The sequence below is a fragment of the Microtus oregoni genome, unplaced genomic scaffold (assembly GCF_018167655.1).
Source record: "Microtus oregoni isolate MIOR12 unplaced genomic scaffold, Mior012 000022F_ref0000154, whole genome shotgun sequence".
Taxonomy (NCBI): Eukaryota; Metazoa; Chordata; class Mammalia; order Rodentia; family Cricetidae; genus Microtus; species Microtus oregoni.
Window position 1 is genome coordinate 1,013,783 of NW_024543081.1, and position 288,358 is coordinate 1,302,140.

Here is a 288,358-nt window from a genome sequence, read left to right on the forward strand (position 1 = left end):
GTTGTAAGTGTATACTAGCTATAAACAAAGGATATTGAGCCCATAGTTCATGATCCTAGTAAAGTAATAAGGTGAACCCTAAGAAAAGCATATATAGATCCATCTGGAAAGTGGAAACAGACAAGATTGCCTAACAAAATTGGGAACATGAAGGTGGGGGAGAAGAGAGGACAGAAGGGGAAGAGGAGGGGAGAAGGAGTGGAGTGAGGAGAATTTGAGGGAATGGAATAGTCGGGAAGGAGGAAGGAAAGAGATGAGAGCAAGAAAGAGATATCTTGATTGAAGAAGCCATTATAGGGTTAGAAAGAAACCTGCCTCTAGAGAAATTCCCAGGAATCCACAAGGATGACCCCAGCTAAGACCCCAAGCAATAGAGGATTGGGTGCCCAAACTGGCCTTGTCTTGTAGTCAGATTGATAAATATCTTAAATATCACCATAAAACCTTCATCCAGCAAATGATGGAGGCAAAGGCAGAGACCCACATCGGAGCACTGGACTGAGCGCCCAAAGTCCAGTTGAAGAGTGGGAGAAATGAGAATATGAGCAAAGAGGTCAAGATTATGATGGGTTCACCCACTGAAACAGTCTACCTGAGTTAATGGGAGCTCACAAATTCCAGCTGGACTAGGAAGGACCAAACTAGTTCCTCTGGTTGTGTTTGACAGTTGCATGTCTGGGGCAGACTGAGGGGCCACTGGCAGTGGCATCAGGATTTAGCCCTGCTGTATGTACTGGCTTTTTGAGAACCTATTCTCTTTGGATGGATACCTTGCTCAGCCTAGATATAGTAGGGAGGACCTTGGACTTTCTTCAAACAATGTGCCTTACCCTCCCTGAGAATTGGATGGTGGTGAGGTGGGAGGGTGTGTGGAGGGAATGGAAGGAGGGGAGGGAGTGGGAACTTGAATTGGTATGTATAATGAAAATAAAGATAGTTTTCTTTTTTTAGAAAAATTTTAAAAGAGAAAAAAAAAGAAAATTATCTCATGGAATAAACTAATGTAAATGCACGATAATTTTTATGTGGATTCCAGATGTGTTAATAGTAAATATTGGGAAGTGGAATAGGGAATAACATTTTAAATAAATTTTATATATTTTTTAACAAAAAATTAAAAACTTCATAGATATTAAAACATTTCTCTTCTTCCATTGTAAGTAAACAATTATTATTTCTTTACCAGACAAGAGGTATTTGAATATTCATTGCCCTTTCATGCAAAAAGTTAATAACTGACTGGATTTCATGGCTGTTATGGGAGCAACTGTGTTGCTCATTTTCCCAAGAAGGCTACGGGAGGGTCTCAAGCAATGGGTTCATGTGTTCACTTGTTTCGTGAGGTGATAAAATGATGATATTATGCCTGGAATTGGTTAATATGGCTGGCTAAATATTCTTGGCTTTCATTCATAGTTCATATGTAAGGTGAGGATGAAATGGCCATGGGCAATTAGAGTCAACAAATGGAAATAAAAGAATGGAATTATTTTAATTTATTAACTACATTTGTCTGTATCATAATTGCATCTACATAGTTGTAGGCCATTTCTAGATGTCCTAGTACATGGATGCATTTCAGCACTTCCCTTCATCCTAATTCACCTGAAGACTTCTCCAACAGAGAAGAATGGGCACTCATGTTGGGCTCTGAATTTGGCCAACAATTTCTGGCATTGAGCCCTGTGAATAATGGAGGAGGAAGAAGACTTAAAACAAAGAAATAATCCAAGGTAAAGCTTTTCAACTTTTTTTTTTTTTTTGCTTATGTTAGGAGATTGGGAGTGTCTTTTCCTAGTTCAAAGCGACCCTACAAATCTAAGTGACATAACAGTATGAGAAGACCAAATATCTTAAGTCATATTTTGTTTTTAATCTATCATTGGTTGGTCTATCTACTATCTATCTATCTATCTATCTATCTATCTATCTATCTATCTATCATCTATCTATCTGGTGTAAAAGATCCTTCTGTCTATGTGATGCTTTTATTGGTTAATGACTAAAGAAACTGGCTTGGCCTAGTAAGGCAAAACTTAGGTAGGTAGAGAAGACAGAACTGAATTCTGGGAGGAAGAAAGCAGAGTAGGAGAGAGACACCTTGGATCTGCTAGAGACTGATGATGGGAATTTTACCTGGTTAAGCCACATGGCGATACACAGATTAATAGAAATGGGTTAAATTAATATGTAAGAATTATCCAATAGGAAACTAGAGCTAATGGGCCAAGCAGTGATTTAATTAACACAGTTCCTGTGTGGCTATTTCAGGGCTGAGCTTTTTGAGGCGGCCGGGATGAACAAGCCCTCATTCTTTATCTATCTATTTCTCTATCTCTCTATCTCTTTCTCTGTCTATCATCTATTGGTCTATCTATCTGCATACACATCTACCTATTTGCGTGTGAGTGTGTTGTGTGCACATGCGTATGTGTACATGTGTTCAAGTGTTTGTGCCACCCTAGCACATGGTGAGGACAGGAGACAACTTGTTGGTGTTAGTTCTTTCCTTTCACCATGTAGGTTCAGGGACTGACCTCAGGTTGTCAGGTTCAGAGGTAACTACCTTTACACACCAAGCCATCTCTTTATGCCAAGATCAAGTAGTTCACACTGCCAGTATTAAACAAATGAATGCGGATAAACTATACATAGCCACACAATAGGACTTATTTCAAGGAATAATCAAAGAGCAGGCAGTCAAACCTGGGAAGAACAGTTTTAAACATGCAGATTTGGAATGATAATATATAGGAATGTTGCGACCTGACATTTGTATGCCTTTTAAAATGTATGCATTGTAGTTTCTTATCCGCTTCTAATCATTTTGTTCTGTTCTTGAATAAATTTTAAATTTTGTTTTTTAGGAACCCCGAACAAACTCCTGGTTCCAATCAAATCTGACTAAAACTTTAAGTGTCACGGCTTTCCCTTCCTCTTGGTCCCATTACTATCTATCTATCTATCTATCTATCTATCTATCTATCTATCTATCTATCTATCTATCTATCATCTATCTTAGTTCTGTGGTTTGAACCCAGATGCTCCCAATGCTCACCAAGCGTACTTGCACTGAACTGCAATCCCACCCCCGTTCTCATGTTACTTACACTAATTGACTTAGTCCTGTTAGCCTGATTCTCTGTGTACTATAAATTTATTCATCTACATACAAAGTTTATGCATAGTTATGATTATCATTTAAACTTCATGCTGCAGAGATACCTCAACTAATAAAGATCACTGCAATTCTGTGATTTCAACACCTGTGATTTTGGCGGCTACTGCCTTCATCTCTACCTCCATGGAGGCAGCATGGTTACAAGTCCCACCTGCAGAGGATGAAGGTACCTGCTTTTGGGGCTTCCCAGCTATGATCTTTCAGAATCTTTGCTTTATGCTGGCCTGTCTCCTCCCTAAGCACACCTATCAGTTGCTATTTACTCTTAATAGGAGTGGAGAGAATGGGAGAGGCAGGGAGAATGTTTTATAGCTTGAGCTGGAATGACAAGCAGAAAGGCTGCTCCACTAAGCTGCCATTGAAATACATAAAGTTCAGAGGTGGTACAACTAGAAAGCCTGGCTTGAGGTTATGTGGGGTTATTTATGGTTTAAATACTCATGTGTCTTGCTGCATAAATATAAATGAATTTGGTTGCAATGTGCTTTGGCAGACATTGCTGAGAATTCTTCTGAAGTTCACACTTTAGGCTTGAGGGTATCTCTCGAAGAAGCTGAACTTGAGTTGGGCATCTTTGACCACTCGGCCATCCTGACACGATGCTATCTCTAAAGGAGAGGAGAATGTTTGGATGGGTTATTCTTGCTTCCCTTCCCCAAGAGGCATAGATATGGCACTTAAAGCAGGGCTCAGGAAGAAGGACAGCGGTGATCTAAAGTGTTCCCTACATCCTTGATGCTCTGAAAAAGAGAAAAGCATGAGATGGACTACTTGGAGCCCTTGGATGAATTTCTCCAGTCCATGGCTCCACTTTGTCAATTAGATAGCTCTTACTAAAATGTTTTAGTGACTCCTTAAAAGTAGCATCCTAAGGCTGAGTCTTTCACCTTTCCTTCTAGGACAGCTTTCTTGTGTTCAGACAATTCAGCGTAGCGACACCATTCACTGACTCCCCAGCCAAGCTCTGCAACATCCTTGGCAGCTCTCTATCTGTTCTCTCCTCTCTCCATCCTTTTTAAAAACCCACTTCTAACTACAGGAAAACTGGTATACCTTCACCATTCATTGCTGGTTGAGCCTAAATGCTTTTCGTTCCTCCAAATGCCCAGATTGCACATAGACAGTTGTATACAGCACAGACTTGATTCTATTCGTGGCTGCAGCTCTCTGGGTGCCCCTTGATGACCCAGTTCCTGCCTAACTCCTCATGCTTCCTTTGACTGAAGTCATCCTGTATTTGCAAAAACTAGCCAGTGTGTTTGCTAGACGATTGCAGAGGCTTACAGTAGCTCAACAGCAAGCCTGCCCACTCCACAGGGAAGTGTCTTGATGGCAAAGCTCAGCATCATACACACGGATGGAGAATTCCTTCTTTTTCCCATCTTTTCTACAAATATGGACCCAAAGACTAATCTCTTCTAGAGCAAAACCCCATGATGAATGAGAGTTCAGCAGACAAGTGGTCTTCTGGAGAGGCAGAAAGGTGTCACTATCAAAGCCTAGTTCCTAACACAGTGGTTCTCAATCTTCCTAATGCTGTGACCCTTTAATATGGCTCCTCATATTGTGGTGACCCCCAACCATAACATTATCTTCTTGCTACATCATAACTGTAATTTTGCTCCTGTGATGAATTGTAATGTAAACGTCTATGTTTTCCAATGGTCTTAGGCAACCCCCATGAAAGGGTCAATAGCCCCCAATGGGGTCATGGCCCATAGGTTGAGAATCACTGTCCTAATAGAAGGCTCATTATGTGGTAATTGGTAAGTGATAGAAGGGGTGGGTTGTAGAATTATTTTTATAAGAATTGTTTTTTATTTTTCTACTTTCAAATGTCTGTATTTGCTCCATAACAAACTATATGGCTATATCCAAAGGAAATTTTTACTCCTGGCAAATTTCTAGAATATTAGAAGTCAACTGGGCGAGAAAATAGAGTTTGAGGTGGCGTTTGTAACTTGTTTAAAATTAGAGCCCTACCAGGAACTTGTCAAGTAGGTTGAAGGGTCTAAAGCCAGGAAGGCTTTGCAAAGCTAGTGCAAGCCTGCCAGGACTTCACTGGGCTCTTCCTACGTGGTTTCTGTACTCAGCTTTAGACAGATTTAATTCCATATGCTTTTACTTCATCTGCCCAAGACAAGATGCTTATTGATGATCCATGGAGAGCATCCACCGCAGTGAGCATTCCAGGATCTCAAACACGTTTTCTCCCCCTGACAGTTTGGAGCTGTTTGTTTCTTTGTGCATTCCACAGAGTCCATTTCAATACCTATTGATTTTCTGATTAGTGTTCTGTTTCAAAATGAGGTCTGAATGAGTTGACCGGACACCAATAGACATCCATGCTGTTCCCACTAACCCTACTGCAGTGGAAACGTCTGTCTGCAAGGGACTGATTTCCTAACATGCTGGGCTGGCTATCCTCTCTGATACTGCACTAGGATTTCAAGAGAGATTCCAAGGGTCCCATTTAAACTGTTCTCATCACCGTGAGAAAAGTGAAGTAAATGTATCATGTTTTATTAAATTCCTTACTCAAACATGCTTGACAATTAAACGTTAACTATGCTTCTCTAAAAAACACCAGGCTTGGACCTTATGTATAAGAGTGCTTATTGTTCATACAAGAGGACAGGAATTTGATCCCAGCACCTATATAGAAGGCTAGATTATCATGTAGTCACCTGTAATCTCAGTGCTGCAGTATGTGGAGACAGGAGGATTACTGCAGTTTATTGTCCCCTAGCCCAGTTCCTGGTTAGGAGAGACCCTGTTTCAAAGGAGTAAGACTGAAAGTGAAGAAGCAGGATGCACAACATTCTCCTTTGGCCTTGCGTGTGCATATTCAGCATACACTCATGATACACACATGCACACACACACACACACAATACTGGGTACTGGGAACTGGGATGTGCATATACAACATACACTCCTTGATACATATGTGCACACACATGTTCACACACCCATTGGGCATACAATACTAGGTTCTGGGATGTGTATATATACAACATACACTCCTTGACACACATATGTGTGCGCGTGCATAGACACATACACACAATGCTAAGTTCTGGGATGTATATATAAAGCATACACTTCTTAACACACATGTGCACACACATACATAAAATACTAGATTCTGGGATGTACATATATAGCATAAACTCCTTGACACACATGTGTATACACATACACAAAATACTAGGTTTTGAAAATGTCTAAGATTATGCAACTGATCATTAAAACAATGTCATATTTATTTCCGCTCTTGAATGTGCCAGATTACACAAGGGACAGACCAACAATGAATCTAAAGCAGAATAGAGTTATACACTAGATACCTCTAGAGAAACTGCCAAAGGTTAACCGACAGATTCTAACCCAAATATCACTGTATAATTTCCAACCACAGACAATGTTAAATTCAGAGCAGAGGCTGGCTTATGAAATAGCACCAAACTAAGACAGCCAACATGTTTGATGATGTGCAAAAAAAGGCATCGTTTTCTGTACTTCTGTTGGAAGCAGAGCTGGAGTACTGTGAAATGACACTTATGTTCATCATCAGTGTGGGAGTGGCAGATAGTGGACCGCAGAGGGATGTGTAGACTAGAACTGCAGGAGTTCAAGTACATCCATTGCTTAGACTCAGTACCAACCGTGGCCAACAACGACAATTGTATTATATGGTTTGCTCACCTAAAAATAAAATATCACCTGGTATCTACTTGCTCCCTCCCCATTGTTTTGAATTTACTAGCTTTTTATATGTCTTGTTTCATTCTCAGCCTCTGAGGAAAGATAACTTTGTTGCTGCTGTAGAAGCAGTAGAAAGCTTAAGTATCTTGCCTAGGATTGCCACAAGGTAGACTCAGGGAATCGGTGCTGACATTTGTTAGGGACACCGGTATCAACTAGAGAATGAACCAGTGGTCTGCCCCAATGCACTTTGCATTAGGACAATAAAGTTCTCTAAGAATTCTGACTATTACAGACATCACCTCTACACTTAAAATATTCAACTCCTTTATCTAAAACTCATATAGATGGTCATCTAAAGGATGGTAGCCCTCCCTGACACTGGGATGTGGTAGTGAAATGGACTGTACCTCATGATACACAACATGTTTTTGGTCCTTTTCGCAGGGTGTTGAGGTGTGACATAGCAAGAGTGGAAGACAGATACCAGGATAGAGAAGCACTGCATGGTTCATAGATTTTAGGAGACAATAGCAGCACGAGCAGATGTGATAAACATTCCCATTTTGATGAAATATCTTGTTTTTTACAGCTTGCCCGTATTGATAAAACTTTTAGAACCAGAAAAATTAAATTTAAAAACGTTAAAGAATCACACTTAAGAATAGAAATATGGGGCTAGTAAAAAGAAACTGAATTGAAAGCACAAATTAAACCAAGAACCAATTAAGAGATATAAATCAAAACTAACAAACCAGGAAACGAACTCACTATTTGGATGTCAAAGCAGATGAACAGTCTGCTTTTTGGAGATCAGTAACATGGAAGTTTACATGAACCAATTGAGTCTGAATCCAACAACTCAGCAGGAAACCCAGCCACAGCTTCTCTGTAAAGTGAGAAGCCCTAGCCCCAGTCAGAGCCTAATGTGGGTGGAGTCTGCAACACCTCACATTGGCTTCTGTGAGGTCATAGGAGGAAATGAACCAATCACAGCTATTCATGCCCATAAAAAATAAAAACCCCAGAAATTCTTCATCTCTGTCTCCAAGGACTGCACTGGTTTTCTCACTGCCATGACCAATTCCCTAGGAAGAAGCAACATGCGGTCCCTAGGTTATGCTTAGGCCCAGGCTTTCAGAGGACAGGGAACCATATCTGAGGGCTTGGGAAGGTGGGTCTTACATGGCTTTGGCATGTCCTGTTGCCTGTAATGGGTTCCACCACCATGGGGTTTTACAACTTACTGAACAGCAGCCCTTGCCAGAGACCAAGACTTCAGAGATGTGAGACGATGTAAAACCTCTCACTTTCAAACCTTAAAGAGGACGTTTGGACTTGAATGTAGTAACAGCAGTAACAGGAGTGGACTCAGTCAGCCTGGGCTAGCCTGGGGTAGAGGCATGGCTATGAACCAGATGAGAGTGAATATACAAGTGTCTTCAAGTCCTTTTTTAACTCAGAGCCTCCAGTTCTCTGATGACTCTTATTACTACAGACCTCTGCATCTCTACACTCACGATACTCAATTCCTTCTCCTTAAACACATATTTATGGGCACCAAAAGGACGATAGCGTGTCTGTGACACTGTGAGGCAATGAGGAAATTGTTGTCCCTCAAGACTCTCCAGAGCGTGCTTTGCTTAATGAGTGGCAAGGTGGACAGGAGACAACAACATGATGGGGGACTTTATAACCCCAGGGAGAGGCCGAGAGAAGTCACAGAGTAGGTGGGTACGCACCAAGCACACGACGAAATCAAATTCCTTATCTTTCACAGCTAATAGATATTAACACAGATTAAGGTAAAGACCTGAAGCAACTGTAGAAAATGTCAAAGGGAAATGGATAGAGAATAATAGAAAATGGTTGATAATGAAAACAAACTGAATCACACACAGAGAGTAAATCTAAAACAAACAGTAAGTCAAAACTTAGGCAGAAACCCAGCCATACTCACAATGTTCAGTTCAGTAGTGATCACAGATGTTCCGTCCCAAAGATGGACAATAAGAAATAAAGCTCTCAGGACTCAAATCTTGAGTCAAGCACTCTGCAGCCAACCAACACTTCTCCTGCAGCCTAAGGACAAGAGCCAGGCCCAGCTGGGGCCTTCTAGGGGTGGGCTGCTCTCATTCCTCACAGTGGCTCCTTGTGAGGTCACGGAACCATGGACCAATCACAGCTAGCCAGAAGCCATTATAGTTTTTGAGTTCCTTGCTCATGGTTCCTCCCAAATAGATGCCAAGATTCAATTTAAGAGAGGCAGAGGTTATTTTGGCTCAGGCTTTCAGAGGATCAGGCACAGCATGGTGATGGGCTCAGCTGGTAGCCCTCAGCAGGGCATGAGGCAGCTGCTTTCACAGCATGGATATCTCCTCCTGCTCAAGCCTATTTAAATATCCTTGCTATTGAGGCTACTCCTGAAATTCTCTGCAGTGTCAAAACCACAAATCCCGGTTTGGCCTGAGTCAAGATTCTTAAACTGCTGAGGGTGATATAGTGAAGTTAGGTCTCTGTCACCTCAGTGGCTGACATTTCTGGGCACTTCTGCCATGATCCATCTTGCAGTGTTGGTGTTGAGTGGACTGATCTACTGTGTGGAGTGCGGCTTACAAGTTACCTTGCAGGCTCCTCTGCTTCTGTTCCTCTGGCTATGAAGAACTTAGAGTTGGGTATACACTATTAACACCAAAGACAAAAAAATTGTTGTAGCCTGGCTTAAAGCCAGAAATGCTGTTCAGACTCTTGGCAGCCAGGTCGAAGTGAAAGCAGAGAGTACAGGTAGTTAGACAATGTTTATTAAGTCTCTGAGCCTGAAGGACATCTCCAGATGAACTGAAAGACCCTAAATAGGAAGTTTGTGATGCGGCCACAATTTTGTAAACAGGCGAAAAGCTCTGATATCGTACATTTTACCTAGAAAGAGAAAGATGAGGGCTGGACAAATTTTAAAAGTAGCATGGAGGAAAGAACAGCTAAAGAAACAGTAAGTGTTGGGATAAAAGTGAAAATGGGGGAACCTTTTGAATTTTTGAATCGGGGGGGGGGGGGGGGGAAGGTCCTGGCAGAGCTGCAGTAGTTGCTATAGGCCTGTCAATGAAGAAGCTTGCTTACTTTGTTAGGTCAAAGAGCAGCAGTTTTGGCTCTGGGCTGAAGCAGTTTGGAAGTTAACTCTTTCATTTCCAATGAATCGTTTTCATGAAAGCTCTGGTTTACAGAGTGATCAGAGTTGTAAGTGGAAGTGAGAACATAGTCAATCCCATTAATTTTTATTTATGTTCTCAGGAGGTCATAGCAAAGAAAGTTGCTTGGAGCAGGCAGTTAGCCCCTTAAAGCTGGGGAAGAGTGTGGCAAACTTGACTGACCCTGGTTTATGTTCTCAGGCAGTCTTATTGTGTGGTCAGTTCCTGACAAGGGCTACCTCTGTCCCCAGGTAATCTTGAAGATTATCTTTTGGGTCCCTGTTTGGGCACCAAAATTTTGGGGACCTCTGAATGCCAACTTCAGGCTCCCCTCAGGGTCCAGAAGAATCACAGCAAGCACAGGACTTAAATCTGAGGGCAAAATGAACTCTCTGCTACCTACTTTTCTTCATCAGTTTCTTTATTCTTCTCCTGCTGTTTTTCACTATATACTGTCTATATACACACACAAAACAAAGGCAGTTCTCTGAGTTTGGATGTCCTAGCAGAGAGAGCTTCCCTGGGAGAACACACATCAGTCGGCTACCGCAAGATCTCATCAAGAAGGTTGCTGCAGAACCCAAGGTGCCGGAGCCTCACAGGTGGTGAGTAAATAAAAATTTCCTACCCCTCCTAAACGCTCTCCTCCATGAATTCTTCACTATGTGACCTGTTTCCAACAGCATCTATTATTATTTATCCAATTATATAAAACTTCCTATAGAAGGAAAAGAGAAGGAGGAAATTCAGCCCTGGACAAAAAGTTCAGTCTGTAATTTCAGCAAAATGTCTCATTTTCGCCAGTTGGTTTCTGATTGATGTTTACAAGCCCCTGATTTTGGTGTGTTACTTTTCTGATGTTATTTGTTCTTTTTTTTTTTTCCGTGGGGCACCTTATCCAATTGGTCACTAATATTCCAATGACTCCCTCTTGAATTTCTATCTGACGGCTTCAACGTGGTTACCCCTAGGTGGTTTCTGTTATATGTCTTGAGTGCCTGATTTAATAATGTTTTCCTAGGTATTGCTTCTATCCATCTCCTAGTTGCTATGTATTCTCTTACTGTTGCTTGCTATGTGCTCAATAAACTCATTCAAAACTGAAAGTATGGCTCTCATAGACCATCCTCTGAACTGTACAAAACAAATGGTGATACCTTATTGCTAAAGACACCACACTTTGGCCCAGGATACAGAACCTCCCAGGGGCCATGACCAACAGGTTAAGATCCCTGGTTGAGTAAAGACACTTGATGTTGATTGAACTTTTTGTCCGGGGCTGAATTTCCTCCTTCTCTTTTCCTTCTATAGGAAGTTTTATATAGTTGGATAAATAACAGTGGATGCTATTGGAAATAGCATTTCTAGCTGTTTGTAAGGGCTTGGTGTTTTAAGTCTTGGGCTCTTTTGCTGTTCTTTTTTCTTTGGGTGGGGTCATCTCCAGACACGGACCTTTGAGGACACTTTGAGAGAAACATGGTTGAGTCTGAAGTGGTGAGGGGGGGAAACTTAGCTTCTAGAATGATCTTTTCAGTAAAAAACTTCATATGACAATTTAACAGAATAACATACATCATGCCATCTAGCTCAGGGTGGCCAAGGACAACACCATAGCCTGTGTTAGGAGCTTTTGGTGACACCTGACACAACATGTAGGGAGACACCCAACATCTTCTGCATAAATGCCATTTGATCTCCTATGGCTGCTGGGAGCAGCACTGATACTTTTATATATCGTCATAATGTAATTTTCACTCATTTACTTCTGCAGGCACTTTCCCCCATCAGTTTATTTTGTAAGGCTACTCAGATGGTCATAAATCATTTCCATTTTTACTAATCTCGGGTCTTTGTTTCTGGTTCAATTCTGGGCACAGGAGTCTTGTTTCGCAGTTATTTTCCTTCTGGGGTTAAAATACATCACATTATGTCCTCTGACCTGGAGGGTGTTTGTAGTAGAATCATTTCTTAATGGAGTTATCCTTCAATGTGTCTTAGAACCACGCTCACAGATTTCACAATACTGTCTTTGTCCTGTGCTTTGATTTTATATCCCATGATGAGAATTTTTTCTGGTTGTGTATATTTGGGGCTCAGTGAGCCTCAGCATGGTGATGTTTGTGCAGTTCCTAGCATTACAGAGTCCCTCTGCTGTTACTACATTGACTTTTTTTTTCTCAATGCACTAGCCTTTGGATAGTGTTGCTGTTCAATCACTGAATGGTGGTGTCCCAAAGATACTGAATGCTTTCTTCATTCTTTCTTTCTTTCCCTGATATTTTTCTACTTGAATAAGAAAATTTAAAAGACCCCTCTTCCCTCTCAGTTATTTCTTATTCTGTTTGATCTAATATCTCTTTAGGCTTTCAACTGAGTTTTTCATTTGAATTATTGAACTTTCCGTTTTTATATGGATCTATTTCAAAACATGCATTTCTCTGCTGGATCTGCATGTTATTATCAACATCAGGGAATGGTTTATCTTCAGTCACTTAGATCTTAGCCATCAATGGCTTTTGAGAAACCATTCTTTGAATTCTCTATCAGGCCTCTCGCCCATTTAAAATGCATGGCTGTCTGTTACTTAAGAGTTATGACCTTTTGGTGATATCATATTACCCAATTAATAATATTTCCTGGGTTCCTATGCTGAAACTTGTATATGTAGTGGATCAGCTGTCACTAAAATTGTATGTTTTCTTAAGTAAGTAGATTTATCCACGTGTCTGATGGCATTGATGCATTAGGCAATGTTGCCATCATGTCCAGTTGGGCATGAAGTACAGTCTCCTGTTGTTCTTTCCCTGTTATTGGTGAGTTTGTATACAGTCTATTTTGTCTCTGCTGGCCATCCAAGATAGGGAGCATGGCAATAATTTAGGCCGGTGTGATGCAGAGAGCACTGCTTGTGAAATTCATACTGTGTGTTTATACCTACAATGGTAGAGCCTTTACTTAGATGATGGGAGGATCTTAGGCACTGCTGCCTTTTTATTCTTTGGGCTTTCTGGCATTGCTCACTGAACTAGTACTATGGGTGCTGAAACTCTATGTCTTCTTCCCAGACAATGGTCTGGGTCCAGTGCTTCATAAGGAAAAGTTTCTATTCCTTTGTCACACTCTTACTCAGTCTTTCTAACAGCTGATGGTCAGACAAGATGTAGGCTGGACATCTCCTAGAGCAGTGTGACTTGGTGCTCCTGTCTGCTACTACTGAGTGGGTGGAACAAAGGAAGTCCAACAACAAAAGAAGTTGTATGCTACTGGTGGGCAATAGCTAGGGTGGACATAATAAGAAACCATCAGAGACTTAAAGTTCTTGTCAAATAGATCTTTCACTTCCTTGGTCAGAGTTACCCCAAGATATTTTATGCTATTTGTGGCTATCGTGAAAGGTGATGCTTCTCTGATTTCCCTCTCTGCTTCCTTATCCTTAGTGTATAGGAAGGCAACTGATTTTTTGGAGTTGATCTTGTATCCTGCCACATTACTAAAGGTGTTTATCAGCTGTAGGAGTTCTTTGGTAGAGTTTTTGGGGTCGCTTATGTATACTATCATATCATCTGCAAATAACGAAAGCTTAACTTCTTCTTTTCCAATACGAATCCCCTTGATCCCCTTATGTTGTCTTATTGCTATTGCTAGAACTTCAAGCACTATATTGAAGAGGTATGGAGAGAGTGGACATCCTTGTCATGTTCCTGATTTTAGTGGGATGGCTTTGATTTTTTCTCCGTTTAATTTAATGTTAGCTGTTGGCTTGCTGTAAATAGCTTTTATTATATTTAGGTATGACCCTTGTATCCCTAATCTCTCCAAGACCTTTATCATAAAGGGGTGTTGAATTTTGTCAAATGCTTTTTCAGCATCTAATGAAATGATCAGGAGCAGAAGGAGAGGGAGCACGAGCAAGGAACTCAGGACTGCGAGGGGTACACCCACACACTGAGACAATGGGGATGTTCTATCGGGAATTCACCAAGGCCAGCTGGCCTGGGTCTGAAAAAGCATGGGATAAAACCGGACTTGCTGAACATAGTGGACAATGAGGACTACTGAGATCTCAAGAACAATGGCAATGGGTTTTTGATCCCACTGCATGTACTGGCTTTGTGGGGGCCTAGGCAGTTTGGATGCTCACCTTACTAGACATGGATGGAGGTGGGCGGTCTTGGACTTCCCACAGGTCAGGGAACCCTGATTGCTCTTCAAGCTGATGAGGGAGGGGGATTTGATCCGGGGAGGGGGAGGGAAATGGGAGGCGGTGGCAGGGAGGAGGCAGAAATCCTTAATAAATAAATAAATTTAAAAAATAAATAAATAAAAAAAATAAGAAACCATCAGAACCAGAAACTTTCTCTAGGGGCCTCCTTTTTAACTCTGATTCTTTCTAATCTGGTGCCTTCCAGAGAGTAAACTGAAAGGTTTGATAGTCAGAGATGGGCAAACTTCCTCTTGGGCTTCCCTTAGCTGGGCAGGGTGTTGGTTAGGCTTTTTTTTATTCTTTCTAGCTTAGTGTCTATCAGCGTGAGAAGGTAACAAGACAGGGCCACCACTAGCGAAGTTTCTCTTCATACTGTCTTAGGCTGTGTGCTTGCAGGATGGTTACAGCTGGGGCTCCTGTACTGCTCACGGGTATCCCAGCATGCGACCATGTGTGGTAGCAGTGAACCGGAGTGGCAACATCTCAGGATGGACCACACGTTCTTCCTGCTGCTGCCATGCGTCTGCATGTGTGCCTAGCGAGCAGGCAAGCTTCATAGCCTGTGTCTTGAGGACATCACCTTCCTTCCCTTACTCTCCATGCTGAAACACTGGTTCTCTGTAGCACAAAGCTTCCTTTAGATTTGATTTGGAGTTGGACTTCAATGCCAAGCTTGGTTCAAGAGGCACCCACAACTGTACTAGTGCATTGGAATGTCTGTGGGGTCCACAAGATCGGGATATGCAGGTTTCCCACCCCTGGAGAAGTGTGACTTAAGATAAGCTGTCCCTTCTTGACATGGCTTTGGCCCACTAAGAACTTGCTAGGAGGTGATAAGAAGTCTTCTGGAAAGAAAAGACTTCTCTGAAAATTCCAGCTTGTTTCAAATATCATGATGCAGACCCCAGAGGACTGCACAGCTTTTCAGTCACTAGGGTTGCTAGCACCTACGCTGACAGTATTTCTGGAATCTGCTCCACTCAACTCTTACCCCTACAGATGGAAGATACCACTTCTTCAGTCTGTGGAGCTGGGTGACAAGTGACAGAGCATTTCACTTTCTCTTTGTACACTGCTGTCTCCAGTCTCTGTGTTTTCCCAGGTTCTAGTTTCTCTCCCACATACTTCTGGTTCTCTCCTACAGTCATTCCACTCACGTGCAGCTCTACCCCCGTTGCTTTGGTTCTCCTGTGTGCAGCAGAGGTAAGCTCTAGGTACTACTACAATATCTAAGTGGCAAGGTCATGAATTTCTAGGAAACATACTTCTTTTTTTCCCTAGAAGTAAATTAGTCAATGAGTCTGATGCCATGTTTAACTTTATTGAGAAATAATAGGAGCTATTCAGGTATTGTTATATATGCAATTAATCACTTGATAATTATCCACAGAAATAATGTGCGATTTTAATTAATAGAAAACAAAAATATATAACATTTAATTACATATTCATTGAAATTTAAAGGCTGTTAGTTTAAGGGACCATCAGAAAAACCATTTACCAAAGGCATAGGTTTCTCATTTGAATTGGAAGTTTCATGGAGATTCGTGAGAGAACTGGTGGAAAGATATAAAAATCTCTAAATGATAGTCTCAAAAACTCAGATTTTAAAGTTATTCATGTACACGAGGGAAAAGAGTGTTTAGGAGAGCAGATGCTGGATAGGATGGAGAGGGAGCCTCTGGAGACAAGCTTCCGGCCTGAGTATCCCAGCACAGGCCAGTGATAGTCCAGTCTCTGGGTGTCTGAAGACCGCTGGAAACAGTCTGCATTTTCAAAGAGAAATCATAGTGTTTTGTAAATGAACAGGGAAAGCAGCAACTCAAGAGTACGAGCCGCAGGTGGCAGGCACAAGAGAACAAGGGAATAGCACGGCCACCACAGAGAATATGAGGCAGAGTGCCGATGCTCGAGAGGCAAAAAGAAGCTGGAAACTGGTTGAGTTGAGTCAGATAGAAGATGTAGACATGCCAGTAGTACATGGACCAAGTCAAGATGTAGCTACAGAAAGGTGATGTTCAACACACAGTAGGTGTTGGTGAAAGGATGGTGGGGAAGACCAGCAGAGCAATTGCAGCTTCCTTCCTGGAAGATGATGGCAAACTAGCCTTTGCACTTACTCTCTTTTCTATCCACATAGGTGCTTGTCGTATGGACCCTAATACTAATTCTTTCCTATCAACATAAAAAGCAAGAATAAAAACACAACTTCAAGATAAGCCAGAGTGAAACATTTTCCTCTTTATATCCAGGTATTACTTTTGAACTAAAATAAAAATTTCCACATATAACCAAGAATATATTTAGTGAGCAACAGATTTATCGGTAAACATGCTTATCATAAAGCTTGATTATACAGGTAGAGTATGACACTTCAAATTTTCCACAAATTTTAAGGGAGGCATTTCAACTTGTAGATCTATATAAACACAGATGTGAAAATGTATCACAGTTTTAAAAATCTGGTAAACATACTTGACCTTACTAAAAGGAAAATGAAACTAGTAATTTTCAAAACATTAAATTCTAGGAAATGCACATATTTTGTCTGGAAAATGTATGTGTTGGTTTATGTATGTAGGAGAATAGAAGGAACAGCTGGTGTTGGAATTGGGTAACTCAGGACTCAGGCATTCTTAGAGAAAACCTTAAGACAAACAGAACTCTAGAACTGGGACCTGTTTGATAGCATGCTTGCCTAGCATGAGCAAGGTCTTGGATTCAGTCCTCAGCACTACGAAAGAAAGAAAGTTCCTTGGGGTGTGTGTGGAATAGTTGTTGCAATTCCATTAACAAAGGCTAAAATAAAGAAGCAAGGAAATCTTCAGTTTCCTTACTTTGATATTATCACCTTATCAAATTTGATATATTATCACTTTATCAAATTAAAAATTTGAGTTCAGATTTTCAATTATAGGGAAATAAATGAGTTTATTTATTTTTTGGCTTTTCAAAAAGCTGCAATCATGGAAAGGTAGAAGAAGGAGAAAGTAGTGAACAAACCAATATGTAGGGTTGTCGTAGTTAGCATCACCTGTCAATCTGACACAATCTCAATTGAGTAATTTCTTTTATCTGGTTGGATTTTTGTGGGCATGTCTTTGAGGGACTGTCTTGACTAATAATTGAGGTAGAAAAGCCAAGCCCACTGTGGGCACATGGTCCAGAGTTGTATAAGGAAGCGAGCTGAGCAAGTGAACCAGAGAGCAAGACAGCAAGCGAGTTCCTGCACTGACTTCCTTCAAATGATGGGCCATGACTTGGAAGTATAAGATGAAATAAACCCTTCCATGCCCTAAGTTTCTTTTGGTCAGAGTGTTTATTCACAGTAGCAGAACGAAAGCATCAGAACAAAAGATGGCAATACAATTCCATAAAATATTTAAAGGAAAATAGTATTCATTATTGTTGAAATGAAATTTAACAAGAGTTGCAAAATGGGGATTGAAGACTGTTCCTTCATGAACCTAAAAATCTACAAAAGGAGACAGTAAGACTTATGTATGTGATTTATTTATGAATAAATTCCCAAGGAAAAAAACAGTGTGCTTAACAGTGTGTGCTGAAGAGACAGGTGAGCTGGGCAAGCTATAGGGAGGCTTGAGTATAGTGCTGATGCCAGAGACTGGTTCAAGAACTAATAGGGAGCCACTCCAGCTTTTCATGCAGGACGCTACCTCAGAAAAATTTAGATGCAGTATCCTCATTATGGCAAACAAACGGTTGGGTGAAATGAAATTTTGTATCTAGAGTTAATGTTGTCATCTAGTCTCTAAGTGCTATGACTGGCATGGAATATGCTTAAATAATAAAAAGCTAGATTAAAAAAATGCTTCTCCAGTTTACAATGTACCCTTTAATAAAGACATAGAAGGCATTAAATTTGAACATGTGGAAGATTCCTGCAAAGATGACGCCCCAAAGCTTGTTTTTAGATGACCTATTAAATGAACATGCTTTGTTATACACTGGATTGTGCCCGACTAAAACTGTATGATTTTACAGTCTCCAAAGCTGTGAGAGGTGGGGTTCCATTGTTGAAACCTCTCGGGGAATGTGAGTTTTATAGGGAAATAGATGTGTCTTGGGAGGTCCTTTACTAATATTCTCTTCCCATTTTTCCCGAAATATTTTTTTGGGCTCTCTCACATGTGAAAGGCAGAGAGGGCCATGAAGGTGAATTGAGCATTGCTGGATTGCTGCATTTATTGTCTAATTTGTTCTAGGTAGGAATTCGCAACACAATGATACATAAGTCATGTTTCAAAACAACTTTATTGAAAAAAAGGTGATAGAAAAAAGTGTACAATTTGTAATTCACAATTAAGTCTTCTAATAGCATATGTACAGCTACACATGTTAACCACAGTGGACAAGGAAAATAACAGTCCTTGATAACTTTTCTTAAGGATAATCAATAATTTATTTTTTATCATCACAAATTACCACAATTATCTAGCTACATGACCAGTGTCACTACATATCACAGGAAGATTGTCCACCCACACTTCACCGAGACAAAGACAACCGCCATTAATGTGCTAAATGTACACAAGGCCGTTAAAAGGGGTGTTATTCCATGAATAAGACAAGATGTGGCATGTAGTTCATGAGCAGATTTGATTTAGTATTCACTATGCCAGGAAGTAAGCATAGACGTGTTTTGGCATTGAACTATTAAAATAGAAAATAAGGAAATTAGAGAAATAAATCCAGATTTTAACTTACAATAGATACATTAAAATAGGAAATTAATTAGAGCCTTAGTTTTTGTTGGAGTTTTTTCCTTTCCTTTGTTTTTTCATTGTTTTATCTTTTTTTCTATAAATGAGCGCTATGAATATATCACAAGTTAAGGAAAGATAGTAGCCAAAGAAGGTACCAGCATATGAAAAGCAAATTAAAAAGTACCAGATATTTTTGCTTACAAAAAATTTAAACCGTAAAGTCACAAAATATATATAAAAACGCCACATTGAACGAGGCAATCATACTCTACCGAAACTGGTAGCATGCTCCGGTAAGCCACTTGTCCCATTTGCCAGGTCATACGGTGGTCACCGACAGAAAGGCATTATGGACTCTTGTGCCATCTGGAGATTTGGCTCCATGGGTCATCAGTTCTTGGATTGTCATCCAGTTATCCAAAATTTTCTTGTTTCTCTTTTTCATCATCTTTTTGTGGCTCAGTTCAATGATGCTCAACTCCTTCTTGCCCTCGCCGCTGCTCTGCGGGCTCTCTTTGAGACACTCCAGCCGGCTCCGCATCATGAACTCCCTGCGCCGGCGTTGCTCCTTGGCCCTGACTAGGTGTTGCTTTCTCTCCTCCTTGCTCCAGTAGCGCCCCATTTTCATCTCACTCATGGTGTCGTCGTCTGTGGTCATGCCACTCCTCTCCTCCTTGATCTTTAAGGCACGTTCCTTCAGAATTCGGTCTCGCACTGGTCTCTTTGTTATGTACCGGGTCCCGTCACTCCTAATTTTTACCTTCCACTCCATCTTGGGCTCTGAGCCCTTTTGCGATTCCTTGCACATGCTCACCAAGCTGAGCTGACTCTGGGCGTACTCCACGGCAGATTTCTGTTGAATTAACTGCATGTAGCTTTGATAATGCCGGGCATGCGCAGGGATGTTGGCATATCTGTAGGCGGAGCTGTGGTAAGGAGAGAGATAGGGAGTGTGCTCATTGACTGTGTTGTCTTGATCCGGAAGCTGGTGAGTTTCTAGACTCTTCTCCAGGCTTTCAATGCTGCAGCCTTCGTCGGTGGTTTTGACATGGGTAGACGTGTATTCCTTGGTGCTGGGTCTGGAAGCGGACTGATGGGCTGTCACTGTGCTTCTCAGATTTTTCGTATTGGCGAGGCTGGTCATTCTTGGAAGGGAACTGTCGGGAGACCGGTCGATGGTTAGTGGAGTGCTTCTGCTGCTCTCGGCTGTGTTGTACGCACTTGAGCTGTCCTTGTCTGACTTTTCGGGATGTTCCATGATGTCATCCAGTGTTCCCCTCGTCGTATCCAGGCTGGTGTTGTAGTTTCGGAATCCTCCATCATGCAGTGCCCAGATGGCTCCATACTGGTCCGTCACTTTCTGGAGCCTGTGAGCCTGCATGATGTTCTGGCACTCCAGCTCAATGTTTCTTAGCTCTTCGTTAAGCAGCTGCAGCTCATGCTCCACCCCGTCCTGCGCCCCTCGGTTGCATTCAATTGTGCTACTGGAGTAGTACAGGTCATAGTCTCCGTGGTTTCGAATCTTAAGCTCCAGCAGCTGCTGGAATCCTTCACACACCTCGTGGTTGCTGGCACAGTCTGAGTCCAAGCACTCTTCACCAGCAAAGCTCTCATTGCATTGAAGCTCAAGGCTTCCTAGGGTGTCTTGGCTTTGCCCCAGCTCTCTCTTGCTCTTCAAAGACGTTCTATGGGGGTCCTCGACTGCATTCTCCTGCTCCGAGCTCTCATCATTCCTCAAGCTCTCATCGGTGCGTCCCACTCCACTGTCCTTCTCCTGGTTGTTGGAAGAAGATGTCGCTGTGTCTGTTGTGCCTTCTTCTTCTTCCTGCTTCTTTGGCTGAAAATGAAGTTATGAGATCATAAGAAATCATTCTGTAAAAACACAGGCTATTCTACACCTGCTTGAGAAAAAATGCTTCAGGGCTAAGGTGCAGTTCCTAGAAGCAGCTCTAACTGTAGCATGCTTACTAATTAGCTCATGACAGGCTTCTGCGCAGCGACATAGAGGGAATAAGCAGTTCTTTCATTATGCCTCTAGCACTCACTGGGTGTAAACAAGACAGCGTACCTGGAAATGAAGAATCTTTACCTTCAGGCTTTCCTCTCTGGGAAACTGAGGTAAAAATATACATGAAGTGACCCTGAACTTCTCAGGTGAAAAGTACAGAAGCATACCTAACAGTATCTACATCTTTAGGATTTCAGTGATCCTGTGTTTGGGAGCCACAATCACCTAACTGTTGCTGCTTCTTGACTTTCCATAAATGAATTAGAATAAAGTAGTAAGGACCAATTATCTAACACTGACTTATTGATTTATTTAGTGATTTACTTAAAGCTCTGCTTGTACTGCCCATTTGCCAAGCACGACTTTACTTGCTCCCTGGTACAGGATGACCTGGAGAAATAGCCAAAACAATGGACCATTACGCCCAACAACCTATTGACTCCCCTATTATGCTTCTGTAAAATCTCTTTTGGTTCCCCACCCTGCCTTGTGGTTTTAGGGTATAAAATGAAAATACGAACTGGACCCAGGATCAAAGCCTTGCAGGGACTGTCCTAGCTTTGGTCCAAAAGTGAGTGTTATGTCCTTCCATCACAGCTATTGGTGTCAGAGGGCTTATTTCCAGATTCCCACAACATAAATTCAGAGGAAAACTGACTGAAGATAGTAAGGCCCATATCACAAACTATTAGAGCTATGCTAACACGCTGTGCTGGAACTCCCAAGCTATCTCTCTGTCTGTAGAGGAGAAAACTCCACTCCAGACAAATCTTGGTTGTTAGTAGCAGCATGGGCTGGAAGGCAAACTCTCCTCCCACTCCACATCACTTAAGGCCAATGTGCCCTGTTCTGGATACACGGCCATAATACACCTCCAAATTAATGCTTCTCCGAAGCAAGCACAATGTACTAGGACTCAATCACATAAAAAGCACTCTTAGCCAGTAATTCTCTGCAAAGATGAATTGGTGTAGGCCTGGGCTTACCGGGACATATAAATTTCTTAAATACTAAAATTCCTTAGCAGTGGCCCCTATGGCATGGATCCAGCTTTACAGACATAAGCAGAAGGGGTCAGGCTGACTAGTGACTGATACAATAACCTCAAACTCCTGTGAAGGGTATGGCTACCCCCAAAAGGGAACCTGTGACCTGTAAAGATGCATGCTCTGGGGCCCTTCAGGAGGGTGCAGCTCTTGCTGGTCGGCCATCTGAACTGACAACAGTCTTCCATGTCGAGATTCCAACCTTCCACATCCATTTCACTTTTTCCAGAAAGAAACCTCTGGAAACAGGGTGTCTCTGCATGAGTAGGCCAATGAGAGGCTACCGCTTTGACCTGCCTTCCTGGTTTAGGTGTATAAGCTAAGTCTTTGGTCAAGGGACAGACTTCTGGAGATGAAGTTTAGTAGTCCTGGGCTGTTCCTGCCTTTGGAGTCTGGGTGTAGAAGTGGAATAATAAGGTTCTATGTGGCAGACACTGCACAGCTGTTTGGTCTGACCCAGTCGAGAGGTATACTCTTGTTTAATTGCTTTGTATTTCCCCATACCTATTAGTTTCTTTTTCTCTGTTTTGTGAAGCCAGGTTGGTGACAGTTGGTTTGATAGAGGCTGAGGGATTTGGGGGCTACCTCAATACTCCTCTGAGAACTTTCTATATATGAAGCACTCTGGTTCTGAAGAATAAACACTGTCTCCAGCCTTCCCTGGATACGCTGGGCAACAAAGGCCCCAAGATAGGTGCTAGCATAACTTACTATATTGTCACGTGGAAACATGCCCCACTCCTGGGTTAGAAGGAACTCAGCTCATCAGAAGGTGTACTTGAGGGTGGCCCTTTTCCTGAGCTACCTACACACTTGGAGTCAGTGTGTTCTGAGACACTAGGAGGGGGTGTCTGGCAGATGGGTGACTCTGGTAAGCAGCAGCACAGTGGCTTGAAACATTTCCTGAGCAGTGCCTTTCCTTAAGCAACCAGATAAGCCTCTCACAAAAGGAGTTCTGGAGACCACTGAGCAGAATTGAGTTCAATCCCGCCAAGGGAAACTGTCCCTAGACTTCCTCAGACTAGGGTTGGTGTAAAGTGACTGCTTTCCTCAGACCTTCCTCTGCCTCCTGTCATCACCAAGCTTACGGCAGTGCCTTGTGGCCTTTCTCTGGTAAATTCACTTGGCTTCCGTGTGCTTCCCCCGTGTGTATGACTAGTGTGGCTCCTTTAAAGTTTCTTGTGGCTATTTCCTAGCGAGTTCTGAAACTGTAGCACTGAGCTGGCGTCTAAAGAGCTTTAGCTCTCTAAGTTCTTGATCTGCCCATTTTACGCCTGTTGATTCTTCCAAGCTACTTGTAAGATTGCTATTTCAGTCAGGCCTAGCTCAAAGGTAAATAGCTAGGAACAAATCCATAGACTCATTGGAAACCAAGACTAGGAAAAGAAACCAAACAAGACAATACACCACCACCACCACTACAACAACACCATCATCACCACCACCATCACCGACACCAACAACAATTCACCACCACCACCACTACAACAACACCATCATCACCACCACCAGCACCACCACCAACAACAATTCACCACCACCACCACTACAACAACAACATTACCACCACCAGCACCACCAACAACAGCAAACAACAACCCCAAAAAGCTCCATCAGGAGCTATGGAGATGGCTTCACTTCAAAAATCAATCCAAATACTATATAAGACTTGCACTAAAAGCCTTAACGTTAGATGACCTTAGCCTTTCCATTTGTTGACGAATATGATTCAGTTTTAACTTTCTTTTTATTACCTGATAAATTTGTATTACAGTCTCCTGGTTAGCTGAAAGATACACAAACTTTGTGTATATGTGTTTCTATACAGTCCTTTGTATATTTGTTCTGTGGTATGTGTTTATATGAAAAAATGGAGAAATTCTTTTCAAATTGTCTCAAAATAAAAACTATTAATTTAAATAGTCCCTGTTAGTTCAAATCATTAATATACGATTGGATTTATTGAACAGGTAAGATTATATTTATTGTTGTTAGATATAAAACATGATAATCTAAATAAGTTTAAATACTTGAAGCATATTTATAATATAATATTTATAATGTGCTTAGGCTTCTTAAATTTTATAAAAATAAAGGACTATTCTGGAGGGTTATAGATGTATTTTCATCCATTTTTTGGTGTATGGCAGTTAAAGCTTGCTTTCTCCCTGAGTTGTGCTAAAGTTACTAAGATTTAAAAGTATATTTAACATGTATAATTGTATATGCAAAGAACACAAAAATGAAATGAAGATACCTTTTTACAAGAAAAACAGAAAGCAATGTTTATGGATAAGAAAAAAAATTGTGTGATATTGGAGGGAAAGAAAGGAAGGAGGGAGGGAGAGCAGAAGTGGGGGAGGAAGAAAATTGGAAAGCTAAACTAGTCAGAGAGGCTCCGAGCAGTCCCAGAGAGTCCATAGAGGGCAAATCTTCTACAAGAAGAGATATTGTGGAAGCTTTGATTATTACCTGGTTAGCCATTGTTAGGAGAAGATTGTTTATATGAGTCTCTGAAAATTGAGCACTAACACACTGATATGAAGCTGGACTCTCAATTCTCTGTTGGAAACAGATTCTTAGGTTCTGTACTTCATCTTAGTTTATGAGAATCGGGCAGCCTTATTCTACTACCAATCATGACTCTTATTTTAAAATGCTTCATGCAGTAAAAGTAACTTTGTTTTTTGGTCAACAGTTAATTCTTATCAAAATTCTACTTCAGTCACCTACACTTCTGCTTCTCCTCAAAAGTATTTGAGCTCAAATCCACTGAAACCTTCCATCTTCCCTACCCAACTGCTCCTCTGTTCCCTTCCCCGCCACTCCTTCTCACCTTCATGAGATTTATTCTTTTTAAATTTTTATTGGTGTGTGTGTGTGTGTATGTGTGTGTGTGTGTAAATGCAACCCGCTGGCTCCATTTGTGTTGCTCATGTGTGCATATGTTTAGGGTTAATTGCTTAGGATTCGATTATCAGGGGGACTTGTAACTGGAAAGAATGATTCTCCCTTATTCCAAAACCTTTGTAGCTCTTTATTTAGGGGTAAGGCTTTATGAATGTTCCTTAGTCTGCCTGGGCATGTTATCTGGTGTTGCCATTATGTAAGTCTTACTTAGATGTTCATATTAGTGAGCTTTCATAGGTACAGCTTCTCCTTGGCAAATATAAAGATTTCTGTCTCACAGAAGACATTCTAGCCCCCAGGCTCTTAAACTCTTTCCGTTTCTTCTTTCTACAAGGCTCCCTGAGCCTTAGGTGTAGGAGTCCTTTTAAATACAACTTTTAGGGAAGCCTAAATTCATGAATAAGTTAGGTTTTCTTTGATAAAAATTGGTATGGCTACAGAAAATTATGTTTCATTGTCTAGATCTAGAATATAACATGGGGTTTTAGCTCAGTGGTAGTGGTACCTGCCTTTAATTCTAGAACTCAGAAGCAGGCGGATCTCTGTGAGTTCAAGGCCAGTCTGGTCTACAAAAGCTAGTTCAAGGACAGGCTCCAAAGCTACAGAGAAACCCTGTCTCCAAAAAACCAGACCAAACCAAACCAAACCAAACCAAACAAAGCAAAGATCATGGGGTTTTACTTATTTGTTTCATATTTTCTTCTTAAAGTTTTATATCTGTGCACGTCAAGACTCTGTAGGCCTTCCTCTCATTGCACAGTGATATCTGCTCAGTGCCTTGACACAGTGCCTATAACAGCAGAAGAGAGGAGCAAACAGGACTTAGCAGGTGCCAGGCATTCTTGGCTTGAGAACATTTCTTCTGAATGTCTTTGTTGCCATGAGAACAAAACCAGAAAGAGCTGTACCTACACACACACATACACACACACACACACACACACACACACACACACACCACTCTCTGCTCTTCTAGTGACACCTCAGGAAAAAAATAACAAGAAACCTGGCACTAGAAAAATTCCCAGGAATCCACAAGGATGACCCCAGCAAAAACCCTAAGCAATATTGGAGAGGATGCCTAAACTGGCCTTGCCCTGTAGTCAGATTGATGAATATCTTAAATGTCACCATAGAACCTTCGTCTAGCAACTGATGGAAACAGAGGCAGAGACCTGCAGCAGAGCACTGGGCTGAGCTCCCAAAGTCTAGTCGAAGAGAGGGAGGAGTAAGAAAATGAGCAAAGAGGTCAAGACCATTGTGGGGACACCCACTGAAATAGCTTATCTAAGCTAGTGGGAACTCACCAACTCTGGCCAGACAGGGAAGAAACCAGCATAGGACTAAACTAGTCCCTCTGAATGTGGGTGCCAGTTGCATGGCTGGGGCAGACTGCGGGGCCTCTGGCAGTAGCACCAGGGTTTATCTCTAATGTTTATACTGGCTTTTTGGAACCCATTCTCTCTAAATGGATATCTTGCTCAGTCTAGATATAATAGTGAGGGCCTTGGTTCTTCATCCTCCCTCAAAGCAATGTGCCTTACTCTCTCTCTCTGAGGAGTGGATGGGTTGGAGGAATGTGAGGAGGGAAGGGAATAGGAACTGGGATTGGTATGTAAAATAAAAAAAAGATAGTTTGTTTTCTTTTTTAAAAAAATAAAAGAAAAAAAATAAACACCAACTATAGCATCACCCAACACTACAGGGTTCTAGAGACTGGAAAGCAATCTGCTATTCTAGATACTGTTGTGAATGATTTACTGGGTTAAGTTGCTTCTCAGGAAAGATAAGAACTTCAGCATCCATGTATCAGTCAACTCTCATTGACTAAAAGGAAGGGCAAAAATGGGCTCCAGAGAGAAATCACACACACAAAAAAAAAGTCCCAAATGAAAAAGCCTGTAGGCCTGTGATGGAATCTCCCAGCTTTTTGTACTCAGATAGTAGTTGTGCTAGACTTCGTATTGGCTTCACAAATAAGACTGTAGTCTGTGATACAGTGAACACTAGTGCGTGCATGCATATGAACAGATCTCAACAAATGGAATGAGAAGCAGCCAAGATTGCAATATAGCCAAATAATATAGCCAAAAAAGGTGATTCTATTCCTCAACCAGCCTTGGCTTTCCGTCTTACTTTTAGATATCTTCATTTGGCTTCTTGCTCTGCTCGGTTCCTTCCTGTGCTCTTTCCTATCGTTTATGGTGATTCTGTTTCTAGTAGTGGGCACCCGACTGCTTTTAAAGTTCCTAACTTGTTTGGATTGCCTAGACACAATGGTCAACATCTAGTATGATTCTTTCTCTACAAACAAAGTTTATTCCTCAACCCCAAATCTAACCACTCAACAAGACCCTCATTAGGCAGCAATAGCAGTTCTCACTGAACTTTCTAGATCAAAGAATGCATAAAGACAAAGGACAAAAATTACCTCTGACCTGGATAATATATGGGTATAATTTTCTTAATAAAATTTTCTTAATAACTAATAAAGTTCTGAGAATATCTTCTAGAAAAATAACTAAAGTCCTTCATTAGTGATTGACTATTATGAATTGGAACCAACTTTTTTGAGAATGGGCATGAACAGAAGGATCCAGTTTATCAGTACAACCATGTCATGTACTTAAGATCCCTTGTATAGAAAGTGACTGCCCACATTGAGCTACACAGCCTATGTTGAGGCATGACATTTAGCCAGTCAGTGAGTGTCCCGGCTAGTTTTATGTCAACTTGGCACAAGCTAGAGTCGTCTGAAAGAAGAGAACCTCAATTGAGAAAATGCCACCACAAGATCTAGCTGCAAGGTATCTTCTTAATTAGTGACTGATGGGGGAAGGCCCAGCTCATTGTGGGTGGTGCCATCCCTGGACTGATGGTCATGGGTTCTATTTTTAATAAAGCAGGCTGAGGAAGCCATAGGAGTAAGCCAGTAAGCAGCATCATTCCATGGCCTCTGCCTCAGCTCCTGCCCCAAGGTTCCTGCTCTGAGTTCCTGTCCTGACTTCTTTTTATGATGAACAGTGATATAGAAGTGTAAACTATGTAAACCTTGCTCTTCCCAAGTTCTTTTGGTCATGGTATTTCATAGCAGCAATAGTAACCCTAACTAGGACATGTTCTCCCTTCCCAGCCCCTAGAAATCCCTTCAAATTAACCCATCACAGAGTAAGTTTGAGCCCTGCTTCAGCTCCTGGCCTCCTTCCTAGTTGCCAATACAATACAGCTTTTTTTTTATTCTGTAAAAGTCTGAAGTCATAATGTTGGCTACTGCACCAATTGAACAGTGATCCCTTCCCCAATAACAAGTGAAAACGGATAGTTTCCACAGGAAAATTTGAGCAACACAGATGAGCAGGCATTCATATAATATAAAAACATGTTTTGACATATATGGACATATCTAATCTGCATATAGGTTGCATATATGCATATATATAATTTTACTACCTGATAATTTTTACTTTTATAAAGAACAGCTTATCAATGGCCCAAAGAGATGGATATGCTAAAAGCCTTTCTTTCCTCACTGCATGTCATCCGTGATCCACCTTATTCACTCCACATCGTTTTCCTTACTGTGCATTTACTCACTATAGTAAATATCTATCTCCTAACTCCAGCCTACATGACTAAACCCAATTAAACCTGTGGTAAGAAAGAATGGATGGAATAATAAAAGTACTCTAAAGTAATAGATAATTGTTATTTCCTTCTTCAAAAGTAATGTCATATAAATAATAAGAAAATACAGCTCTCTCTCTCTCTCTCTCTCTCTCTCTTTCTCTCTCTCGTATTAATTATAGGATTCTCAAGCTTTCCCTACAATAAGTTCATGTATTAGTTATGACTACATGGATTGATTTTAAATGCCTTTCTGATAAAAAAATAAATTACAGTTAGCAAAGGAAAGTCATTCACAGCCCCACGTCTGGCTCTGTCTGACAAGGGCTACATGCTGTGCCTCGCTCACCTTAACCCTGATTGATGGTCATATTACTTCTGGGAGTTTGAGTATATATGCAACAGTCCTTACAATGAAAGCACGCTCGTATCTTGTAAGGACTTGAGACAGTGCAGAATGGCTAGTCTTTTTCTTACTTCATGTACAATTGGAAGGATACAAACCATGCCATGCGAATCACTGTACAATGACTTCATGGCCACTGTGCAACCCAAGACTGCGTAGAAAGTTAACCTTGGTGGTATAAGGCATTCACTAAACTGCCTCCAAATTTAAGTTGCTAAGTTGACTTTGCATTCACTGGTCTGTGAAAAACTGTGAAAATGAAAATCTCCCTTCCGATCCCAGAGTTTCTTGCTCTAACATAATGTTCCTAACATAATGCCTGGCTGTCATTTATCCCTCTGGAATTAGGACTTTGACAGACAGTGTTTCTGACAGGACATTGCTCATGCAATAGTCCCTCTTATGAGGGCAAAAGGTGTTTTAAAGGTGTTTGTACTTCTCATCAGTTTTCAGGCTTCTGGTGAAGAAAACTGGCCACACAATGGGTCTCTAACCTCAGGGACGTTTTGTGTTCCTTCACAAGCCCTCACAGTTGTATTCCATCTGATGTGAGCAGGCAGCACTTGGCACTGCATGCTCCTGAACAGGATCTCTCCCTTACTCTTTATTCCAACAACCTCTTGTCAATTCTGTACTGGTTACATTTTTTATCTAAGAAAGAAAAGGCCTGGAGCAAGGATTTTCTTGGTTGTAAGCAGCAGCTGCCAACAAAAGATATCTTTATTTGTGGCTGGTGCTGACTGAAGTCATATATAGAAACTCCCACTCTACCTATACTGCAAAACAACTACCACCCAGTGGCATTACTTCTGAGCACGGGCTAGGAGAGGGGCCAGCAAGAATCCCAAGATACATCACTTCTGGCTGTGTCGACGGTGGAGTTACGACATTCTGTTTGGGATGGTAGCAGGAAAACATATTTCATTATTCAGGTTGGTGAGCTGTTAGAATGGCTATGCTTCACATAGTTTAACCTGTCAGGATTTTTTTTTAAAAAAAAACATCTTTTAAGATGAGTTAATAATTAATGTTGGGACTAGGATGATAATTAAACCAAGTAGTAAATTGACAGGAATGTTAGCAAGAGATATGTCAGGCAGATGAAAGACATGCATTAGAATAAAAAATAGGTCATTTTTTTTGTAGTGCAAAAATAACAAAAATAAGACTCGTAGACTTACTCTGCCATAGCCACGCCATGATCTTCCCTCATTGTGTATTAATTAAGGTCAGGAACTCTATTCTTTCAAACATTCTAAGTAGCAGAATGGTACTTGGAACATTAAGAGTTCAAATTTCTGTTGAATGAATATGTGACCGTAAGATAAGATAATGTCGGTCACCTCAAATAATGCTGTGGGGCATGCATACAGCCGGTACGGGGCTAAAGATCACCTTTATGGTTGTTTAGGTGCACACAGGTCTGGTTAACCCATGAAGTATACAAATCCTTATATCACATCTTCTTCTCTTTACATTTATAGAAACATTTTATATTATAAAGTCCAAATTTCCATTTTTGAAGTTACTCCACATTTGATAGCTGCTTGTTCCTAGTAATTATAGCCAAATACAACACACATATTTACTATTAAGTTTCTGCAAATTACACTGAAAACTCCCTATTTCAACATCTTAATGCTACTGTATTATATTAACAATATTGCTCAGGCTTTCCAAACTGGGAATAATCTTAATAGAAAAGGTCCGTATTCCTTCTGCTTCATTTGAGAAGATCATTTGCCCAAAAAGATTACAGAGTTGTTTGATCAACCCCTTTGACTGTGTTTCCTTACCCATTAGAGAAAACTAGCGACATTTCCAATGATGCTGTTCAGATGGGTGGCCCTACCTGCTGTAGCTCACTGGCTGTGCACTGGGCCCCTTCATTATGTTCTTCCTCCAGCATCTCTGAGTTTAACTCCTCTAAGAATTCATTCCTTTCATCTTCCAGCCAGCCTTCATCCAGCTGCAAAGGAAAACATTAGTACATTACATTACGTTAGGGAGACCCATGCTAAAATAGGGTAAGCCTCAATGCGGGCTTGCCGACCAGCTCTCTTTATCGGTGATTCTCTTCAGAGCCGCAGCCCCCCTATAGTCACCTCTCAGAAAGAAGAAAAGGTGAGACAAAAAGAAAGGAAGAAAAGGATTCTCAGACCTTTTATCCTCTACTGAAACAGCTTTAGATTTTTCTCTCATAACTGAGTAAATCCCACAGCACCGAGCATTACCTTCTTTCAGAACCCATGAAAAGCGCACTGTATAATCCACAGCTGGCGTGCTCATTATCTCCCACAGCCCTGGCTGAAAAGAACTGCAGTGGTTCTGATCCGGCTATGAGACAATTGGGCTTTTACCATGAACAGCATCCCCCAGTGCGACTGTATACAATGCGCCCCCAACAAGCAGATTTTACCCTTATCCTGCTTTTTGAAAAAAATTTTTAGTTGGATGACTCAAGATAGCAAGGTGAAGCTCATCATAAAAGACTTGATAGACAACAGATTTTATCTATAAAAAAAGAAAAGAAAAAAACACCCCAAAGACTAAAAACCAATCACCCAAACTTTAATTATTTTCTCTCTCTCTCTCTCTCTCTCTCTCTCTCTCTCTCTCGCACTGTGTGTGTGTGTGTGTGTGTGTGTGTGTGTGTGTGAGTGTGAGTGTGTGCATGCATGCCTGTATGTGTCCAAATTCCATGGGGTCCACCAGAAACTCAGAGGACATCCTGTGGGAGTATGTCCTTTCTTGGCACCAGATGACTCCAGGGAATCAAACTCAGGTTATCAGGCTTGGTGGTAAGTGACTTTATCCACTGAGCCATCTCACTGGCACCTAAATTCTTTAGGAAAATAAAAGTAACCTTAGCCATGCCTGCTTATTCACAGGGTCCTGAGAATTACTCAAGGCCTCAAGCGTGTTAGGCACAAACTGTACCATGGGGGACAATCCAGCTCCCATCACGTCTCTTAGTCCTAGGGATTCTGGCCAATGTGGTCTTTAAAGGAAGTGGAGTGGTACACAGTTCCGTTTGTGGGTGAGGCACTTTCAGTGAACCCTCACTGAAACAAATCTTGTTGGTTTCTTCACACAAAGTGAAGTAGGAAGCTGGAGATTGCCGTCACACTTTGATGGCTGTAGACAGCCAATGCGGATAATTGGCCTCCGTTTCTGGAGCTGGAGTACACACATCAACTGTTTATGCTCATTAAATGACCCGTACTGCCATCAGAACTCTGTTCACTCTGGGCTACAAACAGCACAGGTGTCTACTAACAAAGGGGCAAGAGTCGGAGGTGTTTTCAATAAGAAACCTTTAACGACAAATGAATGTTCAAAAACTTAAAAAGAAGAAAAGCCAACTTGAAAATAGGACATTAAGTGGTACCAACAGCGTTCACACACTCACATGACGTTTATTAACAGAGGACAGTTCATGGCGTCATCATAGTTAACATTCATTTTGACAAAACGCCTGGGAGAGGGAAAAGTCACGGAGGACTTGCCTCCATCAGGTTGGCCATGGGCATGTTTGTGGGTACATTTCTTTAGTTGTTAACGGAGGTAGGAAGGCCCATCCCGCTGTGGGTGGTAGCATCCCTGGGTAGGTGGGCCTATGTTATAACTGGTCTATGCCAGTGCGTAGCATCCTCTGTGGTCTTTGCTACAGCTCCTGCCTCCAAGAACCCGCAAGGAGCTCTTGCCCTGACATCCCTCAGTGGTGGGGTAAAACAAACAACCAAAAAAGCAAACAGTTCTTTCCTCCCCAAATTGCTTTTGGTTCTGGTGTTTATCACAGCAAAAGACAGCAAACTATAATGCACGGATTCCATGGTGGCCATTAAAGCCCACACAGAATTATATTACCTCAGATCTAACTGTATGCTAAAGTTCCTTGCAAGGACCAGGAACGAAGGAATAGCTTCACAGGACAAGGTGTGGTGTCTGCACAAAGTAGGTTAGGTCAGACACAGCACCTAGTAGAGAAAGGACGGAGTACACCGTCTCCAAACCGGTGGTTCCAAGTTTCTCTGAGAGCTCTTGCTGCCCCCATTTCCCGAGGGGAACGGGATAGAAAGCAATATCTTTAATGGTCTGAGGAAGAAAATGGGCAGGAAATGAAAGAAAGGTGACAGGAAAGGAAGGAAATGAGTTATTTAAAAACATTGCACAGATGCACACTACTGCCCCCAGCAAGCACATAGATCATTCCCAAGGATCTGGAGAGCATTCGAAACATTTTTAAACATGCTATGGAAAGCACACAAATAGTGTGCTTCCTGATTTTCCCTGCTCAAACTACACACTCACGCAATGCAACAAGATATGCTGAATTTGACAGACAAAGACAGCAGGTGGAGAAATGGGATTCGTCTGCTTTTTTCTTTTTTATCTCTACCATGTACCTTGTTAATTCTATTTTAAAGGTATGGTGTTATGATGAATTTTCTTGGATGATTTCACTGGAAATCCAATTTTCAAAGCAATTACATCTTTTCTAGTGACATGTAGAGCTTTTTTTCAGAACCAAGGGTGAAGGCAAGCCTGGTTTGAGCAGGGGGTGTGGTGGTCTGTGGCACTGGAGACGTCTGTTAGCAAGGGGGAAAGAGTCTGATGTGATGATTCGCCCTCCAACACTGACTATTGCAGAGGGAAAGCTCAGGAGCACTAGCCTGATAGCCACCCTCTGCCAGCCAGGTATGCCTGGCAAAGAGTGGCAGGTTTAGTCTTAAGCCATTAATATCTATTATTTCTATTACCCATTATGATCACTCTGGGAAACGCTTCAGTTCTAAATTCATGAGCTTCCCAGCAGCTACAAGGGAGAACAGGAAATTGCCTTATAACAAACCCTTTCCACAACCGGGATGGCCGCTTGATTCTTTCCAACTTACCAAGAACTTAACTGTTCCCCTTTATTCTTTTCTTTCTTTTTTTCTTTAAGGGAATGGGATCAGTGAGATAATTGGCTCAAGAATCTTCCAGATAATTGTGACAATTTCAAACGTATTTTAAAATTCCCTCCTAGCACGAAGGCACTCCAGCCTGGTGTACGGGCTCATTCCTCTCCACCACGACCTCAGATGTGCGGCTCTACTCCGCTCCAGGCTACGGCAGACTTTATGAGAACCATTTAGAATGGTCAAGGGCATAAAGGAAATATATGCGGAAGGAGGGGTCTTTTTATATCCACTCTATTCAAGTCGGGACCCAGCCTGACACTGAAATACACGTTCTCCGTGTAATTTATAGAGAGAATGTAGTTACTGAGTCTGAAAAATATCAGATCAATAGCCCGGGAGACAAACGATGACATAACTAACTTCCCTCCCACAGCTGACAGGTGGGTAGGACAGTGACAGCGTGCTGTCCACTCTGCGTTCAAGAGGACAGGAACAGGAAGTGGAAACAGGCGTGAGACAAGTGCCTTTCCCTGACCATTTACCTCTCCTTGTTGCTGATGGCACCTTTCTCTTTCAAGACAGACAAGAATTCCTTTTGAAGTGTCATTTTTGGGTGGCAGGAAAATGTTTTTGTCACGTTAATTATGGAAAAGAACTTGTGTCCTCCATGGAACTACACCAGAGAGAGTACGTTTCATAGTTATTTTAGGAAGACTTAATATGATAGCTACATTTGCTAATATTTTTCTCATTAGAAATCCTTCATGATGCCTTAATATGCCGATTATATATTTTAGGTGGAAGCCTAAAGGAAGGGTCTATACAGAATTTAAAATGAAATAATCTGAAGTCAACTATTTCTCATTTGTTAATGCATTTAAGAAACTATCAAGCAGACAAAGAGGATTCCATTTTGTGTGTTTTAAATTTTTCTCTAAAATCAATGCTTAGCTATTTTTCCTGGAGTCTTCAGTAGGCTTTTCTGGGGGTGAAGTTAGACAGTAAGAATCAGCCTTTGCAGTGTTCTGTATCTGTGTTTATACAGACAGCCATGGAAGAGATTCCATGCCGCCTAGCAGGAACACATAGACATTCATTCATGAACCCAGTGAATATAACGTCCAGGCTCAAGACCCTGCCCTCTGTTCGAACCTGCATATCGGGCCTGGCGACCAGGAGAACAAGTCTCTTACACTCCTCGCTTGACAGCAGAGCCACGGCCTCTTCCCGGTTCTGGATGTCTTCCCCATTTATCTAGAGAACAAATGCAAGTGGCACATTAGTTTCTATTTCCACAATGCTGCACACAATAAATGGCAAATATCAGCTCATTTATGGTGAATGTATGGACAATGAAACTCCCACAATGGGCTCATCTTCGCCCCTCCGTGGAAAGTGCCTTCACTCAATTACACGCGCGCTGTAAGAGCCGTATCGATCCCTGAAGGATGGTGGACATCACAGGAAGCAGTTATGTTCATAAATGTCCAACCTGCGCCCTGGCAACATACATCTAGCAACACAATTAACCAGCCCCTGACAGGTGACGTTCATCTTTCTCCGCTCAGAGTAATGGAAGTGTCACTCTGAGATAATAGTGCTGGAGGAAGCGGCTGGCAGTTCCACAACTGAAATCCTTCATCCTGCACGCTCCCCGGAGCCAATTAGAGAGCCGCGAAGGACCCCTGAGCAGGCTGCGCTCCCAGACTGCTGCTGACCTGGTCTCAGTTAATCACTTCGTGTTTGGGTGGGAGCCTGACTCAGTTGTCCAAACATCACTCCAGTTATATCCCAGATGAGTCTCATCCAAAAAGAGAAGAGCTCTTTAGGACCCTGCTCCCTACACTTGACTCCTTCCAAGGGTTTACCCATTTCCTCTTTAAAAAAAAAAAAAAAATCACATGCAATATTTTAAGTATACTTGGAAATTTTAAAGATTGAATCAAGTAAAATTGACTTTTACCAAAAGAGGGAAAGAAACCAACCTTTTGTGAGCTTTATATTGTGCAGAAAAAAAAAATCCTACAGCATTCAGGCATGCCCACATTCTTAAAACAGAGTAAGCATCCTTGAACTACAATTTTGTGTTCAGATGTATTTATTTTTAATTTGGCAAATTTTCCTTTGGATGCTTAAAATCATTTTGTTTTATTGATTTCTCAAATTCATAGAGGCAATGTTTTCAACCTCTAGCATATTATCAAAAAATGTGGAAGTTTCAAACATAGAGGGAAGTCCCTAAATGAAGACTAAATAGGAAAGAGATGTGGCCATGCTAGCCAGGTTCTCCCTCCAGCAACTTCATATTTTCACTCAGAGTTTCTACTTGCGGGTCTCTGGGATTCTGTTTGCTCGACAAGGACAGACAGGGTTATCAGAAAACAGGGAAATCAGTCTTAGAATCTCACTTTGGACCACTGAATCATCCTTATCCCTAAACCCTTATTAGAGATGCTTAGGAAAGCAGAGCACAGGAGAAGAAAAGCACCCAGCTCACATTTCATGCTCTGATCAAAACAGTTGCCTCCTCCGTTTCTTGCTTGTCTGTACATAGAAGCCCCAACACTCGTGGGGTTCATGTGTATTCCTTTTTATTCCTAGTTCTCAAACAAGCCTTGTCCAGCTAGGACTGTGGTTTTAACAGACCATGGCCTTTACCTCTTTGGGTCTAAGGGCTTCCGGTTATTCCATGGCACTTCTTACTTTAACTGCAGCACAACTGTCTCGTTCTAGGCATATTTGATTCTAAATGTCCTGTCATTTCCGATACGGCTAAGCTCCATGTTTTTGTCTGGGATTTAACACTCACTACTTTCCCCTCTGGCTTTCACTCAAACTTATGCATATTTTCCCTTTCATCACCCAGATTCACCTGCTACCACTCTGCTCCTCATCTCCACTACCCTAATGTTGCTATCGTGTTTGCCAACGTAGACTAGATGCTCATAGTGGCTTTTTCAGAGGGTCGTGGTAAAACTATTTGCCTGGCATAATTTCAGAGTATGCCCCTATAGATGCACAAGCTGTATTACCCTATCTATCTATCTATCTATCTATCTATCATCTATCTATCTATAATCTATCTATCTATCTATATGTGTGTGTATAGTATATATATTTAATCCACTGTGAAGGCAAATTATATCCTGCTAAGTAAAGACAACAGAGTAAAATCTACAAAGACTTATTTATGTAGGAGTTGGTCTGTTTCTGTCTAGACAGGTATTTATTTTTGATTTAGTCTTAACGTTTACGAGGACACCAACACAGCGGCATGTTTACTTCTCAATCCCTCTGTAGTTGACAGTCAGCCTTTTTCCTTGTAATCTCATAGTGGCCTTGCATCTTGGCTTCTAGGATTGCCGGTAAACACAAAACATTTGCTGTAGAAGTCACTCACCTTCGGGATCACACGGGATGAAATGAAGCCACCGCAGAAATTTGCTATTAAAATATTATTCGCTATTTTCTTTTTCAAAATAAGGGTCACTTTATCCAACTGGTTGGTAGATTTCTGTATTCTCGGGATTTTAGTTTGATGTTCAAACTGATATAAAGCAAGAAATGTGGCTGTGTGTTTCAGCAAGGAGCCCTCTCAGAAATGAGAGATCTGAGGAGGGGAATCTGATAGAGCTCTCACCCTTCAGCTGCCTTTGTTCCTGGAATAATGGCTTGTGGTTGCAAAGCTGCTAGTGGGGAAGCAGCTTGCTCTTTCCCAGGAAGACACAGCACATCAGAGAGAGGAGAATGATCTCCAGTCCTGTCCCCCTCGGCTTCCTGAAGGACATTTGGCTTAAGAAAGAAGGGATGAAAGCCTCAGGGAAAACAATATGATAATGTCGTTCAAAATGAGGTTAATTTTTGTATAGAATAGATTTAGACCTCATATCTTCTGCGTATAAACATGCAAATATTCATTCCAAAATGGGTATTGTTGGGGCAGGAGAAAGTAGGTATGTCTTTGTGCTGGATGAGAGAAATGAACCAAGCTCTCATTTTAGGTCTGATCTCCAGCAAAAGGAGTGTGTCGGGGAGCAATGCCCAAAGATCTGTAAGTGGCATAATATGGTTTTCCTGCTTGCATATACCAGTATGTAGGCTTCGGTAGTGTTGTACCGGAGAAAGATGAACATCTGAAATGTTGGCATCCAACTACTTTTGATATTTCTAAGGAAAACCTAAGCATCTTGGGCAAAAGAAGGGGACTAAAATGCATGTGTATTTAATAACTAAGAGAGGGAAGGGGAGGGGTATATGCTGATACAAAGGGGCTAGAAAAGACTCGGGGAAAACCATTGTCCAAAGAGAGGAAATCAACACATAGGAAGTCACTCTGCATGCCAGGTCAGATATAGTGCTGAGAATGCAGACAGCTCACTCAAAGGCTGTCATCCCATCATTCCTTTTGGCAGAGCCTTCACAGAAGGGTGACTTTATTGTAGGCACATAGTTGGCTCTTTGACCAGCATGACAGCAGGTTGCTTACAGGGACTCTTCTATGCTTATGCCTTCAAGGAGACAGTGGGGCATGGTACTGTCTCCTTTCAGAAACCAGTTGTTTGTATGGCATTTAACCATTGCAACCTGACTCAGAAATGCCTTCTTCGGCTTTATAATTTTTTTTTCAGGTAAATTTCAGGAACAAGATGGATCTAAGTTATTGTCAATGGCATGGCAGATAGAACCACCCAGCACTTTGGGAAAAAATATATTAGAACCGGAAACATTCCGGAGAGGCTGATTCATGTTCATGTTTTGTCCTTCTGCATGGTCCCTTTCTGATGTCTACCAATTGTGAGTCTGTGTGTGTGTGTGTGTGAGAGAGAGAGAGAGAGAGAGCGAGAGAGAGAGCGAGAGAGAGAGCGAGAGAGAGAGAGAGAGAGAGAGAGAGAGAAGAGAGAGGAATGGGCATCATCAGAAAGTCATCTAAGATGTCTATGGTATGCTAGATGAAGAAAATATTAGCTCCACAATGAGGGCAGACTCATAAATACACTCCCCTTAGGCCGTCATAAATAGACAATTAAAGCCACAGCTTCTGTAAAGAGGTTAATTTAAATAAACGCCAACCCAGAAACCTTATGGATAAGAAGTAATTCCTCTGTTTTCTCCATTGCCCTCTCTCTGGGAAAGGAGTCATTAATTGTTCATTATAAGGTTTCCCATAATCTCTTCACCAGACAGATGGGAGCTATTTGTCTGTGGGTACAATTTTGTCACAGTTTTATTTAATATAATTTCACCATCACCCTTAAGACACTTTGCTTCCTATGTGTGTGAGACAAAATTGAATTCTAGGCTTTTTAATGTGATGTGTGTGTGTTCATTTAGTTTGCAGTATTTGTCACAGAATGTAAAGTAATCTGGCAGAAAACAGCACTTTATCAACCCTGCCATTGTTTCTTCAATGAACTAATTCCATTAAGGAATTCTTTATTATTCCGTAGGCGTTTTCCTTCAAAAATAAATCTGCATACAAAATAGCTAAGAACTTAGAAGCTTCAAAATATGCGGTCTCATGGAAACACATGCACTCCCACCCCTTTCTATCCAGTTAGCCACAGAACTAAAGGATGTAATCTTATTAAATGTAATTTTCAAAACGGTGTTTGCCAATGAGAGAAGAGCCGGCTGGAAAGTTGAAAGGGAGCCAGGTGATGGTATAAGACGAGGTGTGTGTGGGAAGAGGAGGAGGCAAGAGCTGGAAGAGGAGGAGGCAGGAGCTGGCGGGGACAGCAGGGAAGATGACAGTGGATAGATTCGATACCTCAACATGTGGCTGAATAGGATGGCCACTTTGTGGGCACGAATCCTTCCAAGCTTTTCGAATACTCAACATCTTACTGTGTGTTAGCGCCTAATGACCTGAGAGCCACACTGTTTGGGTGAGCTGGAGATATTAATAAGGCAACAACACAGTTAATAGTTCAATTCATTTGAAAAATAGAATATTCCAACCTTCCATTATCTATAGTAAACACTAACTTCTTGTGTAGGCTACCCTAGTATAGCTTCTCTGCAGATTTTATTCATCTGTCCTGAATGCCTGTTTCATTCATTGACATGTGTGTGTGTGTGTGTGTGTGTGTGTGTATGTTGACCATGTGTCTCAAAACAAGGCCATGTCTAGATTGCCAGACAGACATTTTATTCCCCTGATGTATCCAACAATGGACACAGGTCCATTTGCTTAACTACAGGCCACCACTTATAAGCCTTCCTGCATTGCATACTCTTGGAGTTTTCTGGAAACTGCTTGGACCCTAACTTATCACAGACTCATCCCTTTTATTCTTTCCTAATTAGAACCCTAGAGGGTTGTTGGTGGATAGGATCTGTGGTATCAAGCTAAGGAAAAGAAGGAGTGGGAGCCTGATGGGGGTTAGCAAGTTTGCCCTGGGGGCTGGCAGGGTGAGACACCAAGCAGCTTAGGGACCCCTCCATAATGCCACGCTCTTCTGCCATCATGGGTGTGAGCTTCTGTCTTCCCGTTTAGACAGGGCAGGGTGCCCCTAGTGCATCTTGTCTATTTCTGAAGCTCAGAGTTGAAGTAAAGAGTTGAGTCTAAAGCAGCATCTTCTGGGCATCCACTCCTAGCTGGAGAGATGGGAACTCTGGATATGGTACCATCTCTAGAAGCTCTGAGGACTTTTAAGTGGGTACTCCTTCAAGCAACCATGCTCGTACCTCTCACTCTGTTTTACACCTGCAACTAAGAACTCAACTCATCACTTTCATTTGGGGATTGACCTGAAATTTAGTCTTGTGTGGATTCTTCCAGTCATTCTTTAAGGCGAAGACTCCGAAGAGATACCATGAGCAGAGGCAGGTTTAGAACAGGCCTTGGGCTTTCTGTGAACCGTTATCAGGCAATGGGACTCTTTCCAGCCCTGGACCTGTCTATGATCAGCTCACTGTTTCATATTTCTCAATCAACTAGAATGTTTTCATATTTCTCTGTGGAGAGGAAATCACAGCTCTTCCATCTGGCCTTGGTAGCTCCCCCATAAGCCATGAGTGAAAGCTGCTTTGGACTTGTAGAGATTTGTATAGTAAGGGAACACATGGATCCATGTTCAAGTAGTTTATTTTGGAAAAGACTGCCATTGCTGCAGCTAGGAGTAACAGCTACTGCTGATGACCAGCCATTTATCATCATTGTGCTAAGCACATTGCACCCAACTTATGTAACCTTTGCAACAACAGCAGGTTATATACCTTACAATAAGAAAATGGGCTTACATGGAGGAAGGCAGATAGCATGCCAAAACCAATAGTGGAACCAGAAGGCAAAACACAGCCATCTCATTCCATGGATCTCAATAATTATTACCTAATAACTATTGAGAAAAGTAAACCACCTTTACTTTGAAATGATAGCATTTTGTTTTATAAATGATAATATGCAAAAGCCACGACAAGCTCTTTTCCTCCTAACATTTTATAAGAACCAAGATAAAATAAAAGCTGTTAGACTGCCTATGGGAAACTTGAGAAAATAATCCCATCACATACTTGTAAAATACGATCCCCTTCTCGAATCCGGCCATCCTTGGCAGCAATGCTATTTGGGTCAACCTGTAATAGAAAAAGCATATATCTTCAGGGCCATATGCTATCCTTCTAAGAGTTGAAAATGCAGTTTTAAAACATAGTACCTTAAGATAGTATAGTTTTAGACAATATTGGCTCGATTCTCTATTGATTTATGATAGGGTTATCTCATTTTTTCTCTGTCAGAATCACTAATTCTAGAGCTGTAAATGAACATCTTTAGAGTTAGCAACAATAAAATGGACCAGGCAGACCTTCATTTGCAGGTCATTTTTCCATCCCCTCTCCCTCCATCTGGGCCCTCCCTTTTCACATCCTTTCTGTCATTTCTGAAGCCCAGTTGTCAGATAGTCTTTAGCTGACAGGATTGCTGTGACGTCATTAACACCAGGACTTTTCTGGACCTAGGAAATTTACATGATACTAAGGCAACTTGTAAATAATCCTGGGGATGTATTTGAAAAGCTGATAGTATCTCAAGTCCATACTTAGTAAATGGATTTTGGAGCCACAAGTATGTTATTGTAAAAGAGATATTTAATCTATATTGTTCAAGAAGTGAAAAAAAACCCCTATCTATACATTCTGTTACTTGGCGCCACTTTACATATAGTGTTAATTATATCAACTTTGCATTATTACAACGAACAGCTATTTACAGCTCTACTAAGAATGTTCCAGTATTTTAAGAGGCCACACCAGAGTGAAGGCTTTTGGTTCATTGGGGGTTTTACCTATTTAGCATTATAGTTTTATCTATCCAGTCCCTGTGATAATTTCAAGTCATTTCTAGACTTGGCTTATTCCATCAGTGATTCTTGCCTGAGTATTTCAAGTAGTGCCTGAGGTTGATCTGCTCAGTTCCGACATTGCATGTTATTAGGGTCCTGGCTGAGAACTGAGAAAGAGCTGATGAGTCAGGCACTGAAATTCTTTGCGCATACTCAAGAGGGATGAGGACAGCTCTTCACAACGGCACGTGCTTAGTTTCTGCGGCTTTTTTTTTATCACCTTTGAAAAGAGAGATTTCGAACCTGATCTATTTAAACGCTAAACGGAGGCTTAACCAGAATGAAGAGGATTCTATTATCAATGAAGTGTCCCCTTTTTAAGGCCATCCATTACATGAAACTTTGTCCTTAACACTGTAATCAAATCACCTACAAAACTGCCTGCTTCTGTACACACATTACAGACAAGGTTTGAGCGGGCGTGTCTTGCCTCCCCCATTCCTGGGTGAAGAGGGGTCACCGGAGTCATTCATTTTAAAGACGTCTCCAAATGAAGTACACTCTGCAGAATTATCCAGGTGGGAAGGAGGCAGTAAAATCTTTGGTAAAGAGAGAAAGAAAAATCCCATTCCGTCTTTTCAAAGTTGTGCTGCTCTCCAGGTATTTCCGTGGCAGATCTCTTACAGAGTTGCACAACCAAAGCAATTCTGCAGAAAACTGTTGACTGATTTTGTTGGGTGCTGTTTAACACTGTATCCATCATGGCTCCGGCTGCAGGGAGCATTAGCTTCTAGGCTGTCTAACCCTTACAGACATTTCTGTAGGAACTAAGTTATGGAATATACACATCTTCATGGGTGGCGGCAAGCATAGGGTTAAATCATGAGTAGTTTTAATTGAAAAAATACATACCATTTTACATTTTCTAAAATGATCTACTTTTCCAGATATCTATTGCAGTAAATTCTGCTTGGCAGTCTTTCAAGCTCACACTAAAATGGTGACTCAAAAGTAGTTCTTTGCCTCTTGAAAATGATCATGTGGTTGGATAAAAGAAATGGACAGATGTACTTCCTGGGTATTTAAATCTGTCCACACCATCAGCAGAGTAAAGGAGGTGATTATTATGACTGTTAGTTTAAAATAATTAGGCAATACTGCTGTTAGCAGAGTATAAAGGATGCAATGGGATGGAAGGACAAATGTTTGGGGACCAGAGTTCAACTCAGCCTGCTGCTCTCTTGTGGGACCTTCCGGGAATTTATTCCAATTTAGACAGTGTTACTACTTTCTCACTTTTCCTTGCTGGGATTCTGCAGGGAAAGCCTCCATGCTAAACAAGCTGATGATAATTGCATTACTTGGGCAGCATAATTTGCTTCCCTAATTGAAAGTGGCAAGAATTGGAAGGCGGCCAGTTCTTCACATCCAGGCCTTGCAAAGAGGCTTTTCTCCTCCTGAGCCCTTTCAAGTCATCTCTCCCTGCTCCCTCCCGTCAGGATCCTGCAGGTCCTCTCCACAGCATCTCTCACCTCGCTGACATAAATGCCCATGTCTTCTTCGTCATCGGTTCGGTAGCAGACTGTCAGGCCCAGCTTCTCTTGACTGCTAACACGACACAGCTCAACCTCCTGAGAGAATGCATGCGTATTGAGACATTAATCTCAGCGTGCAAACTAAAAGATGCAGTTCCGGTCACTGTGAGACATTTTAAGCATTATTGCTAAACATCTGAAATGAAACTTTCATAACAAAAACCACTGAAATTTACATTTATCAAGTATTTCTGTGTAGTCCAATCAGCATTTCAGGCTTTCATTTTGTAGTTGGAAGTATGCAGAATCACATGAATTCACACATAAAACTGCATAGATTATTAAGCTGGAATCATAAACTACTTGAGGATATCAAAGAAGGTAGAAAAAGCTTCACAAATATTGTTACTGCATTTTCCTCTGTAATGTAATAAAATGACATTAAGTTTGAACAAAACGAAATGACTATACTGAATCTTTCTGTCCGTTCTTTCTCTGAACTTTGTAAAGTGTGCTAAGAAGCGAAGGTTTGTGTAGGTCAAGTTAAAGTTTTCTATTACTCTACAGCAACCCTTACTCTTGGAAAGAGAAGGGTTCATCGGCTGAAGGAAGAGATATCAACCGCCATATGGGGCAGGGGGATGATTCAGAATGCAACAGTGAATGAGCAAGAATATCCATTCACTTGAAATGCACTGCTAAGGGGCTGGGAATGTCCGACTCAGGTAATGTGTACTGAATCCACTTCCTGATTTATGTTCAGAAAAATAATAATTTCAGTTTCGTATAATGAAATGGGCTTGGGCCACTTTCTGACACAAACCAGGATAAATCACACAATTCCAGGTGTTAAAAGACAAATTGCAGCTGCAATCCTGGGGAACTTGTTTCTATTGTGGAGAACATAAGGCCTATTCCTAAAGAATCAGAGGAGGGAGAAGGGTGTAATTTGGAAGAGAAGCCTGGAGCAAGGCTCTTGAATTCAGCCCTGTAGAGTGATGTGATTCCCAGTTCTATGAATGCTCCCCCCTCTTCATTGCCCAAAAAAGCAGGTGTTCATCATGGACTCAGTCACTACCAGGAAGGGTGCTGTCATTCCTTCCTAGTCTTTCCCTGTCTGTGTATTATTTTGTAAAAACAACCCATAATTAAGAAGTCTTTCATTTTTTGATGGGAAATGTATGTATTTGTGTGTGTATAAAATGATTATGAAGGCTAATAATATAATGATATGACCATATATGTCTTTCCCAAATTAGATGTAGAAATCCTAACCCTCAATGCCGTTTTGCAATTAGGAGGTAGGACCTTTGGAAGGTAATGAGTAGTAAGGACATGAATGCAATTAGTGCTCCAATCAAAGGGGCAGAGCGCACAGTTGCCCTGAATCATGCAGACCTCGGGGAGAAGGTACCCTGGGGGAGGAGGAGGGCCCTAAGAGCCACCACACTGCTTCTGAATGGATCCTGAACCTTCCAGCTCCAGCACTGAGAAAGGTGTTTGAGCTTCATGAGTCTTCTGATTTTCAGTGTTTGCTACGGCAGACAGAAAGGACTAAGACAGCAAGCCCTAGCTTAGCTGCCCAAGAACTGAAAGAGCAGTCCTAAATACAGAAGAGTTCACTGGACTACAAGCAATAGGGTGCTTTCTACATCATTTAGTAAAATTTGGAGAAGTCCCCTCCCTTCAGTTTAGTCTATCAGAGGCGCCCTTGTCACTGAGTAACAACCGTTTGTTTAAGCGGTGTGCTGTAAACTATGGGTAAATCATTAACGAGACCACATACTAGCATAAACTGCAATGACCAAAAACTTCCTAGACAACAGCAAATAAAACAAAATTTAGTCCTATACCCTGAGACAAGTGCTGCAAATTAGAGCCAAATGAAACTTTAGGGAGCATAAGTGTGCTGAGGTGCTGGAGTTACTATAGTTGCTTCTGAAAGCCAGCTGAATGAGAATACCAGCAAACATGCCAAAATGGGTGCAGCAAAGCCCACCAAGCTTCAACCACACAAAGAACTAAAGGAAACTGCAGGCAGGAGAGATGGTCCTTCCCAGGAAAGAGCACACCAGTTGGGTGTTCATTGTCAAACGGTCAGCCCTGCAAAATATACATACAGCTGGGAATGGTGGTGCACATCTCTAATCCCAGCACTCGGAAGCAGAGGCAGGTAGAACTCTTTGAGTTTGAGACCAGTTTACATAGGGAATTCCAGGATAGCCAGAGCTATATGGTGAGACACTGTCTCAAAACAAAAACCAAACCAAACCAAATCAGAAAACAAAAGAGAAAAACAAGTAACATTATATGGAACATTAAATACAACAGGTTATAGGTTGGGATATATTTGTATATACAAATACATATATGCATATAATAACAATTAATGAAAAAGAAGCCTTGAAGAACAAGGAGAGATATGAGGGGGCCTTTGAAAGGAGGAAAGAGAAAGGAGAAACATTGTAATTAAATTACAATTTCAAAAATAACAACAAACCTACCAAATTGTCTGGGGAGTAGAGAAAGGTGGGAAATTCCTTACCCTCTGAAAACAGGAAACATGTTTTTGTCACCTGGAGGGGAAATGCATACACCAAGCAAAGGTTTCCCCCAAGTTGACAGTGGTTCATAGTGCCATAGGCTGAGCTCCTAACCAAACCCATATTTCTCAGCAGGAGTCACAGCCACAGAGCTGTCTCTTCCAACAATAGTATAGTGAGCAAAGAAGCCTGCTGTTCTTAAGAGGTCTCCAAGGAAACCTGAGCACACTGCAGAGAGATGCCTTTGGAGCCCTTCAATCAGAGCCATCAGAGGTCTTTATGGTCTTCTAAAGGGAGGAAGGCTGATGTCTCATGCTGGGGAAGGCCTGTGCCTCTGGGTGCACTTCTCAGTGTTTGCTCAGAATTCTCAGAGCTCCCGGTTCACTTTGGGGTCTGTCTACAAGAGGCGGATATGAGTGCTGTGTGAGAGGATGGAATGAATCCATTAACCACAGAACCACTGGATCACCCACATGGCATCCATTCCCTAAAACGGCAAAGTAGCTGCCTAAGAATTTAAAGGTAAGACATTAAGATCTTGAGGTAAAAATACTATTACTATTAAACCTATGTGGGCCAGGTGGTGATGGCTCACACCTTTAATCCCAGCACTTGGGAGGCAGAGGAGAGCAGATCTTTGTGAGTCTGAGGTCAGCCTGGTCTACAGAGTGGGTTCCAGGACAGCAGGGGCTACAGAGAAACCCTGTCTCATAAAAACAAAAAACAAAACAAAAAACTTTGTAAAGAAAAAACACTATGTAAAGTGAGCATTAACACTGTCTGTTTGTCTAGGTTTCCAGTAGGCTACTTTCTGAGAAGGCCTACCCTCTCCCATATCTAGCCAGCTGCATTTGTCTTTCTGCACAGGTGTTTTAGGCTTCCTGTTTAATCACACGACCAGCAAAATCTGGTATTTGAGGTGAGCTTCTCTTACAAGTGTACTTGAGAAATAATACTGATAAATAAATCCTCTTTAAGAGGCTCGTTATTATAATTCATGTAAAATATGGTGTAATGGTACAATTTTATGAAAATGATTTCTTGACATCTAAAACATTTAACTTTGGGCAGAGCGTAAATCCAAGTCCACAATAAACCATAAGATCATTTAAGAATATGTATTTGAGGGGGGATAGAAGGAGAGAGTACTGGGCAAGATGACTGGAATTGGGGGGCTTGGGGATGATGAGGAAACCTAGTGCAGTGGAAAGTCCCTGGAATCTATGAGAGTGGCGTTAGTGAAGTCTCCTAGTAATGGGGAACACAGAGCCCAAAGTGGCCATTTTTTTGTAACTAGGCAAGTCTCCCAGCAGTGAGACTGGGGCATCAACCCAGTCACAAAACCTTCAACCTACAAGATGTCTTGCTTTGCGAGATGTGCTAGGATAAAGATGGCTGATGTGGGAATTCCTTCTGTACATGTGTTGCTTTTATTGGTTAATGAGTAAAGAAGCTGCTTTGGCCTGTGATAGAGCAGAATAGAGCTAGGTGGGAAAGCAAAACTGAATGCTGGGAGAAAGTAGGTGGAGTCAGTGAGATACCAGGTAGCCACTGGAGCAGACAGATGCCAGAACTTTGCCTGGTAAGCCACAGCCACATGGTGATACACAGATTATTAGAAATGGGTTAATTTAAGATATGAGTTAGCCAGAAATATGCTTAAGATATTGGTCAAGCATTATTGCAAATAATATAGTTTCTGTGTAATTATTTCAAGTCTGGGTGGTGAGGAATGAACGAGCAGCCTCAGTCAACAATTGGCACCCAATGTGGCCAACTAAATCCACTTAAAACCCGAGAGTTAGACCAATGACTGGTCTAACTTGAGGCTCACACCAGGAGAGGGAGCCCACACCTGACACCACGTGGATGACTAGAAACCAGAGGCTGGGCAGTCCCAGAAACCCAGGATAGTAGAACCAAATACTACTGAAAAAAAAAAAAGTCATAGATCAGTACCTAGTCCAACTGTGTTCAGAAAGGCATCCTCCAGCAACTGATGGGAGCAGAGGCAAACACTTACTGCCAAACACTAAGTGAAGCCAGAGAACCCCACAGAAGGGGTAGGGGAGGAAGGATTTAGGAACCAGAGGGGTCAAGGACACCACGAGAACACAACTCACAGAATCAACTAAGAAAGATGATAGGGGCAAACAGAAACTGAAGCAACAATCACAGAGGCTGCATGGATCTGAGTTAGAAACTCTGCATATAAACATTATGTTTATATAGTGTTCTTGTGGGGCTCCTAATAGTGGGAGTGTATGGTATTTCTGATGCTTTTGCCTGTGTTTGGTTTTGGGACCCTTTTCCTCCTACTGAGTCACCTTGTCTAGTCTTGGTATGAGAGTTTGTGCCTGGCCTTATTGTAATTTGTTGTGACATGTTTGGTTGATACCCCTGAGATACACCTCCTCTCTGTCTGAAACAGAGGAGTAGGTGTAGGGCAAACTGCAATCAGGATGAAAAGGATGTGAAAAATAAAAATTTAAAAATATTATTAAAATATATATTTAACTTGCTTTTCTACTGTGTACTCAGCCTTTTTAAAGTTAGTCTTCATTTGAAAAAATCATGGATCAATCAACCTTACTATGCCTAGGATTGCCTATACAATCAACTTTTCCAACCTAAGCTAATTCATGGCTTTAATCTTCTATTCCCCGATGAAGACTAACATATGTGTATATGTCTGTGTATTGTGGTAATTGTTTGCTGGAAGCATGCTGCAGTTGAATTCAACCTGAAAACCAGTATCTGCCATAAATGCAGTTATCAACATGGATATAGCCTGATATGTCTGTATGCAGTGCCGTTTACAATTCTGAGTCAGGAAATTACCTCTTCTTTTGGAAAATTCCTAGAGATTCTGTAACGAGTCCCTCATTCCCTTCCCATACCATGTTCGCTGTGCTGTTAAGTTCAGAGGAAAAATCCACTGTTAAAGACAGAACTAGGGACAGCAGGATATCAAAAAGACATTCATACCAGACAAGTCATGGATAGACCAATAATCTGATTTACAGACAGATGAAAGACACAGGGAGCAAGGTAGAAAATTCAGACTTGGGTTCAGTCTTGGTCAAATTAATCTAAGAGAAAAGGCTATGTTTTCATTCCTTAACACATAATCATGATTTGGTGTCTCTGGGGTATCTTAAAGGCATTCACTGACAAACTGTGAGGATAGAAGGTTATCTCAGTGGTTAAGAACCTTGCCTTCTCTTCCAGAGTGCTCCTGTTTGATTCCCAGCACCCCCTTAGTAGCTTACAACGGTCTGTAGTTGAAGATCTAGGAGATAAGATACTTTCTTCTGAACTCTGACAGCAGTCATACCTGCAGGCAAATTTTCATTCATTTAAAAATAATAAAATAATTTTTTAAAGGTCATGTAAAGTGTGATCCAACAGGGGTTAGTTCACATCAGTGCAGGCAGAAAGCATAGAGCTTTCTCTGTGTGTGCACACATGTTTATGTGTGTGCTTGGGTGCTCGGAAGTCAAGGATAAATGCCATTCTCTTCCTCAATCAGTTTCTACCATTGAAAACATTTTTCTTTATCTTTATGTATTTAATGTGTGCATGTGTATAGGTTAGAGTACGACTTGTGGAAGCCAGTTTTGTCCTTCTACCTTTAGTTTCACGGGGTGGGCTTAGGTAGTCGGGCTTGCAGCCTTTAGCAGCTGAGTCACCTTTCCGGTCCCACCTTTTTAGAGCCAGGGCTGGGAGTTCGTTGATTGGCTAGACTGGCTGGGACTCAAGCCCCTGGAATGCTCCTGTCTTCGTGTCCTCAGCACTGGGTTTTCAGGCCCGTGTCACTGTGTAAGGGTTTCTCATTTACACGAGGACAGGAGCTCCAAAACCAGGTCTTCAAGTTTGCATGGCAAGTCCCTCTTCTACGGAGCTGGCTCCTCAGCCACACATAGCTTTAACTCATGGACTGAACTCCAGGGGTAGAACTTCAGGCAATGGGAGAGACCCCAGTATAATGGATATCACAACTTACAAGCCAGAGTACCCAGCACCAGTGTAGCCCTGCACCCCTTCCTGCTGTGGCTGCACAGTTCACAGTGGTCCATGGAAACACACACTTCAGAGGGAAGGTTCTATGACAAAGGCACTTCGAAGCAGCTGCCAGCAACACATTTCTCTGAGGTCAGGGGAGCTGTGCAGACGGTGTGAGGTGATTGTCTTGCAGAGACCCCATTCAGCACTCCTATGCAGGGTCCAATAGCTTCCGAAGGAATGCTTCCGGTAATGCATCAGGCTTCCCTGCATCTTCACACCCATCTCTCTCTGTCACCAGGAATCCACTTGAAAAACATAAAAGTGAAAAGCTGCTGGATCCCCCACAGAGATAATTCATGGGTGTCTGCGAACTTCAGGCCTCCTGCACTGATGGCCATAGCCGTGTTAACATCGCATTGTGTCCCAAATTGGTGCTCCAACAGCCGTGTTTACTTCACTATGAGCAACCTTCAAAATGCCATGCTCTGGGAATGGATAAGTTTCTTTAAAAAAAAAAAAAAAAGCAAACTATGGCATTCATTCCTGTGGGGACTGGATTGTTGTGGATGGAGGTTGGAAAAGATCTCAGAAGAGCTTGCTGTGAAATAGCCTAGCCTTTGAACAAGAGGGAGCGTTTTTAACAATGGGATATCGTCTCACCTAGCCAGAGTCACTCCATCTTCATCACCAAATAAGGCGAGAGACTGCAAGTGAAAGAGGAAGATTGCACAGCGTGGGAAATGCAAACTAACGCAGGCTTTTGGAAATCAGTATGGAGGGTTCTCAATCCCCGTATGACCCAGCTCTCTCGCCATGCAGTAAACATCCACAGGAAGAGGAATCAGTGCCACAGAGGCACCAGCGTCCCATGCTGATTGCAGCACTAGTCATAATCACCATAGCACGGGAACAATCATGACCCAGAAACCAAAGAATGGATAAAGGAAATGCTGTTTTTATAAATCCCGGACTATGGTTCGGCTGTCAAAACATTCTGTCATTTGCAGCATGGATGGAGGCCACAATGGCAGGTGAAATGGCCCTCACCAGAACAAATGCTGAGTGTTCTTATTTATATGGGAATAAAAAATAGATCCCATAGAAGTAAGAGAGAAGAGTGTTTCCCAGAGCCCGTGGGCATGGGGAGAGGGAGAGAGTGGATAATTCACAGACAGAAGGGTACAGCAGTGTGCTTAGAGGAATATCTCCCACGGTGTGGCTGAATTCTTGTGGTTGTCAGTAACTGGTTGAATATTCCAAAATAGCTAGTAGAAAGGATTTTGAATGTTCTCAAGATAACAAAATGGCAAATGTCTGAAGTAGTGGATTTTGAATTAAATTGCCTCAATCATCACATATTAGATACACATTTTAAATATCATATTTGACTCCAGAAATATGCACAATTATGTGCCCAGGACTCTATAAAGATGATACCACCTAAGACTCTAAGTCATTGTGGAGAAGATGCCTGAATTGGCCTTTCCTTGTAGTCAGATTGTTGACTAACTTAAATGTCACCATAGAACCCACATCCAGCAACTCGTGGGAGCAGATGCAGAGATTCACAGCAGAGCACTGGGCTGAGCTTCCAAAGTACAGTCGAAGAGAAGGAGGAGTGAGAATAAAAGCAAAGAGTCAAGACCATGATGAGACACCCACTGAAACAGCTTACCTGAGCTAAGGGGAGCTCACTGACTCTAGCCTGAGAGTGGGGGAACCAGCATGGGACCAAATTAGGTTCTCTGAATGTGGGTAACAGTTGTATGACTGGGGCAGACTTTGGGGTCACTGGCAGTGAGACCAGGATTTATCTGTACTGCTTGTACTGGCTTTTTGGAGCCCATTCTCTTTGGAGGGATACCTTGCTCAGCCTGGATATAGTGGGGAGGGCCTTGGTCCTGCCCCCAAAGCAATGTGCTAGACTTTGGTGGCTTTTCATAGGAGGCCTTGCCCTCTCTGAGGTGTGGATGGGGGGGTTGAGGTGGGGGGATAGATGGAAGGGGAAGAAGAAGGGGAGGAAGGGAGAGCTGGGATTGGTATATAAAATGTAAAATGATAACTTTTTAAAAATTAATTAATTAAAAAAGAATATATTTATTTTGGAAAGCATCAGAATTTTTACAGAAATCAGTTGTATTAGAACACTTTGAAAAAATTATTTTTTGTGATGGAGTCTAGGAAGAAATAAAAAAAAAGAACAACAATAAATCCCATGTTCTGCAGGTAGGACTCTGTGCATAGTGGCCCCAGGACAGGGTCACCATTACACAAGCCAGAAGAGTATCCAGGACCAGACAGGACATTCATCTCCAAGGAGATGGGGAACAGAAGGGAGGATTTTTCCCATCACTGTCCTCACTTAATTTTGTAATATTGCAGCTAATTAAAGAAATGCCTTGAAAATTATTGAAGAAAAAATTCAGATGAAAACTGTGGAAAGTTGAACCCCTGCAGAGAAGGAACGCCCAAACTTTTCCACTTCAATCCACTAGCTTCCAGGCAGTGGAAGCCCATATCACATCTGCAGGAATATAAACAATAAAACCCCTGGAATGCCCAAGTCCCAGTGATGGCATTGCATTCAGAACAAATTATGCAACAACAACAAAATCTCATTTCTCAGCACATTGGTGTAGGGAGTAAGGTGGATGGCAAGGTCTCTTTGACAGTATCCTCGATTCTAGTCCATTATCAGATCATAACTCAATTATTACTTGAGTCGATTTTATGAATTCCTTGAGATATAGATCCAGGTGGTCGGCTCCCCACAGTGGGCTGTGAATCCTCTTAAGTCAAAACTGCTCGTTTTGATTAGGGTTTTAAGCTAAAGAGAACATATTAATTCCCCCTGTGTGAAAACTGAGGTGGAGGCAAGTTCACGACGCTGTTAATCAGGAGGCATCATCGTGAATTTCAGAGGAGGAATACAGGTAGAAATGGAAAACCAAGACATGCTGGTGATGTCCCATCAACTTGTCACTAATTCTGCTCAACTGTACCAGGTGACCGCATGCAACTTGGGTCCACTCGGTTGATCCCCATAGCTTGGCTATTACCATGAGTGCTGCTGTAAACACGAGAGGCAGGTATCTCTGTAACATACGAATATTTAGCCATGATGGAGTAGCTAGGTCGTATGATAGTCTGTGATGACCTTGTGCTGTCTCCTGTGAACACAAAAGTATGCAAGAAAATGAGGGAAAATCTGCCTGTGACAGATGATGTTTGCTGGGTCTTTTGAGGAAATCGCTGCTATTCATAGGTAACTATTTAAAAATCTAGGAATGCAAGGGTTTCACAGTTGGGTCTTGAGTATTGAGTGGAGATTGAAATGGTTATTGATTAGCTTTCTAATGGCATTGCGAACCATCACAATCATTTGTGATGGTTAATTCTCGGAAGTTTTCCATCAGAAGTACTTAAAATGCCAACACAATGTACAAGAAATACAATTTGCAAATATGTTTCTGAAAGTTGCTTTATTAGCACATATTAATTGTATGCAACAAAAGGCTTCATAACACGTATATTTATAAGTATGTATATAGACTTACGTACATGTATATATGGTAATTTTGCTCTCCATTTACTTTGATACACACATAAGGTTCTTATTATATTTACTCCTCCATTGTCCACCCTGGTCTGCTAACCCTTTTTACCCCCTTTTGGCTCTCAGGTCTTTTTGTTGCTGTTCACCTCCCCACATGAAAGATAATATATGGTATTTATTCTCACAAGTCTGGAGTTTTCTAGCTCCATCCTTTTTCCTGAAGACATGATCTCATTCTTCTCTCTGGAGCGTGTGCATCAATGGTTTTTAGTCGTCTGGATGGCACCTGGGCTCATTCCTTGTCTTGGCTACCGTGGAGAATACTGCAGCAGATGGCTCTGCACTATGCTGACTTAGGAGCCTTTGGGTATATACCTGGCAGAAGTGTAACTAGATTATATGTCGTTCTATTTTTAGCTTTTGGAAGAACTGCCATATGTATTTCCATAGTGACTGTAATATTTACATTCGCATCAATCGTGTATAAAGTTTCTGCTTTCCCTATATCCTTGCCAAGATTTAAAAAATTTTTCTTGATGACAGCATTCTGCCTGATATAAGAGGGAATCTTAGCATAGTTAACATTTATCTTCGGCTGAGGATGGTGAACAATTTTTTTTTCTTGTATTTGTTGTGCAGTTGAGAATTGTCTGTTCAGTTCATCTGTTCATTTATTGATTGGATTATTTATTCTTCGAGTGTTTAGTGCTTTTTTTTTTGATATGGTTTGTCTGTGTAGCTTTGGAGCCTGTCCTGGCACTAGCTCTTGTAGACCAGGTTGGCCTCAAACTCACTGTCTCTGCCTTAGGAGTGCTGGGTTTAAAGTCGTGTGCCACATCTGCCTGTCTCTGCTTCTGGAGTGCTGGAGGCACATGCCATCACCTCCCAGTCTGTGTTTAGGTTTGTTAAACAATCTCTTTATTAGCATATGTACATTGTACATGGTTCTGGGCTTGAAATGGACATTTTCACACTAGCATAAAATACAATTTGACCATCTCTTGGTCTAGGCAACCAGTCTTGTGCTTTAATTGTAAAATGCTTTAAGCACTCCACTTTCTGAGGAGCTCAAATGCTCTCAAATTCACCCCTTTAGCTCCTCTGTTTTTGTACTCAATATTGAGTCTATGACCTTTCTACTTTTCTCTGTGAATACTTCGCTCATGACGTCACCTGATGTCACCTCTGTGCTTACATTGCTTTGAACCCACACGTAGACAAAAATGATTTTTTATTAAAATCCATACTTCCTTTGTTCCCTGCACTGCATATCAAGTAGAACAAGGTCAATTGCTGTTAAGTCTATCCTCCTTTAATCCTATCTGAGAAACTGGGAGGTCCTGGATGAGAACATACACCTCAGCGGCCATGGAGGCTCTGTGGAAATCCACTAGACAAATCTCAGTTGGGGCGGCCTGAAAACTATGGCACCTTCTACACCAGGCTGCTTTTCGACTTCCCATTCTCAAACTTGTCCTTTGAGAATTTTTCACAAAGGGATTTGATTATATATACCCCCTCCCTCAACTCCTCCCTATGCTGTTATACACACAAACACACACACACACACACACACACACACACACACACACATACACACACACACATTTAATTTAACTCTTATTGGGTAGGGCAGAAGAGAACTCCCAAAGAAGAAGTGCTGGTCGCCTTGAAATTGGGGGTGCTAGAAGAACCCAGCAAAATGTCTTGGAATCAAGAAGGACTGAATTTTCAAAAAGAGAAATATTCACCCAGCAAAGGCACCAAGCAGGAACAATACACCATATCAAAGAAACTTTAGTAGTGACTGCACTGCAAACAGAATTTAAAACTGGGCTGGATGAGGGGGTCCTGGTGAAAATAAAACTGAAAACTTGGGCCTTGGCCAGATCATGATTATTGTAAAAGACAACCAACTGCGATATGTTAAGTAATCTGAATTCTTTTCTGTGCTGGTTCATAGTTGACCACTCTGACAAATGGCCAGAGTGAGCTAATCAGCTTTGAAAATTTAAGCCCATAATTATTTGATATATTTTCTTTTGGGCCTTTGGCTAATACGACATGATGGTTGGAGGACTGGCAAAGCCTATTTACCTCATGGCAGTCCTAAAGAAAGGAGTGACAGAAAAGATCTGGGGTTCCAATAACTCCTCAAAGACATGTCTCCAACCACATGACTTCCCTCTACTGGGTCTGACTCTGTAAACAGCATCTTTATTTACGTCACATGGGTCGTTTCTCCTGCCCCACACCTTTCCCAAACGTTCTATTCCCTATTGGCTTTAGAAAGTTTGTACAAATCAAATATTATGCCAAAGTGTTTTGTAAACAATGCCTGCCTTAATTTGAAACCTAGCAATACATAGCCATTGTTTGCGGCCTGTCCAATATTCCTTCACTGTCTTTCTGGAAATGAGATGCTTATTTGTTTTTGTTTTTTTTTTTTTTTTTTTTTTTAAGAATTACAGTTACTTTCACAGTCTATGTATATGTTTAGGGCCATTTTTTAGCTTGAGGAATGGACACACGACCCAGATATTGGTCCATTGAATTTCTCTAGCCCTAATAACCTGTTCAAGAGCAGTACTGGGTCTCATTCAAGGTCATAAAAGCAGGACCGTGACTTTCACTAATACAGGCTAAAACATTTGTCTTTTTGCACTTGAACTTGCAAGAATGTAGATCCGGGGCAGCTCAAGCTTAATCTTGCCACAACTGATGGAGGTGGGTCATTTGTCCATCTGTTGCTTTCATTGGTTAATTAATAAAGAAACTGCTTGGCCTTTGATAGGACAGAAAGTTAGGTAGGCGGAGTAGACAGAACAAAATGCTGGGAGAAAGAAGCAGATTCAGGCAGTCGCCATGATTCTCCCACTCCAGACAGACACAGGTTAAGATCTTTCCTGGTAAGCCAGCTCGTGGTGCTACACAGAATATTAGAAATGGGTTAGATCAATATGTAAGATCTAGCCAATAAAAGGTTAAAACTAATGGGCCAAGCATTGTTTAAAAGAATACAGTTTCCGTGTTGTTATTTCTGGGCATAAGCTAGCCAGGCGGCCGGGAACTGTGTAGCAGGAACGTAGCCCACAGATCCCTTCAACTACTACACACAACGTGTAGCATCTGGGGAGAGGCTCTGAAAAAGAGCAGATAAAAGTTAACAGTCAGGTGAAGTGCAGGGACAGGGCCACACCCCTACTTGAGGTTATCACCGCACCCCTACTTGGGGTGAGGACAGAGGAAGGCTCCTTTCCCTTACGTGCTTATTTTGGTCTTCTCTTTCTTGAGTTAGTTTTGATTGATTCTGTGACCTGCTGTAAACTTTGTTTTATAGACAGGAGAATGCAGAGCCCACATGGATATTTATTTGTGGTCACTCATGGGCAGTAACTGATCAGAAGCAGAAATGGAACGTAGGTCTTCTCTTGGTTTCTCTGAATTCCAAAGCTTAATCCTGTTTAATCAATAAATTTCTAGTCTAACGATCACTCACAAGATCTTTGTATAGATGGAGAGCTAAAGACAAGGATTCAGTGAACTCAGTGAGGCATTTGGTAAAGTCAGATGAGATGAGCCATGAGAGGGAAGGTTGCAGCGAGAGCCAAGGTGTGCTGGGTGAGTAGCCCAGCACGGCAGCCGCAAAAATGTGCTTGGGGAAGGACTTATAATCAAAGTCCTTGTCAGAGGAGGAAGAAGGTGCTCAAGACACAAATGTATCGATCTTCATCTCACATAAATTCCAAATCATCAATTAGGACTATTGAGAGAAAGCAAGCACTTGTTCATCTCATATTTAACTTGGAAAAAATTCCTCCTATTTTAACTTTACTATTGTTTAAGTTTTTAGGAAATTAACATAATTATATATTTTTGGAATTATTTGAAACTTAGACATGATTTATCTTTAATTCCAACTTTTGTAGTGGAAGTAACTTTCTCGTATTGAGCTGGTAATTTACTGGCAGAGCTCAGAGTCAAACACGCGGGCTTCCTCGATGCCATCCAACCGAACTGTTCTGTATTAACTGCTTTCTGTTTGCTCACTTATTAAATTACCACATAGGAGCTTGGACTGAGGGTGCCGCCAAAGGTGTGTTAACTGCAGCAGAATGCTTGAAGGGTGTGAACAATACTGAAGGATGCTGGCCGCACAGGTTTGTGATGCGCAGATTCGGGACCACCACTGAGAGTTTAGTGTTTGCTGTTGTGCCAGCCTGGTAGGACAATGACCAGGGGAAAGGCTTGAACTGAAAACACCTCTGTGTTCTTTCGGCCCTTGGTGTCTATAGCAAATGTTAGATGAAGACAGAGCTCACTAAACTCTTGTACCCAAGCCCTGCCTGTCAGGAGAGGCTCGATCCCTGCTGTCACCTCACTGGACACTGCTGCTCAGAGACCCTGCAGTCTTCACTGGGCCTCCGTCTCCACGTCTGTAAGGTGTGTCTTTTGAATTACTGAAAATGTGTTTTTCCGAAAGAAAGTGCTAGCAACACGTCTTTGATACTGGCTGTATGCTTTCTGTGGAGTCACTGGTCGGAAAGGACAGGGCCCAGCTGTCTCGGATTTGATTGTGGATCTTGGTTACATTTGTGCTGGCCATGTTTTCAGTAAAGAGATGAGCTAACACAATGAGACCTGTAGTTGAGCAATGCTGCTTTAGAGTAACCATCAATCCTAAGAAAACATTGAGAATCTGTAGGCATTCACTTGAGAAAGGGAACATATTCTGCCCAAATAGACAGACAGAGAATCTATAGCTCATCCATTGTCAGGGTGAGCGCTGTGCAGAAGCCAGAGGGAAACCTAAGCCTTTACAGAATGGCCACAGGAGCTGGAGGATTAGAGAACTGTGGGACTGTAGAGACAGGACAAAATGGCCAGAGTTATAATGGCTATCCCCATGGGAAAACAATGCCATGGGTTGTCAATCTTTAGATGTACAGGAAACCATGCTAAGTACATGGGACAGAATAAAATAGAAGGTGGGTCAGGTAGAGAAGGAGAAGTTGAGAGTTTTAGTGCTGCCTTTAAAATAAACCAGGGAGTAGATTTGGTTGGAGTAAGATCTGAAAGTTTGACCCAGATAGTGTAGGGGTGGGGACTTCTTATTAACTTGGGCTAAAAGGTAATGAAAGGAAAACAAACACAAAAAGAGGAGCATGCTAATTAACAAAATCTATTTCTTGAACTTGAATGGAGATGCTGATCTAAAATGACCAGTTCACATAGCATGCCTCATGTTGGAGCTGCATACCAATAAGTAATTAAGAATTTCAAGGCTAAAATTCTACCAACTCATTTTTCATTGGTATTTCATATTAAGTATAAAATGTCACAGCAATATTAAAAGGAGTTTTATTTTACAAGCATATAGAATATACTTATGTTCTAGAATTCATGCTATTATATTTTTCATTTCCCATTTTTTCCACTAATTTCTTAGATGTTGGTTAAGAATATGCTCAGGTAATGATTTAGAATTTCTTCAGGACTTCCAGTGAAAATTGGAAATGGGTAGAGGTACACACCTTTAATCCCAGCATTTAGGAGGCAGAGGTAGACAGATCTCTGTGAGTTTGAGGCCAGCCTGGTTTAGAGTGTGTTCCAGGACAGCCAGGGCTACACAGAGAAACCCTGTCTCAAAAGACAAAAACAAAAAGAAGAAAAAACCAAAACCAAACAAAAAAGAAAATCTAAAAATAATATTTAGTTATAAAATATAATGGTCAGTAGGAAGCATAACCCATAAAACTAATTATAAACAGAACCTTGCTATTCTTTATTTTATATTAGCACCACAGTTCACAGTAACAACAATTTTCCAATAAATATATATTGATAAATCATCGGAAGATAGGAAGATCCCATATTTGTTTGGTATTTCATATTTATTGCTCCTACAATTTCTCACTGAGTAGCATCCCATGGAAATCTTAATTTGATAGAATATTCTAGAAGTTCTCTTTCTGTTCTTTTCTTTTGGAGCCAGCAATTCCACTTAATTTTTTTTTTAATTTATTTATTTATTAAGGATTTCTGCCTCGTCCCCACAACCGCTTCCCATTTCCCTCCCCCTCCCCCAATCAAGTCCCCCCCCCTCATCTGCTCGAAGAGCAATCAGGGTTCCCTGACCTGTGGGAAGCCCAAGGACTGCCCACCTCTATCCAGGTCTCGTAAGGTGAGCATTCAAACTGCCTAGGCTCCCACAAAGCCAGTACGTGCAGTAGGATCAAAAACCCACTGCAATTGTTCTTGAATTCTCAGTATTCCTCATTGTCCGCTATGTTCAGCTAGTCCGGATTTATCCACTTAATTTTTAAAGTTACTCTAGCATATATATAAAGTGCAGCACATCTTTATGATACTGGCAAAAAAATTCTAATTAGATGCACTAAAAACAAACAGCGGACCTCCAGATCTGATGCATGAGTGAGCAGGGTCTACATTTCTCTATTTCAGATATTATACATTAAATTCCAGACTAGAAGACGCCCCAGGTCTGTGTTGACACAACAGAAATTTGTCAACGCTTAACCCAGAGCTTCTCTTTGTTTGAAAAGAATTCAGGAAGTTCTTCTGCATGAATTATTAAGGAAACATAAAAGGAGGATTAACAAGGAGGAAGTAGGAAATAAATAAACCTGTTGACAGATGACCTTGACTTCCCTTCACTGCTTTCCGGAGCTGGACTGGGCTTTTTAATAAAGCACCGAGCTCTTATTACACAGTTCTTCTCAGCTGTTCTACACCGTGGATTGCAGCTTTTCCCATGGTCATCATAACAGGAAAAGACATTCGACACTTACTGCTGTCAAGATCCTACCAGTGCCATAGCAACTGCTGGCCAAATTTTTTGCTCTTTTTCTTTTACATGGTAAAATGAAGATTTTGTTTTTTTTTTCTATCTACCTATCTTTCTGTTTTTTTCTTTCTCTATCATCTATCTATCTTTCTATCAATCCATGTAATGTATGTATCTATTTTTTTTTTAATTTTGCAATAGGGGCTTAGTTTGTGCTCAAGCTAGCCTTGAACTCAAGATGTCCAATCATCAGTCTCATGAGTGCTGTGATAACTGGCCTGAACCACTATGCCTAGTTCAAGATTCTTAATATAGCTAACTGTGTACAGATACTTCCCACTTAACAAAGGAGATTAAACTCTAAAAAGTGGAACAACAGGTCACAGAATGCTGTTGCTAGCATTTTTTGTTTTATTCACAGGTTTTCCTTCACTCAAAAACAAAAGCAAATAAAGACAGTAATACCTTCAAGGCACTAAAGGTGTTTATTCAAGCACAAAGGTAAACATTCTAGGTACCATCCTCCAGAAGGGAGAAAGCTCACCTTGGGGAGGTTTGTACATTTCCTATTTCTAGTGAGGCTCCTACCAAATGCACAAGCCTCATTTCCAGTGATGTTCTTACCACTGCATGTCCCCTATTTCCAGTGACGCTCCTAGCAAATGCCCGTGCCTTATTTACAGCTAAATGACACGCACAGGGACTTCCCAAGTTAGGTCACAGCTCTTTGCCTACACTCATATGCTAACAATGAACAGTTCACTGTAATGTTTACCACTGCCATTATATTATCATCTATTTTGTAAAAACTGAAAACTAAGTGATGGTCTAGACTTTTGTGAACTGATAGATTTTCCTGTGGATTTATTTATATCCACATATATATATTGGTTTTAAAATCTAGTAAGTAGTGTCAACTTGAGTCTGTTATTAGCAATATTAGGGAATTTTAGTAGTGTTTTAAAAACATTTGACTAGATAAATCAAATGAATTATCTGATTAATTTAAAACTATTTTTTCTTCTAACTATTCATTTACTAAGATTCTTTCATGGTTTTTTGCCCCACTGTACAATAAATTGCTTTGGTATTGGGCTTCTGATTAGTCAGCACGCTTCTCCGCCTGGGGATGAGTTAATCTGATCACTTTGGTCATTTGAAAATTAATTCCAAGCATTGCATTATCTGTTCTGCATTTTCTTTATTAAACATGGACTACTGAAGTTAATTGAAAATTTATCAGCATTTCTCACTACCATACAATTATTATCTCTCTGTGTGTGTCTCTTCTCTCTGTGTGTGTGTGTCTCTTCTCTCTCTCTCTCTCTCTCTCTCTCTCTCTCTCTCTGTCTCTCTCACCATTTATTTATCTAAGGTTTTTGTTTTGTTTTGTGTTTTTGGTAATTCTAGACATTGAACACAGAATCTTGCAGCATGATCAGGGCATCCTTCTGAGGTACACCTCCAGCTACCTTTAATCTATAATGGCAAAGTGTCCTAACTGTCTTCAATGTCCTAAACCATGGTTCTAAGGAACATTTATTAAAGTGGAAATGATCCCCAGATGAGAGAGAGAAAGAGAGAGAGAGAGAGAGAGAGAGAGAGAGAGAGAGAGCATGTCTGTGGTGATGTCACAAGTCTGGGTGGCCTTGGGGCTGGCTGATGTGGGTGTGGTACCTGGAAGAACAGCAACTGCTCTTTGTCTCTGAGCAATTTCTGTAGCCCATTAAGATATTTTGTGTTCAAAGAAACATTCCAGTACAGTCGATTTCAGAGTAGCGGGCACCTACTGCTGTCGCTATAATAACTACTTTCTACTTAGTGCTTTCCTGTATTCCCAATGTTTTGCTCTGGAGTAGATATTTATTTCAAATCATAAATATTTTAAAATATAAATAGTCGTAATTTGGTATTGAAAAGATAAATGGTGGGTGCCACAGACACCACGGGAGTCTGCAAATCGCTACTCCCTTCCCTTTTACCTCATCATTTTTTGTTTATTGGAAAACAGTACTTTAAGAGAAAATGTAATTTGACCCAGTGGGGTGAAAAGAAGCCAAACATGAACCATGCCCAGCATAAGAGCATGAGGCAGGCAATGCCACGCCTCCCACGGGAGAATAAAGGGGACATGTGGAACACAAGATGTGACTCCCAAGGCTACCAAGAGGCGAGGCAGGCAATGTGCTCAGCTTGTGAGGACTTGCGATTTGAAAACGTTGTCGAGGGCTGGAGAGATGGCTCAGTGGTTAAGAGCATTGCCTGCTCTTCCAAAGGTCATGAGTTCAATTCCCAGCAACCACATGGTGGCTCACAACCATCTGTAATGAGATCTGCTGCCCTCTTCTGGTCTGCAGACACACAGACATAGAATATTGTATACATAATAAATAAATAAATAAATATTTAAAAAAAAAAAAAAGAAAACGTTGCCGAGATAAAACAGAAGGAGACGACTTCATCGTCCGTGAAGGAGAGGCACGCTCTGACTCGGGCTTTCTCAGAGTGCAGGCCTGCTCTTCAGTGCTGGCCTGGCGAGCAGCTCCTGGAGCTCTCTGTGCAGACGGCAGAGTTGGAGTGGCCACTGGCAGCTGGGCTTTGCCAGTGAGATGGTTCTCCCGCCTTCCATTGCTGCTCCGTCTGCCATCGCTGTAGTTCAGGCATACAATAGTTCTCCACCGATCGTTCTACATCAGCAGGTCTGTCTGATGACTCTCCTTAACACGTAGCTTACCACATCAGGCCACACTGAGCTAAATGCTTCCTGTGGCCAATACCCCCTAAGAGTAACACAGCAGACCTTAATTGGCTGTCTAATGTCACCTGGGTTGTCTGATGTCACCACAAGCACTTCTCCATGGTTTAGTTCCTACTCTGCAATCTATTGATGTAGCAAAACTGGACTGGATTACACTTTCCAAATCTACTAAACCGGCCTTTTCCTCACAGCCAACAATGCCACTTCATTTCCTATCTGAATTAGAAGTTTATCCAAGATTGACTATCAAGTGAACTATGAGCTTCCAAAGGCTGGAGGCCATGAGCGAAGCTGCTTCTGTGGCTGTAGAGCCTTGCCTGGAGCCACTGGCCAGGGTACATTTGTTGACTAAATACACACACTGAAACTGCACCTTGAAGGGTCTTCTTCATCAGCAGAGCTCCTGAGCCTTGTGAGAAAACAGCCCTGGCCTCTCTAGCTTACCTGTGAGCTGACATTGTTCTTATAAAGGGGAGGGTGGGTCTTCGGGCTCTGTGTTTGCCCAGTAGAATTTGTGATATATGAGCCGATCTAGAAGCCTGATGCAGATGCCTCTGCAGGGGTTCTGGCTGAACATACAGCTATGGATGCCAAGAATCCTACTGAAAACAGCAGGTGCTGCTGCTGAACTTTGGTATCACACACACATCACTCAGAAGACAAAAATGAGAGTAGCTGGAGAAAACTCAGTAGGTGGATTAAACATCCTTTTCACTAGATATCCAGCTTTATGTTGGTATGATCTGATGACATAGATATTTCCATATAAACAATCCCTGTCCTATGTGTACATAGCCTTCTCCACAATCAGTATCTGCTGCCGTAGCAGGATCTCTACAAGTGAGCCTACAATCACGTATCAGCGCCCAGACTCCATAGTTCGCATCAGGATTCATTCTTGCTGTTCATTCTGTGGGTTTGAAACAGGGTATGCTGATATTTACTTATCATCGTAAGAGACGAATGAAAGAGTGTTTTCACTGTCCTAAAACTGAGCTCGGCCAACTTGCCTCTCCACCCTCATTAGCACAGCTTTGCCCATTCACTTGGTGGCAACCAGGCTCTGCCTGCCCTTTTCAGACTCAGGAGTTTGGATCTCTGCCTCCCCATGTGCTTTCACGACTTGCTCACTCAATTCCTCTGATGGAGAAGAAGATTCTGGTGTGTGGATGAAACATAGCAGACCCAGCCATCTACTGAGGCGCATCTCAGATTCCAAGTTTCACCCATTTTAAAGCAAATTTTAATCTCGACAGTTCTTTAGTGATCTAAGGGCACCTGGGCTGCCTGATTGACAGTGCCATCAGACATGAAGGACAGGAAGTAAAACCCAGAGACACCCCAGGTGAAGAGCCTGATACATGATGACAGGATGGATGAAGCCACGAACCCCAAGACCATTTACTGTATATCTTAGCAAGAAACACATTACCCCATCCAAGAGGAATGTAAAGAAAATCACCTAGCATGACTTTTAGTCCAGGTACAAGATGAGCCTTGTCTGAGAATGTATAGTAACAAGCCTGGTGGCCATGCTGACAGCTCAACATTCTATGAACTGAATCGAATCCATTGATTCAGTTGACAACTGAGTTTGACCTTGCCCTTAAATGATGATAATCCTGTTAGTGTGGCAGAAAGAGAAACTTAATTCTCCACCACCCTGCCAGAGATATGGTTAGAATATACAAAATAGTGGACTGTGAGAAAGAACAGGATTAAAAAATAAACAAGAAAACAAACATCATGACTGCCAAGCCACCAGAAACATATGCCCCACCTAAAGGAATATAATAAGTCACAATAAACATGAGTACATACTCAGCATGGAAACAGCCACAGAAATGTAAGAATTTATGGAAATGAAGATTACAAGGACTGAGTATGCTTTTAAAAAGCAGGTAGACATGCAGGAGAATGGAATGATTCAGCAAAAATAGTGAATTGTAAGGCAGACTTGACACGAATGACCCAGAATATACACAAAGACGAGGAATGGAAGCCAGTGGTCTTGGAAGCAAAGGATGGCTGAGAGTGACAGGACCTAAACAGCAGCACCATGGCCCTGGGATTCCATTGCACACAGTGTCTGATAGGTGAGGGAAACACAGGTGGTCTCCTTAATATGCTGTAGGGAAACATGCCGACCTATAATCTGTTCCCAGCAAGAAGGTCTTCCAGAACAAACGTAAGGATGTTTGTAACAAAACAAAGCAAAAGAGCTAACCAAGCAAAAAGAGTTGGCAAGAGCAGACTGTGACTAACGAAAACTCTAAAATGTGAACCTCATGTTCAGAAGTTTGGGTGTTCAGTGAGAGATTCACGCAGAAATATAGAGAAAGGGAATCTGATTATATCTGGGGTGACAGCTCAAAGGGCATAGTGGCTTAGAGAGTGAAAAGAGCTACCGAAACAAATCTGAATATCTATAAAGTAGTAGGCAATTTAAAACTCAAGATAAAGAAAATAATCAGTTACAAATAGCCAATTAAAATTTCTAACACAGCACTAAAAAATAAATATAATGTAACATTTTTCTGAGTAGAATAATAAGAAAAGTAATGCATTCACAAAAAGGTAAGAAAGGGGAAAATAAGAATCAAAAAATTAAAAATATATGTGACATCAGTATAAGATAAATCCAAACAAGTCAAATCCAAACATAAATGGCTATGCTGACTAGACAACACAGTAACAAACAGAAATGCAAAATCTTGCCAGAAATACATGCCAGCTCCACTACAGGACAAAAACAAAACAAGAAATCCAAAACACCAAAAAGTCAACAACAAAAATCAACCAAACAAACATGAGCAACGGGAATGCATACAAAACACATCCAAACCACTCAGATGGAAACCATTACAAAAGACAAGCCACGGAGTACTAAGAGAAAGCTGGGGTGTAATGACATTGTCATACAAAATTGACTTTTGATATCAGAAGTACAAGAAATAATATATATACAACATTACAATGAGAAGGATGAAAGGTTGACATTCTTGCCTGGAATCATGATTCCAAACAGTAGAAGACGCAAGGACAGAGGAAGAATCCCACATGACAGCGTTGTGATGGAAACTAATGAAAAAATCCCGCAGCGTGTCCTCATGTACACAGGACTGAACTAAGAATATGGGTCACGGTGAATATTATAGCCAATGTATGTCACATACACACATTACCTTCAAACATGAACTGAACCCTTTTTAAGAAAGGGAGGGGCATAGGGTCCCTTTACATTACTTAAGCTGGCATCAAACTCATAATTCCTGCCTCAACATCTTCAATTCTAGGGTTATGGTTGTCTGTCATATAAATCATGATTGGCTATGAATTAACCTTTTTTGAGAATTTTATAATAATGGCAAACTGACTTAGTTTGTGTGTATAATTTATATGCAATGTTTTCTTTAACTCTTTTTATTATTTAGTTATTTTAATATAATTAATATTCATAGCAATTCTAAGGGCTTAACACATGTACATTCCCATTTTACAGATGAGAAAAGTGAGGCACAAAGGGCCCAATTATCTTGTGTAGGAGGAATACTGCTAATGAAAAGATGTATAAGTACCTTATGGAGAAAAGCATATGATCTATGGACAAGCATTAGCAAGGTCTTGGAGAGGTGGCGAGCTTGTGCTCAAAATTGGACCAATCGATAGTGTAAACACATTATTCTTCCCAAATTAATATATAGATTCAAAACCTCCTGAGCATTGCTGTGGGCTGGCAAAGTGAATTCACCAGGTTATACAAGCTAGAGGAAGACTTGGAATAGAGAAATGCGGTCAAGAAGAGGGTCTGTGATGCCCCAGATACCTGATGTCACCTCTACAGCTACAGAACTCATCGAGATGCGGTGATAGGCATAGGACGCTGGTGGTCGGTGACCAGAGACAGGGCGTACAGGCAGTAACGTGATTTACGATGGAGCTGTCAGTATGCTGGCTAGCAGCGTGGAAGACTACAACGAACACTACAACCAAACCCATTTGCCTCCCAAACTCTCACTATGATAACAAGTTAACTCTTCGTAAAGTGAAGGCTAAAGTAAAGATTAAAACTTAGACTACGAATAGGTACCACAGTTTTTATTCGAGCAGGAAGGATTTCTTAAACTATATAGATTAATGAACTGTAATGAATTTCTGAATATATGTTATTGCATTTAATTAAGAGCCTCTGCCAGGCATGGTGACACACACTTTTAATCACATCACTAATGAGGCAGCGGGAGGCAGAGCTCAGTGAATTCCAGGCCAACTTGGTCAACATAGGGAGTTCGAGGACAGCCAGGACCACATAGGGAGACCCTGTCTCTGAAAACCAAAAACCTGAAACAAATCAAAACAGAACCTGAAAACTTCTGCTTATCATTGATACCATAAGAACTACAATTTTATAAATTAGGAAATATTTGTCATAAAGTATTGGCTAATAATGAAAAGGAGAATATACATATTATACATACAATGGGCTTAGAAGTATAATGGGTTTCATTATGACATGCTCATATTAACTATATGTGTATATCTGTACACACATATATATTTATAATGGGTTTCATTTGACATGTTAATATTCACTCAATATGTCCATATATGCATATATATTCATTACATACATAGTTTATATATTTTATTCATTATACATGTAATACACATCATAATGAAATTAATTAATTATTTTGTACTGGCAATATGCGTGAATAAAAGTACAATAATTATAAAGAGAAAATACCAAAATCTTTAAGTAAACAATAATGCAGAAAAGAACCAAAGACTTGGTGTGAGATTATAAGGTGAAAGAAAGCAGAACAGACCCAATCAACATTCAGAAAAATGCCCAGCATCATCTGTTACCAAGGGCATGGAGAGTTCAGATCATGGTGTGACGGTATGATATCACTCAAACCAACAGAGGAAAATTAAGTCTGGCGATGACAAGTATCTTCAAGTGCAGTGTGCTAGAACTCATGTTGGTTAGTTAGAACTGCTTTGTTACCTGCTGTTGGTAAATCTCACGTTTTCTCCACCTCTCCTAATACACGTCAGTCAGTTCCTCAAAGAACATACACAGGTCTCCGCAGTGCCAGCTGGGTACGTAGGTAAACTGCCTTTTGCAGAAATGCACACAGCACTGAATTCAGGGGACAAACTCGGAAGTAGGTCCACGGTTTTGAGGTTGGAAATAAACAAGTGTCAGATATGGACATTCAGCATGCTTGTGTGAATATAATGATGAAGATAATAGTGTTAAGAGCCACAGACATGACAAAGCAAAAAGACAAGAGTGATGGTAAACACAAAAACCCTCCTGTTACTTCTGTGAGCAAAGGTAAGGGGTAGGCAGAGGGAGAGGACACACAACACCTCCATTCAGTGGAACGCATGTCATACAATTGAATATTGGCTACCAAGATTCTTTGTGGCTGATGCAGAAGAACAGGATTGCCTCTGCAGACTATTTTAGTTCTCCAACCAGAGACATAGACCATTGTTTTTAAAGGATAATAGAGACCCAGGCATGGTGGTACATACATTTTTCCCAAACACTCAGGCAGCAGTAGGATCTCTGTGAGTTCAAGGTCAGTCTAGTCTACAAAGCAAGTTCTAGGACCCCCAGGGCTACACAGAGAGACCCTATCTCAAAACAAAACGAAAAAAATATAGTAGAGAACATGTGTAAACACAAAGACGTAGTCTAGATCCTTATGAATCTGGTAGCACAGTTAAATAAAGACCCCCTTTTTCCCTGAGGCAAACAGTGGACTGTGGAATGCTTGTATGCAGTGGTCTGAGTCATGTATGTGAGCCGCTCAGAAACAAGGAGAGCGAGGGAGGGCAGACATCAGAAGAAAGAGAAGAAAAGTGCTAGATTTTACCAGCCATTCTGAAATCACATAGGGGAGGGTCTAGGGGAGGAATTCTAGAATATTCTGAAAGGACTTGAAGGGCAATGTGGGGAACTCCTCCCCCCAAATGCAGAAGATAGAGCCAGACTGTGATCTTATGTCTCTATTTTTAAAGAAAGGTATTTTCCTAAGAAAACTGGGTAGTTATTATTTGTATACTTAAGTTGGATAATGAAAGCTAGCTCACTACAGCTTACATAGTATAAACAATGTTTTGCAAAGATCCATAAACCCAACAAAACTCCTTAGGAGCAAACTTTTAGGTGTGCCTTAATCTGTTCGTCAGAGACACTATTTTATCATTATTATTAAAATTTTACATTTATTTTAATTTTACATCCCTCCATCCCATTCACTCCCCTCACCTCCCATCTACTGCCCCCCTCCATCCATTACTTCTCCGTGGGAGTCAACAAAGCATGGTACATCAAGTTGAGGCAGGACCAATCAATCTCTTTCTCCTTCGTCAAGGCTGGGGAGGCATCCCAAAAGGCAGCCCAAGCTCCAGGAACAGACCCTGATCCCACTACTAAGAGCCCCACAAATAGACCAAGCTACACAACCAGGGACACTGTTTTTAAAAACAAAAGAAACAAAAGATGGTGCTTGACTCATTGTAATGTAGAAAGGGTCTCTGTTCATTTTCTATTCACATAGTGGGAATCTCTGCAGATTGAACTCAGTATCCAGGACAAGAATGTTTGTGTGAATACCTATGAACACCCGATTTTTGACAAAGAAGCTAAAATTATACAATGAAAAAAGAAAGTATCTTCAATAGTGCTAGCATAACTGGATGTCAGCATGTAGATGAATGATAATAGATCCATATTTTTATTCCCATGCACAAAACTCAAGTCCAGATGGATTAAAGACCTTAATACAAATCTGACCACACTTAACCTGATGAAAGAGAAAGTGGGAAATCGCCTTCAGTGCATGGGTACAGGAGACTACTTACTAAATATAATACCAGTAGCACAGACACTGAGAACAACAACAAATAAATGCGACCTCCTTAAACTGAGAAGCTTCTATAAAGCAAAGGATACGGTCAGTAAGACAAAAAAGGCAGCCTACTGAATGGGAAAGATCTTCACCAACCCCACATCAGACAAAATATATAAAGAACTCAAGAAATTAGTCATTGAATTCCAAGCAATCCAATTAAAAAATGGAGTACAGACTAACAGAATTCTTAACAGAAGAATCTCAAATGGCTGAAAGACATTTAAGGAAATTAGCTATCAGGGAACTGCAAATCAAAACAACTCTGAGATACCAAAATACATCAGTCAGAATGACTAAGATCAAAATCACCAATGATAGCTTATGCTGGAAAGGATGCAGAGTAAGGGGAACACTTCTCCATTGCTGGTCAGAGTGCAAACTTATATAACTACTCTGGAAATCAGTATGATGGTTTCTCAGAAAATTGGAATACAACCTACGTCAGGACCCAGAAATACCACTGTTGGGCATATACCCAAAGGATGCTCAATCATACTACAAGGACAGTTGTTTAACTATGTTCATAGTAGCATTATTTGTAATAGCCAGAACCTGGAAACAACCTAGATGCCCCTCAACTGAGGAATGGATAACAAAAATGTGGTACATTTACACAATGGAGTACAACTCAGTGGTTAAAAAAAACAAAAACAAAAACAAAAAACAAAACAATGACATCTTGAAATTTGCATGCAAATGGATGGAACTAGAAAAAACCATCCTGAGTAAGGTAACCCAGACCCAGAAAGATGAACATGGTATTTACTCACTCATAAGTGGATACTAGCTGTAAAGCAAAGAATAAGAAGCCTATACTTCATCACCCCAGGGAAACTAAGTCACAAGATGAACCTTAATAAAAACATATACAGATACACCTTTTTCCTGACAAAATTGGGAGCATGGGGGTGGAGGGAAAGGGAGGGCAGAAAAGAAAGAGGAGGGGGGAAGGAAAGATGGAGGAGAACTTGAGAGAACTGAATAGTTTAGATGGAGGAAGGACAGAGGTAAGAGCAAGGAAAGAGATACTTTGATTGAAGAAGCCATTATGGAGCTAGCAAGAAGCCTGGCACTAGAGAAATTCCCAGAAATCCACAAGGATGACCCCAGCTAATACCCTAAGCAATAGAGGAGAGGATGGGATGCCTGAACTGGCCTTGCCCTGTATTCAGATTGATGAATGTCTTAAATATTACCACAGAACTTTCATCCAGCAACTGATGGAATCAGAGATAAAGACCTGCAGTGAAGCACTGGGCTGAGCTCCCAAAGTCCAGTTGAAGAGTGGGAGGAATGAGCATATGAGCAAAGAGGTCTAGACCATGATGCATACACCCACTGAAACAGTCTACCTGAGTTAATGGGAGCTCACAAACTCCAGCTGGACTGGGAAGGAATGAGCATAGAACCAAATTAGACCTTTTGAATGTGGGTAGGGGCAGACTGTGGGGCCACTTGCAGTGACACCAGAGTTTAGCTCGGCTACTTGTATTGGCTTTTTGGGAACCCATTCTCTTTGGAGGGATGCCTTGCCCAGTCTACATATAGTAGGGAAGAAGCAATGTGCCTTACTCTCTCTGAGGAGTGGATGGGTGGGGGGTGGGGAGATGGGCAGAGGGAATGGGAGGAGTGGAGGGAGTAGGAACTGGAATTGGTATATAAAATGAAAAAAGATATGTTTTCTTTTTAAAAAATAAAATAAATTACATATATATGTAAAGAATGTTGGTGTGGAAAAGACTAGTGCAAGCGAGCACATTTATGAAGGGGATAAAAAATTAGGATGATAATCAAAGCATTGTATTATATACATAGAAATTCAGAAATCATCTTTCTGTCTCTATTCCCCTCTGCCACACACAAATGCATACATGAGCATACACATCTTACAAAACACACACACACACACACACACACACACACACACACACGAATATATAACCAGACTGAAAGCACCATCTTTGAGCTTGACCAGCCACTGGTATCAAGCACCCCAGGAAGCCTCTCCTTCTGGGCTCTCTGGCTCTAGTGAAGAGTTTCCGCAAATCACTTCTGTAATAGGCAACAGAGGAAAACTGGATGAAAGCCAGCCCAGAAAAAGCCAACTTGAGTGCTAGAAAATGTTTTCTAATAGTGGGTCTATTAGGTCGTGGAGAAATCTCCACAGTGAGTTGCGAAGGCTATATTGGAGGGGAGACTTTAAACCTCAGTGAAAAGTTTGGTTTAAACCACGAACAAGGCAAATGTTGACACAGACGAATGCCAAGGCCTTGGGAACACTACTGGCTTCTAACAACTGGAGAAGATACGAAAGAGCAAACCAGAGCACTGCTGTGTGATGAAAAGTATAACTTCAAGAATCGATTTGCTTTCCAAGAAAACAAAATCAATCTTTTAGAATATGGCTTCCTACAGGGACTGTACACAGGGAAGGACCATTTAGCAGTGAAAAGCAATGGGTGCAAGCCTGCTGTAATTAGAATTCTCAATTAAAGAAACCATTCAAGAATGTTTGGAGCTTCTGCTGTGAGGGGAAGTTCTGTTAATGAGCACACAGTAGGTGGTTCTGTTAATGAACACACAGTAGGTAGGCCTGACCCCTGCTGCTACGCTATTCACATCCCAGAGCTGTCCTGCTCAGTCTTGCCAGTGCTCCACCATCTTCCTTGGGAAGCATAATCCCACCAGAAAGGGAAAGTTTGCTATAGAGAGTACACTATGTCCACTCAGCACAGGAAGGCAGTCCTCTGAGGCTTTCAATTCTTCCCTTCACGAAAAGAGAAGTTGGAGTGCTTTCTTGTGTACTGAGTTTAAAGACACCAGCTACTCTATTGTTCAGAATGAAATCCTTTCATTACTTTAAAGAAAAAAAAAGGGGGGGGGATGGCTTCTTCTTATCCCCAAAAGGCCCCTTCCATGCATGAGGCAATGAACATCTTGGGACTTTAGAAGTGCAATTCCCTGCAATCTCAAGAGCTTTTCTGGTTCACAGAATTTAGTACCTATTTTACAAAATGCATTTGGAGAATTGGCCAATTTCATGCTTTTCTATAAAAAGCTATTGAAATCCTTCGGTTGCAAAAACAACCCAATGAAAGTTGCCTCTTCAGGCTCCTGCTCAAGCAGACCCACCTGCAAATAGCTCCCCTGTTTGGGTGGGAACAGAGAAGTCTTGGGACAGCAGAGACACATGTCAAGGTGAACACAGGCCAAATGCTGACAGTTGCATAGTGACAAGAACATATCCTTGTCTCTCTTATCAATTTTGACATGTGATGTCTTGACTCCCTTGAACGTTTATCAAAGTAAACAAATTATATTGAATTTCAAGTTTGTCAGAATGACTTTGATCAGCAGTTGGCCATAAAAAAATAACTCATACTCAGCTATCATGTAGGGGGAAAGTTAATTGTTGCACATAAATAATTTTTGCTTATCTTTAATAGTCATCTATTTCTCTATTTCAGTTTACCTCTTCTCATTCCAACTGTTAATTCCAATTCTGTGTGTATCACGTCTTGATTAGAAAAATGGCCCTTCATATATCTGTCTTTGGGTTTTGTGCCTCCAGCTTTATCTCTTGTATATCTACCAAAAGGGGGTCGTTTCTTTGGAATAGCAGTTTGGTCTCCATCACTTCTTTTCTGACATGGAATTCTCTCCTTACAAGTAGAAATATAAAATTTAAATTTTTCATTTGATACAAAAATTTTTTACTTATTTGGCTCTTGTACCCATACTGGCCTTATTCCATGGTCTTTCTCCCTTGTTACAACATAGTCTCCAGTTAGATAGACCCATCCACTGCTTATCAAACGTGCTGTGTTTACTGGTGCCTTAGACATTGTTCAAAATTCTGGGTCTTGCCGGTGGGCTGGCATTCCCTGGAGGCAGTCACAGCACTTTGTCCTCTTCTTACTGTGAATGTCTCACAGTAGGGTGATTATTCTGCCTCCCTTGGACCCACAGTTACACTGAGCACCTAAATGCAAGGCAGCATCTCATTTTATTTTAGCTTCCCTATGCTCAAGGCTCAGGATAGAATCTGAAACACTGTACTGCAAAAGAAAAGAATTGTTTTTACCCAATAAAAAGGAAAGCGTCAGTTTTAAAATTTTAGATTCAAAGATGAATTTAATGTGATATGAGTAATGAAAAATGTACATGCTGTCTATTTAATCCCATTGTATGGGATTCCCATAATCTATGATGAATGAGACTATCTCTTGTTACCATGTTATAAAATGAAGGATTCACTTGAGATCATGGTAATGGTGTTTGTATGAAATTTTAAAAACAATGAAAGGCCTAAGCAATAGTTAATATTAGAGCCTTTTATTTTTAGTCTTTAGCAATTTGTATTTGATAAGAACACCACATATTCAATTAAGACCTTCGTTATCCTCAACTTTCTAACAACTTTGTCTCTTAAACATATACCCTACAGTCACTTCTGTCTTTCGGTTCCCTCTGCTGCTGTGACTGTTGGAGCTGTCCCAGCTAGACATGGCAAAGAGAATGAATACTTTGCTTTACTTTAAAATACAAACAAACGAATCAACTGACAGACTGAACATATGCTCAATAGAGGTACATATAAAGAAACTAAACCCAAAAGGGAAGGGCATTTGTACCCCGAGAGTCACAAAACCTGAGATGTGAGGAAAGTATATCCTGGAAGAGTTTCACAATCATGCTTCAAAATCAGAATGGCAACTCCTCATGGATTGGAGTGACAAAGTGTATAAGGGATTATGTTAAAGTGTGGACAATGTTTCTGTCCCACCCAGTCCTGTAGTTGTTCGGCCCCAAAGAAACACAGGGAGCCTTATATTAATTACAAACTGTTTCATCTGTCATCTCAGGATTATTACTAACTAGCTCTTTCAACTTAAATGAACCCATAATTCTTATCTGTGTTAAGCCATGTGTCTTAGTACCTTTTCTCAGTAAGGCATTCTCATCTTGTTTTCTCTGTTTCTGGTTTGCGATTGCATCTCTGCCTTTCCTCCTCCCAGAATTCTCCTATTCTGGCCACCCTGCCTATACTTCTGATGCCCGACTACTGGCCAATAAGCATTTTATTAAACCAATACAAGTAAAAAATCTTTACAGTGTACAAGGGCATTACCCCACAGCATTAAAGTTTGAAGCTCACCCAAGAGGAAATGAAAACTAAGTAGTGTATTCTAGAGGAACAATAATCCAGATATAGAGCTAGGATCTCCCAGCCCCTAGGAGGATGGGGATATCATGCATGCTAAAGTTTCCTCCAGCCTTGGTTGCTGCCAGCCCACCATACGCAGAATTCTCTGCAGCCCTGAGATACATGGTTTAGTGGCCCCCAAACTGAGTCCAGAAAGAGCTGACCTATGATCAGAAGAAAGGACAGTGTGGCGTTATAGCAGCAAGATGCAATGGGACCACGGCACAGAAGCCAAATGCTGTGTACAGGATAAGGACTCAGGAGGCAACTGGATGAAGTCAGTTATCATAGTGTATCCTCCAATTAGTTCTCAGCAGTTTGAGAAATAAATGAAAAACTTAGACAGTGATAATCAAGCTATTCCAGGGAAAAGGGAGACCAGAGAAGGTAAAAATAAGAGGTCTAAAGGGTTTAATTCAAGATCCTTTTGAACATATTTGGCCTTCTGTGACTTACAACACTTTTTGTGTGAAGCTCAAAGTTCATGTTTTTAAGAGCTCCTGTTCCTATTTTCCATACAATGTGAAGTTTCTTGTCTTAAGATTCATTTTATCTTTTCCATAAATATTTTCTGCCACTAGAACTGAATTGGGCTTAACAATGGTTAAATGATGGAATACTGATACATTTTCCTCTCTCCTCTCCTTCCTTTTATATATACTTATCATGTATCTATAGACACATTTATATGTTTCTTTATTTTCTTTTACTTATAAGGGATAATATGTAATGCTTATTTATAAATTATCTACTTTTTACTTATTGTACCTGCTTTTTTTTTTGAGACAGGGATTCTCTGTGCAAAAGCCCTAATCCTGGAACTAGCTCTGTAGACTAGGCTGGCCTCAAACTCACAGAGATCTGCCTGCCTCTGCTTCCAGAGTCCTGGGAATAAAGGTTGTGCACCACCACTGTCTAGCTGTACTTCAATTTTAAATATTATCTCAACTAATGTTATGAATTACATATTATTAACATTATTTTGTACAGATGAGGAAACTGAGGGCCAAGAGGGTCCCATAAGCACCAAGCTGAGTGGGTTAATTTAACCCATTCAAAACTAATTCTAAAACTATCTAAATATACAATTTCTCAAGTTGGTGGTTCAAGAATACCTATAATTTGTTGGAAATAATTATTTTGAAGGTTCAACTTTGATCATTTCCTTTTTTAATTCTATTGTGTCCTTCTGGTACTAGCTCATCCAGAACTGCTTCCTCTCCGAACATTGTTCACAAACAACACTGTGTCCAGTATCTGCACATGAATGTCTACAAAGTGTCTCAAACTTAACATGCCCTAATACTTCACTTCTTGATTTTGCCACACCATTCCCCTTCTACACAGTGCTAACCTGAGTAGGTGTTTAAATCTTCCTCCAGTAGCTCAGATTCTTAAAGTGTATCTTAGTTTCATTTCAGCCTCTAGGGCAGAACATCACAGTAAAGGCAGCCACATGTGGAAAGGCTGACTGGGCTCCCAGTTCCAGGTTATAGTCCCTCAGTGTGGGGAGGGCAAGGCCACACATCCCATCCACAGTCAAGAGCAGAAACGAGTGAATGAAAATACACACTAGTGCTTCGCCTCACTCTGTCCATGTTTATACAACACAGGATCCACTATTCAGAGAACTGTGCACCTACAGTGAGTGTGTCTTCTCAACTCAATTAAGGTAATAAAAACAAATTCTCATGCCCACAGGTCAGCTTAATCTGGATAATTCCTGAGACTCCCTTCCCAGATTATTCTGGATTGGGTCACATTAACTGTCACAAGAAAGAAGCCATCCTTTTGTTTTCTGTTATACTGAATCCTACAACTAGCTGTCAGAAGTCACGTGTGTTCCCTTTAAAACATTCACCCTACCAACTAAACAAACATCATGTGGATTAACTCAACCATCGACTGCCACCTTTTTCCTATATCTTTATCAAGCTGTTATTCAAATAGAAAAAAAAAGCAATACTTGGGTTATTTTTTAAATAGTCATGTAAGAGTTGTTGTTTGTATATTCTGCTTACACGTATTTAAGTGTCAAATCCCCTGGTACTGATGTTATAGCTGGTTGGAAACCACCATGTGAGTGATGGGGATTAGACCCAGGTGCACTTCAAAAACAACAAGTGTGCTTAACCACAAATCTATTTTCCCACCCCCAATGTACTAGTTGAAAACAGAAGATAAGAAAACTGAAATGTGGGTCAGTGGGAAACAGCACCTTGTAGCTGTTGCAAGGGACCTGAGTTTGGATCCCAGCACCTACATCAAGCAACTCAGTACTGTTTGTAACTCCAGTTCTAAGGAAACTAAGGCTCTGACCTTCATAGACCTCTGTCTTGATACGAACACTCTCCCTCCCAAACACACACACACACACACACACACACACACACACACACACGTATAGACCTACACACAGCTATAATAATAAAAACCAATCTTAAAAAAACTTGCAAAAAACTCACTAGTTGGATTATGCCATGCCTCTCTTTAAATACCTTTGAAATATCTTTACTGGACTTTGAATAAAATCCATCAGTTTTGTGATTAGCAAGGTCCTGATCACAGTCTGCCTTCTGAAATCCCTTCTCCCATGGAGCTTCTTTTTTCCAATAGTGAACCAAGAAGCTTCCTTCTTTGGTCCTTGGCGCAGAAAACTTCTCTTTGTGTAGATGAGCAGGGCCTCTGTGGCAAGGCCCCTTTGATGTATGTGCCATCTCCAGACTCTTCCAGACAGCTACCATATGGCTAACAGTTCTTCCCTCAGTCCCCTTATGTGCAAAATGGGGACAGTTATATTTTCTCTCAAATACTGCTGAAATAAAGCGCAGAAGTATTATGAAAATGCCACAGGGGAACTGGAGAGGCAGCTCAGTGGTTAAGAGCAGTGGTTGCTCTTCCTGAGGACCTACATTTGTATTCCAGCACTCATGTTGGGCAGCTCAAAATTGCCTGTAACTTCAGATCCATAGTACCATCTTCTGACCTCCAGGGCAAACAACACACATGTGACATACACTCACACAGACACATGCACACATAATTAATAATAATATATTTTTAAAAATGCCATAGATACTTTGATATACATTTCTCTGGGTATATGGATTTCTAAGTAATATTCATTCATTTAATGAACCTGCACATCTTTCTATTTTTTGTGTCTAGTTTTATTCCTTTAACTGGTGTTTTCATAATTTTCAGTGTATAAGTCTTTCACGTTGGTTAAGTTTAGCTGATACTTTAGTCTTTTTGATGCTGTAGATAAAAGTGTTTTCTTAATTTCCTTCTCAGATCATTGGTTATATAGAATTTCAAATGATATGTGTATCGATTTAGTAGCCTGAAACCTTACTGAATATGTTGTTGATATAATTATGGTGATGGTGTTGCACCAATATACATGTATCTCTAAACTGACTGAGTAGCCCACATTGAATATGCACAACTTGCTTGTCAGTCACACTGGTTCAGAGTCACTTAAAAGTGAGCTCACAGGCACTAGTGCTTGATAGAAAAGTGCATCTATTGCTGGTCATTCTTACTCTGAGACCATGGTGCAGCTTTCTCAGCTTCCAGAGCAGTCTTTTGCGAGCCTGCTGCAGTTGTTTTAAAGAATTTGTAGACACTCCCTCCAAACAGCCTTCATTTGAGAATTTCTTCCTTAAGAAATATTGATTCTTCTCGTTTTGAGTACAAAGAGCAGCACTGATGGCCTTTCCATTCTTCGTCTCTATTCTGAACTAGATGCACAATAAGTATTTCTTGAGCCAATGTGCAACATTGTGGTAACAGTTTTCCAACTTCAGCTGTTTTATCCTGTTTTCTGTGCGTATCTATGTAGATGTTTCCAGTTCAAACCGCCCGCAAGCAGAGCTGTAAATATGCTTCCTTTCACGAGTATCATCTCTCTCACATCTTTCAACCAACTGTGATGTAAAGAAGTCATTCGGGGCTATTCAATTATAACATTTACCTGGCTATACATGTGGTGTGATATCATAATACATGCCTTGTTGATTATTTAACTAAGATAAATATTATTATTATCTTCTTTCCATAAATTAAAAAACTTAACACAAAGCTGTAGATATGATTTGAGCCTACTTGTGGTTAATTGTAAATCTACCTAGATAAAGCTTTTCTCTCGGTAAAATGATATAATTTGATATTTAGTTTGAGGGAGTAAATTGATTGGGAAAATCAATGGCTCAGTCATTCATAAAGGATGATAAATGAGGCCTTAATGAAAGACATTTATTTCATATGGTTGGCATGTAAGCAAAATAATGTCGGTGACAGAAAATCTAGAATCCCTTTTGTAGGACTGATCTATCATCAGTCAGGTTATTGTCACATTGAATTACTTTATAAGAAGGTCTATATCATATTGCTACCTTACTCATACAGTCAAGATTACTAAGCAAAGTAGGGGCAGTTAACTCTAAGACAATTTTTGCATATTGGAGAGGAATCCCTGAGAGAGCATTTGGTTAAATAAGTTTTGGGCAACCATAAAGAACACAGTCTACCTATGAAGAGGCAGAGAGCAAAGAGAGCTAACTGATCAATGTTGCCACCTGTATGAGGTAGTGTAGGGGCTATGAGATGGTTTCCATATTCTATACTGGAGTGGTTCTCAATCTTTCAAATGCTGAGTCCCTCATATTGTGGTGACTCCTGTCCAATCATAATTTTTTTCATTGCTACTTCATCACGAATTTGCTACTGTTATGAACTGTAAATATCTGTGTTTTCCAAATGTCTTAGGTGACCCCTGTGAAAGAGTCATATGATCCATCCCCAAAGTGTTGTGACCCACAGATTGAGAACTGATGCTATACTGGGTTTCATTGCCTGAGCTGGCTTTATGAGAGAGAGAGGGAGAGAGAGAGAGAGAGAGAGAGAGAGAGAGAGAGAGAGAGAGAGGGAGGAGACCCCACAGTGCCTCATTTGGAAAATGTAGATCTTTAAGTGAACATGGTTGGCAGTGAATTCTGCAAACAGCTGGTCCACAGGGTCCTCCTGGCAGGAGAGGGACAGAAGCTTAAAAACCATTTTGCTTTCTTCAGACGATGAGATTTGATTATATTCTCTGCACATTAAAAACAAAAAAGAAGACTTAATTTGTTCCTAACAAAAAAACACTTAGTGGACTCTCTATTTAGGGAGCCAGTTTTTCTTTTGAAAATTTCAGTTAAATTGCCCCTTTATTCTTAAGGCATATTTGCAACTTTTGCCAAAAGGATTCACAACTGTGTTTATTTGGCAGATATCCACAGACAAGTCAAAGGAAGGAAGGGAAAAAAATCCTTTAATGATTATGAACTTCCTGGCTTTGAAAAGGCTCAACAGCTGTCAGGAGCTCCTTTGGTTACTCACGAATACTTGGAAGCACAGTATCCCTCCAAAGTCTGTTTGTGTTTTTAGACCTCTCTCAAAGGTAGAGAAGAAGAAACCACAGTGTGTAGGATGCATTCATTTTACTTTATAAAAGGGAAAATGCACACCCTTGACAATTACACTCTCAAAGAATATACACTCAATCGCATGCCAGTGGGGAAGTGGAAGAAAGAAACCAATGGTGGTCCTTCTATTCTGTTTAATACTACAAAAGTGTTCAATGCTAAAACACATTCTCATCCAGCATCTGCCCTTGATCCTGCTGAGGTCAATTTTAGGCTACACAGGATTCAAACTCCTCGGTCAAGCAATTCAGGGAAGCATCTGTTTACATTTAACTGTTCATCTTTCAGCTTGTTGAAAGGTCTACTTGAGTTCTCCCCTGCACAAATTTTACTTGTTATTATCCTAAAGCAAGAATCCGTATTTACATGTTTGTTCAGTCTGTATTCTCAGTTTCTGTAGCCTGGTTACCAAAAAGCCTTTTACATTTGACAGGCAGGTTCCTTTCATCTTCCTTTAAAAACCACATGCTTTAGTCTTCTATAAACAGGCTACAATCCTTATAACCACAGGGGTTATGTATAAAGTGAGGGATTGGAGGAGTGAAGGTACTCCAAAAGAAGGAGAAATAGAACATTTATGGATGGATAGATGGAGGGGAATGGAACAGGAGGATTAAGCTGTGAAGGGGACAGAAGAAAGAGTAAAGGAAGGAGTACAGAGAGAGACAGCAAAAACTAAGGACCCTTAGAAAGGCCCTATAGAAATCTACTATAGTAGAAGATTCTTAAAATATGTACATATATGAAAGAAATCCAAGTGGAATCTTCAAATGATGAAAGAGACAAAGCACCAATGAGACATCTCTTGCTCCTAGAGGAAAGCCCAAGTGCTGGAAATGAGTTATATCTAATAGAGATGTTGGCCAAAGGGACCCCATTAAATCCCCAAACAACCAAGGCTACTGTCTAAGACTATTGGATGCTCTCAACAAACTGATTGCAAGGCCTATTGTTGAAGAAAACACTTATACTGAATAAGGAGAAGTCAGGTGGTGCCTAATAAGGAGCTTCACCCTTACGAACTAGTGTTGATGATACTGGAAAGCACGCTGCATGGTATAACAGGTTATAAATAAATTCTAACCTGGTCAGCAACCCTTCAATCTACAATGGTGACCTTCCAGCAGAGTATATTCTGGTGTAGCCAGACAGTGGTGGAACATACTTTTAATCTTAGCACTTGGGAGGCAGAGGCAGGCAGATCTCTGTGAGTTTTAGGCCAGGCTGGTCTACATAAAGAGTTCCAGGACTTCTAAGGATAAACAGAGAAATCCTGTCTTTAAAACAAAACAAAACAAAAGCAAGATATTCCATTGCAATAGTGGCACAACCCGTGTGGTAGTAACTAACCCTTTTCTGATTGGATTTAAGACTTAGTCCATGAGATGGAACCCATGCCTGACACTATTTGGTTAGCTGAGAACTTGAGATTAGATAGGCCATGGGTCTAGAGGAAAGCCAAACACTACTGTTTTGCCAAAGGAACATAGGAATAAAATGACTCCTAATGCCATGCTACTATACCTATCAATCAGTGCCCCAGTCGTCATCAGATAAGTTTCTTCTTGCTGTAGATGGAAACAATTACAAAGACCTACAAATGGACAATGGCCAGAGAATCAGAGATCTTGGAACAATCAGTTGTAAATGGGCTGTCTCCATCAAATCCCTCTCCTCAAAGCTCAGGGAACTGTGTGGAAGAGAAGGCAGAGATGAGGTGGAATGCCCCTCTGTATGCTATGAATATATTTTATTACCATTAGTTAATAAAGAAACTGCTTTGGTCTATGGCAGGGCAGAATATAGGTAAGCAGGAAAACTAAACTGAATGCTGGGAAGAAGAAGGTGGAGACAGGCGAATGCCATGTAGCTGATGAAGGAGAAAGACACTGAAACTGTCCTGGTGGGCCACAGCCTCATGGTGATACATAAAATAATAGAAATTGGTTAATTTAGGATGTGAGAGCTAGCTAAAAATATGCCTGAGTCATTAACCAAGTAGTGTTGTAATTAATACAGTTTTTATATGATTATTCAGGTCTAGGTGGCCAGGAAACAAACATGCAATCTCCATTTACACAGAAAGATTGTAAGATCCAGTGTGGAAGAAAGACACCAAGGAAACCATGCCTTCGAGATACAATAGGACATGTGTGCATATAGACTCAAAGAGACTGTGGCAGTATACATAGAGTCTCTACAGGTCTAAGACAAGTGGGACCACAGTGCTGAGAAAGGAAGTGGACACATGACCCCATCCCTACCCCAGACTCTATCTCCAATTGATAACTACTAGTAAGAAAAATTGGTTTTCTCCAACAAAGTCTCAATGTGTATACAAAAAACACACTTAGGAGAAGGTCCCATGGTCAGCAGTAGATAGCCGACACAAAATGAACTCAATGATTTTTTTTTTTTGTCTCATAATACTTTGTTTTTGATTTCTCCGACTTCAGTTCTTTGGCTTATGTATCATAGTTTCTAATATTTTATAGGATTTCTCTGTGTGTAAATGCATGTGTTGCTGTGTCTAAATGTATTTCATAGGCTTTTGGGGGCCTCTTTTTTTTTTGTTTTGTCCTATTTTTGTTTTTCTTATCTTATATTTTAGATGCCTATTTCTTTCCTAGAGGGAGAGAAAAAGAAAATGGGTGGAGAGAGGGGGAGTTATAATTACAATATATTGTATGAAAAATATCTATTTTCAGTAATAAATAAAAATGCAAGCTTTGTATAGTAAATTATTTGGTTGCTCTATACTGACATCTTTTTCATTGTCAATTGGGGTGGAATTTTGTCTTTAATATGTGTGGTCTCCTGAACTGGAGAGATGGGTCAGCCAACTCTCTGGCATGTGCCACTTTACCTAGAAACGTTTATTTTAAGGGCCAGAGATCTCTAAGTACCCAACTGGGAGTCTAGGCACACCAGTAAATGGTGTGCACTCAGTAACAGAGCTGTGCTGTTGAAGGAATCACTAAATAACACCAAGTGGTTGAGAAGATTAGGTATGCAAAAAGGCTTAATCTAGCAGCAACCCTTAGTTTTATTTGAAACACCTACATATTTTGAAAATATGAGCCCATTGTTATTCATCCCAGGACTTTAATCAGTGATGTACTGGGAACTCTTATTTCCATATACAGCTAATATGGAAGTAGGTACATGAAAATATTATCTATAATGTTAATCCCACTAGCTACACTGATAGGAGTGTATTACTTTCATAAACTTGATATTTAATTCAGGAATCATTAAAATTTAATTGCAATGTTTTAGTTGACACAGGTTTTGCACATTTTGGAGTGCCATGTAATGTTTCAACACACACATATACTGTGTAATACTCAAATAGGGTAAATTTATCTCCTTGGGTATTTCATTTCCTGTGATGAAAACATTCCAAATAGTTTCTTCTAGGTTCTTAAACTACACCACAAATGGCAGATAGAGGGAAATAAAACCACTGACTGTTAGTAAGACCACTCTCATATGTCACTGGTGAGATTGTAGCCCATACATATTTTGAAAACATTCAGAATCTGTCAAAATTCAAGATCAAAAACACGGATGACAGCTTATGCTAGAGAGGACATGGAATAAGTAGACCACTCCTCCATTGCTGGTTGGGAGAGTAAACTTGTACAGCCACTTTGGAAATCAGCATGGCGATTTCTCAGAAAATTAGGAAACAATCTACCTCAAGATCTAGCAATACTACTTTTGGGTATATACCCAAAGGATGCTAAATCATACCACAAGGACATGTGCTCAAATATGTTCATAGCAGCATTATTCGTAATAGTCAGAACCTGTAAACAACTAGATGCCCCTCAACTACATGTGTAGTCCCCAAAAGGCCAAAGGTCAGAGAGTTTGGGACTCCCTTCAAGGTTCAAGGTTATTGTGCTAACACCTCAGAGGGTGGTCCCACCTAATTGTAAATTAGGGAGTTCTGCTCTCTCAAGGCTACAGGTGTGGCTAGTTGCCAGACCTTGTGCTCCTGGAATAAGGAAGTAGTTTGTTCCTACCAAAAACAAAAGTCTAAGGATCCAACAAATTCCCAGCTCCCTTTATGGAAATAATGTGGGATTCCACCCAGGGAGTGGTTTGTCTACAGTGTTTGGTCTAGAATGTGAGTCTTGGGGGTGACCAAGACTTTCAATTGGTATGTTAATTTAGTCTTTTGTCTTACTCCTAACTTTTGGGGTCAGGGCTATATTATCAATTAGAAATTAAACGTGAGCAAATTTTCAGTACTCATGGAAATTCCCTCCTGATACTATCCTGTATGTTTCTGCATTTTATTATTTTCATTTGTGTCTTTGGATTCTTTACTGTATTTCTAAATCCCCATACCTCCACTCTGGAGAAAGGTGTTTTTGTTGAGGCTAGCTCCTGACAAGCATTCAGTGGTAAAAAGTAATGATATCTTGAAATTTGTAGGCGAGTGGGTAGATCTAGAAATATAAAACATATTGAGTGATGTGATCCAAACCCAGAAAGACAAATATAATATGTACTCACTCATAAGTGGCTTTTAGATATAAAGCAAAGAAAAACCAGACTACAGTCCACAACCCCAGAGAACCTAAACAACAAAGAGGACCCTAAGAGAGACATATGGATCTACACAGGAAGTAGAAAAAGACTAGAACTCCTGAGTAAATTGGGAATGTGGGGGTTACATGGGAGGGTAAATGGAGAGAGGGGAGGGAGGAAGGAGAGCAGAGAAAAATGTATAGTGCAATAAAAGCAATAAAAACTAAAAAACCCTAAAATGGAAAACTTTCTTTTCAATATGTATTTATCTGAAGAAGTAGCTAATAATCTACACTAATACATGAATTTTAATTCTAAAAAGCTTTTTCCCATGAAGACCATTCAAAAACACAGACAAAAGTCATAGATAAGTGTTGTGCTTTCCTGTCGCTTTAAGGGACAAGCCACGCCCACTCCCATTACCTCTGACCTGCCCACTGCCATCTTGGGCCCTTCCTTTTCTGCTTTCTTTTTTTTTTTTTGGTTTTTCGAGACAGGGTTTCTCTGTGGCTTTGGAGCCTGTCCTGGCACTAGCTCTTCTGCTTTCTTGACTTACGTGCTTTTTATTATAAGGAAGACCTGGGAATGTTATGGTTTTGGTCCCTTTAAGAGACAAGCCACACCCATTCCCCTTCCCATCCCCTGAGGCAGGCTGATCTTCAGCTTCCAGCCTGAGCTCATTCTCTTTTCCATCTTCCTCTTGGAGAGGCAGCTTTGCTTCTGCCTCTCTCCCCACTTCTCTCTTCCCCCCCTTCTCTGTCTCTTTCTCCTCTTCTCTCTCTCTCTCTCTCTCTCTCTCTCTCTCTCCCTCTCTCTCTGTCCCCCCTTCACCCTTCCTCCTCCATAACCCCCTAAATAAACATTCAACCTCACCCTGCATGTCGTGTCTATCCATGTTTCTGTCTTCTGCCCACCCGCCATGTGTCTCCCTGCCTGGAACCAGCCACTGCTCAGGGACCAGCAGCCTACTCTGCCTGAGGCCCACTGCCTGCTGCCACATGGCCCGCCACCACTGCTCTGGGACCAGCTGCCATCTCTGCCTGGGACTGGCTGCTCCCAGGGCCCGCTGCCTGCCACCGCTCTGGCCCGCCGCCACCATTTGGGACTTACAGCATTTCTGCTGCCTACTGCCGTGGGGATCTTGGAGCATTTTTTAAAAAGAACAACAATTAGTACCTAACATAACAGCTTGATTATAGTAACAAGAAGGTCATTCACAGAAGAATATAGGAGGCTGTGGCTGTCTCAGGTGGTCATGATAATAATAACAGCTTGTATTTGAGGCCTCTACTGGACACAAGGCATTTAGTATGTTTGGTTATGGACACATGTTTTGTTTGTATAAACTACAGTAGATGTCATTCCTTAATACGTGATGAGCACTGCTCTCCAGGGAGGAAGTAAGAACTTTTATTCTCAGGCAAATCTCATTGTTGTGGGATTTCCAAATATTCATCTTAAAGACAATATAGTATGGTAGGAAAAGAAAAACTACACTAAATTTGTTTTCTATATTTTTTAAATTAAAAATCCAAGTACTGTATATAAGTGGTGTTTTGTAATCCCTACAGAACATATTAACTATTGGAAATTAGCAAATGTATGTGAGTTACACAGAAATGCGCCCTGAACCTAAAGCTAAAATTAGAGATACTATGGACAGAAATGTTGTTCACTCTCCATTGATATGATACAGTATTGGACACAGTATGTGTGCTCGTGTGAGTGACATGCTTGCCCTATAAAAACCCACACAGTATCCTGTATACCATATGGGTTTACCTCTATACCTACAAAGGTATACACTGATATGTTGATAGCATTAAAACACTATAAAAATTGATTGAAAAGATTTGACCATGCATTTGTCTCATGTTGCTTATAGTGGCTACAGTTGGATACTGAGAAACAGGTACTGTCAAATGAGTCTATAGCCAACCCTGAGTGTCCCTGAGAAGCTCACACGCAGGACTCTGGGATTCAAGACATTAGCCCCAAGGTCCATCTGAGAAATGGAATTATAGCCAAGCCCACACTGCTTGTTACTTCCCTTTTACAGATCCTATCTTGTCTGAAAGGAATGCTGAGATCCTGGCACACGTGCTATGTATTAGAGAAGGCAGTTTTCCTTTTTCCACTGTTGTGAAAGTGGAGTGTATAAGAAGTCAATGGGGAAAAATGTGTAGTAAATATTCACTTGAAACACAACCTTACACAGATGGCCTTTAGCGAATACAATGCAATCCTCTGTGTGTGCATGTGAGTGTCTTCGAACACAAAGAGAATGTCAGCGCTTAGATATCATTTATACGCACAACGTATAGAATCTTCATTTCATAACCAGACTCCTAGGGCAGTACACGTGTCCATGGTTACCTTGTTGAAGAACTAACTTGGAAGGTTCAATTTGCTTTCACTGTTTGCTTTTCAAATAAGGCTGAGTGCTGTTATAATCAGTGAGGTGAAACGTAGATTTGCTTCATATTTGCTTTATAAAATAATATAACTCAATCAACAGCAATACTAATCTCATTCTGCAAGAGAGCTCAAAGAATTACAATAACTTTGATGACTTCTCAACCTGTGGCCTCATTTTATAATCATGCTCAAAGGAAGACTTTTCCTTGTTTCTAATAGGCTCTCACAATTTAGAAAAGTAATTCAAACTTAATAAACATGGGCATTACAATGAAAAGGCTCTGACTTACTTCTGCCTGTGATATTAAGGCTGTATTGTATGTGATTTTAAACCATCAGCCTTAATTAAAGTTTGCCACATATGAAAATACAGCCTTATAAGGTATTGGTCAACTAAGATATTGTCTGAATGTAAAAGATGTTATATCCAAATTTGTGCTAAAAAATTACCCACATTTCGGGACTGTTCAGGGGAAAACAAAAAAAAAAAGGGTCCTAGTGACACTGGCCCCTTGTCCTTTCTCATCTGTATGAACTTGAACATCTATTTACAGTCTACGTGTTTTAAGCTGGTAGTTTTAACTGATGGTTTCACGTGAAACCATCCTTCATGTGAAGATGCTGATAAAAATTCTTCAGTTACCGTCTGGCAAAAAGCATATGCTCAATTATGTTTTCTTTGATTGTTAGATTAGCTGAAGTATTGTGGGGCAAACAAAGACTTTCACATTGTGTTTCAAATTTCTAATCTCCTTCCACTAGACTCATGGTTGTTTGAGGGACTCTTCTGGTGATATAAAGATCTAGAAACTCAGAATTAGAATTTGGGGAATCCTGTTGTAGAGAACCAGGCTCTGTTTTCAGTATGCACATGTTGGCCCATGACCATACATAACTCCAGGTTCAGGGCACTGGATACCACTTCTGATCTCTGAGGGCTCTTGTGCACATGTGATATACATACATGCACTCAGGTTCACACAGAGAGCATAAATTAAAATAAATCAATACTGAATACAATCACCAGATCTTCTCTCAAGACAAAATACAACTATGTGATTTAGAACTCACATACAAAATACAATTATATAATTGTATAACTCAAAAGTTTGAAGCAGGAGAATTGGGAATTTGAAGCTAGACTTCACATTAGCTAGACTGGGAGCCTGTCTCACAAAACAACAGACAATTATCGGTGCATATGGCTGGATCACAGGGCAGAAAATTGAGGGCAGAAACTGAATGCAGAATGAGGCTCCGAAGCTCTGGTGGGAGAAAATGGACTTCTAAGTGAGGTGGATGTTGTGGGCTGTTTCTGAGGGAATGGTTCTTGGTTCCACTTGGATCAATGATAGAGACCATAGGAAAGGGATGGATGAAGGATCTCACAAGCAAAGGCATGAAGTATGGAAAGCCCACACCTTCCTTTTTGTACTGTTGGCCTAAGGGTCCTTGTTTCCCAGGCCTAGAGAGGCAGGATCGTGATAGGGTTCACAGAATACTCAGTATCAGATAGATTTGAAGCAAATTTGGGGGTATTTGGTCAATATGGTGAATGGGCAACAATCAAGCAGAAGCACACAGAAGTCATACTTGTCTGACACTTTGCGATGACGGCAGAGACAAAGAACTCACCATCGGAGGCAGATCCTCCCTAGAAACAGAATACTGTTTAGGACCAAAGAACTGTAGTCGAAGGAAGGAGAAATTGTGTTACATAGCCTGGAAGGAAAAGATTTAATGTATGATGTCACTGGACTAGTCAGCCTAGGATTTAGGCTGACATAATTAAGAAAATGGTGGGCATGGAAGGCCATTAACAGGCACCCCCCTAAGAGCCAATTCCGTATGGACACACAAACATATTACCTTTAATGTCCAAGTAAAAAAAGTGTGTTCACGCTTCATCTAGATTAGGGTTCAAATCAGAATTGTCCATAGCTTAACTCCTACTAAGGGATGTTTCTAAATATTGATTTTGCTGTCTTAGGTGGTGATTTAAAACTATTTTGGATATTTTACGGCTGTGAAAGGTGACTGACAGGTGGAGAGAAAGAGGTTGGTGACATAGAACCTCCAGTGAACTAATAGTTCTGGGCATTGAGTCCTTCATGTTTCCTACCCTGTAATCACTCTGCTCTCAATACAACCTCCAGTGAACTAATAGTTCTGGGCATTGAGTCCTTCATGTTTCCTACCCTGTAATCACTCTGCTCTCAATCTGCTGGAACACATAGATAATCCTTCTTATGGCCTCTGGATTCATGGTACTTCACATCTAAATCAGTTCCTCTCATCACTGGCTTTCGAACTCTTGAACAGGAAGTCCTCAGTATCAGAGTCTGTCAGTTATCCTCGGACTTCCGCACAGGCACTGGCCCGCTCTTTGTTTTGCCATTTCCCTCATGTTGAATGGGCACACTCGTGCGCTGGTTATGAAGGAGGCAGAGTGGTAGGTTAAAGAACATGCCAAATTTGGGCTGGGGAGATGGCTCAGTGTTTAGAGTGATTGCTATGCAAGTAGTGGGGGGGGGGGACTAGAATTCAGATCCTCAGAACCCAGAAAATGTCAGATGGGCATCGTTACCCATCTATATTCCCAGCACATGGAAGGTGGAGATAGGGGATCCCTGGAGCCAAACTGGCTCTAGCTGTATCACAGGCTTTGAGTTCAACTGACAGACCTTGCCTCAAATAATAAAATAGAGAGTAACCAATGACTCACAAGGTCAGCTTCAAACTACTACATGCAGGTGCATACACTTGCATGCACATGGAACTCCATACATGTTCCATGAATGTCAAAAATTCACACACACATGCTCATAAGGGAAGAATTTGAAATTTATACCAAGTATGAGTTTTATAACTTTATATACTTATAATTAATATAGATAGCAGCTATATTTTTTATTTTAACTATATTTTTTCTTTTATACCCTTTTTGTCCCATCCTTAGAAATACTTACTGGATCAAAACTGATACTAGTGTCAAAACAAATGAACAAAAAAGCCTACATCTGCTGAAAAGGGAGAGAACATTCTTGTCACTGCGTGGTGGTCCCAGCTTCCTTTACATCCCCTTGGACAGACAGAAGAGAGGGAGAGGGTCTAAACTCCTCATAAGCTGCTCTGTCCAGACAGCTTTGGGCCTCCAGAATCCTTTGTTATTCCACCACCCAATATTTACCGAGGCCGCACTAAGAGACAGACAAAGTTCTGTTTCCACCTAGAAAAGCATTTAGTGCTCTACACGGTACACGGGGGAGATTTTTCTCTGAGGCAACTGTGCGACAAAGCTGTTCAGATGCATGACTGGTATCTAGTAAATGCTAATCCTGGTGTGTGTGTGTGTGTGTGTGTGTGTGTGTGTGTGTGTGTGCATGTGTGCATGCGTGTTTAAGGAAATTCTGCATACTTTATAACTGTTATTTAACTGTGAGAGAAATATGATAGTCTTAAATCTTCACAAATATTCTGCATATACCCAGCATCAAGAATGGCGTTTTGCAAAATGACACCCAGAACAAGGGTTTCCTTTTGCTTTGTATAAGTATTGCCAAGGGAAGATAATTCAGATGCTAGATGCTTATTCTTAGCTGTGCTTCACCCTACAGTTAACATGTACATAGACATCTGGCCTCTCCTTTCCTTTCCACCCTTAATCCCAGTTCAAATGAATTTCAAAATTCCTCATGCTTCCATCCTATTATGACCATAGGGAGAGTACTTAATTCAGACGTGTGTATCTTACTTCTCCTTGATCTTGCAAGGTGGGGAGCATACGGGCTTTCAATTAGCATAGCTCCATTATAACCACCTGAAGGTCCAAACTGCTGGTTAAGTTTTTCCTTGTATTCTAACGAGATGTGTCATATTACTGAATTTTAGTTATTTCTGACTCCTCCACCAGCTTCGACTTTTGAGATTTAATGGCAAATCCTAGAAAAATCAAAACACATCGGAAGAACAACAAAAACCAGCTCCCTCGGAGGAGGCAGAGTCAAACGTTTCTTGCTTAGGTGTTCGATGGGGAACGGTATAATTCTAGGAGGCTTTCCCTTTAAATTATTTCTGGTGGAGGCTGGATTTTGGTCCTGCTTCTGACTTGCTGAGGGCTATTTATGATTTATGTCAACCTTGGCTGGCTCTAAGGAGGAAAAATGAACAGTGAGAATAAAGAAGCCTAGTCCTCGGTGGTCCCCTGACAGGGAGCACCCTAGCTCTTAAGAGATAGGTACAATGTTTATATTCGATATTTTTCCTTTTTCCCCTTAAAAACTAAAATTAAAACCATATATCTTTTTTAATTAGAGAACAAGTGCCATCATTTTTTAGAGAGAAATGTCAAGCTGTGAATCTTTTCATGGAGACTGGTCCTCTGAGATGTTCTGAAGCACAGTGGGGGAATTTAAAAACCAGTCAAATATTTTTTCTTGGGGAAAGCAGTGATAGGTCATGGTGAGGAGTGGGTGCCATTAACGTTCTTTAGAGATCTCTAATACACCAGAGTCACCATAACGTTGCCACATGATCTAAAACATCCCCGAAGAAACAGTCACTGTCCATCCTGGCTCTAAGGGAAGCTGGTAATCTATCCATTTTAATCATCTGCGTGTTTAAAATATTCTACATGTGCATTCATAAAATAGTTAGACAAGTTCTGTTCTATTGAGTCAATAATTCATGTACTAATATATCTCTATATGTACATAATCAGCTCTGGGTCTGAGCCCTAAGTCAGTCTCTAAAACCATGACTGGATCCTTGCATGGTCTGCGTGGGGCAAGCAGCAGGCGCAGAATGCAGTCTGTAGCATGGGGATGCTGCTGCTAAGATCCTCTCAGCAGTGTGTGTCTGTACGCTTCGTCCAGCCTTGTTCTTTTAAAGTCAGAAAAAAAAAATACTACACAGGACACTGTTAGACGACAAGGTAAGGCATGGGTACACAGAGACGTAGACACAGCCTCAGGGCTGCTTGGGTGTCAGCCTTACAAACTGTGCGCTGTCCCATTTCCAGCATTACCCAGGTAAAAATCACGTCTCCCTCTTTACTGGTTTCCCTGCTGAATCCTTTGCTCCTCCCCTTCCATGCCCACCCCACTGCCAGAGTGCTATGGCAGGGGTCAGCATATGGCCCTGTTCTGCTCCAGCAACTCCACCTCAGAGGCCAAGGCCACTCCAGACATCACCTCATCTCCTCCCACTCAGGTGTGGCCTTCAGCTGGAGCAATGACCTCATTATCTTCCTGTTTCTTAAGCACCCTACTCTATGCCTTGTGGTGGTTTGAGAGAAAAATGCTCCCTGTGGTTTTGGTTTGGGCATTTGAATGCCTGGTCTCCAACTGGTGCCACTGTTTGGGGAGGTTTAGGATGTGTGGCCTTGCTGGAAGAAGTGTGTCACTTGGGGCGGGCTTGGAGAGTTTAAGGAATTCTGTCACTCAGACCATTCAGTTCTCAGCGTCCAGCCTACAGTTTAGGAGGTGAGCTTAGACCACCACCCTTTGCTCCAGCCGCCATGACCTCACTCCACCATCAGGGGCTCTTATCCCTCTGTATTTATACACTCCAGCAAGCCCCGTCTTTTCTAAATCGCCTTGGTCATGGTATTTTTTTTTCATGGCAATATAAAAGCAGCTAATACAAGGCTGCTTGGGCCTTTGATTTGCATTTCCTTCTTTCTGGAAAGTTCCTCCCACGTGACTCCATCTCTCCATTTCCCTGGGTAACTCATGAGAAAAAAAATTCTCTGATCACTACGATAAGGTAGGAACAACCTGCCCCGATCCCATGATTCTTCCTCCTCAGTGACCCACTCTTACGGTTCTCCACTCCTGCTCTCCTCCGTCACTAGAATGTTTGTTTGTGTGATCCTGGTCCACATCTCTTCCCTAGAAATGAAGCTACATGGGGATAGGAAGACAGGAGCATTACCAAGTTTATCCTTATCTGCGCCGAGCACCTTGGTACAAACGAAAATGTGAAAGGACGTGAAAGTGTGCATGTGTGTGCAGACTTCCTGCCTTTTAGACTACCAGGGTGATGCGTATGTCCGTTTAGAAAGAAAAGGACCAAGACTCTCTCATTCTGAGCTGGAGTCTCCTCTTTGACCACAGGCTCTGTCTCCTGTACTTGGCAAACGCTGCTCATTCCTGATGCTCACATCATTTTACTCTTGGATGTATAGGGTGATGATGAAAACCCAGAGGAATTTAGTTCATCTCAGTCACAGTAATACCCCACTAGTCAGCTGTCAGGTCCAACAATAACTGTGTAAACGATGAAGACAGGGTCAGCATTTCTAGATCTCCCCTCTGCATGTAGTGTTCAGGAAAGTCTCTGCTGATGGCAGTGGGTGGTCTAGATCTTATAATCAATTTGATGTGTCACAGGGGCTGCCATGAGCAACTCTTGCGTGTTGCCATAGCAAACTGAAGAGCTCTGGGTAGAACAACTGTTTTCTACTAAATTAGGTGACATCCTTCATGCATTTGCTTGTCTCCTCCTGACCGTTAACGATGTGTGGTGTTCTCATGTGTGTGTGTGTGTGTGTGTTCATAGCTGAAGACTGTCATAGCAAATGTTTGGATTCCCTCTTTACATTCATAAGAACATTCTTGGTGTGTTTTTTCTGTTTTACCTTTTTGAGACAGGGTTTCTCTGTGTAGCCCTGGCTATCCTGGAACTCACTACGTAGACCAGGATGGCCTTGAACCCAGACACCTGCCTGCTTCTGCCTCCCAAATTCTGGGATTAAAGGTGTGTACCACCATCATCAGGCACGAGAACATTCTTTATTTCTGTCATTCAGAAAGGTACATTTAGCAACAAAAAATCACAGTAAGCAGCAAAATAATGATGGTGTGATTAGTTGAGATTACAGACTACGGAGAGCTTATCTGAACATTTAACAATGTCACTGTCTTGATGGCGGCATCCTACTAAAGACAGATACCGACTAAAATGAGGGTATGGTTCAGCCCCAGTGTACCCTACAGAACTGGAAGAAAATCTGTCTGCATTATGGTATTTCAATGAGATGTTGATTAATTAACAGATTTTTTTTTCTGTTAACATGCTTAGCTTCCTTCGAGGTCTACCTAAAGCATTGGTCTTATTTTAATAAAGCTATAAGACACAAACTCAATAAAAAGTTGAAATCATGTAGGCAATTCCAACTCCTAAACGCAACATACATCAACTGAAAAAGAATTTATGCTAAATTATTTGAATAGTGAGTCAATTTTGTCACTTTTGATGATTAGATAAAATTTAATGGATATCTTAGTGTGTGTCTATATGTGAACAAGTTTCTAAAATGGTTTTTAAGGGACATCAGGAGATAAAAATTTAACACAAACAGCAATAACAAAAGTCAGATACTAGGTGTCGGTGCTCGTCTCTGCAAAGCCCAGGTGCAGGAAAGTAATGACTTCCATAACCGCTGCTGATGACTTTTGCGGAGGGAAGATTTCAAATAAACGCCTGTTTGCTCTGGGTGAGCTTCGCTGAGTCGGCCTTATTTGATTTCAGATCCTCCTCAGGGAAGAGATTTCAGGATTTCCTGCTTGTAAGATGGAACGAACACTTTGCTGAACTTGTATGACATCATCTGGGCGGTAAAGGGCAGCTAATCGTGGGTGCTTTGCCTGTTTGCCAGCCTCTCCTCGTCCTTAATCTACCGCATTTCCAAATGTCAAAGTACGCAAAAGCCGAGATTTATAGGCTGCAGAAGTGAAGAAATGCCAAGAGAAGCCCTCTAGCTTTTGTGATATGTGTTAGCAATCCTTAGATGGGCTTTGCAAAGTGTTACAAGCTGCACATGGATGGCCTAATGGTCCACGTGAGGATGCTTAGCAGCCTAAACAGGGCTGAACCGAGTCTGTCTCTGTCCCTAATGCACTCATGAAACTGCCCTTCGTCGTTCACACCGGAATCACAACACAGAGAACATAGGTTTGAGAAAGGGAATATAATGAAATTAAATTAAATACATTTAGCCAATTAATACCAGACTACACAAGGAAAATAACAATTTCCTTTTTAAATTCCAAAAAGTCACTTATGCTAAAAAGGGTAAGTGTAGCTGTCATAAAACACCCACACACCCACAATTGTGGGTATATATATTGCATATATATGTATACATATATATACACAAAAAAACAATAAAGTTGTAAGCCAATTGTTTTCAAGCTGATACCACTACACAAATATTTTGCAATACACTTAAAATACTACCGATAAATAACTAATGCCAAGCTATTTGCAAGATCTTATTCTAGGCATACAGTAGACACGCTCTTTCTGAGACTAAATGAATTTCTTTGTTATGCCAAACCCGTCAACCGCAGCATACTGAAGAAACATGAAAGAAGATGTTCTTACCTCGTATTCAAAGTCTTCTGCTCTCTCTGCCTCAGCCGGCAAGCTGGGGACATACTCATTGTCTTCATAAAATCCGTGCTCCATTGGGTGGAGAGAGTGGCAGCTGTGGGGAAGGCAGCAGCAAGGTAGCCATGGATCCCCAGGATTGCCTCCATGATTAAAATGGAGTTTGGAATGTCACCTTAGCCTTTCCAGCTCTGAAGTAAGATCTGCTTATGGCTAAAGTGATTTGACCTTCAACTGAAGAAGCCCTTGCTTTTCTTTCTCCCCATTGGTAAAGCCCACCATCAGTGCCCTATTTCTGAAGGCTAGAGGGAAAGTTCTGGGCTCTAGTTCCATTTGGCAAAGACACCAATGTGAATTTTCCCATGGTTCGTGTGGCTTCATGGACCGTCTGACTTGCTCCATTGCCCTGAGCGTGACAACCCCTGCATAGGCATGTTGCATTTATAATTGCTGCCCACGATGGTACAAGGCCACAGGTCCAATCTGGATGTCCATTGGCATTTTCAAAAGCACATGTTTTTCAGATGATAAAATATACCCACATTGCTGTCTGTTTCTCGGGACTCTACCTCACGTTCTCTCTCATGACCCAACCCTCCCCTTCAATAAAATAGGCATGCGCACAAATAATAAAAACATTCTTGGTGACAGCTCTCTGCTATTGTGGACATTGACCAGTAAGTTCAATTAGCATATACTTGCTCTGCTTTGTCTAAATGGTGAGTCCTTTGTTGATGTCCTCTTACAGGGTCGGATTAAATTCTCACTTGCATCTTCTTACTACTTCTATGACTGCTGCTCGGCCAAAGCTAAGCCATGTGAGACCAGACAGCAAAAGCAGTACAAGGAAACATCCCGACTGCTTGTCTATTGGGTGGATACATCCCCCTTGCTCTGCAAACAAGAAGGTGGCAGCTCTTTTTCTGGGGCATTGATGTGTTCCCTTTGCTCTTCAGCTGGTTAAGAAGGGAATGCTGCCACAAGGAAGACCTTAGTCATTTCACAAACATTTCCTGAGTGCCCACCAGATGCCAGGCTCTGGGCCAAGGGCTGGAAACATGCTCATGCACAGAATCTAATTCTTGCCTTAATGAATGAGGAAGACAGCAGAGTGGCAATTTTAATATAAGGAAATAATTAAAAGAAAAATATGGATACTGTGGGGTCACATGGTGAGGACAGAGATGCTGCAGCAAAGTGGAGAGCTACAGATTTCACAAACTGGGGGAAGTATCTGTCCACGCCATTTAAGGGATGCCAGTCTCCACCCAGAGCAGAAGTCAGACTCTGGAACTTCTTCGCTGTGTGGTCTTAGCCAAGCGCCTCACATGTGTCTCCTTGTCTGCAACATCAGGAAGGTAATAGAATAATACAGGCACTCTGTCCCAACGCTGCCACAAGGACTCAATAGAACAGTGATGTAAAACACTTGGAATATTACCTGAAACGTGTTCAAGTCAGGTAATAAAAGCTGTCTACTCAAGAAAGCATAAATTCCATTTGTTTGTTTGTTGTTCATTCTCACTGCAGAATAGAAATACTAGGGGCTACTGGCTTTACAGCTTTCCACAGATTCTTTTTTTTTTTTTTTGTACCTGGTACAAAAGTTACTGAATATGTAGTGGGGGAATGAAGACACACAGACACACAGACATGTACACCACAGGCTGTGCCCTCTTGCAAGCTGAAGTCTCAAGACAGTTTCAAAAACTTGCTTGGACATTAGAATTGCCTCGGGGAATGTTTGAAAAATTGCTGTGGCTCAAGTCCACTCTAAAATGTCTTAATTAATTGGCTAGAGGCAAGGCTGGGGCTCCTACGAGTGTTCCTTATGGTTCCCAGGTGAGCCCACTGTGTGCCCCTGACTCCCTGAAACAGGCAATGGAAGTAACTAATAGGCTGGGACCAGGCACACTAATGTGGGTGTTTTACAAACTAGAAGCTGGGATAGAAAAAGCAGTGAAAATGCAGCCTGAAGGGACCATTGCTCTTAGGAAGCAACTCTGGGCAATGTGTGAAAATTACTTAACACAGAGGACATAATGTGTGGGACCAAAACCAGACAGGTGACATTATTTAAATAAAACACCCCGCCTTTAAATTTTATAAAATTGGGAGGAAAATTCCCTTAATTACTCCTTATTTCAGAGTGTTGTGTTTATTTACTCTGTGAAAAGCAAGACTCCTTGTTTGCATCTCAATACATCTGGTAATTGGTTTCTTTGGAGAATTGTAGTTGAATTAAATCAATTTCCTGGATTCTTTTGTAAAGAAAGGAAAAGCGAGGGAGAGAGAGGTGACTCAGGGAGAGAACTCAGTGCCAGTATGTCACTTTCACCTAAGCCTTAATGAGGCTTTCTGGCAGCTTTGGTGAGAAAAGTTATTTTCCTGACTCTACTCTGAGCCTTTAGGGGTAGAGAGAGCAAGGCTAGGGAAGCAGAGCTGGGCTTTTCACTGAGCCTCGGGAAGTCTGATTCCAGAGCGCAGCTAACTGTGTGACCAGGGAGGAGAGCGGCAGGGATAGCTGAGAACTAATTGAGAGCACACACGCAGTGGGGAGATATTTCCAAACAGAGCTGGGAGTCTGTCCCTGGAACTGTCAACTTCTGGCTCTTTCTAATGCCTGCGTTAGATGGCGAATGACCAACAAACAAGGTGTCAGGAGGAAGGAGAGAAGGAGAGATAGATACCTGTCTGAAAGCAGAAACGGACAGGTGTCTGGCACTGGAGGAGTGAGGGGTCGAAGCTTGGCCAGGGCCATGATGTGTTCAAACGTGATGTCTGTCTGTGTGCTGGCATTCATGAGCTGGACTTCCGGGACCATGCCATACGTTGGTCGGCTGAGGGGAGTCCGTCTTAACACCTGCACCACGATGGGCTCCTTGGCGTTTCGAAAAGCTTCCACTGCCTCTTCATGAGTGGCCTTTGACAGATCCTTGCCATTGACCTATGAAGAACACAAGGGCAGTGCATGTCTTAGAGTAAAGAATAGAAGGCTTCCAGGACAGATTGACCAGCGCTCATATGAGTTGTTTGAAAGATTATTTAATTAGACATCGACATTTGCTGAACTATCTGCCAACATAAGGAATCAACAAATTGGGAATAAAAAATCACTTTTACAGGTTTATGAAGTATCTGGAGTTGATTAATAAAATACCATCAGAATTGTTAATAAAGTTTTAATGGTTTAACACTACATCAGAAAATGAAAAGTTTTTACGTTGGTCTTGAGCTTGGTAGAAACAGTACATATATAAGCATACAACACTTAAAAAAATACCAATCTTTTGTGATATTTTTAGTAGTTAACTAAAAACCATCTGAAATTTACTTTTTTTTTTTTTTTTGATTTTTCGAGACAGGGTTTCTCCGTAGCTTTTGGTTCCTGTCCTGGAACTAGCTCTTGTAGACCAGGCTGGCCTCGAACTCACAGAGATCCGCCTGCCTCTGCCTCCCGAGTGCTGGGATTAAAGGCGTGCGCCACCACCGCCCGGCCTGAAATTTACTTTTTCAGGATATTGTACAATTTTATTATGTTCATGCTATTCAAGACCATGTTATTGAGTGCACGCATCATATAAAACCATCACAATTCAGCATGGCCCATCAGCCAGCAGTATCAACATCATGGAGAAGACTGTGAACGTGCAGAATCCCTGAATCTATGTCAGACCTGCTGAGGCTGAGTTAGCATTTTGATAAGATCCAAGATGGCTCGGACATGCTTGAAATGAACACTATTCTAAATCCCTTCAGCATCCTCACCCCCCTGCCCCCAGCTAACTCATCAAGGTAGCTTCAGACATAAAAGATGGGGGAAGTTGCCATCCCTTCTCCCTTATTATATGCCAACAGTGACAGACCATTTGCATTTCGTGGGACTCTTCCTTTCCTATCTTCTAAAGGCCAGCGATATCCCCCAGTGTTTGTAGAATCCAAACTTTCTGCACAGTTCTCTTCTTTCCCAGACTGTTTTTAAATGGTGTCACACTATTGCTCTCAAATAGGTCCTGATAACATAACCTGTCAGGGGAGGGTCTTCTAATAAACACCTCTAGAATGCAGAACTATGTGAAATTAATCAATCTTGGCTTTTGCAAATGTGAAGAGATATTTAGCAGCAACATAATGCCCCAAACATCCTAAACGGGGTCAATCCTAGACATCTATCTAAGCCAGTGGTTTGTTGGTGAAGCAGTGATATCTGCCATGAGCTGACGAACTCTTAAAGAGCCCCGAGTGTCTAATGAGGGAAGGAAGCCATGTTGGCTGTGTAACAATTGCTTACATTCAAATGAGCACATTCTTTCTCCCCGAGTAGACAAAGAAAGTGTGTCTGCTCAGAGCAAGTGTGGAGTAATGGGTTGATGATACGGGGCTAGGTGAAAGCATCATGTCATATCGAGACAAGTTTAATGACCTAGGGGAGCTAATTTGCTCAATGGACCCTGAAAGAGTTAATGTTCCCTCAAAAAATGAGCAATTAAGTTTCCACACCAGCAAAACACGTCCCAGTTCCATTGTTGGATCACTAGGGAAACTCAGATGGCCATCTGATTGGCACTTAGGAAAATGCACATATTCACCAGCCCATGCGTTCACATTCTGATTCTCGTCTCTGTGCTCTGAACTTGGAGAAAGATCCCACGATTTCACTGACAGCAGCTTGGCATGTTTAACTTGGTCATGGAGGGTATGTAGACATAGGATGCTTAGGTAAACAGCTGTTTATTCCTTGAGCTTGTTCTGGGTGACTGTGCCCCAGGGCTAGGACTGCCACCATCTCCCTGAGGATAGACAGAGAATCATAAACAGAGGCCAGAATGCAGGAGTACAACCCCACAATGTTCAATGTGATGAACATTGTCATCCTCCATGCCGCCCAGTCTGGCCAGTATTTATGAGAGAATGATCAAGCAGCAATGAGAAGCTTCCAGGGTCAGAATGGAGGTGAGAACTGCCGACTCATTTCCCCAAATCTTTTATCCTTAAATTTAGTGCACTTTTTCTCGCTGTGTTATACTCCACTTCTCTCTGAAAGAACTCCTAGTGTCTTCCTACCGATTTACCCTCTCCTAGAGCTGTGTTGCTATGTTACCTTTCTGACAGTCTGGCGTCAAAAGCAACCTCTTCCTGTCAGTGACAGGGTGAAGTCCTACACCCCTTGGAAGGCGCTTCAAGCAATGTCTAAGGAAAGGGGAAATGTGTCGCCAGGTTTGCCTGAGTCACACGTTAGAATCTACTGGTGCATAAAGTGTGTCTGCCAGCAAGCAACAGACAGACAATGCCATTAATCTAGTGTTTCCCTGAGGGGGCTCGATGTCTTGACTGGGTTAACCTAATTTTTATGTTCGGCATTCAGGTTTGTTTTAGTGACCTTCAAAGCAAAAACAACTTTAAAAATCGAGTTTCCAGATTCTGTGGCGTGTGCCAGGTAAGGTAGGAGAGTAGGAACCCTGCTGCTGAACCTTGTGAAAGAAAACAGGTTTAAAACACACTAAGCTTTTGCTCTGCAGAAAGACAGTGTCTATAGATGGCTGACTGGAGCTAGTGAAAGTCTCTGCAGAGAAACTGGCAGGCAGAAAGACTGAAGACCGGAGCTCCGCTGGAAACCCGCTCCAACTGGTACCACATCAACCTGCCTAGAAAGCTGCCTCGGAGAAAGAATAAAATAAAGGGGGAAAAATAAAGCTGTTCTTCATATACTCCAGATCTACAGAACCAGAGGAGGCCGCGGTAGAAGCCAGGGGCCCCAGGGAGTTACCAGTACTACACAAAGCCTGCTAGAGACGAAAGGATCTGAGAAGCTCATCCTTCAACTCAGGACAGCTCTACCAGCACGACATCTTCTCTTGATTTCTTATGCCTTTCTACTTAATTTCCACTCTTGCATACATGTGTCGTGATGGTTTTGTTCTTGTTTGTGTATTTCTTGGGGTTTTGAGACCCTTGTCTGTGATTCTCCACCCAGTTAACACTAACCATTCTTTAGTATACTTTTCAGCTCGTCTCATAAACCCCCATTCCTATATCCTTCTTTTCTGTTGTTTTCTAGTCCTTGAATCCTCCCCTTTCACTTCCCATTGGTGATCTACCACACAGTATCCCGACTTTCCCCTCCCTGCTACTTCACAAAGTTGATCCAAGATTTAATTCTTCTCCTACCCACCCTACTTTCCCCATACTTCTAATCGTATTAACTAAAATCTGAATATACTCCATATTCTCCCTGGTTAGTTAGCGTCCCACAGTTACTGAGGTCAAGAGGGCCATTGTTATTAATTGACTGGTATAATACTTGAATAGTAGTGATGTGACCTGGGATTGCTCTCCCACTTAATATAGTACTTAGGGGATAAGCCAGAGCTTGCACCAGGTACCCTGAGTTCCTGGACTGAGGAACTATTTTCTGAACAACACATTCAAGTCTACTACACTCAAGTATTATTTTACAATTGCAAATACTTCACTGAAATAAATGTAGTTAATAAAAACTAAACCAAGCAATGAAATAACATGTGTAACCCCCCCAAAATAAAACCCTAACAAAGTATAACTTCTATAAAAAAAGCTATTAGTGTGACTAGATGAAGGCCCAGAGAACACTAAAATAGTGATTACAAGAATGTTCAAAGAGACTAACAAAGAGCCTAAAGGAATAAGAAAAGGCTATGGATGATATGGAAGAGGAATTCAACAAAAAGAGAAATACTGGAGAAAATTGAATTTGAAATGCTGGCAAAAAAAAAAAAGCACAGTGAGTCAAATTTAAAAAAAAAAAAACCTCCAAGATCTCATTAACAGAATACATTATAGAGAGAACAGATTATTGGAGCTTGAATGGTGAAGGAGGAACTGAAGCAATCTAACCAGGCCAAAAATATGATGAAGATAATGATAATAATAATAATGATAGTAAAAGTAATAATAATAATAAGACCCCAGTAAGCATTCCCATATACAAGTAACACTCTGAAAATAACAAACCTGAGTTTATTAGTCATAGAAGTATAATCTTGCTTTAAAGGCACAGAAGACATTTTAAAAAGAATCATAAGAGAACATTTCCCAGAGTGAACAAAGGAGGCGCCAAACCAAATATAGGAGACTTTTAGGAAACAAACAAGAAAAACCAAAACAATCTTCTCCCATTCTATGATATAGGCTTCCAGAGCTCTGGTGGATGACATGCATGTGTATGGGCAGCATATGGACTCAAGGAGGAAAAACAGAGGAGGAGAAGGCATGAAGTCATGAAGGAAATATGTAATGGGGAGTCCAGAAAGTCGGATGGGGGCAAGGGGGAGTAGATATGATAAAAATACACCTCATGCATGTATAAAACTCTAAAAACAAATATTATATTAAAAATGAGTTTCCATAATCATTCCTTGTGTACCAATGCGTTAAGGTTAATTTTGACTATTTCAGTCTGTATAATAAAATCTACAGAAATGTAAAATTGACTGAAAAGCATATTGGCATGCAAAAATACCCACTAGTTCTCATGGTAACATTCGGTGTATACCAATAACTTTAACATTTATGCAGAAGATCATTTGCTGTTTAGTCTATGACCTGTACACTTATTCATTCGCCACCGTGGCATTTATATGCAAATTTAATTCTTTGCTCTAAGGACAGTCAAATATAATCTTTCAAAAGGACAGTCAGTGTAATCTCAGATATCTTACTTCCCTATTGGGCAGTGCTCTTTTCTGTCAGCTACCATATGGCTGACCTCTATTTTCATAAGCCAGTTAATATCTTTCAAAGTAAGGAGGTCTCTGACCTTTAAAGGCTCTGATGCCCCACGTGCGCTCCTAGAAAATGTGAGTACTACTAATACTAAACAGTTTTTTCACTTCATTTGAAGTTCATCAACATATTGTTAGCCTTCCAAAAGGTCACCATTTTATAAATTATGGCTTTCACAACAGAAAAAAAAATAGATTAATTAGGATTTTTTTTTCCTGGCAGTTTGCCTTGCTCGGTTATCTGCAGGTAGGGCTAGAGGAAACAATATCAGAAGAATATCCACCCTTCTGTGAGAAAACCGTGTAGCAAATTAATAAATAATTTGTTATAAGAACCAGATTTTCAAGTAGTGAAATTTTAAATCATCAGGGGTTTGGTGTTTCATGGGTCCTGCCTTTATGATTCTGGTACTACATTGTTGTGCCTGCTTCCCCTTCCCTTCCAGATCCTTCTATGGTTCAGTCTTAAACATGATTTTGTATGGACAACGAACAGGGCTTATTTGCTTTGTAATTTAGGACAGGAAGTAGAGAAGCCCTCTAGAAAAGGTAGGGAAAAAAAGTAGAAAGCTAACCCTGATGCTCAGTGTCAACGAGGTAATCTTTAATTGCAGAAAATAGAAAAGCTGATTTGGGGGAAGACAAAAAGTGGCAGAGAGGCTTAGAAGCAGAGCTGCTGGAAAGCTGTGATGTTAAAATCTGCCAAGTCATGGGCCAGAGCTTGAAGCCTTCATGCGAAGGAGTTTCTTGAGGGGTTACAGGTAGACTCGATCATCGTGTAGGAAAGGGGACTTCAGTGAAGGGATTTTCAGATGGAATGAGTGAGAAATCAAGCGCTGTAAATGCATGTCACTATAATAACTGGAAATTGGTAAGGGCATCTCAAGCCATGCTACAGTTCTGTTTCAATGAAGCAATTACAGCGCAACTGCAAACATCTGCTTAGTTGACATTGGGAACAGGTCGGCCATCAGAGGGCAAGGACTGTGACCTGGAAAGGTATGTAAGCCACTTGACTCAAGGTAAGTGGGAAAACCGACATGTTGTCACAAAACAAGGTACCAGATAGACCAAGGCAAAGAAGAGGAGTGGAGAGGCCAAGCATAAGTTCCAAGACAAATAGAGGCATGGGGCTATCTTCATGCACACTAAATAGGAGAATGGGCTATCCTCAGGCAGACTAGACGGTTGGACAGGGAGATGCTAATGCAGATTAAATATGGCAGAGGGCTATCCTCAGGTGGGCTAGATTCTGGTATAGGGCTATGCTTATACAGACTAAATAATGGGGATGTGCTCATGAAGACTAAACTGGGAGCTGGATGCAAGTGAAGATTCTTTTTTTTTTTTTTTCACTTTATTTTCTAGAAGGCTCTCTAGTCTCTTTTTTTTTTAGAATCCATTTTTTTTATTGAGAAAAGGAGAAAAAAAAAACAAGTTTCCACCTCCTCCCAGCCTCCCATTTCCCTCCCCCTCCTCCCCCCCCCTACGCCCCCTCCTCCCACCCTTCTCCCCCTCCCCCCACTCCTTTCCCCCTCCCTCTCCAGTCCAAAGACCAGTCAGGGTTTTCTGCCCTGTGGTAAGACCTAGGACCTCCCACCTCCGTCCATATCTAGGAAGGTGAACATCCAAACTGGCTGGGCTCCCACAAAGCCATCACATTACGTAGGATCAGACCCCCGTGCCATTGTCCTTTGCGTCTCATCAGCCCTCATAGTTCGCCATGTTCAGAGAGTCCAGTTTTATCCCATGCTTTTTCAGTCACAGTCCAGCTGGTCTTGGTGAGCTCTCAATAGATCAGCTCCACTGTCTCAGTGGGTGGGTGCATCCCTCGTGGTCCCGACTTCTTTGCTCATGTTCTCCCTCCTTCTGCTCCTCATTGGGACTTTGGGAGCTCAGTCCAGTAAAGGTCTGATCTCCAAAATATATAGAGAACTCAAGAAACTAGACTTTAAAATGCTAATTAACCCAATTAAAAAATGGGCCACTGATCTGAACAGAGAATTCTCAACAGAAGAAGTTCAAATGGCCAAAAGACACTTAAGGTCATGCTCAACTTCCTTAGCAATCAGGGAAATGCAAATCAAAACAACTTTGAGATATCATCTTACACCTGTGAGAATGGCTAAAGTCAAAAACACCAACGATAACCTTTGCTGGAGAGGTTGTGGAGGAAGGGGTACCCTCATCCATTGCTGGTGGGAATGCAATCTTGTGCAACCACTATGGAAGTCAGTGTTTCGGTTTCTTAGGAAATTCGGGATCAACCTACCCCTGGACCCAGCAATACCACTCTTGGGAATATACCCAAGAAATGCCCTATCATATGACAAAAGCATTTGTTCAACTATGTTCATAGCAGTATTATTTGTAATAGCCAGAACCTGGAAACAACCTAGATGCCCTTCAATGGAAGCATGGATGAAGAAAGTATGGAATATCTACACATTAGAGTACTACTCAGCGGTAAAAAACAACGACTTCTCGAATTTTGCATGCATGGATGGAAATAGAAAACACTATCCTGAGTGAGGTATCCCAGACCCAAAAAGATGAACATGGGTTGTACTCACTCATAATTGGTTTCTAGCCATAAATAAGGGTCACGGAGTCTACAATAGGTGAATCTAAAGAAGCTAAGTAAGAAGGGGAACCCAAGGAAAAACATATAGTTATCCTCTTGGCTAAGGGAAGTAGACAAAATTGCCGGGGAGAAAATTGGGATCTTGGGGTGGGGTGGGTTGGGGGTAAGGGGAGATGGGGAGAGAAAAGTTAGAAGGGAAGGAGGTCGGGCCTTGGGAAAGCAGGAGGATTGGGATAAAGGAAGGTTGGACAGGGGAGCACGGAACCACAATTCTTAGTTAAGGCAAGTGAAGATTCTTAACTGAATCAAGTGTGCGCTCTGATCACCCAATGAACACATATGATGGGACACGATGTCTGATTGCATGAAGTTCTTCCCCCAATCAGTTCTACGTTGAAAAATAGTTCTGCGTTGAAAAATAGTTCTGCGATTATATATCTGAGTGATGGCTTGTGATAAACACATAGAAGTTTTTTGATGTATGGAAAATAGGTGTTGTGTTTTTGAAAGTAATTACTTTCTCATTATATTGGTGGTTCAATTTTAAGTGGATAAAAATTCACTTTTCAGCAGTCGGTGCAAAGGATGTGTGAATTCATTTGTTGTGGCAGATGGACTAATTAATCCCTAGCAACCTGTGAATGTAAGTAAAGAAGGCATCTTTTCATATGTAAACCATATTATGGTAATGTTTGACAAGGCTTCTGTTTGATGGGATCATCTACACTTTCGGAAGCACTGAGCAAACTGGTCATTCATTCTGACACTTCCCAGGGGCCAAGTGTCTCCATTTGGATACAAGCTGCTTCTCTTTGATTGTTTTCCCTCCACAGCCAACCACATTCACAAGTCTCTTGATACCAAGAAAACAACTGGCTCCCTACTTTTGAGTTCAAAGAAGTCACCAATAAGTGATCACTTCTAGAATTAGCTATCCGGGACTAATGAAAGTTTCAACTCCCCCATGCCTCTTAAGAAAAATACAGGTTTCTAAGCATCTATATCTTCCAAGAGAGAATAAATGTAAGAGTATTTAATAAGCTGCACATGGTGGCAAACTGATTGATGCCTGCACTTGGAAGGTAGAGGCAGGTGGCTCTCTGTAAGTTTGAGACAAACCTGGTCTATGTAACAAGTTCCAAGACAGCCAGGGCTTCATAGGGAGACCCTGTCTCAAAATTAAAAAACAAAAAAACAAAACCTCAATAAAGGAAGTATAGATACCAGTGATTCTGTACTGCTATGACCCAATTTCAGATTGAAAATATGAATGGAGGCTGGAGAGATGGCTCAGTGGTTAAGAGCATTGCCTGCTCTTCCAAAGGTCCTGAGTTCAATTCCCAGCAACCACATGGTGGCTCACAACCATCTGTGGTGAGGTCTGGCACCCTCTTCTGGCCTTTAGGCATACACACAGACAGAATATTGTATACATAATAAATAAATAAATATTTAAAAAAAGAAAATATGAATGGCTGGAGTGTTATAATTCTGCTTGGACATGATGCTTCACCTGCTTTGCTTAATTTTAAGTTTTTTTTAAAAAATTATCAGTGAGAAAACAACTTGTGTTGGGTAGGTATATATTCATTATTCATGTAAGTAGAATGTAAAACCATAGACCACATTGACCTCCACATCTGTTGTGTTCCATGTCTTCCACAGACAGTCCAGTGGTCAGATTTTGGGAGATTACACAGTAAATATCCATGTGACAAAATGAGCAGGCTCACCCAGAGGTGGGCCTTAAGCTTCTTTTGTCTTGTCTGGACCATGAGGGAGAGGTGGCTTCATTTTCTTTCTGTATGAGTCTACCACACATTCCCCAGAGCTCTGAAGCTCCCAGGATTTAGGTACAGGGTTGGCCCAGAGAATGCAAACTCCTGGCATTGGACCCTCCTGTTCTGTCCACTGACTTACAGTTCTGTGCAGAAAAGAGTAATGGTGTTGTGTGCACAGATCCTCTGTCTAGTCAGCTGTTGCTGGCCTCTTGTATGTCTGTGTATGTGTTGCATGCTCTGGACTTGCATGCTACCCCAGTAAAGACCATTGCTTAGGTTATAACTTGTGACATTTTTGCATCCTCTCCTACGAAGTGCTTTGTATGGTACTATGGTAGTTTGAATAGGAATGATCCCCATAGGCTCATATATTTGAATGTTTGGTCATTAGGGAGTGGTGCCACTTGACAGGGATTAGGAGGTGTGGCCATATTGGAGGAGGTGTGGCCATATTGGAGGAGGTGTGGCCTTTTGGAGAAGGTGTGGCCTTGTTGGAGGAATTGTGTCACCGGGCATGGGTTTTGGGGTTGCAGAAGTCCAAGTCAGACCCAGTGGCACTCGTTTTTCTTGTTTCCTGTAAAGCTTGATGTAGAGCTCTGTGCTGCTTCTCTAGTGTCATGTCTGCCTGTGTGTCGCCATGCTTCCTGCCATGATGAGAAATGAGTAAACCTCCAAAACTGTGAGCCAGCTCCTATTAAATGCTTTCCTTTGTAAGAGTTTCCATAGTCATGGTCTCTTGTCACAGCAATAGAACACTGACTAAGACAGACACCATACACATCAACAACTAACAAACTTGGTTAGGTTAAAATTAATTATATATGCAATCCTGTTGAAGACATCCAGCAATCCAGCGAGGCTTTCACAAAATTATGACTCAGGAGGCTGAAGCAGGAAGATTATCAGGTTCTAGTGTGGCTTATACTACCTAGTAAGACCCGGTCTTGAAATCCCCCAATGGGGGTCACAACACCACAATGGTCCAGCCTGCTGCTCTGTGATCTACCCGTGGTTCGCTCTGATAGAATTTCTCAGACATAAGCACTGCTCACTTTTCCTTTCCTTTTCAGATGTAAAGAATCTGCTGTGATCTTTTCAAAACTGTCCCTGAACCAATTCATAAGCATGCTTAGAAAACTTCTTGAGGCTGAGCCTTTCACAAATGCTATTTCCTCTGTTGCCTTACGATTGAATCAATCGTTTCTTCTGTCCATTTTTTACCCAGTTGCTGAGTTCAATGCAGCCATTTTGGGATTGAACATATGTGGAGTCCTTTCCATGGCCTCCACAAGCATCCCACGTCCTCTATGTGGCTTGCTCACCAAGGATAAGAAGACATTCTTTTCCCCGTGTGGCTTTCAGGTTGCCAGTGCATGCTATGTTTTGCTCGCATCCCTGGCTCACCTTCCAGGTCTATACATAAGAAAGTTGTCCGAGCAACTCCCGTTCCTTCTCCGAGTTTGTCTGATAATATGAAGTACACGATAAAAATGGATTGCGCTTTCCAAGTTGTAAGTAGATACTGAAAGACCTCACTACACAAAGCCAAATGCATCCCACAACCTATGTGTTAACTAGATTAAATCTTTTCCCACAGTGTAATATATACTAAAGCACCACGGTATATCCCGTAATCAAGTACAGGCATCCTTTATCAATTAAAAATCAAACAGATAAAGACTTCCCTTTATTGCTCTTCCCTAGATTTTTCCTTCTCATTTGACAACCATCTCTTCATTTTCCCCTACTGTTAAATCTTCTTCCACTTAATTATGTGTGCCTTGTGGTTCTGTCCAGAACTCTGATCAATATGAGTAGCCCCTGTGGACTGGCCATAGCGGCACAGCTTGCGGCATCGGCACTTCAGAAGCTGAGGCCTAAGCACGATTATGACTTTGTGTCCAACCTGGGTTACACAACGAGACTTTGTCAAAAACAAACAAACAAACAAACAAGAAACAAATGAACAAACAAAAAAATTGTGCTTTGGAAGATTCCTAAGTTAAATAATAATAACGAAAAAAGGCAGAGAAAGCTGCCGTGTGTATCTATGTGACTTAACCCTGCTGATAAAATTACTTATGGCTGGCTGGGCAGTGGTGGCACACACCTTTAATTCCAGCACTCGAACGGGAGAGGCAGTTGGCTCTCCCTGAGTTCAAGGCCAGCTTGGTATGCCGAGCTAGGTCCAGAACATCCAGGGCTACAGACAGAAACACTGTCTTGAAAAACACAACAAAACTGAAGACTGCTGAAGAAAACTGGCTTTCCTGCCCTCAGCAGCTATCAGCTGCCATTGTTCCTCAGCTGGGGGGCGCACATCATGGGCCCCTCCTCTGTCCATGCTGACACTGACTGGCTTGGTCTTGCGTTGCTTTTGGTTAGATAGCCATAGCTGGTGTGATCTCATGAACACACTAATTTGACCAGTCTTTCATGTGCACTGGCCTGCACGATATTTCTGTCTCCTGTTCCCTGTACCTTGAGAAGTGGGGGTATTATGTAGATGTCCAACTTAGGGCTGAGCACTAAACAGGCACCTCCCCTCTGCATACTGGCCAATCACAAATCTCTGAATTGGCTGACATCTTGAACTTTTTGACGAGCAAAAATTATGTCAGATTGACCTTTTACAAAAATATTGTTTTGTTATCAGTTAAAAATGGATTTATGCTATAATCATTTAGAGTTCCTAAATAGTTATAAGGAATTGTCTGATGAAGACCCTCCTACAGAGTTTACTTCTGTTTTCATGTACCTTTTAAATATTTTTCAAGATAAGATTAAAAGTAATGTGTGTGATTGTGTGTACACACACGTGTGTACCTAGTATGTATAGATGTCACCTGAGTCCAGAGGAGAGTATGAAATTCTCTGAAACTAGAGTTTTAAGAGTTATGTGGCTGCCCAAATGGATTCTAGGAACCCAGCTTGGGGTCCTCTGAAGGGGTAGCAAGTGCTCTTAACTGCTGAGCCATCTCCAGCCCTGGTCTCTTACATACCTTTAGAGAAACACACCCTCACTCCCGAAAATGATTTCATCTCATCTGTGCATGAGAAGATGCACGCGCATGTGCAAACACACATCCCTATAGGCGAAAATCCACAATTGGTATCGCCGACTTTATCACTGTCATAACACTTCATTTGGTGAATGTCACTGAGTGTCCTGTTCTTCTCCAAGCAAAGCTGTTTAAAAAGATGAATGGCTGCCTTCTGGCTAATGGTGGGAGTGCTCTCATCCCTACACAAAGACATTTTCTATCTCAAGTGGCTCCCTAAGCAGTGAGTAATGACGGAAAGGCTATGGAGAGGAGCCCACCGATAAAATGATAGGGTAACCAGGGCGCCCTAACCTTTCACTTCCCAGGATAACGTACAGCTCATGCAGGTGGTTATTAATAACCTATCTGTTGAGTCTCTGACATATCAGATCCAACTATCTCAAACTTAATGAGAAATTCTGCTGGAGAGCTAGCATTGCGGGAAACAGGTCGGAGGATGAAGAGACAAGAGGCACAAACAAGGAAAAGAGTATTAAAATCAATTCAAACTTTTCCTGAAGAACAAAACTTCCTTGCAATTAAACAGCCTATTAAAAAGCTACTAGTACTTAAAGGTTTCAATAGAGAAACTCATTTTTTTTTCTCATTGTGCTAACAAAAAGAAAAGAAGTTTCTGGCCCTTAGAGGAAACTCTTTCTCTGACCTTTGTAATGGGAGCACAAATGGTTGTTAAGAAACAACAACAATAGCAACAAGAACAAAATTTAACAATGTTATACTCACAACTTGTGGTGGTGATGATGCCTCTCTAGACAAGACCTGTACAAGACTGTGACCATCAGCATGCTACCAGGGTGAGGTAGAGGTTCAGGAGAATTTCCTACACTCTGGGGGAACTGCAAGTTGTCAGTAGTTGCTTAGGGAAGGTGAGTTATATTCCTTAGAGATGTGGCTACTGATTAAGTATCTTTGCTTCGTAAATAACCTCTCCCCTGTGTCCATGTAGGCAACTCTAATTAAAAGCCTTGGGCCACCGAAGGGGCAAGAAGACAGGTGGGTAAGCAGTGGATTTGTAGGGAAGAAAGAAAGGGTTATGAGGGCATAGGAGAGGTAATGGGGGAAATATAATCAAAGTATATATATGTATGTATTATGTTTAAGATCATGCTTAGTTTATTGTTTATCTTCAGATCTCAGTATTTTACTTCAAGAAATTAATGAGTTTAGATACACAGCCAGTAATAAAATTTCAAAGATTTTAATGGCAGTGTTAAGAATTCTTTGAGACAACAAAGGGATAAGGAGATTCATGGCTACGCCGCTCCATTCTTTGACCCAGGTATGGAAGTGTAAGCCTTCTGCAGACTGTGTGGAGGTTTTGGAGAAGCCTTTGGAGACTGACAAGGATCCATTGCCCTCTTCAGGCTATGCCAAGGGGTAGGTTGCAACAGCTTTTCCCTTGAAAGCTGCATGGTATCATTTATGTTTGGGAGAATAACCCCGAAGGTTGTGGTGAGAAGCAACTGAATGGGTGTGGAGAAATCACTAGGAAGGAAATAGGGAGATGTGATGTGTGCCTGGGCTGAGGCTGGGTAGCTCAGGAAAGTCTAGTTGGGAGAAGAGATTCAAAGGGCTGTGACATGGGGCATGGATACTCCCATTCTCGTATTTTTATCGGTCAAACCACATAAGCAGCTTTCCATACAACCTTCCTGTGATTTGAACTCTGATCATTTAACTTCACATTGATCAGAAATGTGAGCTGTGAGAATTAAAGATTGATCATAAAACGATAAATGCATTCTATATGGAAATGCATCTTTTGTCGGCTTTTAATTTTAGTGGTTGTTTTAGAAAATACATACACGTGGAAAATACCTACTTCTAGCAGCCACAAACACTGTTTTCTTAAGTAAGAGATCGACCCTTTATAAATCTCTATCTCTGTCTATTTATCTGTCTATCGTCTCTGTCTGTCTCTCTCTCTGTCTCTCTCTCTACCTATCATCAATTGCTCTATTTATTTGTTTATTTATCATCTCTCTCTCTATCATCTATCTCTTTCTCCCCCTGTCTGTCTTTCCACATATTTTATAATAATGTCTTCTAAAATGTACCACATGGGATATAAGCTTTACCAAGTGGAATATGTAATAGCTTTAGAACAAGAGAAGTAACACTAGAAAGGACTTGCTTGGCCCATTTCCTCACCAGAGGCATATCCAGTCTAGAGTCTAAAGGAGAAAAGGGATTTCACACAAATGTGACAGGATGGGCCCAAATATGAACAAATTGCCAGGATTCTAGGAGAGGTAGGAAGTTTAAATCATTTATTACAATCAATCTGCCACGTGAATATAAACCGCTGCTTGCTAGAACTCACTCTATGATGTAAACCCACTATAGAAAGACCAGCTCCATAGGGGAGTTTCAAAGCATTGACAGTCACGGGTCAAACCTTTTCAATATCCTCTCAATTTCCTCAAACTAATATGCTTGGAAAAAACAAAGTTGATATTACTAAAGAATAAAGGGTTGGAGAGATATCTCAGCAGTTAAAAATGTGTGCTCCTCTTTCTAGAACACCCTGGATCTATTCCCTGCCCCTATACAAGGCAGCTCACAACATCTTGAAGCTCTAACACTGGGAAATCTGGCCTCTCCGTCTGGGCTTTGTGAATTATGGGCATGTGTATTGCATACATACATATGTGTATGTGCACACACATGCATAGAAAAGGAATAAATCTTTGAAGAAGATATAAAGCTGTGAAAGACAAAAATGAAAACATTTATTTATTTACTTATTTATTTTTGGTTTTTTGAGACTGTGAAACAGTCCTAACTGTCCTGGAACTCACTCTATAAACCAGGCTGGCCTTGAACTCACAGAGATTCACCTGCCTCTGCCTCCTGAGTGCTGGGATTAAAAGCATGTGCCACCACCCAGCTTAAGATATTTATTTAAAATAATAACTTTACTATTTTGTATGGGACATTTAGAATACCTTTTTATCTTGAGATACCCTGTTCAAGGCCCATCCTAGAATATATGTGGCATGGCTCTGTTAGCTGGGACAACCTCACAGATGGGACAAGGTGCAGGTGGAAATACTACCTGGGTACTCAGATGTTTTCTGTAGTAGACACAGTCAGAGAGACATTCAGACAGAACGACCATGAAGGAAACAACAGCTGGACTGGGTGTGGATCAGCACTCACCCAGGGATAGGGATCTGAGCCTATCTGGGTGTATGCAGGAACAATGACACATGGATTGGGAGCAGCACTTTGTGAGCACTTGGCTTCTTCTCTTCACTACTTGGTGTCTGTGTAGTATACATTATGGGATTGTCATACATTCTTTGTCCTTTGTGAACAGAGTGTCTTACTAGACTCCGTGTATGCCTTCAGAAGCAAACAAAACATGGCAACCGGCTGGATGCAAGAGCAAATAGAGTCATCATGTTCTTAAATTGCCACGAAACATCTCAGTACTAGTACTATTTATTTTATTTTGCTGTATTTGGAAGGATGTGGAAAAAGGGTAAATTGTGTAAATTTACTTCCTTCAAACAATTAACATCTTTATGCTTTTAAAATAATTTTCAGCAGATAAAACGTTTCTTTCAAGGCCTGGTAAAAGCTCTCCATTGTTCCATGTCTGCACAAATTGCTTTGCATCTCTGATGATTTTATGTACATTTAATCACTAAAGATTAATTGTGTGGCATACGGAACGCAGTGAAACACTGCCGAGAGAACTTCAGTTTAAGTGCACATGCAGCTAACTTGTGGCTTTTTAGAACAATTTTAATTAAAAGTACTAGAAGAATCATCGGGCTGAAAATATTTGGAGCTCTGGGATGGATGGGCTTAGCATAGCTAATTAATTGTATAGTTAATCAAAGCAGCCTTTGGCTGTAATTAATAATCTATTTTCTTCTGGTAGTAAATATTGTAGTTCTGCGAAACAGAATTTATAATTTGTGGGATGCCATATGCATAGAAGAGCGAGTCGGAGCACAGCATCCCACGCTGGCTTTCTAGGCGAGGCTCTGTTTGTTCAGGAGGGCGCTATCTATATCTCCCTCACTCTCTTTAAATGTCATCTCACGGTGGCAGCTTATAAGCAGCTGTCCCAGAATGACTCGGACTTTTCAAAGGTATCAGAACCATCCAAACGGAGAAGCAGATAAATGCTATGTGAATTATGATCTTCTTTTGTGATGAGGGTGGGGCAGGAATCTCATACTTTAAAGAGCATTGAGTAGTCCTATCTTGAAAACATTGCTGGGATGATTAGACTCGGCATTAAACCAGTCCTTTCCTCTCTCCCCCTTTAAAGGGCCAGTTGAGGCTCAGAGATTTCTACTACCTGCAACTTTTAATCACAGGGTGAAAACTGTTCTCCTCCTTGAAGCAACATAGCTTCTGCTTAGATGGTAACCTTGTATTATTCTCTCACACACATACATGCTCATGTACACGCACATACAAGTACACACGTACTTTCAATGCCATCCTGCACACACTTGCGCACACACACACAAGCACACGCATATTACTTTGCTTTTCAAGAATTCATGCATGACATAGTACATAGTGCGTGGTTGCTCTTCTGTCCCTTGCATTAAGCTTTGTGAGAGAAACTGTATATTGGGCAGTAGTCATGGACTTCAGATGACCTGGGCCTTCTTTTTCTACATCATCTGGAAAGCAGGATTTAAATTCTAAGAATTTTGCATAGAAAAGAGAGAATCTTGTAAATTTCTCTCAGGTTTTAGGCATCCCCTTCCTTGTACTATGTGAGCCTTAACTAGCTCTTTGTTTTTAATATTTTTAAGATTGTTGTATATGAAATAGGAGTTACAGGCTGTTGAATAAATAAGGCTTTAACTGAAGCCATCATGTGACATAATAGAGAACATATTACTTTGTATGCATCTGATACGATTGCTTAATACGCTAATCAATTCATAGCATAAGTTCCATTTTTTTCTGGGGTTATGTGGTCTTCATATGAATATGTATGAAAGCAACAGATATGAATCAGGTCATTAAAATTATATCAAGTGAAAATATTTTATTCAGCCTATGCTGGTAGGCATAATGAAGGTCTAGGAACCAAAGAATAGAACAAAATGTAGGAAGGAAACTTTGTGGGGTTCTCAAGGGCCATCATTAATATCATGTGACCAAATATAACTCTTACGAAATAATACATGAGGATGTGTTTGGTGCTTAATGTGTCTAGACCATAGCATGCCATTTCCAGAGAGAACAAAATGTGTTGGTGGTAATTACAAACACAAGATAGCTTTCTCTTTCATGTTTTTGCATGTGTTTTTTTGTGTGTGCATGCGTGTGTATGTGTGTGTGTGTGTGTAAAACTTTGAGCAGTACAACGGTAAGTGTGGTGATTCCATGCGGGAACTTGTTAAAGATCCTAGCAGGACCTATCTTTTCTCTGAACCATGACAAGCCACTTTGAGTGCAGAACCCTACTCTTATTCTACCCTGTTCTTTCCAAACTCTGTGACTCGTCCTCTAATATCTCAGGCTGGAGTCTGAGGTCTACTGATGGGTACTGAGAAGATGGGCTGGGAGAAGTATGATTCCAACACTATGCATGTGGTAAGAATATCTCAAAATATATGGCGGCGGTTTGCATGGCAGAAGTTCAGAACCTTAGCAGTGTGACAGTCTTGAAGAGAACAGAGTCAATACACTGGGGAGCTCATGAGATGGTGCTCTTGTAAGATGAGATGGCAGGATAATAGAAAATGCATCTAGCTTAAAAATTTTCTGAATGCCTACTCTGTCTCATAAATAATAATATGGAAGTCACATATAAAGAATAAACAATACACAAGCTAAAACATTATGAACCATGTAAGTTATTTTTTGACTTTGTTATTGACATGAATTCTAAAGGACTCTATTTAATGGTTGTCAGTGTATCTGTGAACTACAACTATGGAAATTTTACACACATGGAGAAAGATTGCTGGCTTTTTGCTTTTTGATTGTATGAATCTAAAGAATAAACATCCTACTAAAAGAACATTGGATTAGCGGTCGGAGGAGTCACCTTCAGTTTGTCCCTTCAGTTTGCTCCAGGGTTAAATTTGGATTTCTCATTCAGGAACCCCGAATCTACAATGTCTTAAATTTACGTGAAGTTATTACCAATGAGGGGAATTAGTGCTTCATACTTATAATCTATCCCGCAATTTGTAAATTAATTAGCTCACCAACATTTATCTCACTGCCCACAGGAGATTTAAGTATTATCCACATTTTCAATAAGAGATAAATATTGGTTTAATTGATTTTTACCAAGGTCATACCATAAGTGGTAAAGCTGGGATTAAAAGTCCTGACTGGCTCCCAACACTCTCCTTATGCCACAAGGAAATATCTCTCCTTTGTCCTCCATCTAATACCTACAACCGCTAATTAACCACTGTACAGTATATACAAAATGATGACTAGTTTAAATCTAGATACTATATTCTAAGGAAAAAACCACTTGTCATCAAAGTCAATGGTAGCAGATAGAAACTCTTATGATTTTCAAGTCGTATAAGTATGGGTGAGTCTGTTAGAAGCCAGAGCACAGAACACTAGGTACCTGTGAAGTGTTCAGTTTGGAAGCCTTAAGAATGCTGAGAACTATGGGGAATTGATGATGCCATTAAAATTTTACCAATTTTAGATTCATCATATAACAAGATAAGAGTTCTATGTTGAAAAGGAAAATTGGAATTCTCAGAAAAAATACCCCAAATGGATGAAGTCTGAATGTTCAAAGTTAAATGATATATTTACTTTAGAGAATGGTAGGTTTCTCTCGGGGCCTCCATCAAACACTTAAGCACATTGCTGAGGTTCCAGATGTGTAGATACAGCCATCTACTGCATCACCACCCTGGTTACAAACTTTTCCCAGTGTAGATAAGATTTTCTACATGGTTGAACTGCTTGCCGAAGCATAGAGGGTCCTCTAGGCTGTGCTTTCTTAGCTGTGGCATTAGCGCCATTTTATGATAACTAGTTCTTTTTCTTGTTCTTAATGAGGTGCAGTACTATGTACTGTGGATGTGTAACAGCACCACTAACCTCTACTCACAAGATTCCAGGAGCAGATGACTGGTGTGGGAGGTCCTTCTGCATATGTGTTGCTTTTACTGGTTAATGAGTAAAATGGCTTCAGCCAATGGCTTAGCAAAGCCAGGTAGGAAATCCAAACAGAGATATAGGGAGAAAGTAGGCAGAGTCAAAGGCATGCCATGTCGCTGTCGAAGGAGACAGACACCAGAACCTTATTCAGTAAGTCACAGTCTTGTAGTGATACTCAGATTAATAAAAATGGGTTAATTTAAGATGTAAAAGTGAGATAATAAGAAGCCGGAGCTAATAGGCCAAGCGGTGTTGGAATTAATATATTTTCAGTGTGATTGTTGGGTAAAGGCGGCCTGGAAAGAAATGAACACTCTCTGTTTGCATATGGCCTCTCCCACAGTTTGTGACCACATGTCTCCAGGCATGATGGGATAGCCCAGTTGAGAATCACTACATTAATCCTCCTGTTATTCATGTTTTCTAGATTTAAAAGGGATGCATGCATACTTGCTTTCAGAAAGGCTGTTGAAGTCAGCTTCTATGTTTACTCCATGAGCACGGCCTTCAAACTCCCATTGGAGAACTCCCTCACCTGTGGGGTATTGTCAAGCCTTGTGAAAAGGGTTAAGTTCAATGAGGAAGGCATGATGGGAACATGACGCAAGCTGAGCCTTGTCTGTTCCGTTTCCACAGTTTTAATTGCTAAGCATAACAGCTTTGGATAATCCAGATGTCAAGAGATGAGTCTTAGGAATTGAATATGCAAATATATTGTCAAATATGTTAATATGTATTTTGCATAACACCTCATTTTTGAAATTCTATTTGCAAATTGTATTTTTAGAGTACACAATATGAAAGACATTAAAATACAAAACTGAAGTTCCCTGGTAGTTCAAGTCCTAGACTACTCAGAGTTGCTTACAAAAGAATAGAAGGCAAACAATGCTATTAAAACTGTTACAACTTAAAATATAACTAGACACTGAGACCATTCTCTTGTACAATATTATGCTCCTGTCAGAACACCTAAAATACTAATTAAAATGGAAAATTAGAAAATAATTTTCTTGAACCCATGATTCATTCATGAATTACCTGTGCCAGCTATTATTACTTTACACACTAAGGAAGTAACAGGGAGGGAAGCAGACTAAATCCTTGACCTTATGGCATTCACAAGTGAGTGAGAAAAACAGTAAAGGGAATGTATATTCAACTGCTTTAAATTTCTTTAGCAGATAATTATGTATCAAATGCTATGAAAACCAGTGATAATGAAAAGACAAGAGGGAAGGGAGTCACCGTTTTTCTCTTCATAGATAGTAAGACGTCATGAAGTAAATGTAAGCAATGATTTAATTAGAATGAACTGAAATGGTCTTATGTCCATCTGGCCAAGCCCAGTAGTGAGCCACAAGCCATTGCAAGGGTCCAGAGTAGAAACATTTTTGATGGGTTTGTGGACAGCCAGGATAGAGTCTAGAGACCATGTGAGTGTTGAGAGATGAGCAGGGAATGCAGTTGTCACAGCAATCATGGGCTTGCTAGGCAGTTTTGTGAACTCAAAATGAGCTCACCATGCTGAGTTCTGACCTCACAGTGACCAAGCGACCACTAATTGGCTTTATGAACTCACTGAGATCACTTTCCCACTAAGGGGCCTCATAATCTCACAGTGACCGTGTGATTACTAGGTAGCTTTATGAAACTGGGACTTTACTCCTGGCTGCTTTTCTAAGAAGCAGTTTTTTTTTCAATAAAGCTTTCCCCTATATTTTTTTATTATGGTTTATTTTTATATTTTAATTCTTGTTTGTTCAAACTGTCTTATTCCTTCTCTGTTTTCCTCACCCAACTGATACCTTTAGGTGCCATTTCTATTTCCCTTATAATATTGATACCAATCATGAAACAACCCCCAACAACCCCTTAACTGTCCTTAGGACAATGTATCACAAACAATCTTGTTTAATTCCATTCTTGCAATAACTAGTCATTATTAAAAGTTAAGACTAGGTTAGATAAAAAAATTAGACTAGGTATTATTAATAGTTAAATAGTTTGTGTTACTCTGTGAATATCTATATGCTGTGGAACTTGAAAAGAGTTGGGTTGACCATAAGCCCAACACTAAGTGGAGTATATCCAAAATATTTTAATGAAAACTGTCATAGTTATTTTTCTATTACTGTGATAAAAACAAGGAAGTTTTTAATTTGGCCTATGGTTTCAGAGGCCTCTTATCCATAATAACATAATGAAGGAACAGGTGAGAGCTCACATCTTGATCCACAACCACAAGGCAGAGAGAGGAGAGAGAACACTGAGAATCTACAACTCTTTTGAAATCTCAAGTCTGCTTCCCATGACACACCACCTCAAACAAGGTCCAACTTCCTGATCCTTTAAAGTAGTTCTACTAGCTGGGGACCAAGAATTCGATAGCATCAACCCACGGCAACCACTGTCATTTAAACCATGGCACCAATATAATTCCAGAAGTATTTCTTTTCCTCTAAATGATGCATTTGTTTTTATTTTATGTGTATGGGTATTTGCTTGCTTGTGTAGTATGTACATACTGCCTTCAGAATCCAGTAGAAAGCATCAGAGCCCCCACAACTGGAGTTCACAGAAGGTTTGGATCTGCCATGTGGGTACTGGGAACCTAACCCCGGTCCTCTAGAAGATCATCAGGTGTTCTTAACCACTAGACAACCTCTCCATCCCCCTACAAAGTGTTTCAAATATTGTATTTAACACAATTGAGTACATATTTCTTTACATTTACACTGTTAAAAAAGGGAGAGGAGCGTGGAAGCAATTCTGTTGACTATGTGTCCATATCTGAATCTCGCTTCCAATAGCTCTGCCAAGTGGTCATCAAGACTGTAGTTGAAAATTTCCAGTAACAAGAATCTAAAATAAAACTTTCCTTTAAAATAGCATAATATTATTACATAGGTGTATGATATTCAATAATTTTGTTATGTGTAAATCTGGAAAGGATTGATTTTTCACTTACACGCCTTTGATCCCAGCACTCGTGAGGCAGAGGCAGGCAGATCTCTGTGAGTTCGAGGCCAGCCTGGTCTACAAGAGCTAGTTCCAGGACAGGAACCAAAAAGCTACGGAGAAACCCTGTCTCAAAAATCAAAAAAAAAAAAAAATTGATAAAAGTAGCTACTCCTACTTTTCTGTTTTCTCTTCTAAACAGAATTTTGTCTTAGGGTTTTTTGATACATGTATGTGTATGCAAGTGTATTTGACTGTGTGCATAAATGAATGTGCAAATTTAAGTATGTATTGTCACATGTGAAGAATAAGGCAATGCTGAGTATCTTCCTTAATCACTTTCCACCATTTCCAAGGCAGGGGCTCTCACTGTACCCGGAGACCCTGATTCAACAACACTAGCTGCTCCGTGAGTTCCACGGGTCTTTCTGTCTTTGCCTCCATGGCTTGCCATTACAGGTGTTTAATACCTGTGGGCATCCAAATTTGCATCTCCATGCTCATACAGAACACATTTCACTGTCTAAGTTTTCCCCTAGCCCTCTCGATTAGATTTAAATTGTTAAAGTGTTGCATCCTAAAACTTAGTAGCGAATTTCTAGTTATATTTCTGGCTAAATTTTCTTGTTGAGATTGAGACATAGCCAAGACAGACACTGGCATAGGTAACCTGCCTTGCCTCAAGTTCTAGTTCAAGATGACTACAATCCATAACTTCCCACCCCCCCAAAAAATGGCTTCTGGTTTCTTAATATTACACAAGATTGAGTTGTCCTTTACTTAAAATAGTTTTCTACGATTATTTATAGCAGTTTCTTAAGCTTATAAACACTGATTCAGTTCTGTTTGCAGTGAGGAGATTTTTTTAATTTCTTTTTTCCACATATTTTTAATGAGGTGGGAAAGTTCTAGGCGTAAATGACTTTTTGTAGCCACACAGGTGATAGTAAGAATAGTAACACACTTTATGAGTCATGGCATATGGCATATTGGGAATTTCCGGAGCTGTCGTTTCCATACAAGATTTAATCCACAGGGACAGTCAGTTTCTAAGCTAAGGTCTTGTCATCTCCGGATGAGTAGAGCACACAGTCTTGTGCCCAGACGTGACAATGCAGACAGATCTCTCACCATATCTGTTATGAACTGTTTGGCCTTCATATTCCTTGATCAGTCAGGGTTTTATTATATGAGGCAGAAATATAGAAAACAAGTCTGGTCAGCATTTATGTAGCACACATTCAGTATAAAGTGTTTAATATGTTCCTTGCATGCATTCATTACTCAGTGGCAGAAGGTTCTGTCTTTTATGCTTTAGAGTAGGTGAGAAATAGGGGTAAATGATCTTAAATGTCATATCTCAAATGAATAGCTTGTTTTAGATGGCAGGATTTGACCCCAACGACTGTACTAAAATAAGAAATGGTGCTGTCGTTAGTAATATCAAGTTAGTTCCTGGAAACGCACTGCAGCAAGACTGCCATTCTGAGAAGGAAGGATTCATATTTGAGAAATATGCCAGCTTTACTAATTACCCCATGGATTTATGAGTGATCATTCCCAACTATCATTCTAAACTTCATATGGTGGTAGGGAAAGATGTATGAATTCTCTCAGTTACACTGATCAGTACTCACTCAAGTAAAATAAGCTGAACTTCGTTGATAACTAAACAAAGGAGAGAACACGATTTTACAGATAATTTTTCCATAAGTTTTAATCCAACTGCTTGTAAAAGTGTGTCTTTAAAGATTGGGATACAGCAAAGAGTGCCTATAAAAATTTAAATGAAAAGCACATATGTTCAAAAGTCAGAGAGGAAGGTTCTGGCATGGTAATGTAATGTGTGCTACTGGACTCAGCCAAGAGAGCCATCTGATTGGCTGGTTTTTCTTTTGAGGAGCACATCAGTGCAAAGGCGAGAGGCTTTAATGAGCTGCCCAAGTACCGCGAGGAGATGTAAAAATGGCTAACCGTTAGGTACCATAATTTATGGGTCCTGACAAGAACCATTAATTGACACTGTGTTTCTACTCTTGGAACTCATGGACTCGATTTAGTCTGAGTTCTTGCAAGATCTGGGAGGATCATTAAAGGAGGCTCGAGGCTAAGCACAGATAATAGGAGTGTTTTAATGTTCCTATGCTTTTAGAAAGAAGCAGCATGTCACACATCAACGCTACACGCTATCTGAAGTTCCCCACGTAGGGGTGGGAGAAACCCCAGCCGCTCACTCTTCCCTCCAACTGCTTTGAAAAAGGAAAAGAAATATTTAATATCCTGTTCTCCAAAAGTCCCGAGGTGCCATAAGAATCCAAGAAAGCCTCAGGAGAGACATATATGATTTTTTTCTCTTCTGGATATTTTGTCTTTTAAGTCTGTGAGCTTACTGAAAAAATGATATTTTCCCTTTAAAAGGGAATATAAAGATGAAGGCAAGGGGCATGAAAGATGGCTCAGTGGGGAAAAACATTTGCCACTTGTTTCACAAAACTGATGACCTGAGTTCAACTCTGAAACCCATGTAAAGACAGAAGCAGAGAACAGACTCCACAGAGTCCTCGGACCTCCGTAAGTGCCATAACATGCTTGTGTGTGTGTAGTACATGTGTGCGTGCACTCACTCACGCATGCACACACACACAATCACACACACACTAAATTTAGAAATGATAATATAGTGCCATAATATGCTTGCATGTGTGTGCCAGTGTGGACACTTTAGGTTGTGGACTATATTCACAACCAAGCACATAACGAAGGGAAAGTATTGAAAATGTAAAGTATTAGGACTGTCTAAATGACTGGGTGGTCGTGGTGGCACAGGTCTCGGCAGGCAGAGGCAGGATCTCTGCGAGTTCAAGGTGAGCCTGGTCTACAGAGCTGGTACCAGGATAGGCTCCAAAGCTACAGAGAAATCCTGTCTCGAAAAGAAAAATCAAAACACAAAACAAAACAAAACAAAACAAAAGATTGTCGAAACGTGAGCTAAACTTCTCATGAGAAGTCCCATCTCTTGCCGATTCCTCAAAATGCACATCATTTTTAATGTTAAAAAGCAACATGCAAGTTAAGGAAATTATGAACCTATTCAGTAGGGCTCAGCTTGGATCAGCTCCTCTGGCCGATCACGCTGCCATGTGTCTCACCCACCTGAGATCAGCGAGCTTGTGCTTCACCGTTGCCATGACTCTCTAAGTACCAGGTGCCTCCTCAGCCTACCAACGCATTTTTACTTCTTCGTAGTTGCTAAAATATTGGACTTTAAGACCCATCTGAGAGCGAAGGTAATTCGGCCTGAAGCTGGCCATTTCTGCCAAGATGGCAGACTATACGCCACATCCGAGCAGGTAAGGGAAGGAGAAGCACCAGGGCTATGGTACCGTGGGTCAAGCTTCTCCCTCTGACTCCCTAACCTACTGGCCGAGCAGATTTTTTTTTTCTATGTTCCAGAAGTCTCCCACGAATGGACCTGGGCACTTGACGTTGCTACCACCATTGATGCAGCAGCAGGGCCGTGGCTGCCATACATACCCTTCTGATGACCCTTAAACGCGTCTGCCAGTGAACTGCCCATGGAAGTGGCATAGTTGCTGAACCATGAAGAGGCTTCATTGCCTCTTCACCGTAAATCAGTGTTGATCTCTCTGACAGTGAACTCCATGCAGAAAGGACAGCCCAGAACAGGGTAAACACAAGCGTGTGACCAGGGACCCTGACTATGAGACTGTCAGGCAGAGAAAATGACTCCCCACGCTCTGCCACTCCAGGAACTGACTACGGGGAGCGCTGTGTTGTGGAGCCAAGATCAGCAGAGGATGGTACTTAGGTGGGAGGGCTTTCACATCCTGTCAGAAGCAAATCACAGAAAGTGCTGCTGTGAAAAGTCTGAGTCCTAATTCACAAAGGGTGGGGCTGTAAATTACTCGGGAACAATTAGGGTAAACTTAGAAAGAAAGTACGTTCTATGTTCACAAAAGTCTCTTCTATCAGGAGGACACATGGACTCACATCCCTGAACTACAGAGAAAAGCATCATTTCCCCACATGTAGAGAGTTACAAATGACAGGCCCAGGGCAGGGGAAAGCAGCCTCATTTTAATGAGAGGAAAATGAGGACGCATCGCCATGAAGGCCTCGTGCACACTTTGGGAGTACAAGGTAGGGCGCTGCTTGCCCACCCCAAAGTGCCACCACTGAACCAAATGCGCATCTTCGCACCCAACCGTGTGGTGGCCAAGTCCTGCTTCCGGTATTTCATGTCATAGCTGAAGATGAAGAAGTCATCGGGAGAGATAGTGTATTATGGACAGGTGTTTGAGAAATCGCCACTGTGTATGAAGAACTTGGGTGTCTGACTGCACTGTGACTCCTGCAGTGGAACACACAACATGTACAGCCAGTACCGTGACCTGACCCCTGCTGGTGCTGTCTTACAGTGCTACCCAGACATGGGTGCCCAACACCATGCCTATGCACAGTCCATTCAGAGCATGAAGGTGGAAGAGATTGCAGCCTGCTGGGTGGCTTCCATGACTCCAAGTTCAAGTTCCCGTTGCCACACTGTGTGCTGTGGCACCTGCACAAGCCTCGCTTCACCACCAAAAGGTCTAACACCTTCTAGACCCAGAGACCCACTGAATAAAACACCAGAGAGAGAGAGGGAAAGAGAGAGAGAGAGAGAGAGAGAGAGAGAGAGAGAGAGGAAAAGAACATAATGTCAACTATTTTAAGTTACTGCCTCTTTAAATTTTATAAAATGTTTTAGTTGTTTAGGTTTTCCCCCCAAATTTTATTACTATTTACAATGTTACATGCCTCGCTTGAGAAGACTTTTGTGACTTTCTTTTGTATACTTTCCTATACCTTAAAACAAAACTTTATTCTCTGCTTTTATTTTCCTATGATTGTTTCTCTATCATCTCTAATAACTCCAACTCATATACTTCATTTAAAAATTATACTTCAAATCCTTTCTCCTCCTTTCTCTATTCTTTCCTTGTTTCACTACTTAAATGTACATATTCTGCCTAAATTAACTACTTAAATGTACACTAAATGTATCGACTCTTTCTCTAACCAGAATCCCCACACTCAGGTCTCTGAACTCTGAATGGACACACAAGAAGCAGACAAGCATCTCTAACAGCAAAGATAAACCCAGACAGTTGGTAAATTAGTGAATAACACTATTGTCATCTCCCTCCACTCAAAGTATCACCAAGGAATGTAATTTCTAGCGAAATCATCCTCTAAGGGGACTCACAGAAATGATACAGCCAAAAAGTAGGAAAAAGAAGAAAAGTTAAAACAGAACACAATACACACGCATACACACATCTCAACAAATATGCAAACACAACAAAAAAAAACCCACAAGCAATGTAAGACTTACCACAACACATTGCATCCTCTCAACCCTTGAGTAAGGAAAATTTAAATCACTGAGAAAGAATTCAGCATTCAACTTAAAAAAGAAATAATTGAGGACTCAATAGGCAGATTAATGAACTGAGACCATCAACAAAGATAACACAGCAACCAAATGAATAAAATGGTAAGCATGAGAAACACTCTAAAAATGATAAAGAAAGATTGAAGGAGTACCTAATGTAAGTTATGGAAATGTCACAAATAATAAATCAAAGAAAAAACACAGCAGAAAGACATTACCAACAGATGAGACCAAGCATAAGAACAGACTTCAGGGATTAAGGAGAATATTGGGACAATACATAACATATATAAAGAAAAGAAATTGAACATGATCAATACTTCCAAGAAGTTTGGAATATAGTCAAGGGAACAAACCTCAGACTCCATTGTATAGATGAAGAGACATCTAGTTTAATGAAACTAGAGTAGCTAATTCCCCAAAACCCAGAGAAATAGAGAAGCACACATTATTTATAACCCCAAATAGACATGATCAGAGAAGAATTTCCCTGCACATATCATAGTCAAGATACAAAGCAATGAAATAAAGTTAAAAGCTGTAAGGGATAACACACATACACACACACACACACACACACACACACACACGAACAAAACAGTATCATATCTTTCTTCAGTAACCATAAAGCAAGATAGCGTGTTAGGATGCATTTTAAGCCTAAAATGTAAGACAAAACAAAACAAAAAACAAACCCAAATTAAACAAATACAAACAAACAAATGACAGCAATAAAAACCCACCAAACCAAATTTCTATATCTAGCAGAGCTATGCTTTAAAATTGAAGAAGAAATGGGGCCATGTCCAGACAAAAACAAATAAAACAATATATGGCAAACATTAAAGAAAATACTTAAAGAAATGCTATGCATGGAGGGAGAAGAATGACAGTATTATTCATGAAAACACAGGAAGCAATAGGTTCCATTAGAGGGACAGATGAATGAGAAAGAGCTAGGAAGGAACTGATGATCTCCAACACCTCAAACCAAAAGATCTCTAATACAAACAACAGGTGAGGAAGATAAATACATAAAATCCAAATCAACCTAACCATCAACTAACAAAATCATTGGGGTTGACAAGTCTCTCTCAGTAATAACCTTATATGAAAATAGCTTAAACTTATCAATAAATAAATTACCCCCAAAAGTGACCAGTTAAAAAATGAGATTCAAGTGTCTGTTGCCTCCAAAAGATGCATTTGCCCAACACAGGCATTCAAAATCAAAATGTAAATCAACGTACCACGCAAACAGAAGGTGTAAACAAGCAGATGTAACAATTACTATGTCTCATAAACTTCAAACACAAACTAATCAAAAGAAATAAAGAAGGCTGCTATATATATAAATGTAAGGAACAAATCATCAAGTAAGTATAACATTTGTAAATATTTATGCAGCAAATATTGGTGCTCCCAATTTCAAAAACTAACAGTAAAAGGCATAAAAGTCACTGGCTGTAACACAATTATATTGGGGTATTTCAACATCTCACTACTTTTTTAGATAGGTGTCTTAAATAAATAATCAGCAAAACCACTACAGAGATGGATTATACCATAGATTAATTGGATTTAAAATTATCTACAAAATATAAGATCCAAAAGCTAGGGCCATCACATTTATTTCAGAAATACACAGAACCTTCTCAGGGTTTGCTCGAAATAAGTAGCAAAGCAAGTCTTAACACACACACACAAAATTAAATTAATTTTAAAAATCTCATCATACCTCACTGGGATAAAATAGAATTGACCCAGAAACTACACAAATATTTGGAAATGGAGCAATAGACATTTGAGTAAATAACAGATGACTGGAGGACTAGGGCTTGGGGATTTAAAGAATTCCCAGAAACAAATAGGGAAAAAAGCACAACCTAACAGATCCTCTGTGGTACAGCCTACTAAGTCCTAAAAGGAAAGTTGATAGCTTATATTAAAATATCAGCATGAACACTCAAATAAATAACCTAATGATGCACCTCAAGGCTTTAGAAAAACAAAAAGATGAAATAAAATATATCGAGTGGTAAGAAAGCATGAATGCTAGTAAGTTAGACGAAAAGAAAATACACAAAATTAATCAAAGAGTTGGTTCTTTCAAAAGATAAGAAGATTAACAAACCTAGCTAAACTCATAAGAAGGAGGAGAGAGATGACCTAAAGAAATAACAAGAGATGAAAATGGAGTTCTTATAATAGAATCCAATCAAACACAGAAGATCATCATGAAATACTTAAAAAATTACATTTCTCCAAACCTGGAAAACCTAGAAGAATTGGATAAATTTCTAAATTTACATGACAAAACACAAATATAGAAGCTATAAAGAACTGAAAAAGACCTGTAAGAAAGAGAGATTAAGCGCTGGAGAGATTGCTCAGCAGTTAAGAGTATTGCCTGCTCTTCCAAAGGTCTTGAGTTCAATTCCCAGCAACCACATGGTGGCTCACAACCATCTGTAATGAGGTCTGGTGTCCTCTTCTGGCCAGCAGGCATACATACAGACAGAATATTGTATACATAATAAATAAATATTTTTTTAAAAAAAGAAAGAGTAATTAAATTAAAAATCCCCTCTGCAAAGAATTGCCCATGACTGGTCAGATTCTACCAACTTTTAAAGAAAGATCTAAAACTATTTCTGCTCAAACTTTCCCACAAAATAGGGGAAAAAGGGGATACTACCAAATGCATCCTATAAGGCTGTTAGTACCCTGAAACCAAAGTGGGATAGAGACATAACTAAATAAATTACAGATCAATTTCATCATTGACAATAAATGCAGAAAACATTTTCACACCAAATTCAAGAACACATTAAGATCGTATACCATGACTAAGTTTGTTTTTCAATTAAGTGATGCAACCTGTATATCTTTTCTTTTATCTTGATAAAAGAAAGGAAAAGAAAAAATGCTTCTGATTTCCTAGTTTAGAATATGCAGAAGGGGCTGGAAAGACGACTCATCCTTTAGACTGCCCAATTTGCATTCCCAACACAAGACCTGTATCTCCAGCTCCGGAATGCAGCACGTTCTGTTAGCATATGTACGTGTGTGCACATGTTCATATACAGAAAAACAGGCCAACAATAATTTAAAGTAATAAATATAAATATTTTAGAAAGAACATGCTTGAAGCTATGGAAGCCATTTGTGACAATAAAGAGACACTTAAGAGGGAAAGAAGCTATCCCACAGTCCAGAACTTGTGAACCCATAGACTCAAATCGATAACAATTATATCTTAATACACACAATTTTGAGACAGTATCTCATGCATCCTAGGCTGGCCTTGAACTTATCACTGTATGTTATATGTATAGGACGATCTTGAGCTCTTGATCTTGACCCCTGTACCTCCACAGTGCTGGGACTACAGCATGTGCCTCTATATCCAGTTAATACAGCATGGGGAATAGAACCTAGGTCTTGGGCATGCTAAATGAGTACTTTACTACATCCCTGGCCTGTTTTGGGAATACTTTGACACAGATTTTATTCAACCTTGGCTGATCTGAAACTCATCATCCTCCTTACTCAGCCTACCAAGAATGGGGAAATATAAGTATTGCCACTCTGCCCAGCTTTTTTGGAATGTTTTAATGTGTTTTTAATGAAGTTCACAACACATATTTAATCCAATTTGTGTGGCTATTGGATTACTTGCAGCCAAATGATAAAATTAAAATTTCTATATAAAATATTACTATAACAGCATACCTTTTATTTGTTATACTGATGTGCATAAATGTCCAACTTGTGTAAAGTAATGTGATCGGTGCTGGATTTGTAAGTGGGCATAAGGTATGGTGTATGGTGTCTGGGTGGAGAGACTCTCTGGTTTTTGTGGTAGAGATAGGGTGCACTGCATACAGAAAAGATGAAAAGTATTGAACATAGCTTTTTCCATTTGCTAACTTGGCATTGCGAACAATCACTCTCATGAGAATATAAAGAACCGTCAGTGTTATTAATGATCATGGAAAATGCCGCAGAAACCTTGGATCTGATTTTGTTTTGAAGGAAGATTTAAGGAACCTATTTCCAAATAGAAAATAATTGGAGCCAGGAAAACATGGCTAGATCTATGGCATGGTGGAAAGAAGACTGCGGATACATTGTGATGGGAAGAGTTTGCCAGAATCATTTTTCATGTTGGAGAGTAAGTTGCCCTAGGGAGGTGGGAATGCCAAGCTAGTAAATTGGCCTTGTGTGTGTAGACAAGATGGATTTGGGAATAGACACGTATGCTATCTCTTGCCTGAGAAAGGATACTTTGGCAGCTCTGGGAAGGAAAATGTGATCATTAGAGAGTCACTGAACTAAGTGTCTAAGAGACACGTGATTAGAGTTGGACGAGAAAGGAAGAGATGATCAATGTCTGATGAGTGACATTGATAGTGATGAGAGACCATGACTTGGTTACCACAGACAACTGCTAGAGGGAACACTGATGCCCATGGGAAATTGTGAAGAGATATGTTTGGGGGACATATTTCAATACCAAATATATCTTCATGTGTACAGGGAGGGGCTGGGGATAGCTTTGAAATTTTACCTATTAGATGAATTACTTATCAAAGTATTTTAAATTTTATATATTTTATACAATATGTTCTGATTAACTTCCCCTCATTTCCACCCATATCCTTCCCAACTCCCTACTCACCAAATGTATACCCTTTTTATGTCTCTCTTATTATGCAAACCTAAATAATGATAAAATAAAAACAAACTGGAGTAGAATAAAACAAATGGAAAAGGGCCAATGAAAAAGCAGAAGAAATACATACAGATACAGAGACACATATTCACAGAGACAGAAACCCCACAAAAATACCGCACCAAAAACCATAACTTTTACACTTTGTGCTTGAAATCCTGGAGTTTCTCAATTTACCATTGGTGAAGGAGGTCTTTTGTGTTGTCTTTGTGTTGCTTTCATTGGTTAATAAAGAAATTGCTTTGGGCCTGTTGATAGGGCAGAAATTAGGTAGGCAGGGAAAACTAAATGGCATGCTGGGAGAAAGGAGGCAGAGTCAGAGAGAGACACCATGGATCTACTGGAGACAGAAGCTGGGAATTTTACATGGTCAGCCACTGCCATGTGGCGATACTCATATTAATAGAAATGGGTTAAATGAAGATATAAGAATTAGCCAAGGGCTGGAGAGATGGCTCAGAGGTTAAGAGCACTGCCTGCTCTTCCAAAGGTCCTGAGTTCAATTCCCAACAACCACATGGTGGCTCACACCCATTTCTAATAAGGTTTGGTGCCCTCTTCTGGCCTGCAGGCATACACACAGACAGAATATTGTATACATAATAAACAAATAAATAAATAAATAAAAAAGAATTAGCTAATAAGAAACTTGAACTAATGGGCCAGGCAGTGATTTAATTAATACAATTTCTGTGTGGTTATTTCGGGGCTAAGCTAGCCAGGCAGCTGGGACAAACAAGTGAGCCTTCCTCCAACACACCATCACAATTATATTTTGGTTAGGTATATTTTCTAGTACTGCTAATCACCTCCTCCTTGCCACCTTCTGCTGAAACCCTATGTGTTCGTCATTGTACAGGACACCAGCATGATGAGCGTGGGGCTCTCATAGAGTTGAGTAACAGTCTTTCCCCATGTCATCTCTTATTTTGCTCTGCCTACGTCGACTATCGGAAAATGTCTAAGTCTCTAATTGTCAGCTAAGGGTGGCAGCAGAAAAGTCAAACGACAATGCTGCTTTATTTGTTTTGAATTAAATTGACAAAAATGCACTCGTGTGTGTGTTTGTGATCCTCTCACAGTGCATGCCATAATGTAAACCCTATAAAGCAGGAGCTACTTGATATCTTCAGAGCATACGATGCTTTGGTATTCAGTGTTAGCCAGTGTCAGTGAAACTGAAATTTCAACAAGATTTCTTATTTCACTGAAAATTATATTCTTACTATAATATGAACACACACATGGCTGTGAATATCTTTTATCTAAGAATTTCAAATATCAACTGATTTGATTTGACTAGGTAAATATCTAAGTTATGTGGTGGCCTGATCATGAGCTGGTATCAGTTGGTCCCCCAAGTTTTATGAGCAATATCAAGACAAGTACAAGATCAAAAAATACCCTCACCAATAAAGGACACCAAAGACATTTAGAGAAAAAAACAGCCAAGCCACAGTCTCAACAGGTGCCTAGTAATTAATGTGGCTATTCCAAGAAAAGAAATTGCTGACATACTCAAGATCATGCCCTTAAATTTTTAATCTTAGCATTTAGAGAGGAGGATTCTGCACCAGTGTCCCATGGGCACAAAACATTCAGACTTGACATACAGAAATTACATAACCACAGAGGAAGAATGGTCTTCATTCATGTATTTGACACTATTTCATTTTTATCTGTTTTCATAGTCATAGATGGGTGGTGTCCACTTACATTTAATAGAATAGTTGCTCAGAAAGGATAGAACAGATGATGGCTCAGATGAGGAGTTTTTAAGGGTGGAAAATATTTAAATGTGTGTATGAATTAGTCATCATATTTTTCATGCCTTTTGTAGCCACCCATTCCTAAATATAAGAAGATTTGACAGAGGTCCAGGTCCATTTCTCTGTTTCATAAACTCAGCTATGAGATCACTTCCTCGATTCCTTGTATTGTGCCTCCTTGCGTCTTGCCTTCTTCCCAGGAAGGAAGCTTTATTCTCTGTGACAGATAGCTTGGATGGTGAGAAGCTTCGGTGGATGATAATGCCAATCATCCTCAATATGCCCCCCCCCCCATGCAACTCTGAGACCTGCTGTTCCAATTTAAGTTATTTCTCCTTGGCCATGCTTCAGTAATCATAGTTAGCAGCTGGTTAACCCTTCTCATAAAACACTCTCGTGGACATGAGTAGTCATGGGCAGTCTTTCAGCCATAGTAGAAATTTGGATAGGAGAAACAAGAAAAAAAATAGATGGATACCTATGTCACATGACTGTCACACTGTACCTACTGATCTACAGGACAAAAGAGAAGAGACATTGTGTCATCTGGTTAAGTTTCCTGAAAAATCATTATCATTTTCACATCAGAAAGTCACCTCTTCCTTCCGTGCATAGTGGAAACTCACATCCAAGTCAGGGTGTGATCACAACCTCTTCATTTGTTGTGGTCCCTAACTCTAGTTCAGTTATACCCATCAGTAAAAGCCTTTGCTTCTTAACCCAAAATATATGTATATTATGAGATTGAGCATTGGGATGGATTTTTCACAACTTAGTCTTTCCATGAATACTTGGTTTCATTTGAAGAAATGTGGTAGAGGTAGGGATTAATTTATTCTTTGTTTTCTCAGTTCTTGAGCAACTAAGGATGAGTAACATCTGTGGAATTCTGATTGGAGCATCGTTACAAGTGCTAACACTTTGCCAGCCAATGTGAGTTCCTGAGGCAGCATGATTTCAATGAAGTATTTGTCAAGTCCTACCATAGCTCCATTCAATATTTCCCAGAAGACATTGCTGACCATGAGAAATACTGTGTTAGTTTTACTCATTTGATTATGGGATCACATTCAGTGTGACCATGCAACATTTACATTTATATTTTTAAATCTATAAACGTGTCCGCACTGTTGGCACAGTCTGTCGTCCTCTCTGTGAGAGGAGCATACGGCTTTGGAGGAAGAGTTAGTCAGTGGCTGATGTCTTAGTCAATGTTTTATCTTGGCTTCACACAAATTATCAGTAGTTTAAGATTGTTTTTAAACATATTTACATATAGCAATGCCAATGTGCGGCTTTCTGAAAGGAAGTAAAAGTCTTCTCAAATCACAACATGATTCAAATTAAAATGTCTATATAAGGGTTTTACATGAACATATTTAACAGCGTAATACATTATAAGTACATTTAGGAGAAATATATTACCTGGGGGCATGGAACCAGTGGTCACGAAAAGTTATCTGGGTTGCCAAACTTGTCATTTTATTATCTATGTAGGTTGCTTTGCACACTGGTAACAATAAACAATGAAGTAATTTAATCTCACACTTGCAAGTGATGGCCAACATATCAACAAGGCCAAAGGAATATGGAAAATCTGTCTCTTACTTCAAGAACACAAAAGAACGCCAACATTTCAAGTGCAGAGTCATGACTTCATGACAAGAGAAGACCTTTGTGGAGTGTGTGTGAGTGTGTGTGTGTGTGTGTGTGTGTGTGTGTGTGGTTGCGCTATATTTATCCTGGCAGTTTTATCAGCAGTTTTATGCTGAGTTGGTCTGATTATCATCACGAGCACTCATATTCACACCCAACACTGTGCCGATTTATATTCATACAAAGGAAACATTTATGTGTGACTCTGTGTCATCATTAACCTACCACTGATGCTTGATGCCTTTCAAACAATGGAAATACACAAAGGAGCTCAAATTTCAAAAGTATATCACCCTCATTTTCCAAACAACACTGCTTCCATCCTTTGTACCATGCTTCGAGCTCTTCCTAACAGATGTGCCAACAACTCTCCTAGACAATTTCACCTTCAACACTGCTGAGAATCTGCCCACTAATGACCATAATGAAACATGCTTTGTGTGAGAGCCTGTTCATTTATTTTCATTCCCGTGAGTGCCTTCAGAGACCAGAGTTGCAATCACGGCTACTTACTATTTAATTCCCAGCCAAATTTATGGTCAAATTGAAAAATGGAGGCAGGCAGCCTGATGCAAGATGCTTTTGTCTGAAGTGTCCTCATGGAATCATTATACTTGCATTAATCTTTAATCTGCAATTAAACAATCAGTTCTATGTAAAAGATAGCTGCAAACAGATCTCCTGCATGTGGCCTAGACAATATATCTTAATGGGAGGTTGGGGGAAGGGTGAGAATAAGTGTAATTAGAATGGAATTCGTCATGGGTCCTGGTTCGGTAGGATGTTATTTATGGAACTAAAATGACTTTGCTGGATGCAGACACTTACCAAATAGCATCCTTGTCTTGCAGGGGGTAGGAGGGGCATGGTAGAAAACTACAACTCAAGTGTGAGCGTCAGGAAGAGGGGAGGGAGCTTGCCTAGCCTGACTGATGAATGTCTTGGCCGAAATTGTAACCTGCGTTGTATCTGCAGCTCCCCAATTAAGAGGCTGTTTTCCAGTGTCCACAGATGCTTAATTGGAGATGCAGGCTGCCAAGCAGGCACGGGCGCCACAGTCGTTAGCAGGTAGTCTGAGGACACGGTGCCCGTGGCTTTCAGTTATCTGAGGACATGGTGCCCGTGGCTTTCAGTTATCTGAGGATATGGTGCCCGTGGCTTTCAGTTATCTTTCTTTCTCAGGGCTGGCGGCATGGTGGTGCCTTCCTGAAAGACACGCCTGGACAAGGGAAGAATTCAGGGCAGATTTGACAACTAAAACAAAGTTGAGACCTTTTGGCCAGGTTTAAAAAAAAAAAACCATTAGAAGGGGGTCTTATAGATATAGCAATTGTTAAATGGTCCTATGTTTCCTATCTGAACTGTCCCCTCTGTCAGACTTTATTAAGCTTGGAATTCAAACAGTTCATTTCATGTCATCACCAACAACTTAGAATAAAACTTTTATCTTTGTGCTTGTGATTGCGCCCCCAGTTTGTTATGTTGGTTATTTATGAGTACATATGTTATATGAACATTTTACAATGAAAAATTATTACAAGTTCAGAGAAGCCTACCAAGAAGAAATAAATTGGAACAAGAGATTGTGTTGGAGAAATTTCAGAAAGGTTTTTCAGTCAGCCATATTTTTACACATCATTTAATTTCAATATTTTATTTCTTCATATACACAGTGTTCACAATAACAGAAGTTATGGTCAATTCAGAAGGATTGTTTTTTTTGGTACTTTGGAGGCAGCACAGTGTAAGTGTGCAGGATGGATAAGGGACCACAAGGAGCTGCAAGGGATCTTCAGAAGTTTGAGACCCAACCTTCTCACAGTTAAAATCTTTCAAGTATGGAACTATAGTTTATGCCATCAAGTAGCAAGTGCCAAAAATTAAAAAAAAAAGATGGGGAGAAGAAAGCAAGCAGGATAATCACAAAAAGCTTTGGAAATATTGCTTCAGGCATATACAGAAATGCCACCTTTAAAATATATCCCCAACACTAGCCAAAAAAATAAGCATGCCTTGAATAATGGGGATCAACAAAGCAAACTTGAACTATTAATATGCCACCAACATGCTCCTTTTGGAGTGGTTTAGATCCTTGTGAATAGGGTCAAGCTGCTCTTTATCATCAACGATTAGAAGCCATTCTCCACACATAAGTGTTCTCATGAGAACTTCCCCACAGTGCCTTTTAAAACAGTGAAGGATGTGTTTCTCCATGCCACTTACAGCCTCGCTAGCAAGTATTCCAGATAAAAACAATTAAAGACACAGAAGTAATAGACACATATTGATTCCAGTCACTAAACCATTAAGAGAATTCTAAGGTAATATTTTGCTAAGCATCTGGTGATTTATTTCACGCAGCAGTTTCTCGGGATGGGAATTCCAGATTCTATTAGGAGAAGATGTAGTTGAAAGCTCGGTCTCCCGAACAAAGACAAAAATCGATGCCGGAGCTCATTTCCCCAGTCTTCCTAAGAGACTCAAGACCACACCTGCCGATGGCAGCTGAGTAATTTTCAGTCAGTCCTGTTTACTGAACATCTAATAGGCACCCTAGTCCTGCATTAGTGCTGAGAATTCCAAAGGAAAACAGAGTTTAGAAAACATGGCCAAAGAGGAGAAATAGGCACAGAAACACACCATCAACCTCCACTACAAGAATATCAAACTCACAATGGGCGCTCCAAATATCCATGTCCAGTGTCCCAATGGATACTGCTACTTGTGTGTTCCATTACTAGGTACAATTTTTTTTTCAAAGTGCATCTTCTATTTCAGATCTTGGCCTCATGACTCTAGATACTCAGGAGTATAATCTTAAAAGAGTATTTAGTTCCTCACACTTACTTCCACGTCTACTTGCTCCTACATCTATTAGCCTTAGAAGATTTCTAACTTTCCCCCATCAAGAATGCTGCTCTCATTCAGGTCGTGGGTATCTCAGATTAAAATTTTAGCCATGATTACCTATGTGAGTTCCTACTGAAGTATTTACTAACTCAAGTCATTCTGGTAATTGTTCAGTTCATAGTTCTTAGTGTCCCTCGTATCTCAATTTTAAAAATATTTTTAAGATTGCTATATAATTGCATCACTTTTCCCATTCCTTTTCCTCTCAACTCTCACATGTTGCTCTCATTCACATTTTTTGTTTCCTTTTCTTCAATTGTTGTTAAATGCACACACAAACCCATACCTATACATATGCATATTATCATATAAACATGCTGCTCAGTCAATATAATGTTACTTGTATGTACATGTTTTCTGGGCTGAGCATTTGATACTGGATGACCAATTGGAGCGCTTTTCACTGAGGAAGACTATTTCTTCCACTAGCAACATTCCTTAGCATTCTGTAGCTCTTTGTGTATGGTCAAGGCCTCATAGCTTTCCCTCTTTCCTGTCAGCATGTCTGTTATTGTCTTTCTCCCCTACTTTAGCATGATTTCTGGTGTCCTGGTTCAGCTCCTGATTAGGCAGTCCTGACGGTGGGACTTTATGGGTGTTGCTTCTGACTTCTAGAAGACACAATCTCATATCCAACTACCCCCTGCTCCAATGGCTCTTCGAATCTCTCCTGCCTCCTCTTCTGCAATGATCCCCGAGCTTTAGGTGTAGCAGTTGGGTTATAGATGTACAAGGTGGGATTGTTCACCACAACTTTGGAGTTTGCTTGGCTGTGGTTTACTGTAATGGTCCTCATTTGTTGCAAAGAGGTATTACCTTGTTAAGAGATGAAAACTACCCTTATCTGTAGGTATAGGGACAAAGGTTTAGAATGTAATCAGGAATTATGCTGTGTTAGTAAAGTGTTGGAGATAGCTTCTCTTCCAAGATCCATGACTTCACTAGCCCTGGGTAGCTGGCTAGGTTTCCAGTACCAGGCATAGTTTCCCTCATGTTGAGCAGGTCTTAGGTCTAATTAGAAAGCTGTTGCGACTGCCAAGGACTGCATGCCTCTCCTACATCCTTAAGGTTATTGCTCCATGCTGTCTTTTGATGTGGTCCATAGGTGTCAGAGCTGGGTAGGACTGCCAGTTGCGTCTCTCCTTTGAAAGCTGTCATGGAAACTTCCGGTACCATAAAAGCTAGTCTTCTGGTAGGAGACTTTCAGGGCTCTCTGGGTCCTGGGTCTGAGGTGCATGGTGTCTTCAGCAACAGGGACTTACAATGCATCTCTGGGGCCAGTCCCCTCTGCCAGGCATTTTTATAGCTATTACCTAAGTGCATGAGAAGGCAGATTCTCTAGAGGGATTTTCCATGCAGCTCATCTTCTCACCTACCTACCATGAGACCTTGAGCCAGGTCATTGGCTTATGAGTAGCCTCACTTCGCTCTCAAGGAAACAATAATAAGAGTGGGCCCCTCATTGATTTACTGTGTAATTTCAATGAGCTAAGCTTTTTTAAGTACTTAGGTCTGAGCTTATTTCATAGTAAGTGATTTAAAAGAGATTACCTAAAAGTAATTTTAAATTTTAGCCTTTGATGAGATGATGAGACACTTACTCTTGCTACAACTGATAAATTAATTTCTTTCATTTGGTGGAACTGGTAAGGTGTAAGCAAGCACCTGGCACTTGGGAGGAGCTGGGTATGCAGTGGCCATGATGAACTATAACCCTCAGTTCTCTACCCAACACCAAGGGCTTGACACAATGCGCTTTAATGAATCTCTTTAATCTCCCACTTCCTGGAGTCCTCACCCTGACTGGATAGACTCTTAGCCCCTCACACATTGGGTACCTCTGGGTTATTCTTTCCATTCAGCCATATTCTAAGCCTGCATACTTCACTGTTTGTGGCCCTCGCTAAGTCCTAATCTCCCCTTAAGGTTTACCCTTCCTCAGTGAAGTCTCTACCTAAATAATGAGTGTCAGAAACTATCCTTACAATTTTACTATTTTGTCACTTTGAAAGACATCATTACATGGTATTTCTAACATGCCCATTTATCAGTAGGTGAGATCCACAGATCCTAGCAGACAGAGATAAACATGTGGAGAGCGACTGGTGCATTAGGAACAGGGCACAAGCCTGGGCCAAGGTCCAGGTATGACTGAAGATAGCAAACAAAGGAACAGACTTGTGTCCTCATTGGCGGAGCACAGGCAGCTCCGAGCAAAAGGCACAGTAGATGACTACAGCTCAGGAAATGCTGTGGCACTCAGTTATCACGCTGAATCACGTGGGACTGCCAATTTCTGACCAGTTTCAGGGCATCAAAGGAGTGTATTCTTATGGTCAATTAATCATATTTCACCTTCTGTTGTCTAGGCTGTCTTACTAGAAAACACAATAAAACACACAAAAGAAGTTGTATCTTAGATACGTAACTTTTGGGATGTAGATGACAGAAACCTCAAGCTTCCTTTTTTCCTTTCCCACCAGCACTAACTGTTTTGGGAATCTTCTAAAAACAAAAGAAACCTTTGGAACTCTAAAGAAATAATGGCCATCATCGATGTGGTCTTCTCTCTGCAGTGTGACGGACACAGACATTCCATTCATCTGCTGGGGACCGTGTGCTCACTTCCATTCCTTAAAGGCAGCACTCTTGTTGCTTCCAGCTGAACGTGGGGCAACTTTCATTCTATGTGGACCGATGCTCAACAACCTCTTCTGCTTAAGTTCTTCATTTTAATCTTCTTCTACCAGCTAGTGGGTGATTAGTATGGGCATCTTATTTAGCTATTGCTGACTATATACCTAAGTGTTTTCCCGGTTACAATGGAAGTAATGTATCTACCACCTCATGTCTCTACTGAGAAGACTAAATACATTAGTATGTGTAAAACCTATAGCATGGCGTCTATTACTTAGAACTCGATGGGGGCTGACTGCATGCTCACTAACACGGTTGTAGAAGAAGGGTTCTGGGAGCTCAAAACATTTCTTCCTGAAAACACTTAAAAATGAATAGAATGTATCTGAGCCAAGATATATATCCACAAAAGCACCCAGTCTCTGCTCACTGCCAGTCGACAAATACCATTATGTGAAATGAAATACTTCAGATAGAATTAGATCCTTTAAGCCATTCAGAGTGTTTAACACTCGTGTGCTTATTATTTGATCTAACTTTATATTATTTGTCACTTATCCACTGCATTCAAGATAATTAGAAATACAATCATTCATGATCTAAGGAATCTTAAGGTATTAAACTACAATTTTAAAATAACAGACTGATCGCTAAGAAGAAACCGTCATGAAAGGGGGTATGTTTTGTGTTAGAGAACATCAGGCGCATTTGCAGTAGTATGGCTGTAGACTTGTGTTGTGTTTTAAATGGAATATTGTTTCCAGCATCCTTTTGTCAATAATTTAAGTGTATGATTATCGTTCTAATAATGGTTTTGTCACAATAGTTCATCATAAAGGCTAAAGTAATTTCAGTATATAGTCACTAATTCATACTGTTTCTGAGTTTCTGTACAAAAGCTGGGACAGTCATTGTCACCAACATCATCAATGCTCAATTTAAATTCATCAGTGCTTCCTAAATACCTGCTAGCTACAAAGCAGCGAGTCGGATAGCAAACAATAGATACAATCCTCCTATCTGCCCAAGTAAAACACAAACCGTCCCGAGGGCGAACTAGCTATGCTTGCACATTTCCACTGTGGAATGATGCATCATGCATTTCACCCTTGACATGTCACTAGAAACAGCAAACACAAATACACCAGTAGCCAACTCTCGTGACCTCCAAGGAGAGTGGGAGGAAAAGGAGCTCGGCAGTACTGTTCCCCAAGTCACTCCGGCCCTCTGGTTTTAGAAAATCTGAGTTGTTTGACTCAGGCTGCCACACAGGTCACCTTGTCACCAAGAGAGGTTCTGCTACCTTGGCTCTCTGCATGTGCCATGACTGTTGCTGAAATCCCACTCACAGTTAGAGAAATATGACCAGCTCAATCAGGAGTGCCATTAATAACCTCGGAATTAGTGGAATGGAATGATGTTTTCCCTGTAGGATGCTCTCTCTCTCTCTCTCTCTCTCTCTCTCTCTCTCTCTTTCTCCTTCTCTCTCTCGTGCATGCATGGCTGATAACATGCTAGACTTCTAGTTACATACCAAAACTTGTTCTAGTATAATGTTTAGACTGAAGGTGTTTCCAAGCCTTATCCTTGACCTGCACTGTCTCAAATGTGACTCTGCTCAAATGTGACTCTGTGGCTCATTCTTACCGAAGAATAAGAGCAGAGTAGCATTGCTTGCAGCCTGCATAAGAAGAGCCGGTACATTTACCCCTGCTTTACTGTTCTGTAGGCTGGGAACACAGGACCAGGAAACTGGGAAGATGGGGTAGGGGGGTGGAAGACTGGCCCTGACTCAGATGGAAGGAGAGCTTTCACTATTAATGTCTGAATGTTCTTGCTGAGTCCTGAATGGCTTTGGGAATTGACTTGACTGAGGTAGCAGGAGATGAAGAACATGGAGAGGAACACAGAAAAGCTGGGATTGAATGGACTTGGCTCTCTAATGCAAAAGACATGGAACCCCAGAAGTCTAGAGTGTTGATCATATACAGTTGAATAGGGAGGCAGTGTTACCTTATACGGATAAACAAAGAGGTAGGGCTTGTGGTACACAGCTGGACCAAATAGGAAAGTTTAGATCCTGACCCTGAATTTTTTGTGCTGGTGTAAGCAACTTGTTTTCCTCTGCTCTTCTGCTCTGAGCAGCCTGCAACTGCTCTGAGCACGAGACCCTGATGGCAGGGGAGTACTTTCTGGTGGCCCTGCACCTGAAAGATCCTGAGAGCTGGGGTGTGGCCAGATCACTATATAAGATGCCCCTGAACACAATAAAGGGGGCGTTCTTATTTCAAGGATGACCTGTCTCTCTGTCTGTGTGTCTTCGTGTGTTTAAATCTCCAGGCCCTTGCCTGATTCGTGAACCCGTCTCATAGTGCAGGTGCTGCACGATAGGTGTAGTACCGTAGTCCACATAGTACGGGCGAACAGTACATTAGCCAGTCTCTGTAGAAGCGGTATCATTACGGAGCAATCTTCAAGCTGTAAATATGAAAAATTGATAGCAGATGTTTTCTGCATGCTTAGATCAGAGAAAGGTTTTGCCATTCCTATGGGGCTGAGATATTGGGCTCCTTGACATGGTCATGCCTTTGCCAAGAACATACATTCACTCAGGACTTCACTCAATCTCTACATATTCTTGTCACCATTATCATAAATTTATCACCAAAAGATTATAGGTATAAATCTCAATTGAAGTCACAAATCTTAAAGAAATAAATAGATTTTTTTTGGCAAATATCTGTAAAGCACAACAGAAATTACAAACAACTTTTTAAAAGCCTTTAAATAATAAAAACAAGGGAATTAGAGTATCTTCACTAGGCAGAATTAGAGACCCAACTCTGAGTGTATTTAATAGCCTTTGCTATGCTATATAGTCTTACTTCCGAAGTTCCCAATCTTGAGACTGGGGCTACACAGATTGTGGCAAGAAATGAAACTGGACAGATTGGTGTTTGGGAAAATCAAACTCCAAAAACTAAACAACAACAACAACAACAAAAAAATACATTTAGAAATGATGAGTGGCGTCTGGGGAAGTACAGCATTATAAGCTATTGTTAAACTTCACTAGATGCTTCTTTTTGCTCACAGCTAAGTTTGAGTTTAAGAAATAATGACATACATACAGAATGAGAGGCACACACAGGAAGCCAGCAGCAGCAGGGTAAGTAGAAGTCCTTAGTGTACACATTGTTTTTAATCAAATTACCTTGTTCTTCTGTTAAGTGTAGAAATTCTTCTAGAACTCAATCATAACCTGTTTCAGTGACATTAATCTTTAGGTAGCTACTTAGGCAAAATGATTCTATGGAGTATTTAGGAGAAAAAGAGTTTTCTGTGTGATTTTTCCAGTTCTAAAGAGAATGCATTTCCCTGACTAGTGCCCATTACTCTGACATTCAGGAGACTGCATGTCTCAGCGTCTCCATGAAAAGAAAGAAGGCTGGGAAGTACAGGCTTGAGCAACAATCACAGATGAAGGCAAATGAGAAGGAGAAAATGTGATTCATTGTTTGTGACAAATTGATTTCTGTTATTTCTATTAGTTGTTTTGGATAAAAAGGGACCTGGAGAGCATTTTGTTTCTGTTTTATGTATTTACGCAAAGATTAGTCTAAGTTTGTGAGGGGAAGATCTGGAAAATTAAAGAAAGTTTCAGACAAGTTCCTATAACTCAAGCTGAGAATTTATGTAGGAAAATGTGACTATTATCTAAATGAGTATATTTGTAGTGGGTAGATATATGTGTGTCATACACCCACACATATGTATGTGTATAGTGGGTAAGTGTGTATGTGTAGTGGGTAGACATATATGTGTAATGAATGGGCATATATGTGTAGTGTGTATATATATGTGTAGTAGAATACATACATGTAGTGGGTGAATATATACATGTAGCATGTGGATCTGTATGTGTGGTGGGTCGATGTATATATGTCATGGGTAGACATAAATGAGTAATTGATGGGTATCTATGTATAGTACATGCAGGTGGACATATATGTGGAGTGTGTAGATGGAAGCAAGCAAACAAGTACATTTTTAAAAAAGGAAACGGAAATGTTGGTTTTTCTAGTGGTTTTCCTTCTGATTGACCTTTAGGAAGGAGTATATGTCTTTCATGCTAATTTAGTTCATATTCAACTCAATATTTGGGGCACAGTATGTGGAGCAACAATACTCAGAGAATCCTTTAGAAGGACAGACAGTCCTCAGTGAATGCCTGGACCTTGTTGTCCAGGGCTCCTCGAAATGCAGCCTCTCATTTTAAACAAGTTGGGGTGCCTGTCTCTATCCAGTGATTGCTTTTGCATTTCATCTAAGTGCAGTAGTGGCACTGTATCCTCCCCAGTCAGCTAAAGCCCCAGGCACAATAAGCTGTACATGGTTATATACTGTTCGCTCCTCAACTGGGGGAGGAGTGTGGAGCCCGAAGCTCAGTTGCTGTTCTCTCGTTTCCATGAACAAAGCCCAATGTCAAGTGTCTAGACAGCACTCAACACCACAGCTACAGGATCTAAAGATAAGAGTGCCTTCCAGTCAAAATAGCAGCTACTTTGTCCACAGGACAGAGAACACACCATAACCTAGGGATGCCTTGACGAATAAGAGATTTCCTGCTTGGGATTAGCTTTTTCTTGCTCAAAACTGTCCTGAGACTCCTGGTGATGGAGGAAGGTCATTGGCTAATAAAGGCACTGCCCTGGCCCATTTTATTGGTTAGAGGATAGGTGGGAGGAGTAAACAGAACAAAATGCTGGGAGGAAGAGGAAGTGAGCTCAGAGTCTCCACAGCTCGCTCGGGAGCAGACGCCTCAGAGAGAGACGCCATGCCCCGCTCCCGGGATGAAGCTCCGACCCAGGATGGACTAGGCTAGAATCTCCCTGGTAAGCGCACCTTGGGGTGCTACACACAGATGATTAGGAATGGGCTAAATTAATATGTGAGAATTAGCCTAGAAGAGAATGGGCCAAGCAGTGATTAAAAGAATACAGTTTGTGTGTTGTTATTTCGGAGCATAAGCTAGCCATGTGGGCGGCCGGGTGTGGGGGACGCAGCCCTGCCGCCCCATATTACTACATATGGCGCCCACGTGGACAACTGCTTCCACATAAAGCCTGAGACAGCTTCGGAAGTAATTCTAGAACAAAATGAAAGCATTGTGCCTGGTTTCTTGGTAGCAGCAATTTCTCGGGTCTACTCTGCTTGCCAGAGGCAAGCAAGCGCCTCATCTAAGAGAGGCTTCCTGACTCAGCTTTAGCTGCAAAGCCTGCAGCTCATTAAGAGGTCCTGCCACGAAACACTTAAACAATGTTGACCAAAAGCTGAACACATGCTTTTCGGTTTTCAGCCATAACAGGAAAAAAGCTGCGCCATTTAAAAATGCCGGCTTTCTGGGCCGTCCTGCCAGGTCAAACTCTGACTATTTGAGGCAGGAGGGCCAGCTACTGAGAGAGGACTTGAGTGTTGTCTGTTGTAGCTCGCTTGCTGGCTACAGCCAGTACCTCAGCCTTGAGGCTGGAAAGCTAAGGAATGGACTGGATCTAGCTGACAAAGCCACGCCTTTAATCCTACCCATATTGCTCAGTAAATTAAAGATTCATGTGGTCAGAAAAAGAGAGATATACAGTAAAGAGAGATTCAAAGACAGAGAAAATTTCTAAATGGTTTAAAGTGTGTTAAAAATATATGCAGACTAAAAGTTAAAGTTCTTAAAGTAAAAAACCAAAAAAGGAAGAGAGTTGCTGTGTGTGGTAGCACACGCCTTTAATCCCAGTGCCTAGAAGGCACAGGCAAACAGATCTCTGTGAGTTCAAGGTGTAGTAGTTTACACCTTTAATCCCGAATGCCTGGGAGGCAGAGACAGGCGGATCTCTTAGAGTTCAAAGACAGCCTGGTCTACAGAGTTACTTCAGGTCAAAGATACAGAGAACCTGTCTCAAAAAGCAAAGAGTTAAAAGTAAAAATAAACAAAATAGAGGTTAAAACAAAGCTGTACAAAGATGGAAAATACACAGAGAATCTTGATACTGTATGCTATTATGCTCTCTTTGAATTATTTGAATGCTGAGGAAGGAGCAACAGATGCTAAAAGATATTTATTTATAAATACTGCTGAACTAATCCAACATAGATATTATGAATTTGGATCTAAGGATATGATACTTTGGAAAGGAGTTTCTTATTTTGTTTTCACAGAGGATGAGACGCTGTTCATTTCTTCTATTCCGATTTGGTATGATGGACCACGCCCTCCTGAAGGGTTGGTGTGAACGCCTTCAAAAAATTGCTTCACTCAACTGCCAACTGAGATGAAACTAGCACACAGTTTATACCATAAAAGACCTAATTAACGACGCCCCCATTCAGCAGGAAGCAGTTTGGAGAGAAAAAACTGCGCCCATGTTCCCAAATATGGTTTATAAACGTTCTTTTACATTTTAAGGGGGATATGATATAGGTATGAATAATTTGCATTAGTATAGATTTTGCTTTATTGATGGAGATTTAAGGTCAATTTTGTTATATGTATATGTATTTCTGATATTGATTAAGGTGTTGTGATTGTGTAGTTCATTTAAAAATGTAATAATATAGGTTGTTAATGGATAATCATCGATAATAGTAAAGCTTGTAGTCATGTTAGTTAGATTTTCTAGATATATAGAGATATATTTTAGATAGACATTCTTCATGTCTTTCAAAGATTACAGAATAGGACATTTAATGTTTTAATAACTGAGGACTTTTCATGACAATGAGACACTCTGCTCCTGGCAGCACCAATGTACTTCAAGAGGAAGATGGGCATCAAAGAGGCTCGTTATGGAGTTTGATAGCCATTTGGGCAAGAAACTGCTCTTGCCTGGACTATTGCATAAACTGGACACAGAGAACCCACAGAGAGAGGACTACTGAACTTGCCTAAGGTGAGATGATCGTTCGGGGTTCCTGATTCATGAAAGAGTCTGCCAGACATTTTGCAGGACACAACAGATAGTGACTGAACTGACTTTGAATTTTCCTGCTTTATGGAAATGTCTGCTGGATACCATGGGCCTGAAGGCTGAAGATGGATGCCCCAACGGTACAGAGGAACCTTGGGTGACTGTCCAGGCAGCAAGATGTCATTGTCATTTCTAGAGTTTGAAGTTTCTTAGTTCTTGTTTACTTAGGTAATATATCTTTCTGGAGTCTTTGATGGAGTTAAGAATAGTTAGTTATAGTTATAGTTTTCCTTAGTTATGACAAAGATTATTGTAACTTTTACTTGATAACTGTTTTGTTATATGTAATTTTGCTATGTTAAAGTTAAAGCTTTTTTTTTTTGTTTAAACCGAAAAAGGGGAAATGATGGAGGAAGGTCATTGGCTAATAAAGGCACTGCCCTGGCCCATTTTATTGGTTAGAGGATAGGTGGGAGGAGTAAACAGAACAAAATGCTGGGAGGAAGAGGAAGTGAGCTCAGTCTCTACAGCTCTCCTCTCGGGAGCAGATGCCTGAGAGAGACGCCATGCTCCTGGCTCCTGGGCAGATGCACACTATGAAGCTCCGACCCAGGATGGACATAGGCTAGAATCTTCCCGGTAAGCGCACCTAGGGGTGCAACACAGATGATTAGAAATGGGCTAAATTAATATGTGAGAATTAGCCTAGAAGAGGCTAGATAGAAATGGGCCAAGCAGTGATTAAATGAATACAGTTTGTGTGTTGTTATTTCGGGCATAAGCTAGCCAGGCAGCCAGGGTGCTGGGGATGCAGCCCCACCACCCTTATTACAACATCCTGGGGCTTCCTACATTATAACTTGGGAGTCCCCAGTTATCATCAGGCAGTAGATCAAAAGGAAGGAGAGGCCCTCGTCAGCTCTGGCTCCCAACTTTGTGTTTCTGGTTTGTGGGTAGGGGCAGATAAATTCAACCTGCTAATCTCCACTGTATTCTAGGAAAAGAGCAAAGACATGCCAGTGACAGATTCAAAAGAAGGGTGGAACTCAGCAAGTTCAAACCTGTTTCCGCCTCCTTCTACTTTGTAGGGGAGGAGCAAAGTTCAGGGAACTCATTTCTGAAGCACTGAGGCAAACGGTTTTCTTAAGAATTATTCCTTATCATGTTTTTGTGAAGGCCATATCAATTGCAAGTACAATGTGTCATGAAACAACATATTATTTAATTACAAATATTTTCCCTTTCAACCACCAGAGCCTCATTAGTTGCTAAAGACAATACCACGAGGAACGCATTCCTAATTCAACAGTGCATGCTCTATTCCGATGAGCTCAGCTGAAGCATCTTACATTCCAAACTCTCACCCTTATATGTCATTGAAAAGACACAAGCCCTGTTTGTGGCTAGGTATGCGCAGCCCCCATCAGGAGCAAAGCTATTTTGTGCCGTGATGCAAATGACTGCATTCATCAAAGGGGCTTTGTTAGTTATTCATTGTGTTTCTTATCATTCCTTCCTGCAAAGCCCAGAAACTCTGCAGCAAGCACAGGGGTAAGTCAACAGCTGCATCAGCCCCTGTCAATGGTTTCTTATCAGGCAAAGCAGGGTGTTCTGGGAATGACCTGCCAAGCCTCATCCTCTCTTCTTCTTTCCTTTGTGCATAGTGAGATTCTTTGTCCTTATTCCGTGATCTGCCTTTCTCCACAGTATAGCTCACACCGCGAGACTCATGATATAAAGGATTTGTGAAATCACAAGGCTATCCTGCCCGACTCCCTCGTATTTTTGTATGAAATGGATTACTTTCTCCGGTCTTCACACTTGGAAAGCTCAGTTGTTTTTTTTTTTTTAATTTGTTTTCTAGTGCAAACATAATTATTTAAAGATATCATAAAACTCAAAGAAGCGTTCCTGAAGTGGTTGGAGGGAAGCCCAAGAGGGATATTGACAAGTTGAAAAAAAGATCCTCTGACATGACCAGCAGAGTTGGACACAGGGGGCTCTTTTTCATTACAACTAACACAGCTTAACTGAGTTCAACACACCCTTCTCTACTCTCTGGGGAAAGGTTTTCTTTGTAGACGGGCACTAGAGATTAATCCGCCTGTAATTTCTCCTGCTTCTCCAACTGTCAGGGGATTTGTGTTGGAGATAATGGCAGTATTAATGCCTAACCTGGATGTAGAAATTGCCTTAATATAACAGGGATCACGAGGAGCACACCCAATAATTGTCCCTGAGTGATAGCCCTTAAAGTAAATGGCAATATAGCAGGGCCCACATTCGGCCGTCTTTAATGAAGTTTGGGGTTTTTCTGATGAGATTCCAGACACAACAGGCGGAGAATCAAGACAGCCTCCTGAGTTTTAACCTCTAGCCTGGATTTAATATGGCCTTATTAAAGATCCTGGCTAGGCTCATTCGAGCATGAAATGTAATAAAACAAGGCACGCGCATGCTGTAATTAAAACGGGCTAGATAGTATTATCAGATGCTTAATAATTAGGGATTTTTATCAGACAGTTGTACTGGACAAGGAGGAAAACAATGTACTGAAACCAGGGCCTGTTAGAAGATTACTGAACACACCCCTTGTTTGGCAAAAACACTGTGGTCTTGTAACTTAAACTGCATCAGAATCAGCTGGTGAGATCCCACACCTAACATATTGGAGGGAATTAAGATACGTTGGGCAAACCTGTTTCACGCTTATCCCCATTCTTCACCTATACCAGGACAATGAATTGGAGGAGGAAGAGGAGATGGGACAGTTAGGTCTGCAGCTGTTCAGATACAATGCAAGACTACAGTCCTGGGGCCAAGGAGGATAGACATAAAGGTAGATACATGCCTGCTAGAGCCCAGCAGAACCCGTGAATGGTGTCAGTGTGACTCTTAACCAAAGCACTTGAGGAGACGTTATAGTTTTTCATTTTCTCCACTTATAATTTTGTTAGTACACTCTATCTTCATAGCATCTTCATGGTTGACCAGTTTTCCCAGAAATGTGCATTTTCTTAGATTTGTTAGATTAGGAAAAAGATAGAAGTGCAAACAAAACAATGAATATGGTGGCACCCGTTTGTAATCCTAAAACTTGCAAAGCTAATGCAGGAGGATTGTAAGCTGAGGCTGGCCAGTTTATCTCAAAACAAACAAGGCAAACTAACACAAACACACACACACACTCACAGGGTAGGGGAGAGGAAAGGGGAAAGAGAGAGAGAGAGAGAGAGAGAGAGAGAGAGAGAGAGAGAGAGAATAAAAGTAGTGATTTGACATATATAAAGGCAATTAGAAGCTAAACTTTTGTGGTTGCTCACTGACAGTCTTGAGAGTCAAATTTAAACATTCTATAACTTCTCCGCTAGCATAGGGGTAAGGTGTATCCGCATTACTTCCAAAAGATCAAACCATGGGTAACTCTTATGCTCTCAATGATCGTGGAGCAAGGTTCTCGGGTAAGACACACACCCCTTCACCACTCACTCAAGAACCCAAGGGGCACTGGAACCTTCTATTTTAAAAAACAACGAAGTTTAATCCAAAGGATTATAAATGGTTTCACAAGCTCACAAACCTCCACTGTCGTGTGATGCCTGCGCTTACTGAATTTATGAGTCATGTAAATCTGAAGAAGAGTATATAAGGTAGGATGTGGCTAGCGTTCTTCATGCATTCATATGTAAGCTGGTGTGATAGCTTTTGCATATAATATCAGCCCTTGGAAGGGAGGCTGGAAATGAAGAATTGTGAAGAGTTGGAAGCCAGCTTGGGTTATATAGAGTTTGAAGTCAGCATGAACTACACAGGGAGATTTGTCAAAAAGCAAAAAATAAATCAAAACTAGAAAATAAAACCAAACAAATTTTAACCTTTAAAGTCTGTTGGGAAAAAAAGTGTTTTTCATTTTAGAAGTGAAGTAGCAACACATAAAACAAATAAAGACAAAGTGTGCCACTTTCTCATTCTGAACATACACCAATTTTCTTTAGGATTTTCTGTTTCTATTCTTATACCTAGTATGGGGCTTCCATGGGTACTGCTGAACGGAACTCGTGTTTCCATGAGTGGCATCAAAATGGGAACTGGCAAGCCAGGCCAGGTGGCCTTCTATTCAGTCAAACTTGGGCTCTCGGGTGTCACTTGACCAACACACGTGACTCAAATTCTATTTTTTTGTTTTTTTGCAGGTAGAGAGAAAAATGAGAATGGTACTAATTTTCTTGCCCTGCTGTATTTTTGCAATGGCAGTTGGGTCACTGAAAGTGTTGGTTAGCGTATGGCATCTGGTCTAATCCCTTCTGTCTAACAGGAGGCTCCTCCTAGCCGAACATTGTGGGAATTCTTCAAGCTCTGCTGGCTGACCTGTGTTCATCCTAGGCTGTATGGACACAGACCACTTGGCTGTTCTGGGTGCCTCTTGCAGTTATGACAAGTCAAAGACACAGTAGCAGCTTCTGGAAGAAGCTGAATTCTGTTCTCATGACATTCTTGAGGATGCAGATCCTCCCTTCATGATCAAGAGTCCTGCTTGTCCTCTGTTCCCAGAGCTGTGGTGACACGAATGACTGCAAAGAGAGGTCAGAAAACAACTTGCAGGAGTCAAATGTCTTTCGCCATTTGAACCCAGGTGTTTGAACTCATGTAATCAGGTTTGGTAGCAAACGCCTTTAAGCCTCGAGCCATCTCACCTGCTCTCACGTGTCTCTTGATGATCAGGAAGAAGAAACAAACTTAACTTTGCTACCACTATCTTTGACCCATTATCTACAATTTATCTTTAGGCTTGTGTCTGAATTCCAAGAGGAGTCAGAGACAGCATTCCATTCTCCTCTGTGTGGTTCTGCACACCTTTTGTGTACACTGCACCCTAAAAAGTGCTGTGAATTGCTGTTTGATGATTTGTGATTAAGTCATTCATATCCACAATGAATAAACTGTTGGAAAAGAGATTCCAATGTTGGGCTTCTTCTGTCAGAGATCGTCAAGTTAAGAACAAACAACCTGGGCAGCTGTCATCAAGGTAAGCATCAGAAATCTGAGCAAGGTGATAGGAGATAGCACAGGCTTACAGGAGCTTGGGAGAGCCCTCCAGGGAAAGTGGGTGTCCTAGACTAACAGGCATTTCCAGCGGGGAACACAGAATCGATCAAGTTCAAAATCATACAGTTTCCCAGTTTGACACTTGAGAGGAAGAGCAAGCATGGTTTGAGAAATAAGTACTTTCGGTTGCAGCACTTATAACACATGCTAACCACTCCTAATTTGTGATTTCACAGATAACTGCAAGTTACTAAAGATTTTGCAATGGGGGAAATGACTTGCTTTGATATTACAAGTATTTGCTAGGGAGACTTCTGTTCCTGTCACTGGAAGAATGATCTCAGAGGTCACCTACTCTATTCTATTATGTTGGCCTTGAGGAAGGTAAGGTAGGTCTAGAACCTGGTGGAGGACAAGTCTTAAGTAATTATATATCCAGACAATTGTCCTAGCTAATACCAATGCCCCTAATGAATTACTCTTATTCTTTATTCACTCTTATATGGTGAATTTCTGAAAAGTTGGTCAAAATTACTGATTGATAATTGTATTCATCAATTTTTTGTGACATTAAGTCAAAGAAACAAGCCTTCCTAAAATTCATATTTCTCTTCTTGTTTTGCCAAAGTCCACAGCAGCCAGTATTTTGACTTTTATTCAGAGGTTGGGATTCAGACTGGGTCCTGCCTCGGTCACTGTGCACCCATCTTTAGGGCAGTCCAAACTACTCGGAAGGGTTGACTGAGTGGTGATTTGCTCTGCGCATGGGCAGCCTCATCTGTTTAACTCAGGTAGAGATTAGCAGCATCTTGTGACTAATGATCAATGACTTCTAAAGCATGTCAATACCTTTTTCTAGTTAAAGGATAATGGAAACTTAATGAAGCTTTCTTGGTACATTAACTTCCTATGAGAAATATATATAAGAAATGCATGTTCAGCAGTTGAGTGACTCCATCTGAGTTTTATGGGCATTCCTGACTTAACAATTCAGTTTTGCAAACACTGAATATCAATTTTTTTAAAAGCCCTGTGTGAAATATTCTGTAAGATACACAAATAATATATACATATATGTATATAAGATACCTACTAATATATATATATATATATAATACCTACTTCACACACACACACACACATATATATGTATATACACACACATCACACACATACATATAATACTTACTTCGTATGTATGTGATGTAGATATTTTATTCAAGGAGTCTTTAATATAGCCAATTAGTTTGCTTATGGTTAACACCAAAAATAGAAAAAGTGAATTAAAAAAGGCTTCTTTACCACCAATAGGGAGAAAAAGCTACACACTCATACAGGCTGACTGCAGTCAGTGCAGTAGTCCTCAGACTCACGGGCTCAAGATGAGGCTGATTTTGAACATGAACATAACTGCAAAACACTGTTCTAGGGAGTCAGGGCTGCAATGAGGGAAGGAAGCAAGGCTTACACAGAGCAGAGAACTTGGCACACATTCTATTAGAATGCAAAATACCTAGGAAAAGTTGAGTAAGAGAGACCCAGACAGCATTATGAATTTTTGAAAGAGACTCCATTTCCTCTCTTTAGAGCTTTGAGAAAACAACACAAACCAGGTAGCATTTAGGTTGTGTCTGAAAATAGGATTTCTAGGGTAGAGAATAAGGAGACAGTCACAGTTATCACAAGCCCAATTTTTAACAATGTTATTATATAGGTAAAATCTGACTAATAGATGTGGATACTGAAAAACAGCAATCTTTAGGGAGTCGCATGTGGTAGACGGTTGTCGGGGGTTGTCTCATTGTGTGGCACAAAGGTTGTCCTGTGCAGTGGATGGCATAAGCAGGCACGGACTCTACAGTCCTGGTCAGTTGATCAGGTTATTTTAAACAGTCACGTTCCAATAAAGCACTCCATTTTCCACAGGGAAGTTCTGCAGAACTTCATCTAGTCTACAGGAAAAGTCACAGCTCTGCAGAAGACAGCTGCAGAAGCCAAAGAGCCTCTATTTATATGAATTCTTCAAATGGACCACTTGAAGTTCTAATGGGTCTGCACACTCATGGTACTATCCCTTTGGCCAGACCATGGAGCTGGTTCTCCTGCTGATGAGCACCACATCTCCCTGAAGTGATTGATTAGTTGTGTGCAACTATATTTCTACACTGTCCTCTCTCTGTCTCCACTGCTCTGTCCTCTCTCCTCATAAAGTAATAGCATGCTGGTTATAGTCATAGGATGAATCAATCTCTCTCTCAACACATCATGGCTTTTAAGTGCTTTTAGGAGATTAGGAGTGATATATTAGCTGTTAAGCACTTCAAAATCTATGACACAACAAAATGTGTCAAATTTAACTTCAGAGACTAGAGAGATGGCTAAGTGTTTGAGAGCACTGATGACTACTTCAGAGGACCTGGTTTCAAGTCCGAGCACCCAAATGGTGGCTCACAACCATCTATAATTCTGGTTTCAGGAGATCTGATTCCCTCTTCTGGCTTCTGTGAGCACTGTATACAAGTTTTGCGCAAACAGACATATGGGCAGGACATACACACAACGAATGAACATTTAAAAGAAAAAACTACATATAGCTGGTTGGTGGTGGTGAGTGCCTTTAATTTCAGCACTCAGGAGGCAGAGGCAGGTGGATTTTGGTGAGTTTGAGGCCAGAATGGACTACAGAGTGAGTTTCAGGACAGCCAGGACTATTACACAGACAAAGCCTGTCTTGATAAAAATGAACCAACCAACCAGACAAACAAAGAATCTGATGGGGAATCTCTGCCAGCCAATGATCTTTAAGAGGGTGGACCAGGTTAGGGCATGACCTATTGGGTACCCAGAGAAAACTGCCACCCCTCCCAGGGTTCTCTCTCTCTCTTTTGCTCTGTGGTTCCTATGATACACAGCTGAGATTGGAATTTTCATTCCTGTTTCTTGAGTTTGCCCCTTTTAACAAAGAAAATATAATCGGTATATTTTGGAGTTAGCCTGGGATTCTTTGACCTGTGCCTTTCAACAAGAAACAAACAAAACAAAACAAAAACCCCCAAATTTCTTGATGATAGTCAAATTCTGCAGGTGGGTCTAGAAGATCAGCGTAAGCAGGTTGCCTGCTCTAATATTTTTTCTAAACATAAAATACAAGTGAAGTTATCTTTACTCACGATCAGTGGTTCTCAACATTCCTAATTTCTGTGACCCTTTAGTACAGTTCCTCATGTTGTAGTGACCCACAACCATAAAATTATTTTTGTTGCTACTTCATAGCTGTAATTTTGCTACTGTTATGAATCATAATGTAATTATCTGTGTTTTCCAATGGCCCTAAGCATCCGCTACTAAAAGGCCATTTGATTCTGGAAGGATCATGAACCACAGGTTGAGAATTGCTGCTCTAGATTATGCTGCTGGAATTGAATAAGAATCAGATGTTTGAAGAACTTCTTCATTTTCAATACATGGAAAGCATTGTATTAGGAAGCTCAAAAGCAGTGGGACAGGTGTATTTTCAATGCCGGGAAATTCTAACCTGAAAAATGGGTTGGATTCGCAGCACTAGAGACAGTAGAAAGTGGGTCATTTCCTTGTTTTAAATTTCTACTTAGATATTTGAAAACTAGGGTATGTATTGACTCTGTGAGTAAGTTTTTGTCAAGGCTGCAACCAACTTACAAACAAACAAACAAAATCAGCAGTAAAACATGTGCCAGGCAGGCTATGTTTATGATCTCCTGACAGAAACTGTATAAATAGGGAAAATTTACCACTTGTTCACCAGAACCTAATGAAGCACAGCTAAGTTCCCACACATTCCATCCATCAAGCAGAGAATACCGTCCATTTCTCAGCTTCGTGCAGAATAGAACTGTTTAAGTCACATCTTCTGGAACAAAGGCCATTTTATTTTTTCTTCCCTTCAGTCAAAACAGCAAAACTGTAATCATACCAGAACTTTCCATTTTTTTAAAGCTAATGTTAATTTAATGGGTAATTTTTCCCAACATCTCTAAATGTAGGAGCTACACTGCCCCCTAAAATTAATCAGTTTCATGAATTGTGGTGTGCAAACTACAGTTAATTGATGTTTGTTGAGAGGCAAAATGATTTATAGTGTCTAATAAGCATTCTGAATTCCGAGTTTGTTCATAGCAGCTTCCTGGAATAACAGAATCCTGGGGCATATAAGTCTATTCGTGGAGGCAATTGAAAACCCAGCATATTCTTAGCCATAGAATCCGATCCAGCAGGATGAAGCACCAAGGAACAGAAATACTTCTGCAGCTAAGTCTGGTAACGGCTAGCTAAAAGGTGGCTGTGTGAGAAGGCTGAAATACATCCCAGATTTTAGGCCAAGGCGTGCTTTCCAATTTTTGAATGTTCATTTCTATTTCTGAAAGCTGCGTTCCTGCGTTCGCCAGGAGAGGCATATGGAGTTTCAACAACTCGCTCCGTTGCACATTTTCTAGCTTGCGTGTGAAAAGGCATTTAGAAAAATTGCAGCAGCTTGGATCATATGTTCAGGTCCCTTCGCAGCTTTTTTTTTCCCAAGCCAAATCCCTGCCCCCATTCTCATTTTTTCTTGCCTAGACACTGGGATTTCTATGAAGCTCATATCTTTCTTAGCATCTTCAGGAGTCTCAGAGGGCACCCTGAGTAAGCAGAACCTGGTTTATCTTTTACAGCTTTCCAGATTCCTCCAGACAACCCATCTTTGTATCTTGAAGCTCCTTATGTAATTTGGATGTAAAACAAGACAGCTATATTCCTAAAACTTGGGGTTCAAAACATCCATCCTTCTTTGTTAGCAGAGCTCATTGGTGGGTGTGTGCATGGGCGCATGCAAGTGTGCATGCATGTGTGTTCATGCATCTGGAGACCAGAGGTTAATGTTGGGTATATTCTTCAGTTGCTCTCATCTTATTTCTTGAGACAAGGTTCCCCACTGAATCTGAAGCTCATTGATTCAACCATACTGGTCAGTAAGTTCTAGGGATCTGCCTCCAACACATCCTTATGCCCAGATTTTATGTGGGTGGTAGGGATCTGAACTTACAACCTCATGTCTGTGCAGACAGTTTTCTGACTGAGTCATGTCTTAATCCTTAACCTGTTGTTGTCTTCTCTTTTATAGAATATCTTATATTGGTTTACTTTATACAGAAAAGAGGTTTCTTTTTCTTCTAGCTTTGGGGAAGGGTCTAAGGCACACCCATCTGTTCTAATCCTCCTGTTGGCTGCATGAGGACATGCCAAACAAGCAGAACAGGAACCATCCAGGTACAGAAAACCTCAGCACTTAGTCACAACACATTACACATTCTCAGGAGAATATACTTTCTCCGCTATACATCTTTTTTTTTTTGTCCTAGAACTAGCTCTTGTAGCCCAGAATGGCCTCAAACTCACAGAGATCTGCCTACCTCTGCCTACCGAGTGCTGGGATTAAAGGCATATGCCACCACTGCCTGGCTCTCTGCTATAAACTTTTATTAAATCACTTTTGAGGGTAGCCTGTGACATGATACATTCTATCAGCCTCACCTTATAAGGTTCCTCCACCTATCCACACAGAAAACTAAACTTCTAACAGGTAAATATTTGGGGGTACACTTCAGTCACTTATAAACCATAGTACTTCGAAACACACCATCAATCTTCTTGCTTTAGAGAAAGAAAACTCAGGGGCTTCAGGCTGTCCCACATCCCTGCTGCTGGATTTTCAAATGACATGGGCCTGGACAGTTTCCCATGCTTCTGTATACCTCCCTCAGTCATCATTCCCCTTCCTTTCCAGGTTAGCAATTAATTAATTTTGTTTCTGAAGATGCTAAACCCCCATAGAGTCTTGTTTATGACTTGAGTCCATTGTCTTGCCACCGTTCCTTCCATCTAGAAAATATTTCAGCAAACATGGGTGTTTAACCTGACCATCACCACACACTGGATCAATTATTTCTCAGGTTATCAAAAGTTACTATTGATTTTTAATTATTTAAAAGAGCTATATCTGAAATTTATCAATTGAACTATTTTATTTTAATTTAAAACAAATACCATGGTTCTTGTGTCCGAAAAATAAAAAGAATCATGGAGCTTGGGTCCCTAGAAATTAGTTATAAATACATGGCTCAAATGGGTGGAGAAACCAACACTTTATTCTCTTTGATGAAAATGAGGTGGGGGAGAAAACATTATTCATCACTTTGTGGCTTGAGTGTTTCTCTGTTATAAAGTAGGGAGGAGGTTAAGTGTTTGTTTCAGCATCTACTAGAAGGGTTGAAATAAAATCGTCTTTCCAACTTGGAAAATAGCACATATTGCTATGGCACTCCCTTCCCACCTGTAAACACCTGAAGTCAAAGGTATTAGAGGAAGACACAGTGCGTACTTTCAGGGTCATTTTCAGAGATGTCATATTTGAGTTGTACAACTTACATACTACACGTTCATGAGCACAGCACAATCCAAGGCACACCCTTCATGACATAGTCAAGTTAGCCTTACTCCCCACTTTCTGGAGACACTTCCTTTTCTCCAGGAGGGGGCAATGACATAATGAAAATGAAAAGTGTTGAAAGAGATGAAACACATTCACATGAGAATAATGAATTAGACATGGATTCCACAAAGAACACAAGAGTGTATGCAGTAGAATCAGATCCAGGGGGTTTCACACAGATAAAAGCTCATCTATATTCTAAGACAATGGTTCCTCCAGGCTCACCTCTGATTGGTACAAGTGCCACCCTGTCCCTTCACAGTACTAGAAACCTAGGCACAATATTCTACTCAACCTTTTCTTTGGGCTTTTACACTCAATCTATTAAAAAGTAATAATTTTTAATTCTCTGTTCGCCTCTCTTTTTCTCTCTATCCCCACAGTGCCTTACTTTGCTAATTTCTGTTGACTCGATTGATACTTATTGCTTAATACCTAGATGCCAGGAACACTTCTAGTCATAGTGTCTTCACTGATTTCTTTTGTTATTTTGTGACTATCAACAGAAGCAAAGGATTGAGTTGTTGTCCACCTTCAGTTGGTTTCTGTCTTTATAAAATGGGGAAGCACCCTGCTTGCCCTGCTTAGATGAGAACATCTGGGAAATGTAGCCATAGGAAAGAAGACTGAAAACATTTGCAATTGCTAAAGATGTAACCATGAACTCTTCTATAAACTTTCAAAATATGCTGGATAAGAACAAAGCCAACTGGGGTAGAAAAGAGAATGAATGGTTCCAGTTTGGATGATGGTGGGAGGCTTTGGGGGTGTAGCACTGTCTGGGAAAGTGAACTGACATTGTTCTGCAGACATTGAAAAACATGACACTGAAGATTCTGGGGCGAAGAAGCTGATAAACAAACAAAAAATGAACAAGATAATGACAATGGGGCAGAAAGGACCTGGTTGTGGAAAGCAGTTGAGAACTGTGAGAAAGTGGGCTGGTACTAAAAGAAGAAAGAGAATGAGGTGAGGAAGAAAGGTGAAAGAAGTATAGTAGGAAAGGCATTCCAGGCTTCAGCACCTTGCACAGAGTAGGGGTGGGGCAGGCGAGGGACTCAGCTGAGAAAAATGTGGACCCTTCCGTAGAAGTGCAATGGAAAGCCATACTTACAGACAGTGCTTTCCATTAAAATAAAATGGGTTTAATATTGAAACGTAATTCTGAAATATACACATCTTGGTGACAATACTCAATACATATGAAAAAAATACTGATCCACAAAAGTATTTTAGAGGAAAAATACACTGAGAGCTTAGAAGAGGTGGCAGTTCATGACGGTTTCTCCAGATTAGTGTGTGTGACGACTGATGGACAGAGCCCTAACACCCCAGAGATGCTTAAAGAACACACAGTACAAATTGCCATCTGGGTCACCCTACTCCCAGAATGCTATTGTTATCATATTGTTGTATTTGGTTTTGCTGAGAGAGTTGAAAGGCCATCTGATTTTCTCACAATGACCCAAAAAAGGTGGTGGTAGTTTTTTCTGAGTCATGGAGACATGGTTGTCTGCTATGTAAATTTCATGGACCCATGCTTTGTCTCCTCCTAGCTTCATGGCTCAGATTTCTAGCTTTCGTGGTCTGTAACTTATGAAGTGATATGATTGTCTTTTCCGTAGTATTATGTGCCAGATTATTTATTAACCATGTTGTCTATTCAAATTCTTCTAGGGTCTTAAAATCCTTTTACCTTTTTGTGGAATATTTTTAATGTTTGTTTTTGAAATTTATATTTCATCTCAGTCTGTAAAGATGCATTTCATATTTTTTTTGAAATTTTAGTCTCACTAGCAAAACAAGCCACAGAGATCATTTTAAATGCTAAGAGAAAATAACAATTCTGTTATAGACTTGAAGGTTTAAGCATATCGTTTTGATAGTATTGAATATAACTCTTTAACAATGCGCAGACCTGTGTGGCTCAGCATGGTACCCTTTAGCCACATGTGGCTATGACAATTTAAATTAGCTAGAATTAATCAAATCATAGGTTCATGTCTTCAGGTCCACAGGCCACATAGCAGCTGCTAAGCATCCCTTTGTGGCTGTTACACTGGACCACGTGGGTATCGACAGCTTCTTTGACCACAGAAAAGTGTAGCTTACAGTGCTGGCTAACACAATTGTTTCACAGAAGTGAAAAGACTTGCCTCCAGCCTGGATGTTTCCATTTGCCGGACAGCTAGTCCAAGTGTTTGTATGGCATAGGATCATTAGTATTGCTGAAAATGTTGACCAGCCAGGCTAAGCCAATTTGACAGCTGTTCACAGATACACCCCATGGTCAAAGTCCAAGAATAGCTTCTGTCATCCTGTGACCAAGGTCAATAGGGGAGAATGTCTCTTACTTTCCTATCCCCACCCCCAAAAGGCTACATTATCCTTTGAAATTGAAATCATTCCATAGGTCCCTGGGCAGTCAAATTCCCTCAAGGAATTTACCCAAAATAATCTATTTTATATTATTTGTTTAAGTTTGTTTCTGTTTGAACTTTGAAAACAGTAAAACACACACACACACACACACACACACTTTAAAGCCTGTGACTCTCTTATGTCTTCAAAGAAATGCTATTCCTTTGACAGAAACACATGAACCTCTTGGGGGACAAGCAGGGCAGAGGCCAAAGCCCATAGCCACTGCTGCTGATGTCCAGGATTCACTGTGCCTATAACACATTGAATAACATAATTAAACAAATGTTTTTTGAACATTTCAGATATAGCTTGCTGTTCTGCAATTTGTTGAACAGAAAGATAATATTCAACGGATCCAAGAAAAACTTTGGAAGACGGGGCCTTCCAAAATCACGATGGTTTTGGCTTCAGTTTACAATAATGGTAAATTCAATTATCAGCTATCACAGAACATGAAATGAGCCCTTATAAGAGCTCTCAGAATAACATAGAAGGCACCTTATCTTGCTGATTCTGTTCCTAAGACTTCATCAAAATATCTCCTGACTGTAAACCATGTTAGAGCTAAATTCATCTTGCAAAGATCAAACATTCCAGGGCAGTAATTTCTAAAGCTAAATAGACGGAGGCCCCTGTGAGTTGGAGACTGTTTGGTAAACCTGGCTAATTAAAGCACTTAACAAATGAGGAATCCACCCTCTAAATCTCTTGTTGGTACTAGAAAATTCTCATCTGCTCTTTCAGAGGGATAATCAATTGAAGGGCACATTTTTCTTTTCTTTGTTCTTTCCCATCAATTTTAATGGGTACAGGACATCAGTCACACAAAATGTAATGGGACAAGAAGATGGATGAGTACATCTGGTACATCTGATGCCACTAGTCACAAGATGGGGACATCCGGAGGAGTTGACTGTGACAGTGCAGGGTTCAACAGCATGACCCGGACACATTTTGTGAGTGTGGCGGTGTGGCTGTATGACTTTGGATTAGCACTCAGTCACTACACACAATTCATACATTTCCAAAGGTCACGGTTTCAAAGTCATATTCCACACCACTTGCTCTAGTGACACCCTTCAGAAAATGACTTAAACTAAGCACCCAATGGATAAAGAGGAGAAAAATGTACTAACCTTAGGGAGCCCTATCATCCCCCATAAGTGACAAATACCCTTTGGAAGCAATATTTATTATGGCCTAGAAAGGATGCCCCTACTACAAGTTGAATTGGTGTACCCTGAGGCATGCTGAGTGCTGAGATTCCCTCTTCAGAACCAACTACTCTTTCCCTAGGGCTGGGGCACAGGCTGCTGCTGCCTGGCATCTCTGTTCTTAGCTTGAGGGAGTCCCATGGTTCAAAGATGCAACCACTCAATGGGCAAGCACACCCAAGAGCAAGGAAGGCAGCCATACAGAGGCCTGTTTTCCCTGGCTGGAGACTTCTGTAAGGCCAGCTCAGCCTCAGCCTCACCTCATTCTCCACTCCGAGGGATCTCTGCTGAGGCTGACCTTAGTTCTCTAATCTCCCCTGCCCAGTCCTCTCCTCTTGTTGTCCTCTATCTGCTGTTGTCCCTGATGCTGCATGCTGTATATTGTTACCATGCCGAACTTGCACAGGTATAAAGATATTTTATTTGCATTTAATATCTCAGCATATTATGTCTAATATTTTAATAAAAGAGTTAGAGTCTAGTAGAACTTAATGAAAGGTATCAACACATTCCATGTCGGCCTTATTTGCTAGGAATGGTAGGTCATTTCAGAGAACCCAAGGTAACACCAGGACAATATGATCTCTTATTACTACTATTAATGATTATCAAGATATGTTACCAAATAGATAGTTCTTAAGGTTCTGTTTGCCATCTCTCTATTGTTTGTGCATGTTTTAAAGGCAGTGATTTGTTCCAGGATATTAAAACTAAACCTTTATGAAGTAGATCAACAGATGAATCTACAATTCAAATTAGTAAAATTGTTTGCCCCTCTTTTAGAATTTCTCATAATCTCTGGCACCCAGATCATTCTGGCCGGGATGATGTGAAAACTTCAAAGCAGCCAACATAGAGCAAACTTCAAAGGGAGGAGCCAGGTTTGAAATTGTTGGTGGATGCAGCAGAGAATGACAGCTAGGTATTTGTGGTGGGGAGAGAAGGGGGCACACCTGGGAGCAGCTGTGAGCACACCAGTGATGATGGCAGCAATGTGTTCAAAGGCACGGTAGGGACAGGGCCAATGTCAAAGACAGAAATCCGTAGTTTATCAAGAGTATTACTTGGGTATGATCACCTTAGAAATAGCAGACAAGATGTCTGTGTACCCTCTTCCTTCAAAGTCTCGTATTGCTCTCTTAGATCTCAGTTCTCTCACTGCAGAGCAGGGCCTGGTTACCTTGCCCTCTAGAGATGACAGAGACCGTGTGAGAGACAGCAGAGGCAGTTGTAAGAGATTCTTATGTACATTTTGTATCAATGTGCTTTTATTTTAATTTTGACAACTTTTCAATGGTTCGCCTCCAAAATTAGTTAGAAACCTAGACAAATATCTATTCCATGTCAGGCACTCTTAGCTACACTTATTAATATGCTCTTGTGCATGGAGCACTATGTAAAGAAATCTGTAACATTTATACTTTTTGGGAAGGCACTGATCTTGGCTAATATGGTTCTGGAAATGGCTACCCAGCCAGGTAGTCTTCGCCGGTGAAAGAGGAGATTATTTTTCTGGGGCAACTACACCAAGCTTTTATATAAATATATTTAACGGGAACTATCCTGGCCCACTTTTCAATTGTATCTACTAACTTTGCTCAATAGAATATTGATTTAATGATGAATAAAACATAACTTTTTAACTTAAGTTTTAAGAAAAGTTTTGTAAAGTTTGGATAAATGTACCCCAAACAGGGGTATTACCTTTACATGTAGTTCCTCAAATTGTTACCATTGATAAAACAGTAAAGCATTACCCTCCCTCTGCCCCTCCTGATTGTCCTGGGCTAGGGTGAGCTTCTGCTTTGACAAAACAAATATGCTTGGCATTTTTCTAGCAATTATCTCAGAGTTAATATTCATGGGATAGGAAAGTTAACCTTGGATTTAATACACAAATGACTACCCTTTCTGAATATCCTACATAAAGTTATCTTATGTAGGCCGTATGTAAAGTATCATGTGTGGGCCATGAGCCAATCCTGCAAAGCTAGATTTATGCTTGCTCTTTAAGGTAGGTTAGCTTCATTTTAACTACAATCTTCATGGACTCAAAAATCCTGGCTCCTAAAATCATGGCTTTAATAAGAATAGTCTGCTGTTCTTGGAAAAATACATTCTTAAATTGAATTATTACTTATAATTAATATTACTTATACCTTAAATTTTTAAAAAATATTTTCAGCCTTTGTTTTCTATGACTTTAATTAACATGCTAGCAATGAATAAATTTTCACAACAGTGCTAGGACAACTGAAGCCCAAAGGCAGCATCATTAAGGGAATTGCAGGAGGTTTGCAGCTTATTTTACACCATCACCTTAAGTTCTTGTTAACCCGCAGGTGAGCATGTGTAAAGATAAATAGTTCAACAATCCAAGCACATGTTACTATTTCATTAATGGCTATAAATCATTAAAATAAAACAAACATATTAAACTACTCTTATACCAAATATCTTATTACATTTTCCAGCATAGAAGGAAGCAAAAGAAAAATTATGGCAGATATTAAATCAATAATCAATTCATTTACTCATACACAAAGTAATGCATTTTTATTATATAAAAATGAAACATGTCCTATTTTAAGCACTCGATTTAAATGTCCATCTATAGAACAGCAGATCATCACACAAAGCTACCTGAGACCTGTATCTCGTTTTGTCCTCCAGATCCAGTGTTGCCTTTCTCAGCAGCTGTTGGTACAGCCTATATTACTAGATACATCTGGACGGAGGAGGCCAAAACCTCATCTCATTTGGCTTCTGTGTCACCTTCACCACACCATTCTGTTGACATCATTTAGTGACATGTCCTAGACTTAAGAAACACTGTCAGGGTAGTAGGTATGACCCTCACAATGCAGAGAGAGAGAGAGAGAGAGAGAGAGAGAGAGAGAGAGAGAGAGAGAACAGAGTAGTCCTGGAGGCCACTGAAAATCATGTGGATATAAAGTGAACATTTAGTATTGCATATTTTGGAAAGAGAAAAATAAGTTTACTCATTTCAAGTATTCCAGGAAGGCTGCTTGGGAGAAATGATGCCGGACTTCTACCTGAGGAATTCTACCACATAGTTGGAGGGTACTGGGGATGCCTCTCCTCTTCCTACCACATAGTTGGAGGGTACTGGGGATGCCTCTCCTCTTCCTACCACATAGTTGGAGGGTACTGGGGATGCCTCTCCTCTTCCTACCACATAGTTGGAGGGTACTGGGGATGCCTCTCCTCTTCCTACCACATAGTTGGAGGGTACTGGGGATGCCTCTCCTCTTCCTACCACATAGTTGGAGGGTACTGAGGATGCCTCTTCTCTTCCTACCACATAGTTGGAGGGTACTGGGGATGCCTCTCCTCTTCCTAGATCAGTGTTCCTTAACCTTCCTAATTTGGTGACCCTTTATTATGGCTCCCTGTTATGGTAACACTCAACCATAAAATTACTTTTGTTGCTACTTTATAAACGTAATTTTGCAGCTCCTATGGATCGTAATGTGAATATCTGATATGCTGGATATCTGATATGTGACCTCTGTGAAACAGTTCAATCATCAAAGGGTTGAGGTCAACAGATTGAAAACTGCCATCCTAGACGAAGCTTGTATTAGGTACCTGCTTCTGCTCAGACACCATGTAAAATAGTGACATTGCCAGCTTGCAGTTGAGCTAAGCCCAAACAGAACTATCTGACTGTGTTTAAACTTTGGAGTTCTGCTGCAGAGGAGGGTTGAGAGGAGCGAGAGACTCTGGGTTGGCTCAGAGAAGACTTCATGAGGCAAACCTGGATTGAGTCATGAGAACTAAGGGGTTTGTTTTTGTTTCATTTATTTATTTATTTATTAAAGATTTCTGCCTCCTCCCCGCCACTGTCTCCCATTTCCCTCCCCCTCCCCCGAGCAAGTCCCCCTCCCTCATCGGCCCGAAGAGCAAACAGGGTTCCCTGACCTGTGGGAAGTCCAAGGACCACCCATCTCCATCCAGGTCTAGTAAGGTGAGCATCCAAACTGCCTAGGCTCCCCCAAAGCCAGTACGTGCAGAAGAATCAAAAACCTTCACCAACCCCACAACTGACAAAGGTCTGATCTCCAAAATATATAAAGAACTCAAGAAACTAGACCGTAAAAGGCTAATCAACCCAATTATAAAATGGGGCACTGAGCTGAACAGAGAATTCTCAACAGAAAAAGTTCAAATGGCCAAAAGACACTTAAGGTCATGCTCAACTTCCTTAGCGATCAGGGAAATGCAAATCAAGACAACTTTAAGATACCATCTTACACCTGTCAGAATGGCTAAAATAAAAAACACCAATGATAGCCTTTGCTGGAGAGGTTGTGGAGAAAGGGGTACACTCATCCATTGCTAGGGGTTTGTTTTTTAAACAAGTTTAGACACTGTAGGCAAAAGAGATTTGGGTTGAATGACCATAAATGGGAAAATTCATTTTAATTACAAATAGGGGTTTACAGTTGGGTTTGGCTAAAATGTGGGCTGTTAAGAAAGAATGAAGAAAGAATGTTAAGAAAAAATGAAGAAGAATGTATAGTCAGATATAAAGTCAGGAAAAACAGTCAGTCTCTCATATTAATAATCTTTCATAGAATTTCATAGAGGATAGAATTTGATTTAAATGAGTCAAAGAAATGGTGATTGGTGAAAGGTCATGGAAAATATATTTTCTCTCCTTACACCAGAAGAGGATGTAGGGTGGATCCATTGAATGAAAACTTTGAATAGTTTTTCTTATCCCTTTTCTTCCCTTGTTTCTCTCTTCCATGCCACGCTACATCATCCTCTTTGTTTGTGGTGGGGTCTTGCTACACTGTGCTCAAACTCTTGATTATCTGTCTCAGCCTCCCAAGTGCTGGGCTACAGACTTGCACCATCACACTTGACTCCTGCCTTTTCTCCTTCTTACTCAGATATTTCCCAAAGGCTCATTGTATGCCACATGCCCAATAGCTGGGGATCAAGTCAAAAGGAATGGAGCGTGTGGTTTTGTAATAATCTTAACATGGATGCGACGATGAGCTAGATCCTTATTTGAAATTCAAGGTGTTCCCCTTGCTAGCAGTATGAATTTGTTTTAAGTTTGCCTTGTGTTTCTGTTTCCTTGCCTGTAGAATGGGTACAGTGTTATCTATTCCCCCCAAGGTAATTATTAGATTGAAATAAGATTAAAACTAAAAGAGCTAGTCATTATGGCATTCTGGGAATAAGCTATGCCCTCTAAACGTATCATCTCATTTAATCCTTAATGAAACTCTTCAAGGTTCATATTAATCTATTATATAATGGCTAATGAAGTTATATAACAAAATTACAAAGGCAGGGCTGTTTAATATTTGGCAATATACCTCAAGAGACAACTAAGAAGAACATTTTCACTGAGGTCACCCTTGCCTAGGTGAAGCCAACTTCAAACACTAGAAACATGAGTCACTAAGTACAGACAATGCTCGAGGAATAGACGATACACTCATCTACTGCTGATTAGTTTGGCATACATGTATTTCTTCAAGTTAAGTGTGAAGCAATCAATGTTTCCACATGTTCTATGATCTGACTTGCCTGTCTCTGGTTGTATCCTTTGGCCATTTATTTTGCAAGGTAAGGCTGTCAGTCCTTATCTCATACCTGACTTCAGTCAAGCTTTCCTTCCCATCTTCCTAAGGATGTGCCCTACAAGTCATCTTCCCATGACTGTTTTCTGTCTTATAATAGATCTTAAACTGCAAATGCCTTTAATTTATTCGACTTACAGGAGGAACAGGAGTGGAACCTGGACTTTAGCTCTTAACAAAGACTATCCTGTTATGATCGCACAGTAATTATCGCCATGTTGCTCCCCAAAGTTCCTTAGACTGCCTGTCCGATGTAGAAATGCCCTTCACAGCATGCCATGGTGTCAAGGTCAGCCTGGGACATCACAATGGCATCATGATGATATGCTCCTTGAAGACTACCTTTTGGACTTATCTTTCTGTGTATTCTTCATACAATCTATTAGAATGTTGAACACAATGCAAGTATGGCATAAATATACTCTCTCAAACTTTTGTTTTAACTTAAAAAGCTAATATGAACATTGACTACAATGATTGGTTCTTCATTTGTGGTTTATCAAACTGTAGTGTTTCAGAAATTCCTCTTTGCTAACATATCTTGAAGCATCACTTTGTTAAATAAAGGAACCTGAAGCTGATTCTTGTGAGACTTGGGAGTGAGTGATTAGTTCAGAAAAATATCTAATTGAGATGAGAGAAAGGTTTTTGCTGTTGTTGTTATTGGTTTTTTTTTTTTTTAAGCTACAGAGTTTTTCTACAGAGCTACATAAGGCAGTAGGGAGAAAGGGCTTTCCAATGGCCTAAAGAACCATAAGACAAGATGTACAGCTTGTTACAGAATGGCACACATTAGCAATTAGATGTTATATGTGGAAACACAAGAGAGCACAGAGAACATGGGGCTGCTACAGCTTAAGACTTTTATTGAAGGAACAAGAAACTCTTCTTTTTAAAGCTTGTATTCTATAGTGGAAGAGATGGGATTAGGAAAGAAGAAACTACTATGGAATAAGGAAGGACAAGAGGCAGGTTATATGATGACTTTAAAAATGGGTCTTTAGGAGACACATCTGGGCCTCCATTATCACAGCTACCACTCAGTGGTTTCTCAGTCTGTGGGTCACAAGAATGATGCTGAATCTTCTGAAGATGCTTGGTCTAGGATGAGTAAAGGTGAATGATGTTGGTGAACAATGAACTAAGGGCAAAGACTCTGCTCTGGCTCCTGTTCCCAGCCGTGAATCCTGATCAGTTCCAAAGCACAGATCAATCCCAGAACCACAACCCAGGGCCTCTTCTTGATTACCTACTGATTTAATTCTGCTGCCTTCCTTCATCATTTAGGAAGATTGATTGAGCACCCAATTAAATGACTTGTGAAGATTCAATATGTGAGGATCTACTCATATAAAATGAATGTACTGAACGCTGATTGCTGTAGAAGGATTTTTCACTATCAATTAATCTTTATACTTAATTACTTAACTCGTATAAAGTTAAGAAACTACTATTTGCTAAAGATATGCAATCATTTGTTACTAGCTAACGTGGCTGGAAATGAATAATAATTGTACATATGTTAAGTAATTATGCAAACAGCATAATATATTTCAGAATTATATTCAATAAAAATTGAACATAAAGAGTTTTCTTATTAGATTATCCTACTCACCTAAACAGCTCAAACAGTTTGAATAGTACAATATTTTGGCATTCCAATAAGATCAGTTTTCAGTAACACGTCTCTCCTATGTGTAACCTAACAAGGAAAATGTTTTCACCTAAATTGCTATGCAATTAGAGATGGCTGACCTCCAATGTCTAGATCAATTAAGTAAATGGCAGGAATTTAAAGTAATAATATACATTTTAGTAATATGTGATATTTTGATCTTTCCAGTAGGAGAAGACACTTTACTTATTAAATTTATATAAATTAAGTAGAATTACTAAAATATTTTTAATTTTTTTCTTGCATTTACTTATTTGTATATTTTTATGTGTGAATGTGTGTGCACATGTGTGCCAGCCACAGTATGTGTGGGTGTGTGCATGTAGAGATGAGAAAGCAACCTTGGTTCAGTTCACTCTACCATGGGTTCCAGGGGTCAAATGCAGGTCGTCAGGATTGGTGGCAGTCACCTTTAACGGCTTAGACATCTTGCTGATTTTCAAATTATTTATTTTCATAAAAAGTCTTTTATAAAACTAACACTGAAGTGTTTTTAAACGCCTTGAATTAAAGAGGGTCTAGATAAAGGAACTATGATAACTTTCGTGGTACAGAGGATTGAACCCACGCTCTTGGACATAGTAAGCAAGCGTCTTGCCACTGAGCTGTTCTCCCTATGCTCCATACTGACCTCACCACTATCTGAACATGGTGGCTAGAGATCTTAATTTTAAAAGAAAAGCAAAAAATTTTCAACTTTAATCATTGCAATCTTTAAGTGATTTTGCAATCAAAAGAGAAAAGCTACACTCACATGTTAGCAGATTATATCTGATAATCTGCCATCGCTGAACTCCAGGGATGTATGGCCTACCCACCTTGTTGTTGAATCTGTTTCTGGATTTTTCTTTCACATTTTCATGCTACCATGCTCTGTCATCACCAGGTCAGGTGCCCCACTCTGAGACAGAATGAAGTGTGTTTCTTTCTAAATGTAACCCATGACGAGTTTGGGCAGGGGCCGGAAATGGGACTGGGCCACAGGGCTGAACTGTGAAGTAGAACCACCAACCGCTGCAAGGAACACCTCGGTTCAAATGACATTCACAAGGTTCCAGGTCTCACCAAGATGGCCAGCTGTTTGTATGTTTTATATTTTCATCAGTCATCTCCGGATGTGGGGCTTCCAGGAAGAGCAGTGACCTTGGGTATATGGTTCTCTGTAGCCAAGAAGCCCACGAAGGGGCCTACAGAAACATCTTTAGCCACCTGGACTTCCAGGAACTCGGACCAATGGTTCTTCCAGAGAGGGGCTGTGTAACACGTGGCAAGTACCCTGTGCCCTTCCCCATCACCCCAAAGCACTGCCTGTGCTGGCTGCTTTCTAGAACTCCTTCCTCTTAGCTCCTCCCACAAGTCAAGTCATTCTCAGCCCACAAGTTTTGTTTTCTGCTTTCCTTTTTTCTCCTTTGTTGTTTCTAGGTTGTGTCTTCATGACTCATCCATAATTCTCCCCCGTTCTATGTTCTTCCCTCTTGCCTGGGCACCTTCAACAGTGGTTTATGCCAAAGTTTTGCTTATGCTATTTGCTATTCCACTTTTCGGGGGGGGGGACCATGAATGAGCCCAGAGGTCACATCCACAGATTTCTTTCCATTCCTAGGACTTACTTTGCTTCTCTTACTGCTCTCTGTCAGCGTGAGCACATACAGAGTCTCATAAACCAGACTACCTATTGACTTTTTTTTTTCACCTGAACTCCACGTTTTCCTCTTCACTTGTTCTTTCTCCATTGACTGACTGACTGACCCTTGGCAATGGCTTCCTAGTGGATTTCTCTTGATGTATTCTTGCTGAAACATACCATCCACCAGTCTAAAACACACAGCAAACCTCTCACTGCTTTCTCTCCCTTCCTCCATCCAGAAAAAGAAGAAGGAGAAGGAGGAGGAGAAGGAGAAAAAGAAGACAGAGAAAAAGGAGAAGAAGAGGAAGAGGAAGAGGGAGAGGAGGAGGAGGAGGAGAAGGAGGAGGAGGAAGAGGAAGAGGAGGAGAAGGAGAAGAAGAAGAAAAAGAAGAAGAAGAAGAAGAAGAAGAAGAAGAAGAAGAAGAAGAAGAAGAAGAAGAAGAAGAAAGAGAAGAGCAGGAGGAAGAGGAAAAGTAGGAGACAAAGAATACAGGGAGCTCTCCAGTTTGGTCTCACCTACTCTCAGGCCATGTCTTGAGTCCTCCTGCCTCTTTAAGTTTTTAAACACTTGCTTAGAGTTCTCCTATACCAGATGCTTCACAAGCCACTGCCTGTTTGTCATCTCTGAGGAGTTCTTCTATTATTCCATTTTCAGTTTTCCTCTGTGTTCCCCTGTTCCCCATCTGCCATTCTGACACCTTTGCACCCCTCTAGCCACCCATCAGCGAATCTGTTGATTTCATGCTTCACTCAAAGCGTTATCAAACACTACACTTATGCTTCCCCTCTGCTGTCAGTCTCAAAAGTAAGGACTCTTGAAACTTTTCTCGTGTTCCCATTCACAAAGGCTAGGGCTTGACATATATTTAAGAAGACACTGTTTGCAGAAAGCTTATTGAATTGAATAGCATGGGCAGAGTCCTGTCTCCTGTTGGACAATCACAAAGTGAGACGTTAGTCGAATCTGTCATCATTTATTCTTCATGTAAATAAAATGGAGGTTTACTACAGGGGTGTATCAGAAGCAAATGAGATCACTTTGACAAACAAGTACTTATTCTTTGGGCTTCTCTTTCCTTAAAACCCACCTATTTGATTTCTCCGAAGTCCCTGATTCTTGCGTGTGGCTGGAGTTTTATAGTTAACACTATGCCTTAGGCTCCTCAATCTAAGCAAAGCACCATGTATCTCTTTCCACTGCAATCCCATTACTAATGATCTGTTTTCTAGACTACATTTGTGACTCTGAAAAATATATTAAATGAACCTCCAATCTCTTGTTCTTGGTGGCTGCCCTTGGTCTACGCAGCTTCCTGGTATGTGGCTGTGAATGGGGCAGTTTGATTCTAAGGCTGTGGGTTAGCAAGGCATCCTAGCTCATAAGAACACAGGAGCCTGACCTGCCTTCTGTGGGCTTCCACTTCCATAGGAAGGTGACCATGCTACCAGCAGACACAGGGAAGGGGTTCTAATGGTACACAGAATCTACAAGGACCCTGAGAACCCTGAAGGGACACTAGCCCACTTGAGCACGTGGCTCTGAGAGCTCTTGCCTTTCTTCCCAATTCCCTCTGCCATGCTAAAATCATTGCATCCCTAAAGCTAGCCACCAAGGTCTATTCCCTTATTTGGCCAATCCCTCCTCCTGCTACTGACTACCAAGTTCCAGCTATCAAAGTATTGAAGTCCAGCAATCAAAAGCCCCCTTAATCTGCCCAATTAAAACTAAACACCTCATCCTAACATGGGGTTTCCCCTTGTACCTTTATAAACTGCCATTTTCCTATGTGCCATGTCTGTCTGTCTGTCTCTTCTCTATCTAGAGTCAGTGCTTTGTCCCTCCAGGACAAATAACCCTGCCCTGTTTCCCTTGTTCCTACCCTCTTTCCCTTGTCTGCTGTCTTTTATCTTTGTCTCTTTTTCCCTGCCCTCTGTCCCTGTGGGGCAAATAAACCTCCTTTGAATGGAGAACTTGGTCTTGCGGTATCTTGAGCCAACATGTTCCCTACAACTTGAGGGGGGCAGCCAACTAATTGATTCTAAAGTCGATATTCTTAGAGCAATGGCAGAGAGAATAAATAAGAGGTATGGTGAGGAGAAGGGAGCCAGAATGACAAAGAAGTATAATCGTCTGCATGGCCACTGTGTGAATAAGCACATTGATAGCTCTTTCCAGCTAGTGGTCCTGAAAGCAATGAGACTAGGGTTTGGAAATGCCGTGAGAGTTGGTAAGAAGTCCCCACTTGGGCTTGCATACTGTGAGACAAAAAGAGGTATCTCAAGGTTCCCCGACAGGTCCCAGAGAAAGGTAACTACGAACGAAACTATATGGATTTGAGAAACACTGTAGGCTAGAAAAGACGGTATCATATTAACACTAAAACCTATGGGCAACGGGGCCAGTGAGACAGCTCAGTACTTGTTGCCATGCCTGGTGGCCCGAGTTGGATCCCCAGAAAACACGTGGTAGAAGACCAACCCCAAGATGTCCTCTGACCACCACATATGGCCTAGTCCAAACCCGCCTGACCATAAACACGGACAGGCAGACAGACATGACCACACAACAAATAAACAAGCAAAGTTCTTAAAAGATGGGAAAGGGCTACCGGTTCTGGAGAGAGTGCCCAGGACTGTGCTTCAAACACAGGAAGTGATCATTTGGGTTAGGTTTTAATTTTGTTTTTGAGCCAGGCTACTACACTGTAGTCAAAAAAATCCTCAAACTCACAGCAACCCTCCTGCTTCAGCCTCCAAAACACTTGAATGATAGGCATCAGTCCCATGCCCAGTGGCGTTTGTGTTGCTCTCTGTTCAGGCTATGTCCAGTTCATGTGGCAGATACATGGATGCAAGCACGTGAGGAGAGAGACCTCTTTGCTGTGCCCAGTTATTCAGATAAATAAAATACCCAGTCTTATATAAAAAAAAATATCCCTTCAAAAGAGAGCAGGGTCACGGCCCTGACTCTGTACAGAGACCCACACCACCTTCTGGCTTCCTGAGGTTGAAGGCAAGTCCTTTTCTTTTCTCTCAGTTGACAAGTAAGAACAGAGCTTTGAATAGTTCCCTTATCAACATTAAATGGCATCTTTCATAAACACCTTTTGTGGCAAGAACGTGGTCTTTGAAACATTTACTCCACTTTGCTCACTGCTACTAGGTATGCCACTGATACTTTTATCATTCAGTCAATCAGAAAGTTACACTTAGTTTATACGAACAACAAGGCTAAGAATCCATTAGATTAAGCACCAATGTTGGCTGTCACTCAAGAGAACAGGTGCTAATAGGGACAGAAATGCCTGACCAGCTTCAGCCAGCACTGGCATGGTGCAGGTGGTCATTTAATCACATTAATATAAAATGGGCAATTCGGCTTTTGTCAATAGAAGGTCGTTGTTTGAAGCACCCACTTACTAATTCTTAAGAGGTTAATGAATAACCAACTTTGCATAAAATAAATCACTGTAGGAAAACAGTCGTGCCCAGGCACACGTAAAAGTTAGCAGATGAAAGGTAAATGACACTGTTTAGTGGGAAGGTCACCTTATCTGTCTTCAGTCACCATGGTGGCTTCATACAAGACCCTAACCCACCCAACCCCAGCTGAAAATAATTTTCTTGAGGTGGCATTCCATCTCTTCTGCCAACTGAAAGCCTTGGCTCTTTTTGTAAGAGCAAAGATAAAAAAAAAAAATCACCCAAATATAAAAGACATCATCTGCCACCCGACTATGTAACCCAGGCTGCCTCAGCTAGGCTCCTCAGCGAACACACTACCTCTTTTCCTGCAATCATAACCCTGTTCTATTCGGTCTGCTTATCAGCTCACTAAATCCAGAGAGGAAATGTGAAAAGTTCAAAACCGTAATGATCCTATCATAAAGAAGCATGCATCTTGCTGGCTTAGGAATACACATTAGGTATTCACTGCTAATTTTGAATCATCACACCCTGCCCTCCCCGCCCCCACATAAACCAGAATTTTCCTCAGCTCTACAAAATTCCAAAGAAACAAAGATGCAGGTGAGATGGGAATGGCAGGAATACAAACATAGAGTTTGGGGGCAGCCCGGGGTTCATGCTTCATCTCAATGCAGTTGCTAGAAACCGGACTCCACTCTCAGGGAGGTTCTGTGAATTGTATTGTCTCTTAAGGGGGGGGGGGGCAGCTATGTGCCCTCCCAAACACCTGGGCAAAACCCTGCAGACTTTCATGTGTGTTCTAAGCTGCCTTTTCTCGCAATAAAAACAGGAGGTAGTTCGCAGCCCAGTCGTGTATTATATGAGCTTATCACTGCTTTCCTTTGATATCTTATCTATCCATTAACTCAATAGAAAGAGGCGGCAAAGCTGGGGATGCGCTGCAGGAAGACCCCTCTTGGAAAACGCAGGCAAGACCTTTAAGCAGAGGTTTTAACTTATCTGGTGAAAGCCAGTTAAATGGAAGCTAATCCTTCATTTCACCCTTTTATTAAAGACCATAAGTACTACAGCTTGGGAGTAGAGAGAATAAAATAAATGGACGGAGAAGTGGGGCAGAGGCAATAAGGAAGGAGGCTTAGCTGTTTGCTCAAGGTTTGGGAAGCACTTGAAGGTAAAACTCCCAGAGAAGCAGACTCAAAATCCATAACAAAGGCTCCTGCTTCAGAGAAAGTGACTGCCTGCTGGATGCAGGAACCCTGCCCTTCCGAGGGATATAAACATCATATGCCAGGCATAATTGGGGGTGTGAGTTACCACCACCGCCGCACTATGCTTCTATATGTTTTGGAATTGAGGTGTAAAAACCACCACCAACAGAAAGATGAGCCCCCTTCCCTGCTCCTGGACCACAGAAAACCAACACGGGAAGTCCAACTCTAAGAAGCAAACTAAAGGAGAGTGCTCCACCTGGAGACTGTTTTCAAGCATCAAAGGCAAGCGTCCTGGAACCTGCTTTCCTTTAGCCCCCACTTGCAAGTTTATAGGTTTTCTTTTTTAAAGGAAAGCCAAAGGTATTGCCCCCCGGTGTAATTAACAATGTTAATCTTCTTTTTCCTCTCTCTGGTGATAAAGGAATCTTTTTTTTTTATATTTAATTAATGTAGAGGATCATTTTGGAAAGTGCCTAATGAGCCTCTGATCACATTACCATGAAAATGTGCATTAACATTGCAACTGAGGAGGCTGTTTCATGTGTAGCAAATCCACTTTGTAATTAGCCCACTGTGAAATGAATCACGTCTGGGGGACTCAGAGGGAGCCAGGAGGCAGTGGGCACTTGGCTACTGCTGGGCCATAGACCACCAACATCCCAAACATTGCCTTTTCAGCAGCAACACTCTCTAAAGACAGAAGTGGTCCTAGGCTAGAAAATAAACTTTATTTTGCCAGATGAGACATTTGCATGTGAACGCCACTTAAAAAAATAGTCAACGAATAGAGTTACATTAACAATATAGAAGCTGTCCAGTTTCCTTATGTTTTAGCCAGAAAAGCCCTCAGATATGCACTGAAGAGATGCTTAAATTTCTAAGATTTTTTTCCTGAGTCAACACATGCACCCGGTAACAAGCCCTTGCAATTAATTTATAGTGCTAAACACACAGAAAATAGTGCAAGGATGCAAGAATAGAAGATAAAAAAAATTCCTTGTTATCTTTCTTAAGACATGTCATGTGGTTTCCTTTATACAAAAATACCAAGTCTTAAACCAAAACAAAAAAATGTCTCATTAACCAGATAATTTCCTCTGGCTAACCAGATTTGGCAAGAAACTTTTCCTGTCTATTCAAAATCACTGAGACCACAGACCTATTAACTCCCAGTACTTATGCAGACAATGATACAATTGATTTTCAAATGTCAACATGATCTCAAAACCAAAGAGTTCTCTCAAAAGATTACAGTCAGCGACCCCAGAGCTGTTCCTCTGACTTGACAGACATCTTGGCAGCAGATACCCAAAATGTTAAAAGACTCCCACAGGAAGTCATCTGAAGGGGGAGTGGCAAGGAAACGAAGAACTGCCACCCAAACCTCAAATAAAAAAACTCCCAAACAGCAAGTCTGCCCTCGATTCCGAAACGCACTTGAAAGACAAAAAAATCAAGCCAGCCAGACATCATTTCCCTTTGCTCAGATGAACACAAAGCCTGGCTGCTTCAGCTGCTGCCTGCAGAGCTGCACTCACCTGGGAAACTTCGTACAGGAGTTTGTAGTGTTCCTCTCTTTTCTGAAAAGTGCACAAATTGCAGCCCATTCTAGGAAGCCGGGAGAGAGCACAAATCTTCGAGCTTCCCCAGAACGGCAAGGCAAGTGAACTGAAAGGGAATCACCCTCCAGACTTGAGTACTGTTTATCATCAGTCACTTCGGTCCAGAAACAGACGAACCGCTGTGAGCTGAGAGCAGAAGCCGGGAGTGCATGCTCTCTGCCTTCCCGAAGTATCTTGCACTCAGCAATACACACAGAGTTTCCAGTCAGTTCATGGCAACACTCCCCCTGTCTCCGCATCAGTGCACATGACTACACAGATTCCAGCTCATGAATATTAATAGGGCCTCATTGATTATTTATGACAGAACATGTTAGCAGGGTGGGGTGTCATAGCTGCTGCTGATGACAGATGAATATTCACTAATTAAGAAGCAAATGTAGTGTGGTTAAACAAAATTCACTTGTGTCAATACCATCTCTGTTTATTAAGGATAGAGGGGTTGAACATGGGGCATTTAAAAAGATCATACATTTAATTCCTCCATTGATATAAGCTTCTAATATGGTCATAAAAATTGAGAAACAGAAATTACTTAGTTTGCAACTCCATGTTTTGCAACAAAGAAATATTTTCAACGTTAGTTAATATAGGGAAGATGAAGAAGAGAAATTATTTAAATTTAGAAAACAGACCCAGAAACAATTGAAAATTATGGAGTTGTTTTGGGAAAGGATGAGAATGCATGTGTGTGTGTGTGTGGGGGGGGTCTTCCAGCTTTCATTTTGAGCATATAGATAGGACTGAGTGGATTATTCATAAAGACCAGCACCCAGAGAAAATGTGAGACACAGTCTCCTACTGCAAATAAAGAACATTTAAGCAAATGTGAGCAGATGACAAATAATAAATATTTTAATTAGATAATAAGGGCATGTCCATTAAACAGACATCTGAAGCACCATAATGCATGTAGATCTATATTTAAAAATTAGATAAATACAATGCACTTCCTCGGATAAATTACCAACATATATAGTATTTATGCTAATTTTATTAAAGTCATATATAACATTTCAGGATGCTGACATTGGTGATATTTACATTCTGATATAATGCACAATAATTCCATTTGTGATTCTATATTTGGAATTCATAAGATGCAAAGGTGAACACAGACTTAAATATGAGTCTCAGATCTGCGAATAATAAAATTAATCCATTTAATTTTACACTCACAAATAGTTACTTTGGGTTGCAGGATAGTAGTTTGGCTCCTTTAAAGATAAACTACAAACAGCCAAAGCAGATTAGCAAAAGTCATTTCTTTTTGTTCCAACACTGATGTGTCTAAAACCTTTGCCAATTAAAAAGTATGTTCTTTTCCCAGTACATTTTAAACTGGACAGGACAGCAGGTCAATTTGAAAGCAAAACAAAAACAAAAAACACGTACTTATATACTTATGCATAAACTTATATATACTCATGAATCTGGCTAGAAGACATGGTGGATTTTGAAGATGTTTAATTGACGAACATTTCTCTATAGATACTTTTTGGCATCTAATTTCCTAAAAGTGCTTTGTCAAATGTTTTTTAGAATAGATAACAGAAAATGAATCCAATAGAACTAATTTTTAACAAATTCACTTTGTGACTAGCAACACCTCAACCCGGCCAGTAGCCTGAGATGAGCAATCATTGTTGACCATTTCCTTGGGGAGGTCATAATCTGATTATCTGGGCCTAATTTCACCTAACAGCCTGGATGGGAGCCAAGACCTGGGACCTTCCTGAAAGTGGTATGATAATTGGGGGTGCTCGCGTGAGTGAAGATCACCAGGATGCTGCAAATTAGAAACCACTTGTAGGAGACATTAATTAAGTCTTGATTTCTTTATGGAACAAATGTCTTCAAAGAGGCAGTCACAGGGAACTCTATGGAAATCAATGGGGGCCACAAACAGAAGCAAATATTGTCGAAGTGTCGAAGACGCAATACCTTTGATGTTATTGGGTGTGAAGATGTGGAGCTCGCCTCTTCCAAGCACAACCTGATTGCATTCGGAAGTTTCTAAACTGAATGTAAGTGAGACATGGATTCTTGGATATTGATGTTCTGTACTTAAATATCCAGGTCAAGGAACAAGAGTACAATAAGGCAAGGATGGCTCAGTCATTTATTTCTGCGTGTTTGCTGTCATGACTCACTAAACTACTTTGTGGACGGTTTTGGAAGCTGGGGATGCACCTTTCTAGGTCGCTGCTACTCATTTGGAGCTCTTACTGTATCTTAGAGTTAACTTATAATAAAAAATAAACAAAGCTTAAAAATAATTTTTTTCAGTTATCAAAAAGTGACTCTCTTAGCGAAGTAGAAGTAAGCGATTTGAATTGCGGTTGCTTGTCCAGCTCTGCAGCTGCTCTTGGCTGTTGTGTTTATTCATTACTAGGCCCTCTGTTCTTTTGTTTCCATCTGAGGAAGCAAGTGTGGCTTCTCCAGTCATTTATCAAATGCTGCCCTTGGCCCATCTACCCTGGAAAGATTCCAATTTCTGCTGCTAATGGGCTCATCCCAAAGAATTAAAGGGTGTTTTGAACAAAGGACCCATAATCCCAGAATATTCAAAATTTCACTGGAATATGAGGGTCAGATTTTCTAGCAACTAGGCAGCCTATCTTGTATTGGAAAATTACACGAAGTTGGAAATGGAGAAAAATGACATTAACCTGAATATTTGCAAAATGCGAGTAGATTAGTAATAACTGTTTGGGATGTTTATGAGGAGCACCTTCCTGTTTGTTTCTCGCAGAGAATCTTTGCAATGTGTGAGAATATATATTTGGGAATGGTGCATTTCGATACATACTTACTTCTTTCCGTTGTCTTTCATTTGTAATTACTGCCCTCCACACATATCATTCTAAATAGGACATGTGTTCATCAAGATCTAATTTAAATATCAAAGGTTAAGCGGGTAGCGAATGTAGGAATCAACAATTTTCAAGTTCATCCTTATAGCCCTGAATAGCTAAAAAGTAGTTGAGAGGGCCAGGCGTGGGTGGTGCACACCTTTAATCCCAGCAGAGGCAAAGGCAGGGGGATCTCTGTGATTTTGAGGCCAGCCTGTTCTACAAAGTGAGTTCTAGTAAGCCAGGGCTGTTTACATAGAGAAACCCTGTCTCAAAATAAATGGGAGAATAAAGAAATAATAAATGGAAAATGGGATAGCTGGGAGGGTATTTATCTTTATCTTTATAGAAATATATTAGCTAATAAGTGAAAATGGGGTATAGAGTGTGCCCATGCCAGTAGTCTAGGTACTGTGAATTTCTGCCCACCGATATGATACCTACTTTCACAAATATCAGAGATAAATGGTTAGTTTGTGTCTCCTGATAGGAGAAAATGTTGCTGCCATTTGAAGGCTTTCCAAAGGCAAACAGATTGTAGTAAGTGCAGATGACAGAGCATTAAACAATGCCATGAGCAAGCTATTCCAACATTGACACTGAAGATTGTATTGTGTAGATGAACATGAAAGAGGACAGAGGGGGAGGGAGAGGAGAAAAAAGGAAGGGGAGGGAGGGAGAGAGAGAGAGAGAGGAGGCTGTCTATACTTAAAAGAGACTTTAATGGATTGTTATAGTCTATTTTTAAATATGTCCATGACTTACTTGACAGAATTACCAAAACCATGCACCTGAGTGCCACAAATCACAGTGGTAGTCATTCTTAAGGAAAGCACAGATAACTATGCAGGGACACCAGACAGTTACAACATGGCTAAGAAAAGTCAGAACTTCTGATCTCAGTGGTGGCTTTTTTTTTTTAATCAGTTAGTCACCAGATAGACTTTGGCTATAGCTTGTCTCTTTATTTTTGTTGTAATTTATAGTAAGATCTATTGAAAATTAACTCACCAACAATCTGTGTCATGCAACTCAGTATCCTTATAACTCCTTTTGATTTCATTGGTTCTGCCTTCTTTGGTTTGGTTGCTTTGGATTAACTATAAACCCAAAATATAAGGATTAAGCTCCGGAAATAAAGAGTCATGGATGATGTAGTGAAGGTCCTTGCTCTCTCCTTCTGTTGGGCTCAGGGAAATGAACTGGCTTTGACTCATGTGCCTGCAGGCCTATTTGTCACAGAGTCTCTGTCTCCTTGTCAGACCAATTGTGAAGCACCATGTCACTTGTGTTAAAGCCGCCTTTCGTCTACTTAAAACCATCCCCAAGGCCCAACGTGGGTGAGGCTGGCAATTTAGATATGCCAAAGGGAAGCTGTACATGCTCAGAGGCAAAGATGAAGTGTAAAGATATTCCGAGAGAGAGAGCATTCATAAAGCTTTTCTTAGAGCGTAGAACTGTTCCACTTTATAATTATGACGATGTCAAAATCCTACATTAAACTATTTCATAGTGTGCGTAGAGTCAGAAACATAGTGTGTACATATGTGTACCAATGGCAGTTTTAGGTACCCTGGATGGGTCTCAGAATGTACCATCTAAGGACAAAGAGGGGGAACTGCACCCATTTTCAGTCCTTACTAAGAGAAGTAATGGCTAAAGGGGACTATTCTGCATCAGCAATGCTCTGAGCCTCTCAAAGCTGCCATGGGCAGTGAATAATCCAGCAGCTACCTTTACGTTGAAGCACATTTGCCTTGCCGATGTGGTCCCTATACTGATCATCACCAAATGCAAGCCTTCCAATACATTAACACACAAGCTATGCTTCTGTATTCCAGCCCTCATCCTTTCAGGTGATGCTTTATAAACACATGTAGTTCACATATCTTATACTCAACCGCAGACACACAGAACCCAGAGCTCAGAGAGATCATCTTGCTCAGGGTCAACTTGAGGAAAGAGATCCATATTCCTTTTTCCAGTTGCAAATTCTGAGGTTGAGTTCAATAGCTAGCTGCTGAGCTCTCGCTCTTTTATAGGAAGTAAGAGCTCTACTGATTGTCCTTTCCTGGTGATCAAGGAAGTGGAAGCTAAAACTCAAAGTCTTGCCATTAAAAAAATTAAAAAACGAGGGAGAGAATAATGCTAAGATTTATCCTAGAATAGGAGAGGTAGTCCATGATTTAAAAATATACACCTTCTCTATTAGACTATTGGAATGTTTTTTCACAGGTCAGGGTTGAATGTAATTAGCTACTACACTAGGCTGGGTTCAGGCACTGCAACTAGATGCTCACCAGGCTCTGCAACTGTCTACACATGCCTGGGTTGTGCTGGCTCTAGCGCAGGACTTCAGATCCAGGAAACGCTCAGTGCTGATCCAAATGGACCCTGGAAATGACTAGCTGGGTCTGTTTGTCCTTTGGAATAAACTCCTGAAACACTAGGCAAGTTCCATTTCAGTCTCCCCTGGGACCTCATAACTAGCAGTGATGTCTTTAGTTCTGAGTTCTCCATATATTTTATCCATAGCCATACATGCTACAGCACACATCACATCTGTATTCATGTTTTATCTCTCTTATTGGACTATAACACATATGAGGGCAGCAATAATATATGGTTGTTTTTTAAACTCTTGAAACTTCTTAGCATGGCACCTTTTACACTCTGGGATTTCGATAAATGCATAAGAAATAAATAGACATGATTTGGACAGGAAATTTCTGGATCTAGCAAAGGGACATACATTTAGATTTGCATTCTAATGCCTAATTAGTGGTGACATCCCCCATTGGACTATTTTAAGAACATTAATTAATTGGGGAAATATGAGCATAAAATATTTTTAATTTGATTCCATAAATATAAATTTTAGATCCCTTAAAACTATCTGTGATAGGTCTACAAATGAATACGGTCTGATCATATGTGTTTTACAAGTTGCCTGTGTTTACATGTTTACATGACAAAATTCCTCAACCTTTAAATTAACATTCTGACCCATGTGATAGTGACTGATTTATTAAACACAATATTTCTGAATACTTACTTTCTGAATAATACTGGTATATGGATGGGAGGATTTGGGAGTTGTGTTTTACTTTTAAACTATCTCAGAGGTAAATGTGTGAGCTAATATTTACTACAGGGGAAATCATTTGGTGCTAAATATCTCTACTCCAGGAGACCTCAGAGCCCTTGCCTGGCTCTAATCTAGTGCTGGTCATAACAATATGGGGCATTGACCAATATAGTGAGTTTGGAAAGTGTGGTATTGACAGCTCTCATAACTGTCTTCCATTTGCTCCTCTAAAGCCTGACACATCAGCACGCTGGACCTTTCCACCCTGTACTCATTTGTTGGCCATATTCAATTCATCCCTGGAGTCAATGCCTGCTGTCACCAGGGTGCCTCACCAACTCTACATGTCTGAGAGTGGGCTCAGTACTAGAGAGACTGCAGAGGGAATCACTAAGGCTCTCATCTGAACCATGTAGTTATTACCTCTGTGGTTTTGCACAATTTACTCATTCTGAGATAATATTTAATTTGCAGTAGATTGTGAAGATCATATATGGTGACAGACATGAGCATGAGTTCCTGAACTATGAAGGATTTTCTCCATGTTGATGTGTGTGGGTTCTAGACTCAATATGCCTTGTTGTCTCAGTCACTGATGCAATGTGAAATGAATTACTAATATGTTACAATTACTATGGTTTTTCCAATATTTCTTATTTTAAAATGGGTGTAACTGTAACATTTGCCATGTGACTTTTGAAAGAGATAAAGTTGCACTGATGTGTACTAGATTTATCTGGCCCATAATGTGTCAAGAACATACTGCTTATGTTTACCACAGCAGTAAATAGAATAAAGATAATTATGATAGCCAACTCAGACTTCAAAAACATGTCTGTAATGTTTTCTAATTATAAAGAGACGTTGTGATTCCTCTCACATTACTTGACGTTCATCTGTTGAACTGTTATAATCATTTCTACCACCTCGTTTGCTCCTGAGTCCTTTATAGATCAGTGTCTTGTTTACTGGCTCTTTGTTTAAAACAAACAGTGGCATGGGAAGTACCCGTCTTCATTCACAAAACAGCTCTGATGCTGTGTTTGTTCCTCTCCAGCATAATAAACAAGTATTGTGAATACAAGTGCACTAGAAACTAAGACAGCGTGAGGCAAGCTGTATACTCATGGAACAGCTAGACTAACAGCACTTTTTGAGGAAAATATTATGTATCTGTCTAGCCCAGCTCAGTGACCTACATCGGTTAGAGGCCAGAGTGGTGGTCTTGGCGTTGCCATACCCATTGGCAACAATATGGGAATTAGTTTATCGCGAGTGGTGTCATCGCTGATTTCACATCATAAAAGGGTTTCGGCAAACTCTTTCCTTCAACCATTCTTTATTGAAGAATACTGTACATAAAGCAAGGCAGTGATGGCTGGACAGGCCAGTTAGAAAACACAGGTTAGTGTTGATTTAATACTTGCCAATTCTTTCATTTGAGCACCCCAGGCTATCACCAATTTTCCCAAGTCCATCTTCCGAGATGGTTAGTCCTCTTGACAGGAGTAATATATGATCATATGGCTTGTAAGTGGGGAGGCAGAACTCACGTTCAGCATGTCAGCCTGGCACTAGCACACCAGCACCTTAGACAGCTTGTCCCTCAAAGAGAGTTGTCATTCTAGCACATTCGTAGATGCTTAGGAGAAAAAAAAAAAACGTGGGCGATGCTTGTAGCATGTTGAGATATGAAAATTTCCCTGAGGGCCAGAAGTATAGTCTAAAATTAAGTCCCAGGATCCATGTTGCATCCTCGAGCATGACTGCATAAAATAGATTGAATAAAACCTAAGCAATTTCCTAACTTCACTCCACTCGGCTGCCCATTGGATATTGCTGCACTTAATATATGCCTGCAGCTGAATAGTATTTCCCTTCTCAGTACTTAGTGGTAGGGAATACTCAGGACCTCATATTCCATGTCTATATTGAGGAATAGTGAAAGGTAACCACGTAACGGAGGCAGATGTGGTGGTTTGGGGGAAAGTGGGAGGTTTGCTGATGAAGCTCAGGTTTAAATTTCCAGATTTAGGGCTAGGTGTGGTGCTGCACACTTTTCATCCCAGCAATCAGGAGGCAGAGACAGGTGGAACCCTCTGAGTTAGAGTCCAACCTGGTCTATAGAGTGAGCTCCAGGACACCCAGGGCTACATAGTGAGAAAAATCAAACAAAAAAAAATGTCAGATTTAATTCCTCTTGAGCTTCAGATGGACCCATTCACTAGCGGGTCTATCTACCCTGACTGCACACAACCCATTCAAGTCGATTTTATCAAAACTCGAAACCGTCTTCGCATAACTGTGGCTCTTTGCCAAGTACTGTGTGGAAATGTGGCCTGACTATTGCAGCCTGAGGGTTGAGCATCTGCCTTGCTTCCTCCTGCTCTACATCTAAGGACTGGTCACTGCTGGTCTGAACAATTTCAGTCTCTTCTTCCCCTCGTTCTCATCAGAAGCCATTTTCTTAGGCGCAGGCCACCATCGCTTCCACTAAGGCCCTGTTCTCTTCCCAGCAGTTAGAGGTAGAAGAAGGTCCGTGGAAACACTGTTGTCTTCCTGTTTTCTACTGCCTGTGAACAAACACCTATGAGCCTTCTCCTCCAGGTGCCTTTCCATTTCAGGCCTTAATTGAGTCTAGATGCTTCTTGACCATCAGGTATTGATAGTACTCATGCCTCCCTTCTCATTTCCCCTAGTCAGTCATCATAATGGTGTTCAGGGCTTACAAATGTCTCAGACTTCATGCAGTAGATTTGATGGTGAAAGGGAGCATCAGACAAATGAAAAGACAGCAATTCTACGAATGTTCAGAAAATAACCAGAAAAGTCCCAGGCAGAACACAGGAGCAGTATGAGGGTGAGCTTTCTTATTCCCTTATCCGATTATGTACACAGGCGACATCAAGTCAATGTTGATGATGAAAAACGAGGCAGATAAAGGAATATAGACCCAAGAGATGACCTTTTCAACTCAGATATTTGGGTTTTGAAGTTTCTCTACCCGGAGGGTCCTATGCAATCACCCATCTGCTATGGTCCTGGCGTTCCCAGACTGACCGCGTTCCACTTTGGAGAACAGCTTTCACCATGAACCAGCACATGAGTGCTGCTCTGCTTCTGTGGATTCGAAAGAAAACTGTCCAGCTTCCCACACATTCTAGCTCAGCATTTGTCCCACACCATGATCATCAAAATGAGTATTTAGCTTATTTTATCTTTAGACTTTGGTGTTTGACAGAAGTCTTTAACCTTCCTTAAAATCATATGCAGTATGGGGCTGAAGATATGGCTCAGAGGTTAAAGAACACAGACTGCTCTTCCAGAGGGTTTGAGTTCTATTCCAAACACCCACCTGGCAACTCACCCAGAATCTCCCAATCTAATGTAACTTAAGTTTCCGGATATTCAGCGCCTTTTTCTGACTTCTGTGAGCACTGCATACATGTGGCACATGGATATTCACACAGACAAAACACCCATATACACAAAATAAAGACAAAACACAAAACACTTGCAATATGCTTTTGAACAAGTTGCATACCGAAATATGCTGAAGTGTCTCTGGTATTTCCTCTGTGAATTGGGTATGTCAGAACTTAATCCAAAGAGGTTTGCAGAACATATATGGTACCTGATTCGTGTAAGTACTCAATAAACTTTAAATAACATTTTACAGCTTATAATTTTTATCATGAAAATACTAATGTAAGCAGGTATGTGTGTGGACACTTTGAAAATGTCATCTTTTCTTAGGAAGCAACTGGATTTCTCTCATGTAAGCAGTAACTGCTGGGGCAGCCAGGAGGGAGTGGGGAAGGCCCAGAGAATATACAGAGCACAGCCTTGGAGAGACAAGGATGCTCTGAGTCTCCTAGTGTTTGCTGAGCTTCCTTTCCCACCATACTTTGTTCAGGCATCCAAAGCCAAGGTAGTCACCCAGAAGTGGATGTCCCATCATCAGGAAGCATTTTCAACTTACATTGGGTATACATATAACCCCAGTAGCACAGATACTGAGAGAAATAATTAATAAATGGGACCTCCTGAAACTGCAAAGCGTCTGTAAAGCAAAAGGCACCATCAACAAGACAAAATGGCAGCCTACAGAATGGGAAAAGATCTTCACCAACCTCACATCAGACAGAGGACTGATCTCCAAAATATACAAAGAACTCAAGAAATTGGTCATCTAAAGAACAAATAATCCAATAAAAATGGGGTACAGATCTAAACAGAGAACTCTCAACAGAGGAATCTAAAATGGCTGGAAGACACTTAAGGAAATTTTCAACATCCCTAGCCATCAGAGAAATGCAAATCAAAACAACTCTGAGATACCACTTTACACCTGAAAGTATGGCCGAGATCAAAATCACTGATGACAACTTATGCTGGAGAGGATGGGGTAAAGGGAACACTTCTGCATTGCTGGTGGGAGTGCACACTGGTACAGCCCCTTTGTGATCAGTATGACGATTTCTCAGAAAATTAGGAAATAACTTATCTCAAGACCCAGTAATACCACTTTTGGGTATATAACCAAAGGATGCTCAATCATACTACAAGGACATATACTCAACTATGTTCATAGCAGCATTCTTTGGGAAACAACCTAAATGTTCCACAACCAAAGAATGGATAAGGAAAATGTGTTACATTTACACAATGGAGCAGTACACAGCAGAAAAAAAAATGACATTTTGAAAATTGCAGGCAAATGGTTGGATCTAGAAAACATCATATTGAGTGAGGTAACCCAGACCCAGAAAGAAAAATATCATATGTACTCACTCATAAATGGCTTTTAGACATAAAGCAAAGAAACCCAGCCTTCAGTTCACAATCCCAGAGGACCTAGACAAGAATGAGGACCCTAAAAGAGATATCCATGGATCTAATATACATAGGAAATAGAAAAAGACAAGATCTCCTGAGTAAATTGGGAGCATGGGGACCATGGGAGAGGGTAGAAGGAGAGGGGAAAAAAAGGAGAGTGGGAAGAAAATATACAGCTCAATAAAAACAATAAAAAAATAAAAGCTTAAAAAAAATGTCTATTCCCCAAGTCATCAGATTCCTTCCAAGGACAATGAATTTAGGTTTCTTTTGTTTTGTTTTGTTTTATTTTTTCTTTTCTTTTCTTTCCTTTCTTATTCTTTTTAAAAGCATTTTCCAGGGCAGCCCTCACTTCCTGTTTTGGGCTGTCCTTTCACCCAAGCATGGCAACTTACCCATGACAACTGGCTGTCTGACCGTTAGCCTGCCTTCCCAGCAGCGTGCCTCTCATCCATACAGGAGGGTTGGCTTTATTTATAGGACTTTTGATTTCTATTTTTCAGTTGAGGCACCTTAATCTTTTATATACTAAAGCTAACCTAGGTAATCACTTGAATGGTAGTTATAAATATTTATATCTCATTTTATTTTCATCATAATTGACTTAAAAATCCTACTACTGGAAATATTTTTCATCATGCACTGAAGATGTAATTTTGGTTCATACAACTATCCTACATGGCAGGGTCTGTGTGGTATATTAACTTATTTTTATTTATATAGAACCTGACAACTGTGTTTGCCAATTTTTTTCATCTTTAGATGCCATGAAATGTTTTTTTTTCTGACTAACAGAATAGGGGTAGATGTCCCGATCAAGACTCCTGTCAGGTCTGACCTGTAGAACCTGCTCTCAACTTCTTTCAACTCACAACATGGGTACTAGTACAAAATGCCAGTGTAATGGAGCCATATGGTGCAAACAGCCTAGATCTCCGTAGGTCATCTTTGACCAGTCAGTCAGTCATAGACCTGTATCCAAGTCTTTATGAGGGGATGGGTACCTTTACTGCATTAAACTGAAAAAGATTTGAGGATTGTTATTTCAATATAATTTAGCACAATTAAGACTCAAAGTACACAGATTTAAACAAATTATAATTAGTATGAAGCAAACAGCTTATTGTGACTTAGTAACAAGTCACAGTGACATTGAGGGACAGAAGCAATTTTGTCTGAAGAGGCTCAGCAGCATTAGAGATTATGAGCATTTAGAAATGGGAGTATGAAAACTTTCAAGTTTACCCGCAAGTCCCCCTCATTTCTGTCAGACCATTTGTTTGTATACTCATAAGCAATAATTTCTGAAGAAAGGTGAACGATGCTGATGTGAGCAGGGATGGTTTTATACGAGCAGACTAAGTGCAGGCACGTTGTGATCACATAGAGAAAATGATCTCCAGTCTCTGCAAAAAATAAAGGTCTTGCTCACCTCAGCAATCCAGGCTTTCAGAGGAGTTGCACATTCTAACTGGGTTAACATGGCCACACCATAGCAAACAAACGTAGGGTAAGTAGGTTGCACTGGCTGCTAACCAAGCGACAAATGTCTATTTCTACATAACAGAAAGTGAAAGGACAGCTTTTTATGTTAACCACCATCATACATTTTCAGAGCTTGATGAACCTCCCAACACAATCGGAGCAGAGGAAAAAGCACTGACTGCAAAATGCAAGAGCCCTGTGCTTGAATTTCAGCCCCACAATTTGAGCAAGAGAGCCATGCCTAACTTCCTGTGAGATGGAGTTAATAGCCCTTGCTCCTCTTGGTGTTATCGATAGGATTGATTACCTGAAGTAATTGTCTCTCATATAAGCCATCCTACAGGAGCTCCCAAGGGCCTTATCATTTTCTGAATGGCTTGGAGGAGATTCATTGGCTAGCTTATTCAAAATTTCAACAAGCAGGATATTAAATTCCTGCTAGTATTTTTTAACTACTGGGGCAAGGAAGACAAAGTTGTCTGTTTGGGGGGACTCAGAAATATGGAACTAATTTTAGAAGTTGTATAAAATATTCATAGCAGTATGTCTGCTAAGAATACAACATTGGGTGCAGACAGTCAGAGGCATGGGGCTACACAGAGTGAGAGGAAGTTTAGGAAAATAGTAACGCAGCATAAAGTTTGCTTGAGTTAAATGAAACCAAACCAAATCACCAAAAACCCATATTTGAGCCCATGATGCCAATTTTTCACCAAAGAAGAGGATGGTTGAACAAAGGAAATCATGATAACAACTTGATAAAAGCAGGATCTGTGCAAGGGAGAGGGGGAGAAGGTGTGAAGCACAGGCACCACCCACCATGTTGTAAATGTCTTAGATGTCGCATTGACAAAAGAAAATGCTCTTATGCACACAAAATACATACTGGAGAGAATGACACGCAGATGGACATTTTCTGTCTAGATATATATTGTGGGACACTAATATGCCCAGTAGTAAGGTTACTGCCGGAAATGTGTTATAATTATAACTAACAAAAGTTCACTGATGGGCCGGATGAGTTGTGTGTTCCCTGGGATACAGAGCTCATTTGACTGAAAATGTATTCTTATGATTTTGTCATGCCGCGAGAGTCTATAGTACTCATTTGTAATATTAATTGGCAATATGCAAATAAGGAACATTGTGTTTCATTCCCTGTTTCCACCTAAGTGACAGACTCTTCTCACTGTGTCCATAAGTGTAGCATATAAAAGAGGTCACAAATCAGGGAGAACAAAATTGCAAATTAAAACAAAAACAGACAACTTTGTCAGTTCTGAGAAATACCAAAGTAACGACCCAAGAGCTACTAATTAAAAACAATTAGTTAAACTCAGTTATTCATTCAACAAATATTTATTGAAACACATGGGTATTTTGCTATCTTTAAATAATTAAATAAATAAATCATTGAAACAGTATTTTCAGTAGAAATACAGCATACTCGTCATTGTGGGATATTAACTGGCTGAGATGCCTCTTCCATCTATGTTTACTCATAAATATGTGATATGCATTTTAATGTTTGCAATTTTTGGCTATTTTGTATGAAAAAGTCATACACACACACATATAGAGAGAGACAGTGTGTGGGGGGGGGAGAGCAGAGATGGAGTAGTTAGAATAAAAAAGCAATCCTCAAGACAGGAGCAAGATACTTTGGGGACTGTTAAAGGAACAGCACATAATCCAGTGTCTAGGGACACATGTAGCCTATCAGGACCAGTGAGCCTCATAGATGGGAAGTATTTCTGCAGCTCTGTGTTTACGTTTCTTGCAGTAGATAATACAGCCGCTGAAGTTTCTGCACTAGGAGTGTCCCTCGTTGGCTTATAGTTTCAGTTTCTCGGGGTTCACTGAAAGGCTCCAGCCACAGTGCTCACGATGGACCACAACGACTAACCTCTCACGATAGACTGCAAGTGGTTGTGAATAAAGAATGAGGGAGACAGGGAACACAGGATAGGAGAGGAAATGCAAGCAAAGGAAGGATGGAAGGTCTTAGGATGTGATGGGGTCTCATTAACGGCTATGACTTCAATAGAAATAGAGAAGGCAAGAAAAGAACTCTTATGGACAGAAATATAAACAGATTTGAATTGGGTATAGTAAAATCAGGTGACCTCTGAAAACAAAGATGTCCATCATGGAGCTGAAATTCTGAGGAGAAAGGTAAAAGATCTGAAGGTCCCCAGTTTTATTTAAAGCTAAAGGAGTTTTGTATCCAAAGAAAGGAAGAAGTGTGTGTATATGAGTCTGTGTACATTGTGTGGTGTGTACATATGTGTGTGTGAATGTATGTACATATGTGTATATATGTATGTGAGTGTACATGCATGTAAGTATATTATGTATATGAATTTGTGTATGTGTGTATGGTATGTACATACATGTGTATGTAGGTATATGTATATATGTTTGTATGTTATATGAGTTTTCATATATGTGCACATGTGTGTGTGTGTGTGCAGAACTGAGAAGAGGGGTCATGAGTAGAAAGACAAGGACAAGCAGAATTGTGAATCCACAGAATTGAAGTTTCAGAAATAAGGGACCAGGAGCAAAAGGCTGAGGATGGCAGGCAGGAGAGCGGTGCCTGAGTATGGGGTTGGAATGCATCTGTCACTCTGAGAATGCTACTTAACCCAAGGGAGAATGGGGACTGCCCTGGCCACAGAGGTGATTTTGAGGCGGAGACACAGGTGAAGGGCAGTCTCTTAGGAAGTCTGTAATGGAAAGGGGAGAGTGGAAGCAAAGGGCTGGTTTACTAGCCTGTCTTCAGCTAAATGAACCCACGGAAGAGATTGGAGGGGCTGAAAGGCTCCGCGGAGCAGACCTGGAGGAGGGAGGAGTAAAGAGGGGGAAGCACACAGTGAAGCCAGCAGCGGTTGACTAGAAGACTTTCTCCTTTTTTCTCAGACAGAAGAAAATGGTAAATAGAAACATGGCCAATTTAGTAGCCTACAAAAGGGACTGAGATCTGAATGCATTCACATCAGGTGTCTACCTTCAGTAATGAGAAAATGAGGTTACCATTTTGGTGAGTATTCATTGAAGCAGAAAAAAAAAGCCCAGTACTTAAAATGAGATGCTGAATAAATAATCATTTTTTTGTGTACTTTTACTTTGAAAGAAACAAACTTTCTATAAGGGTCTTTTCTTAAAGGGACCACTTGCTTAGCTTTCGCCTTGATAAATGTATAGCAAGCACACTGAAGACAATTTAGGTCCTTAGCAGCGATCCAATAAGCTGCTGGGTGTGAGGGAAGCATCAAATGTTATTACACAAGAAGGGCTCTGCGTGTGCTGGTTGCATCTGGCAGCTGGCTACTTTGATTTAGCATTACATTTCGAACAGATATCAACTTGTTTCTTGACAGTCATTAACTGTGAGCCATAAAGGGGCCATTAATTCTGCTGTAGTCAGCAAAATGCTTGGTAATGATCTAACGCTAATACACCCCACTCCTATAAAAGCCCCATGATAGCAAAGGTTTACTCTTTAAAACTGGTTGGGTTTTCTGCAGCTTAAACTCCCTGCCAACGCACCTGCCTTCCAGAGGATCATTAGGGGAAAGTCCCAAGGTGCACAGTCCACCTGGCTCCTGTTACCTCGCCGTCTGCTGGAGAAGAAAATTAATGCTAGCCGAAGACTCTCTTTCCCAAGACTGGCTGGTGTGTAGACACTGGGCCAGCTGTTTGAGGGGTACTTAGGGTTATTCAAAGCTGACCCAGCTCATTCTCTGCATGGATCTCAAATCCCAACATCGCACACTAACACCCCTCCTGAAGCCTGCACCAGCTGTTACACCATTGTGTGGGTACTTAGCAGGATTACAGCACACGGAAAATACAAGCGTGCCAGCAAGCAGGTTGCCATCCAACTACTGTTTTATGTAGATACTCATAGACTCCATTACAGGTTTTTTTTTTTTTGAAAAAAAACCCCATAAAACCAAACCACCAGATATGAAACCAGCATTTGAGACAAAAAGTGGAGAAAAGGAAGTGTTCTGATGCTTGCATATTACCAAAAATCCCTTTAATAAAAGGATTTCTTCCCTTCTCATTTCTTATGGAAAGTAATACGAATTAGCATAGGAAAATCCTGCTTTATCTCAGAATGGAGTTACATAGCCTTAACCTGAAATCTTCTTTTCTTTGGGCCACAAGAAGCTGAGCAGGGCATTCTATCCAATAGCAAGGGGAGATTTGTCATGTGTGGCTGGTTCTCTCTCTGTGGATTTTTGGCTAAATGCTGCTCTGCCACAGGGGTCGCCCCTGACAGCCACACCCTGCACTGGTCCCCAACCAGTTCCTTTGCTCCAGGTCCTGCTGCTACAGTATCCTCACGGAAACAGCAGCAGGGCAACTTCTTTCTGTATCAGGCGGTCCTCCAAGGAGGACCACAATGAAATCGCTTTGTTTGACATAACAGCCAACTCGGAGGAGATTTTATGGTAGAAACGTAGCCACGGGCTAAATGCAATGAATCTCGCAGACTCTCCTGTTTAGTCATTAAAGTGCTACAAAGTCGTGGCTATTTATAGAGCTGCAACTTGCCTTTTGCATTTGCATGAAATGTGAGTGTATGAGTTCTCAAAAGTCAGGCTTTTCAAAAAACAATTAACCAGATATGAAATTCCTTGGGGACCATTTTTTTTTTGGTTTTATTTTTTTTAATTTATTTTTTTTTATTAAGAATTTCTGCCTCCTCCCCTCCACCGCCTCCCATTTCCCTCCCCCTCCCCCGATCAAGACTCCCTCCCTCATCAGCTCGAAGAGCAATCAGGGTTCCCTGACCTGTGGGAAGTTCAAGGACCACCCACCTTCATCCAGGTCTAGTAAGGTGAGCATCCAAACTGCCTAGGCTCCCTTGGGGACCATTTTTATAAAACTGGTATCTCTATGTGGTGATTCTGGTTACTACCTCCTTTTCATACAAACCAGAAATTCTTTGTTGCTGTTGGAAAATGAATTTCCTAGTATCTTTCTCTCAGTTACTCCTTTCAGATAATGCTGAAACAATGCCAATGATTCATTTAGGATAACACTCTATTTTCAATTAATGTTCCATAGAACAAAAGTGACGTTTCCAAGTTTTTCAAGTTAGATGGTGCAGCATATTTCTGTTAAAAATGAATATATGCAGTATCAGTGTGCTTTCGTTGTTTGTCAATGTCAGTTATAAATTCAAATGAATGATAATGTGCCGCAGAAGGGTGTGCATAGAAGCAGGAAAAATAACCCTGTTAGAGCCGCATAAACCCTGCTCTTATTCCATGTTGCATAGTTTTATGAAATTATGCAAACCTGTAATCACACAAATGTTATGCTGCATATGTGTGATGTGGGTTGCTTATTATTTCCTTCAAGGATGAAAGATTCAAAATTAACGAATTGAGGTATGTGTTACGTGACTATTGAGAGATCATGTGTTAGACTGTGTTAGATATATGTATCAGTGTATGCACTCGTGCGTGTGTTTGTGTGTGCATATACATGTGTGAGAGGTACTGTAACAAAAATTTTGATAGTCTGTACTGTACTGTGGCTTCAACTCTCTTTAACTCATCCACCCTTGTATGAACTCATATTTTGAATATTTATACTTACTTCTCCAAGTGTTTTTGCCTTCTCTCTGTGATTGAACCAAATATCCCCTCTTCTATACGCACACCCCAGAATTAGCACAAGAACTCTGACACTGCATTCTGAGAGCCTTCTGGATGTTGACATATTGGAAAGCAAGCGCTGTTCCTGTCTTTGGGCATATGCTTACTGGCTAGCACTCCACAGATACCCCATAGCTACTACATGACTGAGGAAGCCTGGAAAATCAAATTACTGGTAAAACTGAGGAAGAACAATCCAGGAATCTTAGACTGAGTTTGTACTCTTTCCCTTGAAATAGATGATGTCATTTGGCTCATATTGAAAAGGACACTCATCAAGTTTCCTTTGGCCAAAAGTGGCATTGCCTATAGATGACTATCAATTAGGTATTAGCTTAGGAGCTGAAGACAAAAGAAAGCCATCCAATATTCAAAGTACTATGAATATTAAGCCTCTTTTTACATTGAAGACAAAGTACAATGCAAAAAAAATTTTCTTTCTCAGACTTGAATAAGTATGACAACTTCCATCCTAAGTAAGGTATTTAGAGATCATGTCTGGTTGGACTACAGCATCCATTTCAGTATCTCATTCCTAAAAGTGGTACAAAGCAGCTATCCAACCTCTTCACTGTACAACCAGGGGAACTAACAGAGACAGGCAAGTTTCATGTTAAGAATATGTTCTTGGGGCTTTTTGCTACTATGTTTAAACATTGAGACCTGTGAGGCTTATACAAAGAGGTAATAACAATGGAGTTTAGTTATCCAACCACAGCACCAGACTCTGACACAGGATATAGACTTGACCCAGGATCATTCTCAGTTTCCAGAAAAGCTTAAGGCCCTGGAAGGGTTTCCAGGATGGGGCTGGGGCGGGGGGGGGAGAGGAGACAAAACTAAAGTATTTCCACAGGGGAAAGAGATCAGTTCACTCCTTAGCTCCACCTCCTCTTGTGGGTAAGTCTGTCCAAATATCTAGCTATATAAAAATACATATTGAGTTCAAAAACTAAATCAGAAAGACTCCATTTCCCTTTCTCTTTGTTTTTGTTTTGAGTGTGTGTAAGATTGTCTTATTTTAAACTGAAGAGAAAAAAAATCTTGTTTTTTTAGATTTTAAGCAACAAGGGCTTCACATCCCACAGAGAAAGTGCAGATAAATGTGGATATAAGTATGATGCATTCGTTCGTATTTTAATTTAGTTCTTCCTCCAATTTGTAACATATTTAAATCCTCAAATTTTAATGGTTCAGCTTAAGAAGAAACATATTTGTCAATCTCGGAGAAAATATTTGTGTCTGCTTCAGACAAGAAGTTGTAAAACCGTGGAAGAACCCTCGAGAATGGCTTTACTTCTGAGCCCTGCGTGTGCTTGCCAAACAGTCTGTTTTACTCTATTTAAAAATTGAAAATGATTTCTAAAGTGTAAGCATATTATATCTGCAAGCATAAAAATAAGATAGAACTTAGACTAATCCCATCTCGAGTCATGATCTTGGCTCCATCTTGCTAAATCAGCGAATAGTAAAACGTGACACCCTCGGCCCGCGCCTCCAATGACAAACCGCCTCTGCAAAGCTCCAAGGTGCTCTCTAGTTCACTGTGAAGGTTGCTATGGCAAAGCGTGCCTTCTGGACACAATTCCTCGTTTTCAAATAGTTATGTTTTATCTAGCACAAGATAACCAATTTCTGCCTTTAAATACAGAAGAAAATCATTGATGTACTTAACTGTAATCTTTCCCCAAAGTTTAAACTTTACCAAAATGTTGGCTGCCTTCCAACAAAACCTGAGAAAAGTAATTTCAGTATTTTCTTATGCATAAGCCAACATGCTTGGTTATTTAACACTTACTTAACCATTGGTGGGATAGTGCTGAACTCTAGGGGGAAAAGCAACATTTGTGAAGGCAGGACCTGAACTCTACAGAGTGGTGCACAGAAAACTGAGGGTCCTTTTGACTTTGCCTCCTAAATGTCCTCATTTTAGTCACCCAAGCAAGCTGACAGCATCGTCAATGTCCCACCATCTCTGGCACCTCTATTACATGTTCTCCACAACTCATCTAGCCTGGAAGCATATCCCCATATAAATGTCATCATACATTTCCCTACTGCAAGCATGTGAGGAACTTTTAGTACCGTAGGATTAAATACCTCATTCCTCACACCCTTTGACATGCCGTGCCGCTCCAGGGTCCATGTGGTTCTCCTGCCATCATCAGCTGAAGTCAATGCTATTCTACCTTTATCTGGCTCCCCAGCACCTAGGACTGTGCTGATCTTCGAACAAAGAAACCCCCTCTCTCTTTCCTAAGTGCCTACTCACTTTATAACACAACCACTTGTAGGATATTATTCATAAGCCTCCAGTGGAGGCTGCTTTCCTGGTAATTATCTTTGTAGTTGTATATGAGCTTTCATGATAGTTGTCGTTTTACTTTCATACAAAATTGATTACGATACACCATCTTCATCTTCGTTAGGACCTTCTACAATTTTAACTGTTACATTTTAAGTGTTAATATTCTACAACAGATAGTAAAGTTTTCTTTACTCACCTTCTAACATTTAATATTAATTGTGCTTTCTTATTTTGTTTTAAATCAATATGTAGCCACCATATCATTATATACCCACGCATTCACGGGGAAGCCACTTGAAGTATTATGATTATATTTCCTTTCCTATAATATAGTGTTCTATTTCCCTGAAATTAATGTTGATTTCCCGCTATTAGCTCAGTGTGGATTCATGTATGTATGTAAATACAACCAGTGGAAAAAAGAGATCATGAATTTGAAAGAGAGTACAGAGGGTAGCTTTGGAGGGAGGAAAGGGAAAAAAAACTGATGCAATTATCTCAAAGATAAATAAGAAATATTTAAAAATCGCTTGTTGGTGCTGTCCATTACCCACTTTCATGTAGATAGTAAGAGAATTCCTAATCCTAACCTGATATGTGACTATGCAGGAAGACCCTATTCTTATGTGTGGCCGAGTTTGAAATCAATGAGTTGAAAAGGAAATCAATTCCCCTTAACCATGGCTTTAGTCATGCCTTTTCCTCAGTTTTTCATCTTATCCTTTTCTCCCTTTTGCTATTGTTTCAGCAGGAATAAGATGGGCAAGACTAGAAGTGAATTAGTGACTTGGACTTTAAAGTGACTTGGCATAGAGACCGAGAACTACAGATACAGATGCTTATGCTTCAAGGTCTATGGAAGAAACCTCTACCCCCCTCTCTCCCTCTTCCTCCCCTCTCTCTCTCTCTCACACACACACACAGATACACATGTACATACAGAGAAACTGTATGTATGTAAATTGATCTATAGAGAGAAAAAAATATACAGAAATCATCAAATTTTCAATGAGGAGGTCTTTACCCTAGAAATGCCAATTGTATCGATCTGTATAATCTCCTCACTTCCGGACTCGGGACACCGCTGCACTCTGATAACATGTCTGCCTCAGGTCATGTAGAAATGCATGGCGTTTAAACCTGGGCTAAACCTGAGCTCTTCAGTCCACAGCTGATTTCTAGCTTCTCAATCTCTTTGTCTCCTTTTGTTAACTACAAGGAGAGATCTTAGGCATGGGCACCTGGGATAAAAAACTGTTGATCACATAAGAACTAATATTAATGGATGAAGAAACTCAAGAGTGGTGAGTCTATTCACTCTTGTTTGCTCACTAGAGGGACTTGGTTTCAGTGAAAGGCCTTTTGATAGCTTTTGCTTGAACTGGCATTTTTGCCACTATAGGACGATATAAGCCAGAATTTTCTTGTCCCCGTTATTTAATGTGGGACGTTAAAACCAGGATGTCATGTCTGTGCTTCCAACGGAAGTGTCAATAAACAGGGTGCTATGCCCATGACTATTTGAACTTTCACCCAGTGAAAAAAGTAAGGGTGACCAACATTACTTCTCACTTGTCGGTGCAAGTTTTATGACAGCCCACAGTCAGAAACAGAGACCAAGAGGTGGGGGTAGGATACCTCCAGGTGGCACAGCGGCTGCCATCTTCCTGTTTCTTTTGTACTTCTCCTTTCTCAAACAGGGAGAATAACAAAGTAAAGCTTGAAAGACAGCATCGGTACAAAAGCGGAGGGTAACAGGAGTTCCTTTGTTCTCATATCTCAGGGAATAGCCTTAAGGCTCAGGCTCCCTCGCTGCAGGCGACCAGGTGGACATGGCTTTCTTCGTGGTGCCCATGTTTCTGTCCACGAAAAAGACACTTTTCTGTGGTGTGTCACTTCATCCTGACAACACCCTTTCACTGCTGAAGATGAGTAAATTCAGGCCTAGTCAGTTTCCACTGTGAGGGCTCTTAAGCCAGAACATGATCCCAAATGAAATCAGTCTGTCTTCACGTCTCATGGCAGCCTCTTTCCTTCTGCAGGAAGCACCAGAGGGAAGATGCCCTGATCATTCCAGCCAAGTCCTAAGTCCTGCCTATGACATTTCATTGGAAGCTAGACCAGAATAACTTTAGAATCCTCATGAGGAAAACAGTATAACAACAGATAGGATAGTTCCAGCTCTGCTCTGCTAAGGAATTCTAGGCAATAGCGCATATTTAAAAGGTGGATTATCATACAAAAGTCTCAGAGCCCCAATCCTTCTTCTGCAGGTGTTTTACCTGTGTGTTCTGAAGCATTTGCAATATCTACTGCTTTTAGGAAATGCATGCATTTGACGCTTCAAGCACAAATACTAAAGGAGGAGAAATACGACTCTGTTCAACAAAACATAAAACAAAGACTGTTGGAAATTATTCTGAGATAAATCACATATGTGATTGATCATATTGTAAAGGTTTTTTTATTATTTTCTAAGAGTTAAAATGTTAAAATGGAAAGTTCGTTCTGATTGTGGCTTGAAGGGTGTACTTTCAGAAGAAATGCTGAAATGAAATATTACTCTATATAAAATGTCCTATCAGGCCATAGGGTCACTGTGGATGTCACTGGTTCAGATGAGGGCTCCTAATTCAATACACTTGCTATCCTTGTAAGAAGAGAACCATAAGAATAGTCTATACCTCTTTCCATCTGCAAGCCAATCAACAGCAGAGGCTAGAAACAACAGTAGCATCCACACACAGAGGCAACAGAGAAAACACGCCCAGCTGATACCTGGCTTTCAAACACTATGTTTTAAAGCCAAGAAACAATAGACTTTTGTTGTTTTAAACCAAACAAAAATAGAACAGGCCTATGAAATGAATGTCTATTCTGATACTAGTTTTGAGAATACACAAAAATATCTTGTGTAATGTATGGAACAGTGAGAATATGTAACTTTTGATGGACTTTTGTTTTGAGTAAGTTGTAAACTAATGAATCATTACTTCATAAAAGGGCAGTAATAGTCTCATATCAGCAAGCTCCATGATAATAGGAGTAAGTGCTAAGGATGATGGACAGAACCTTTTCTCTGTTGGCGCAGTGTGGGCTCCTCCAGGGTCTACCATCTCTGCTTAATGGTCCGGGAGGCACGAGGGCAGAAGCCTTGTCTTTTCTGAGTTTTGTGCCTAGTGCAATGCTGGAGACCCAGTAAAGACTCAATGAACATTCATGACAGGTGCACAAAGGAGTAACAAAACTGAAGGGAGTTAACGAATTTTGCAAGTCTAGAAATGAGCTGCATTTAACATTTGCTTCCTACTACAGAAACATGGCTACCCAAGGCTTTCAGGAAATAGTTTGTCTTGTTCAACTCATTAGATTTTTTATCTGTTGTTGTATTTAGGTATGCAATCAACATTCTTATTAAAAAAAAAACCAAAAACTATGTCCAGTCAGAATTTATTCCATGAAGAAAACATATGATATATTAACTGGAGTTTCATTAAACCATAAAGGAGAAAAATGTATAACGTCATCTCCAGGAAAATGGATGGATTTGTGGACTATCACATTAAGCAAAACAATCTAAACTCAGGGAAGAGAATATTTTATGCTTCCTCTTACATGTAGAACTTACATGTATGATAAATATATATGCTACATTTAGAACTCAGAATATATATATATTCATAAAATCATGTCATACAGGGTAATATTTTGGAAAATCGAGGGAATCAGCAGGAGGGAGAGGGATGGGAGATGGTACCATGGAGGATATGTGCTTGAAGTATCTAATACACTTGAGCAAAAATACCACTGTGAAGCTAATCACTTTGTACAGTGAATATGTTCTAATGAAGACATTGTGAAAAGAAAAGGTCTATTATTTTATTTATTTTATTCTATAATGTAATAGTTCTACCTTTGATACCATTTGAAATCTAGCTACGTATCTAAGTAATCTGTGACATTTGAGGAAGTTTTCAAAGGTAAAGAGAGTAGAAATGCTTATTATGTATTCAAATATAAATCACTAATATTACAGCGAAGAGGAAAAAAGTAGGGAGAGAAAGGAAAGAAAGCTTCAGAAGGAAGGAAATAAAATTAAAAACCCTATTGTTCAACCAGATTTTTGAAAACTGTGCACTTTTTATTAAAAAGTATATCAAATCTGACTTTATGACTCGGGCAGTGGTAGTACACGCTTTTAATTCCAGCACTCCAGAGGCAGAGGTAGGTGGATCTCCGTGAGTTCGAGGCCAGCGTGCTCTATAGAGTGAGTTTCAGGAGAGCTGGATTTACCAAGACCCCATCTGAAAAAAAAAAATTCTTTTTTTTTTTTTTTTTTTTTACTTTAAAACAGTCAGTAGGGGGCTGGAGAGATGACTCATCAGTTAAGAGCTCTTGCTGCTTTTACAGAGGACCTGGGTTCAATTCCCAACACCCATCTGAAACATCTCACAACTTTAACTCCAGGTTCAGTGGCTCTGGCTCTATGACTTTTGACTCCACAGGTACCTGCATGCACATGGTACTGACAGGGAAGCTGGCACACAAGTGTATACATATGCACACGCATACACACACACACACACACACACACACACACACACACACACACACACAAATTATTTAAACTATAAAAGTCTTCAGTAGAGATCAGGATTGAAGACCTGAGAGGCCATGCAATCTGTTCATTTCCCAGGCTCATCCTCAGCACAGATCTTTTAAGAACTACTTTTCCTTTGGATAAAATTCCATTTTACTTCCAATGACTTCATCTCACATGTTAAGAATAATGGCATTTTAATCTGCACCCACAAGTCCACTTTGGCAAAACCTGCACTCGATAAACTTCCAGAGAGGCATCTCTACTGGGCACAGCCAGCAGGGCTGGCTTGCTCTAAAATCGTGTTGTGCTTAAGAAAAGCAATTTATTGTTGTGTGGAAATGCTTTTATGTTGAAAACAATCACCATTTTCTAATGAATGAATTGGCAGCTCCTAAATAATTTTATAAAGGTGAAGTAGCTCTTTCTTTACAGAATACAAAATGCCTAATTTTTCTCCTCCACTCATGTTAATGGTCTCAATTAATTCATCATGCATTCTTGTTTATAATGTCCATTTGCTGAAATCATCCTTGACATTTTTTTTTTCAGTTGATAAACACTGTCACGGTAATAATTATTAAGTGTATATTTCTCTAATCAGCTAACTTGCCTTATTATCAAACCTCACTCTAAAAACGAATTGCATGTCAAGTCAACAGGCCCCATGCTTAAGAATTTTAATTACTTTTCTATGATCGCTTTATATTCTGAACGTAGCATCCAGGTAACACAGCGTCTACAGTGATAAGCAGTTTAATTAGAAAGCTGAGATAAAAAAAATGCCTTTTTCGTTGCTTAAGTTTGTTCATGCCAGTCTCGTGATGATTGGGGCTTGCATTTTCTTGCAGAATTTTAAATGTGAAATGTTACTGTTAGGTGAGCCTTCCCTCCTGATGGTCTAGCAAACGCTTTATTACTACGCCATTTGGTTTCCTCTCTTTGTACATGTAAACAACGTGGTTGTAATTAGATTGCAAACTGAACCTGCCTTTGATCTTTGTGCCAGTCCAAACACACACGTTATTCCTCACACTCCTCACTTGGCTCTGGAATCACAACAAATAGACATCAATGTAAACCCCGGTGCTGCCAGGAGCATGCCTGCTCTTCCCACAAACTGTCTCAGAGGATGGCCATTGATTTCCTAGTTATTATGAACATGAAATTATTGAATGACAGATGATAGAGTGTTAGGTCCTACAAGTATTTTCCCAAATGGGTTGTCTACCCAGAGTTGCCATGGAAACTATGCTGTTTGACAGACCTGCCCACAAAGAACCCTTTGCTCAGAATTCAGCATCAAATAGCTCTCAGCTTACTGAGGGCTTATGTTAAAACAGAGAACACAGAAGATTTCTTATTAAGAAAAGCAAGCTTTTCTTGTAGATGGACCTGCCCTGTCATAGGAAGAATTAAAATGACATTGAAATATTTAAGTCTGGCACACACCACACACACACACACAAAAACACACACACACACACACACACACACACACACGAATGAGGATATCACTAAAGGACTGGACCTTGGGATATTAACAAAGACAGTATTAATTCTTAGAAGATAAATTAGTGGATCTGAGCACACAGAGTCGATTGGGAATATAAGTTCTGCATCACAACACACAACTCATTAGGAAGAAAGAAGCCCCAAGCCCAGCATCTCTGGTCAACCCAGTATTTCACTGTCAGGAGGGCTTGGGAACTGAATTTTCCTTTTCTTCTTTTATTGATAAACACACATGTGAAATAAGAGAATATTTTTAAATTAGAATAACCTTTCTCAATAGAATACTCTTAATGTTTTCTAGTTCCAAGCTCTCTTCCTAAGGGTTTGGTTCGCACTCAACATAGTGAAACTAGGATCATACCCTGGTATAGTTAAGCAAAAAATGAAATAATAACTTCACATCAATCTGGCCAATTAGGGGTGTCACGCTAGCATGGTTAAGGCAGAAGAGGGCATCTGCTGCCCACAGTAGGTTTTGTTCTTTTCCTTCACACTTGGTCCCCCTCTCCTACCCAATCCAGGTTTATCATTCCACTTCTTCATTTTCTTTCAGCTAAATATGGCCACGCAGTCATGCATCACTTAACCACAATGTGGCACTTAGTGCTAACTATGCAAACGGTATGATTGGGATTCTACGAAGATAGCTTGATGTGACAAGACAAAAGAATCACAGAAGACCTGTCTCAATTGATGGAAACCCCATTACCAGGTATGTGACATTGCTCCCCTCCCCACCCCCACCATCTCTCTCTCTCTCTCTCTCTCTCTCCTTTTCTCATTTTGATGCAGAGGACTGAACTCAGAACCCTGTGCATCAAAGCACAAGTGTGATTCCTGCCTATTCTTTGCTCCTATGTGCTCTGGAAGTTAAAATTCCTTAACATTCTCTCTAAATTATGTATTTGTGTGTGTGTGTGTGTGTGTGTGTGTGTGTGTGTGTGTGTGTGTATGTGTGTGTATAGACACATGTTTGCCTCTGTGCATCCACGTTGGGTTGGCATATGTAAGTGCACACACATATTTGTACAGAGGTGACAAGCTTATATTGAGTATCTATCTCTTCATCTATTCTCCAACTTATTTTTGGAGGTAGGGTCTGTCACTAAACCTGCAGCTTGTCAGTTCGCTGTCCAGCAATCCCCAAGGACCTTCCCATCTCACACTCCCCAGTTACAGATGTACACTGCCTTGTCCAGCTTTTTACATAGGTGTTGGGGATGTGTACTTAGATCTTCATAGTGGTGTGGCAAGTATTTTACCAACTGAGCCATATACCTAAATCCAAACCATAGTACCTTGTTAGAATTCTCTGGAGATTGTGTTTTAGTCTTTCTATAGACTACATTGCTATTCAGAAAAAAAAAAACAAATCTTGGATTATATTTTCAATCCATTCCCTAGTTCAGAGGATTGGCATGAAAAGCCACATTATTCATTCTGAGTGACATTTTTAAGGTTCTACCCCAAATTCTACATTATATGATCTGGATACCTTTTATGTCTACTTAACATAAGCTTGTGTCATCTGAGACCAAGGAACATCAATTATAAAATACCCCTATAAGATCTGGCTGTAAGCAAGAACATAGAGCATTTTTTTAAATTAGTGTTTGATGTGGGAGGGCCCACGCCGGTCGTGGACTGGACTGTTCTTTAGGAGCTTGGAAGATAAGAATGTTGAGAGCAGTGCAGATTATGGAAGCCTGACTTGTGAAGTTTCAGAGAGAAGCCATGACTCCATTGAGATATTTGTATGAAGAAATATCTAGTCAACTGGTGATTAAAAAATCAGCTATAATTAATAAGAGATGAGAACCATTAAAGTCAAACACTTGCTGTACTGGGACAATTGATACCGATGAGCAGCAGCTGAGAAATTAGCAGTGATTAAGAAGAGACCAGCATCATAAAGGTGAGATCTTCAGGGAAGTGCTTTTCAAAGTCCACACAGAGAAGCTGTGTTCCAGGGGCAGGTAAGTTTGTACTGTGTGCTCGCAACCGAACCTGGCAGTGTGAGAGTCAGCAAGGTGGTACAGATATTGAAGGCATGAACGGGTCCTGGAGAGCAGGAGAGGCTTAGCACTGTGAGAGGCAGGCAAGGCCATTGGTGAGGACAGAGCCTCAGTTAGCATTTGAAGTCCGGAACTGTAGGGGTCATGGGGAGAATTGAAGGACTATCACCAAGAAGAGAAACCAGGAGGGGCGACTTAGGAAAGCGCTGCCTAGAGGAAGGAGAACCCAGCATTCAGGAGATGCCAGTATTTTATGAGATCACCAAGCATAGACCCAGCCATGGAGGAGTGGAGTCACCCAAAACCTACGAGATAATCCATGGAGGCTGAAGAGGGTGACACCAGGCAAGCGACATAAGCATTTGCTGGACCCTCGAGTCATTTATACTGTTGGAGTATAGGGTTGCTTTGTTTGGATTGTAACTGGGCCCTGGTTCTTCCCTTTTGAAGCAAGAAAGCATTACTTATTTTCATTCTACAGTTGAGAGATGTGGAACTTCCGAAGAAATTTCAGAGTTTTAGAAAGACTTCAATTCTAAAAAGGACATTTTTTTATTTTTTCAAGAGATTGAACTTTTCAAGTGTTTGAATTTGTAATAGCTTTGGGATTTTAAGGATGTAATATTTTTTTATACTGCAATATTTTTAATATGAGATGTGAGGATGAATGAAAAGGGAAAGGTTACTGTTAAATAGGATTATAGTGGTATGTCAGGTTAGCAAGGGGTAAATTGTCCTGGATAATTTTTATGTCAGTTTGATACCAGAATGTCTCATCTGAGAGCAGGGAACCTCATTTAAGAAAATGCCTTTATAAGATCTGGTTGCAGGTAAGTCTGTAGGTTATTTTCTTAATTACTGTTTGATGTGGAGGACCCAGCCCATTATCAATGGGGTCATTCCTAGGCCTCTGGTTCTGGGTTCTATAAAAAGCAGGATGAGCAAGTCATAAACCAAGATAGTAAACAGGGCTTCTCCATGACCTCTACATCAGTTCCTGCCTCTGGATTCCTGTCCTACTTGAGTTCCTGCTCTGATTTCCCACAGTAACACGCAGTTACCTGGAAGTATAAATGAAATAATCCCTTTCCTCTCCAACTTGCTTTTTGTCATGGTGTTTCAGCATAGCAATAGTAACCCTAACTAAGATAGTATAGTATAGTATAGTATAGTACAGTATAGTATATATAGCCTGAGCCTAGTTTATGGACTTCTATTATCTTAAGTGGATATCTAAAACAAAATTGATTTTAATCCATATTAATTAACAAGATAAATATATGCCATTCAATATTTTTCTTACATATGAGGGAATTGTAAATCAAATATATATATATATATATATATATATATATATATATATATTAAAGCAATAGTAGTATACTATAGTCCCAGACACAGCTCTAGTTACCTGGTTGCTTTGAGCCAACTGTAAGGAATTATTATTTCTGTAGGTAGAGAAAATAAAGATCTAAAATAAAGTGGATGTTAAAGTGAGCTATAATTTAGGCAAATATTTTGAATTTCAAATCTAAGTATTTTGAATCACAGAAAACCTCAATTACCTTTTAATATGCTGGTAACTGAAAATTCTCTCTCTGTAGAAGAGGTCTTTACCCAGACCTCCACATATCCATGGTCAACAGTGTACAGGGCACGACTGTTGGGGTGGTCAAGAAATGTTTTAAATCTAACACAGTGATTCTAAACCTGTGGGCAGCAATGCCTTTGGAGGTCTCATATCAGACAGCCTGAATATCAAATATTTATACTACAATTTATAACATTAGCAAAATTATAGTTATGAAGTGGCAGCAAAATGGTTTTATGGCTGGGGGTCACCACAGCATGAGGAATTGGATTAAAGGGTCACAGTGTTAGCAAGGGTGAGAACCACTGACCGAACACCTTCTATCTTGAGCTCAATGGATTCATTGTTCTATATTACTCCCTCAAACAGTGGACAGTTTCTCTAGTAAATGGAATGCCATCTACCCAGTTGCCCATGCTAGCATTGCCATCATCTCTAGCATACCACTTTGACCCATTAATTACATTACTCAACCCCTAAGTGCTATTAATTCCACCTAATATTGCCCAAATTTCTCAATTTTTGCTTTTACCACCTTGCTACAAGGCCACAATTATCTTTCTTAAATAACACCAAAGTGGCAGCCTACTTCCATTCAATCTTGTTGTCCTATCCAGAACCCATAACTCAGCCAAATTAATGTTTACTAGACATAAATCTGGTGAGATTGCCTGTCTGAGGCACTACTTTCCATTGCCTTCAAGATAAACAATCCCACGACAGACTGACTGTTCACTATCTGCCTTTCTCTCTTCCTTGTCTTGTTCATTTCAGCTGTATCTCTCTGAACTCATTTTTAGATCCCTTATCAGCATATGACTTCTTTTATTTCTGGATTTTTAATACACTATATTTTGTTGTAGGGTATTTTAAATTATAAATGTTGTGTCCCCCACATACTGTAGTTCTGTTTCCCTCTTTGTCCTCTCAGCTTTTAGGTTACATGGGAGATCTCCTCTTTCTCCTAAGAATGAATGATGCAGAAAATCAGGACATTGAGAAACGTTTTCAAGTAATAAATTCTTGGCATTTGATTTGGGGGAAGTTGAATCTTGAGGGTATGGTAGATTAGAAGAGGGAGAAAGTGTCAGACAGTAGACAATGGATTTTGAGAGAATTAATTCAAGAAGGGCAGGGAGGAAAATGAAAAATAACCAAGCCTGAAAAGGCCTTTCACAATGAATGAGGATCTTTTCTACAGGGCTTTTCTTAAACTGTCAGCTGCAAAGCAGGGCAGAGTAAGAAAGACAGACAGACGGAAGCCATGAAAGATCATATATAAGTTTGTGGCTGACACTAATAGAAGCTCAAGCATAGACCTAACCTTGAGAATGTGGGCTGGGACACTCATCTGATGGGGACAAAGCTTTCAGTTAACACTTAACACAGAGTGCTAAGTAGGAATGTTGTTGATCCACAGATGGGAGGACACCTTAGTGATCTCAATGTATACATGGTTTGCACATCAATATTTCTGCCTGCTTAGTACATGAGCCATCTGACCTTAAGCTCTCTCTTGACCTACATCAATACGTCTCAAGGTTGACACACACCTCAGTGCCTGGGGTTAACATTTATTCTTAATTTTTCTTTTTATTTTAGAAAGTCTCAAGAATAGAGAAAAGAAAACAGGACAATGAAAGCTTAGGTCTAGTTCTCACATACAGCAATCATCAACACATTGCACGGCAAAAAAAAAAATAAATATAGGATCCAGGCACAATCTTGTTTTAAAGTTTCCTCATGTCGTATGTGTTGGAAGCCAGGGTGCTAATGACTACATTAAACTGTGCAATTCTCCAAGATGATGCAAAGCCCCGAAGGGCCCACTTTGTGATCTCTCAAGCTCCCCAGAGAGGTCGCACTCTTCCTCCCTCCCTGGCACAGATGGCGACTGCAGCTCATCTGTTTGTCCATCTCCTAATGTACATTCTGTTTGATACTGCGTTCATAGGGATGCCTTATTTATAAAAGCAATCACCAATTTTTGAATGATTAAATCATGCTAGCACTAACCTTTGCTAAGATTTCAGGAGACTTGTAGTGAAGACCATAACAATCAGAAAATTAATCTCAGGCCTGCTCAGTTTGACATGTTCATTCAAGCTTTGTGTGTGATCTGTCTATACTCTTCTTTGTAATATTCCAAAACCATGTCCTGTTTTCTGTGCATTTATCTACATAGACCATCAAAGGGGTGTTCTAGTCCTCTTAGAACTTAAAATTCTCTGCATCAAAAATCACGAGTTGTGTTTTTCCTCAAGGAACTGTATGCATATGTGAACCACCTGTAACCATTTCCCCAACTAACTCCAGTATACTCTCCCCATCACACAGGTCTTGTAGAAAGAATTATGTTCAACAGTTGTTGAGGTAAATGGAAGATGTCTCTTAGCCGACTGCTCTACGTCCGCTCTTATTAATGGCTTTTCCTGCCTTATAACAATTCTTAGCAATGAAGTCAACCCAGAGTGGATAATAGGAAGGTGGATTAAAGATGACAGGTGTTAAGTCTTTGGGGGATGTATGTGAAAAATGGTGGTGGTGGTGTTAGTGCATTCCTTCATGAGTATTTTTAATTTACCTAGCAAACAGAGCAAAGGAATTAGAGCAAGAGACATGGAAATGTCAATGGGTGAATTTTTGCAAATAAATGTCCTTGTGGCTAGCTACCTCTTTGTTAATTACACATTTAAATTATTGGGGAGGGTTTAAAACATGCTTACTTCTCGACTATGTGAGGACTCCAGCTTCAATATATTATCCACATTTTAAGAATACAATAAAAATGATGAATGAAAGTCAGAATTCAGACCAATCTCAAAATGCAGAGAATGCAGAGAGAAAAATCAATTCAACGAGACTAAAATCTGTCCAAGTAAGTTAAGTCTCCAAAACAATCTTAACTTCTTTAAAATTTATATAAATAAGAGCTTCGTATCACTGCAAACCAACGCCTGCTCTGATGGGTACAGGTGAGGTGTTCTAGCAGGATGGTTAGCCACTAGCACTAGATTAGACTAGATTCCAGTGGAAGAGAAGGCAAAGGGATGCATGGAGTTACTTTCTGTCTTCTCCCCTGCCTGCATCCCATCTCTAACTTCTCATTCCCCTCCAACTGAAAGCCGTAAACATTTTCGGTCTTGATGGCAGTCCCAGAACAAAAGCCGAGAATATGTAGTACATTTTCATATGGAATTAAAATCTCCAAAGCCTCGTGAGGTCTTCATTTCTAAAGTATGCCTTCTGCCTAAAGTGCCCCCTTGGTGGTGCCTCCAATGGGCTGCAAATCACTTAGCACAAATTCTTCTGATTCCGACGAAGTCAAAACTCCTTCAGGACAGCATTAGTGGACTCTTTTACACAGAGGCCAATTACATATTTTCTGCACCAGTCCCTTACTACCCACTAAAATGTTGCTGATATTAGCTTACCCAAAATGCCTTTCTGGGATTTAAGTACCAAATAGTGTCTATTACAAGATTCATCCATATTTTCTGTCAGGTTGAAGTGAAATGCACACCAGGGAGAAAAGAGCCACAAAGAAGGGCAGAACACAGAAGCTGAAGACTTCGGAAGTTGCAGAAACAGAGAGAATGTGTTTGCAGGTTACTCTCAGGCTCATGAAGCCAGAACCTGAGGTATGTAACTTAATTAAAAGTTTGGGTTTATTGTTTCCATTTTCCTAATTTCATACATGTCTAGTATATATTTTGATTAAATCCACTGCCTGTTTCCCCTCTCCAACTCCTTCCTATCCCTGTTTTCCTTCCTAGCTCTCTTTGTTAAAATCACTGAATGCCGGTGTGTTCTTGGATGTGTGCCCAGCCACTTAAGCATGGGTAACCTTCCAAGAGTCACATCTGTGAAGTAAACCAAATCTCTTTTTCCCTGGGAGTCACCAACAGCCAGTAGTTCATCAGCGAGAGCATTGTATGTCCCTTCCCCATGAACATCAGAGTTCTGGCTGACTTGATTTTGTACAGGTCTGTGTGTATAGTTACGACTGTGAGTTCATGTCTGAGATTGCCCTATTATGTATAGAAAACATTGCTTCACAGTAGCCCATCACTACCCATGGTTCTTAAAATCTTTCTGGCCCTTCCATGATGATCCCTGAGTGAAAGAGAGAGAGAAAGAGAGAGAGAGAGAGAGAGAGAGAGAGAGAGAGAGAGAGAGAATATGAGAATGAGAGAATTAGTAATTTCTCTGTTGCTGTGATAAAATTCTGTCACCAAAAGCAACATAGAGAAGAGTTTGCTTTAGCTTATAGTTCTGGAAGCTATCGTCCATAGTTGCGGGACAGCATGGCAGCGTCGGGCAAGTCAGTAGTAGCAAAAATCTCAGGGCTCCCATGTCAACCACACATATGAAATAGAGTCAAGAACAGCTGAGAGGGAGGGCTATCAATCCTTAAGCCTCCCTCCAATAGCTGGGTGTGCTTCCAGAAGGCTTCCACATATTACAAATTTTATAACTTCCCCAAGCAGTGTCACCAACTGGGGACCAAAGTATTTAAATGAATGAGCTCATTGAAACTACAATAAGACATAGTATAGATGGTTCACTCGTGGCTGAGCGCTTTGTGCTGTCTTACTCTGTACTTGGCTAGTTGTGAGTCTCTGTTTTAACCACCGTTTATTACAGAAAGAAGCCTTTTTCCGATGAGGGTTGAGAGCATATGAATCTATGAACGTGAAGATAAATATTTAGATACTAGCTGGATACTAGGAGCATAATAGTAGCAGGTTCATCACTAGGGCAGAACTCTCGACCATTTTTAGCCATTTCTATTGTGAATTGTGGAATTTGGATGAAAGGCCAAGTGAGTATATTTTAAAATTCAGTGTCAGATTAAAAAACATAATGGTAAAAAATGAGCAAAATTTGCAAAGCCCCATCACCAGACACATTACATATTTACACCTCTATTCTCATCATCCAGGTTTCCCTGGCAATTCAATTACACTTTCAAGGTTATCTTGCCTCTAGGCAGTCAAGACAGGGTTTGAACTTGCTGTGGTTCTGAGGTCTGCACTGCTATTTTCTCTATATTACCTGCTTCCTATAAGCAGCGCTTTAGTATGACTTACCCCAAGGTGCAATTGCAAGAGGCAGAACGGCTTGCATGTAGGCAAAAAAAGAGAGGAAGAAGTCTAGTGTCTTAGGAAATAAAGTTTCACTTTTTAATACAAACTTTTTATTTTTTGAGACAGGGTCTCTCTGTGTCACTTTGTTGCCTGCCCTAGAAATAGCTCTTGTAGACCAGGCTAGCCTCAAACTCACAGAGATCCTCCTGCCTCTGCCTCCCCAGTGCTGGAATTAAAGGCGTGCGCCACCATCACCTGGCTTTCTAATACAAACTTTTTAAGTTCCATAAGGATGCAAAAGCCAAAGTACAGCAGTACAATTTAAAAGTGTGTATTGATCAGAAATGTCTCCCTTTTTATGGCTGTGATTAATCTGGAAAGCAAAGTCTAAATGTTCCAAGTGTTTCTGGAATACTCTCAAATTTTGATCTATTAAAAGTTACTAGATTTTCAAACCAATTAAATGCAGCATCTACCCTGGCTCCAGCCTGCCTCTCAATCCTATTAAATCCAAACGCTAATTGAGAATGGAAAAGTGGTAATTTTATCTGCCAAGGGAAAATAATTTAAGGAAAGTTAATAAGAATTGGCTTATTACTGACTGGCCATTTTGAGTCCAGCCTGTTACAATGGTAGAAATTACTTTAGAAAGATAAACGAACTCACTCTTCAGTCATTGACAAGCATGGGGCTTTGTTGTGTCCGTTTTGGCAATGGGGAATGGGGACAGAAGATAGGAGAGGACAAGGGTGAACACACCTTTGCATGTTACAGCGGCATCTAGAGTGACGGAAGAGCAGGGAGGCAAAGGACACTAAGAGTTAGGCGCATGCTTCATTTTAAGGTGTTAAAGCATCCTCAAAATCAATTTTTAGATCTGGATTTAGAAGAACTCCCCCAAAGATGGGGAATTTACACAAGCAGTGTTTACTCACTGGTACAGTCTAGTTGCCTATTAAATTATACATTCTACTTTAAAACTGCCTCACACGGGCAAGAAGAAAACCTAATTACTATAAAGAAAGGAAACAGCCAAGTGCTGTTCTATTACACTGGAATGCTTCCTAATTAGAGCCCTTTATAAAAATTTAACAGTAGCAAATAGTAAAGCTGACCCGAAGTATGTTTCGTATTTTTCTTGTGTCTTAAAATTTGTAGAAACAAACTCTTTTCCATTTTTCAGAATTATTCTTGATAAATATGGGAAATTAAAACTTCATCATGCTAAATCTTTTCGTGAAATGATAATATACATATCAATAAGAGAAAATGCTATAAAGGGTTGTTTGTATTATTGCTAATTCTAACTTAGAAGTTGGTCTTTCCGTCTCAGCTGTAGATAAGTTTGCAAAAGCAAGCAAATCTTTACACAGGCAGCTGTGTTGTTCCCAGATTCCCAATTTACACAAGTAGTAAGATAACTAACTGTTAATGCTGCTACAGTTTGGACATTCTTCATGCAGCAATTAGAAGGAAGACTACAGATATTGGTTCCTGTCTGGTAGATGTCACCCTGACATGGGAGTAGCTTAGAGATAGAGTGTGTGCTCAAGAGACATACCCAAATGCAGCGTACCTCGAGGGGACTATCACATGGCCTTTGATGGAGCTGTCGCTTTTAGAAAAGGAGGTCATGGTTCAGAATACCACACGTTGAGGAAGTCGTGGTTACAGAGTACCAGACATCAGTAGCCGTTGAGCTGAAGTAACTTAGAAATGAGTCAAGAATATTTCAAACAATATGTTGAAACTTCTTTCTGATTTCTTCTTAGACTTTATAGAAATAGAAGATTAAAGACTCACTCGTGTAAGAGTCTAAAGACTATTAAACACAAGAGAAATAGGAATGAATGGATTTTAAGAATTCTTATCCTTTCTATGAAACATGGAATGCTAAGTTAGAGCCTCTACATGAATGACTACTACCAAGAGGGCTTGGTTCAAACCAAGAGAGAAAGTTGTGCCAGTAAATCTCATGCTAAGTATCTTAGAAAAGCCTAAAGGGGCACATTTGTGTACTATTCAGACATGTGAGATTGGCATGTCCCTAGGCTTCCCATGAACAATAAACCTTTTGGCAGTATTATGAATCTACTGTTTTCACAACAGAAAGCCCAAGGTAGTCAAAGATATTTTTAGGTGTGCCCTTGTGTAAAGGAGTGGTCACCAGAAAGATTCACAGAACTGTGCATGTCAATGAGTTGTTTTATTTCCAGCTAGCACTGGAAAAGGCAGAAATAGACGGAAACAGAACACAAATTCTGATCTAAAACTGTACATGTTGCAAGCCAGAAAGAAACCTATGCCAAGACAGACACTGCTAACCATCTTCGGAAACAATGACAAAGTCCCGAGCTGGAGCTGAGGGAGGTGGAGAAGAATTCTCACACTAACACTCATCAAACAGCATTGGGATGGCAGAGCAGCTTCCTGATATTTTCACATCTCTGGCAGGGGACACGCACATCTGCATCGACCACCTTATACCAGGGCTTGGCCTCATGCATTTGGGGTGTGTGAGAAGCTCGTGATTTGCCTCTGATTCCACAGAGATTATACTTGTTAAAGGAATCACACTAGGGGTAACCTCTTCTGTACCTAAAGGTTAAACGATTAGGCTATGAATTTAAAACCGATAGTGTAGTGTCTGATACTCTGCGACCATCGCAGAAGGGAGCACACTTCTCTTGTGAGAACCAGAGAAGATATTTGTGATTAAACAGCAGATTGGATCGCTCTTTAAAGTTTTTTTTGTTTTTTTTAATATATATACTCATCCCTTCAAGACCTGGGCCTCAGCATACTTCCTCTTTTGTGTGGGCCGGATGTAGTATATTTCTAATTAATAATTGGCTCCAGAAGCGATAATATACAATTTCATTCAGTTTTTATTTTTAAGTGGCTGCTGCTTCTGGTTTTGATCCTCGGTCACCCCCACTCTGATACTGTTTCCCTTCCTCATCATTTGTTCTAGGATCCCACTTCTTAGAATGTGAGTAGCCAGCCCATATGAGGGAGGCCACAGAAGTAAACGTAGGACTCCTAGACAATCTGGAAACAGGAAGAGGTCTCTGAACACATAACCCAAAACCAATTGAGAGTCAGATTTCTAGGAATCCCAGGGGGTTCTGAAAGCCTTTGCTCATACCATACCAGGTGACTTCACTGTAGCTTTAGTTCTGAATCCTCAACATGGAGGTTATGCCCTGTGCTTGCCACCCAATGCCACACTGATGACACCCTGAAACACCTCAGTTCTGGGTCAAGACTATGCCTTGTAGACAGCGGGGTTTTACCATACATACAGTCTTTCTGCTCTTAAGATTGGAAATTTCCAACAATTTCTGAAAGGACCCTAAACGTGTGTTTGCTATTTTATCCCACTTTTGAAAGGTTATATTATCAACATTGTTATTATAAATCAAATTATTAATCAAATCTGAAGATCTTGGTAAATGCTCACTGTTCTATAGTATCAAACATTCAGTGAAAATTTAATTCTTAAATTAAAACATACAGGATTATCTATATTAATAGTATGGAAATTTCCCCATATAATAGTCATAATATTATATTTATAACAAAGAACTATTTTCAAATAAATTTCTTTCCAGTTTGTCATCAAGTTCTTGGTGTATATAGCTATCTTATTATATACCTACATGTCCCAGATTGTATAAAAATAATTAGGTGAAAAAGGAATCCTGAATAGAGTTAAACTGTGAGGACTTGAGACCCCTTGTGTGAAGTCCCACCCACTGAGGCACTGAGGTCTCTGCTGAGCAGTCAGTGAGAGCCAATGTCTGTTAACAACCATGGGAGGTAAGGAGGAAAATCTTCCCAATAAAAACTTTAGGTGAAATCACATCATTGGGGTCCCGCTGGACTCAAATCAAAGGAGAACCTGATTTCTCAAGAGGCTCTGAGTCCAAATCAGTCAACTGTGCCATCCCTCAGTTCTTGACCTACCATGATGGGTTTGTGATGTTATTAAGTCACTACCTTTTGCAGTGTTTGTTATGATGCAATATTCCTAGACGGCAGAGGGAGTGCGCTGGGACCTTTGAGCAAGAGCACCCAAATCCACATCAGTTTCTCTCTGGCCCATTCAGAAGCATACCCTGGGAGCAGTGCCTTTGGGAATGTCCTGCTGTATAAACAATGACATTCTTGTGCCCTAATCACGAGCCATCCACCTGATGGTGTGCCGTAGAGCTGGTGCCATAGGAGATGGTCAGGTTATGAGAGCTGGACCCTCGAGAATGCATGAATTTGCTTATAGGAAAGGGACTCCAGAGGGCTCTCTAATCTTATTCCTCCTGCATGAAGATACAACGAGAAGCTACCAGTCTGCAGAACAAGGTAAATGCCAGTTCTCAGAACTGTAAGCCATACATTTTTCTTTATAAGTTGTTCATTTATATATTATATTATAGCAGCCTGAGATACACTGTTAATCTGCTATAGGAAATCTAAATCTAAACCCTACAACTGTCATTGTTGAGCTTTCGTGGGCAGGTGTTCTGATTGGCTGTACCAGATGAACCACCATGCCTGCTAAAGGCGCCAGTGTGCATACATTGCTAGCGCAACTACCATACAGTGATGTGATCTTGAGTGCCACTCAGTTTATCTTTGAGACAAGTTAGATAGCCATCATTAACATCATGTAGAGAAAATGATCACTTCTGTCTTCTGTGGCTTTCTGTCACACAAAGCCATGATCTATAGAATACAAATTTATTGGGCTGTATATATGGCATACACGCATGTGTGCTGAGGTGTTCATCTGCATGTGCACTTTTGGAGCCAGAAGTAGACTTCTGATCTCATTGTCTATTGTCTATTTTATATTTTTAAATTTTAGTCATTTTAGTGCATGTACGTAAAAGGGTCACCACTCCACAATACACTTCTGGATCAGGGGACTATACTCTACTCTTCCTTGTCTTGTCCCTTATGGGATCTGTGGATGGGAGTTGGGGTCATAGATAATTGTGCAAGTCCCTTTTTCTCTTTGAACCTTTTTAGGGGCAAGTCACCTTATCTTTTGAGACACGAGTCCTTACTTATTCTGGAGCTTGCTCATTTTGGTAGATGACTTACAGCAAGCCCTAGGGACTGTAATGTCTCCATCTCTCTAGTTTTGGGATGCTGGGCAATCACTTTGCCCAGCTCTCACATGGACATCAGGGATTTGATTCTTGGGTCCTTATGCATCTGCAAGAAGCACTTTACCCACTGAGTCTTCTCCCCAGCTTTGAGACACTGTTATGGTATAGAACTGCTATTTTATAGAACAGGTTAGCCCACAATAGAGAGCAAGATCAGTTACCATCTTTATTCTAGAAGAAAAAGGCTCTGTAACATAAACAGAGTTTCATTTTTATTCTAGAAAATATTTAAATTCTAAATTTAAATTACTGGGATGGTATAATGAAACCCATTATTACGTTTACTATTATAAAATAGAGGGTGACTATATGCTACTTTCCCAAACACTGCATTAGAACTGAACCCAAGAAGTAGATCTTGCTATTGCAGAGGTCCATTCCCTTCTGAAGAAAAGGCCCCAGCATCCATACACATATGTGCATACATAGTGTGTACAATGTGTATAGATGGAGGAGCTGCGGGCTGTGTCCCGCCACCTGGCTAGTTTTACACCTGAAATAATTACACAGAAACTGTATTCTTTTTAAATACTGCCTGGCCCGTTACCTGTAGCCTCTTATTGGCTAACTCTCACTTCTTGATTAACCCATTTCTAGTAATCTGTGTAGCACCACGAGGTGGTGGCTTACTGGGAAGGATTCTAATCTATATCCGTCTGGGGTCAGAGAATCATGGTGACTGCTTCGCTTCCCTTCTTCCCAGCATTCTGTCTACTCCACGCACCTATGTTCTGACCTATCAGGATAAGCACTTTCTTTATTAATTAACCAATGAAAACAACACATAGAAAGAAGACCTACCTACATCAAATGTGTACTCATAACACAGAATACACTGTAGTGATATCTTTCTTGTGTTTTAACAAATAAAGGTTGCCTGAAGATCAGAGTGCAGAGCTAAGCCACTAAAGGCCAGGTGGTAGTAGCTCATACATTTAATCCCAGCACTAGGGAGGTGGAGACAGGATGGGATATGGCTGGGCAGAGAGAGGAATATAATGTTGGGGGAGACAAGAACCCAGTGCAATCTGAGGATGCAGTCAGAGAACATAGCTTAAGAAGGCAGTCTGAGGACAGGATCGCCTATTTGGTCTGAACATTGGTAGGGGTTAAACTTCTCACTAGTGGCTAGCGGCTCTGCTTCTCTGATCTCTTAGCTTTCACCCTCTAATATCTGACTTTGGGTTTTATTAAGAATAATTAGAATTCGTGCAACAACACGTGTTAGGAGTCAGCATTTTACCATTCAGCTTATCAAATACGTACTTATTACAAGTAATTGGTTTACAGAGCAGTCACACCTACCCACGAAAACAGAGTAATCCTTTTCAATAAAATCACATCTGTATGTTTATTCAACAAGTATTTATTAGTGTTAGACTAATTATAACACACAGAGAGGAAATTATTATCAGATAACAAAGTCTATTGTTAAGCATCGTATAAAGTAAAACATGCTTAAAAGAGAGGAGGATACTACTTTCAATTTTACCTCTAACTATTCCCTGCTTGGTATCTGGTATTTATAAACTGGGAATACCACCTCCGTGAAAGCAAAAAGAAACAGAAAGAAAAGAAACACGAAATCTACCCAACACCACAGATACTAATGATAGCATTGTCACACTAAATACACAACGATGCGTGGCACAAGACAGAAACCTAGCAAGTCTTTCTGAATGAATGACTGATCTTTGAGAATATGGTGGTAGAATGTAGTAGTTTGAAATATTGTCTTGACTCATGATAAGCCTACTGTGAACTTAAAGTACTAATTCTATATGATCTGAGCCACATCACATGGAGCTTTGTGATTAAAAAAAATGTAATAATGACTGCCCACTGGAAACCACACAGTCCTTTGTGAAAGCCTTGGGGAGGGATAGGCAGGCTTGCTGCCCTTCTAGATCCCCTGGCCATACACTGTTAGTCTCAAAACTACTTCCATGAGATTCAGTAGCTGATACTTCTTGAATAGTAACTTCCATGACATTTAGGATATAGCTAAGGAGAGAGGACTCTGACAGGGATGATGTGGGAACCCCAAATCGATTGGAGCAATGTACACCCAATATTTGTGGAACATGGGAAACTCTGCAAATATTTTAAAGAGTGATTGGTAACTCTTTAGTAAACTTCATCTTGATAATGATGAACTAACCATTTAAGTGAAATATACCTGAAAAAAAATATATATCCAATGATTGAGATGAGTAGACAGATAGCATTTTTAAGTAGCATTTCTTTGCTATGAAACACCTGACTGTATGAATCCCAATAAGTACACTTGTTTCTCTGGGATAGGCCCTAGGGAAATATCTACAGAAAGCCCTTCATTTCCCTCCTGCTTCACAGCCTACCATCTAGGCATATTTACATTTTAACCTGCACAAAATGTTGAATTTGCAAGTGATGTATTTCATGGGGCTACTTCCATTAAAACTCCAAAATAACAAGTTTTTCCATCTCATACCCGTAGCATATCGCTTTACCACCATTTCCTTGCTTTTTTCAATTTTATGTCCCCCCACCTTAAGCTCTGGGCTCCTAAATCATAATGGGATTTGAAACAAACACGACTCCAGGGTTCCTCATCGTCCTCACGTGTTGGCTGTTGACCTTGACACTTATTCAATTAGAACTGACTTGTCAATCAGGCACTCTGACTGAAGTCACCCTGCTCAACCAGGGAGCTTATTTCATTACTAAAGATTGCTCAAGGAACCTGAGGCCAAGAAGGGGGGGCTGGGAACTCACAATATAAGTAAGTGACAAAATTTGGAATGTGTGTACCAGACTTGAATATAATATTTCTTTTCACATTTAGGTGGTCAAGAAATTGTGGGAATAGTGAGAGAAGAGGGTCCACACACACACACACACACACACACACAAACCATACTTTGGCAAGTGAGTCACTTCAAACATGCCGCATTGTGAGGCTGTTTAATTTCTTTCTTGGCAAGTACCTCAGTAATGTGGTTCAATACATCCCCCGTCATCATGCCACTTCTCCACCTCCTGCAGAGTGCAGGTGACCAGAAAGTCCATGTCACGTGTTGGGCATACATCACATTTTGAGAGAGAACAGGGCTTGTTTGGGTTGTCAAGTGCCATTCACAATTTATGCCTACAGAGATGTTCTCTCTGGAGAGGAACCGAATAACTCACGCTTTTTGAAAATCGCTCGTGGCAGCCTCTCAGTCTGCTTGAGGGTTCTCCACATTGATGTGTATTTTTATACACTTCTCATACATTAAAGAATTTACGCCTGCCAGGCACTGACACAGTGTTCTATCCCTAATCTGCTTCAAGGAGGGAGCTTCCTTGCTTCCACGCATTATTCAAATAAATGCCCATCAGGAGCGAGAGTGACTTAGTGGTGGGGATAAAACATATAGAGCTTAAAGGTATGGAATTGTAATAAGAAGCAGTCTTTGCACCTTAGAAGATAAGATGTAAGTAGCATTATTCTTACAAGGTTCAAAACTATATATATATATATAATAGTGGTGAGAAGCCCATAATTCCAGTGCAGTGTAGAACTTGCAAAGTTTGTTTTATTGTTCAAAATGGAATCATATTTCCTCCTGCCTCTGAGATTTATGTCTAGAATTAGGAAAAATAAGACTATCCATGGCGTCTTTGTTCTTTGTTTTAAAGTAAAAGACAATAAATACTATTGCCAAGCTGTTTGCGTTAGCTATTTCGTTTTACTAGCTTCTAAAATTGCTTGCACCACAGGGGCTGGCTGGCAAAAACCTCTCAGTATGGCAGGCCACTGTTCACAATATTCTTATCAGAAAACACAATGAAATTTAACAGTATGTCAAATGTTGACGGGATAATGAGACGTTAGCCCAATTAAAGGATACGAATAATCTGAACACTGTGTATCGTTGGCTTAAAAATACCCCAAATGCTTTTCTTTTTGTCTGTTTAGAATTTCTTCACGAGCATCAGGCTACTAGGACAAAACCTATAGTTTTGACAGAGAGCACAGGGTACAATTCCGTCTGAAAATACTGTCTTGTTGCTTTTTTATCATTTGGACTGTCATGTGAGTTATCTTGGGGTGAAGAACAAAACAAAACAAACTGGCAGTGATGGGTAGATGGGGGGTGGGCTGCCTTAGACACTTGGGAAATGAGATGGTACAGCTGAAGCATCAAGACAAATGTCCCAGTCTGTAGTTAATGAAGCAAGAATTAACATCTATTTGAATATAAAAAGTTTTGTTTTTTTTAATACTCTTTTTGGCTATAAATAACACCAGCAACTCTTCTGAGTAGTAATGCTTAATTATCCTTGCTCTTAAAGGCTAACAAATGACTAGATACCAGCGAGGAAGATACAATTTGTCATTCCAAAATAACATTATTACAGTTGCCACTGTCATCAAATAGAAAGCGAGGTTTGAGCTCAGGCATCTACCCAAGATTTACTACTTGTTCCTTAATAACAACTGCCACAATAAGCGCTGAATTGTTGGTGTTTGCTGTTGATCCAAGAACAGTCTGTCTCCTCACCAGGGAGTTTTCATTGTGCCGTAATCAATGCTGAAACTTACAACTGGCCAAAGGACAGGAGAGTTAAGCGTTAGGGTTCATCCTCACGTTTGAGGATGAACACCTATGTCATCTAGGACACTATGTCATAGTATGACACTATGTCATAATAACATCTATGTCACTCACCCTGTCACTTGTTCAGGCTTGGGAGACAGCACAGAAGACAAAGTAGAAAGATTATAAGAGTCAGAGTTTGAGAAGAACCAGAACAAAATAGTGTCTCCTGGATAGAGCAGGACCTTTGTGCTCAGAACTCACAGCAATTATGGCTACCTGAACAAGACTTGAACAAGATCAAGCCAACCAATATTCCAGTGTGGAGGAGGGAGGAGTTCACAAGCTTTCTGAAAATTCCTTCTCCTAAGTGAGATACTATTGACAGCTGGCAGAATCAGTTTTCTTTAAGGATATGGCCTCTAGTATGATAACTATGCTTTCATGAATGGCTGCACACCCAGAATATGAACAGCACAAATTAGACTCAGTGGAGAAGAGGAGGAAAAATAGGAGGAGAAAGAGAGGAGGAGGAGAAAGAGGATACATGAAGTTGGAAGGACTTAGAAATGTGGGGATGGATCTGGGGGTTTTGGAGGGAAGGGTTGAATATTATCAAAATATTTCTTATTTTTAGTCTCAAAGACCTAATTATAAATATGTTATAAAAAGAATGTTCTGTGGGGATTTGAACATGCAATATAAGATTCTGCTAAGGTTTGAAAGAGCTGAGTTACTCGTATACTGGGACAAACAGAGAATGGGATGGTTGTATTCTGTGTTTTGTAAAATACTTCCTGGTGAAGATAAGGTTCCGTGGGTTTTCTGTGTGGCTAACACAAAAGGCATTGATTGGCTAAGGAGGATTTAACTGTTAGAAGCTTTAGGTCACAGTTCATGTCCTAGGAATAGTATATGTAGATCTGAGATTATAAGATATTACACAAAAAGTCAACATTCCTCCTTGGCTTTCAAATCACAATATTTGTAAAATTGCAGCACTGCTATTACTGTATTGACCGTGTTACACCAGACAGTCTCTAAAGTTCATGAATATTAAGAACATATGATTAAAGTCAGTGCACAAACACGCTAAGTGGACCTCAATGCCAGGTGTGAGTAGATATGAGTTCAGCCCCTTCACAATCATTAACTGTCTCCATCTATAAATTCTCCATCGGGGATGTGATTAAATATGTGGCTTGGTAGGATGGCTCTTACCTCCCGTATTGGAAATCTTAAGTTCATTGCCACCACTGAAGAAACCAAACTGATTAAATAAGTACTTTATGGATTGGATGGGAAATATGTTTACATTTAATGATTTTGTTCAAAATTAGAGCCTATTTTGGTTAGATTTCAAAGCCTACAGAATGTCTTTAAAGGATTTCAGTAATAAAACAAGATGTGTTTTTATTGTGTAACACATTAACTTAGGGGCTGGGGATATGACCTCATCAGTAAAGGTGCTTGTTGAGATCTGTAGAATCCATGGAAATCTAGGCACGGTGGCATGAGTCTTTAATTCCAGCAATGCACAGGCAGAGACTGTATGGAGACTTACTGTGCTTACTCTTCAGCCAGACTGGTTGAATTGGTAAGCCACAGGTTCACAGGGAGATCACGTCTCAAACACTAAGGTAAAGAGTGGCTGGATCCCAATGTTGACCTCTGTCCACATATGTGTGTACACACGAACAGTTGCACATAGAAGCCACACACACCCCTAACCAGACAACAAACTCAAAACATTAATTTTTATAGCCACTATGGTTCATAATGAGACATTGGTCTGTTTAGGAATTTATTGATTCTCTCATTTACGGTGTTGTTTAAATCCTATGCCAGACTCTTCAATATATACATTGCATTTTTTTATTTTGGATTTTCGAGACAGGATTTCTCTGTAGCTTTGGTGCCTGTCCCAGAACTAGCTCTTGTAGACCAAGCTGGCCTCGAACTCCCAGAGATCTGCCTGCCTCTGCCTCCCGAGTGCTGGGATTAAAGGCGTGCGCCACCACCGCCCCCGGCACATTGCATTCTATAGCTGAGAATTTTTAAAGCAGTCAAAACACTTAGCACAAGCAAGCATTTCCCTGTATGTTTTCAAATAATCTTAAATATTTCCAGACGCATTAAAATCTACGACTGTAACATGAAATTAAATCAGTCATCACAGCTAACGTTAGGAACAGTATACTCACTGCTGCCGCGAAACCTTATACAATCAGCTAACCAGCCTTCAATATTGGCTAGTTACCATATCTAAAGAAAATGCTGAGCGCATATGAATCAAGAATAACTTACTTTGCTCTCGGAAATTAAACAGTAGCTCTAGAAATAGTCAAACATTTTAAGGGATGTCTAACATTTGAAGGTCATCAACTAAGGTAGCACAAAATCAGGAAAAGAAATTTGGTTCTTTCAAGTTCTCAAGTCTGAAACTTTCTATAGATGTCTGTCTTTTTCCCCTCTCCTGGATACAGCTTGGGATCTGATAGACATGGCTCTGCCTGCCAAAGGAATCCAAGAGCTGGATTTGTCTCCCACCTCCACACACTACTACTTGGTAATTTCTTACCTACAGCACTGAAATAGTTTCTTAAGTGGTTTCCTGCTTTGGCTTTTGTTTCCCTACAGTGAGTCTCAAAAGAGCAATCAAGGAGATAAAAGGTGTCTTTTATCACAACAGGTTCTTCAAAAACACTCAATGGCTTTCTTTTCAATTAGAGTAAAAGCCAGCACCCTGACAAAGACCTGCAAAACCTGCCACAATTTGGCTCTGGGAGTTTCCTGACCTCACTTGCTATTTGTGTTTTCTTTGTTCACTCTGTTCTGGAGTGGTGACCTTAAAGTGCCAATAACATGCCCACTCCCCTTGCCTGGTGTGTTCTTTCCTAAAATATCCCTCCCAGGCCGCTGCCTGGCTGTGTCTCCTGCCTCCTTCCCTGCTTTGCTCAAATAACACCTGTGTGTTCACTTGTTATAACTGGATCTCTTCAAGCATATATCTGTATCTGCTATAAATTATTATGTATTTAAACATTTTGTTCATGGCTTAGCTCCCTTTAGTAGAATATATTTTTCATTTTAAAACATGCTGTAAGGGGCACCAGGAGGATATTTCCTTTGGCAAAGGCTCTTGCAATACAAGTATGGTGACCGGTATTCTGTTCCCTGAACCCACACTTTGGGAAAAGGAGATTACCACCCAGATATGCTGGAATAACCCCCAGAAATCTCATGCTAGGAGAAGGGGGAAACTTGGTGCCAGACAGAGGGGAAGCTTGCCTCCTAGGAAGAGATTTTTCACACAGTACCAGCAACTTGCTAAATCCTTACTGAGAGGCTGGAGCTCAGGAAATGGGCATTCAGTGAAGGCCAAGATCCCATCTTGACCAGGACTGCTTAGATAAGAATCTTCCTGGAACTCTAAACTTTAACCTCATGTACGGACCCAAAAGATATATTTAGGGAGTCATTGGATCTCTTTTTTTCCCTTTTCAATATGGTCACATTGAAGAAACTTTTTTCTGATTTTTTTCTTTATTTGCTATTAATTTTGATGTTTTAATTGGTTATCAAGAATAGATAGCTGAGCATGGTTCTTGAGGTACAGACCATGGCCCTATGTTTGGTGACATTACTTCTGATGTTACAACTTCATTTTTTTTCTGCATGAAAGTTGAGTCCCACTCAGAATGCACTCAGGATTGAAAAAGAGAAGCATGATTCGAATCTGGTGGCTTTAGCGAAGTTTGCCATCTTTGCCCTTGTTCTTACCAAAGGGTTGCACAAACAAAGTAATTGACAACAGGGGAAAGATTGGTTGCTGTTCGTTTAACTGGCTTCATTCAACTAAGGAAGCATATTTAGAAAAGTTTCATTATGGGAACTTGGGAGAGGGGGCTGCTATGTTAATCCATAAAAGGTTATTGTAAACCTTCCTCAGTTCCTTCTTTTTTTCTTGGGGAAGGCCTGGCTTGTCTCCAGATCTCATTGTATCTTTCCATTAATAAACCACCTATAGCCTTGTCTATTGCATCTCTGTGCCTTTATTCAATTATTTTTTGCAACTCATTTTATGCACAGAGGCATAAAGGCCTGAAAACTCAATTTCCTGCCCTCTAGGCTCACCTTTGCCCTCTAGGCTCACCTTTGCCCTCTAGGCTTACCTTTGCCCTCTACACTCACCTCTGAACTTAGGATGTTTTCACTATAAAAATATGAAAGGCTAGGGATGAAGAGATACTTCTGTGGTTAGAAGTATTTGCTGCCCTGGTAGAGGACCTGCATTCATTTCCCTGTACCCAAGCCATGGCTCACAACCATTTGTAGCTACAATTCCAAGGAAACCTACAACCTCTCTGGCTTCTGAGGGTGCTAAAGGCACATGGCAAACTTACATATGTTCAGGGAATACACTCTCACATATAAAATAAAAATAAATCTCAGAGGGCACTGGAGAGATTGTCCAGTGGGTAAAGGCACTTGCTGAGGCCTTTCCTGAGAACCAGGATTCAGTTTCTCAGCATCCATATGGTGGCTTACAAACATGCATTAATTCCAGGAGATCTGAAACTTTCTGTTCCAGTGGTTCCAGGCATACATGCATGAACATACACACATGTAGGCCAAGCACACCCATGCAGAAGGTAAGATAAATAAATCTGTTTTTCTTTTAATATGGAAGTAGTGATTTTCTCTTAGCAAATACTTAGAAATGCTTGATACATCTCAAGTCCCTTTTTACATTTCCTGACTTTTTCTTCCAGAAGTTTTGTTACAAAACAGTTTTGCTGGAGGTTTACTTTCTTTTTTTTTTTAATTTTTTCTTTCTTGTTTTTCTTTTTTGGACAGAAGGAGGGGCAAATTTCTGTAGCATCTATATGACAGAAAAGGAAGAGAGCATATTTCAAATTTCTAAGCACACCCAAAAATCTCATTTGGTGCCCAAAAGAGAAAAAGACACAGACAGTTTTGCCTCATTGGCATCACACGTGTAGAGACCTTTGGTGCAGCTTGGTACCAAGTAGTCAGAGTTAAGGCCTTGTGTATTCCCAAGTTAAGGCCTCACTAAAATAGAAGTATTTACATTTTATTTAAATGAACCCATTTTCTTGATTTGCTAGTCATCTTCATGGGGCATCTTCAAGGGAGAGAGACGTACAGAGCAGCCGCAAATATTTTAGTTGTTGCAAAAAGATGCCTGGCACAGGAGAAGAGCCGTCCTGTGGCCCGCATAAGTGCATGTTGGCAGATGTGCTGAGCAAGTTCTTTGCTTTCAGTACTAGCCTTTTCTTAATGTGCTCTCCCGATCTATACCTACGCAGGTGCCAATTAAAGAATAATTGTGGAAAAAACCTCACATTTGTGGAAAACCATAATCACGTTTATAACAGTTTTTCTCCAACGTTTTAGCCAATCTGTCATTCAGCTACTGAGCAGAAATGGGGAAAAGCGTACCTTTGAAGAGGAGAGGAGAGATACTGCAGTTGTTATTATATATGTGAACTTTGCCAGAACCTCTTTTGTACAAAAGCTAAACCAACTATGCAAGGTGCATCCCTTAAAATCCAAGATTGCACAGGAAATGCGAGGAACTTCAATGAGCACTTATAGATGAAGGAAGGTACAAATAAAAGATCCTTACCTCTAGAAATTTTCAATGAAATCCTAGCCCATAAAATTCCCAGTTCCTTATTTTGTGAGTCCCTCTGCCTTTTCTATAGCCAGAAGATATGCACAGATGGAGAAGCTAGTCATATAATAGTCTACGATGACTATTGCAATTTAACAAAATCCAGAATTAGGAGAAGACAAGCCCCCAGGCACATCCGTGAGAGGCTATTGAACTTCTGGAACATGTATGGGGGATCCCTTTGATTAACTTAGCTGTGTACTGGAGCATTCCCTGAACGGGGATCCTGGACCACATATAGACGAGTCTAGCACACATATTCCCTGCTCTCTGCTTCTCATGTGCAGTTAGTCATGTGGCCTGCTACCTCCAGCTCCTTCTGCCCTAACTGCCTTACCATCACACCCAGGATCCTGTGTTCAACCACAGGGTGCAGACTGTAAACTTGGCTGAATTCAGAGCTCAGACTTCCGACAGTGAATCCAGTGGGTTGAGGAATCTAGCCAATGGACCTTTACAATCATAGCACAAAAACAGTGACCTCACTGACTAGAAACCCTAATAGCAAGCATTGCTGTATGTGGACACACAAGGTTGGGTAAACTCTACTACTGCTCTAACAAATCAGAAGCTGTAAGAAACTATCACTTCCTCAAGCTTTCAGACAGCTATGCATAGAAATAACAAAAGCTCAAGGAGACAGAGTACTCCTACAACAGCTGTGAAGGGCAGTAGCTAATCTGAAAGAAATGGAAAGAGCATATATTTGATTATGATGACCAGAAGAAAGGTACAGAAAATGCACTTGAAGAACAAATAGTTGAATCCCCCAAATTTGGAAGTGGCTATCTAGACTGTTCAGGCCCAAATGATCCTATATATATTAACATTAAAAAGGTCTATAGTAAGACAAGAGATAATTAAGTTGTTAAAAGTCAAAGGCAAGAAGAATTAATTATAAAAAGAGAAAGAGGACTACAATTTATTTTATAAAGGAAACTTTCATGATTATTAGAGAATTTCTTAGCAAAAATTGAACATGCTTGCAGAGTAAGGAGAAAACAGTGTGTGAGAGAGGGGGCTATGCCAATGAAGAGTATTAGATCAACAATGGTCCTTCAGAAATAAAGTAGAAGTAGGTCAGGAGTTCAAGGTCATCCTTAGCTACAGATGAATATCACCTTGGGTTACTTAAGACCTTCACAAATAAAAACAAGCAACAACAATTACAATAATGAAATAAATAAGGATTTCCTAAAAACAAACAAACAAACCCAAAACTGGAGAAGCTTTTCACTATTAGTCCTTCTTTGTAAAATGCACAAGATGAAGTTACTCAAAACTCAAATGGAATAATAAATGCCAATGGAAAATGTATGAGTATTCAAAACTCATCAATAAAATGAAATGGTTTATAAAGCTAGGTTATTTTAAATGTTTTTATGAAAGCTACGATACATATAAAATAATTATTACTAAAATAATTTTATTGCTCATCAATACAAAAGTTACTAACTACAATAACAACATACAGAGCAGTGAAGGAATAGAATTTCTCTATGCAATTTTCTCAGTTGTTTTCCATTGCAGTTATAAAACGCTCTAGGATTTGTTTTAGCTCACAGTTCACAGTGCAGTCCATTGTCGCAGGGAGTCAAGGCAGCAGGCGTCTGAAGCCACTAGCCACATCACAACCATAATCAGAAAAGAGAGGGGGATGAATAAAGGCAGCCCCTTTTCTGTAGTCCAGCATCCCCACCCAAGGATGGTCCGGCCCTTTGACTCCAATTTTTTTTAAATCAAATAATCTTTTTCATTTTACATACCAATCCTATACTCCTCCCATTCCCTCCATCTCCGCGCCCCCACATCCCACAACCCATCCACTCCTCAGAGAGTGTAAGGCACATTGCTTTGGGGAAGGTCCAAGGCCCTCCCTACTATCTAGGCTGAACAAAGTATCCATTCAAAGAGAATATGTTCCACAAAAGCCAGTAAAAGCAGTAGGGATAAATCCTGGTGCCACTGCCAGATGCCCTGCAGTCTGCCCCAGCCATACAACCATACAATTTTCACCGACCTTCAGAGGGGCTAGTTTGGTCCTATGCTGGTTCCTTCCCTGTCTTGCTGGAGTTCTTTGACTCTAATTTTAATAACATTCCCACAGACATGAGCAGAGGCCTGCCTCCCAGGTTGTACAGATTCTGTCAAGTTGAAAACCAATACTATCATGGTGATCAAAGTCATTGGTATTAGCTTAATATAGGGAGACATATGGGTATATCATATGTGCCATATGGTAACCACTAAAGAAAATCTATTAAATAGCTGAAAGATTACAAGACAGAAATCAAAATATATAACTACGAAAGGCAACTAGTTAACACAGGGAGACAAAAAAGGAAGAAAGAGAGGAACTGCAAATAGGAGAGCATTGCAATGAAGCCTCACTGATGAGTGTCACTTTAAAGGCAAGTAGATCAAACTATATGATAAAACAGCATAAAATAACAAAATAGATTAAAAGTAGCATGTAGAGATTTGATGCCAGAAGACATTTTTGTCTTTGTCTTTAAGGACACATAGATTGGAAATGAAGGAATTAAAAAGGAATTCTTACAAATTAAATTCATTTCAAGTCACAATCAATCAAGGCCTTTAACATCATGGCAAAAGGCCAATTTATAAAACTTCTAAAATGCAAGAGTCAAATATTGGAATGCTGCAATAATAACCAACAGTAACAGGGCAACGAGGAAACATACAGAGCAATAATAGAACATTAGAAAACATTAGACAATAGGACCATTCAGCCAGGAGAAGTAGATTAGAATACACTGGAAGCAAAACGGAAGGGTGACATGTGAAAACCATCTTACTCAACAGCACCAGGATACGCCTTTCAATCATACATGCCACATTCTCAGAACAAATCCTAAGAAATTTAAGAAGGCTTCAGCAATACCAATAACTTAATGACTCATATGGGAAGACAGAAGAAACCAGTAGAAGGAGAGAAATAGCAAAGTTCTCAAATGGAACAGACTTAAACAAGAAACCATTAGGAAAAAAAAAACCCAAAAGGAAAAATTTAAGAATTTGTCAGAAGATCACAGAAAATAGAATTCAAAACAAAACAGCTCAAAATTTATGGTATTTAGCAAAAGCAGTTTCAAGAAGAATAAATTCTATAAATATGTGTAGCAAGAAAACCCCAAAAACCTTAAATGACAAACAACTCTACAACTTTAAAACCTTTAAAAAGAACAGAATAAATCAAGTCCAAATTTATCAGCAGGAAGAGACAAACTAAACACTATTTAGTTTATTAAATGAATTAAATAAAGTACCAAAAATAATATAAAAGGTCAGTGAGTCTAAGAGATTTTCTTCAGAATGATAAGTAAATGGATACACTTTGGTAATCAAAAAGAGAAAGAGAAAGATCTAAATATATAAAATTGTAAGAGAAACAGATGGCATCATTTAATACCACAGAAATGCAGAAGATAATAGAACTCACTACAAATACTTAGACAGCAGCAAGTCTTATACACAAGAAAGAGAAATGGCTAATGGCTAATGTCCAGAGGTACATATATTAAGATTGGATCCCAGAAAAATCTGAACAGGTAAGAAGAAATTAGTACAATTATGAATCAGTAATCAAAAAGCAATAAAGAGGGTCTCATTGATTATTCCATGAAACATTTAAAAAGAATGTGCTGGAACATGCTAACATGTGCCTCCCTAATCCAGGAACAGCAGGAAGAAAACAAATCCAAAAACCCAAAGGCAGCATGTTCTAGTTAGCTCCAGACTAGCCACAGTCTACAGCGGGAGACCTTGTCTGAACCCCCACCACACACTCGTGCACACACTTGTTAATATCAGTCCTTCTAAAAGAAAGAGCATTTCCAAACTCCTTTAATGAAGCAAACATTATACTGATATAAGTAACTTAGAAAAAATTGCAGATTGTTATCATTGGGGAATACAGCAACAATCACTTGAAACAAAGAACTTGTGAACTGAATTCAATAGCACATTACAAAGGTCCATGATGTGGGAGTGTCATATATCAATCTGTTGATTTCACTGGTTAAGCAATAAAGAAACTGCTTGGCCCTCATAGGTTAAAACATAGGTAGGAGGAGTAAACAGAACAGAATGCTGGGAGGAAGAGGAAGTGAGCTCAGACTCGACAGCTCTGCTCTCTGGAGCAGAGATGACATGCTCCCCTTGCCCGGGCAGAGGCATGCGATGAAGCAAGCCGCCAGGTTAGACATGTTGAATCTTTCCCGATAAGTCCGGCGCTCACAGATTATTAGAGATGGGTTGATCGGGATATCAGAATTAGCCAGTAAGGGCTAGAGCTAAAGGGCCAAGCAGTGTTTAAATGAATACAATTTGTGTGTTGTTATTTCGGGGCTTAAGCTAGCCAGGCGGCCGGGGTGCTGGGGACACAGCCCCGCCGCTCATATTACTACAGGTCCATGTCCCTGTGCTGTTTATATCTCTCTGTTATAACCAGACTCTTTATCTGGTTCATTTCTTTTCACCCTTCTGGTTCCTATCATCAGTTACTACCTGTGATACTTAAAACGTAATTGGCCCCCTGCAAGCTTATAGGGAGTAGCACTATTAGGAGGTGTGGCCTTGTTAGAATAGCTGTGGCCTTGTTGGAGGAAGTGTGTCATGTAGGGGCAGGCTTTGAGGTCTCCTACGATCAAGCTATACCCAGTATGGACACAGACTCTTCCTGTTGCCTATGGATCAATACTGTAGGACTCCTAGTTTATTCTTTAGCACCATGTCTCCCCACATATCTGCTGCCATGTCACACCACAATAATAATGAACTAAACCTCTGAAACTGTAAGCCATCCCAATTAAACATTTCCCTTTATAAGAGTTGCGGTGGTCATGATGTCTATTCACAGTAATAGAAATTCTAACTAAGACAGTATCTCAGTAGCGCTTAGTCTAATGTTCCTTCTAGAAAGGCTACCTTGCCTGAGCTATGCTGATACTTCTATGCCAATATTTATCATCTAGTCTATGACTGCCTATTTCATTCACTATATTTCATTTGCTTGATGATTTTCTTTTCTGGACTTTCATTTGCAATGTTAGTAAAATCTGTGCTGGTAACCAGATGCAGTACAAGTACATTTAATAATCAATTAATAGATAAATGCAGAATAATCACATCTCATCATTACTAGGCTGAGTCACTTGGTAATTTTCTCGGGTGTAGAAGATATGATAGGAGAAATGAATATATTGGTCAAAGAAAATGTTAAAACTGAAGTGTTCACAAAATAGCCAGGAAATCTGGGACACCATGAAGACACTAAGCCTCAGAATAATAGGAATAGAAGCAGAAGATTCCCAGCTCAAAGGCCCAGAAAATATTTTCAAAAAATCATAGGAGAAAAATTTCCAACCTAAAGAAAATCCCTATAAATGTACAAAAGCTTACAGAACATCGAATAGTTTGGACCAGGAAAGAGAATATTTTTAACATATAATAATCAAAACACTAAACAGACTGTTGGAGTAAGCTGCTTGTTCGTTTTCCGGCCACCCAACCTCAAAATAATCAGAAAATATATTATTGAATACACTGCTTGGCCCATTAGCTCTAGCTTCTTATTGGATGACTCTTACATATTAAGTTAACCCATCTCTATTAATCTGTGTATCATCATGTGACTGTGGCTTACTGGCTAAAGTTCCAGTGGGGCTACTTGCCTTCTCTCCTACTCTGCTTCTTTCTCCCAGCATTCAGTTTATTTTCCGTGCTTACATAAAGTTTTGCTCTATCATACCAAGCCAGTTTCTTTATTAATTAACCAATAAAAGCAACACATAGATAGAAGGACCAACAGAGAGAACAAAAAAAAAAGAATATTTAAAAGTTCAAGGGAAAAAGACCAAGTAACATATAAAGGAGACCTATTAGAATTACACCTGACTTCTCATTAGAGACTCTGAAAGCTAGAAGGTCCTGGATAGATGCTGCAGATGCTAAATAGTCCCCGGATGCCAGTACAAACGACTATGTCCAATAAAACTGTGAATCACCATAGATGGAGAATACAAGGTATTTCATAACAAAGTCAAATTCAAACAATATTTAACCACAAATCTAGCCCTAAAGATGGGACTGAAAAGAAAACTCCAAACCAAGGAGGTTAACTACACACCCCAAAAGACACAGGAAATAAAAAATTTTACACCAGCAAAACTAAAAGAAGGGACACACACACAAACAGCCACCACCACCACCACCAACAACAGCAAAATAACACGAATTAAGAATCACTATTCATTAATATCTCTCAATATCAATGGACTCAATTCACTAATAAAAAGACATAGGATAACAGAATGGATATGAAAACAGGATCCATCCTTCTGCTGCATAAAAGAAAAACAACAATCTCAACATCAAAGATAGATATTACCTCATGGAGCACCGGACTACAACCCCAAGGTCCAAATCAGGAGCAGAAGGAGAGAGAGCACGAACAAGGAACTCAGGACCGCAAGGGGTGCACCCACACACTGAGACAATGGGGATGATCTTTCGGGAAATCACCAAGGCCAGCTGGCCTGGGTCTGAAAAAGCATGGGATAAAACTGGACTCCCTGAACATAGCAGACAATGAGGACTACTGAGAACTCAAGAACAATGGCAATGGGTTTTGTTTTTTTTTCTTTTTTTTTCTTTTTTTTTCTTTTTTAAATTTATTTATTTATTAAGGATTTCTGCCTCGTCCCCACAACCGCTTCCCATTTCCCTCCCCCTCCACCGATCAAGTCCCCCTCCCTCATCTGCTCGAAGAGCAATCAGGGTTCCCTGACCTGTGGGAAGCCCAAGGACTGCCCACCTCTATCCAGGTCTCGTAATGTGAGCATCCAAACAACCTAGATGGAAACAACCTAGATGCCCTTCAACGGAAGAATGGATGAAGAAAGTATGGAATATATACATATTAGAGTATTACTCAGCAGTAAAAAACAAGGACTTCTTGAATTTTGCATACAAATGGATGGAAATAGAAAACACTATCCTGAGTGAGGTAAGCCAGACCCAAAAAGAGGAACATGGGATGTACTCACTCATATTTGGTTTCTAGCCATAAATAAAGGACATTGAGCTTATAATTCATGTTCCTAGAGAAGCTAAATAAGAAGGTGAATCCAAAGACAAACACATAGGCATCCTCATGAATATTAACCTTCATCAGGCGATGAAAGGAGACAGAGACAGAGACCCACATGGGAGCACCGGACAGAAATCTCAAGGTCCAAATCAGGAGCAGAAGGAGACCGGCACGAGCAAGGAACTCAGGACCACGAGGGGTGCACCCACACACTAAGACAATAGGGATGTTCTATTGGGATCTCACCAAGGCCAGCTGGCCTAGGTCTGAAAAAGCATGGGATAAATCCGGACTAGCTGAACATGGCAATGGGTTTTGATCTTACTGCACGTACTGGCTTTGTGGGAGCCTAGGCTGTTTGGATGTTCATCTTACTAGACCTGGAAAGACGTGGGAGGTCCTTGGACTCCCCACAGGGCAGGGAACCTGGTGGGAGGTCCTTGGACTCCCCACAGGGCAGGGAACCTGGTCTGCTCTTCAGGTTGATGAGACAGGGGGAGTTGATTGGGGAAGGGGGAGGGATATGGGAGGCTGTGGCGGGGAGGAGGCAGAAATCTTTAATAAATAAATAAATAAGATAGATATTACCTCAGAGTAAAGGGTTGAAAAAAGTTTTCCAAGCAAACAGACCCAATAAACAAGCTGGTATAGCCATTCTAATATCTAACAAAATAAACTTCCAATGAAAATTAGTCAAAAGAGATGAAGAAGGACGTTTTATACTCATCAAAGGAAAAATCTACCAGGATAACATCTCAATTCGGAACATCTATACCCAAATGCAAGATCACCCACATTTGTAGAAGAACATTACTAAAGCTTAAATCACACACTGAACCCCACAAACTAACAGCGAAAGACTTCAGCATCACACTTACACCAATGGGCAGGTCATTCAGACAGAAGGAATGATGGAACTAACAGATGTTATCACTCAAATGGATCTAACAGATGTCTATAGTAGGTTTCACCTAAACACACACACAAAAATATGCTTTTTTCTTAACACCTCATGGAACCTTCTCCAAAACTGAACATGTACACACTCTGTCACAAAGCAACATACAAGAAAATTGAAATAATTTCCCCTGTATATTATCAGACTACCATGGATTAAAGCTTTTTTTTTTTTTTTTTTTTTTTTTTTTTTTTTGGTTTTTCGAGACAGGGTTTCTCTGTGGCTTTGGAGCCTGTCCTGGAACTAGCTCTTGTAGACCAGGCTGGTCTCGAACTCATACAACAGAAACAACAGAAAGCCTATAGACTTGTGGAAAATGAATATCTCTGTACTGAATGACCACTGGGTCAAGGCAGAAATAAAGAAAGAAATTAAACGTCTTCCTAGAAGTCAATGAAAATGAATGTCCAATATATCCAAAGTTATGAGATACAATAAAAGTGGTGCTAAGAGAAAAGTTCAAAGCACTGAGTGCCTTCTAACGAATTGTGAGAAATCTCATGATAACAATTTAACAGCACCTTTGTAAGCTCTAGAACAAAATGAAGCAAATATGTTCAAGAAAGTAAATGGCAGGAAATAATCAAATCTAGGTCTGAAATAAATAAAACAGAAACAAAGAATAATACAAAGAATAAAAGAAACAAAGATTTTTTCTTTGAGAAAATCAAGAAGACAGACAAAACCTTATCTAAACTAACTAAAAGTTAGAGAGAAAACATCCAGATTAACAAATTCAGAAATTAAAAGGGGGATATAACAACAGACATTGAGGAATTTCAAAGAATCATTAGGTTGTGTTTGAAAAAATATGTTCTCCACAAAACTGAAAAAATAGCATTAAAAATGCACATGTTTCTTGATAGATACCACTTAGAAAAGTTAAATCAAGATCACGTAAAGAATTTAAATAGATCTGTAACCAGTAAGGAAGAAGAAGCAAATAGGAACAAAAGGAATATTTCTCAATTCATTTTATGAGGTCACGGTCACCCTGATACCCAAACCACCCAAAGACTCACCAAAAAAAAGAATTAAAGATCAATTTCCTTCATAAAGGAAATTCAATATTCAATAAGATACACACAAACTGAACCCAAGAACACATCAAAAAGATTATCCACCATGATAAAGTAGGTTTTATCTGAGAGTGTAGGGATGGTTCAACATATGAAAATCTGTCTATGTAATCTACCATATTAAAGAAATGAAAGTTAAAAAAACCCACATGATCATCTCCTTAGATGCTGAAAAAGTCTTTGACAAAATCCAACACCCTTTCATAATTAAAGTCTTGGAGAGATCAGGTATACAAGGGACATATCTAAACCCAATAAAGCCATAGGTAACATCAAATTAAACAGAGAGAAACTCAAAGAAATTCCACTAAAATCAAGAAGAAGATGAGACTATCCACTCTATCAATATTTATTCCATATAGTACTTGAAGTTCTAGGTAGCTCAATAAGACAACTAAAGGAGATCAAATAGATACAGACTGGGAAAAAAAGATGTCAAAGTATCGCTATTTAAAGATGACATAATAGTATATATATAAGCGATCCCCAAACTTCTACCAGGAAATGCCTATAACTGATGAACACCTTCAGCAAAGAGGCTGGATGCAAGATTAACTAAAAAAAAAAAAATCGGTAGCTCTGCTATATACTGATAATATACTGATAATGACTGGGCAATCTGTATAGGGACCAAACAAGGCCATCTGAATATGGATGACAGTTGTGGTTTGGGTAGTCTGTGGGGCAACTGGAAGTGGGACCAGAACTTATGCCTAGTGCTTGAACTGGAGCCCTCCTCCCTTTTTTTGAGAGATAACTTGCTCAGCCTAGATATAGGGGAAAGGCCTTGGTACTGCCTCAAAGTGATGTGTCAGACTTTGTTGACTCCCCACGGGAAGCCTTACCCTTTCTGAAGAGTGGATGGAGGGTAGGGTGGGAGAAGTGGAGGTAAAGGGAGGAGGGGAGAACGTGGGAACTGGTATAGGTATGTAAAATGAGAAAATATTGTTTTTTTTTTTTAAAATTTAAAACTCAAGAATTTAAAAAAAGCATGTTAGTCATTATCATTTTTTTTTTTCGTGCAAATGTCATGACACCCACAGACCATGGCCAGCTTTTTGCAATACCCAGTTTTTTGTCCCCAGGACAAAATATCTGTCAGAATCAACATACAGAGAGAAAACTGGATTTTGGCTCGTGGTGTCAGTGACTTTAGTCTGTGCTGCTAGTTCTGTTGTTTCTGGCTATGCCAAGGAGGGGAGCCACGGAGGGGAATATGAGGCAGAGGCTCCTCTACTGCACCCATGGAGGCAACCAGGAAGCAGGGAGAGAGGAAGGGGCCATGGACAAAACAATCTCCCTGAAGGTCTACCTCCCATGACCTATTCCCCTAAGTAGGACCCTTCAGATATGAACTCATCAATGAATGAGCCCATTAATAAAGTCAGTCCTCATGATCCAGTCACTTCTCAAGATGTCTCCTCTGAACTTGACTGCATTGAGGAGCAAATGTTCTATATGTATGTGTTCTAACGGACATTTCATATTGACCATGATGCCTACTTAATTAAAGCAGGTAAAATTGAAAAAAGAGGCAAACCTTTGTATTAAGTTACAACATAACTCTGTAAATAGGAAATCTTGGAGAACCTAGCAATTATTAAAAGGATTTAAGCAAATTCTGCACATAAAATTCATTAAATAAAATAGATTTGTATTTATATTCTGGCTTCTGTGTGTACAACTTCCTTCCCCTCTGAAAACCTTGGGCATGTAACCAATATCAATTTTGTGAACATGGATTCCTCATCTAAAATTCTGAGATAATACCACTTCCAATTAATGTTTAATAACAGAATGAGGTTTTGTTGATTTCACTTAGAAACATTCTTTTTCCTCCCCCACAAAGTTCTTTTAATAAATATAGTTATTATACAGATCATTTCCTCTTTATGACAAATTAAAAATGAAGTTTTTACTATAAAATCATCTTTACATAAAAATGTTTCAAAGCAAAACACTGCTTCTTTAGTACATTTAACAAGAGATATTGAACCTTACAAGGGCTGGGTGATTTTCCTTACAAACAGAAAATTGAAATCCATCTTAGAGACCGGTTCAATCTTGTGGATACTTTGCTCAGTTATCTAAATGTAGAACAGTAGCTTCCATAGTCCCAGGGGGCACCATCAAAGCCCAAACTCTGTCTTCCTGTCCAAAGTAGTCACTTGCCCAACAGATACAGCTAGTCCCTCAGGAAAAGATGACACAGTTGACACAAGGGTACCAAAATTGAAGAGATAGAGAAAGAAGCATCAATTTAAACTTACTAATATTAGAAACTCTCTAATGGATTGAATGAAACCTGTGAGCAAGGAAGATGCCAAAACTTCCTCAGCACAACTTATGACAGGACCAGCAAGGGGGAAGGTTAGCCAAGATTCTGTGTTTTATCTCGGGTGGTCTTAAAGTAATAGTTATTTAAAAATTGGTAACAGCTAATAGCCAGTTCTAAGCCCTGTATACATGCACAAACATGAGTATGCATGTACGTGTGTGCGTGTGTATATGATTAATGGAAATCTCACAAAATACTCATCCTCGTACCACTCAGTGAAGAAAAGCCTTTTGACTTTGATGTGATATAAGCCTGAAGCCCAGTGGTTGCCACAGTGAACTCAAGGAAGAGCAGATGCTGGGTGGAATGAGTGGAGACTCCTCTCTGGACTGCCCAGGGATCTGCATCAGCAAAGACACAGATATAAGGAAACAGCAAACTGTGCAGGTCCAGTGTTCAACAGTGACATCTTGTGGCCCAGAAAAGTAAAGGCAAGCAAATGGTGACAGCTATTTCTCCATTTTTTTATTTTAAAGGTAAGACTAGATTCATCTATACTTTTTCTTTTTTCACAAGAGGAGATCAAGAGAGGGAAAACAAGTGTCCTGATTATTATAGTGGAAGATGATTCCAGTAATTTAGTTAAAAATATCTTAGTGGCCTAAGGCCAGGATATCTGCTATTTCTTGGACATAGCAGTAGAATTCATGTGCTTGTTTGGATTTGTTTTCAACAATTAAATTAGAAAACCTATGATTTTCTTTCATCTTTTTCATTTGTCCTTTATGTTTTATTTATGACAGAAACAAGGTATGATGCAAAGAGCAGACTATTTCAGTTGTCCACAGTTGAAGTCCAAGAAGGAATATACAAGTCACTCCTAAGCTATTTATCACTCACGGAAGCTCTCGCTTCTCTATTGAAGGGATTCATGAAAGACAAATAGCAAGTGATGAGCCATTGAAGAGTTTCCTAGGAAACAACATTTCACCAGTAAACTCAAAATGCAGCTCTTAAGCAATGAGGGATTGGAATTTTTCTTATTTTGAGTTTCACAGAAGCATGGGTACCTGGGGGTGAGGCAGACAAAGGCTTGTGCCCAGGTGACTGGGCTATCTACTCCTCTGTCTCCTGTAACATCAAGAATGAGCTTGCCTGGCTTCTAGTCTAGACAGAAGTGGGCTCAAATTGTGCCCTGCACTTGTCCGTTCTGTGCCACTCCAGCTCCATGTCACCCTACTCGACCCTTCTGCAGTGTGCCCTTCATAGGGCCTTCCAGATAATTCAGAGTTACGTTAAACCCACTGTCAAAGGAACACTTAAAAAGCACTCCCCAGACTTATAACCCTACAGGAAAATACATGCTGCTGTAATAACAGCAACAAGAAAACCGAGAGCAAAAAAATCAGAGAGGTGCTGATGAATTCTGAGAGACTCCAGGTCTTGCACAGGTTTAGAATTTACCTTTTCCTGTCCTTTCTTTTCTGTAATATCCAGTCGTCCCTAAACCGTCACCAGATTTGCACTAAAGAAGCACGCCACTTCCAAAAGGAAACATTATGCTATATTTCATTAAACACGGTAAAACTTTAAATTTGCAAATCGGTTCTGCCATGACACGGTAAATGTGTCACGTGTTCATTGTCCGGTACATGATATATTTACAGGCAAATTAGCTGGAGCTCCTCAACTGTATCCGTTCTCACCCTTCTATTTAGATGCAGTCATATATTACTGCTGATAACGTGATGGCAGTGGATAGATTGGAATTCCTCACTGTCCTTTATCAAGATAAATTGTTCTGTCAATAGCAAATGGCTGGCAAGTATTAACACTCTGCACACTGTATGACTTTTCATTCCCCGCAAAAATTGTATTTAATGCTTTTGCACAAAATCTATGGCCATGACTCTTCTTATTACCTATTTAACTACCTTTTAAGAGGAGGATTTATTTCTGCAAATTAGGACCTGGGTAACAAGATGGTATCATGCATCATAAACTTTAAGTCAATACAAGGCAGGACACTTGCAGCTCGAATGGGAAAGTAGCTCACTCTCATCCCTTGGCCATCCAATAGTATGAGCAGTCTGCGCTGGGAGCAGCTGCTCAGGGCAGAACTTTATCTTGGCCTCCTTCCATCTACACCACTATGGCATCCCATAGTAGCAATTTGCTCATTGGCCTATTACTTTCAATAGGTATTCCAGTAATTGGCTATTTCACACTTGTAAGGCTTGAACTGGCAGAGAGCAAAGGCCAGGCAGCCAGCCTGTCAGGGTCTAGTAAGCTGGTCGTTCATCAATTATAATCAGCTTTTACAAGAGTGACTGAATCTTCCAAAACCTTGTTTGCTCTCATCAGCTTTGCTACCAGTATAATTTGACCCGGGAACTGAGCAGAGTCCTTATCTGAAGAATGGGAATGTTGTCCCCCAGTGACAGGCATGTTTCTTTATTCAGACCCCTAGGGAGAGGGATTGGAGCTTAAAGAGGGGAATAGAAAACGATAATAAGCTTTAAAATTCTGGGTTCCTTCTGATTCCATCTGCTGTCCGTGATACAGCAGACTTTTCTTGGTCAGATTTGAAGATACGAAGGGCGACGAAATGATTTATTTCATAGTAATACGGGAAGGACCCATGGATCTAAGAACTGACTTTTCCTAGGCTGAGTTTAACCATGGGAGTTTGTACAATCGTGTAGAGGATCTTGGAACTACCTATCTAAGAACATAAAATTTTAAAAACGCTCTGATGTGGAGGAAACAATTGATGTGGACAATTCATGACATGATGTATCTGTGACAATCAGTTTTCTGGAAACCTCAGCTCTAAGAATAAGCAAGCAAGAGTCTGCTCTGTTAAACAGTGGCCACTCCCCTTTCCTTGGCCATGTCTTATTGCGGGAGCTCCTTCCGCTCCTTCAGCCAATAGCTGCTGAGAGACCACGCCCCAGTGGGCTGGTATCTCAGCAGCTATTGGCTGAAGGAACGGAGGGAGCTCCCGCAACAATGTCTTCTTCTCGCTGCTTGTGTTACTGTGCTCCACAGAGTGAATAGCAACGCTGCCACACGTCTATGTTTTCAAGGAAATCTAAGTGATACTTGACTGGCTGTGGCAGAACATACTGCAGCCCTAGCATGTAGGAGGCTCATGCAGGAAGATGATAAATCTGAGGCCAGGCTGAACTACAGCGTGAACTTCAAGCCAGTCTGGGCTACATGGTGAAACCCTGTCTCGAAAACAAAACCAAAACAAGGAAAAATTAAACAAAGTGCTGCCCAGTTTCTTTGCTATTTTCTTCCTGTTCTTCTTCTTCTTTTAAAATCAGAAGCTTCAAGTTTATTGTTTTAAAACCAATAATTTATTCTCTGAAGACTTCATATAGATGTGTTATGTCTTGATCATAACTATTGTCTACTTCTCACTTCAACTCTGCTCAGCTTCCCCAGCACACCTCCCTTCTAACTTCCTGTCTTTTTGACTCTTCTCTCCTGTTTTACATTCCAATTCCCTATCTTTCCCTCCCTCAGCCTCCCCCCCCCGTCCTTTCCCCATCCATGACCCCCTCCCCAGCCTTCCTTCAGATCAGAGAAGAGCAGGTCTCCAAGGGATATCATCCAAACATGGTATAACAACCAACAATAAGACAAGGCACATACCATCGCATCAAGGCTGGATGAAGCAATAGGGTCCCACAAATAGGCAAATGTGTCAGAGAGACCACCCCCACTCCCACTGTTAGGAATCACATGAGAATGCCAAGCTATAGCATATATTCAGAGGACCTAGGGCATACTCCTACAGGCTCCCTGATCTCTGTGAGCCCCCAAGACTTCCAGTCAGTTGATTTAGTGGGCTGTGTTCTGGCGTCCCTGACCCCTCTGGCTCCTCTCCCTCCTCCTTTGAGAACCCCTGAGCTTCTCTTAATTTTTGACTGTGGTGCTCTGTATCTGCCCCATCAGTTGCTGGATGAAGTATCTCTGATGACGATTCTGTTAGGCTCCAGTCCCGGAACACTCTAGGCAGGATAAACTATAGCTTGAAGGTTTTGTGTCTGGGTTGGTGTCCCAGTCCCTCCACTTGAGGCCTTGGCTGGTTACAGAAGATGGCTGGTTCAGGCTATCTGTCCACAATTACTAGGGTCTTTGCTAGGGTTACTCTCTTATATTCTATGGAGTCTCTATTGTACTAGATTTCCACCTTGGCTGCAGAAATTCCTCCCAATTCTGGGTGGACTGGGAGAGGGTGAGGTTGAGAACAGGCAGGATCAAGTGAGGGGGGGAGGAGAAATGTCTTCCTATTCTTTTTTCTTCTCTTTTCCTTCTTTCTTCCCTCTATCCCTCTCTCCTCCCTTGCTCTTTTTCTCTTCTTCCCTCTCTGCCTCCCTTTTCTTCATCCTTCCTTCCCTCCCTCCTTCCTTCCTTCTTTCCCTGCTCCACTCCCTCCTCCCCCTCCCTTCTTTTTCCTTCCTTCCCCCTTTCTTTCTCTTATTAGTGGTGAGACTATAAAATTTAGATTAGGCTTAACTGGCCCAGCAGTTTGGGGCCTAAGCATACTGGTGATTGCTAATTTATATAATTCAGCCTCAAACTGAGAAAACTCCAATGTGTATAATTAGAATCAAAGTAATTTTCAAGGTTTCCTAAAATCCATTTTGTAGCTTTTTATTTCCCGTGTTTTTCCAAGAGTATAAACCCGTGCGGGCTTAGGTTGCATCTCCACACAGTTCCTATAGGAAATCTCATCATCCTCTGTGTTGTTTTCTGCTTTGCTGGGAGTCAGCACCTAAGATTCCCATGTCGCAGTCAGATGCTATCTTTTCCCACAGGTCCACTTGATTTGTTGACTGTATGGTGACAAGGTAAATCCATCATCCACCAACTGCCTCTCATACAAATGAGTGTGCAAGCCAAACTTGAACTTATTCAGTAGAGATTTTCGTAAAATTCCAACTTAAATAAAGGACCGGAGCTGGCGATTTGGAAAGTTATTAACAATGCTCAAAACCTGATTCTAGGTTTTAAGGAGACATGGGCAAAGTGTTCAACAAACCTACCTCCAAGGACTTAGATGCTCTCACTAGCTGAATAGATGAAGTGAGAGAGACACATACCTAATTGTAACTCCCATAGGATAATCTGCCAAGTCCTGAGTGCTGGGGCCCTCCCCCACCCACCTACCTCCCTTGCCAGCAAAATCCCTCTGAAGTGGATGGGGTGAAGTCATTGAAGACTGCATTTCTACCACTCAGCTAAATGTTCAGAGAGCGTGTTGGGTAATCATCACTAGATACCATGAAACAGTATTGGGGGTTTCTCGAAAATGCACCTGAGCAATCTTAGGATCAACAGGACGCACCTCCCTGAGATTGGCAATGTGTTGGATGTTTCTTACCAACAAGATTTGCCTGAGGGAAGCTGATCAAATCGCCCTGTTTTCCCATGAGGATAACAGAAGGTGGAAGATCTTAGAGAAATGTAAAGTCACGCTGGTGACAACAGCTACTTAATCACAGACCAGAGAAAGGACCCAGTGTGCTCAATGTGTGGGACCATGTGCTGGCTTACTGAACTGAAGCTGTCACCATGATGAGGAGTGATGCTTTATCTGCCCACTTTTGGCACCTCTGAGGAGATGCCACGATTTTCTGCTGCGCCTCTCTCCTGGCGCACACAACCCTGCTCTACAAAACCTGCCTGGGGACCTGGACCTCCTGAACACAGTGTGACATTACCATCAAGATCCCACAGAGGGATTTTGCGGTTGTTTATTAAGGGAATCATTGGCATATTCTATACCAAGCTTATTTTTCAAACATAGTCTTCAATAACAAAAAAAAAAAAACACACAAACACACATTTGAAACCATTTTTAGCAGATAGGATGGCTACTCAGCTCTAGCCATGAGGAGACGTGATCAGAAGGGAAAAAAGCTACTTCAGGCACTGAAGTGCTAGAAATTAAACTTCCTATAGATTGGGTGGCTATATGCCTCTCCCAGTACAATTACTAGCTCCATTGTTTGTCGATAAAATACCAAATAAAAGCCTGCTCTCAAGATATGGCAGCTGCTGCATTTGGACTCTGGAATAGTGTATGCTCTCCTCCTGCAGTATGTCTGTTGCTGATAATGTCTTCCCATCACTAACAGGTACCCTAAAGCCCAGATCTTCTATACTTTCCTCTGGAAGGAAAGACAATGATAAAAGGAGAGAGGACACACATTACAGACAAGGTGAGGCAAATCACCCTTTTGTGGCATGCAACCTGTAAACTGGAAGTTTCAAATCCTTTGTGATTAATAGAATCCAGTTAACGAAGGGCTATGATGGCTAGAAGCAATGTGGCTATGAGGTGTCCACTTAGGTGTTCCCCCAGCCTCTAAAGCCCTTCGCTCTGGAATCCCATGTTTCCCAGGAGCTGGTTCCCATCACAAGCCTGAAAAGAGGCCCAGGATATGGAGAGCAAGCCAACTCCTCGATTGGTGCAGGAAATCCCTCCCTGTGGGAAAGACATACTTGTTTTTTCCTTTTGATGACATTTGCTAAATGTACAGGACGAGTAGTCTTCCTGGCAAAAGGACAGACATATTCTTACTCTAGAACTTTCCTGAGTTGGGTATGGAGGTGCATGCTTGTACTCCTAGCAGATGAGAGATAGACTAAGGCAGATCAGGAGTGGGAGGCTAGCCTGAGACACAGCAGACACAGGCCCCAAACAAACCAAACACAAAACAAAGGCCTAAGACTCCTCCCCCTTAAAGGAAAAAGATACAGTCTGTCTTTTGCATATTTTAAGAGAGTAGCAGTTAGGATTTTAACCCAAGCTTGTCTCACCTCCTGTGTTCTGCTATTTAGAACATTGTTCCAAATTACTACCTTTTTAAAAAATTAGAAACCAGCTTTAGGTTTGAAGTCCCAATTTTCTTTTCCAATATTGAGCTGCATAAATTCTCCCAAATTGAGAAGAATATAAACAAAAGTTGAGGGGCATAAAATAACCGACCTAATCCTCATTTTGCAAGGGGGAGAGGAGTCTTGGTTCTGTTTGCTTTTGGCAGTACTAACAATTAATTTAGGATGATGATGTGACATGAAAATCAAAGTTGTTCTGATTGAATTTCAAGGACTCTTCTGTTTAACTAGTTTCAAGAGTCCTTTTTTGATCATAATAAAATTATTTGCCATATGGTTCCGACGCTTGCGATCCCCTCTCAATGAGAGGATTATGCATGAGATAAAATGCCTACCGTAGCTGCAGCCAAGCACACAGCTGGCTCTGATAATGCCAACAAATGGCTTCATCTATCTCAATGTCACGTAGGAGCTGGTGCGACGCGTGGCGGCCCCGAGTACAATTAAAATCTACATCATCTGTGAGAAAGGTGATGGAGGTTCTGACATCAGAGCTGTGCCAGATTCATCCTTTTCCACGGGAACAGAAGAAACGTGTTGCCCCTTCACCCTGTCACACTAATGATGCACAGAGTGCGTCCCTTCCCGGGCGCATTAAAGACACTAAATCAAGGGGCCTCTTGTTTCAAAGCTTCACCTTTATCTGACATTCCGAAGCAAGATGTACAGTCCCTACACGTCAGCTATGGGTCCTTTCTTCTTCTCCTGATGAGATCACGCCACTCATGTCCACCGGTAAAATACAAATAGAAAAGTTTATGATCCATACGGCTTCAAATTGTGGCAATATGCAGGAATTTCCTTGCTTTAGTTCCACCATGTTCAACTGCACTAATAAAATCAGGTTGCAACAACCATTTGTTCCAGAAAGCCAAATTTTATCACTAAAACATCCATAACTCATAACAAGCAATCTCGGTTCCATCAAGTTCTTGTTCTGAATGTTTGAAGTCAAATGAAAAAAAACAACTGGAGTTTAAACAGAAATGTTGCTGGTTTGGGGCACATTATGCTAAAGGTTACATTTCGAATATATTTTAGTAGCACTCTGAAAGACTTTCTGTTGAAATTAAATACAATAAAATATAAATTTCAAAACAAGATTAATGAAAAAAATTATTATATAATTAATCCATCATTTACATATTTACCTCTATTTAGAGATTATTCTTAAAAGGCAAAATTATAACCTAAAAACTGTGGCCCGGGTGAATACAGTAGCAAGCAAGTCTTTCACGCAACTGCAGATAGCAACTCACACAGGAAGACAACCTCTGTTTAAATCCAGGGAAATATCTATGCAAGATTCTCCAAAAGTCCTCTCCATAAAGGCATGCATGAGGAGTTTCTGCATATACTGCAACACAAGTATACACATATACACATTTACATGCATACTTCTGTGAGGCAATAGATATTTTTTTTTGTCTTGTGGTTTTAGCGTCTTCATATGTCCATAGTTGTGTACAAGACTTTGCGCAATGTAAGGCAGACAATTGTCAGTGGGTATTAGCTGCTTCAGATCATGACCTTGTCATGGTTTCTTACATGATTGATGGTTCATACTATGCACACAGGTAAATTTATTGTGAAACCCCTTTTAAATTTATTTTACTAATATGACAAATTAGTAAAATAAATTTATTTTATTAAATTCATGAAAAATACACAAAAGGTAGTTTTTGTTTTTTCACCAAAATACAGATTTTTGTCTTGATCATTCTACACTAGTGGTTTTCAGCTTGGCTGTACTTTAGGGACACTTTAGTAGTTTTCTGAAAGTAAATGCACATGTTATTTACTCATAGCATGTGGAAATGGAATGTGTGTGTGACTTTTCATGTTTCCAAAGAAGGTTCCCGGCCAAGTAGGTGGGATGTGTGAACACTGTTTAAAAGTATGATGTAAGAGCCATCTGAAATATCCAGTTCCATTAGGATTACTTTCTAGTTTCAATTATTCGACAAAAAAAAATACATCTGAAGAAAGATTAGGGACATTTTTTCCCTATGCAATGCAAAGCTCAGAAGAATCAAAGGGCTTGAGATAGGTTAGAAATGAAACATCACAAACATTACATAGGACCCTAAGCATGAGACCCTGAGTTTAATCTCTAACACTGCAAAACAAAACCAAGCAGAAAAGCAAACAAACAGAAAACCCATCACAAAACTGAAGAACCCCCACAGATAATATGGATAGACATGACATGTACTATAGATGATCTTTAAATTTGTTAATCAAGTCAGGCATGTTGGTGCACACCTTTAATACCGGTACTTGGGAGGCAGAGGCAGGCAGATTTCTGAGTTCCAGGCCAATCTGGTCAGAGTTCCAGAACAGCCAGAGCTACAGAGAGAAACCCCATTTTGAAAAAACAAAAAAATCAAAGAAAAAAAAAAACCAATCTATTCTAGATCCTTAAGGGTTAAATTAAATAATTCAAATAAATTTAATGAGGAAAGATGTATTTTAGAAGTGCTAAGAAATGGGACCCAGAAGAGAAATAACTGGTAGAAGAGGCTATTCTTGACAAGGAATTATAACCCAGCTTCATTTGCCTGCTTACAGTATCCTAACTCACACACAAATCACACAGTCGTCTGGAAGGCAATGGCACCTACAACTGTGGATTAGTGTCTCTAAGTCAAAGAAAAGCCTTTCTGAGATACATTGGAAATCCTGAAACTTGTGTGTGTGGTCCCCAGATGGCTGACCTATAATTAGAGGATCGTTTTCCTGTGATAAGATTAGTCAAGGTAAGTCAACAGTTTGATGCCAAAGCGATCCACTTCTACTCTGTTTCAACCACTCCTTAGCTGAGTGGTTTGGAGGAAATCAACCAACCTTCTCAACCCTAGTTTCCCACCTACCTACTACAGGGAAGTTCCATGTTGACTGCTGCTTTCTAACAGGATCCAGAAACAAAAGTTGTCTCTTAGAAAGTGACTGTGTGGAGTGCAGTCTAGTATAAGCCAAGGAAATTCTAGGAGCAATTGGAGACTTGGATCCTATGCCCAACAGCTGGGGGCTGGAACAAGCAAGGGGCTTCATAGCTATTGCTAACCCTGGTCATGGCTAATGGGGCCATGAGAGACTAGTGCATACATATTGCCTTGCAGAATGTGCAAAAATGCAGGTATTACTGCAGACCTCCTGCGCTTCATGGGTACTCATGCCATCAACTTGTAGGGATTACTACTACACATGTGAGTGACTTCTAGGGAGAAAATTATCCTTATGCTGTCAATACCATGAGATCAGGGTCCAGATTCCTTTGGCTCAGCTTTGTATTCCTAGCTCCTAACTATGTCTGAGACTTAGGTGTAATTGTTTAGTTAATTATTTGATGAATGTACTAGTGAACTTGTTAAGAAACTATATTTCAGAAGTAGACATACATAGAATTATATTCTGACTCTGATCGCTACTTATTAACTTTATATGGGCTCAGTTTCTTTTCTTACATGATATGTGTCTCTCAAGATAAAATAGCAGTTGGGATGAAAAAGGTAAACATTTTATGCACACAAGTGAAACAAGAGCATTCAATAAATGTTCTGAAGTAGGTTGAAAGAGAGGTGAGAGAGAAATTGAAGGCTGTTTTCAGTTTAGGATTCAAATAAAATCATCTTTTAGGATTCTTTACTCATGTCTACAAGATACAAAAGGTGTTAAATATTTTCTGAAGCACCCTCTAAACTGGAGAGTTTAGATCTGATCCTGATCCCCAAGCCGCAACACTTAAGCTAACCCTTTAAAACATCCAGCAGTGCCAGCTCCCAATCTCTCAGCACTGCAGTCTCCCACTGAAAGAAGCAGGTACTAGTTGGACATTTTTCTGCCAGAATGCCACTTGTTACTAATCCTTCCTTTCAGTCATTCAAAGATAAAAATTGACACAGTGATGGTGCCGGAGCCAACTCTCTTCCAGATAAAATCGGTTCTGAAAGGTCATAATAAAATTAGTAAAGGCAGATGGAAAATGTGCCGCTCACAGCTGGGAGCCCCCCAAAGTGTGCACACTGGTGTAATTAGGACATCAGGCACTGCTCTTTCATCTCCCTTCCTTCTCCACATGCATTCTTTAACTCCCAGAGATACCATTATCTTGGTGGTTGAAATTCAATAGAGTACAATACAGATTGATGGGTAGAAAGACACCATTAGGTCTTTAGCCAATACAGAATTCTTTTTGTCAGTGTAGGCTATCACTGAGTAAACTTGAATAAAGTCTGAGCTTCTGGCCAATAGTATAGATTGTAAAACCTATCATAGTCCAACATTGCTATTAACCTGCAATGTTATTAGCTCCTTCTATCAATGTCAAAGAGTTGAAAATATACGCTACATTTTAAAGGGGGTAAAATAGTTCTAACTCCTCTATGTTTTAGTTACTCCCCTGAATTAATTTGGATGTCATAATCCCAGATTTTCAAACATAAATGATTTTTTATGATTATTCAAGTGATGAAACCCCTTTATTTAGCAACCAGCACTTAGTATATTTAAATTACTAAATTATAAGTGTAATTAAAATATGTGTATTCTTTCATATGGGCCTATACAATACAGTCCACAATTTTAGCAGATAAATAGTGGCCAAAACAACTTCAGAGAGAGAGTTTTTTTGCTCGGCTTCGTTCTCAAAGTCAAAACAGAACGTGAATTTCACATGTAACTCTTCCTCTCACATGCATACTTATGAAAATTCAAGGCAAGGAGCCATGAATAAAGTCACAGTGGGAGAGCTTGTCATTGTTTGGAGTAATGAGACTCATAGAAATCACTGAATAACCACTCTCTCCTCATTACTTTTCTTCTTCCCTCCTGGGTAACCATAATGAAGCAAAAGTTTGAGTCTCTGAACAAGCTCCAGAAAACTTGAAGGCACTAATACTTTTTGATCGCCTTCTTCCATTTCCATTTTTCATTTTGTGGGGCCCAGCTGTCTGCTTAGGCGACTACAAAGATTTTGGTTAATACAGTATCCATGCTCCTGGTTCACCACTGACAGATTTGAAAAGGTTGCTGAAGACTGAATGCATATATGCAAATGTTTTGTTATTAAATGGAAACATTCCAAGAACTCAAATGATCCATGTGAAATTTTAATTATAACTTAACAGCTGCTTGAGCTAATTGAAGGATATCAGAAAGGTGATTTCCTTCTCATTGTAATTAAAGAGTTAAGCCTAATTTGCTGTTGTCAGAACAAGACTAAATACCAATCTGGACTGCCTAATTATATTAAAAGGCAAACAGATAGCTCCTAGAAAGGGTAGATGCCACCCTAGACAACAACAACAGGTCCCCATGGTGTCTCCATCACAACATCCCTATTTGGATATGAAAAGTGACCTTTAAGGAAAGTAGCAAGTGTTCTCAGCTTCTCCTATGAAGGTTACAACTTTCTCTTGCAGTAGCATTGGTAGGCAATTTTATGTTGTAGATCATAGTTCCACTCCCCAGCATTTACCTGAGGATGCTCCATGATATCTTTGTAAAGAGACAAGGAAGCAGACACCAAGAGAGGGTTAAGCAATCTTCAGTGTGAACTACTGGTCAATGGCAAAGTGAGGCATTTGTTCACACTGTTCTTTGTGCTTTGCATCTGGGACCATGGAGTAGAACTTGTACTGACTTCACATAATGGCAGTGATGGTAGAAATATCTGGAAGTCTCTAGTTGTCTTGAAATGATTTGGGATCACGTGGTCTTTCTCCCAGAAGGTCTATAAAGTTGCACTTACAGAAGGGCTATGGAAGACTATCCTGCCTGAATAATGTTTAAGTGGAATGGGGTAAAACAGTTAACCATCAGATCACAGATTTCTAATACACTATAAAGGAAGTTCAATATCTACATTTGGGGTTCCATGGTGTTTATGACAGCCATCACTTACTTCTGGGAAGACCTGTTAGTATTAAAATAGGGTAGGGGGCTCAGTTGCCTGGTAATCATGATGCTTTTTAATAACTCAAGCTCCATTTATTTCATAAATTCATTTTCTATCAGCTCATAGCATAATATAATCATAATCTATGTTTGAATGTCTTGTTTCTATTTGCTTTATAAAAGGGACTTCTAGGTAAATACATAAGGAAGACAGTAGGGGATGGACCTGGCTGGTTTAATAATATTTCTCTCTCAGTAGACATTCAACTGCCTGCCTCAGATATAAAGGAATATTGCGAGTGATCTAAGGCTGAAAATAAAGAACCATTGTCAAACCAAGCCACTGTGTGGTCCACATGTTTGCCTCAGGCTCCTTCATCATAGTAGTAACTCATGGAGAAAAGTATCAGATGTACACCACTGTTTTTAAGGTCTGACTTTCATTTCTTTTAATCTTAGTCCAATATCATCTTGCTATTGCCTAACTCTAATATCTCACATCAATTCAAACTTAGTCTGTTGAACCCTTTTTGCTTACAAACCAATTCCCTAGTTAATATGATCCATGGCCCCTCTCTTAGTTGTCTTCCCATCTTTGTTGACTTCCCATCACATCAAAAAGAGTACCCCCATGTAATTAATTTATAAACAGAAATGTTTGCCTTAGCTTGAATGGTAGACTTTCCAGTATAAGATCAGGCACCCCCATGGCTTTGGACTTCCAAATATGCATGATGACAATGATGAGCATGTATACAAAACTTTGAATACATATCTCCAATGTCCTGAAGAGTTCTCCATAGCTACAAGTCCTTGAGTACATAGTCTTCATCATATGGAACTTAGGGGACAGTGAACATCCATGGCATTGCACTACCCTCTAGCCGGGCGGTGGTGGCGCACGCCTTTAATCCTAGCACTCGGGAGGCAGAGGCAAGTGGTTCTCTGTGAGTTCGAGGCCAGCCTGGTCTACAAGAGCTAGTTCCAGGACAGGAACCAAAAGCTATGGAGAAACCCTGTCTCGAAAATTCAAAAAAAAAAAAAAAAAGAATTCTCCTCTGTGATGCTGACACTAATCTTCATAAAGCATAACTTAGTACTATTTCTCTATCACACAGAATTCTTTGAAATTCATGTGACCCCAGAGCACACATAAAGTCCCTATCCTGACAGGAAAAGCCCCTGTAACTAAACCAAAAATCTTGCGATGATTCTTAGATGAGAACAATGGAAAATGTTGCTGGTTTAACCAGAAAACACATTTGTTGAAAGAACTGGTTTTAGACTTACTGGGGAATCAAGAGAAACTGACTCAGAAATAAGCATGAAAAGAGAGAAGCTGGGCGATCCAGTCCATAACCATTTCACAGCGCTCAGCGGCATTGATGATGACTTTGCTGCCTCCACCACAAAATACCAGATGCCACCTGTCTGATACTACAGGGACTCAACACCAGGATACAAAGATCAGTAAGTGGATTATGCTGCCGCTGCTGCCAGGATTCAGGGCTCAGTAAAATGTGCTAGGTTCAGACTTCAAGGCCAAGCAAATCTCCACCCTGGCTGAGCATAGGCCTATACCCCATCTTTGTTCTAAAGAGACTGGAAAATCAGGTTTCTGTACTCTGCAAGTGATATCACCTACATTATATGATGATAATCCCCAGGAACATTGAAAAAATGTGGATGCTGGGAAGAACATGAAATTAAAAAAATAACAAGTAATAAAGACTTAAACAGTGAAGAAGAGAGCGTGCATTAGAAACCCCTGTTGATTTTAGAGTCCTAATAAATAAAATGCATCATGTTTTCTGAAACAAGTCACATTTATCCCCACAAGATGCTCTCAATAAAAAGGCTGAGTATGTTACTAGCCAACAGTTGCCTGAAATTTGTGAGAATTTCCCCCCCCTCCCTCCCTCCCTCCCTCCCTCCCTCCCTCCCTCCCTCCCTCCCTCCCTCCGTCCCTCTTTCCCTTCCTCCGTCTCTGTCTGCCCACATCAACTCAGACTGAAGTTCTGCTTGATTCCCATCTTCTCTGAGAACCCAGAACCCTTGAGACCAGTGTTACTCACAGCTCATTTTACTCACTAATTATGATGTTTGTTGCAGCAAATACAGTGGCCCACTGGTAACCTCTTCTCATTGATAGTTTTCTATCCTCAGTGTTCAACTTTCATAACATTAAAGGCCATTCACTGGAATTCTTTGTATGAATTCTTTGAATTCTCCCAAAGACAAGGCTCCTCCCCTTGTCTTTGGGAGAAGAAGAAAATAAACATTGCTCACTGACTGCCTGGTCAACCCCTGGAATGGATGTGAAATTAAATTCTTAACCAACCACCTCTTTATATTTCATAGTTTTCATTAAAACACGTTCTTTTTTCAAGAGAAAAGAGCAGAAGAATTATGTTAAGTTGTCGTGTGTCTTCCCTAGTGGGGCATTACCATCAATACGCTTCTGGGATCATTAATTCTGCTCTCATGGATTTTTCTTGTTGTTGTTTCACTTTAAAGCACCTAAGTAAAGTTCTGTAAGACAGAATGTGAAAGAACTGACAACAGCCAGTTTACCGGAGGGAGAAATGCCATGATAAATGAAAAGAACTCATGGTCTCTTATCCAGAGTAGAATAGAAGCTGCCATTCACCCAAATAAATCACCCGCCACTTCCCAACCCCGGGCTCCTTCCCTCAACTTCTAAGACAGGGATGTCTATCCCATTGAAGTCTAGACAAGTGCTTTCTTGACAGCCTGTCCTCTTTCAGGATGACAGCCCCATTCCATTCCCTTTCTTTCACAGCCTTGCTGTGGGACATGCAGCCCATGCTCACTCTGTATTCTCGGCCTGGCACGGTCTGGCACCACTCCTCTCTCTGTTCAACCTGCTACCAAATTCACTAGATTGCTTTCATTGACTAAACCAGCACCCCATTTTCAGCTCCCATTTGTCCCCTCTCACTGTTTTCTCCAAAGCTCCTGGCATCCACAGTGTTTCGTCCTCAGCTTTGCCTCCTGATCCCCTGTCCTCCTCTCTGTTTTCAGCTGTTCTGCAGTTGCTTCACCCACGAGGACTCCTGTCGCCTGGTAAAGAAGGCAACTCTCCTACTTTCTTTCTTTGGTTTCATAAAATTAATAACCACCTTCCTGTGGATGTCAGGTGCAATGTCAAGTCTCTGAGTGAAAACCACATACAGAGCGGGGATTAAAATCACTCCATCTGAGATTTTTCTGGGAACCTAAGTCCTGTTCTAATCCGATATAACCGATTCTGACTCTTCAAGACCCAAAACTCCATATCACATTGATTTCTACTTTTTCCTCTTGGGAGAGAAACTTTTGTTAAATATTGAAACCTGCCTTGCATCAGAATGAAGATTTAACAAAGTGTGGTGTTACAGAAACTATGGTGTTAGGGGAAACATCTTGGGTGTTCTGGTATCGACAGCCAGGAAGTGCTGACAACTGGAAGGCCGTAGCTGGGTCAGACAAATTCACACCCGCTCCTGTTGGTTTCAGCTCTCCAGTTCTGTTGCTTCTGACAGATATAAAATCAACACGTGTGGCAGGACTAGGGGTCCATTCAAAACTATCACATTTTCAAGTGATTCGATGTGTTTAAAGTCATTGTTCACAGAACGGATCTCAGGAAGTTTCCCTTGCCCTGCCTCTCCTTGAGGCAGAGAAACTAAGCCAGGAGACCAGACAACCTTGTATACAGAGTCTACTATTGTCATGGCTCACATTTTCCTCACTAACAACTGTCAAAAGTCTTCATAGATAGTGAAGTTAATTTCAGATGTCTGAGAGAATCACAGGGTTGTTTGTTGCTTTGTATCACATCCTCTTTGATTTGAGTATTTTTTTTCATCTAGATTTCCTAAATACATCCACTGAAATCAAATGCAAACCATTGTCATGCCTCTGCCCTCTTATCTACATACCACATCATCTCAATGGCAAGTTAACCTGAACTCTGGAATTGCTTCAGTCTGCCATACTGTTAAGAGCTGGCAGTACTTGTATGAGCCACAGGAGCGCATTGGCACTCTAAAATGGGGCAGCAGGGACTGCCTTGCTTAGCTTCATAGGTCCAGCATTGAGCTGAATACCTTTCACAGAAGAGAGGCTCAAGTAATATTTGGTGAATGAAGAAATGCTTCATCGCACTGATGTAACACAGAATACAATTCAAATTTGTTCAAGCCTCATCAACAACCTCCTGCTGTAGACAGGACAGCTAAGCTTCTCTGCATGGTCACGTCCTGCTTTGCCAACTCCTCTCTTCCCTTGTGACTGCTGGGCCAGTGGCTCCAATCATGGGGAGTTAATTGAAATCCCTGATGGATGTGTGATATTATTCCTTTTTTTTTTTTCCTTTCTGGAGCCTTCCTTACGAAAGAGTATTTACCGTTTACTTGGCTCAAGGACGCTTCTTGATTCTAAGCCCTTCTCAGCCATTCCAGAAAGGAATGTGCACCGCATTCTTGCTGTTGCATCTGAATAACATTTTCCTACACCTAGCACAAAGTCCTCGGCGCAATTTTGTATTTACAGTCTCCTCACCTCAGCAGTAAAGCTCCTTATGAAGTATTACAAGATTATTTCATGGTAATGGACACATGAGACGGTCAACACATATTGAATAATGTTCATTAATGTTTATGAAGGACACGTGATTAGAGGTCAAGTTTCAAGTGAAAAGCCCATGGAGAAGCATGTTCTCAGCTAGTGGCATAAGTGATCTATTTTAGACGCACATGTCATTTCTCTTCCAGTTGATTTATGGAATGTTAAATCAGAGAAAATTACAAATGAGTGTTGAAACAGGTTTTTGTCACGACTGCATGCTTTAAACCGAGATAACACAGTATGTTTTAATGTCACAGCATCTTTTAAAGTCAGTGTCATCTTTTGTTCAATTCATCTAACTTCATTTAAAAAAGTATTTTACTTACTGCGTATTATTGCAAATTCCCTTCCTATCATGTCTGAAGTGATGGACGAAGGATATGCCCTTATTACAAGGACACTTCAGCTTCTGCTCTCATGGTACCATAAGGACTCCAAAGTGAACTGCGTATAAGCTTTGGTTATAACTATTGATATTTATTACATAAAAATTAAAACAAAGTTAAATTTATATTAATTTGCTAAATTAACCCTAATCAAAGTTTTACATGTCACTATAAGTAACATCTTAATGAAAAGCATGTTTCAAATCCCAGAATAATGAGAATAACATATTTATATAAATTTTTAGACAAAAGAATTAACTTTATATAGTTCTGTAGATGTTAAAAATCAGATTTTAAAAGTGTCTTAAAATCTCTATTCTAAGGCTCAGGGAACATCAAGAAAGAAAAGCAGGAAAGATTCTAAGAGACAGAAGATGAGCTTGTCTGTTCCAAGATTTTTTTCTCTAAATATGCTCCACCTATTAAATCTCAACAATATGACTGTCTCAAAAGATCGGAACAAGACTACCTTAGTTGACATGTCAACATAGACATGGGGAATCTCAGAGGACCCCACACCTAGATGAAGAACTATCGTCACTTAATGGCTGCTGAGAGAGGGAGTTTTCCCCAGGGATGAGTCCCCTGATTATCCAGCATCAACTGGTCAGCCCTGAAAACATACTGGTGAGCAAGACAAAATGGACTCAATAGGTTTTTGTCTATCTGTCCATCTGTCGATCTATCTGAATACATAAACATATAACTAAAGAAAAAGAAATCAGGAATCTGAGCAGGAGCAGAAGCATGGAGGAATGGTATTGGAGGAGGTAGTTGAAAGAGAGGAAAAGAAGAAACAGTGTAAAAACAGTACGCGGTAATGAAGTTGAGCATGACCTTAAGTGTCTTTTGGCCATTTGAAGTTCTTCTGTTGAGAATTTTCTGTTCAGCTCAGTGCCCCATTTTATAATTGGGTTGATTAGCCTTTTGCAGTCTAGTTTCTTGAGTTCTTTATATATTTTGGAGATCAGACCTTTGTCAGTTGCAGGGTTGGTGAAGATCTTCTCCCAGTCAGTGGGTTGCCTTTTTGTCTTAGTGACAGTGTCCTTTGCTTTACAGAAGCTTCTCAGTCTTAGGAGGTCCCATTTATTCAATGAGGCCCTTAATATCTGTGTTGCTGGGGTTATACGTAGGAAGTTGTCTCCTGTGCCCATGTGTTGTAGAGTACTTCCCACTTTCTCGTCTATCAGGTTCAGTGTGTTCGGACTGATATTGAGGTCTTTAATCCATTTGGACTTGAGTTTTGTGCATGGTGATAGATATGGATCTATTTTCATTAATTCGCGATCCTAGAGAAGCTAAATAAGAAGGTGAATCCAAAGACAAACATATAGGCATCCTCCTGAATATTAACCTTCATCAGGTGATGAAAGGAGACAGAGACAGAGACCCACATTGGAGCACCGGACAGAAAACTCAAGGTCCAAATCAGGAGCAGAAGGAGAGGGAGCACGAGCAAGGAACTCAGGACCGTGAGGGGTACACCCACACACTGAGACAATGGGGATGTTCTATCGGGAATTCACCAAGGCCAGCTGGCCTGGGTCTGAAAAAGCCTGGGATAAAACCGGACTTGCTGAACATAGCGGACAATGAGGACTACTGAGAACTCAAGAACAATGGCAATGGGTTTTGATCCTACTGCACATACTGGCTTTGTGGGAGCCTAGGCAGTTTGGATGCTCACCTTACTAAACCTGGATGGAGGTGGGCGGTCCTTGGACTTCCCACAGGTCAGGGAACCCTGATTGCTCTTTGAGCTGATGAGGGGAGGGGGAGGGAAATGGGAGGCGGTGGCAGGGAGGAGGCAGAAATCCTTAATAAATAAATAAATTTAAAAAAAAACAGTACTTGGGAATAAAATTAGCAAAAGTTAAAATTAAAAAAAAAATTTGTCCCGTTTGTATTCCCCTGATGGCTAAGGATGTTGAGCTTTTCCTTTCTGTGTTTATCATCCATTTGTGTTTATTTGTTGAGAACTCTCTGCTTGGTCTCTACATAGTTTCAAATTGGTTATTTTCTAGATGTTTGCTTATGTTGCTGTTGTTCTTTACATATCATAGATACTAACCCTCGATGAGATGTATAACTGGTAAAGATTTTAATTTCCCATTCTGCGGCTGCTTGGCTTGAATTATGGTGTCCTTTGCTGTGCAGAAGCTTTTTAATTTCACAATGTCTGATTTATTAATTGTTAGTTTTGGTGCTTATATTACGGGTACCTATTTTCTCTTTTATCAAGTTCAAGATATCTGGATTTACATTGAGAGTCTCGATGTATTTGGAACTGACTTTTGTAGATATGGATCTACCTTAGCTGGATCAGAATGGCCAGGGTCAATAAAACAAATGACAGCACATGCCAGTTAGGATGCAGGGAAAGAGGAGCACTAATCATTGCTGGTGGGAGTGAAACCTTGTGCAACCACTATGGAAAACAGTGGAGCAGTTCTTTAAAAGGCTGAAAATAGATCTATTACAGGCTATACCATTCTTGAGCATCCTTATAGACAGGGGATATGGGGAAAGCCAATTAACTCTAAAGGATTTTTGAAAAGCCATGTGGAACTCCACAAGTGTAGAAACATCCATATATACATATAGAATCTAAATGAAGTAACCGTATAATGGAGGAGACAATGTTCTAACTAGACATCTTATGCCACCAAGTTAAACCTCAAGTGCCAGGAATGGGTTACATCTTGTTGACTCACTGGAAAAAAAATGGGTCCTATAGAGATCAGCAGCTACTGTTGAAGCCATTGGTTGCTTTCCACAACCTGATGATAAGTGCTAAAGGTAACACTTCCATGTGTCACAAAATCAAGTTTGTGCCCAACTGGTGAAATAGTGGCCAAAATGTTATGGGAACAACCTACTACTTTCTGGTTGGACTTAAGGCCAGCTGTATAGGAGGCAACCCATACCTGAAGCTACTAAAACAGCCAAGAATCTGAGAACTCATAGGTCATGATCCTAAGGGGAAAATTGCTACTATTATTCTGCTACAGAATCTTAATAAAATAACTCTTAATGACACATTGCTATGGTCATAGATCAGTATCTTGTTCAGCTCTGGAGAACTTGGCCCCAAATGGAATATCTATTAATCCCCTCCCTTAAAGGCTAAAGGATCTATGCAGAAGAGAAGCAAAGATTATAAGAGCCAGAGATGGTAGATGTCTCCAAGGAAACAGCTTCTTCTGGACAGAATAGCCCTGTCACACACATAGACTGATAGGGACTGTGACAGCACACACAAAACCTGCCTGGCTTCAGACCAGACAAATTCCAGCCCTGGGAAAGACAAATAGAAACAAAGTCCCATTGCTATTTGCTATTGATATCTGCTGGAAAATGGAATATTTGTTTTCTCCAATAGAGTGTCATTGGGTATATCAGCCAGGCAAACCTTGTATCCAGGAGCAGTTGGAGAACATAAAACAGACTATGTGGCTTTTGTTTTAGTTAGTTTTTTGGGGGTGAGTTTGCTTGTTTCTTGTTCATTTTGCTTTGTGTATGTGTGTGTTTGCTTTCCATTTTCTGTTTTTTGACAGTATTAACTCCTTACTTTTTGAGAACATTTCTTTTTTATCATCCTGAATGTTAATTCATCTTTTGTATTTATTATTTTTTAAAACAATCTTTTCTCATGTTACATGCCAATCCTAGTTCCCTCTCCCTTCCCTCCTACCTCTCCCCCACCCCCATTCATCCAACAACTGATGGACACAGATGCAGAGATCCACTGCTAGCACTAGGCTGAGCTCCCAGAGTCCAGTTGAAAAAAAATGGAGGAGATAATATGAGAAATAGATGATATATACAATATATGTAGGAAATATATGGTAATATGAGAAAAGGGATTAAGACAGTGATGGGGATCCTCACAGAAACAGCTGACCTGAACTAGTGGACCTCACTGACTCTGGAATGACAGCAGGGAAATCTGCATAGGGTCAAACTAGGCCCACTGAATGTGGGTGACAGTTGTGTGGCTGGGGCAGTGTATAAGGTCACTGGCAGTGGGACCAGGATTTACACCTAGTGCTTGAACTGGCTTTTAGGAGTCCATTCTCTTTGGAGGAATACCTTGCTCGGCCTAGATATGTGTGTGTGTGTGGGGGGGGGGCTTGGTCTTGCTTCTAAGTGATGTGCCTGACTTTGTAGACACCCCTAATTATATATCTCTAATTATAGTGCTTTTTACGTTTTCATCCTGATTTCCTAAGTCTTCCCAGATTGAATCCCTCCCCCAACTTTTCATCCTCCTTCTTAAGCCCATTGTGTTTCATTAGTGCTGCCTATTTTATTGGATCTATCAGTGGCCACCCTCGTAAAGAAAACTAACTATTCATCTGTGTAAAAGAATTATTCTGGGCTTATGGTTTCAGAAGGTTAGAGGCCATGAGGGTGGAACAAAGCCATGGTATGGTGGCAGGAACAATTGAGAGCTCATCTCTGGATCAACAAGAAAGAGACAGAGCATCCACCCTGGGAATGACAGGAGACTTTTGAGATCTCAGAGTCTCCTTCCAGTGCCACCCCGTGTCCAACAAGGCCATTATCCTAATCTTCCTAACAGTTCCATGAACTGGGGACCAAGTATCCAGGCAGATGAACTTATAGCATCCATTCTGATTAAAGCTACCACAAATGGCAAAATGTTAATATAATGAAAATGGCACATTATGCTTTAATATTGATATATACATTATCTTGGCCTTGTTTACTATCTGTAAAGTTTTCAAGGACTTGTAGGATTTGACTACACACACACATTGTTCTATCTCACAAGACAGTCTACATCAAAAATACTGTGTACTCCAGAAACGAGATTATAATTGGGCTGGGACCAATCACTGAGTTCCCTGATCTTTGCTGAGATCAGGAAAAAATCTGTCAAAACATTGCCTCATTTTTCAAAACCAATATGAATAAATCATTTCCCACTACCAAAGATACATTTTCATCTCTGACTTCCCAAGAAACAAAATTGGTATCTTCCGTATGGGACTTGTTACGTTTTACCTTGTATTTTAGTTACTTATACCATGTCTGTTGTTCTTTATTAGATAATTTTCTCCAAGGAACTATTTGATTTAGAGTCAGATTCTGGGAAAGCATTGGGAATACAAAACAGTGACAACAAATATTTGCTTTGCTCTACTGACTAATATATCTTACAGACCCAAGAAGAATTATGTCATAAAGTGTCCTTTACAGATGTTTTAAATTCAATTTAACAATGCATACAAACCTAAAGCTGCAAAACTCCTAACAGAAAATGCAAGAATAAATCCTTGTGATCTTGAGTAGCAACTAAAACAAATGTAGCAAAAGAAAATATAATAAATTGGGAAGACAGCTATGTGCCCTCTAGTGACTCTACAAGATACACAGATCAAGAAAGCATCAAGACACCAAAAAATGTAACCAACAGAATAAGAAAGTGTTTGCAAAAGAATGCATATGACAAGGGATTTGTGTTTAATCCATACCAAAGGACACTTACATTTCAACAACAAACAGAAATCAACCTCAAACTCCAACTTGAAAATAGTCAAGGGTATGCAAATAACACCTGGAAAATGTTCAGTGTCCTGAGTTATTAAGGGAATGCAAATGAAAGCGTCACTGAGACACTTCTTTGTGCTCATCTGGATAGCCTTATAAAGAAAGACAGGGTTGGAAAGTGAGAATCTGACTCATCACAGACAGTGATACAGCCTAACGGAGCTCGGGAAAATTCCCTCAAAGCTTTCACCCAGTTGTCATATATGACCAAACAATTCTTCTCCTAAGTACACATGCAAGTGAGATAAAAGCAAATATTCACAGAAGATGAAAGCAGAAATGTTCCCAGCAGCAGCAGCAAGGAAGAAAATAAAACACGCCAATCAATAGGAACGTTTAAAAACAAGGCACATTATCTATACAATGGAATATTATTCAGCGATAGAAGCTACTCAAGGACCAAGATATGAAAAACAAAACAAAAGGAACCTAAAACATAACCAGGACGTGCTGGTGGCTTGTGAGATGGTGCAAAAGGTAAAGAGACTCACTAATCAGGCCTAGGCACCCAGGTTTCCATTTCCTAAAGCTCTGTAAAAATGAAAGGAGAGAACCATTCCACAAAGTTGTGACTTTCACACATGGTCCACGGTACACATACCTTCATGTCCCGTACAGTGTGCCTGTACATACAACATGTGCATGTGAGTGCACACACACACACACACACACACACACACACACACACACGACAGACAAATTTAAGGATTTTTAAAGACATTATACTGAATGAAAAAAAAAACATACAAATGATCACATATTGTGTGGCTTCCTCCATATGAAATGTCCAGAGCAGACACTTTTATGGAGACAGGAAGGTTTGTGGGAAGTCACTTGGGAATGGAGACTAATAGCTCACCATGTAGTGTTCCTTTTGGGGAAACAAAAATATTGTAACCCTAGATTACTGAGATATATCAAGATGCCAAAAAATGCCTGAGTTGTTCACTTTATAAAGGCACTAAACAGTCAATCCAGCTTCTGGCTACATGAGTTCTATCACCAGCACCAATACATCTAAATATTCGCTTATCAATATTAATTAGCTGTTGCTTATAAAGCAAGAAATAAAAAGAAAGTCATTCTGCATCTTTGCAGAATATGCACAAGATGCCTTCCAAACTAGGAAACACTGGGAAGTGCTTAGCCTGATACTTCAGCTTCACCTCATGAATAACTAGAAACCGGGCACTTTTGTAGTGAATTAGTGTTGAGTAACCAGTAAATTCTAAAAACACAAGTTTTATTTTCACAATATGTTAGCCACTAATATTATTAGCTTATATAATAACATGCAATCATATATTTTTGAAACTCAAACAATTCGGAATCAAGGTATGTGGTTGTGAAATAAGTACCTATACCATACACATTGTATGTGTAACTATCCCACCAAGAATGCCAAGCTCTAGCTGAAGTATCCCTATCAGGAATGTCATTTTAAAACTCCATGAAGAATCTCAACACCAACATGTATGTCAAGGGAAAGAAAGGTGTATCCACTCCCAGGACACTTCATGGGTGAAGGAACTGTCTAAATCATTATTCTACAGCTCATCTCTCCTCATTCTGACATAAGTAAGTGCAAAGCCACTGAAAAGATGGATGGCCCACACAAAGTGAGGGGGAAAACTAATTTGGGATGTAATACAGACACATTCATTTTTACTGCAATGCAGTCTCCTGAACAATAATCCAAACCCATTCTTTCAGTGGGCTGTAAGAAAGAGTGTCTGTTCTGTCCTTTCTTTGTCAAGCTCCCCATTCTCAGGCCTCAGTGAAAGTTATCAGCAATATTAATTATCCATAATAATGGTCAGGTGCCAGCAGAAAGCTGTAGGAGGGAGGGGCTTGGGAGTGAGAAGTAGGAGGAGAAAGACATACTAACTAGGAGGGGAGAGGGGGTCATGAATTTGTAAGACCTAATTTGTCCAATATTCCCTAACAAAAGGAACCCGGCTGTGCGGTGCTCAAACACCACATCAATCACTGGCTAACTGGTCCACATAGGTAATGAGCTCGCTCTGGCATGCCCACACTTTGTACAGACAGCTGAGGAGATGAAAACCAGACAGAATTTGTATCTTAATGCAACTCTTATTCTTGAAACACAAGAATTTATCAAATTAAAGTTGATAAAAATCTGTCTATCATGAGCTGACCATGGCAATACATTTGGCCTGAAACATCTCCTCATGGTAGTTGGGGGTCCTAGGCATAAGGAATCTTTTTCCTTCATTTATCATGAGATGCTTTGGTCTTTTCTAGCCTCATAGCATTCACTCATCAAACACATTTCAGTCGGGCTTTCATTAGTGAAAAAGGAGACTATGAACTTGAAAGAGCAAGGAGAGGTATGTAGGATGGTTTGGAGGGAAGGAAGGAAAGGTGGAAATAATATAAAAATAGAGTTTGAAAAGCTGCATTTTATTTATTTCATTAACTTGTTTCAATTTGAATCAACATTATACCTGCTTTTATAATTAAGCAAAAATATGTATTTATATTCTTACAGTTGCATATTTAGAAAGTCAAAATAGTTTATCACAAATTGCACAGAAACAAAGGTTATATTTAAAAATAGGTATGTTTCACTGCAGCAGAGACCTATGTCCTATGCTAAGGCATTTATTTTCTGTTTTTTATTTATTTCTCTGAAAACAAAATCAAGGCAAAAGGTAGATTTTTTTTTTCAATTATTTCCCTTTACTATCGTCTTTCCTCAAAAACAGTTTAAAAATAAATTCGAAGAGAAATCTAAACATGAAAATGAGTTTTGACGTTTAACGATCTGCTTAGGAAATAATCAGCAAGGAACACTAGCAGACTTGCCCAGATGAGGGGCATGCCATCTCTGCGCTAGGATATCTACTGTGTGATCACTGTTGGAAAGGGGCAAACTATGCATGCAAGAATTATTTCTAAAAGACAGTTGAAAATCAAAAGGGCCTAGAGGAAATGGGAAACACAGTAAGCGCAACCATGGCAAGCAGAAGGGAAAGAATTTAATGAGGTCAAGTTGAAAATATAATTTAAGATAAAAAACATCATTGAACTCTGCCTGCTGTTCCACTAACAGGAAGATATAATCAGCTTCCTCAATCTCTGGTATGGATTTTAACTCAGGAAAAGCATTTTGGCAGAAGAAAAGAGGTAAGAAATGACTTCACTCCTAATGAGCAGAAATCTAAGCCCACTATTTGATAGCATTCAGAGTGGCTTTCTTTTAAGATGAAAATAATTAAAGTCTGTAATATTTTAGATTGAGTTTTAGGCCTTGTAGACCATAAGGCTGCCAGAAATTCTTGATGGGTTTAAATGAAAAGAATTTACAGATTTTATTTAGATTTTTAAAACCTAGATGCACTAATAATCAAGGAAAGGGTGAAACATATGATTTTGTTGAGATCAACAGTAATAGCCGATAATGAGTCTGATAATTCAGCTCCTATGTTCACCGAAAGTTCCCAATTTTGGTCATAGTTTCAGCATTAAAAACAACCACAGCCTTCATTAAAAGATAAACATGCCAAGTGTATGCCAAGATGTGGATCAAGTTTTCCCTAATTACCAAGAGGTCCGTCCACCTTATGCATCCCTTCTTAAGGGAGAAGCATTAGTTAAATTTAACTTTCTGCAGTTGATAATGAAAACAAAGTGTGCCTTCTCACCATGAAATGTGAAATGACACTATAATAGTGAACCTGCTTTTCTGATTCTGCACCCATCATACTGTCTCAGAGACACTGATGTCCTTTGGAAGACTGCTACTTTCCAAACAGGCAAAATGAAATGAAGTAAAAGACTTACTATCTTAATATAGCCATAAATATAGACAGGGTCTATTTCCTAACATACTGAGGTGCTACAAAATTTCTCATGGTAAGGAAAAAAATATTCCTGGGGTTTCTGTGTAGCCATCTTTTTTAGTCCCCCACTATCCTTTATTGTTTTGATGTGTTCCGTTCAAGAGCAGGACTAGGGTCCAAGACAGATCTCAGTTGAATGCCAAGGAATGACTTCATTTTCATCCTGGTAGATGACCAAAGAAGCTGAATCTTAGTGTTAAGGTCATCAGACAAGCTCTTGGGAGAACACAGGAAGGATTAGGGCAAAGAAGAAAGGAGCCTATCATATGACATTCTGGAAGAGTAAGCACATCCTCTTGTGAAGAATGGGGTTCTGTCTGTCTCCTAGCCTGCTGTCGCTGGAACTCTTTATTCCTAGACAGGCGCATAGGTAACTATCATCAACCAGGACAGGGCTGGACACTCCACAGTAGCTTGCATTTTGTTGTTCAGTTATCCTAGCCTTTGGGGAGATGTTGTCTTTCTTATTTGAAAGACACAACTCTGACCAGCATGGTGTTTGCTAAGATCTGGTTAATGTTAGGTTGGGAGTGTAGGTCCCAGTCCCTTGCATCTATCCCAGCCCCCAGGCCTGGTCTGGACTTCAAATCTCAGCAGGCCAGGTCCTGACCCCACCCCCAGGGAGGGGTCAGGACCACTCCCCAGGGTACTTAAGTGATCTCCCAAAAGAAGAACACGTGGTCTCCCTTTCTTCCTCCTGGGTGTCACGTTCCTGCGGCTTCCCGGTTTTCCCCTTGGGGACACCCGAGAGCGCAGATCTCCCATTAAACCTGGATATTTCTTAATTTGGCTTGTTTTGATTTGGCTTGATTGGGAATTTTTGCGTCTTCAGGGAGCTCACGTTAAGACATATTCCTAACATTTAAGATATTTGAAATATGGATAGAGAAACAGAACAAAGTGATGTCTTGAGAAATATACACAAGTTGAAATTCTCAATTTCTCCCAGGGTCAGGTTGCAAACACAGAGAAATAATATTCTAGGTGTTTCAGTGGCACAGACATCAAGTTCAGCTTCTCCTATTGGCAGATGGAGCCCTGTGTTCTACAGTGTTAGTCTGCTCTTCGTGTACAGACAGCTACTGTTTGGGCCACAGGTGAGGCTATGCCTCAATGCTAATCAAACTTGCTCTGACCTGTGGTCTATAAGGATCACTTTGCAGCTCCTATATTTATCAATTTTTCTTTTCCTTCTTTATATCTCACATGTCACAATGTCCACACAAGCATTAACCTTGGAGATATTTGTAGAATCTAGAAGATTATCAGTCATATTTGTTGATTAGAGAGGCCAGTGCTTGGAGACTGTACAAAGCCATGTAGTAAGTACTCTTGAATGAGACTTCGTAAAGGAAGCTGAGAGTCCTGTGTTAACATGCAGGTGTATGAGCTAGGAAAAACTATGGTTATTTTTTTAAATTTTTCACATCTCCTCTTTAAAGTAGCTGTCATAAGAATCAGGATGCAAATTTTGAAATTTACTCTGTTTTCAACAAATGTTTTAATAACCCATAGACTACCACTTTTGGGGGGGGGGGTGGAAATTTCTGTATGAATGATACCGGAATAAGAGCCTGCTATGCCTATAAGCAAGAGGCCAAGGTAAAGCTGTCATGTTTGGTTATGATGTTGAGTCCCAGTTGAGTCCCATTTCTTGCTCCCTCTGAGAGACATTAACTCTATGGTTTTCCTGACCATCAGGCTCTTTCCCCAAGACAATATTAGCCTGTTCCTTCACAGTGATAACCCAGTGGAAAATCTAATATCCTGGGTACACATTAGAAATATATCTTATTGTATGCCAAGGAGTGTTTGCATATCTCCAAATCTTCAATACCTTTTCGCAACAGCAAGTGCAAATCAGGCCTGCCATCGTTAATAGGCTGTTCAAAAACTCAATAATTAACCTGGCTAAGAATTCCCGCTCCTTCTATCAGATTATTTTAGTACATTGAAAGGAGCACAGCACACGTGACACACGATGGCATATGTAGGATGTGGGAAACAGGCAAACAGTGATTACCATGATAGTTCTGTGTCAGACGCCTTCATCGTCAACACACAAAGCTGCTTTAGTTGTGTAAATGAGCCCTGTGCTGTCACTGTTGTGGATTTGGCATAAACAGTAGGCTTTCGCACAATCCACCTTTACTGCATTCTACCTAAGCAATTTTTCAAAGAATGCTTCCTTGAGATCATTAACACACATTTTACTTTAAAATATTAGGATAAAAAACCTCAAAGCATATCAAAACCGTACTCTATGCTTTAAACAAAAGATTGGCACCAACGGAGTTGAGAGATTCACCTACATTTTATTCTGACTTTTAAATAGACGCAGTTTGAAAAAAAAATCTTATTAAAGTAGTGGCTTCTATTAGGAATGCTGAAGATTTTCACCAATCTAGACTACAAGGTCACAGTTTCAGTGACAAGTGAATTAAAGGAAAATCAGATATTCTATAATCAATGATTTATCTTTTTTTTTTTAAAGCAAGGAATTAAATCCAGCCCGGGTTAGGTTAGCTCAGTTATCTGTGATGTGCAAGGCAGACATGATCCATTGTGCTCCTAGGTTGAGTGACAGCATGAATGACAGCCTGTGCCAGTCACAGCCAGATAAGGACTGGGTTCTGAGAGAAGCCCCTACTTGAGAACCATCTGCATTGTCTCAGTCATCACTGCTGGCAGGGAGGCTGATCTGAGATAAGGTGATGGTGATGTGCTTGCTGCAGAAGATTCTCACAGGACAACCAGTGTCGTCTGCATTTAGAACAACAGCCATCAGGGTGGCTTCTTTCAATTCCTTCTTCCTTTTTTGAAACTTTTTAACAATGTCCCCCCACCCTCCCCCTCGACTGATTGCTGCCAAAGCTTCATTACATTTACAGAGCCAACAAAGCCTCCCTCTCAAAAAGGAACCCAACAAACAGAACAAAAAGACCCCAAAGACTGAGAAGAATGCAAGGCAGCAAAAGGGATTCCTGAGAAGGACTCTAAATGATGGACAGGTTGGTGAGATACAAGGAAGAGCTGTACCACAAATTCACGGAATGCAAATGTTAATGAGAGCCAAAGGTTTCTCCAAGCCCTGACCACTCCCACCCGCCCTCCCACTGAGGCAAAGTAAACTCCTGCCTCCTCCAGCCTGCACACTTTCTCTTCCATTGTTCTTCTGAAAAAGTAACTTCTCTTTCTTCTCCTCCCTCTCTTTGTATCTCTCTCTCTTTCCCTTCCTCATTTCTCTCCCTCCCTTCCTTTCTCTCTCTCCCTCTCTCTTTTCCCCCTTCTTCCCTTTCCCCTTCCTTTTCCCTCCATAACCCACTAAATAAACTGTATAACCCAAACTCTCTTTGTAAGATGTATTTGTCTGCCTCTCACCTGCCAAGGCCCCTCGTGGGACTGCCACCCCTCCTGGGACCATTCTTTCCCCCGCTAACATATCTTTAAAAAAGAATAACAAGAGCTAGTTAGTAATTAGCCTGAGCAATAGGCTAAACAGTTTATAATATAAGCAAGCCTCTGTGTGGTTATTTGGGACTGAACAGCTGCAGGATTAGGCAGGACAGAAACTTCAGTCTACAGAGAAGAGCATAAATGAAAACAGAAAAAGAATAACTGTCAACAAAATGGCAGGTGGGTAGATGGGCAGCTCATATACAAGGCCACATCAAGGAAATGAAGGCCAGTAGGGACTGGAAAGAAAGAAATACCACCTTGGCAATGTTGTGAGATGTGCACTCTTGCATCGTTAGGCCAGTGCATCATACAAAATGACTAATAGGAGCTATATCCTGGTTGAGGCAACTAAGACCCTTTGAGAAATACCACACTCAGATCAAAACAGTAAATACGATAAAGTCACAAGAATTATGATACATTAGCTTTCACATAGCACAGTCTCATAAGTAGCTAATGTCCTATGTCTTTGGAAACTTTCCTGTATTTGGCATAAAGTATTATAAAATATTATAGAACTGTTTATTATTTTGTCAGGTTGCAAACTATCCCAGGGGTTTGCTGTGGAGAACTGAATGAAGGCAAAATGAAGGAGGGCCCAAGATGGGAAGCAAGATAAGAACTAAAGTCAAGAGACTGGAAATCAGATTCTAGCAGATCACTTAGCAGTCAAGCTTTCCCCTGTGGGGAAAGGTTTATGGGTCTGGGCAAAGCCCAGCGGTGGGAGAAATGAGGGGATGCTGAGGTACTGGGCACCTGGCTGCCAAAAATGCTTAGCAGGAGAGTTGAGCTGCCTCTCTATGCCTGCAGCATGACTCATGGAGGCTCATGTTAAACTTTAGAACCACAGCTCACCACTACCAACTGTACCCATAATAAACATAATCCCCAGAAGTGTTGATTCTTCCCATTCTTAGCTGAAGATTAAGGAAACTGTTTAATAGTTTAGAGGAAAAATCTTCAAATCTGGCATTTAAATCCTCACATGAGGATTATATTAACCAATAGATTATTAAGATTATTAGCTCCACTATATATTAGCTATGTTTGAAGTAGTTATTTGGCTCATAGAGAGCTCCCAGTCACCACTTTATGGTTGTTGATGACTTCATTGTTGTGTCAGGTTCTTCTAAATCAAGGGAGTAGAATGACTGTCCTGTTATCCCATGTCCTCTTACCTGGTGCCATTGTAAGACCTTCTCATTATCCATCCTTTGCAAAATTTGACATTCTGTCCTCATTACTGCCTTGGAGCTATTTATATTCATTTCTGAGGCATCCTGCTTGATTTACAAATGAGCTCAGTTTTAGGTCCAGCCTCCCTCCTCATATCAACTATAGCCAGCCTTAGAGATGTCATCAGTACTTAGTCTGAAGGACAATACCGTGGAGCCTTGGGTTCTTCACTTCATGATGCTGAAGTCATCCCACTAGTAAAACCCCACAGAGGCCACACAGAACTTCAGAAACAACATCTGCCCATCTACCAATCTAAATACAGACATACCACCTGAGGACCACTTTCTTGTTCTCCTCTCTCTCATATTTAAATAAGCATTCTCCTTAGGTTGTGGCCTTTGGAATATTGAACCCACAGTCTCTGATCTTCCCTTCACCTGTTCTTTTCTTTACTTCTCCAGTTATAGACTACCGTTTATCATTATAATCATACCCTTGACTCTACTGTCTCTTCTTCATGGGTTCTCTATAAGCAAACGGCACAGTTGCATTCCAGGTGACCTCCACCATCTTCTTCCCTAACCCTGTCTTCCTGAAGAGCTGTAGACTACTGAAGGAAACTATCTCATTTGAACCTGAGTACCTTACATCTCACATAGGCCCTCAATGTTAACCAGTGATTTCATTTCTCAGTTGAGCATACCTCCACTTACTGGATATGACTATTTTAAATGTGATCCTTTTTCTGTACCCCAGCTCCTCAGTTTATTCATAGCTAATGTCCTACCTCCTTGTTTTACTTGAAAAATAGAAATTAGTAGATGTTAGCTTCCTTAAAGTTAGATTTACAAACTCACACATTTCCCCATGTCTCTATTGTACATAAAAGAAATGCTAATCTGTTCACGGATGCTATTTAAGCTTCTCATTCAGGCTATTGAGCCCTTCATTTCTAAGTCAGTTCCCATAGTATTATCCATTCAAATAAACAAAGATTTAGGGGGATGTGACTGTTTCAAAGTTTGTATAGTCTCTGATGTATTTCTACTTAGGTGTGTCCATGGGTAAATGGGTAGATAGACCTGCTGCAATAGTAGAAACTATTTAGAATCTTTAACAATTATACAAACTTGAGATGATTCGAAATGGAGTAGAAAAATGAAGTAATTTCTGAATGTACCAGTCTATCTGTGAGTTCCACAACCACTGTATTTCAGTTTTCAAGGTTTAACTGTCCCCTGTATTTTATCCTGAATAATTCTGGAAAAGACTGTGTTTCCAAAATCAAGTGTGAAAACTTGAAATGTGTCAAGTTAGCATTCCCCAAACCTATTCCTATTTCAGATAGTTTGAGTTTGAGCCCACTTAATCTATTCACTCAAGTGTTTGGCCTCAACTGTTGTGGTAGATAAGGAGGGACCTCAAAATCACTACACAATGAATGACAATTCAAAATCAGATAATAAAATCTTTGACAACATAGGCTACATGCAACATCCAAACTATTGTATGGGGATGAGGGGTAGCTTTGTGATTGGCTAATGCAATGAATGCATATGAGACAGGGGTACCCTGAAACACTTTCTTTTCAGACTCAAATTGAGACACATTATTCTTTCCCTGTGAACTTGGATGGTGCATTTTCCCCAAGTTGCTTTAGCTGGGGACTCATACTACATTGGCTATTTTCTCCTTGCTCTCAGGTTGACAACATCCTTATTGCCTTCTCTTATTTAAAAAAAAAAAAGAATAACCTAATTTGATAGAAGAATGGCAAAGACAGAGGCTATTTCATGTAATAAGGAGAGTAACTAAGCATGGCAGAAGCACACATGGCATATTTAGCACTGTGCCACAAAACTATAGCAGTTACTTCTTTGACTATTCTCAGCAGCCCATGGAAGAGGTACTACTTGAGATAGTTCATAAGAAATTAGCGTTCCTTTCCTGTTACCTGTGTAACAGGTATGGATACTAGTTTTACATGATCTACAATAATTTTAATATCTCATTTTACAGATGAGGATTCTGAAATACGGGAAAAGGGAATTTGAGCTCATGGTTCACTGTAGTGGCATTTCAAATATATTTTAATAAATAAAGACTGCCTGAAGATCTAAGAATAAAACAGTCCCACTAGTTAGCCTTATAGACCAGATTATAGTAACACACACTTTTAATCCCAGTAGCCATAATAACATGCATCTTTAATCCCCATGGCCACAGTGACACGCACCTTTAATCCCAGTGGCACATGCCTTTAATCCCAGCCCTAGAGAGAAATATCAAACAGGGGAGGCAGGAAGATAGCTCTCAGACACACAGTCTCATTCTGAGATTCCATGAGACAGGATTGCCATTTCAGACTGAAGTGGAGGTAAGAGCTAGTGGCTGGCTGTTTTACTTTTCAGATCTTCAGGTTGAGCCCCAATTTCTGACCCTGAGTTTTTATTAATCGTGCTACAGTTCACCATACTCTGATCTGTATGATTGAAGTATTGGAAAGATTTAAAACTCAGAACATGCTGAATATTGAGGGCTCTTGTTTTAAAGTTTCTAATGAAAGTTTGATCCGGGAGAACTTGAGTTCTGCAACACAGGACTGCCAATGGCTCTGCTCCTTCAGATTTGTACTCAGTCCCCCAGAGGGACACCCACTAACTTTAGAAGCTAGAGAGTAGAGCAGTTCTTTAAGCAGTACTTAGCAATTCTAAACTGTTCCCTGTTACTGAAAAATAGAAAGTATTTTTAAAAAATGATCTAGTTTATCTCTTGAGGAAGCCCGAAAGAGGATATTATCTCTGTGATATGATTCTATGATTAATCTAATTTCAGGCTTCATGCGTAGACCATCTTGATGCTTGAGAGAGATGAGTTAAAAAGGTTCCAAGGGAGGACTGAGTGCCAACTTTCTGAATCCGCTTCTAGTAACTTGAGTGACAAGAGCACTTGGCTTGAGGGCTGGATTTTTAATAAAAGATTTAGTGAAATCTTTTTATTAACCTTGGGGTTTTATGTGACCTCTCATAAGTTTAACAGAGTTGAAATTGTAGAAGCAGTGGAAGATCAGATATTTAAAGTTTATTTTTATCACAGTTAAGAACCTCATTTTGCCTGTACTTACTAGTAACTATTTAGCATTCTTCCAAGACTATAGTGAAGTAAACAGGGCGCATTAACTTTATATTACTGAATGTCAACTGTTGTATCAATGGTCATGGAGAGTGTGCCAAGCGACCCATGATTGAAGGGCTGGTTGAAAGTGAGAGAGATGATTGAATTAATTAAGCAGAAGAAAATTTCACTAAATGCCTTGGGATTAGTAAAAAAAAAATGCTCTGACAAACCTATGTTCTTTGAGGAACTCTCTTTTTCAAGATCATGATACAGAGAAAACGGTATTAGTTCGTAGAAAGTATTAGCATCGAATGTATAAAATGTATAAGTAGTATAGCTGGCTTTAGCCATAAAACATCATGTTTAAATGTATTTCAATATCCTAACTATATGAGAAATATTGATATGTAGGATATATAAAACTGGGAGAATTGCATGTTTGAGGCCCACTAAATAGAGACCACATCATAATACCAAGAAACAAGCAAAATGTGTTACGTATTTTTCTAGTAATGTGCTCATTCCTAGTAAACCATTTGAGGAAGGACTCATGTTGCTCTATGGCTTATTAGGGTTCTGCTGACCATGGTTTGGGAAGACACAATAGGTCAAGAAGCAGGAACAGTGGTTGGAAGGATATTGCTATACCTGAGAATCACAAGAGAAAAGACAAATTACACAATTTGTAGCTGAATTTGAAGCAAACTTTAATTAAATGCTGGTCAGGTCCAATCCTGTGTTCCCAGAAAATGGCACTTAATCACATTCTTGCAGAGCTTAAAATGGCAAAACCACAAGGTCACCCTATTTCTACACAGATCCAAACATGGGCAAGCATGTATCCTTACATGCTTCCTGCCCATATACTTCCTGCCTACATCCAATTAAACATAACCAATGTTGATGGGAAAAAATTTGTTTAGGAGAGTGAAAACACATGGCTTCTTACCTCCTATAAACAGTAGCCACCAATATTTCAGAAAGTATCTGTCCTTGGACAAGTGGGGCTTACAAGTAAACTTTGACCCTTACAGCACCTCCCAGGGCCCACTCAGTCACCTAGCTGAGGTCTCCACCTGGGTCTACCTTCTAACATTTCCAAAAGCTTTTAAAATAATACAGCCAAACAAAGATCAAGCCCCAATACATTAGCTTTTATGAGGGACACATTTTCTGAACCATACACAGAAAATGCTATGGAGAAGGTAGAGTATAGTTCTAACTTGAGTGTTATATTTATTTACAGAACTGAATCGCTGAAACAGAGGTGAAGAACAAAGCCCAACACCTAAGAAGATACCATCTGCATTCCATCAAGATGATTCCATGTGTTTAGTAAGACCCAAATTTGCTCAAGTTCAAGAACACATTAGTGAACTCTGAAAGCTGACTCCTGGTGTGTTGATAGTACCATAAAAAGCAAAGCAACAAATTACAAAAGTCATACTTCCCGTCACAAAACAACGCTCACTCAACTCTCTCCAGATGCCCCTTGCAAGGACAGTCTTGGTCTGTCTTCCATTTTCCTGGAAGCTATAAGACACAAGATGCCTCTGTTCCAGATCACAGTTGTGTTGTGGCTGTCTCCAAAGATACTGCTGTGACTTGGAAATAGCAAGTCTACCAGTGCAATCATCACCACCCGCCCTGTGGGCTAAGGGCTTCTAGAAGGAGAGTATACATATCTTCTTAAGAGTCCAGGAAGACATAAACAGATTTTGTTTCTAAAATAAAATAATTTCTAAAATAAAGCTAAGTGTTTCATAAAAAAAAAACTTTAAAACCTATAGTCTGTATTTTTGTGTTATATATAAAATTCATCTTTTCTTCTGAGTACATTTTATCTAGTATACAACCAACATATATTGAAGGACACTAAACAACACTAAACAATTTTACTTTGTATTTTATACATCAATGATGCTGACGGTAGATTAAAAACAGCTCTCTCTCTCTCTCTCTCTCTCTCTCTCTCTCTCTCTGTGTGTGTGTGTGTGTGTGTGTGTGTGTGTGTGTGTTTAGAGACAAAGTTTTTCTGCGTAGCCCTGGACATCCTGGAATTCAGGCTGCCCTCGATCTCAGAGATCCGTCTGCCTCAGTCTCCTGAGTGCTGGGTTTAAAGGTGTATGCCACCACTGCCCAGCTCTACTGTCTTAAAAAAAATAAGCAACTGATACAGTTGGCCAAACACTGTTCTTGTCTCTGAACCAATGCACATAGTATATGTTTCTAATTTTAGTAGGCAGCGTTTTGATCTTTACATTAGAAATTTTAGTGCAGTTTTGCTAATATTAACTGTGCTCCAGCATGCACATAACATTATGGACACCATGTTTAGCTTACTAGCTTAACCAAATATACATAAATGAACAACTGGGCATAGAGAGAAAGATATGCAGTGTGTCCTGTAGATAAACATCTTTATTTTCTTATACACATTTGCAACAACATATTTATAGAGAAGTTAATTCCTTCATGACCCAGTTCTACATCAGGCAAGTTCATCTTTAAAAAAAGACCACTGGAAATGTTACAGGTGCTTTTGAGTCCTCTATCAACTAAACTTGTGAGGAGATAGTACCCTGGCAGCCTTAAGCCCCCATTTTTCTCCACTGTTTGGGGATGGGGTGAGAGCTCCCAAGCTTGCCACTGTTTGCCGGTCCTTCTCAAGCCACACAAATCCTGCAGGCTCCTTTGGTTGACTGATGCTCACAGCTAAAACTGCCTCCTCAAAATGAAAGCAACAGAAATCCAGGAGCACGCTGGGGACTGGGTAAAGGTTGACCTTTAAATCTCAACTAACGTGTTAGACAGGTATCTTGTAGACAGGGGGGAAAGATTTAGCAAGGAACTACCATCAAATGTGCACACATGGCCTGTGTTTTTGCACCATAGATTAACTGCAAAAAAGAAAATCCCTTAAGGAAGAACTTATAGGAGGAGGCCCTCAAGCTGTCAGGCCACGGGTTAACGGTTGAAAAAGAGAAGAGAAGAAAGGTTGTGGGAGAGAAAGAAGAGGTGGTTTGCACAATGCCAGAGCAAGGCTGCTCTTAACACCCTGCCTTGCCAGAGCAGGAAAAGTCCACCAGCTTCAAAGAAGCAAAGTCTAATCCTCAGAGAAGACACCAAGGGCAGCAGGGGTGGAGGTGAGTGTACGGTGCCAAAGGGAAATGGAGTCAGAACATGAATGTGGATTTTCTCACCAAGAACCAGACTGGAAAGGTAGAGAAAACTCATTCAATTTGGACGCCCTGGATGAGTAACTCATTGCTCGGCATTGTTAGCTTGCTTTCACCTTACCTGAACTTACATCTCCCTCTTTGGTTAACTTCAGAAGGCCCTAAGTTATCCTGCACGTGATTTGTTCAGTCTAGCTGACTTACTCTTTATATTTCGCTTTCAACTGTAGTCTGTTCTGCAGGGATTTGGCTTTGTCACTTCATTTTCCGACTAGAAAGGAATAAATGTTGTCTTATCTCCCATCTGTTGGAGATCTTGCAGATTTATAGAAGAAAGCTTATTGGGTAGAAGACAATTGCATCCTAATCATGTCCAGCTTGGGAAGCAGAGACAGATTTCTCTGAGCCTTCTGGTCCTCACAGCCCTGCTATGGCCAGGGTGACGGGAGCTCACAGCTGCTGATCTTCAAACTTGCCCACGGTTCCTGACACTTGATATCCACAAAGAGTGAAATGTGGGTTTGGTTTTCAAATAAAGGTGAGATTTAATGAGCTTTGGGGTATACTGAACAGATCATATAGAACAGACAGAAAATAACAGTTTGCCAGCTCAATATAACTGTGTGTATATACCTATGTTGTTAGGTCATGATCAGATAACACTGAGAGCTACTAAATAGAACAATGTTTGCTTATAAAACTAAGAATCAAGCACAGAAACTTTTCTACAGGATTTTAAAATTTCTTTTACCAGGTGTTTATTTTTATGGATTTAGAAAATTGTGAATGTTTATAGAGATGAATGTGATGTTCAACACATAGAAACATCACGTGAGGCTAAGTCAATTAAATCCCCACTGCATTAGTTACCCTTTTTGTTGTCATGATAAAATGACACAATGAAAAACCACTTATAGAAGAGTTTACTTTGGCTTATGTTCCACAGGGAGACTACAGAATGGTGGGGGTGGGGAGGACAGGGTAGCAGTCAATCAGAGCCGGAAGCTGAGAGAGCAAATCTTTAACACATAGGAAGCAAACTGCAAATGGGTTAAGGCTACAGACCCACAAAGCCTAACCCAGGTTTGTGCTTCCTCCAGCAGGGATACACCTCCTAACGGTGTACCAACCTCGCCCAAACAGCATCACCAAGTGGGTCATTATCAAGTGCTAGATCATGGGAAACATTTCTCGTTTAAGCCACTACATTTGTCTCCTCAAATATTTATTATTACTTTCTCATGAAAACACTCAAATTTCTTGCTTCAAGCCTTAAAAATAAAACAAATCAAATCAGAACAAAACATACATCTCATTGTAGTTACCTGTAGCCAGCCTAGCAACAGGCATTGACCAGCTCCCCAACAGCCCTCATTCTCCCTGCTTTCTGCTCTTAGTAGCTATGAGTCTCTGCACGAGAAAGTCAATGTTTTCTGTTTTCATAAAGGTGTGGGACCATGCTATACTTGCTTTTCTGTGCCAAATTTATTTCAGATATGTGTCTTATGTTCAGGTTTTTTTTTTTTTGTAAGTGATGTACTTTAAACCTGCTTAGTTTTTATTATGATCTAACTGATAGTATAGTCACATGACTGTTGGTTCTAGCTCTACAGAAGGGACAGTACACTCGATGGCTAAAATAAAAATGATTTTTATCACCATAACTTTTTGCATCTTTGAAATATAAGCTCTAGTAATAATATTAAATGCAACAGATCAAGGGCCAGACTTCCTGACATTGATCATTGACAGGCACACTGAATTTTGGGACTTGTATACAGTTCTTGAGTTAGTACTTTGCACAAGAAACCCTTTGGGCTGTCCTTACAGTAAGTCTTATACTGGGTAGTCGTGATTCTGCTGAGATAACTTTCCAAGACCAGGTTTCTCTGTTTTAGCACAGCTCACCTGAGTTCATTTCCTCAGGAACTACAGATCATATAGTTTGATGCACTAAATTCTTATACTGTTCTTGATAATCTAGGTAGAGAAGACAATAAGCATGAAGGCTATGTATGAGACATACAAACTAAAATTAGTTCACACTGTAGCCTGAAAAATCCACAGACTACAGTACACACAACCCAGTGTGCAAATGATGTGCCTAGAAAAGATAATTCTAATATTCAGTTTTCTAATGTTTTAAAAGAAAGGACAATGAGATGGCACATAAACAAACTCAGACACTGGAATATTTATATTTTAGTTAGAAGCTGAATCAGTAATGATGATATGATAGTGTTTGTATGGTCTGTCATAAATGTCAATTATGTTCATTTCAATAGCCTCTTTATAGGTGGGTGGTAGAGGTGTCTCAGTAATTAAAATGCGGCACACAAACATGAGGACTTGAGTTTAATTTCTGGCACTCACACACAGGCTGGAAACAGAGGAGTGCTCCAGTGCTGGGGAAGGAGAGACTGGCAACCCTCTGGGGATTACTGGCCTGTTATTATAGCTAAATTGGATAGATACAGGTTCATTGAAAGAGCAAGCTTCAAAAAATAGGCCAGAAAGCAAATGAGGAGAGCTCCCAACATTTACTTCTGGCCTGTACACATGCACAGGCTTACATGTACATGTTCACATACAGGTGTATATGTGCATGCACAAGAGAGGGAGACATCTGTGATGTGAGATTCCCCTCTGTATGTGAATACCATTGTAATAAAAAAAAGCTGTTTTAGGCCTGTGATAAGGCAGAGCAGAGCTAGGCGGGGAAAAGTAAACTGAATGCTTGGAGAAAGAAGGCAGAGTCAGGGAGAAGCCATGAAGCCCCACCAGAGACAGACAACAGAACTTTACCCAGTAAGCCACAGCCTCGTGGTGATACACAGATTAATGGAGATAAGTTGATTTAAGATATGAGTTAGTGAGAAATATGCTTAAGCTATTGGCCAAACAGTATTGCAAATAATATGGTTTTTATGTGATTATTTCGGCGCTGAGCAGCTGGGAACAAAACAAGCGGCCTCTACAACACATCTGTCTAGTACATTAATTTATAAAATTGATATCTAAACCAGTGGACGTCAATAAAAGTAATAATACTAACATATATGGGAGTTACGTATGTAACTCAAACTTTCCAGTATTTCAGTGTTTCTAATTTTAAAAAGAATATAAGTCAGGGGAAGTAAACTCTAATAATATACGTTAACCCCCATGTTCTCAAATCAACATGTAGTCAATACAAAATTCAATAAATTTTTAAACGTACTTTATACTAAATCTTTCAGTCCATAACATTGCAATTCAAATTCATCATTTAATGGTTAAATTGCCAAGTATGGCTAGTGACTACTGTTTGAGAAGGCACGGATCATGAGTATGCACTTCCAAGCTAGCTGTTCTCAGGGTCTGTGACCACAAAAAGTCAGTGACTAGATTATAGAAATCTCTACTCACACTGGAAAAGAATTTTAGTAGTGGATGGGGATGGGTTGGGGGAAGAGTGGAACAGGAGGAGGGGAGGGAGTGGGAACAGGGATAGCTATGTAAAATGAGAAAAGATTGTATTAAAAAATTCTTAATAAAAAAGGAAATAAAAAGACACAATACTGGCACTGAATTTAAGTACGTCCCTTATATAAACCACAGAATTTATTCTCTCAGAAGGTTTTTCAAAAAACACTATGTGTCCAGTTGTTTCAAAAACTCTCTGTGCTGAAAAATTACTCATAAAATCATCGACATCCTTACTGAATTGAATTTGTGATCTAATTTTCCAAACTCAGCTTTGCATATATATTTGCACCAAGTCTTTTTTCTGTAAAGTGAAGATATAAAGTTGAGAACATTTAAAGAAACAGGAAGTGCTGCTATCTGCAAAGTCCCATGTGGAGCATTGGAAGAAGCATCAATGAAATTATTTTAATTTAGCATCATTTCATTAAAGGCCGGGCGATGGTGGCGCACGCCTTTAATCCCAGCACTCAGGAGGCAGAGGTAGGCAGATCTCTGTGAGTTCGAGACCAGCCTGGTCTAGAGAGCTAGTTCCAGGACAGGCTCCAAAGCCACAGAGAAACCCTGTCTCGAAAAACCAAAAAAAAAAAAAAAAAAAAAAAAAAAAAAAAAAAAAAAAAGAGATAGCATTCTATGACAGTGTGTATTATGACATCATAATAAAAATGTCACTACAACAACAACAACACTAAAACAATACAAACAAACCAAAAGCTCTCTGGTATCATTTGTCAGTTAGGTCATGAGGATCAGTGTCTTACTCAAGTTCAACTACAAAGATGTGGATGTGTAATTGCCAAATAAAATTCTGAGGAAATAGCTAAAGCAACTAAGTGTTTGGATCGTGTCTGTAAGAGATTAAGGCTATGCCTTGTTGGTCCTCCAAATAGGCTACCATATAATGTATTATCATGAAAAATTCATAAAATTAATATAAATCACATTTACATATAAAACTTACTAGGAATATTTATTAACAAAATGAAATTAATATTTATGATATAAAATGTAATTTAAAGGTTCAGATAGTTTATACTTCATTACAAGGAAAGAAACACAAAAGTTTAAGTTATCAGCATGCTTACTATATTAATGGTATATTTTTGTACAACATAAATCACTTTCTGGCTGGCTGAAAGTATAATAGAATCTTCAAATGATACAGAAGCCCTTTACTCGTTATACCACTATCTGTTCTGTCACTTGGTTATGCTAATTTCTTGCTTTCATTTTCTTGATATCACAATAAGAAGGCTAATCTCTTCATCTCTTGAAAAATAATATGTTTGCTTGTTTATCCTGGAAGCACCTGATTCCAATAGTTTCCTTGCTTTGGGGCTTTATTATGTCACATTGTTCTTTTATCATGAGCTTTTTTTTTTTTCTGATGTCTATCACATTCCACTAAAGGTCTTATGTAAATTCAAGAAAGGGGTCACTACTCCCATGGAATACCAAGAAGCTAAACTACTTATATTTCTAAGCTGATTTGGCTCTTCCCTTGCAATAACAGTGAGGAGTTGAGTTGCTTATATGTTTCCTTGAAGGCATACCCCATCCACAGAAGACTGTGCTGTCCATCCAAGGCTGCAGATGGGATGCTCACCTTGGGGTAAAGCAAGGTGAGCACTTGGTGCTGCCAGCCTTCAAAGAAACACAGTGTTCCAGTAAGACTGAAAGTGGCTGAAGAAGAGTGATGCAAACACTATTCTGGCCTCTTTGATTACCAGACAGGCATGATGAAAACTAAACTTCTATACTGGACCATGATGACTTGCTTTCTGCCATAATTTTCATTATTCCAGCACTGTGGTAGACATGAACTTCGAAACCTGTAAAAACATTGTTTTTGATAGCAAAAATTAAGTTACCCAGCTGTGAACCCTATGAACTACAAAGTCAAGCTGTCACACCTGCTATGCTCACTGGTCCAATGAAGAAATGACTGTTATTGGAGTAACTAACCACCCTTAGGTTGAATTTGAGGCACACAGCAGGGGAGGGGGATACATGTTTGATAGTGTTAACTTAGCCAAAAACCCATGGCTAGGGAGCTCATAGATCTCATGGTAGGACTGCACTACCTTGCTTTTCCTGAATTGACATGGCACCAAATTCAGCATACACACAGACACACACACACACACACACACACACACACACACACACTTATAGACAAATGCTATTCCAGCTCTTAATCACAAATGCTTGTCTTTTCAGTGAATGGCAGTAAATGCAGAGACTTGCAGATATTCAAGATGCTTAGAATAAATATCAACTTAGTGCTCAGTTCTGAACGGAATATTAATGCTACCTCATCCAAGGCTTAGGGACCATTGCAGGAGAGCAGAAAGAATGTAAGAGCCAGAAAATAGGGAGAAGAAATGCAAAATGTTATCTTCAGCACATGACACAGCCATTGCCCAGACAAAGCAAGGGATACCTGGCCTGGGATGGTCCAAGACTGGATGTGTTAACAAAGAATCAATAATCAGGGAGGTGCTCATAGGACCATACACCCCCTTTCTGACCTATTGGCAACTGATAGATTCTGAGGGAAGTATAGTCATTGCTTTTGGTTACATGTAAAATAGTGTACTTATCAGATTCCATTAGTTAGTGGCCAGAGGGATGTTCCTCGTTAAAATCAGAGTGTCACAAAACAACAAAAAGGCACATGTGTAGAAAACACACATGTAATGGGAGAGTAACAGAGGTGGGAGTACACGGAGGGAGAGTGGAGGAGTAAACAGAACATACATATGTATATGTGATATTGCTAAAGAACAAATTCCACCATTGAAAGTCTCTAAGGAAAAAGAATAAAAGAAATAAAAAAGAGTAACCCCCACCAAAAAAAAATCCACAAACAATGGCAGAATATTTCTTTTTTTCTATCAAGATTTATTGACAGAGAAAAGGATGTGGAGGGACCTAATCTGGAATTTCTGTAAGTGAGGATGTTTCTGATGATTTAAAAAAAAAACCCAAATTTAAAGTTAATTTTACAAATTTCAATATACTTATGATAAACAAAAAACGCCAGCTATATAATTTGAATTACTTTTCTATCTTGAATTCTAATAAGAAGCAACCTTCAAAATCTTGAAGCTGGAGAGATGGGTTAGATGGTGACATGGCTGCCATGTAAGTATGCATGCCTGAGCTTAGATTCCTAAGGCCCCCTGAATTCCAGACGCAGTAGCACATGTGTGTGACCTAACAATAGGAGTGCAGAGACAGGAGGCTCCCAGAATTTGATGAACAGGTAGTCTAGCCTATAATTGAGCTCTGTCATCAGTGAGAGACCGAGTGTTAAAAATTAAGGTAGAACCTAGAGAATTGGAGCATGCCTTTGATCCTACCACTCAGGAAGCAGAGGCAAGTGGATTTCTGTGAGCTGGAGCCTAGTTTGATCAACACAGAAATTCTGAGCAGCAGGAGCCACACAATGAGACATCATCTCAAAAGCAATAAATCAATAGTAAATAAAGTAGGAAGTGATTTAAGAATACAACCAACGTTGACCTCTGGTATCCATATGTACATGTGTCTGTGTGTGTGTGTGTGCCCCCCACACACAGACAGAGAGAGAGAGAGACAGACAGACGCAGACAGACAGAGATATGTAGTATAAAAATTTGGAGTAAACCTCAATATTGGTGAACCAGTTTCTGAGGCTTATTAAGAACTAATTTCAAGCCAGGCAGTGGTGGTGCACACCTTTATTCTCAGCATTCGGGAGGCAGAGGCAGGCAGATCTCTCTGAGTTTGAGGTCAGTCTGATCTACAAGAGCTAGTTCCAGGACTGAGAAATCCTGTCTTGAATCTATAAACTTTGATGCATGTTTTAGGGTGGAAAGTAGTTTCAATATCCTATAAACAGAACTACTACATGAAAATAAAAGTTTAGGTTTTCTAAAAAGAATCTCCAATGTAATTGTTCAAATAAGAAAGTTAGCAATGAATTTAAAGGGACCAGTGTCCTCGTTAGGGTTTCTATTACTGTAAGGAGACCCTGTGACCATGGCAACTATTATAAATGAAAACATTTAATTGTGGATGACTTACAGTTTCTGAGATTTACTTCACTGTCATCATAGAAGGTGGAATGCAGGCAGACATGGTGCTTAAGAAGGAGCTGAAAGTTCTACATCATGAGCCACAGATGGCAAAAGGATTCTATGTTCTACACTGGGCATAGCTTGAGCATATAAGACCCTAAAGCCCATTTCCACATTAATGCACTTCCTCCAACAATGCCATACCTCCAAATAGTCCATTCCCTATGGGGCAAGTAGTCAAACACGTGAGTTTATACAGAACATATCTATATAAACCACCACACCTAGGGTGATATGATCAGCTTTGTTCAAGAAAACAAAAAGATTAATTTGTTGCATTTGTCCATAAGATTATTTTCTTGTAGTGTTTACCTTCTAAGATAAGATGAGGTTGTTTTGTTATTTAAAATATAATGCTTAGGGCAGGTGAGAAGTCATTCAAATGTCAGAGCAGAAAAAAAATCAGTGAAGCAAAGAAATAGATGCTATTGGTTGGCAGAGTAGTTACTAAAATAATTTGACTTTGATTTCTTAGTGCTAAAGCAAAAGAGAGCAGACTGTGTTGGAAGTGTCCATTTGTTGTGAGGAGGCACACGACATTTCCCACAGAAACCTAACAGACTTTAGTGTCGATTTCTGTAGGTCAATGCTCATATTTTAAGGTGTGATACTGAAAAACAGAGCCAGCAACTCTGTTAAAGTGGTTCCAAGACCAGAAGCAGTCAGTGCAGTGGCGAGTCCTCAGTGAGGGCGGCTGTGTGGATGAGAGTGTGCGGTCCAAGCACTCTGCTTTCTGATGACTGGCCCAGTTTAGCGAGGGAGCAGATGGAAAACTCAGACACTGGAGAGCAATTTGTTTATCTGCATAGACTAGCATTTGTGACATAAACAACAGCTGGTTTCCTCCTTCTGAGCTGCAATATTCTGAAGTTCATTCTTTTTTGTATTCTTAAATTCCAGGTACGATACTAGTACGATACCTAGCCTACTGAACTATATGCCATGTTAGTGTTTTTACTTCTGTATTCACTTGCATCATTTCTTAAAAGTTAAAATATAATTACATAAATTTCCTCCTTTCCTTTCCCCTCGCCAGTCCATCGCATGTAACACTCACCATGCTCTCTCTCAAAATCATGGCCTCTCTGCTATTGTTCACATACACAATCATGCACACAGATAGACGCACACACCTGCAAATGTATAAATACAACCTTCTCAGTCCATTTTTTGTTACTTTTATGTATATCATTTGAAGGCTTTAGTTCTTTGTCTTTGGTGGAGCGCCTTTCCAGGCTCTATGCTTTATTTTTAAAAGGTGTTTGTAATGGGGATTGCTTATTTATTTATTCATTTATTTTTTTGCTTGGTTCTGTATATATTTCCCAAAATGTGAGGATGCTACTAGAAAAATAGTAAAGATTTTACCTTGTACTTAAGCCTTTTAGGACTATGATCACTTGAATTTATATAAAGTCTAAAAGGTAGCTTCATTTTAAAGGTGATATGTGTATAAATATAATATTACATGTATTATTAGAACTGCTAGAAAACACAAGCAAACAAGACAAAATCTACACACAGCAGCCTGGAAATAACCAGCTTTACTTTTTGGTGATTTCTTGCTATTTTTGTAGCTACAAAGTTGCTTTGTTAAAATGAACTTTACTGATATTATCCACTGAGTTTTAATTCCTAGGTTGCCATTCAAAGGACAAGATGAGATTTCTCTTTTGTACTGTCTCTTCCCACTTCACTCAGTAAAATTCTTGTCCATTCAGTCTAAACACACAACAGAGTCAATGGTCCCTACGTGGACTCGTTCCTGAAGGACAGCCTGAGGTCACCTGGAAGGTTACTTAACTAGGTGCCTAGGACAATCTCAGGCAGTGGTAGAAAACAAGCAGAGTGTGAGTGTGTTTGCTTTGTAAAAGGATAGGTCACCTATCTTCTCTTTTCATTATAGAAACTAAAGACCGCACAGCGTGCTCCAGATGCTGCTGGCCTGCAGGGATCATGGCTCAGGGTGCACCGTTAGGGCCATCCATCTCACTGTGCTGACTCCACACAAGCCTGGAGCCTATGCAGGTCTACTCTGGGCCCGGGGATCATTTGTAATTTCTTCATTGCATCCCCGGTTTCCCACAATAAACATGAATCATTTCTAATCATAAATATAGTTATAAAAGCTTGAGTACACTGTAATGAATTATTATGATATGGTAATGATTTCAGGCAAGCGGTCACAATGCCGTGGTAGCAAATAGAGTTATCTCTAGGTAATTACATAAATATGTCTACAGGAAAATAAAAGATGCAGAAGAGGCTAAATCCTAGTTCACTCTGTCTTCTGCCTCCAGAATGACTTGCTATTGGAGCAGCAGGACCAAGCGTTCCTGGCAACACTAGCCTGCCTTGCAGTGCCACAGAGCCTCTGATCACAAGTCAGTTCATTCTCTCAAGAACTGCAGAGAGGAAGACGTGAAAAACAAAGTGTGAGACAGAGTGGATGAAGAAGAAATGGAGAAGAAGGAGGAGAGAGAGAAGAA

At 40.4% G+C, this 288,358-nt stretch overlaps 1 protein-coding gene and 1 pseudogene across 1 annotated transcript; one reads left to right on the plus strand and one right to left on the minus strand.

The window, feature by feature from the left end:
• Window positions 1-18,482: 18,482 nt before the first annotated feature.
• Window positions 18,483-178,288, minus strand: Pdzrn4 (PDZ domain containing ring finger 4). Its single transcript, XM_041672118.1, has 8 exons — window positions 178,050-178,288; window positions 99,050-99,306; window positions 96,354-96,456; window positions 43,724-43,822; window positions 41,422-41,484; window positions 35,059-35,160; window positions 30,852-30,968; window positions 18,483-20,842 (listed from the first exon to the last, which is right to left on the minus strand). The coding sequence occupies exons 1-8, from the start codon at window positions 178,116-178,118 to the stop codon at window positions 19,325-19,327; spliced, it is 2,328 nt and encodes a 775-aa protein (XP_041528052.1). The 5' UTR covers window positions 178,119-178,288; the 3' UTR covers window positions 18,483-19,324.
• LOC121461201 lies at window positions 125,764-126,259 on the plus strand (annotated as a pseudogene).
• Window positions 178,289-288,358: the final 110,070 nt, after the last annotated feature.

Coding starts and splice junctions, on each gene's coding strand:
- Pdzrn4 (XM_041672118.1), bottom strand. CDS start 178,118: ATGGGCTGCAATTTGTGCACTTTTCAGAAAAGAGAGGAACACTACAAA. Junction 96,457..99,049: donor CCGTTTCTGCTTTCAGACAG/GTATCTATCTCT, acceptor CCTTCCCCACAG/CTGCCACTCTCTCCACCCAA. Junction 30,969..35,058: donor TCGCCAGGCCCGATATGCAG/GTTCGAACAGAG, acceptor TTTCCTTTGCAG/CTGGATGAAGGCTGGCTGGA.